The sequence below is a fragment of the Saccopteryx leptura genome, chromosome 2 (assembly GCF_036850995.1).
Source record: "Saccopteryx leptura isolate mSacLep1 chromosome 2, mSacLep1_pri_phased_curated, whole genome shotgun sequence".
Taxonomy (NCBI): domain Eukaryota; kingdom Metazoa; phylum Chordata; class Mammalia; order Chiroptera; family Emballonuridae; genus Saccopteryx; species Saccopteryx leptura.
In genome coordinates, this window is record NC_089504.1 from 52792330 (window position 1) to 53035537 (window position 243208).

At 39.7% G+C, this 243208-nt stretch overlaps 2 protein-coding genes and 1 non-coding gene across 7 annotated transcripts; 2 read left to right on the plus strand and 1 right to left on the minus strand.

The window, feature by feature from the left end:
- The first annotated feature begins 1195 nt into the window (after nucleotides 1-1195).
- On the plus strand, nucleotides 1196-9738 carry C2H9orf40 (chromosome 2 C9orf40 homolog). Its single transcript, XM_066367975.1, has 2 exons — nucleotides 1196-1775; nucleotides 7942-9738. The coding sequence occupies exons 1-2, from the start codon at nucleotides 1338-1340 to the stop codon at nucleotides 8098-8100; spliced, it is 597 nt and encodes a 198-aa protein (XP_066224072.1). The 5' UTR covers nucleotides 1196-1337; the 3' UTR covers nucleotides 8101-9738.
- A 19284-nt stretch (nucleotides 9739-29022) lies between these two features.
- Nucleotides 29023-215791, plus strand: TRPM6 (transient receptor potential cation channel subfamily M member 6). 5 transcript variants are annotated; one of them, XM_066367977.1, is made up of 40 exons: nucleotides 29023-29213; nucleotides 52944-53143; nucleotides 80967-81046; nucleotides 82190-82228; nucleotides 87862-88039; nucleotides 93634-93847; nucleotides 98708-98832; nucleotides 102997-103168; nucleotides 110363-110531; nucleotides 111956-112079; nucleotides 114222-114294; nucleotides 114815-114915; nucleotides 118848-118982; nucleotides 120702-120755; nucleotides 122636-122773; nucleotides 125293-125412; nucleotides 127324-127601; nucleotides 129016-129244; nucleotides 131760-131912; nucleotides 135236-135382; nucleotides 139671-139799; nucleotides 141112-141363; nucleotides 143214-143388; nucleotides 143516-143630; nucleotides 147422-147615; nucleotides 150362-150494; nucleotides 167607-168742; nucleotides 169216-169328; nucleotides 175142-175259; nucleotides 178824-178915; nucleotides 186455-186513; nucleotides 188088-188113; nucleotides 191474-191524; nucleotides 192978-193043; nucleotides 194838-195124; nucleotides 195396-195478; nucleotides 196559-196764; nucleotides 205025-205076; nucleotides 209807-209913; nucleotides 213983-215791. In XM_066367977.1, the coding sequence occupies exons 2-40, from the start codon at nucleotides 53111-53113 to the stop codon at nucleotides 214114-214116; spliced, it is 6090 nt and encodes a 2029-aa protein (XP_066224074.1). In that variant the 5' UTR covers nucleotides 29023-29213; nucleotides 52944-53110; the 3' UTR covers nucleotides 214117-215791. The 5 variants fall into 5 exon arrangements, with proteins under 5 accessions (XP_066224074.1, XP_066224077.1, XP_066224075.1 ...); XM_066367980.1 differs by having other exon boundaries at nucleotides 167811-168742; XM_066367978.1 differs by lacking the exon at nucleotides 125293-125412.
- On the minus strand, nucleotides 55361-55462 carry LOC136396487 (U6 spliceosomal RNA). The gene has a single exon (XR_010749773.1). It is a non-coding gene; the product is annotated as a U6 spliceosomal RNA (small nuclear RNA).
- Nucleotides 215792-243208: the final 27417 nt, after the last annotated feature.

A 243208-nucleotide genomic window follows, 5' to 3' on the forward strand; every position in this document is an offset into this window, starting at 1 on the left:
GCAGCCTTGAGGTACAAGGGCGTGGAGTAATTAATAAGAGTACTTACCAGTCTGAGTAAATTATCTTCTTTGCACTTTTTCTCTAGATCATAGCTGTTTCTCCCTTTAAATCATTAATATATCATTTTATTCCTCACATTTTTGTTCACGTTTATGGTCTTTATCAGCTATTAAAATACAAGTTTTAGGAAATACACTGCTGTTATCCCCTCATCACTCTGCTTGACATCACAGACAATTTTAGGTAGTTCCTAGACTCACTTCTGATCACCGCATCAGGGAACTCTATGGCTTCCCGCTCAATTTGAGTCAAATTTACGTGTTTCGATTGGAAGAGACAGAGCTGTGCTTCCAGTATGCACGAGGTTTGGTTGGCTCTTAGTGTTTTTCCTAATTTTTTTATTGATTGATTTTAGACTTGGGGCGGGGCGGGGGGGCCTTGACCGGGCTTGCCCAGGGATTCCAACCTCAGACCTCGGCATTTCAGGCCCATGCCTATTCACTGAGCCACCCCAGGTCGGGCTTGGACAAACTAATTTGGATGAGCTGCACGGGTCTGCAACTTCAATGGATTTTTAATCAAAAGATCTTCAAGGAATGTGGTGCCTACTTCACTTTCCACAACAGCCATTTAAAAACACAGAATTCGTTGGGTGGTTTTATTTTGCTTTGTGTTTATGTGTTGGCTTTAGCTAGTCCCCTCAGCCCCGACCCCTGTTCAGCAGTCTGATTCCAATAATCACTAAATAATGTACTAGAGCGTCTTAAACACTAGTTCATTACAAGTTTGTATCATCTTCTGTTTTAACCACCTGGAGGTGTCCCGCTGGCTACTGACTCAAGCAAAATAATACTAACATATAGATTTTCAAGATCTTAAACCTAAACCGCTTTACTGATCACGGGATTTGCACATCCCCTTCCCCGCCCCCAAGAGGCGCCACGCCCAGCTCTGGCACTAGGACTGGGCCTTTCATAAAACCGCCTCTGCTTTCCCGCCTTCCCCTGGGGCGCGCACTTCCGGCCGCGGGGGCGCTCGGGAGCGCGCCCCTCGAGCGTCTACCAACCAGCGGTTCCGCCAGGCCAGCGCGTGTGCGCAGGTTCGAAGCTCCGCCGCTTGGCGGTTACTCCCCAACGTCCGGCAGCACCTCCGCGGTGGCAAAGCCCGTGCCCGCCGGGCGTGGGGAACCCGGCCGCCCCACCCCCTCCAGGGTTCCCTTCCCGTCTTCCTGTCGCCGCGTCGCCGTCCTCGTGCGCTCCGCCCCCGCCCCCGCCCTCCGCAGTTATCTGCGCTCGGCCTCCCGCGCCGGGCGGGTTCCGCCCGAACCTCCCGGCCCATGGCCAAGCGGCGTGCGGCCCAGCCGCTGACGTTCCACGTGCCTTGGAAGCGGCTTCTGCTCTGCGACTTTCCGGAGGAGCCGCCGCCGCCGCCGCCGCTCTGGATCTCGCCGCCGGCGACTTCGCATCCCGGGCAGCCCCTCTGTGTCCCGGAGCTGCCCCGAAAGCGCAAAATCGACGCGGGGGCAATGACTGAGCCTTCGGCCTCGCCCAGCAAGCGCCTCGACAGTGGGGACACCACCGCTCCAGGCGGCGCGGAGCGTGAGGGCCGCAGCTCGGAGACCAGTGAGCCGCCGCCGCTGCTGCATCCGCCGCCCTTGCGGCCCTGCGGGCCGGGGGAGGAGCCCCGGGGCGCCCGGCCCCCGAGGGGCGGTGGCGACGACGGGGCGGGGCGGGCAGAGCCGCCGCAGGACGACTGGGGGGCCCCGCCGCTGCAGGTAGGGGCTGGGAGGCCGGACGCTCCAGAGGTGGGCGGGGTCGCCATTTTCCCTGGTGCTTTGCGCCCTGGGGAGGAACACATCGTCCCCCGCAGACTCGTATTCTTCAAGACGCCCCGAAAGGCGGAGAGCCGGGGCCGCTGCTGCCGGGGCCCCAGGGACCGCCCCTGGCAGCGTCTTGGGAGCCCGACAGGCGGAAAGCGCTTCGATAAACCAGGGGAAACTGGCCGGGGGTGAGGTAGACCTGTCTGCCGCCTCGGCGCCGGTGTTACGGGACATGAAGTAGGACCGTGGGTCATGGCAGACTAGAGAATCCGGTGGGGACGTTGACTGGGCCGCCACAAGTTTGAGGCGACGACAAAGTCAGAGAAAGGTGTACCATGCTTTCCATGGTTTAACGATGATTTGTTTCCAGAACTTGTGATAGATTTTCTCAAGAGGTAACCAATGTGGTAGCCATCCATGGGGCGTCCTTTAGGCATGCTAGTTATTTTTTAGGGAGGAAGGGCTTCATCTTGGGAAAAGGGGTTTTGACTCACAGTGACAAATCAGATTCTTTGAAAAAGGATTGTTGTTGGAAATGAACTTGGGCCCTAAGGTGTATGAGGATCTTGGAGAGAATTCCCGTTCCTTGGGAAATGATGAGCCTGTTTCATCTCCACACACCACGTCTGATTTGTCGGGTCCCGTGCTGTTCGGGATGGCAGTCTCTAGCCACCTCAGACAACTGCACGCTTGAGATGTGCTGTACGTGTAAAAACAACACTAGGTTTTGAAGATCTCAAAACATTTTGTATTGATTAGATGTTGAAATAACGTGGAGATATTGGATTGAATACAATAGGTTCAAATTTGTTTCATCTCTTAGTTTTTTTAATACATCCACTACAAAATTTAAAATTTAGGTGTGTGGCTGGCATTTTATATTTATTGGACAGCTTGGTCTAGACTTAAGAGTTCTGATTGCTTTTCGGCAGTTCTGTGTTGACTGAGGTTTGGAGGTGGGAGAACCAAATGTAGGACTCAGAATTCACCAACACTTCCAACTACTACGTCACAGCATCCACCTCACATCTCTCCATTGCCTTAAGTACCTCATGCAGACCTTATCAAATACCTTGTCTCCCCCACCACCAGCACCAAAATGGGGTTGCCTTGGCATGATTTCTTCTTGGTGAAAAGCTCAATAAGATAATAAGAATTTTATAGTTGGGAAAGATTATTTTCCTGTGATTGTGAAGTTATCCTTTAGACATAATCAAGATAAGCATTTCTAGATGAAATTAAATTGTAAATCTACCCCCAGTTTTCTTGGAATTTAGAAATCATAATCCTTATTTAGATATTTTTATTCAGATTGCTTTTAGGGCAAAATCAGCTTACTTAAAAACAAACGATAGCACTTACATTTTGAAAATAAAGAATTAGAATTTCAAGTAGGTCTGGATGACTACCATTTTTTGTTTAGGTTTTACATATTTGCATAGACATATGTAAAACTTAAGAAATAGTAATCATTCAGACTTGAAAACTGTTCTTCAGACTGCACCCATACATAGTCTTGTCTTTCCTACCAGAATATAGTGACTACAGTGTGCCACAGATTGATAAGGGGGAAATACGGAAATGGCAGGTAGGCAAAGAAGGAGAATTTTTAGTTAACTGGCACACACGTCTGCTTCAAATTTTCTAGATACACCCGTGTTTTCCTCCACAGCAGTGACTATATCTGGCAGCTCTCTGTGTCCTATAGTCACTACAAGCTCTTGACAGAAAGCAAGAAGGGTTCTTCCTTTAAGAAGTTAAAAAGCTTTTCAGTTTGTGCACTAAATGTATCTGGTTCTTATGCTTAGAATAAGTCTTAGGTTTGTGCTCTCCCTCTTGGGATCTTGTTTAGGAAAAATTTTCTCAAGTATGCCCTTTCTATATTGAGGATGCAATCTAGGCAGACAGAACCTCAATATTTTCTGAGTTTCAGATTTTTATTTAACTAGAGAACTAAAATAAAACCAGGTATTCATTAAATATTCATGTTTTCTCTTGTAACTTGATGCAGTTTCATTGCTGTCAGTGCTAGCCCTTACTGTTATTTTTAATAGAAAATAAGCAAAAGTGTTGCTGTTACTAGGAAAAAGTGATCAATGATTCAAAGACTTCTTGGGATATACTAGTTAGCAATATTGAGCAATTACAGTGCTAAATGTTAACTCACAAGAAAGTTGTATACTGAATAGAAAACACTTAGATCAAGATCGAAGTTAGTGGGTAGCACAAACTTAGGTGTGTCTGGTAGCAGAATTTGTGCTCTTAGCTACTTACTAGGTTACACTTACATCATTAAAGTATTTTTTTAGTCCATGTTTTTAAGTAGGAAATATGAACAATAGTATTTTTTCTAGTAGGCAAAGAAATACAGTGTGTCCATAAAGTCATGGTGCACTTTTGACCGGTCACAGAAAAGCAACAAAAGATGATAGAAATGTGAAATCTGCACCAAATAAAAGGAAAACTCTCCCAGTTTCATACCTATTCAGTGCAGTTCGATGTGGGCTCATGCACAGATTTTTTGGGGCTCCTGAGGTAGCTATCCCGTATACAGACTTGTCACTGACTGATGACCTACCAGAACAGGGTTTCTCCACCAAACTACCGGTTTCCTTCAACTGCTTATCCCACCGAGTAATGTTATTCCTCTGTGGTGGCGCTTCGTTATAAACGCACTGATATTCACGTCGCACTTTGGTCATGGATTTGAATTTAGTGAGCCACAGAACACACTGAACTTTCCTCTGTACCGTCCACATCTAGACTGGCATGGCCGTGGGTGCTCCACGGTGTTACATCATCATCTGCACATGCTGCCACATCATCCTACAGAAACTGGGAGGGTTTTCCTTTTATTTGATGCAGATTTCACAATTCCATCATCTTTTGTTGCTTTCCTGTGACTGGTCAAAAGTGCACCATGACTTTACAGACACGCTGTACATCCTTACTTTTAATTCTGTTATTAAAATGAAATTTTTCTTGGCATCTTTTGAATTTTTATATTTTTATTCCAGTGTTAAGAAATTCCAGAGAGACTCTTAATTCTCTAAGCCTTAGTGTATAAGGCACTGAATGAACTTTTAATGAGATTTTCTTACAGACCTGTGCTTTTCAGTAAAGTGACCAGCCACATGCAGCAACTAAGCATTGAAATGAGGCTAGTCTGACCAGTGCCAGATGTGTAAACTGTGTGCCAGGCTTTGGAAACTTAGTATGACAAAACGAATGTAAACTATCTCAGTTTTTCAAATGTCTGCATGTTGAGACGATAATAATTTAGATATATTAGCTCAGGTAAAATACTGAGATGAATTACTCTTGACCTGGGCAGCTTGGGCTTCCTGAGCCTTGAAAGAAGAGACTCAGGACACCTTGTGTGGTGAAGGGGCTCAGGTTGAGCCCACTCCTGAAGTCACCTGGCTGACCCCCCCGTGATCCCAGCAACCTGATCTCATACTACCCCTCACCCCTATTTCCCAGGGCTCACAAACACCATGTGCAGTTTGTGACAAAAGACTCCTGTTGGCATCCTGTCCTTGGAAAATCATTCTGTTCTGGAAGCCTGGTCAGCTGCCTGCATGGCACAAAGGTGCCACCAGCCCAGTTTAGCCACACTCATAGTTGGGCCAATCACCTTGGCACTAGTTGAACTGCCTTAACTGGAACATTGTCTTCATTCCACTTATTTCCCCAAACTTGTCACTATATATATTAGTTAAATATTCAAATGTATGTTTTTAGACACACCGAAATGGAAAATGCCAGGTGAGTGCCTTTCAGAAACTAAAGAGGAGGAGGAGGGTTTGGAGTCCTTCCTCCTGCCTTTTGACTTGCCTGTGGTCCCTCAGCCCAGCCCTGGGGCCTCCCAGCTGAGGGAGGGTCACAGGACCACTGGCTGTCACAAGTACATTTTCATGATGTTCCAAGAAGTCAGCTTAGCAGCTGAAGGAGGATCAGGAATTTAGGGCAAGACCACAGTAATGCTTCCAGGGTGCTGAGGAGAAAGCAGGAGAACACGAGATAGTGTGTACTGAAGTGTTTCTCTTGATTTAATTAAATGTGGCATAAGTTTTGTTACATGTATTCCTATCTTTCGTTAACTCTTTCTAAAGCATATTTTGATTCACCATCAAAACTAATATAGCATTGCCTGATCAGGCAGTGAGGCAGTGAATAGAGCATCAGACTGGGATGCAGAAGGCCCAGGTTCAAAACCCCGAGGTTGCTAGCTTGAGCACAGGCTCATCTGATTTGAGCAAGGCTCCCAGTTTGAGCCCAAGGTCACTGGCTTGAGCAAGGGGTCACTGACTCTGCTGTAGCCCCCCGGTCAAGGCACATATGAGAAAGCAATCAATGAACAACTAAGGTGCTGCAACAAAGAATTTATGCTTCTTATCTCTCTCCCTTCCTGTCTGTCTGTCTCTGTCACACACACATAATATATCATTAAGTCTTATATTTAAAAAAATTAATTTCATGTGTTTATTTTCACATTTTTTACTGTAGTTACTAGAAAAAATTTACATTACATATGGGACCTCCACTATACTATTTTGGTTGGATAATGCTGCCCTAGCAAGTATGAACTTAATGTAAGAACAGAACATAGAATAGATACAGATATATAGACACCCATCTAGATGGTCAACTTAGGATCCTGTGTATAATTCCCATGCTGCTTCCTGTGCATAAAGTATATATTTTGGAATGCTTTTGAACTTCTGTTCCAATTTTATACTTTATTGGAACATCAGCTTCACTTCATAGTTACTTGAAACAGTTTTATAGCCATTAAGCTGTTAAATTTTTAAGGGACCAGTGCTCACTTAGATTTATGAAATTTGCTATATTGATTTACAAGTCAACCTGGCTGGGTAGCTCAGTTGGTTAGAGCATCATCCTGATACACCAAAGTTTCAGGTTCAATCCCCAATCAGGGCATATATACAAATGAACCAATAAATGCATAAATAAGTGGAGCAACAAATGGATGTTTCTCTCTCTCTCTTTAAAATATATATGTTTTTCCCTCTTCTTTCTTTAAAATGAAAATTTAAAATGTCATGCCTTGTACCAAATGGTGTCATGGTAAAAGTTATCAGTTTTTCTTGTTGTTTCACATGTTTATATATATTAATACTTAAAAATTTTTTTAACCCTTTGATTAGTGAGTTTTTTTCATGCTCGCTGACCCCCAGGAATACATTTTATTGTTTTGTTTTAAATGAAATTAGTTCCAGTTACAATTTTATTAACTTAAAATCATGTTTGTTTTTGGTAACCAATTCATGGAAACAAGAAGAACATACATTTGCCGTTTTTTAATGTTGCCTTATACATTTTTTAAATAAACGAGGTAGTACATGAATGTTCGTACTACTCAAAGGGTTAAGTGAGAGGAGAGAAAATAGCCAGATTCCCACATGCTCCCCGACTGGGATCCACCCAGCAACCTCTGTCTAGGGTTGATGCTTGAATCAGCCGAGCTATTTTTAGTGCCTGAGGCTGACACTCAAACCAACCAAGTGTCTGGGTATATCTTAATACTTTTTAGAAAGTTGTTAAAATATTTTAGCCCATGTACAGTCAACCCTTAAAATACCAAATCTCAGGAAAAAGAACAAAAAAAAGTTTTAAGGTACATGGGTATTTTTTTTAAAAAAAAGGTTTTCTTCACTGAAAGGTGAAACATTTTAAGTCTGTTTTCAGATATTTTCTTTGGTTGAAAATGGAAGAAAACTGTCAGAAGTGACTGTTTGGAAGAAATTCTTTTGAATTTAAACTACTAACAAGAAATACTTTCCCAAATCTATGAATATGAAAATGAGCAGGTTTGACTGAGTCCATGAAGTACTTCGATAAATGCAAATGAGGAGAAAAGAACAATGTATGTACTATAGGATTTAAATATGGTATACTGTAGGATTTAAATGTGGGTTCACATAATAAGAATATTATAGAACAGAATTAAGAATGTATATTTGTTGAAATTTAAAGTGACAGACTGCAAAATCTTGTTGAGTTTCTTTTTAAAACAAAAACATTGTTTTCTGAAAAAGACATCTTTTTCTAAACCATTGATGTACTTTCATTTCTCTCTTTTTTTCCCTCCCTACAGCTCAATGAAGAATTTTGGCAGTATAACACCTTCCAGTTCTGGAGGAACCCTTTACCCCCTATTGATTTGGCAGACCTTGAAGATGTAAATGAAGATAACCTTCCAGAAGCAAGGCTTCAGGGCAAGAATGAAGTGCTTGAGGTTGACATGGAGTCCTGACAGAGGAGCTGAAGAAATGTGTTTTTCTGAATTTGAGAAAACATTTCACATTATGTATTCTCTAAGGAAAAATGTTATTTTCCATACTTTATGGGATTTCATTCCTAAACAAAAATGAGGAAAGGTTGTTTTAAACATAAATGCTTCAGTCACTGAAACTCCCAACAGGATTTATAAGTGATATAGTGCAGTTATAGGGGAAGTATTTTGTGTATGCGTTAAAGTAAAATTTGTTTAGATTCTAAATTTGAAGATATTAATCTTATGAAAAGGAATTCTGACAGTTTTAAAAATAGGACACACTCAAAATAGTCTTTCCTGCAACAAAAATTTAATTTGTGATACATGACATGAATATTGTTTTATAATTTATTAATAAAATCCTCTTTAATATACATTATTGACTCTAGTTGAATAAGTAGCTGACTTAAACATCTATGCAAACTTAAAATATGGGGTAGTCTTTTTGAAAGCTGGTATTTTAAAAGCTTTCTAACAAGTTAAATTTTAAAAAGCTTTCTAAGTGTAAAGTAGTGAGAATTTAAATATGGGTAGCATGTTTACATAACTTAAAATATTTGATAAACTACTTTGGGCTGTCAAAAATGGGTGAAGAACGATGAAAAGTGAGTAGGTGCTTCCCTCCCTTCTGTCCCAAAAAAAGAGGTAAAGTTCTGTTTTGTTTCTAATTTCTTGATTTTGAATTGCCTTGAGGGTGTGGTTTTTATTACTTATTACTGTAAACGTGTAGTTCTCAACACTGGCAACACTGCATAGATTTTTGCCTAGGCCCCTCTCTTGAGGAATTCTCAATTGTTCTGATGTAGGTCTCAGCTACAGCTATATTTAAACACCAATCCTCCCCCCTCCTTCCATTCCTCTAATATGCAGATATGTGGACCACTAGACTAATGGTAATTTTTCCTGTTTAAAGGAGATAACTAATTTGAGGCCCTGGCTGGGTAGCTCAGTTGGTTAGAACATGGTCCAGATATACCAAGCTTGCAGGTTCAGTCTCCATCAGGGCACATATAAGAATCAATCAATGAATGCATGAGTAAGTGGAACAATAGATCAGTATTTCTTCCTCTCTAAATCAATAAAAAAATTTTTTCAAGGAGATAACTAATTTGTACTAAAGCAATGCCTGTTTTTAATTAGCTCTGTTTTTATTTTGCCCTGTTGATGGCTTATTTACAACTAATTGTTACTATTTCATTGTTAAAGTAAGCAGTTTGTGTTTGAGTTGAATGAGTATCAATGGTTAAATTAATTAACTTGCATTCTAGAATGTTGGCTTTGTAATTAAGTCATTCTTGCTTGTATATTTTTAATGATTTTAGATTGAAAATTCAGGAAAGATAAATGCAGATGAGGAGAAAAGAACAATGTGTACTACAGGATTGAAATATGGTATACTATAGGATTTAAATATGGGTTCACATTAATAAGAATATTATAGAACAGAAAGCAGACTGTAGAGTATTGTAATTAAGAGTTAAGACTTTGGAGTCACACATGGGTCAAAGTCTTGTACTGCCACTTTCTACCTGTGTAACATTGAGGTTATTTTTTATCTCCAAGCCCCTGGTTCCACAGTTGTAAAATGAGAAACAATAATAAATAGTATCTACCTCAGAGAGACTATATGTTTATTGTCAGACAATGTACTAAGTACATTACCTGGATCATCTTCATTCTCAAATACCCTTATTGTAGATACAAACAAATAATTAGAATAAGTGTGCTTCCTATCATGTTCTTCATTCCACTTTAAATTGCTACTAGATGTTTCAGAATAAGAACTGGAATTAAAGAACTAGCAAGGAAAGCAAACAATTGGGGGAAGCAGTTAAAGCACTGTGGGGAAAAAATTGATAAACTTTCTTACCCTTCTTTTTGACCTGAGGGTCGGAAAGTATCCATTTTTGTTCACTGTTCTTGCTGGTGCCCAGAACATTGCCTGTCACATTCTAGGCAGTATATATATATTTTTTATTTTTATTGAGTGACAGGGAGCCAAAGACAGATTCCCTCATGTCCCCTGACTGGGATCTACCTGGCAAGCCTCATATGGGGCAATGCTCTGCCCATCTGTGGCTGCTGCTCTGTTGCTCAGCAAATGAGCTATTTTAGTGCCTGACCTAGACCATGTAGCCATCTTCAGCGCCTGGGGCCAACTCGTTTGAACCATTTAATCCATGGCTGTGGGAGGAGAAGAGAAAGGGGGAGGGGTGGAGAAGCAGGTGTTTGCTTCTGTGTGCCCTGACTAGGAATTGACCCTGGGACTTCCACACCTGGCTGATGCTGTACTACTAAGCCAACCGGCCAGGGACTAGACAGTCAATGAATGAATAGGCTTTCTTATCTGTTAGTGTGATACCAGCAATTTTCTAGGAACATTTACAAAGGTAATTTTCTTAAAGATGTGTATACCAAAAGTCTGTTGCAGAGATCAAAGAGGAAAACATTGGACCTTAACCAGGTAGCTCAGAGCATCGTCCTGATACGCCAAGGTTGTGGGTTTGATCCCGGGTCAGGGCACTCCAATGAATGTATAAATAAGTGGAACAACAAATTGTTTCTCTCTTGCTCTGAAAATCAATAAGTAAAAACATTAAAAAGGAAAACATTAAAGATATGCTAAATTTATTATAAAATGTAAAGACAACCAAATGAACAATAGGAGGTAGTTATTTGACAAAAAATTTAATAGGACATCACATTGCAGAATCTGGGAGAGTTGAATAGTAGCTCAATTTTTTCATGCATTATATATCAGCATTAAAACCAAAAGGAAAATATTCAGGAAAAATACTTGGCTATTAACATGCTAGAGGCTTTATACTTTATGTAAGTATATATATTTCAATATAATGTAAAGACATGTTTAATATGTACAATATAGATAACAGGTAAAGTATGGGTTTACATACACATAGATGTACATACATTATATATATATATATAATTGTGTGTGTGTGTATGTATATGGAGAGAGATTTGAAGTAATTCCATTCTTTAAAGAAGCTGTTAGGCCCTGGCCGGTACAGCTGGTTAAGAGCATTGTCCTGAAACAACAAGGTTGCAGTTTGAATCCCCAGTGAGGACACACAAGGGAAGCAACCAAACAAATGCACGACTAAGTGGAACAACAAATGCTTACCTTCCCCCTGGCCCCTCTCTCCCTTCCTTTCTCTCTGTCTCTAAACATCAATAAAAGTAAGTGGTTGGAGCGTTGTCCTGGAACGTGGAGGTTGCTGGTCTGATTCCTCATTCAGGGACATATAGGAGCAACTCAATGTTCCTCTACTCTTCTCTCAAAAAAAGAAAAGTTGTTAATAAGTAAACCTCAGGAAAATCAGGAAACTTGGCAAAATTGCATTGTGGGAGATGGAAATCTAAAAGTAAGGTTTTCTTTAAGTTGGATACCCTTTACGCAGATTCCCTGATACAGCATTTTACCACACTATGATTATAAAAATGAGGACATTAATATAATACTATTATGTGGACATAGAAAGAGTTACTTCAGACAGCTCTTGAAGGTTCTATGTCAAAACCCTACAAAATCTATAGACTATATTCAGATTTCACCATTGTCTCACTAACATCCTTTTTTTGGCCCAGGGTTCAATCCATGGTCACCTGTTACATTTTAGTATCTCTAGTCTCCTTTAAGCAAACAGTTCTTTGGAATTTCTTTGTCTTTAATGACCTTGGTACTTTCTGGAAAGTTATTTTATAGGTTGTCCATTAATTTCTATTTGATGTTATCAGAATTATATTGTACATATTTGGTAAGAACTCCATAGAAGGGATGGTGTATGCTTCTCGGTACATTATACCAAGGGGCAGAGGCACTGATGTCAACTTTCATTATCAGGGATTGTAACTGATTACTTGGTTCAGGTAGGGTGTCTGCCAGGTGTTTCTGTTATATAGTTACTAATTTCTCCTTTGTAAATAATTATCTTCTAGAAAGATACTTTGAGACTACGTAAAGACCCATTTCTCATCATATTCTGCCCACAGAATTTAGGACCCACTGGTGATTGCCTGAAATACTGCTCTGGTATATGTCAGATGCTCATTTTCTATTTCCAGCATCCTTTTTACCTTTGTTAATTGAAATTCTGAGAGCTTTTCTTTCGCCCCTATTTCTTTATTCAATGATTTAAATCTGTATAATCAGAGAAGTGTCACTCCCTTTCAGTCTTCTACCCCAGTTCTCATTCCCCACTTTGTTCTTCCTCTAAGAAGTAACCAGGCACATTAGTCTTTGGTTTGTTCTGGTGTATTTCTTTTGCATTAATGGATAGATACAGATATAGTTTTTCTTAACTTATATATTTATAATTTATAAAAATTGATTATTAAACTATGATGCTAATACAAATAAATAATGGACATGAGAAAATGAGCATGAAAAATAAACATTTCTGCTCTGTAATCTCAAATGTTAAATAAAATACTGTTTTCCTATATAAACTAGCAAAAGTTGCAGATAATGCTTTATTTTTAGTAAAGCCTTTCTGAAAGGCAATTTGGCAATATACTTTGAGAGCCTTATCACAATCTTTGAACTAGTTATTCTGTATCTAAAAATGTACCCTAAACAATCAGAAAACTATATGTTGTTTGTAATAGTAGAATATTAGAAACAAAAAATTGTTTTTAAGAGAATGGATGGATAATTAAAATATGTATAATAGAAAATAATGAAATCAAAATGATGTTATTAAGTGTTTTAATGATATAGGGAAATGCTTTCAAATAAGAAAAAAGGACTTTCAGAGCTGATCAAGATGGAGGAAGCTCAGTATTCTCTCTCTCTCTCTCTCTTACTAATTACAACTAAAAGCTTTAACTAAAATACACCTGTGGTCTCTGAAAACTAATCCAAAACCCTATATTATTGTGAATGAAAGTCAAATTTGGCAAAGAAACTTATACAGAGACAAATTTTCTGGGGGGTTTGTTTTAATCAAGTGAGAAGCAAGGAGGCCGAGAGACAGACTCCTGCATGCACCCTGATGGGGATCCACCTGGCAACCCCCCTGTCCGGGGCTAACATTCTGCCCATCTGGGGCCACTGCTCCATTGTTCAGCAACCAAGCCATTTTAGTGCCTGAGGAGAGACCATGGAGCCATCCTTAGCGCCCGTCCCCAACTTGTTCATTTGAACCATGGCTGTGGGAGGGAGAGGGGAGGAGGCTGAAGAAGCAGATGGTTTCTTCTCCTGTGTGTCTTGACTGGGAATCGAACCTGGAACTTAGATACACACCAGCTGACACGTGTCTGCTGAGCCAACCAGCCAGGGCCAAGTTTTCTGGTTTATTTCTTACTCTCTTGAGCTTTGAACAAGAAGCAAACACCTAGCAGAACTGTAGTGGCAGCATGGGCAACCCAAACTTGGAGAGAAATCTATCTTTTCTGCTGGAAGTCCGAGAAGGGAGCTGCTTTGAGCAAGAGGGAGTAGAGGGCATTCTGATGATGTGAGAATGGGGCAAGTGATTCTATATGGAAACTGCACTAGTTCTGGGTTCATCCCTCAGGTACATATGCACGGGACAGAGCAAAAGCCCTATAGCAAAGGCTTTGAGAACTAAACCACAATATAAGTTTCCGCCCATGTCCTGCGCTAATGTCTGAGAGATGCATGCATGGGACAGGACCAAGCAAGCAGCATAGCCATGACCAGAGGAGAAGAGACAACTTCAGAGTCTGAACCAAAGTACTTGCTTAAAAAAGATTAACACCCTCTAGAGAATCTTAACAAGACCCAGAGTCACACAACATAATATTCAGGACACAGTACAATACTTGACAGGCAAAGAATTAGAAAAATGTGACCAGTTTTTTTTAAAAGGATAAACAACAGATGCCAATTTCAAGAAGACACAACTGTTAAAATTATCAAAGATTCTAAAACAGGTATTGAAAATGCTCCATAAAGAAAATGAACTGAAAAAAAAATAGTTTTACTCAGAAGAGAGATATAAACTATAAGAAATAAAACATGGAAATGTTAAAAGAGAAAAAGTCAATATCTGAAATAAAAAATTTAGTAAATGCGTTAAGTAAAGAGATGACAAAAGGAAGAATCCATGAACTTGAAGATGGATCAATAGAGATTCTCCAATCTAAAAAATAAGGAGAAAGATGATTTAAAAAATGAACAGAGCCTTCACCACCTGTGGAACAGTATCAGAATGTGTAATATATTTGTGTTATGGGAGTTCCAGATATTATAAACAACTTTGTTCCTATAAGTTTGACAACTTAAACGGACAAATTGCTTCAAAGGCATAAACTACCAATGCTTATTCCAGAAGAAATAGATAACCTGAATATTCCTACATATATTGCAGAAACTGAATTCTTAGTTAAAAACCTTCTAACAATAAAACTTTAGTTATCTAGTTTCACGGGAGAATTCTACAAGATATTTAAGGAAGAATTATGTGTTCTCTTTTAGAAAATAAGAGGTGAGAACACTTTCCAGTTCATTTTATAAGACTAGCATTACCCTCATACCAAAACCAGACAAGAGATGAAAGCCATAGATTAATATCTCTCATGACCATACACACAAAAATCCTCTAGAAAATATCAATAGAAATACCTAACAACTATTAAAAGGATATATAAAAGGAAAAAAAAATAGATTATCCTCTCTGACCTACTAGAATAAACTGAATAGATATAAATATTACTTTTTTGTCCTTATAAGCTAATTTTGACTTGTTTTTATCATTTTTGTTTTGATATTTAGTCTAAAATAGACTGATATTATAGTTACTATTCCTGCATATTTTGAGTATTTCTAAGGCTTAATGAGTCTTGATCCTTGGAATTTAAAAAATAGTATTGCTATCCATATAAATAGCTCAATGTTTTAAATAAACTCTTTAAAATATGTTGGCTTGCCCTTTAGGTGAAAGGTGGTGGCCCTGGCTGATTGGATCAGCAGTAGAGCATTGACCTGGCATGTGGAAGTCCTGGGTTTGATTCTCAGTCAGGGCACACAGGAGAGGCAAACATCTGCTTCTTCCCTCCTCCCCATTCTATCTCTCTTTCTTTCTCTTCCCTTTCCATAGCCATGGCTGGGTTGATTTGAGCACATAGACCACTGGCGTGTGGCGCCTCCACCTCAGGTGCTAAAAATAGCTAAATTGTCAGCAGCCCCAGATGGATTTCAGTTGTGGCAGGGAGTCTGTGTCTGTATCTCCCCTACTCTTTCTCTCTCTCCCTCCCTCCCTCTTTCTCTCTCTCTCTCTCTCTCTCTCTCTCTCTCTCTCTCACACACACACACACACACACAAAAAAAAAAATTAAATAGAAAAAAAGAGGTGGTAATTATCAGAATCACAAATGGCTTTATTACATGATTCTGTAATGCTTATTAACACTTGAAGACAATACTTACATTTTTATTGATATCATAGGTTTTTTATAATTATTAAGTGAGAGGCAGGGAGGCAGAGACAGACTCCGACCAGGATTCACCCCGACCGGGATCCACCTGGCAAGCCCCCTACCAGAGGGTGCTCTGCCCATATGGGCTGCTGCTCCATTGCTTGGCAACTGAGCTATTTTAGAGCCTGAAGTGAGGCCATGGAGCCATCCTCAGTGCCCAGGGTCAACTTTGCTTGAACCATTTGAGCCATGGCTGTGGGAGGGAAAGTGAGAGAAAGAGAGATGAAGGGAAGGGGTGGAGAAGCAAATGGTTGCTTCTCCTGTGTGCCCTGGCCAGGAATCGCACCCAGGACTCCTGCACGCCAGGTCAATGCTCTACCACTGAGCCAACCGGCCAGGGTCATATGATAGAGGTTTTAAGTTGAGCTTATAAAACTGCAGCTTCAAGAGTGTGAGTTTTTTCAATAATGTCTAATAGCATTCCAACCATAAGCTTTATATGTATTGTTGGATTACTGTGTTCCATTATTAAACAAACAACTGTAAATTCTTGCAAGCAAAGGTGTTAACCTAGTATATTATATGTTTGCTACTTGCATTATTTTTACTTTGTCATTTAAAAAATATATTTCTCTTCCTGGTGTTGAGATTTACAAGTTCTTTATAAATTTTGGTTATTAAATGCAGACTGGTGCAGCCACTGTGGAAAACAGCATGGAGATTCCTCAAAAAACTGAAAATCGAACTGCCTTTTGACCCAGCTATCCCACTTTTAGGAATATACCCCAAGGACACCATAGAACGGCTCCAAAAGGAGAAATGCACCCCCATATTTGTGGCAGCATTGTTCACAATAGCAAAGATCTGGAAACAGCCCAAGTGAGTCAGAGGATGAGTGGATTAGAAAGCTTTGGTACATATATACTATGGAGTACTACTCAGCTATAAGAAATGATGACATAGGATCATTTACAACAACATGGATGGACCTTGATAACATTATACAGAGTGAAATAAGTAAATCAGAAAAAAAAAACTAAGAACTATATGAATCCATACATAGAAGGGACATAAAAATAAGACTCAGAGACATGAACAAGAATGTGATGGCAACAGGGGTGGGGGGTGGGGGGAGGGGGGATGGGGCGAAGAAGGAGAGAGGGGTTGGGGGAGGGGAGAGGCACAAGAAAACCAGACAATTTAACTTTGGGGGAGGGGTACACAGCACAATCAAATGTCAAAATAATCTAGAGATGTTTTCTTTCAACATATGCACCCTGATTTATCAATGTCACTGCATTAAATTTAATAAATAAATAAAAAGTATATATATATTTCTCCTGTAGTCATAATCCCCATATATATTTACTAGAAAGCCCAGCGGTCATACGAAATGACCGCTGTTCTAGATATTATAAATTGTAATTAAAATGATTTGTGCAAAGGTGTCTGCTAATTCAAACTGAATTACCCAGGGCAGGCGGCGAGGACGCCCCTTTGCTTAGTGCCCCACGGGGTTTCCCCCTTCTACTTGCTTAATTGCTTAGAGTGCAATGAAGGAAACCACTGGCGGTACATTTCTTAAGAGCCACCGCTAGCTCAATAAATAAAGGTGATTAGGAGGCATTCTTAAAAGAAATTACGTTAAGACATAGTTTTTATGTAAAACAGATGATTGCCAATGCAAACAAATGTTCACCTTCCCCCTGACACGCTCAATTTGCGGTCAGCCGTGGCAACTTCACCCCATTGGCTAGTACAGTTACGCAAGCAACCAATAATCTATCGGCAACAAACAGACACTTAAGCCGCATATAATAAAGATTTACTTTTAGTTCTACATGTAAATGAATAACTGCTTGTTATATATTTTTTACCAAATTCTGTCTATTCTAGAGGATTAAAAATGTTTATTTCCTGGTTGGCTGATTTCATTGCTGCATGTCTTTTTAAAGTTTATATGTATTACTTGGCTTATTCAAGAGTGCCTGTGTCCTAATTTTATGCTTGTATTACATCTTAGCTGGTTAGTATTCTTAGTTACACGGTCTTTCCCTCAGAACATTGTAAATAATGCTCTCCTATGACATTTATTAGTGCTGAAGTGCTTTTCCAAGAGATCCTGTCTTCATTTGGTTGTTTAGAATTTATAGTGAGGAATTTATTCAAGAATAGTGCCCAGTTCCTACAGTTCTTCAGCTCTTGCATTGCTTGCCTGTTGTCTTTACATTTGAACAAAGCTTGAGTGGGTGTAATATTCTTTTTTTATTGTTAAAATAAATATTGATTTTATTGGAGGGACATTAGTTAATAAAATTATATGTTTCAGGGGTATTATTCTATAATAATACATAATCTGTATATTGTATTGTATGTTCACGACCCCAAGCAGGTTTAATATTCTTTTTTTTTTCCATTCAGTAAGAGGAGGGGAGGCAAAGAGACAGACTCTTGCATGAACCCCAGGATCTGCCTGGATAGCCCACTAGAGGGCGATGCTCTGCCCATCTGGGATGTTGATCCATTGCTCAACAAACGAGTTCTTCCTAGCACCTGAGGTGGAGACCATGGAGCCACCCTCAGTGCCTGGGGCCAACTTGCTCCAATAAAGCCATGACTGCAGAAGACAGAAGACGGATAGGGAGAGAGAGAGAGAGAGAGAGACAGAGAGAGACAGAGAGAGAGAGAGACAGAGAGAGATAAGCAAGAGAGGAAAAGGTGGAGAAGCAGATGGATGCCTCTCCTGTGTGCCCTGACTGGGAATAGAACCTGTGACATCCATAGGCTGGGCTGACGCTCTATCACTGAGCCAACTGGCCAGGGTGGTTTAATATTCTTTAAGTCTTACATTTTTTCCTCTCAGAAACTTTTAGGCATTATGCTAAGGAAAACAAAAATTTTAAAAATGCTTAAAATATCATGATGAATAATAAAATGCTGATAATTTTCTTTAATAAAATCAGGAACAATATTTAAAAACACATTGTCAATATTATTCAATCTTGTTTTGGCATTCTGACAAATTTCATGTGAAAATAAAACAAAAGCAGTGACTTAATCAATTTCTAGAAAAATGAAGAACAGTGACGAATGTCCACTATCACTTTTTTTTTCTGAAGTGAGAAGCAGAGAGGCAGAGAGACAGACTCCTGCATGCTTTGTCCATCTGGGCCGTTGCTCTGTTGCAACTGGAGTCATTCTAGCACCTGAGGCGGAGGCATGGAGTCGTCCTCATTCCCCGGGCCAACTTTGCTCCAGTTGAGCCTTGGCTGTGGGAGGGGAAGAGAGAGACAGAGAGGAAGGAGAGGGGGAGGGGTGGAGAACCAGATGAGTACTTCTCCTGTGTGCTCTGGCTGGGAATCGAACCTGGGACTTCTACACACTGGGCCAATGCTCTACCACTGAGCCAACCAGCCAGGGCCTCTACTATCACTTTTTTATGTCAAAAATTTTCTGGAGGGTCTAGCTAGTCCATAAGAAACTAAAATAATCAGTTAAACATTGAGAATAAAAAAGAAATTTATCCCTCTACAAAAATTTATTTTTGTACCTCAAAGACTCAAATAGATGTTTTATTTGGAATGGCTCTTAAATTTTATCCTTTGTTAGTTAATTAATTTAGTCATGTGTCCCTTGTGTGGCTGTAGAGCAGCCATCTTGTAACCATGAAGTCGAAAGTCATATACTAAAGGTGGCCGAGCAGGAAGATTGAAGGCGCACGGTTCCTCAGGAGCACTGCACACTTATGTCAGCCGTGGAGTCCAACAACTATCCCACTTCTTTTATGTAGCAGATAAATTCTTTCCTTCCTTAGGCCATTGTTAAATTTTCCATTAGTTATAGCCAAATTGAATCCATCAAATACAGATCCTTTCTACTCTGTTTACCTGTATTTCTAGAGCCTAGAAGAATGCTGATGCTAATAGGCAGTTAATAACTATATACTGAAAAAACAAATTTTCACATTCACTTGCCTGAGTTCAGTGAACCTTTTCGATGTTAGACTCAAGTATTTTCTCTACTCAGGAAAATGTATATATTTTTAATGTTTTATTTATTTAATTTTTACATCCTTATGTCATCTTTTTTCACCTCATGGAGTAATTTATTTATGGGTCAGGGTTCAGATCTATCTTCCAAATCACTAGGTTTTCTTTCATGATTTTCATTTATATTCTCTATGTTGTGAGATATTTCTTCCAATGAATATTTCAAAGTCTATAAATTTGATACTCAATAGTTACCAGACTTCTTTTTTTTATTATTAAAAAATCATCTACTGAATTTGTTTTTTAAAAGTCAGCTTTGGCCCTGGTGGGTTGGCTCAGTGGTAGAGCATCAGCCTGGCTTGCAGGAGTCCTGGGTTTGATTCCCGGACAGGGCACACAGGAGAAGCACCCATCTGCTTCTCCACCCCTCCCCCTCTCCTTCCTCTCTGTCTCTCTCCTCCCCTCCCGCAGCCAAGGCTCCATTGGAGCAAAGTTTGCCCGAGCGCTGAGGATGGCTCTGTGGCCTCTGCCTCAGGCGCTAGAATGGCTCTGATTGCAACAGAGCAACGGCCCAGATGGACAGAGCATCGCCCCCTGGTGGGCATGCCGGGTGGATCCCGGTTGGGCACATGCAGGAGTCTGTCTGACTGCATCTCTGTTTCCAACTTCAGAAAAATTAAAAAAATAATAATAAAAAAAGTCAGCTTAAAAAAAAAAGTCAGCTTTGTTTTTTGTCCAAATATGCATGTGTTTTAAACATAAAATACTTTTACAGGGCTCATAACAATACTCTCCACCCATTTTGCTCTCTTCAGAGGCAACCACTTTCAACTGATTGTTTTGCTTTATAGCTCTATGACCTGAAATAACATGCTTTTATTGTTACTTCTTGGTTAGCTTTAGATATTATGTTTGACACTTCACACAGAATCTGAAGGTTTTAACTCTCTTTTACAACCCTCACCATGTATATAGACCCACATCGCCATATAGAAATATGACAACCTCGGTTAGTTCAATATTCAGGATTTATAGTATTATGACTATATAAATGCTGTTCACAGGTAAGTTATATAATATACTATGATTATTCTTTTCATGGGATGAATAATTTATTTTTATCACTTGTTTCATTTTTTATGTATTTACTAGTATTTTAAACCCAAACTCTCCCCAAATTTGTTTTTTTTTAAATTTTTTCTATTATTCATTTTAGAGAGGATAAAGTGTGTGTGTGAGAGAGAGAGAGAAGCGGGAAGGAGCAGGAAGCATCAACTCCCATATATGCCTTGACCAGGCAAGCCCAGGGTTTCGAACTGGCAACCTCAGTGTTCCAGGTCAAAGCTTTATCCACTGTGCCATCACAGGTCAGGCCAAATTTATAAATTGTTTTCAATATGTCCTAGGAGTTTTATCACTTACAACTCACTGAAGAAATGTTCCCCATCTTCTCCAGGCCTGCTCAATTCTGTCTAGTTATTTACTGGGCCTCTGCACAGCTTTCGTCCTGGGCTCGTCTTCTTCATTGCTTTCCTGTGGGTTCTCTGTATTCTTCCTTGTCCTGGTCAGTGAATACCAATATTTCCTTATCTTGGTTTATTCCTTTGTTTTATGGAGCCAAACCTTCAGTAGCTTCATAAGAAGGGGAACACCAGGCCCTGGCCAGTTGGCTCAGCAGCAGCCCGGCGTGTGTAAGTCCTGGGTTCAATTCCCGACCAGAGCACACAGGAGAAGCACCTATATGCTTCTCCACTGTCGGGAGCCGATCAACAACTGCTGGCTGACAAGGTCACAGCAGGAGAAGATCCACAACTGCTGGCTGACAAGGTCACAGCAGCAGAAGATCAAAAACTGCTGATTGACAAAGTCACAGCAGAGAAGACCAATGGCTGCTGGTTGACAAAGTTACCGTAGTGAAGACCAATGGCTGCAGGTTGACAAAGTCACTGCAGAGGAAAGGCACAACGATACTTCCCCCTTTGACCTTTTGAATTAATCTGGCCTTATATCCCCCCTTTTTCTGGGTGTGTGCTATCATTTATGGCACAGGGATAATAGTACCGTGCTTTCCCTGTAGATTCGTAGTAATTTCTTTGGAAATGAGACAGAGGGTGTGAGTTCCACAGAAAAGCCTGTAAACCCCTTTGCCTGGGCTCATAGACATAAGAGGCTGGCTATGATATCCCTTGTAAAGGGTTAAGTTTGTAGGAGAATTTCTTCTTATTAATCATGTTAGAAAAAATAGATTGTGACTTATGAATAGGTAGGAAACAGTAATTATACACAGAGCACCTTTTAGCCTTCACTTAATTCATCACTTTACCTCCCTAACCTTTTCATGTGGTAAAGTAGAGAAACTTTCCTTTCTTCTTGCATACCTGACCTGCAGGTGGTGGAACACTCTGAGAAGAATAAAGTTAGAACTTAACTAGTGTATGAATATAGTAAATAGATAAAATTTGACTAGACAATAGAATTTTAGGTAAGGTAGAGTTATTAATCAGTTCTGACCTTTTAGAAGTTTGTACCAATATTGTTATTGCTATTCAAGTTATTGTATAACTGTACTTTGAATGACTTACCACCTGATTTATAGCTTATAGAAATGAATTAACTGTTACCTAGAAATATGTAACCATAGTGAAACAAAAACAATGATTAATCAATGTATTCTGAATACCATGTGATTGTAACTTAGTGTGTGTGTATAAAAATAAAGCTAGACCAGCCATTGGCAGAGATGCCTGGCAGTAAATGCTAACGAGAGAATAAAGAGAAAGAAAAGAATTCGGCTCTCTCACTCGATTCGCACTGATGCCATCTCTTCCTGTGGGACCCCTGGATTCCCCCGGGGCTGGACCCCGGCACTCCATCCCTCCCCCTCTCCTTCTGTCTCTCTCTTCTCCTCCTGCAGCCAAGGCTCCATTGGAGCAAAGTTGTCCCGGGCATTGAGGATGGCTCTGTGGCCTCTGCCTCAGGTGCTAGAATGGCTCTGGTTGCAGTGGAGCAATGCCTGGGCCAAGCATCACCCCCTGATGGGCTTGCTGGGTAGATCGCAGTTGGGCACATGCAGAAGTCTGTTTGCTGCCCCCCCCACCCCCCGTGCACTTCTCACTTAGGAAAAATAAATTTTAAAAAAAGGTGGAGCGGGAAGACAAGATGGTGCTGGAGTAGGCAGACATACCAACATCTACCTCCCAGAACCAAAGTGGATTACAAACTAATTTTAAGAACTATCATCTGGAAAAACCAACTTTGGACTAAACTCAGAGGGCTCTTCAACCAAGGAACACTGAAGAAGCCACACCGAGACTGCTTAGTGTATTCCAAGGTTCTCTTTACCAAGCCACAGTCGCAGAGCTCCAGGGAAAAGCAACCTGGTCTCATCTCTCCAGGCAGAGGAGAACAGAAGCTCCATATCCACACATGCTGCAGATGGCTTTTCCAGTCTACCTGAATCATTACCAGCTAGAAGCAGTGGACACTGGGACTTGGACGTGAGCTGCAAAGTATAGAATTGTGACAACAATTCCAGTGCCATGCGGACTTTTCCTGGATGTGGACTTTTCCTGGACTCCTGCTCCCTGTGACAGCTCCTAACAGACTGAACTGGGTTGGGTTGCATTTATCAGGGACGTGCCTGGTGTTGGGGCCAACTTGGACTTGGTGAACATGTTAAGGACACTACTCTTTTATGGATTCTTGCTGATTGGCCAAGAGTTTGCTTAAAGGCTTTAATCACTGTAAAAAAAAATAGAAGACTAGATAAAGAAGATGTGGCACATATACACCATGGTATACTAATCAGCCATAAGAAACGATGACATTGTATCACTTACAAAAAAATGGTGGGATCTTGATAACATTATACGGAGTGAAATAAGTAATCAGAAAAAACCAAGAACTGCAGGATTCCATACATTGGTGGGACATAAAAACAAGACTAAGAGACATGGACAAGAATGTGGTGGTTACGGGGGAGGGGGGAGGGAAGGAGGAAGAGGGGGAGGGGGAGGGGGAGGAGTATAAGAAAACTGGATAGAAGGTGATGGAGGACAATCTCTCTTTGGGTGATGGGTATGCAACAGAACTGAATGACAAGATAACCTGGACATGTTTTCTTTGAATATATGTACCCTGATTTATTGATGTCACCTCATTAAAATAAAAATTTATTTATAAAAAAAAGGGGGGGAACATCTTTAACTTCACATTTCATAGTCTAGCTGAATTTGTCATTCTAGATTGGAAATAATTTTCCCTTAGTATTTTGAAGCACTAACCAACTGTCTTCTAGCTTCCAATATTGCTGTTGAGATATCCAATACTCTTCTGATTCTACAGTTTTTGTTTGACACTTTTCTCTTAAAAGCTTGTAGGAGCTTCTATCTGTTACCACTGTTACAAAATTTCTCAATAATTTGAGTCTTTCCATCCTTAGTGTTGGGTGCTCAATAGGTTCATTTAACCTGAAAATTTAGAATCTTGTGTTCTAGGAAATGTTTTGGAATGTACATATTATTTGATAATACTCTTGACTCTGGCTTTTTTCTTCTCTATCTTAGACTTCTTGGGCTGGTTTAATAATTTTCTTAGTTGCCTCATCCTATTTTTTACATTGTTGTGTTTTCTACATTCTGGAAGATTTTATTTTTATCAACTTTATCTTTCAATCATCCTATTAAATTTTGTATTTCTGCTACCACACTTTAATTTTTTTAATGAGCTTTTGTTTGTTCTCAGAATATTCCCTTTAAAATAACAATCCTTGCCTGAACTGTGGTGGCACAGAGGACAAAGTGTTGACTTGGAATGCTGAGGTCACTGGTTCGAGACCCTGGGCTTACCTGGTCAAGGCACATATGAGAAGTAACTAGGAGTTGATGCTTTCCTCCCCTATCCCCAGCCTTTCTCTCTCTCTCTCCTCTCTCTAAAATCAATAAGTAAACAATAAAGTAACAATCCTATTCTTGTTCATGGATACAAAATGTTCTTAATTCCCTAAGGATAGAAATGATTTTTTTGAAAAAATTTTCTTACTTTGTCTTGTTTACTCCTACTAAATATATTTTTAAAATAATCAGTAGCCTTTGGCTATTTGTTCATAATTAAGGTTTACATACAAAAAGCTAGCTAGATGTTCTCTGTACATGTGGGAGGTTTTTCAACTGGAGCCTTCATTATAGAGTCGTAGGCCTTATTTTGGGGAACTCTTAATATCAGTACTTTAAAGTCTTTTCTTTTAACTAATCAGAGTTCCCAGAGATGAATCCTCTACCTCTTCTTTGAAGGGGAAACCCTGACTAACTGATTATCAAATAAAGAGAAGACTGGTGGTTTATACCTTTATTACATAAAATTTCAGTTAATTTCTCTACTCTCAATTGTGCTTAGTGTTTTCTAGTGTAATGACCTTTATAAATTTAATTTAATTTAATTTTTTTAAAGCAAGAGGAGGGGAGCCTGAGCAGGTGGTGGCGCAGTGGGATGCGTCAGACTGGGATGCGGAAGACCCAGGTTCGAGACCCCGAGGTCACCAGCTTGAGTGCAGGGTCATCTGGTTTGAACAAAGCTCACCAGCTTGACCCAAGGTCACTGGCTCGAGCAAGGGGTTACTCGTTCTGCTGAAAGCCCACGGTCAAGGCACATATGAGAAAGCAATCAATGAACAACTAAGGTGTCGCAATATGCAACAAAAAACTAATGATTGATGCTTCTCATCTCTCAGTTCCTGTCTGTCTGTCCCTGTCTATCCCTCACTCTGACTCTCTCTCTGTCTCTGTAAAAAAATAAAATAAAATAAAAATTAAAAAAAAGAGTTTTAAAGCAAGAGGAGGGGAGATAGTTAAGACAGACTCCCACACACACTTCAATTGGGATCCATCTGGCAACCTCTGTCTAGGGCCAATGCTTGAATCAACTGAGCTATTTTTAGTTCCTGAGGATGACACACTTGGACCAGCCAAGTTATCCTCAGAGCCCAGGGCCAACAGTAGACCCAATCCATCCACTGGCTGTGAGAGGGGAAGAGAGAAAGAAGGGGGAGAGGGAGGGGAAGAGAAGTAGATGGTTGCTTCTCCTGTGTGCCCTGACCGGGAATTGAAACTGGTATGTCCATACACTTTGCCAATGCTCTATCCACTGAGCCAACCAGCCACAGCTGACCAAAATGAAATAATTTTATTGAAATGTAACATACATACAGGAAGTGCACACTCATGAGTATATATAACTCAGTGAATTCTTACACAGTGAGCACACCTGTGTAAGTACCACCAGACCAACGTACAAAATATAATCAGCACCTCTGATACCCAGTTTATGCACCTCCGCAGTCATTCCCCTCCCACCACTAAGGTACTATTATTATTCTGACTTCTATCACTTGAGATTAGTTTTTCCTATTGTCACACATACACAATTTCCTTTTCTTTTGGCTTCTTTTACTCAATGGCATATTACTGAGATTTATTTATACTATTTTATGTAGCTGTTCATTTTCATGGCTTCACAGAATTCCACTGTATGAATTTGCTACAATTTATCCATTTTACTATTAAAGGACAATGGAGTTAGAATCAAAGAATTGTAGTTCTATATTTTAAGCACCGTGGTTTTTTCAAACTTTATCGAGGAATAATTGACAAATATAACTTTATATATTTAACGTGAATAATATAATTATTTGATATACATATACATTTGTAAAATACGTACCAAGATCAAGTTAATTAACACATCTATCACCTCACATAGTTAGCATAGGTAACTCTGTGTGTACATGTGTGTGTGTGTGTGTGCATAGTGAGAATGCTTAAGCAACTTTCAAGATGAAATATTGTATTATTATATAGTTAACCTAGGTAACATAGTTAATGTATTTGATTTGACTGTGTTAAAGTAATGCTGCTTTCAGGCACTTGTATTTTCTTATCACTTACGTCCAATTATCTTGTATCTTGTAAAACTGAAATAGTATAGGAACTTGGGTCCAGAGAACAGAAAATACTGGGTAGCCAGGAAACCAAGTTAAGACCAGGTGGTCAGAAGGAACTCAGGCAAGAATGTCACCACCCTTCCACTCACTGCTCAGAAATGCAGAGGTATCTATTTTATCTCCCTTCTGTATGCCAATATTGGAACTACTGGCCCAGATGTGTGCCAGCACCTGAGCCAGTTCAGAGAACTTTCTTTTCCTCTGTGCTGTCTGGAAATTTCTCTGGGGTTTCTTCTTCTGTTCTAACTTGGGAAACCGAAGAGTCCCAAGTAGGAACACCACCATGGAAACGGATATTATTAACCATCTGATTCAGTTGAATATGCACCATAATTGTCTGTTCATGTGTGTTTATTATGCTATAATGATAGGAACCTCATAATGTTTATAATTTAAATAAAACGGAGGTAGTGACATTGTATATTACTCAAAATAGTTAATATTGGGCTTTGCCATATTATGGAGATAATAAAATCCTTCCTTGAAAGTTTCAATCCATTTCTAGAGTCCATTTCACGAGCCTACCCTAAAGACCACTTATTTCAAATACTTCTTTGGAGTGGTAGTTCTTGCCTTTTTCTGTGTGTGTTCTGGACCTATTCAGTTAAGAATCTGATGAACCATAATAGCATTTTCTCCAGAAAGCACACAGGTGTAAATTTTACATACAATTTAGAATGTTCAGAGACCCATGCTTTCCTTAAAATTAGGTTAAGAACCTCAGTTCTGGGAGATTTGTGAGTTTTTTTGCTTTTTTCATATGCTTGTGGACACTATCCTTTTGTATAACTTAATAATTATTGCAAATGATTATTCAGTGCTTACTATGTGCCAGGTCCTGTTATCATGATAGACAATGAAGGTGACTTAAAACTTGTGTGTGCATGTGTGTGTGGGGGGGTGACATCCTTCTCCAACTTTCTAGTAATTTGCTGGAGCCCAACGAAAGGAAGTGAAGGTATGGTACTTAAAACTCTAACATGCTAACCATTGTTCCACTAGCAAAGAATATTTGAAACTCAGAGAGCCTGTTAAATTTCAGAGACAAAAACAATATGTGGGTGCACTACAGAGGGAGAACCCAGTTGAATTTATTTAGAATCGTTTTATAGCATTGAAACGGTTCAAACTTGCTTTCATTAGTGTGGTGGTGGTGGGGGGGGAGGTTGCAACTGATTTCCTAAAACAAATTTGGCAATTCTAGTAAATACTTCAGAAGGATAAGAACTCTAAGTCATCACACTACTTCTAAGTCAGCAATATAAGGGCTATGAGGAAAGTGAAGTTTATAGCATAATAAACACAACTGACAACTAGCTCTTAAGCTTTTCAGCACTGTGTTTGAGAGCCAGTTTTCATTTTCCTCAGCCATTCGATAGGAAATGCACAATACGTCCTGTTGGTGGAGTGGAATTCCACCTAAGAAAGCCATGCCTTTGCAACACCACTGCAGGTTCTTGTTTACAAGACACTGCGCAGAAGTTTATCCAAATAGATCTCTGCCATTTCTTTCTCATATCTGGGTGAGATTTTTTTTTTCACTTCTAGAAGCATTTATGAAGAAAGGATCATGTAGTAGTTGCTATTCATAACAATCATTTAAAGAAAAAAATAATGCTTTGATGACTTTCTAGTGCCTCTAAGTTCTATGTACCTATTTATGAGTTCTTTCTTATTTTTCCATGTTTCTGGTTTCAAAAAGAGTGAGACCTGGCAGGTGAAAAAGACACTGGAGTTTTTGCATGGTCTGTAGTGGGGCAGTAGATAGAGCATCCAACAGGAACTCTGAGGTCCCTGGTTCGAAACCCCAAGGTCGCCAGCTTGAGCATGGGGTCTCCAGCTTGAGCACAGGGTCACCAGCTTGAGCGCGGGGTCACAAGCTTGAGCAAGGAGCCACTCGCTCGGCTTGAGCCTCACACCCCGGTCAAGGCACATATGAGAAGCAATCAATGAACAACTAAAGTGAAGTAACTGCAAGTTGATGCTTGTCATCTCTCTCCTCCCTCTCTCTCTCCCTTCCTGTCTCTCTAAGAGAAAAAAAAAGACACTGGAGTTTTTAGATTTAAGCATGTTTGGGAAGCGAACAAGGGTAAGGGAAACCAGAGATACTGATAATGTTACTTACAAAACTTTGGAATTTTAAGAAAAAGGGTCTGAGTGATAAGGTGAGGCACAGAAATGAAAAGTAAAAATAAAACCTTTTATAACAATAGTTCAGTAAAAATAATCACTAGCAAAGTTGGCAGAGGTTCTGAATACTTACTTAAAATAACCTCACACTGAAATTGAATTCAGCATGCTAAGCCCCGGCTCAGGAGGACAGTGTACTCACAACACACGTGCCCAGGATTGATAAGGTTCCCCCAGCTGATTTCCTGCAGCTGGAGAGCTCCAGCAAATGATGACAACAGGCGTGTTAATCATTTCCCAACCAGGCAATCTTAGTCACAAGTTCGTGCTAAAAGTGAAATCACCCCCTCTGATTTAAAATCAGCTAGAAACTCTTTACTCAGTTTATGTTGCAGTTTCTCCCTTTTAGGTTAAACACATAAAAATCTATTTGGCAATTTTTTTTTCGGCATTATTTCCATTAGTTACTCACACAAGCTGGGGTTTATCTGATTGTGTGGTAGATGGAAACTTCAGGATAAAATTCAATGGCCTAAGGCTGAGTGGAGTTTACCCTGGCTGTGGTTATAAAAAGGGTAAGTGAATGAAACATTTTGTGGTTCTTGTGTTTATTTTCTCTTATGCTAGATTTTAAACACTGTAAAATGCAAAAGGCATAATCTTGCAATTACACTTAACCATTTAGATCTGCTTGATGATTATTTTTAAGTAATCACAGGCCAAAATCAAGCTATTAAAACCACAATTAGGCAAGCATGCCAAACAAAATTGGTGCCGTTTCCTCTTAAAATATTTTTATAAATTAAACAGCTTGTTTACTTAATTAATCTGTTTTTGATTTTTTTTTTCATTGATGGAAGATTGAACTGTTCACTAGACTGGAGACATAAATAATTTTGATTATTGGAAATAGCCAAGGTAGGAACTGATGGGACATCTGGAGTTAAATTTCAAATGTCAAATAATTCTGGTTCTAATGGAAATATTGTTTTATGGTTGTGTGTTTCTATTCAACAAGACGAATACTTTTTGTTTCTTGAAATTCATTTGAAATAGTCATAAAAGTTTTAGAAATAAAATCATTATTAATATTTTAAACAATAGCTTTCTGAAAAGGAAATGAAAGTAAAAAGGAAGTATACCAGAAGGACTTTCATTAGAAGAGTACTGATTGTGTTCTTGCCATTTTAATTGTGATGAGCTATTATGTCAAGAAGAATACAGATTCCTTTTCTTTGAGCCTAGAAAGAGACCTGGGCACATAGAAGGCTTTGTGGAAATAGCTATTGATTATTTGTTTTCTGTGTCCATGAGGTTTTTTCTTTTGTCCCTTTTTGCTCTATCCCTCCACATCTCTCACTCCCACCCCCATAGCTATTGATTATTTATCTTTTTTTTTAGTCTGCATTTATATTAATGGATTTTAGAAGAAATTTAAGTCATTTGGGTAAGATCTTCTTAGATACTCAATAAGTCAATAATGAATCAAAAAGGAAGTAGACGATAGGGTTTTTACCTGAAAAGACTAATTCACATCTTTTCCACTATAGATCAAACCATTCCATTTTGGAGAATTTTAATGAACACTGACTGTCTCTGAGTGTTTGAAAAATTATAGAAATGACATATTTTTTTTACAACAATATTGCTCATCATTGTGAAAACCTGGGTACAACTAAATGTTAATGAACAGGATAGTGGTTAAATGCAATGATGACATATCTCATAAAAAATAGAATGAGGTGAATCTACATTTATTAACATGAAACCAGTTCAACTTATATTAAGTTTTTAAAAAATTTTCAAAGAACAATAAGTATTTACAACATATGCTATTTTCACAATAGTAAATATAGCATATACTTATTTTTTTTTGTGAAAACAAATAAATACCAATATCTTCATTTACACTGTCTGTTAGAATATTTACCAAACCATTTAGAATGGCCACTTTAAGGGACAAAATGAGAAAATTTACTTTTTACCTTATAGACACTGGAATATAACTGATAGGGACATTGTCTTATTTACTGCTAAAACCTCAATGTATATAATAGTGCCTGGCACATAGCAGGCGTGCAATAAATAGTGTTAAAGGAATGAATGAAGTGATTTCTGTCATCTTTAATTTTTTTAATTAGCATGATTAATCTGTAAACATAAAACACAAAATATCTTAATTTTTGAATTTAAAAAATGGTTTAGAACGACTTTCAAAGCTGCTACTCTCACTTGCCTTCATTTTACCTCTACTTCTTTCCCAGTTTTCCAAAACTTTCCTCCTTTTCCCAGCTAATTTTGATTCAAAGGAAAATGGGAATACTATGCTGCCTGTGCTCACTTAAGATTTTCTGCCTATGGCAGAAACTTTGGGTTTGGTGTCCATCCTCAGGAATTCATGCATCTAACCTCCCAGATTGCTGCTTGTCTCTTTGTGTGCATGTCATCATTCCAATTTGATGGCAAACTTGGCGACTACAGACCCCAGCTTTTGATCCTTTCTGTCCCTAACACCTTGCATGGGTCTTACAAACATTAAGGAGGCGGTTTTGTTTTGGGTATCAATATGGCCAATAGTCGCAGCCATTCGTCATGTCATGGCCATTTGCATGCAGGTTCTCAATGGATTCAGTTAGACAGTAAAGAAACAGCAGAGCCAAAAAATGGTGGGCCATTCCTTTATTCAAGTCTCGCAACAGCCGATGAGCAAACACACAGGGCACCCAAAGCCCTGACACGTTCTCCGGTTCCACAACCAGGAGAATCTTCTCTGGTTTCTCCTAAAATCAAAGGCCCCACAGTCTCAGCGGAGCTCGCAAAAGCCCTTCACCTCTGGTTTCCCTATCAGCCCACCTTCTCCTTTCTCTTCCCGAAACTGGCTTCTTCTTCAGCACCCTGCATTCTCACTGCTCTCTCACTCTTCAAAACTTTCTGGTGTGAAAAACCTCTCTACCAGCAAACATTAGCAAGACAATGGCCCTTCCCAAGCAGGAAGGTAATTTGCAATTTCACAGACCACATATACCTGGCGCTGCCTAGCCCCGAATGCAAATTATAAGTGAGCAAACATGAAAATCACATTTTACAAATTTGTTTGACCAACAGTATCTCTCTTCCTTGTTCAGGCATTTTATACAATACACACATGTTTGTTGCATGAATGACTGGGGCTTGACTGGTACACGGTCCCCGTATATGGATGATTGGATTTGATTCTGAGGGAGATGAGCGGAGGCTCTATCAGTTTGGGATTCTTCTGGTTGACAGTGACAGAACACCTGACAAAAATTGGCAAAGGCTGAAGCAAAGGTAATTTAACTGTTCATTCAGCCGTTTAATGGTCCACCTGGCTTGAGACAGCATTAGTCACTGTGGCTCAAAATGATCTCTCCCTCTCTTGTCGCTGTGTTATTCTCTGTTTTCAGATAGACTTTCTCTTTGAGGTTGTTTTTAAAAAAATTTATTTCTCGGCCATTTTCTTTGACATTGTAAAATAGCTTCCAGAACCCCCAGGAACCATAGTCTTTTAGATTCCAATCCAAATGTCTTTTGGAAATTCTAGAAATCTGAATCATGACACTCATGCTGAGTGGACCACACTAACTGCAGCCAGCAGAGTGTGTGAACTGGTTTCAGGAGCTTCTAGTGCCTGGCAGAGGTCACCAGCAGGCCAAGTGGACTGAGACTGGGGGAGAGGTGGGCCCCCAAATAAAAATCAAGGCCGTTGCCATAAGAAAGGAAAATGGATGCCAGAGAGTTAAAGAACAAATGCCAAATGCAAAAGAAGGTGATTGTTTCATTCTCTTTTCCCCCCTCCTTAACATAAATATATCCAAATATGGGTAAAAAATAGAACTCAATCAACTCTAGTTCTATAAGGATGTGCATATAGGAGTCAGATGGAAAGATGGAAGAAAGGGTTTCTGAATTGATTAGAGCCAGGGTCCTATCTAGTCTAGAGCAATGACTCTCAAATTTACTCCATCTTAAATTAGCTGAGAATAATTCTGATGCCCAGGTCACTATTTATAATTCTTATATCAAAATAAAAGGAAAAAAAACTTATACCAAAATATCTAATGTTGGGATACAAGCATCAGTACTTTTAGGGGCCTGGGTATATTGTATTATAACCAAGTTTGAGAACCAGTGGTCAAGAAAGATATCAGGGAGGATCTGGACTAGTTTTAAGGTGTTAAGCCTAATCTGGAGGGACCCGAAACATTGAAGACACAAACAAAGTCCATCGATTACACACCAAAGCTTTATTGTCTAGCTTGGCCAAGCAGTGGCTCCTCCAACAGTGGTCTGAGGGAGCGCGCACCGGCCCTTTGTTCTACTTAGTTTTTATAGTTTTGTAAGTGGGAAGTACAGAGGCAAAAACTGTAATTAGGAGCCCCTTACCACTATTGGTTATAATCATATGTCCTTTAACATGATAGGACCACGTTCAATTTGCAAGCCATACATTATTTTGGAGATAACAAAATTTACAAGTCAACACAATGGCAGAAAGATATCTTTTTACATATTAAAAGGCATTCCCATATTATCTAGTGTTCATCTGCTATCTCTCTGTCCAGAGTCACACGTGTTAACTACACGCATTCACATAGGAGAGGTAGTTTCTGTGGGGACAGATACCCGCAAATGGTTCATTGCTATAAGAAAAGGTTTATTTTGGCTTTTCTCTCCTTGCATCTGGCTAGCCATTCACCCCTTTCCTCACAGGCATAGTGGAATGTCTGGGGATCCATGTTTTCCTCCCCTTTGCATTTACAATACAATGCCAAGGGCCATCCTGGTTATGCCAATCACACAGTACAGAGACTATTCTCACAATTTCTCTGCACACCTTAACCCAAATTAATAAAATGTTTTCCAAGCCTCTTAAAATATTAATATTAATTCTGTAATTTTTGGTACCTTACAACACCTGCGGGTGAAGTGGCTCAGTGGCTCCTCAAAGGTACTTGATATAATGCCTTGGATATAGGAAATCCCCAACAAATATCTGATAATTTCATTTAAAGGAGGAAAAGAATATGACTGGGTGAAGGGATGGGGCATATTTGTGGACTGTCTACTCTGTGCTAGGTATCATGTTCAGTTCTCAGTATACGTCTCACTTGATCTTTTATTTTTTAAGATTTTATTTATTGATTTTAAAGGGAGAAGAGCAAGAGAGAAAGGAGTTGAGGGAAGAGTGGGAAGCATCAGCTTGTACTTGCTTCTTGCACGGGCCTTTACTGATCCGGCCCGGGGTTTCGAACCTGCCAAATGGTCAACTAAAGTAAAACAGGTTTTATGGGTTTCAGTTGCAATACTCTTTCGCAACATCACAATTGTTTCACAACACCAGGGCTGCAGATGCAAGACATGGGTTTAAATGTAAATCAGATGTTGGAAGTAGCAAATAAATTTACCAACTAAAAAATAGAGTAAGGACCAGGCACGAAGGCAGTCCTGAAAAACTGACAGAACTGCATCATCTATAGCATGGGCTGGCAAGGTAGGGCCCATGGACCAAATCCAGCCTGCTGTGTTTTATAAATAAAATTCCATTGTCACACAGCCACACCGATTTGTTTATGTCTTGTCTACAACTGCTTCTGCACTGCAATGCCAGAGTTGAGTAGTTGTGACAGACACCATGTGGCTTATAAAGCCTAACATATATATATAATTTAAAATATATATTTTTTAAATGTTTACTTTATTGACTTTAGAGAGAGGAAGGGAGGGAGCAGGGGAGAGACGGGAACATCTATTTCCAAATGAGCCCTGACCTGAGATGAAACTGGCAAACCTCTGTGCTTCAGGAGGATGCTCTAACCGACTAAGCTGTTCGACCTGGGCTAAAGCCTAAACTATTTACCAGCTAGCGCTTCACTGGAAATGTTTGTCAACCTGTGACCTATTTATGTGTTTAGGTAATCAGTTCTGAGAAGGGGTGAGATTGTCACTACTATTTCAGAACTAATGAAAATTCTCGTGGCTAGCTGAGTAGGATTCTTTCAATCAATCAATTCAATCAACCAAGAAACATTTTGTTGAGCATCTACAAAGTGCCAGACTCTCAGAGCTCAGTTGAAATATAGTATAATAAATACTACAGTGAAACAGGATACCGAAATATGAGAGCTTCTCTCTCTGCCTCCAGGCCACATGAGGGCAGGGCTTGGCTCTGTATTTGCTTATCACTGTGGGCTCAATTCCTAGCAGAGTGCCCAGTTGGCAGCAGGGGGTCACAAAACCTTTGATGAATGAACTAATGATCAGTTAATGTAATAGGGGTAATCATAAGATGCTTGGGGAACATGTCCAACCTGAACTGATGGGATGAGGTCAGATTCTGAAACTGAAGAAGTGGAAAAAGTGCAAGGAGAAAAGGCTGCAAGTGGGGATGCCAGCAAAGAGGGAGGGTTGTAGTAGCAGCTCGGTGGACCCGCCTTGGACAAGGTCTACCACTGTGGGACCGAAAAAGAACTGTGATCCTGAGCAGTATTTGGTGGGTATTTGATGTGCTGTATAACATAGAAAAGTCTATTTAGTTCCTGACTCAACATCCTTTAGAAGCTTCCTGTTGCCTAAAAGATAAAATTAAGATTTTTTTGCAAGACCTTTAAGTCCTTTATCATGAATTCTCTGCTGATTCAATCTTAAATTTATTTATTTATTTACTTATTTATTTATTTATTTATTTATTTATTTATTTTTAAAGAGAAAGGAAGAGAGAGAGAGAGAGAGAGAGAGAGAGAGAAACATCAGTTTGTTGTTCCACTTATTTATGCATTCATTCATTGATTCTTGTATGTACTCTGACCAGGGATTGAACCACAACCTTGGTATATTGGGATGACACTAACCAGCTGGTCTACCTGGCCAGGGCCTCTGCTGATTCAATCTTTTTAAATTTTATTTTATTTATTCTTTCTTAAGTGAGAACAGGGGAGATAGTGAGACAGACTCCTGCATGTACCCTGACCAGGATTCACCTGGTATCCCCTGTCTGGGGCCAATGCTCAATCAACTGAGTTATTTTTAGCGCCTGAGGCTGACCCTCAAACCAGTCTCGCCACTGGCTGAAAGAGGGCAAGAGGGAGAGAAGAGAAGCAGATGGTTGCTTCTCCTGTGTGCCCTGACCGGGAATTGAACCCTGGACATCCTCATGCCGGCTGGCCAGGGCCTGCTGATTCAGTCTTATTGCCCTTACTTCCTTACCTCAGTTCCCACTATATGATTACTTATAGAACTAACATGAAATGCACATCAAAAAGTGAATGTGGCCTGAACAGGCAGTGGCACAGTGGATAGAGCGTTGGACTGTGATGTGGAGGACCCAGGTTCGAGACCCCGAGGTTGCCAGCTTGAGCACAGGCTCATCTGGTTTGAGCAAGGATCACCAGCTTGAGCCCAAGGTCACTGGCTGAGCAAGGGGTCACTCGCTCTGCTGTAGTCCCCCGGTCAAGGCACATATGAGAAAGCAATCAATGAACAACTGGGGAGCCGCAACGAAGAATTGATGCTTCTCATCTATCCCTTCCTGTCTGTCTGTCCCTATCTGTCCTTCTCTCTGACTCTTTCTGTCTCTGCCACAAAATAAATAAATAAGTAAATATACTTAAAAAAAAGTGAACATGTACAGCATGTAATGGTTACGTGATCTGAGAATGTAGATGTGGTGTAACTACTTAAAAAGGGGGAGATTTAGTAACGCTCGCAAAAGTTTTTCAAATGGTTTTCAGAAATCATAACGATTGGTAGTATTGGAATTGTTTTCTGGGACTGTTGTGTGTTTCTGTGGGATAAAGCAAATGACTAATAGTTAATTTGATTGCTTCTGTCCTTGAGGATGAGGCTTCTTCATGTAATTGAAAGAATAAAATTTAATATACAAGCGAGATAACAATGTTTAATCCTGAATTTGAGTTGGACATTTATATTTAGAACTCACAAGATATTTTATCTCTCTATTGAAAAGCTTTAGAAATAACGACCAACAAAGCACCCATGGCACCCCGACTGTGGTCTTTCTCAAGATCATTTCTAAGAAAATAAACAAGGACTTTTAGCAAATTCTAGTTTTAGCAGAGGAAATTACTTAAGAAAACCCAGAGATATCTTTTCATATTAGGTAACAAATAAGCTATTAAAAACTACTAGGATATCTCAAGTAACTCCGGAGATAATTTGAAGAGGCCCCCACTGACCAAATATGGGGCAAACTGAGTTTCAATAACAATAAGAACTGCAATGGATTATATGTTAGCATCTGTTGCTGTATAAACATTTCCCCCAAAGTATTGCTTAACGCCAGACATTTATTTATTTATTTATTTATTTATTAGATTTTTTTAAATTTTATTTTATTTATTCATTTTAGAGAGGAGAGAGAAGTGGGGAGGAGCAGGAAGCATCAGCTTCCATATGTGCCTTGACCAGGCAGGCCCAGGATTTCACACCAGCAACCTCAGCATTCCAGGTCGAGGCTTTATCTGCTGTGTCACCACAGGTCAGGCTAGCCAGACGTTTATCATATCACTCAATTTCTGAGAGTCAGGAATCCAAAATCAGCTTAACTTGTGATTCTGTCTCAGGGTCCTGATGACGTTACAGTCAGGCTGTTTACTGGGAATATGTTTCTTTGAATCTGGGTGTGGAAGATTTACTTGGAAATTCACAGGGCTCTTGGCAGCAGCTTCAGTTCCTTGCCATAGGGCTGCTTACAAATGGCTTCTCCCAGACTGAGTGTAAAGAGATCAAGAGGCAGTGTAGCAGTCCAGTACGTGAGCACCAAAGACGGAAGCTGCAGGCTTTTATAACCTAATCTCAGAAGTGGCATACCGTCGCTTCTGCTGTAGTTTATTTGTTACACAATAAACTACTAACCCTTGAACAATGTGGAAGGGACTGTACAAGGCTGTGAATACAAGATGGCAGGGATCACTGGGGGCCATCTTGAACTACTGCTCCCACAGTCTAAACCCCATCAGATATGCTTAAATCCACTGAGTTCACAATTAAAAATAAGTTTTTAAAAAATCATCAAACTGGGTTGATCTCTTTTTGCAGATGACAGAGAACCATAAATTATCTTGAAAACTGGGGAAATAAAAGGAAAGAATTAAGCTTTTCTGTATGACCTATAGCATTGGGCAACCAAAGAGTACATGAGTGAAAGATTCATCTTATAAAATTATTCAGCTAATGATATGAAATGATAGAATTGTAATATTACCGTACTGCGTCTCCCAATAAATTAACAAATCAAGGCATTGAACATGAAATGCCGCGGACAATGAAGAGTGAAAATCAGACATGTGTCATCTGATGAAAGAACACATCACCATCAAGATCTTGCCAAAGGGACTGACCCTGAGTCTGCTCAAGCCTCTGGGTCCAGTGTTTGCAGGAAGAGTGATAGGAGGAACATCTTGAACTATGAGCAATACTGTGAGTGTGCAATTAGCAAAATTCAGATGGGGGGGGGGGTGCTTCTAGGCCTAATGGCCTGGGTTATTGGCTTGGGTTATTCACTAGAAAAAATGTAAGGAATGAAAGGAAGGGGAGCCTGGACATTACAAGAGATATAAAATACCATTCCCCCTCCCCCCCCCCCATGGGCAAGGCTGCGGCAACTAGCACACATACTATGTTGATAAAATTATTAAGAAATGCAAGGAAGTGATCAAAGCCAGGTTAATGGAAGAAAATAATTAGTATAAACATCAAGATTAGTGGTTACTTTGGAGGAGGAAATAGGACTGTGAGAGGCTTTTGGGTGTCTGGCAAAGTTTTCTTTCTCTCTTCCTTTTTAAGTTTCATTTCTTGACCTGGTAGGTAGTTACGAGAGTATTTACCTTATAATAATTCACTAAGACATTCATTTGTTTTATGTGGTTTTTCTTTATCTCTGTTGTTTTTTTAATAAAAAAAAATTTCTAAAGGTAATACATGGATGTGGTAAAATATTCAAACAGTGGAAAAATTTATCCAATGAGAGGCAGCCTTCCTCCTAAGCCATCTGCCAATCCTTGAATTTTCTCCACCGGAGATAGCCTCAGTCACCTGCTTCTTGTGTATCTCTTCAGGGAGATTTCATGCCTATCAAATCACACACACATTCATATGTGCATATTATTTATGTATATGTGTGTGTGTGTATATATATGTACATATATAAATACATAAAAATATAAAAGCATATAAATATACATATATAATTTCCTCTCACTTTAAAAACATAAATAGTGGCCCTGGCCGATTGGCTCAGTGGTAGAGCGTCGGCCTGGCGTGCAGAAGTCCCGGGTTTGATTTCCGGCCAGGGCACACAGGAGAAGCACCCATCTGATTCTCCACCCCTCCCCCTCTCCTTCCTCTCTGTCTCTCTCTTCCCCTCCCGCAGCCAAGGCTCCATTGGAGCAAGGATGGCCTGGGCGCTGGGGATGGCTCCTTGGCCTCTGCCCCAGGCGCTAGAGTGTCTCTGGTCGCAACAGAGCGACGCCCCTGAGGGGCAGAGCATCGCCCCCTGGTGGGCAGAGTGTCGCCCCCTGGTGGGCGTGCCGGGTGGATCCCGGTCGGGTGCATGCGGGAGTCTGACTGTCTCTCCCCGTTTCCAGCTTCAGAAAAATACAAAAAAAAAAAAGAAAAAAAAAAAAAGAAAAACATAAATAGTAAAATTAAAATACCATGCATGTATTCTGATCTTTATTTCACAAAATATTTTTTTATATGTTGTTCTATGTCACATATGCCAAATTGGATAAAAATGATAGTCAGCCTTCTTTCTAGGCTACAACCAATACATCTTAACCTGTAAATAGCAGTTTGAGTAAACGGGTACTTTTTCTAAGAATATACTCTATTAAATCAGTGACTATACTCCTAACTCCTCAATATGGAGATACCATTCATATTGGTTTGAGAGTACTCATTTTTCATGAAGTTTAAAATGTACCCGTTCTCTTTTTTTCATTCAAGTTTTCAGCTTAAACAAACCTGCTCACCCTTTGATTCAGATAAGATTACCTGGGGGAGGTGGATTCCAGGGTGAGCAAAGTGCTTCTTCAGCATTTCCCTCAATGAACTGGGAGATGTTTTATGGCAAGTGTTAAAACAACACACCTGTGACTAACCTTTGTGCTTCTTGGTCAATAACCGCTGTTCATGATAATAACTAGGACTAAAAGAGACATAGATGTACTGTCTTTGACAGCCTTGAAACTCTAATTGTGGGGTAGTAAATGTTTTCTGAGCACCAAATTAGAGTCTGTTAAAACACAAAAAACTTGGTCAAGTGTTTTACCTATCTTCTTATTTCCTTTCATGTTTCTCCTTTTCTCAGCCACTTCAGTAGTAGTTATGAGAACCTACCACGCAGTTAGCGGTCTGGTGCTGCGGGGCACCGAACCAGGAGCTGCAAAGACAGAGAGCTTACCGTCTTGTTGGGGATTCACAATATATGGACGTGTGAGAAACAGCTAGTGAACCAGCCAGTATTATACAGTCTGTGTGTCTGTCACAACATGTGAAACCATATATAAATATATGCAATTCATACAGAAATACACATGTGTGCTAAGTGGTACGGCATCAATAATTAGAAAAGAGGACAGATACAGTATGGAAATTAAGTGCAGGGACAATAAGCCAAAGCAGTGGGAAGATGGTAGGAACCTGGTTGTCAGGCAAGACTGTGCTACAAAACGTTCTGGAGCTGAGTTTTTCTTTTCCTTTTGAAATAATTGTAGAGTCATAAGAAATAACAAAAAATTATAAAAAGAGGTCCCATATACACTTCCCCCAGGTTCCCCCAGTGCTAACATCATACATCACTACAATACAGTATCAGAACCAGCATACTGACTTTGGGACAATCTCCAGATCTTTTTCAGATTCCACCAGTTTTATAGGCACACGTGGAGCTGAGTTTTGATAAACGAGTTCAATAGTCAAAGAAAAGGAATGAGGAAAAACTAGAGATAAGCAAAGCCTCAGAGGGCAGTTACTAGATAAACTGTCATCTTTTCTTGCTCTTCCAAGTCTTAGCCATTCCACACAATTCTATGTAAATCAACCTCCCTGCTTTCCTCACCAAGGGTTGGCTTGTTACCATGCCTTTTCATGAATGTTACTCAAGCACTTACTCCTGTGCTCTTCATCCAGTGATCCAAACATAGGCAGTCTCCCTCTGAGAAATCATTTATTTTCTGCAAGCTAGTTTGTAATTAAGTAATTTGAAATCCAGAACAGATTTCCCCATGAAAACAGAGGTACATAGGTTATGGGTTCCATGGGGTCACTCCAGGCCTATGCAATTCATAAGGTAACTAATCTCTATATACAGAACAATATTTATCATTGCTGTACATGGTGGTAGTGGTAGGAGGACTCTCTGCTATCTCAGATGGACTCCTGTCTTAATAGGTATTATTCTATTGCTACAAACCTCCACTGCATCCAGTGGGTAATATTAAAGGAAAACCCCCCTTTTTTGATGCTTTTGATTATGCAAAGTAAAATCTTCTCTAATTCAAGTGTTCACCCACTAAGCTATCCGTTCAATAAGAGATGCCATAGGAAATGGACAATAGAGAGCTGATGAGAACTAGACAGAGAGATAGTGAAGGAAATATACCAGAATAATACAGAGGTTTTCTCTGAGAGGAGGAATGACCAGTGATTTACTCTTTATATTCTCTCTCTCTCTGATTTCTCATTCTCTCTCTCTCTCCCTCTCTGCCTCCTGTCCCTCATTCTCTCACTCTCTTTCCCTCATACCTTTCTCAATTCTCTAAATTCTCTACAACTGAGATGTATTGTCTTTTCTTTCAATCAGAAAAATTAGAAAGCTTCTGGAATGAAAGAGGTACATGCAAGTTGCTGAAGCAGTTGCTAGCATGGTAGGAAGGAGAGACAGACTCTGGAGCTCAAGCTAGCGGGGATGTGATTTCCAGGTCCAGCAGCATTGGTAATTGCCCTCTGACCGTGTACAGGCACACACATGATTTGGAACTTTAGAGAGAAGGAGAATCTAGCTCGAGAAGGAACAGATGCTACCCTTCCTGTGGTTTCCCCAGTGAAATATGAATCCACCACTGACACCTTTAGACAGGGTCCTGACAGAATCAAGAAAAGAGTCTAATTCCTGCTGACCGCAAGTTTAAACCCAGGGTTTAAACTTCTGGAAAAAATTACACTGAAAACTTTCAGCTTTCGTCAAGGCAATGTTGACAAACATCTGGGTCTCTTAGTTATTGAGCTAAACCTGCTATCAGTAAATACTTGTCCTCAACAGGGAGAAAGGCAAAGGGCAAGTGTTCAGATATCTCTGAGTGATATCTTCCTGAAGTACTTCTGCCCTCAAAAGTGGGTGGTCCTGATCCTGATCTTGGTCCCATGATTATCATTACAGATCCTTTTCCATGTTTTCACAGAGCCTCAAATAGCAGTGATTGTGTTTCCTGGGTCCTTTGTGCTGTCCCAGAAGGGACTTTAAGCCTATAAATTTTACACATAGTTCTGCCATGCCCTTTAGATATAGTTTACAACCCACATGAAAGTGTTTGTCTTCTAAGCTCTGCTTATCACAATGATGAGTTACATTATTTGCAGTAATCGTCATCTCCTTTTGTGGTTTTTGATTTCCATTATGCAATTACAACTTTGTAAATTTATGGAAATATGATACTAATACATGTCCAATATGTCTGGTTTCTCCCTGTAGATACAATCATGCTGGCCTAAGCATCCATAAAAAACTAAAACACTGCAACTTTCTTATACATTTTTTTAAAATGAGAATTCCTGAGCCCCATGAAATATAGATACTTAACAATTTGCACCTATTTCTTGGTATCTTTTAAAGTAAGATAGGGTAATTTAGAGCAAGCACAGTAATAAAGAGTAAAGATCATAAAGCTCCTATTAATTGCGTTGAATAAACAGTTCTTATATGCCAGACCACTTAAATGCTAGATGATTGAAAAACAAGAAAGAAGCAGTTCTTATCTTTACAATTTAATCAAAACAAAACAAACATCTATGAAAGCTTTCAAATGAACAGCCTTTTGGTCATTGCACCAAGGGAGGTCTGTTAATATTCACAGGTACCAAAGTGATTGCAAAGAAACTGCTGAATAGAAGTGGGTTACAGGAAGGATTCTGGGTGCTGTGAGGCGCAGAATGACGATGTAAACATGGACCCTTCTGAGAATAAAAGAGGGTGCTATTAACATTTATGTTTGTGTAATAGGCATAGTCTGGGTCGCTTTTAGGCCAGCACAGAGCTATGATGCCCCTCATAAAAAGATGGGATTCATAAATCCAGATGGTAGGGAAGTATTTTCTTTTGCTACAGCTGCCATAAGTGGATGATTTAAACAATGGAAATTTTAATGTCTTTCGGTTCTGGAAGTTAGAAGTCCAAAATCAAGGTGTCAGCAGGGTCGGTTCCTTCTGAATGAAGGCTGTGAAGGAAGAATCCCTTCCAGGCCTCTCTCCTTGGCTTGTGAAAAGTTGTCTTCACCTTGTGTCTTCACATTATCAACTCTCTATGTGTGTTTCTGTGTCCAAATTTGTCCTTTTTATAAGGACACCAATGATTTACGGGTAGCTATCTCTGTTCTGCTCTGATCTAGCTTGTGAGTCCAGCAGTGGTCATATCATGGAACAGCCTCTTCTTCACCCTCCACCCCTGGTGACTGGCTCTTATAATCTCATGCTCCCCACCCCTTTCTTCAGGGTGCCCTGAGTGGTTGAGGTGCCCTGAGTGGTCAACAGAGGGCTTCATTAGCAGGGAGGTAGCTCATTTGGTTGCTAGTTGACCACAGTGGAGACACAGTTCACAGCAACAATATAAACACATATGGGGGGAGGTGAGAGAGACAAATTTAAAGAAGCAGTGGCCCCTAGGACCTCAACCACTGTGCTAATAGGTTGCCTAGGCTTGGGGTTGAATCACTTAGGACATTTACTTGAGTTTTTATGTGTGGTAAGAAGGAAGAAATATTAGCAGAGTCATTTGGTATACACCCACGACATTCCGTTTGTACGATGGCACAGTACCCCCTTGTAACTGGGTATTGCAGGAACAGCAGAAGTCTAAGGTAGAAAAGACACATATTTAGTAGGGACTTGAATTGGAAGTTCTCCTATGAGTGACACTCGCAACCTGATTTTTCGATGTTAATATAGCTGTGGCCTTGGGACTCGGGCCAGGCTGTGTGAATGAGGCATGTTGGCCAGAGGAGCAGGTGGTGCTTTCTGGCCTGAGGAAATAATAGAGAGAGAAATATACCAGACCAGGAGCCCCATCATTTCCCCTCTTTCAATGGCGTGTGTACTGGTCCATGTGTAGCTCGTATCATGGGTCCTGACTGCATTAGGATGATAGAGTGCCACTGGAGATTGAGCAGTTCCTTTCTGTCCAGGGATGGGAGTGACCAACCCAGCCAGGTAAAACATCCCATTGCAGATACCAGGAAATGGTCCCCATTTCAGGGACAATAGAGCTTGGTGCCTTCATTATGATAGTTCGTTGGTCCATGGCCAATGTCAGGATTATTGTTATGCCCTTTGATTTTTTTTACTGTATTGGGGGTATCAGCCTCAGTTCCTAACTTGGCATATGGGTCAATGGACCTCACATGTAGGGAAAACACTGCTGTCCACCTGGCCAAGGCAGGTTTTTCAGTTAGTAATTTTATCTGTTCTTTAAGAACCCCACTTTTCTATTCCACCAGCCCAGCTGCTTGTGGGTTATAGGGAAGCTGGAACTTCCATTCAGTATCTCATTCCTTTGCCCACTTTTGTACTTTATGTCCTTTGAAATGTGACCTCTGGCCGCTATCTGTTTGACTGGGATACCTGTACATAGTTCTTAGCTTTTCATCTCTTTATGGTTGTGGCCAGATTAGCTTGTTGAGTTAAACCAGAGGCAATGTCCACACACACCAGAGCATTTTTGGAGCCCTCACTCAAGGGAAGGGGGCCTATGTAATCCATTTTCCTGTTTCTTCCTGGTTAGGGGTTTCAGCGACCAGGACTTCTGCTGACTCCAGACCTGCTGCCCTTAGCTTAAGCTCCAGCACCTGCTCCTTACTCCTTAGCTATGCACCATCCTACCCGGGTACTTTGCTGCCCAATTTTCCAATCTGCTCAATATTCAGGGTCCCCTGTTGGGTTAGTTGCTAAAGTATATGTATATATCTATATCTATAGATACAGATATAAATATATATATATAAAATATATATATATTTTGGCCAAGGCATCTGCTTCCTGATTATCTGGAAGTTTACACACCTTATTGGAAGGGATATGGAAGATAGTCTGTCTTGGGCTCTTGCAGATGAGTCCAAATATCTTTTCACATTTCTTGTCCCTATAAAGGTTTGTTCATGTTCATCTACCCCTCTGCCTCCCATTGTCCAAGCCACAGAGTCAATCCTTTTAGGATCAGCGCCAAGGTTCATACATGATTACCAACCAGATCACTCTTAACTTGACCCATTGGCTACCATAATTTCTTCCTATTTTTATCTAGATAGTATTAGTGGGTGGCTGAATGGTAATTGCCATCAGGTAGGCAAATTGCCCCAGCTAGGGCCATTAGTGGACTAGGCTCCAGCCAGAATCTCCCCTGTCCCTTCTTTGCAGTTTGCAGGGGTCAACACAGGGATGGGAGCAGGAGCATTTGGAGATTCTATATATTCAACAGGGTCTAATAGTTGCTGCTCTAGTTCTCTAGAGACAGAGGACTAATTGACAGAGCACTCTACATTATAGACAGGCATGCCTTGTAGTCAGCATGGGAGTTTGAGTCGTGGCAGAGGCCAGTCAGTACACATGTTGTCAATCCACCCCTTGATGGGAAGGGAAGCTCTTACTATAGCTGGGTGTCTTCAGTAAGAAGCTCCACCTGGAGAAGCACTGTATACACTGCCAGTAACTGATGTTCTATTGTGGCATGTCTGATCTCTGCCCCCTTCCATAGTTAGGACCAAAATCCAAGGGGCAGGCAATCACTCCTTTGCTGTTTGCACTGTAATGCCCAGCCCATACCTTCAGGGGCACTGAAACACCTGATTCAAATGGCAACCCCATATGGGAGATTCCAAGAGCTTTAATCTGTTTGACCAGTATTTTTGCTTTCTCAAAGGCAGCCTGTTATTTGGCTTCCCAGTCCCATTTTTATCTATCTAATCTATCTTTCTATCTATCTATCTATCTATCTATCTATCTATCTATCTATCTATCTATCTATCTATCATCTATCTATCTATCTAACTATACAGATAGATATATATCTGTATATATATATATATATCTCCCTTCTTAACTAGGGAATATAGTGGGCAAAGGCATTGTGTTAAATGGGGTAGAAAAGTTCACCAATACCCCAGAATTCCCACAAAAGCCTGTACCTCTTTTTCATTTTTTGGTATGGTGTAGGTTTGAACTTTATCTAAGACAGACTCAGGGACAACACGGGTCTTACCCAACCATACAATTTCCAAAAACTTTATTGCACTACCCAGATGTTTAATTTTCTGTAGGTTCATTGTCCATCCTCTTTGTTGTAGGTGGTCCTGAAAATACTGTAAGGTTTTCTGTAGCAGAGGCAAACATCCATGGGTTAACCCTGGATAGCCACTGGATCTTTAATAGAGGTTAGTTTCAAAAACTAGGAAGTTTCTGCTATAGTTATGCATTCATTAATATCTTGTTTATTAGCAAAAATCAGCAATCTGGCTTTTTTATACAATTCTTCTCAAGTTCCAGAAGTCCTTTCTCTGTCTGTAGTGTCCATAACAAGTATTACAAATTCTGTGTTAGTATAGTAAGTGTTTCAGGAAGAACGAAGAGATTCTTGGTAATCAATATGCCACATTAGGAAACATGTATTATCACTATTTCTTCTACATTACTTCCTGTTGTAGGGGATGTATGTACAACTTCATTCATAGAAAACTGGTAAAGGATGATACTTTTTCCTGCATTATACCATCCAATATTGATAGCTTGGTGGGCCTGCTGATTGAATAGTCTCCATATCCTGGTGTAGAGAATTCCCATTCTCAGGCAGGGGACCCCACCTCCTACCACAGGGCTGCCTGGCCTCCTAAGGCTCAGGCTGATGGGAAGAAGAGAGATGCACCAGAGCCCACCTCTGCTGCTGCTATGCCTGTGCTGGCTACTTCCTAAAAACTGGAGGGAGGCCAAAGCCCAGGCCACATTGTCATCTGCAAGGCCCAGGCCACTGACTCCAGGACATGGCCACTGTGTTGTCTGTGATGAGCCTTGTGGGTCACCAACAGGCCCCAGCTCTTAACGTGGTGGTGACCATGTGGACTGGGGCAACTTATTAGTTCTTAGCAGTTATGTTTAGGTTATCCACAAAGACTTCATGAGACTTTAGACAAAATCAGCCGTCATCCTAAATTACAGTTTTTGCTGACAAATTTGTAAGCACAGGTCTCTGCTTTCTAGGCAGAAAACTTGTTACAGTATCTTATCAGGAGCACATAGTCCAAGAAAACTTAGTCTTTTTAAAAGAGAGAAAGATTTTCCATCAGCTTACTTTTGATATTTAAATCCATTATTTAATTAAATCTATTCTAATTCTAGCTAGTTTGACCACACATTAAAATTTCTTTTCAGACCCTGGCTGGGTAGCTCAGTTGGTAAGAGAATCATTCCTGATATACCAGGGCTGTGGGTTTGATCCCCAGTCTGGGCACATACAAGAATCAACCAATATATAAGTGGAACAAATCTGTGTTTTTTTCTCTCTCTCTCTCTTCCTCTTTCTCTTTCCCTTCCTGTCTCTATAAAAATCAATCAATAAATAAAAAATTTAAAATCAATCAAGAGCCCTGGTCGGCTGGCTCAGTGGTAGAGCATCGGCCCAGTGTGTGGAAGTCCTGGGTTTGATTCCCGGCTACAGCACACAGGAGAAGCGTTCATCTGCTTTTCCACCCTTCCCCCTCTCCTTTCACTCTGTCTCTCTCTTCCCCTCCCGCAGCCAAGGCTCTATTAGAGCAAAGTTGGCCTGATCCAACTGAGGATGGTTCCATGGCCTCTGCCTCAGGTGCTAGAATGACTCTGGTTGCAACAGAGCAATGCTCCAGATGGGAAGAGCATCACCCCCCTAGTGGGCATGCCAGGTGGATCCTGGTTGGGTGCAAGCGGAAGTCTGTCTCTCTGCCTCCCTGCTTCTCACTTCAGAAAAATAAAAAAATAAAATTAATAAAATTAATAAAATTAATTAAGAGGCCCTGTCCAGTGGCTCACTGGATAAAGTGTTGGGCTAACATTATGGACGTCCCAGGTTCAATTCCTAGTGGTCAGGTCACACAGGAGAAGTGACCATTTGCTTCTCCGCCCTCCTCCTTCTCTCCCTCTTCCCCTCCTGCAGCCAGTGGCTCCATTAGTTTGAGTGTCATGCCTGGTGCTGAGGATAGCTTGGTTGATCCCAGTGCATCAGCCTCAGGTGCTAAAAATAGCTTAGTATTCAAGCATTGGCCCCAGATGGGTTTGCCTGGTGGATCCTGATTGGGGCACATGCAGGAGTCTGCCTCACTATCCCCCCTCCTCTCACCTAAAAAAAAAGAAAAAGAAAGAAAAAAGAAAAGTGTGTAGAATTGATTTGGAGGGGTACACAGGGCACCCTGTGCATGGTGATGTTACTCATGTTTTTCCTGCTTTCTGCCTTGTTAGAGAAATACTATCTTCCCTTGTGTCCTACAGTTACACTAGCCACGCAGGAATACCCTCTCTGGTCTTTTGCTGAAATTTGGCCCAATCTGGCTTAGTCACAAGTGCTTGGACCTTAGGTCGTGGCAGCTTGTGTCCTGCGTTTCCCAAGCTACAAGTGGTTTCCAGTTTATTGCTTTGCTTTCCAACTCCATCAGCCAGTTCCAATGCCAACAGAATTGTAGACATTCTAATATCTTTTCCTAGTTTCATTTCTTCCTCTAATTTTCTAACCCTGGCTTCTGCCTCTAGCGGGCTGTTGGTAGCCAGCTCAACTGCCCGTAAGACAGGGCCAGCCTATAGCTGCAGCCACATGGATTCCTTCTTTGTCACAGTGTATAATGCATACTTCCTCAACTGCCTAAAACCAACCAGCATTTTCAGGGTTTCTCTGTACTCACCAGCGGTCCACATACGTCTAGCATATGGGCCACCCTTCCCACATAGAAGTTGATGGCTAATCCGGGATTTCCTCGATAGATCTCTCTTTCCCAAGGTCCATTTCTTCAGTCTCCTGGTTTGCTCTCCTTCACAACAAATCATGCTGGATTAGTTTATTCTAATGACCTCATTTTAATTTTACTGTCTCTGTAAAGGGCCTATTTTAAAATAAAGTCACATTCTGAAGTACTGGGATTATTATACCACCATTCATTGGCCTTTTTTGGGGGGACACAACTTAACTAATAACGAGGATGGTAGAAACTTGACAACTGCACTATAAGAGAAGGTAGATGGTTAGTGGGCGTTGCCTTCCTAGTACACATCATGATCAGGCAATTCTATTATAGGCTTTCATAAACTAAGATAGGTAATGGGAGAAAAAAACCAAAATGCAGGATCATTGGAGAAGTAGAAACTTTTAATTTGGGGGATTGTTAGTGTCCAAGATTCCTCTTTCCAGGTGGGCAATAAAAAATGGACACTGGTAGAAGTGAGATCTTTAGGTGACAATTAACTAGAGCATATTGAGCTGTGGGATGTCATGTTTAGGAGGTGCCACAAACAGACTGGTCATTTTTTTTAGCACATTAGTTGATAATTCTCTGCTATGAGGCCTGACTTCAGATCACCACAGCCTTTATTTTGTTTCCTTTATGCTTCTGACAGGAAAGTGGTGGTCCCTCAAAGTGAGTGCCATGAACCAGAGACTGTAATATACCATGATGGATTGGGCAAGAAATTTCCCATGGTGCCCTTTCTTCTTCTTAGTGCAAAAAACAAAACAACCCCCCCCCCCAAAACAAAACAAAACAAAACAAAACCAGAGCTATTATTTCTCATTTTCTCCTGGGCTGTCCAGAGAAGCTTGGAAGTATTACTGTGCAAAAGCCCAACAACCCTCACCTGTCCAAATAAAGGCACTGAACCAAAACCAAATCCAACTTGAAACAATTTTCTTTAGTAGAAGAATGCATGTATTAGAAACTACCCAGTAGTATCCTCCAATTACTGGGACTTATTAAGATCTTTACAGATTAAAAACAAAATTAAAAAAAATTATTTATTGATTTTTGAGAGAGGAAGGAAAAGAGAGAGAAAGAGAGAAACATTGACTTGTTGTTTCACTTATTTATGCATTCACTTGTTGATTCTTTTTTTTTTCCATTGGTTGATTCTTGTATGTGCTCTGATGGGGGATCGAACATATAACCTTGGTGAATTGGAACAATGCTCTAATCCACTGAGCTACTGGGCCAGGGCAAAATAAAAAAAATTTTATTTATTGATTTTAGTGAGTGAGAGAGAGAGAGAGAGAGAGTGAGAGAGAAACTTTATTCTATTCCTGTATGTGCCCTGACTGGGGATCGAACCAGCAATCTTTATAATTGGAGCTATGCTCTAAACAACTGAGATACTTGGGCAGGGCAAAAATAATTCTTTTTTGTCATTATACCCATTTTTCTTTGCTGAAAAATCAGCTATTCTTCTCTATATTGAAATCATTAGGTTGACCTTAAAAGTTGAAGCGGTATTTTAAAACCATGTTAGATCAGGAATAAAACATTTATAATATCCAATGTAAAAAGGGAGTTCTGACAAAAAATATAGGAGAAAAGAATGGGAAGAGATAGAAAGGTATAGGGAGGACAATGAGAAAATGAAGCCGTGTTTATGTTGATGAGTGTTACCAACGGTATCCCAGGTACTGTTTGATTTTTGATTGTTTCTCTTCCTACAACTCAAACTCCTTACAGACTGGACAATGTCTTATTCATCTTTGTTTTCCCAATGCCCAGCAGGATACTTGACAAACAGTCTGTGTTCAGGAAACAAGTGTTGGCCTGAATCAAACCACATTGGACTACTACAAATGAACATTCTAAGATTTAAATTTCATAGCTAGCCTCTGAGTATAGGTATATTTGTGACTAGAAGACTTTTATAGACAAGCTTGTACAGTAATTGATGTGATTGTGTAAAATATATATTTCTGAGCCCCACCCTAGAAATTCCAATCCAGACGGTCCGGGTGGGGTGGGTGGGGCCTGAGAATCTGTATGTCCAACAAATGCCTCAGGTGTTTTTTTTACAGCTTGGGAATCAAAGGCAGCTTGTAAACCAACACATCAGATGCCTTAAGCTCTGGAATTGCTCTATTATTTTAAACTCTGTCCCTTGAAGCCGATCTGAAAAGAGTATCTGACCATCCTAACACGAAAGTTTACCGAAGAGATGAAAGTGCTTAGGTGGTAGTTACAGCACACCAAGACACTTGTTCCGAATGTCTGGTCTTCTTGCTGGGCTTCTGTCTGCAGATTTCTGATAGCTCTCAGTCTCCAGTGCTGTGAGAGACCAAATGTAACAGGAAAGATGTATGGAGGTGAAAACCAATTGAGAGGTGCTTACTGTCTTAGGGGGGGTCTCCTAAACCTTTCAACTGCTTATAGATCATTAACATTTTGAAGGAGATAAGTCAAGAGAGGGAAGGAAATTAAATGTATTAATAGAAAAAGACAACAGCAAAGTGCTAATACACACAAGAGATGTTCAAGTTTTCTAATAAAGAAGTACTCATTATTTGACCTGTGGTGCTGCAGTGGATAAAGTGTTGACCTGAAATGCTAAAGTTCTTGGTTCTTGACCCCTTGCCTGGTCAAGGCACATACAAGAAGTAATTGCTATGAGTTGATACTTCCCACAGCTCCTCCTCTTCCCTTCTCTTTCTCCTCTTTCTAAAATCATTAAGTAACATCTTTAAAAAATCTTATTAAAAATAAAAAGAAAGAGAAAGAAAGAAATGCTTATCGCCCTGGCTGAGTAGCTCAGTTGGTTAGGCAGTGGTAGTCAACCTGGTCCCTACCGCCCACTAGTGGGCGTTCCAGCTTTTATGGTAGGCGGTAGCGGAGCAACCAAAGTATAAATAAAAAGATAGATTTAATTATAGTAAGTTGTTTTATAAAGATTTATTCTGCCAAACTTAGTGAAAATCCGACATAAAGTACTTGGTAAGTAATTATTATTATATGCTTTAACTTGCTGTAACTCTGCTTTCTAAATTTTATAAAGTAAAGTTACTTCCCTACTTTATAAATCACCATTACTGTGGAACTGGTGGGTGGTTAGAAAATTTTACTACTAACAGAGATACAAAAGTGGGCGGTAGGTAAAAAAAGGTTGACGACCCCTGGGTTAGAGCCTCATTCTGATACTGCCAGGGTTGCAGGTTCGATCCCAGTCAGGGCGCATACAAGAATCAACCAACGAATGCATGAAAAAGTGCAACAACAAATCTGCGCTTCTCTCTCTCTCTCCCCCTTCCTCTCTCTCTATAAAGTCAATAAGATTTTCAAAAAAAGAAGTAAGTGCTCATTAAGCCCTTATGTGGTAGCGCGGTTGATTGGGGTGTTTATTGTCCCCATATGCCAAGGCTGATGATTCCATCCCCGGTCAAGGTGCAAAGGGGAATCAACCAATGAGTGCCTAGGTGAGTGGGGATAGTCAGGGTTTCTCTCTCCCTTCTTCTCTCTCTCTCAAGTTAAATTTAAAAAATTAAAAAAAAATGTTCATTAAAACCACGTTGAGAAATGGGGGTGGGAGGAGAACCTGTTAATTGTGTCTGTAAATATGAGGTCACTGGGCAGATATTTAGGATGGACTAAATGGGTAGGTGACCCTAATTTGAAGTCAATTATCAGGGATAAATGGCTAGCATTGTTAATAACAACACCTGCAATAAGTGAGCATCACTGTGCCAATATACTGGGATCCACCCATCGCCACTGACCACAGCCTTTTTGAAGACTCCCTAAGAACCCACAGAAGATAACAGAAATCAGGAAATCATTTGCATGGTACTTTATAAATTTCCTTTGTTCAGTATAAGCTCTGAGGAAGGTGGGTTTATTCCCTATCATTGCCAGTGTGGAGATAAGTGAATTCAGGCCGAGTACCTCCTAGGTGGCAAAAGTTGTACTATGAGTCCATCTCCCGATCCTCGCTCAGCACACTGACTCAACAAGCACAATACAATACAATACCATAAAATGTATCTGGGATGAAAGTCAACATCCCATTTGACCCACACTATTCCTTTGATTTAGGTAAGGTCGGAATCCCCTCCTCTCTACACAGGAGGTGACGGAGGCCAAAATATGTTGTGACAAATGTACGGGGCTGTAAAAGGCAGCGTGTGGAGGTGGAGCCCAGAGCTGACTCCTCAGGTCGGAAGCTCAGATAAGGCTTTGGTAGCGGTGCCTGCGAGTCAAAGATGAGAACCCGACCTCCTGTGGAGCGCTTGCAGGTATGCGGGACAGCGGGCGCAGGCGGCCAGGGGGCCTTCGGCCATTTCCGAGCGGAGCCCTGGGTCCGGGGCGGCTGTGGGTGAGGTCTGTCGCACAACAGTCCAACTAGGATCCAGAATAGCTAAGACTGAACGAAACAACCTCTCAAGTCCTCTCTGGTCTGCACTCGAAGCGGCTTATCATACCTGGGTTTCCGACCAGGTAGGGCTTAAGGGGCAGGTCCCGCAGCCCGGTCCCGGGAGCTGGGACCACCCCAGGAGCTGGCACAGGGTCCCCGCGGAGGGGCGTTGGAGCGGAAACCTAACGGGGCTGGGGACTTGGCCGAGGCGGCGGGGACAAGTCTGGGAGAGGAAGCAGCTCCAGGTTCAGCTCCGGCCGGCGGCAGAGGTGGCCGAACCCGCGGTGAGCCGCCGGCGGGGAGAAGGGAAGGTGCTTTCGGAGCGGCCAGGGGCTGGAGAGCCTTGACTCCGACTCCCAGGGCGCCCAGAGCCGGAGTCCCGCAGCGATGAGAGTGCAGGTCACGGTAAACGCCGGCCTGCCCCTCCCCCTGCGCGGTCCCCTGCCTGGCGTGGCCACCGGGAACGCGCAGCCTCAAGTTGAGCGCTCGGTTCTCTCCACTGCCGGCCCGAGCGCAACAGGAAGTTCCAGGGGCTTGGAGAGGGAGCGCTTGGGGACTCCGGGAATGGAGTTGTGACCCTGGGCATGCCTTGGTCTCTGATAAGGCGGCCGAACCTCAACCTGGCTGTTACCTTTTTTTTTGTCTGCACTAGCACACAGTATGTTTAAGTACTATATATTGAGCACATTGTATTTCAGGCAGAGTACAAGGTACTTAGCAAACGTGAGCTCCTTTCGACATCGCTTGGTTGTTAACGGCAGTTTCTTTGGAGCCAGAGCACCTGAATTAGTTTCCCAGTTCCACTACTAGCTATGATCTTGGGCATAACCTAACCTCCATGCTTTGGCTTCCTCATCTGGAAAATGGAATGAAAGTTATACTTTGAAGACTAAATGAGATGCTATATATGCAATACACTTAGAATAATGCCTAACGTATTTAGGTTGCAATAGTTTGTGATTGTTAATATTTCATTATGGCAAAAATCCTATGAGGTCTACATATTATTGTCCCCCCCCCCCTTCCCCACCCTCCACTGGGTTACAGGAGGGGAGGAAGTGAAGCTGAGGGAGAAAAACAGAGTTGCGGTTTGAACCTACGTCAGTGCTTTAAAACACTGAAAGCATGGATATTCTACCCATACATGTGATTTTGATCATCCTAGGGAGAAGGTAGATCACCCCTAACTGCTAGAAGGGAAACCTAGTTCTTCAATTTCTTTCCCCTATATACAAATGTTGTTTCATTTTTCATCTGCTTTAGATTTTTCCACTATTGATAAACATTTTTTTTTAGATTAGATATTATGCCTTTTCTGGAATCTGGGTTTAGCTGTAAGAATCTGACTGTTTCTTAGGTCCTGTTCCCCTCCCCACCACATCTCACTCACTTGTAAAACATTTCATATGGAACTTGGCATGAGCCACCTTATGGGGGGCTAAAATTAGGGGCTAGTACCCTCAGGTAGTACTAAACTTGTCTTGAGAGACAAGGGCTTGAATAGCATTTGAGTTGCTTGTGTCCCAGAGGAGAGGGGGAAGACCTAGACAGCATATTGGTGATATGCCATCAATTTTGGTCTTATCTTGCCTGTTTACTATTCTCTATCACAGCTATTTTGTTTTAGTTGGACATCTATATCCAAACTATTAAGCATTTGGTAAATACTGAACCTGAAATATGTATCACCTCTTTATCTTTCTTGCTGTTTTTTTTTTTTTAATTATGGATTTTTTTAGAGAGAGAAGAAGGGAGAGAGAGAGAGAGAAACATTGACCTGTTCCTATATGTGCTTTGACTGGGAATCAAACCCACAACCTTTGCATATCAGGACAATGCACTCTCACTGGGTAATAAATCATAGGTTTTCAGTATAGGACAAAGAACCCAAACATTCTCAGAGAGACTTTCACCACACTTATAGTAGAAACATACAGTGCTAGAAGTGTAAGTGGTCATTCTACCTATAATTCAGTTATTTCTTTGTGTCACATCAGAACTCTACATGGCAACTATTTCCTGCAAAAGAAAAAAAAAATCATTGTTAGCTGAAGTATTCTGAAGTGGGTCTCAGTTTTTTTTCCTCATTAAAAATATGAAAAATATGGAACACTTCATGAGTTTTTGTGTCATCCTTGTGCAGGGGCCATGCTAATCTTCTCTGTATGGATCTACTTTTAGTATGTGTACTCAGTTGTGATTTTTTTCTTTTTAGTTTTATTGAAGTTGTATATACACATAGCTCAAAGTCATATAGTTTCATCAGTTTATTATTAAAAACAGAAGAGCCCTCCATCATTTACTGCTTTTCAGAAAGAGTGATCATGTTCATCCCTTTAGCTAGTTGGTACTTATTCGTGTTTCTAAATAATGTTGATATTGTTCCTTCTTGATTTTTAAAGGTTAGTCATAATGTATCTTCTTTCTAGTATGGAAGATGACGGTTTAGCTTTCTTTTGCATGTCTGTTCTTATCACATGCCTCCTTCCACTTCCTTCCACTTATCCTCAGAATAGTTATCTCATAATTTTTAGGTAGGTCAGTATTTAATTGAGTTACCATTATTATGCCTTCCTATACACTATGAAGAGTTGAGTAAGGTATTATATGAATTACTTCCCCTTTCTTCACTTTTATTTTCTCCAGAGTATTCTTTCTGTGTATGCTTGCAGTTTTCTATGGAGTTTTCACGAATTAACTGCAAGTACTTTTCTAGTTCTTGAAATCTTTTCTCAAGATGTGCTAGTGCAACAACTATTGAATCGATATAAATTTTTTCTTTTTCTTTTTGTTTTAGCAAGCGAACGAAAGAGAGATAGACAGACAGGAAGGGAGAGAGATGAGAAGCATCAGTTCTTTGTTGAGGCACTTTAGTTGTTCATTGATTGCTTTCTGATATGTGCCTTGACTGGGTGCTCCAGCTGAGCCAAGTGACCCCTTGCTCAAGCCAGCAACCTTGGGCTCAAGCCAGTGACCTTTGGGCTTGAGCCAGTAACCTTGGGCTTCAAGCCAGTGACCCCTGGGCTCAAGCCAGCTACCATGGTGTCACACCTATCATCCCACGCTCAAGCCAGCAACCCTGTGCTCAGGCTGGTGAGCCTGTGCTCAAGCCAGTGGCTTCGGGGTTTTGAACCTGGGTCTTCAGCATCCCAGGTCAACACTCTATCCACTGGGCCACCACCTGGTGAGGCCAGACTGGTTGCTCTTGTTTGATGCACAGCTGTTATTTTGGGCTCTCACTGTCATGTTGAGGATCCCCTTTGCGTCTCTGTTATTCAAACAGAAAATTCCCTTTCTACCCCTCATTCTCATCCCCTTCTAATCCAGAGGTAATCAAACAGTTGGATTTGGAACATATTATTTAGGCATATTATATACATGTGTATTTGTTGTATGATTTGTGCATACTGTATATGCTAGCATGCACTGTGATTTATTTAAAAATAGCTCCTGGAGATCCTTCCATGTCAATATATATTGATACTTTCTTGGATAAACTAATCATTGAAGGTCATCTATATAGTATTTTCTAGCTACCATTGTGCTTTTCTCTTCATGACATACCATTTTTCTAGATTCATTCAGCCATGTATTTACTGAGTGTCAACTACAGTATGTGCTAAGCCTTGTCCCACAATCTGAGGATATATAGTGAACAAAACTTTTATTTTTGAGGTAGAAAGGAATGGTGAGATGATTTTTTTTGGATTCTTCTGAGGTGAGAAGCGGGGAGGCAGACAGACTCCCACATGCATCCGACCAGGATCCACTGGCATACCCTCTAGGGGGCGATGCTCTGCCGATGTGTGCCATCACTCCATTGCAATCGGAGCCACTCTAGCACCTGAGGCAGAGGCCAAAGAACCATCCTCAGTGCCTGGGCCAACTTTGCTCCAATGGAGCCTTGGCTATGGGAGGGGAAGAGAGAGATAGAGTGAAAGGAGAGGGGAAGGGTAGAGAAACAGATGGGTGCTTCTCCTGTGTGCCCTAGCTGGAAATCGAACCCCAGACTTTGCCACACCGGGCCGACACTCTACCGCAGAGCCAATCAGCCAGAGATGCTTTGTGATAATGAACTGAGCTCAGCTATAGCTTTAGTTAGCTTGTTTTTCCTCTCATAGCATATAGACATTATACAATCAAGTCTCTCTTTGTTTGTCTGTATCTCTCTTGGTAGAAAATCATGATCATTGCCAATTAAGCTTTATTACCAGAACAACAGAATCATACCCATTAGATATAGAGATAAATTTCCTGAATGGATAAACTAAATTTGATATATGTGTTTCTTATATGTATTTATACATATAATGGAATATTATTCAGCTTTAAATAGTAAGGAAATTCTGACATATGCTACAACATGGATGAACTGTGAGGGGACATTGTGCTAAGTAAAGTGCATCACAAAAAGATATTGTATGATTCTACTTATATGGGTATCCAAAGTAATTAAATTAAATGACCTGGCCAGATAGCACGGTTGGTTAGAGCAGGGTTCGGGAACCTATGGCTTGTGAGCCAGATGTGGCTCTTTTGATGGTTGCATCTGGCTCACAGACAAATCTTTAATAAAAAAATAATAACGTTAAAAATATAAAATATTTCATGTATTACAATCCATTCATTTTCTACCACTCATGTTCATGGTTGTGGGTGGCTGGAGCCAATCACAGCTGTCCTCCGGGACAACACCAAATTTTTATTGGATAATGCGTAACATACATGGGTTGTTGTGAGGTCAGGAAGTAAACTTTCCTCCTTTTAATCAAATAGTCAGCTAGCTAATTGCAGAGACCCTTTTGACAAAGAAGATGGCTAAAAGAAAAAAAGATGAGGAGTATCATACTTTTCAGCAGGAATGGACAGAGGAATTCGCCTTTGTGGAGAGAGCAGTTCTGCAGTGTGTCTAATATGCAATGATAAAATTGTATCAATGAAATGGTCAAATATAAAGCAGCACTTCGACACATGCCATACTACATTTACATCGAAATATCCAGCAGGGGACAGCAGGAAGAAAGCATGTTAAGAGCTACTGTGCAGAGTGCAAGTTAGTCAACAGCAACTCCGTGTTTGGACCCAACAAGGTAACTGGAATTTGGCTAACTTTGCTGGTGCTTTAGCAATTGTGAGAAATGGAAAGCCATTCACAGATGGGGAGTATGCCAAAACATTCATGCTTGATGTTGCCAGTGAACTTTTTGACGACTTTTCAGATAAAGACAAGATAATCAAATGAATAAAAGACGTGCCTCTGTTGGCAAAAACTGTTCATGATTGTACCATCATGATGGCAATTCAAATTGAGGCAACACAAGTGAAGGACATAAATGCAGCACCACTCTTTTCTCTCGCTTTGAATGAGTCAACAGACGTAAGCTATTTATCTCAGTTCAGTGTGATTGCAAGGTATGCTGTCGTTAACACACTATGTGAGGAAAGTCTTGCTGTTTTGCCTATGAAAGAGACAAGAGGGAAGGATTTATTTAAGTCTTTCACTGAGTTCGCTAAAGAAAAAAATCTACTGATGGATAAACTTATTTCAGTGTATACTGATGGTGCTCCGTGCATGGTGGGGAAAAATAGAGGATTCGTAGCGCTTCTTTGTGAACATGAAAAGAGACCCATCCTAAGTTTTCACTGCATCCTACATCAGGAGGTGCTTTGTGCTCGGTTGTGTGGTGAGCAGCTTGGTGAGGTGATGTCGCTGGTCATTCGGGTGGTCAACTTTATTGTTGCCCAAGCTTTAAATGATCACCAGTTTAAAACACTGCTGGATGAAGATAGCAGTAATTATCCTGGTCTGCTTCTGCACAGCAATGTGCATTGGTTGTCAAGAGGGAAGCTTCTCAGCTGTTTCGCGGCTTGTCTGAGCGAAATCTGGACTTTTCTTGAAGTGAAAAATGTCGAGCATCTTGAGTTAGCTAACACTGAGTGGCTCCTGAAGTTCTATTGCCTCATGGACATGACTGAACATCTGAACCAGCTCAATGTGAAAATGCAAGGTGTTAGAAATACAGTCTTATCCCTTCAACAAGCAGTGTTTGCATTTGAAAACAAGCTGAAACTCTTCATCGCCGGCATTGAAACAGGTCATTTAAAAAATGACCTTTGAAAAACTGGAAGAATTTAAAGATGCATGCACAGCAAGTGACCCTGCTCAACATCTTGATCTCCAGCAGCTAGCGGGCTTCACATCTAATCTCCTGAAGTCACTCAAAGCACGCTTTGAAGAATTTCGTGAGCGCACTCGTCTTTTTAAATTTATCACCCATCCACATGAGTGTGCAGTGGACAGCGTTGACCTGAGTTACATCCCCGGTGTCTCCGTCAGAGATTTTGAACTACAAGCTGCTGATCTGAAGGCCTCAGACATGTGGGTGAATAAGTTCAAGTCCTTGAATGAAGATTTGGAAAGATTTTCATGACAGCAAGCAGAGTTGGTGAGCAAACACAAGTGGGGAGAAATGAAAAACTTCAACCAGCGGACCAGCTGATTGTCAAAACTTGGAACGCACTTCCCGTCACATACCACACACTGCAGCATGTGAGTATAGTTGTACTGACAATGTTTGGCTCTACGTATGCATGTGAGCAGTCTTTCTCACCTCTAAAGAACGTTAAGACCAACCTACAATCACTTTTAACGGATGGAAGTCTTAATGCCTGCATGAAGCTTAACCTTACCACGTATCAACCAGACTACAAAGCCATCAGCAAAACCATGCAGCACCAGAAGTCACATTAATGGTAAGAAGTACTTTATTCATCATTGGTTAGCAACAGCATAACAATGTTATTAAAAAGAATTCAGATACTTATTGTACTTTAAAAGTGTTGGTCTTACATAAAATGCACAGATTTACTTGTATTTAGTGTTAAACATATTGTATGGCTCTCACGGAATTACATTAAAAAATATGTGGCGTTCATGGCTCTCTCAGCCAAAAAGGTTCCTGACCCCTGGGTTAGAGTGTCATCCTGATTCTCAGAGGTTGCTGGTTTGATCCCCAGTCAGGGCACATGCAGGAGCAGGAACAGATCAATGTACCTCCTTCTCTCTTTCTCTCTCTCTAAAATCAATAAACATTTAAAGTAGTAAATTAATAGAAAGAAAGGGTAGAGCAGTGGTTTCTAGAGGCTGGGTAGAGAGGGAAATGGGGAGTTGTTTAATGGGCATAAATTTTTAGTTTTACAAGATGATTGGTAAATTTCCAGAACTTTGTTAAAAATATATAAATATGTTAGCCTGACCAGGCAGTGGCACAGTGGATAGAGCATTGGACTAGGATGTGGAGGGCCCAGGTTCAAAACCCTGAGGTTGCTGGCTTGAGTGCAGGCTCATCTGGCTTGAGCTTGGGCTCACCAGCTTGAGCACCAGGTTGCTGGCTTGAGCATGGGATCCTAGATATGATCCCGTGGTCGCTGGCTGGAACCTAAAGGTCGCTGGCTTGAAGCCCAAGGTCACTGGCTTGAGCCCAAGGTTACTGGCTTGAGCAAGGGGTCACTTGCTCTGCTGTAGCCCCCAGTCAAGGCACATATGAGAAAGCAATCATTGAATGACTGAGGTGCCACAACAAAGAATTGATGCTTCTCATCTCTCTTCCTTCTTGTCTATCCATATCTGTCCCTCACTCTGACTCTATGTCTCTGTCAAAAAAAAAAAAAAAAAAAAAAATATATATATTATATAATATATTTAACAATACCAAACTGTACTCTTAAAAAATTGTTAAGCCTGACCAGTGGTGGCACAGTGGATGGAGCATCGACCTGGGATGCTGAGGTCCCAGGTTTGTAACCGTAAGGTCACTGGGTTGAGAATGAGCTCATCCAACTTGAATGCAGGCTCATCAGCTTGACCGTAGCATGATCCCATGGTTGCTGGCTTGAGCCCAAGGTCACTGGCTCCGCTGGAGCACTCTGGTCAAGGCATGTATGAGAAGTAATCAGTGATCAGCTAAAGTTCCAGCAACTGTAAGTTGATGCTTCTCATCTCTCTCCCTTCCTCTGTCTCTCTCTCAAAAAAAAAAAAAAAAAAAAAAAAAAGAGAGAGAGAGAAAATGGAAAAAAGGAAAACATTGTAAAGAAAAGTTAAGATGGTGAATTTTGCATTATGTATATTTTACCACAATTAAGGAAAAAAAGAGATCGTTACACCAAATCCATAATGCTACAGGATTTTTTCTATACTCTGAATACAGTGTTTGAACCTACTACTTTCAGCTGGGTTTGGCTTTTTCCTGGAATCCATGACTATTTTGGGTTGTGTGGTAAGGTAGTGGTGGACTGTCCTGGAAACTTTCTTCTGATGCACTTGGTACCAGAACATTTAGTAGGTCTCATTTTGGGGGCAGCCTAATGTTGTTTTTCTTTTCCTTCATGAGTGTTGGTATTTCCATGTTTCTAGGGAAGAAGTTCCTCACTTATTTACAGATAAGCTCTGGGACTATTTCGGAGTGACTGTTTCTGAGTGACATGCGGTTGGGATCACTGAGAACTGATCATTCTGTTTGCTGCAGAGTTTAGATTCTTTCTCAGGGTTTGGAAACACATGCCTCTTCAGGAGCAGCACCATGTATTTTGATTGGAAATGAAGATATTTACTTGGTAACAAAGACAGGTGCTTTCCCAAGCCCTGGTTCTTCTGCATTTTTCTTGCTGGCGTTTGCTCTGAGTGCTGGCTCTAGATCTTGAAATGGTCTAGGACCAAGTAAGGGTCATGTATCTGGGATTGCAACTGTGCTGTGTGTTTTGATGGGAGAGATCAGCCTGGTGAATTTGGTCATTCTTTTTTCTTCCACTTACTCTTAATTCGTGTGTGGCCATTATACAGAATTTTCTTTCAGATACACTCAAAGCCAGTGAGGTGAATGACTGTGGGCAATCATAGTCCTCTCTTCACTTTACTGATAGTGGACTTGGAACTTCTTATGAAAGGTCATTTTTGACGTGAGCAAACTACCTAGCCCCGAGGAGGAAACATTCCTGTCTGTCAGAACCTTGTGCTTTCTGCAGCAGGACTGCTGGGTGACCTTGGAGAAGACATACTCACCGGGGTTTTTCCCCTGCCCTGCGTGTGAGTTTAACGTTCTCTTTATTTTCCTAGCATCGGACATGTTGGGATATGAGCCAGGAAGTCCTGCTCACGTTGCTCACACAAACCAAAGGAACTTAGGTTTAGGCCAAACTTTGTGCTTAGATCGTAGAGTTTGAAAATCTGTGCCATTTTGGAATGTCTAGCATGTTTTAACTTTCTCACTGATTTCCCTCAGTTGCAATGGAAAAAGGAGCAGAATATAGTAATTATAAACTCCCTAGAAATGTTAGCATGGAGGTGGAGGAGTAGAGAAAGGAACTGAAAGTCATGAAAGGTAGTTCTTGTTGACTACATGTCCTTCTGGCCTCTGGTGGGTCACCTTGGTTTCCTTGTCTATAAAGCTCACGGCCGCCATTTGCTGGCCACCTCTTTCTGAGAGCTGTGGATGTGCTGAGTTTGATTCCTTTGAAAATCTGATGTAAGCAATAGCTTGGGGGCTGAAAAACTCAAACTAGAATGGAGATGCTGCCCAGGGGGGACTAAGGTGAGCCAGTTAGTGCAAGCTGAGTCAATATGTAATGGCTCTTCCCCTGGCCCCAGTAGACTGTTTCCAAGTTGAAATACAAGCCTAGTATTGTCATATTTTTTCCCCTTTCCTTGTTGGGGAAAATGCAGATTACAGATTTTTTCTCTGAATGTGAAATCTCTCAGTCTTTAAATTTTAATAGTTGCTTCAAAATTTTTTAAAATATATTTTACGAGCTAAACAAACATAATTGTTTCTTGCTTTCTGCCTATGGACAGAAGTATATGTGTATGTTATTTTTCACTCTCGGTGGGTTTTTCTCTCTTTCTTTCTGCCTGTGCCACTCCTCTCTTTACATTTTTTATTGAGATTTATTGAGCTAGGATTCATATATCATATAATTTTCTCACTGAATGTGTATAATTTTGTGGTTTTTGTATATTCACAGAGTTGTGCATTCATCACCATAGTCAAGTTTAGAACATGTTCATTATCCCCAAAAGTAAACTCACACCCCTTTGCTGTCTGCCCCCAGCCACTCTGTCCCTCCAACACTAGGCAAACACTGATCCATTTTCTGTTACTATAGATTTGCCTATTCTGGGCATTTTATACAAATGGATTCATGCAACGTGTATTTTTTTGTGACCAGCTTCTTTTTACTTAACATAATGTTTTCAAGGTTCTTCTATGTTGGAGCATGTATGACAACTTTATTTCTTTATATTGTTTAATCATATTCCATTACATAATTATAACACATTTTATGTACCCATTCAACAGTTGATGGCTACTTAGGTTGTTTCTGGTTTTTGTCTATTATGAATAATGATGCTATGAACATGGGTTTACAAGATTTTATGTAAGCATATGGTTCCACTTCTCATGGCTGGATACCTAGAAGTAGACTGGATCATTGGTAGTTCTATATTTAATCTTTTGAGGAACTGCCAGACTGTTTTCCAAAGCAGCTGCACTATTCTGCATTCTTCCCAGAAATCTATGAGAGTTCCAATTTCTCTCCATGCTTGGTGACACTTTGCATGTTTGACTTTTTGATTATAGCCATTCTGGTAGATGTAAAGAGGTATCTCAGTGTGGTTTGTATTTGAATTTCCTTAATGAATAATGATGTTGAGAGCCTTTTGATATATTCACTGGTAATTTGCATATCTTTGCATAAATGTATATTCAGGTTCATTGTGCAGCAATGATTTTTTTTTTAATTTTTTTAATTTTTTTTTTGCAGCAATGATTTTTGATCCAGCTCTTGACATTTGTCTCCTGAAAAATGCACGTATTCACATCCACACAAAAGTTGTTATACAGTATCTAGGGGTTCATGACCCTCTTGATATCTCTCTATGGGTTTGAGGATACCTAAAGAGGACATGATTATATAGTAGGGACTTTTATGGGCATTTTGTATGCTTGATATTACTCATTATTATCTTCTACAGACCTCATAGAATTTGTGTGGGGACCAAATTTCAGGAAAGTGAGTTTGTAATATCTAAAACACTATACAGCTTTAGGGATTGGTTTAGGTGCAAATTCTGCAAGTAAGTGGTGGTGAAATGAAATTGTTAAGGGCATGAACTTGAGTCAGACTGCCCCTGTTTAAATCCTAGTGTCGCTTTTATGAACTATTATGTTCTTGGGCAAATTACTCAACCTCTCTGACTCAGTGTCCTTATTAGTAAAATGGAGATAATAACTGCCCTAACTTCCCACATAGGCAGAGTTAATATAAATAAAGTGCTTTGCCTTGTGCAGGTGGGTACATAGAATGTGTTGAATAAATTGTTAACCTACTGTGGACTGAATGTTCCTGTCTCTCAATTTCATATGTTGAAGCCCTAATCTGCAGTGTAATTCTATTTGGAGGATGGAGCCTATAGCAGGTAATAGGTTTTGACAGTGGAGCCCTCATGAATAGGATTAGTGCCCTTGTAAGAAGAGACACAAGAGAGATGATCTCTCTGCCATGGGAACATACAGGAAGAAGATGGCCATTGTAAACCAGGAAGAGGGCTCTCACCAGAACTTAAGCATCAGCGCACTCTGATACTGGACTTCCAGTCTCCAGACCTATGAGATAATATATATATTATATATATATTATATATATATATTGTTATATATATATATTATAAACTGCCCAGTCTACAGTATTCTATTAGAGTAGCCTAAACCGACTAAGATACCTGCTATTACTATTGTTACAGAATGGACCAGGTTATTACTTTATAGTGGAGCAGCTTGGTCTGTGAATGTGAAGACATATTCTTTCTTTCTGGAGAAAATAGATACCCTTCACTGATCTTTTAAAGAGCCAAGAAGCTTTTGGAAATTAAATCTTATAATGTTAGAAAGAGAATTTCCCTCCCAGTAGTATTTAAGTCCCTAGGGCATTATATAGCTCTTTAGTCTAGATCAGTTAATGCTCTCTAATCTTTGTCACCACTGTTAGTTAGTGTCTGCTTTAAAGTGATTTAGAAAACAAAACAAACCCCCTCCCCCCAATCTCTGTTCTCATCTGGAATAGAGAAACTCAGCTTTCTAAGCAGGCAGTTTTGCTCTCTAACCAGAGGATCAAGCAAGCAGACACAGTACTCGATTAAACAGAGAAGAGGGTCCAAAGTCTTAAAATTTCAACTCTCTAAAATTAGCTAGAATTTTTGGCATCAGACTTTACAGATTGGATCTTTGCTCTTGAACAGAATAAAGAGGCAAGCCACTCGGGCTTCTGTATTGGTCTCTTGGATTTCTTTTATTTTTGAAATGGTGATTTGTAAATATTTGTCAGTTTATTTGTAAATATTTGCCAGTTTTTCTTTGTGTTGTGATTTGTTATACATGGAGCACATCGTTTCTTTTGACCTACATGACATAAATTGTGACCAAAAACATGCCCTCTCTGATGCTCAGACTCAGGACCTGCAGGTCAGGAGGAGACCAGCACATTGCCTGCTGCGCTAAGAGGGCGGCGTGGCCTCTTCTGTTTCTTGGGGAAACCACGTTCTTGAGAAGCGACATTTCAGGTAGAAATTGCACCTTGCTTGTTGGTATTTGGGCTCAACAAATATTGAATGTGATGAGCAAGGTGGATAGATGAAAGATTAGGAGACATTTACCCTGGGGGAGCACTATGAGGTCCTTCACCAAGAAGCCTTCTTTTATTTTTTAAATTTATTGATTTTTAGAGAGAGAGAGAGAAGGAAGAGAGAGAGAGAGAGGCGTTGATATGTTGTCCCATTTATTTGTGCATTCATTGGTTAATTTTTGTATGTGCCCTGACCAGGGATAGAACATGCAACCCTGGCATATCAGGACAATTCTCTAACCAACTGAGCTACCTGATTAGGCCACTTTGGGGCCTTGTTGAGGTTAGTTTATTCTTTAAGTGTAAATGAAAGGAAAATTCTGTAAGATCTTGGCCAACAGAATGCTTCTGAATGTTACTGGGATTCTAGTGTTTTGTCATGTTCACTGACCTACAGATGATTTGTGTGTGGGGGTGTGTGTGTGGCCTGAATTTTGTTCAAGAAAAATTTGTCATGATACTTGACACATAACATAGGAGACTATTCAAGAGGGACTACTGCAATGGGGGAAGAAATATTGAGCTCAACTCAAATGCAGGGACAAGTGGAAATTTATTACCAAGGATCAGAATGGGGAGGTGGGGTCAGTGAGTGGAAATCATTGAAGCTAGGGGGATTCTTGCTAGACCAATGTGAAAAACTTCTTGCTGAAGACAGGCCATTTTGGTGGGGGATTTTTTGCTAAACAGACTCAGCAGAATTCTTATTACAACTGGACTAGGTGGGCCAAAGCAGAGACCAATATTGGGGCCTAGTCAGAAAGAGAACTCAAGTCTGAAAGAGCCCGACTCAAGTTTGGTCAAGGAGAGTCTTTGTCAGTTTGCAAATGGAGGTGGCTCAGGTAGAATGTTCCTCTTTATAATATATTCACTCAATGTTGTGAGCATTTGAAGTGACACATTCTTAAAAAAGAACAGCTGCCTTTTTTTTGTTTAAACCCCTTTTCTTGGGTCATTTCAAGGTCTCTTCCTTATGGATAGAATATATTTCTTCTCATCTTACAATAGCAGAGGAAATTAAATATGAAAGATTTTACTTATTGATTTTTAGAGAGAAGAGAGAGAGAGAGAAGTGGGGGTAGGGGAGTGGGTGGGAGGAACAGGACACATCAACTTATAGTAGTTTCTATCTAGGAGATGACTTCCCACCATGAATTGCTTTTAATGAGAAAGTTTTAATTTCAGCCCATCCTGTGTGGTTACTTTAGGTCTCTGAGTTGGTAAGGCCACCATGCAGGCTTCCTCTGAGCTTGGCAGGTTCAGCAAGTGGCCCCATTTTCGTCCACCCCAATGAATAAAAAGTTTTAAGTGAGAATATATTGTTTACTTTTTCACTTTAAACGATTATAGGCTTTATTTCAGAGAATAAATCAAAGAAAATATGCCCAGAGGCAGAAAGACCACATGGGAGGCAATCTAGGCAAGAAATCATGCTGATTTTAGGGTAGTGGCGATAAAGGTGCAGACAAGTGGGCACATGCAAGAATTATTTAAGAGACAGAATCAGTGGGTGTTGGTTGACTGAATGGGAAGTAAGGACAGGGAAGAATTAAGAATGGTGCTCTGGTTTCTAACTTGGACATCTGGGTGTACTGGGGAGCCCTTATGGAATAAAGGAGGGGGCATAGGTTGAGGTGGAGGAAATGAAGAATACAGAGTTATATGATTTAATTTAAAGTAAGACTCTCTTTTGTTTCTTTTTAAAACTGGTGAGGTAGATAAGGGTGGGTTTTATATGCCCAGGCAGCTGAGTTGCATATGGATGAATGGACTGTCCACGGTCAATGTCCTCTGACTCATCTTTCTGTTTTCTCTACTATCACCTACTTCTTTTCAAAAAATGTGTGACTTTTGTAGAAAATAGTCAGAAAACCAGCACTCTTTTTTGTTGGTCTTCTGGTCTTTAGTTGTTTTCATTGCTATTCAGTATTCAGACACATATTTTCAAAGTCCTGCTGGAGATACTTTTTAACATCCGAACATTTAAAGCCATTTTAGATGCTTAATGAGTTGATTGCTCTTCAGGCAATAAAGCTTTTTTGTCTTTTATTTTTTATTTTAAATAGAAGGAGGTGGGTCACCTCAAAATCTTTTTGGAAGGAAGTTGAGTATTAATAAATTACTATAGTTCCTTAAAGCAATTAATATGCATTATATCAGTGTAGTCGCAAATATTTAAAAGTTGTTAGTAACTTGTATCTTTTGCTTCTAAATTGGTATGACCTTTATGGGGAGCAGAGGGGCAGTATCTGAATTAACTTAGAAATTAAAAAAAATGTTTTCCCTATTGATTTGAGAAAGAGAGAAAGGAAGAAAGAGAGAGAGCTGAAAGGAGAGAGAGAGAGAGAAAAAAGCACCAACTTATTATTCCACTTAATTGTGTACTCATTGATGGCTTCTCACATGTGCCCTGACCAGGGATAGAAACTGACCTCATAGTCGGGACAATACTCTATCCACTGAACTACTTGGCCAAGCTTAACTTAGAAATTTTAATTTTAGGTTTTCTTTCTTTTTTTTTTTTAAGATTTTATATACTGATTTTAGGGAGAGAGGGGGTATGGCATGATGAGGAGCAGAAGCATCAACTCGTAGTTGTTGCTTCTCATATGTGCCTTGACAGGGCAAACCGGCAACCTCAGCATTCCAGGTCGACACTTTATCTACTGTGCCAGCACAGGTCAGGCTTATTTGTAGGTGTTTATTCTGTAGATATGCATGCTCATGAAAATTCTGCTGTATGTATTTTATCTAAAATCATTATGAGACTTCCATACAAAAGAATATTGTCAGCCTCCATAAGACTGAAGCAGTTCTATGGTACAAAGATAAGAGGATATCCGTTATTAATAGGTAAAGAAAAAGCAAGGTGCAGAGCTGTGTGTATACTATACCTCTATGTCACTAGCCATATTTGGAAGAATACACAACAAACTAATAGAGGTTTCTTTGGGTGAAGGAAACTGGATGGGCAGAATACAGGAGTGGGAGGGAGATTTAAGTTTTCCTTGTATCATCTGTTGTGCCTTTTGGATTTTAATCATTTGCAAAATTACCTATAAAATGTTGCTGGGGCCTGGCTTACATGTTCCATGAGTTAATAGAGTGGAGTCATTGAATATAAGAACTAAGTGTCTCTGATTGAACACACAGGACAGCGTACAGATGATGTGTTACAGAATTATGCAGCTGTATAATTTTGTTAACCAGTGTCACCTCAATAAGTTTAATAAAAAGAAAAAAGAAAGAATTAAATGCAGTATTTCTAACATTATAGCCATTGTAGCAGTATAGCAAATCTGTTTTGTTTGTTTTTTGGTCTGCGGAATTAGGCACACAGTTGTTTTTAGACACACAGTTGTAAAAGGCTTCCCTGAAATGATTATAATTAATTATTATTTTAAAATGCTAGTGGAGCCTGACCAGGCAGTGGTGCAGTGGATAGAGCATCAGACTGGGATGCGGAGAACCCAGGTTGGAAACCCCAAGGTCACTGGCTTGAGCACGGGCTCAACAGCTTGAGCACAGAGTTGCTGACTTGAGCGTAGGATCATAGACATGATCCCATGGTTGCTGGCTTGAGCAAGGGGTCATTCTGTCTGCTCTAGTTGCCCCCCCCCCCAGTCAAGGCACATATGAGAAAGCAATCAATGAACAACTCAGATGCCACAACGAATTGATGCTTTTCATCTCTCTCCCTTCCTGTCTGTCCCTGTCTCTCTCTCTGTCTCTCTGTCACAAAAAAAGAAAAAAAAAGAAAAACAAACAAACAAAAAATGCAAGTGGAGTGCCTATTTCTAAGTGCAGCTAAAGGAATGTTCATGAAAATTTACAGCTAGAAATGACTCTAATAACCTCTGGGTTCAATCCCGCAGGTAGAACAAGATTTCTCCCGTTTGCTAATTAAGATTGTTCTTACAGGCTAGAGAAGGGAACAGATTTACCTTGCTCTTCCTCTCTCCTTTATTTCTTTTCATTATAACTTGCCCCAACTCTTCCTTCCTATTGCCCAGTGACTCCCAATTACATTTACTCTTATCCTTTAGCCTAAATTCCTGGTTGCTCAGTGTAATTGTCTGCAGACCCTCATATTCTGAGGCAGTGTTTAGATTGCCATCCAAAGGACATCCCTGGAATATTGTGTGGCAGTGTTCTCCATAGGGTGATCAGTGGGATACTATTGGTGTTCTCCATGTAGCTGAGGTTTGGTGGATCTTCTGTTGAGTGAGCATCTCGTATGCTTTGTGATCTTTAGAACCCCTACTGTACTGTGCTATTGTATAGCACGGTGCTGGTAATAGAAAGGGCACTGCGCTACACAGGAAGTTCTCTCCGGGTACAGGGTCAAAGGAGGATGCTAAGATGGGCTCTGACTTTCTGTGGGGCACAGATAATAGGGTCTTGGGAAAAATTACCATGAAGAAAAGTTGTCATCCACTCTATCAGAAGAAGAAGCAGTTTTTCAAGGCTGAGCCTTCCTCCTTGGCTGTCCATACTATTTCTTTCCCTGCCATCTGCCCCCCATAGTCTCTGAAGTCATTTTCATTCTATCTTGCATCTTTTCTCTCTCTCTCTTTTTACTACTTTCTTATCTACAACAAGGTCCAGGCTTTCTCAACATAAAACAAACTTTGTTTCAACTTTCCTATTAAACATTGTATAAAAGAGCTCTGGTGCTGGTGTTAGGTAGAACCTGTTCCTCCTTTTTAAAGAGGTAATAATAATTGTAATTGTATTTGTATTTGTCACCCAGTTGTGAATATTATCTTAGTTCAAGCACATAAAGCATTTAAGCCCTACCAGTAGTTCAGTTGGTTAGAGCATTGTCTTCATATGCCAGGTTGCAGGTTCAGTCCCAGTCAGGGCACATAGAATCGACCAATGAACGCATAATTAGGTGGAACAATAAATCATTGTTTCTCTCTCTCTCTCTCAAATCAATAAATAGTAAAAAAATTTAAAACATTTAGCACAGCCTTTGGCATATGTGAAAGGCTACATTGATTCTGGATTTTGCTTTATACTGTTGATTGTGGCTCTTGTTTTTAATATTGTGTCTCGCAAAGGTATCTTACACTAGCTGCCTCCTCTGTTTGCAACCTACTTCCTGATTCTCTCTCTCTCTTTTTTTGTGAGAGACAGGAAGGGAGAGAGATGAGAAATACCAACTTGTAGTTGCATCACTTTATTGTTCATTGATTGCCTTCTCATGTATGCCTTGACCCAGGGGGGACTCAAGCTAAGTTAGAAACCCTTTGCTCAAGCCAGTGACCTTGGGATCATGTTGATGAACCTGCACTCAAGCTGTTGATCTCATGATTTTGAACCTGGGACCTCAGTGTCCCAGGTCGATACTTTATCCACTGCACCACCACTGGTCAGGCCTGACTCTCTTTCCATTTGTTTGTTCATCATGGGCAAAAATCGCCATCCTTCTTACTTTCTTTGCAGTATTAAACACATCTTCTTAGTTTTCCTTTAAAGTGTCCTATTTTAGTAGTAATGCAAACTTTTTTATTAAAGAGAGAAACTTTCTCCTTTCTCAGCTTTAGGTATCATGTCACCATCCTGATTGGTAGCTCTGTTTCTTCTCTGCATTCTATGCTTAGATATTTCCAAAGGTTCTTGGCTCTTCTCTCTTATTCTTTTAGCAAAGATTTTGAATTTGTTTAAGTTAAATATGTAGTTTATGTCACCACCAAATTTTTAAATAGCAATCCACCAAATTTTTAAATAGCAATAACTTCACTTTGGATAAATCTTCTTGGCCCTGATACTGCCACTGTGCAAAGCTTCACTCCAAATATTAAGAAGTAAAACCTGGTTGCAGTGTTCTTTCTGCTGTGCCTCACTAAAGTAACAAAAGAAGGCATCTCTGTCGTGTATATACACCTTACTATGGAGATTCTTCTGAGAGAAAATCTATTATCTGAAGACTCTAAAAAGCTCTGGTGCAGGAATCCTTTCAGTAGTGGAAGGTATCAGTACATGTATAGGTACCACTGGACTATTAGTGTATGGACACTTCTTTGCAGTTCCTCCCCTGGCCTCAGGCCTGGGATTGGATATAAGGTTTTATTATATTTTAGGGTGAGGCAAATTGTACCAACACTCACCTTGAGACCAACACTATCCCATCTTTGTCTTTTGCTTTTTCCTTCCCCAAATAATGACAATTAAAAAAACAAAACCTCACATATATATTAACATCCAGTTAATAAAGACTGCTACTCTAGCTGCAAAAATGGTATAATGTCCACTGTCAACTACAAGCATCTTGACAGTGTGCTGCGCCAGGTGATGGCTATTTGATCCTACATAGATTGGGCCATTGAGATAACAGAGTTGTAGCAAGAAAGTTTCCAAGTTCTCATTAATCACACAGGTCTCCTGTTTACACCTTTGGAGGGAAAATAGACACGGATTCCTGAGGTTCTATTTTAAGGGTGTTCATTTTGTTGCTCATTCAGCAATCATTGGGTTGGGCCCTGGGGCAACAGAAATGCCTGGGCCTGTAGAAGCTGGAGTCTAGGGGGCGGGGGAAGTAGACCCGTTAAAGTCATTTGAAGTCTGAGAGGCCTTTGGTGGAAAGTTTGAAGGTCGTGTAAGCCAGTAGCCACAGCCACTGTAAGACCAGTAGCTGTGGCCACCATCACAGCTACCTGGCCCGTGCAGGTTTACATTAGATTCGGACAGACAGTAATGAAACAACAGAGCCAAGAACTGGTGGGCCATTAATCCTAGCTTGCACCTGGTGGGCAAGAAATACACACAGTGGAAAAAACACTTCCCTTTCCATTCAGGGCTCCCAAAGACACTGACTCATCCGGGTATTCTTACAATCAAAGGTTTCTACCTCACCAGCCTTATTCACCTCTGTTCCCCATCTCCTTCTCTCTGCACAAACTCTGCACAAATTGGCTTCTCCTTCAGCACTCTGCCATATTGGCTGCTTCTCTTCTCCTCCACGTGGCCTTTCTCTATCCTCCTCCAGTATGGGCTCCTCTGCCCCATTTTATAGTGTAGAAATCAAAACCTTTAAGCCAATATACAAATAAGGAAGTCTCTGATACAACGTCACTTATCTGAGGCATAATGGAATTTCTCTTAAGAGTGCACCACCCCACATCATGCAACAGTCAAGGGTGTGGGGAAAAGCTTAGTTTTGAAAAGATCTTAGTATTAAAAGGGTGGGAAAGACTTAGTCTTAAAACTAAGCCTTGCCTGACCTGTGGTGGTGCAGTGGGTAAAAGCGTTGACCTGGAATGCTGAGGTTGCTGGTTCAAAACCCCAGTCTCGCCTGGTCAAGGCACATATGGGAGTTGATGCTTTCTGCTCCCCCCCCCCTTCTCTCTCTGTCTCTGTCTCTCTCTCTATTTCCTCTCTCTAAAAAATGAATAAAAAATCTAAAAAAAAGTTTTCTAAAAAACAAAACAAAACAACAAAAACTAAGCCTTAAGCTATAATAACTTTGGCTGCTTACAGCCTGCCCCCACACCCAATGCAAACTATAAGCGAGCAAACATATATATCATATTTACAAACTTATTTGACCGACAGTCAGGAAGTATTTTTCCATGAAAAACAAAACAAAACAAAACACATTAGAGTTAAGTTCCCAAAGTCACCAATGAAAAGCTAATTTCACCTTTAATATTACCTATAATATGTTAAACTTTATTGAGTCTTAATGAGTTCCAAAGAGATTTTTAAGCCTTTATGTATTTTTTTCAACAGCCCTATAAGGTGTTGTTATTATCTCCATTTTTAATAGGCAAACATGCATAAAGAAATTAATTTGTCCAGATAGTCCTGCTAGAATTGTCTATCTTAGCTTTACAAAAGAAGGGAGTGGTTGAGCACAACTTGCTTAATTTGTGTGTCTGGTCTCTATAGGAACTTCCAAACCTATAAAGAATTAAAAAAATTAAAAAAAATTGATTTTAGAGAGAGAGGAACAAAGAGAGATGCATCAATTTGTTCTTCCACTTATATGTGAATTCATTAGTTGATTCTTGTACATGCCCTGACTGGGATCAAACCTGCAACCTTGGCATATTGGAATGGTGCTCTACCCAACTGAGTTATCCAGCCAGGGCCAAGGACTTCTCTGCATTTATGTGATTGAAAGCTCATGACAATTGCCAGGAAGCAAGATCTCAAATGCTCCCAAGAATGACAGGTTTGCAGTTTCCTTTATGGATTTGGAATTCAGGAAGGAACTAAGGAAAATTACTTGAAGGTAGGAGAAAGCAGTTTGGGATTGGGTTAAAACAGCAGTTTTCAACCTTTTCTCTCTCATGGCATATGAGCACCAATTACTAAAGGAACTGAGAAACTCTTCTGCTGTAGTAATTAGTGTATGTGTGCCATGAGATGAAAAAGGTTGTATTTAATCAGGGGCACTGACCTTTTCTCCCATTGTAATTAGTTTATGTGTACCACGAGGAAAAAAAAAGGTTGAAAATCTCTGGATTAGGGGATGGTAAATAAGATTATGTGCTCTTGAGGGTGGTTACTTCCTTGTAGAGGGTCTGTGGAAAAAGGATTACTCTGGCATTTCAAAAGTATGATAACCTAGATGTACAAGAATAATGGACAGAGCTTGCTTGAGGCAAAGATAAACCTTTTGCTAAAAAAGTTATATACCTGGAGCATGACTACCCACCATGATCAGATTGCTTTTTGAGATTACTTTCCTTAGAACATCTTTTCATCTGCAGTCCCTAAGGTAGGGACACCCTTTTGGAGCTGTTTTTAATAGTTTATTGATACATGTGAAGTTTAATGATATAAATTTATTTTCTGCTTCCTCCCTTTTATTCTATATTTCTTCAAACCTTATCTTATTTATCTAGAATTCCCAGTATGCATCATGGAGGCCTATCCCAAGATATTTCTTGAATGAATTCAGATATTTAGAAACTCAGAATGAAGAATTATTTGAGGACATATGAATGCTACTGTGGCACATTTTGCTTTGCAAAAATTAGGTACTTAACATGTTTGGGGAATAATTATGTGAAATTGTTAATGTTTTTTAATAAGCAACAGAGCTTACTGATTCTAAAAGATTGTGTCATTTCTTGTTATAATAAATAGATTTTGAATTTACTTTTAATTTATTCTAAATTCTGTAACTGTATTTTTCAAGTTTGTATCTTTTTAGTGAATGCCTTTTAATACTTAAAATGTTGCTCACTATACAAGAGTGCTAAGAGGGTAGAATGATTTAAGACGACTTGATCTGGGAAGTTTTCCTTTGGTATGTTTAAAATGCACAGTAACCAGTCAATCAATCTCTCCTTTCCTCCCCCCTGTTTTGCTTAACAAGATCTGGACTCTGATTTTACTGCTAACCTAAAAATAAAAACCCTTTTAAAGTTATTGAGAAGACTTTGAAAAATCCTACCAGACTTCTAATTTTTCCAAATTTTTAAACATAGTTATTAAATTCTTTAAAATATCTTGTCAGGTTTTAGGCAGGAGAAACAGTAAGAATTTTTAGAGCACGTATGCAGAGTGCCACAATTTCTTTTAGGATTAATTTAGAAGATATTTTGTCTTTTAGCTACTTCCATTTATCAATTAAACAATGAATTTCACCCTGTCCAGTTGGTTCAGTGGTAGAGCATCGGCATGGTGTGTGGAAGTCCCAGGTTCGATTCCTGGTCAGGGCACACAGGAGAGGCGACCATCTGCTTCTCCACCCCTCTCTCTTCTCTCTCTTTTTCTTCCTCTCCTGCAGCCATGTCTTGACTGGTTCAAGCAAGTTGACCCTGGGTACTGAAGATGGCTCCATGGCCTCACCTCAGGCATTAAAATAGCTCGGTTGATGAACAACAGAGCAGCAACTCCAGATGGGCAGAGCATCACCCAGTATGGGCGTTGCCGGATGGATCCCAGTTGAGGCACATGACCAGATAGTCCTACTAGAATCATCTATCTAGCTTTACAAAAGAAGGGAGTGGTTGAGCACAACTTGCTTAATTTGTGTATCTCCTTATGAAATCTTTTTTGTCTCATAACAACAGACAGAGACTAGAAAGGGAAACAAAGGAGTGCAGTTAAACGAATACTTGCCCAGCAGAACCAGTAAACAACATTCTGTTGCTCCTGTGACATCATTGCTTGCCGGCACCTGAGGCACTTGCCCTTTTGAGGGAAAAACCACTCCTCATCTCAGTTAAATGTATTTGGCCTCAACCAAAAGGAGAGAGGTACAAACTAAGCTTTACAGTCAAGCTGTCCATGAAAGCAGTGAGTACAAAAGAGGTTCTGTACGTGCCATACCTGGTTCTAGGTGATGCTGTACCATGAAAGTGAGGCCACTGTAGATACCATTCAACTGCATCAGATGTTAATTTAAAAATAAAAGGCCTTTTGGCTGATGGATGATGGCCCAATGGATAGAGCATTGACCTGGAACACTGGTGTCCCAAATTCAAATCCCGAGGTTGCTGGCTTGAGGCGGACTCATCTGGCTTGAGGGCACAGGCTCACCAGCTTGAACATGGGATCACTGGCTTGAGTGTGGGATCATTAATATGATCCTGTGGTCCCTGGTTTGAGCAAGGAATCACTGACTCAGCTGGAGTGCCCCCCCGCCCACTCCACAAGGCACATATGAGAAGCAATCAATGAGCAACTAAAGTGATACAACTTGAAATTGATGCTTCTCATCTCTCTCCCTTCCCCCCGTCTCTCTCAAAAAAATTAAATTAAATTAAAAATAAAAGGCCTTTCAAAGTGAGAGGCAACAAACATTTATTTGAGATCAATAAGGATGGCTATTTGGTATCACTACTTCTTAAAGGCCTTTTATTTTGGGGTTAACAATACAGTTCTATTCAATAGTGAACAGCTATGTGTAGGGTTGGTGAATATTGAACAAGATCTTTGAGTTTAATATTGAAGAATGTTGAAGATTCCATAAGTGACCTCATTGTAATTGTAGGGGATGAAAAACTTCCTTATATTCCTAGGTGTGGTAGCTAGATCTGTGAAATAAAATGACACAACTGTCAGACTAACAGAAGAAAAGATATGCAAATGTATTAATTTTAATATTATGTGCACAGGGGCATGATGAGAAAACAAAACTAAATTGCCCCTCTCCAAAAAATAAATTGTTACCTGAACAAGCCAGGGTTCGAGTTGCCCATTGCCACTGAGTCGTGGAACCAGGATCCGAGTGTTATAAAAAATGTCTTTTATTCAGATTGCTGGCAACCTAAGAAGGCAGGGGACTTATGTCCAAAAGAACTGCCTCAACAGTCTCTGGTGCTGGCTGCTTTTACAGGGTTCAGGAGCAAAGTGTGCAGTTAGTCACGCAACAATGTGCAGGAGGTAGGGGTTCAGTTGGCAGGAATGCCTCCCCCACAAGTTCTTCTGATGTTGACCCTGACCCAGTTAGCATGGTCCTATCTCGTGTCCTTGGTAAGTCTTCAAAACAGCTGGACCTGGCACCTCTGAGACCATCTGCCTCAGGAATTGTCTGTGAAAAGGACTCCCTATTCCCTTAGGATACAAAGTAAAGATTTAAGATTGGTGAACTAAATTTCTAATTAATTATAGGCCTTAACTTTTCACAGTAAATCCTGCAGCTAGGCTTTTACAAACTGTTGTGATTTAAACTTTTCTTTCTTTTTTTTTGTATTTTTCTGAAGCTGGAAACAGGGAGGCAGTCAGACAGACTCCCGCACGCGCCCGACCGGGATCCACCTGGCACGCCCACCAGGGGGCGATGCTCTGCCCATCAGGGGCGTCGCTCTATTGCGACCAGAGCCAGTCTAGCGCCTGAGGCAGAGGCCATGGAGCCGTCCCCAGCATCCGGGCCATCTTTGCTCCAATGGAGCCTTGGCTGTGTGAGGAAAGGGACAGACAGAGAGGAAGGAGAGGGAAAGGGGTGGAGAAGCAGATGGGCGCTTCTCCTGTGTGCCCTGGCCAGGAATCGAACCCAGGACTTCCGCACGCCAGGCCGACTCTCTACCACTGAGCCAACTGGCCAGGGCCTGATTTAAACTTTTCTAATCTTCAGGTTTCTCCCCATGTAAGCTTTCCCAGACATCCCTGCAGAGGTTAACTTTTGCTGTATCAAAGTAAAGGCCAGGGAGCCATTAAGAGAGAATAACAAGCAGATTAACTATTTCCTAACCCTTCCATAATCTCCTTTTCATTACAACTAAAAGCTGCTATTACTAAAGCCGAATTTCTAACTTTTGGACTCCTCTGTCAAAAGCATGAGATTTGGGAATATATATACCGTGTAATAAGGGGAAGGGGTGGCGAAAGTGAAGGCAATTTAGGAGATAGTAATGACTTTTTTTTTAAACATAAAGAGGCCTAACCAGGTGGTGGTGGCACAGTGTGGATAAAGCGTTGACCTGGGATGCTGAGGACCAGGTTTGAAACCCAAGGTCGCCGGCTTGAGTGCAGGCTCACTAGCTTAAACTCAGGCTTGCCCTCTTGAGTGTGGGATCGTAGACATGACCTCATGGTCACTGGCTGGAGCCCCCTGGTCAAGGCACATATGAGAAGCAATCAATGAACAACAAAAGTGCTGCAACTATGAGTTGATGCTTCTTATCTCTCTCTTCCTGTCCCTGTCTCTGTTTTTCTCTCTCTTGCTAAAAATAATAAAATAAAATAAAATAAAATAAAGGTAAATAGGCCTTTAGAAGAATAGGTGGGAGATGTGATAGTTGGTGACAGCGTTTGTTTGGATGTCACTTCTCGTATCCTCCCTTGTGATAAGAGGAGGTCCTTTCTGGTGGCGGAAACTCCCAGGGAGAACATTTATGACAGTTGAGTTCCTTTTGGAAGAGCTATCTTTAGCTGGGTAAGCGGAGTTCAGAGAAAGCCTCTGCATTTGCTCTTTTTCAAGTACGTACAGCTAAGAACAATCAGTATACCCAAGCAGCATATTTCAGGGTGGCATGTCCTGAGCTCCTTCATAATCATTGGGAACCTGTAAACAGTGTGATGAGGAGTGTCCACAGCTGGATTTGTAGCATGTTTTCGGGCCCAGGGCATGTCTTTAAAATTTTAGGATGAGGGTAGGTATGAGAGTGAGGTGGGGACAACACTAATGTAGGGTTTGAAAAAGCTCCTTGTAGATTCTGGCTCACTGCCCTTTCGTCACTGCTCTAATACATAGGTAAGTGTGTGAACAAAAAAGGGGTTTTGAAAAAAAAAAAAAAGAGGTTCTGTAATAAAACTGACAAGTCCAGTGACAGAGAGTAATCTCATAGGGTGATCTGATCATAAATTCCTAACTGGGCAGGTCATGGTGGGTAGTCATGCCCCAGACATACAGCTTTCTTAGTAAAAGGTTTCTCTTTGCCTTGAGCAAAAATGTCAATGTAATTCTTTTTTCCCCCCAAACCTCTCAAGAGAGCACACAATCTTGTTAACTCTCCTGTAACCTAGTTCTTCCTTTGCTTTCTTCCACCTTTAAGTAATCTTTCTTCCTTCCTTCTTTAATCCCCAAAGCATAAAGGAAACTGCAAAACTCACTCTCAGGAGCATTTGAGTTCTTGCTTCCTGGCAATTTATATCTGTTTTGGCTCAAATTCAGTCTTATAAACATTTTTGCATGTTATAATTCATTGACTGGCTAAAGTTATATTCACACTTATATTTCTTTATGCCATATAGAGCTAAAATATTTTTATATTAGAAGGCCAGGCTCATTAGGTGGTTGGGTTCTATTGTGAATCCAGTGTTTTCTGCTTCTAGACTTATAAGACAGCTTATGGAAGAGCTTGACTATGACTTGAGTTTTGTAGAATGGGTGAGATTTTATTAGGAGGACAAGTGAGTATTAATTTCCCACCTGGATTTAAGGACAGGAATAGGCTGTGCAATATGAAGCAACACAGCCAATGGTAAACCATGCTTACAGACTGTGAAGTGAATTATCAACCTAATTAAAAAGGTAAACTGAGGCAAGTTTAAATGACCAGAAATTGAGTTTACTTGGGAAAGCAGAGTAATTGCAACTTGTGGAACATATGCTATAGCAAGGTACAGGCAAGTTCTCTGAGGTCTGTGGTCAGGCTGTGTTGTGGGCAGGGTATGCAAAGAAGGGCAAGTCCACCAAGAGTCCAAGCAATAAGTTTATTGGTGTGGGGATGGCAAAAGATTCTTGGCAGATGTTCACTGGTCAGGAGATGAGTCTCAGATTTCTGTGAATCAAGCATTTATAGTAAATAAGTCTCTTAGTTCTTAAGTTCTGTTCTTCTGAGTGTGCATTCTTCTTTTGTATCCTCTGGTTCTATTTTATTTTATTTTATTTTTTATTTTTTTCTCAAAGTATATGAGATACTAATTACTCAAAGAAAGGGTAATAGATTATATTATTGTTTTCTGCATATGGTAGAGGAATTATATCACATAGTATTCAGTCCAATTTTGTAAGTCTTTATTACACAGCTGAAATTTAAGGAGATTCTTAGTAAATTAAAATCTTTATGATCCATATAATTTGCTAACATACCAGTACATCCTAAGATATTTCTTGAAGTATTTTCCTCTGGTTCTATTTTAGATTGGAATTTTTTTTTTACAGAATTTTGCTGAGGGTGTGTTTCTCCTCTGATATTCTTTCCAGCTTCCTGTGAAATCTTAGCCAAAGTGGGACTTGATGAGTGAGGATTTTAAAGTTTGAGAGCTTGATATTCCCTCTATAGGATTATAGCGTAAGATTTAAAAATGACTTATAGCAGAATTAGGGGAACGTATCAGTTTTGTCTTTATTAACTTGCTAGAGTTTTGTGCATTTAGGATCTTTCACTTAAGATAAGATTATGGACCAGTCAACTTTGTGACTATTTTTGTGTTCACATTTGCCTTATTTGTGTCTATGTTTTCTGTAATAAAAGCCAATAAATGCTTAGCTGGTTTGAGGTTGGTCTTGCCACTTTAATTAGCAACCACACCAAAGACATTTTGCCTACCTGAACTACTGTGGTTACCCTGCTTTCTCATTTAATTAGAATATAAAGATAATGACACTTTCTATTCAGTCCCAGAAATCCTGGATTGAGGGTGTGTTTGACAAAAGAGAATGTAACAAAATCATCCCCAGCTCTCAAGACCCTCACAGGTACAGTTTTTAAAATGTATTTTTCTTTAAAGCAACACTGCTTAAGGACTGTTTGTAGAAACTTAGAGATATGATTTGTCTAAAGGATTTGATAATGTCTATAACGTAGCATTTATTTTTAATTGATTTTTATTTGTATTTATAAAAATAAAACATTATTGTAGAAAATTCTTACCAGATCAAAAGATACTGTTGAATCTGTGGATGTAAAACTGGGAATATGGAGGACTCTTTATTGAAAAAAGTCCATGTATTAGTGGACCTGTGCCCTTTAAACCCATGTTGTTCAAGGATCAGTTGTATTTTAATTAGAGGGACCACTTTATTTTTAAATTCCTTTGAGCTTTTGGCCTTACATTCATTTGAAGTTTAGCAATCACTGCTATATGCTTATGGAAGGTAACATGGTGAGGTTAGCGAAATTCTAGTTCTTTGGGCATGACTAAAATAGTGTTCCTTGCCTTTGTTAAATATTTACTAGTCCCGCCCTCATTGAATTACCTGTGGCTTGTAAGCCCTGTGATTAGAAATTCTCATTTTACCTGCTTATAAAAAAAAGTTCTTCATGCCTAAAATACTATCACTAATGGCCAAAGTGATAACCCCCAAATCCAGAAGGTTCTTTTGAATTATCAAAAAGAAAGATTAAAAATAATACTGACTTTCCCTTAATTTGATAGTGTTTTATGGTTTTAGAATTGTATATGTATATTTTTATACGTGGTTCTCAAGAATTCTACAGTCTTCCTAGTATAAGAATAACAATAGCTACCGTTAACATACATACTTCAGTGTACCAGGTGCTATAAGACACTTTTCATCTATATCTCAGATAATCATTTTGATAACCTTATAGGGCAGATATTTTTAGATATGAAAACTGGGGCTTAGAAGAATCATTAATGAGATTTAAATCCAAGTATTTTGGTTCCCAATCTAGCATTCTGTTAATTAGTTCATAGTTACTGCAGTATAATCATCGTTGGTAAATGACATGGGAATATTTGGAGAATGAGGTAAGGGTACTGAACAAACCCTGTTTTCCAGACCACGGAAGATAACAGATAGTTACTATATAAGCATTGAATATGTCTTCAAATACTATATATCCGTAAACTAACAGATTTTATTTCTTGAATTTAGATGCACTGCAGGATGCCAGGTCTGCCAGAATTTAATCCGGTAAGACAGATCAATAAGATCTCTTTTAATTTTTAGACACTCTATTCAAATTCATTGGAATAGTTTTCTCCCACCTTGAATGGACTCAATGAAAGCACTTTATTTCCTTTCTGAAGGAAGTTAAAAAAAAGGAATGTGAGATATTTTTGAAAGAGAGTGATTGATTATTTGAATGTAATAGATTACTTGAACTCCCAGACATGTAAATGGCTAAAAGCCTTTGACAAGAGTTTCTGCCAATTGAAATACATAGAAAGCATTCAATTTTCATTTCATTATCTTGCATTTTCTTTGGATAATGAAGATGTTTTGTGCACACACAACACTCTCTTTGATCTATGACTTGTAAGTGATGTATGCCAGGCTTCAAGTCTGACATTAACTCTGACATGTTGTTTTCCTAATACCACCAAGGAATTGGAGATAGTGTCAGATCCCACAGGGTAAGAGCTCAAGACGACTCTCTACCCCTTACTCCCAACTTCAGATGCCAATGTCTGTTCTTCTGACCAGTGGGCTATAGTTTGGAGTTTCCCATGACCCCCTCCACAGTTCATATAATTTGCTAGAGAAGTTCACATAACTCAGAGAAACATTTACTTAAGTTTACCAGTTTATTATAAAGGGTACTACTATAAAGAATACAGATGACCAGACAGATGGAAGAGATGCACAGGGCAAGGAGTGTGGGAAGGGACATGGAGCTTCCATGTCCTCTCCAAGTATGCCACTCTCTCAGCACCTCCACGGGGTCACCAACTCGAGGCTCTCTAGACCTCATCCTTTGTTTTTTTTATGGGTGCTTCATTACACAGACACAATGATTGAGTCAGTGGCCATTGGCGATTGATTCAACTTTCAGCACCTTTCTCACTCTTTTGGGGGAAACTCCAAGGGTTTTAGGAGCTCTGTGCCAGAAAGGGGGACAATGACCAAATATATATTTATTACAAATCACAACATCACCCAGGATTATGGGCAAAAATAATGTGCAATACACATTTTAACAATGATTTGCATTTTAAACTATGTGTTAGTAACAGGTTTTATGTCTTATTTATAAATAGGAGAAAATGAAATCTTTTTAATTGTGGTCAGATTCTGAAGTTTACATTATGGATTAAACCAATGTTAAAATTATTTTGGTAAAAATAAATAAATAAATTCAGAATCCAAAATTTAGCAAATCACGGGGAAAGAAAAACACCATCCACAGGTATAAGAGGAAGGATGGGGTTGCTGGGTATATTGGTCTACTCAGGCTGCCATAACAGAAGACCACAAACTGAGTCGCTTAAACAACAGACACTGATCTTCTCACAGTTCCGGAGGCTAGAGGTCCAAGATCAAGGTGTCATCAAAGCTGGTTTCTGATGAGGCCTCTCCCTGCGGTGCAAGCAGTCCCCTTCTCACTATGTCCTCACTTGGCCTTCCCACTGTGCATTTGCTGACAGAGAGTTGTGGTGTTTCTCTTCTTGTAAAGACACCAGTCCTATATGATTAGGGCCTCACTCTTAGGATCTTATTTCAACTTTCTTACTGCCTTATAGAGTCTATCTTAAATATAGTCACATTGGGGATTAGTTAGGGCTTCAATATATGAATTATTGGGGACTGACTCTGTCCATAACACTGGGGGAAGAGTTTCCATTTGCCTAATGTCTTATACCTGTTTTCAAAGATATTTTTTTCTATGTAGTGATTATTTAAAATTATGCTAACATTCAAAGCAAACATAAGCATGTAGTGGAGTGTAAAGTCTTCACTTACTCCTCCTACTTCCTACTTTATTCTCCAGAACCTCCCCTGTTCATACTCCCCAGCCTTACAGTTTTTAGAGAAACTAATGTGAACAATACTGTGAAAATATCTCTCTTTTCATACTATTTGGAAATTAAAAGCAGTTAAAGTGTGTGTGTGTGTGTGTGTGTGTGTGTATATATATATATATATATATATATATATATATATATATATAAATTTTTTTTTTTATTTTAACCTAGCTAGGGCCTAGCTTGATTTTTTCCTACATACAGAGGGCTGAATGCCCCAATATAACTTACTGAACATCCTAGCTTCATTCATTTCTGATGTCATCTTTGTTATATATCAAGGTCTCATATGTATATGGCTCTATTTCTAAGCTTTTTTTTCAATACCATAGATCTACTTCTCCTGTTTCTGGTAAATGCTACTCTGTTTTATTATTATAGATTTGTAATATACCTTGATACCTGATTATTCTTCCTTTTAACAATTGTTTTACTCTTTTGGACACTTTTATATATCCATATAAATTTTTGAATCACTTTGTCAAGTTCCTTGAAAAATCCTTTTGTGATTTTTGTGGGTAGTTTATGGGATTTATAAAAACAATTTGGGAGGGATTAATAAACATGGAATTTTTTTTTGGTGGGGGGACGATCGGTTTCTTCTTTGGAGCCACTTTGCCACAATTAAAAAAATTATTTTTAAGAGTTTATTTGAGCCAAACTGATGACATATTCTGAAGACTAAGATCTTTTTAAAATTATTATTATTATTTATTTAGAAATTAAGTTTAATAGGGTGACACTGATCAATAAGAGTACATAGATTTCAGGTAAACATTTCTATAGCATTTGGACTGTTGATTGTGTTGTGTAACCATCACCCAAAGTGAAATCATTCTCTGTCACCGTATATTTGTCCCTCTTTACTCCCCTCTCCCTCTATATCCCTCCCCCTGGTAACCATTTCACTTTTATCTATGCCCATGAGCATAAACTAACGTCTTAAATGTGCCAGAGAATAACGGTTTTGTACTTCCACCTTGCCACAATTTAATATCATAAACTAGAATTAAAATAAAGACTTTATTTGAGACTGTATAGACTCAAATAAAATGGATTAAACTAGAAAAATGCTTAGGAAAAAAGTGGATTCAAACTGGAGAACAGTCTTATGAAAGAGTAATGATTTATCTCTCCATGTGTGGTTGCCTCCACTGATGTTCTTTTTTTTTTTTTTTTTGTTTCGTTGTTTTTGTTTGTTTGTTTGTTTTTTTGTATTTTTCTGAAGCTGGAAATGGGGAGAGACAGTCAGACAGACTCCCGCATGCGCCCGACCGGGATCCACCCGGCACGCCCACCAGGGGGCGATGCTCTGCCCCTCCTGGGGCGTCGCTCTGCCGCGACCAGAACCACTCTAGCGCCTGGGGCAGAGGCTAAGGAGCCATCCCCAGCGCCCGGGCCATCTTTGCTCCAATGGAGCCTTGGCTGCGGGAGGGGAAGAGAGAGACAGAGAGGAAGGGGGGGGGGTGGAGAAGCAAATGGGCGCTTCTCCTATGTGCCCTGGCCGGGAATTGAACCCGGGTCCCCCGCACGCCAGGCCGACGCTCTACCGCTGAGCCAACCGGCCAGGGCCTGGTTGCTTTTTTTTTTTTATGACAGAGACAGAGAGAGGGACAGATAGCGACAGATAGACAAGAAGAGAGAGAGATGAGAAGCATCAGTTCTTTGTTGCAGTTCCTTAGTTGTTCATTGACTGTTTTCTCATATGTGCCTTAACCTGGGGGTTCCAGCAGAGTGAGTGACCCCTTGCTCAAGCCAGCGACCTTGGGCTCCAGCCAGCGACCATAGGATCATGTCTGTGATCCCACACTCAAGCCAGTGACCACATACTCAACCCAGATGAGCCCACGTTCTAGCCGGTGACCTTGGGGTTTTGAACCTGGGTCCTTTGTGTCCCAGTCCAATGCTCTATCCACCCTACCACCACCTGGTCAGGCTAATGTTCTGTTTTTAAAAAAGCCACAGTATAGGTGCATCATTCAGTTTATGAGGAGTTTTCATTTCCAAGTATAATCCTTGCTCCAGGAGATGACCAGATGGCACATTTCTCACTAGTAGATCCTAATTATGTGTATTCTGTACATTTGGGATTCTTCTTCCTCACTTGCATCAAAAGCCCCTCCATCAGAACCCCAATATTGTCCTCCACATTCTGATTTTTCTCTTCATCCTGTTTCCCTGCTTAGTTGGACCCCATAATTTGTATGTATTTTTATGTTGCTTTTTATCCATACCCAAAAGCCTCAATCATTTAAAAGCTGAATAATAATTTATTTGTATATAAGAGGTATATGATCTGACATCTTTGATACAAATAGTTGTCTTGGTCTGCAGATATACAATTTTTCATTGAGAAAGTATTAAGTTCTACATATTCAAATTTCACTTTGTTCTTCTGATTGTTTCTAATTCATCCAAGATGAGAAGTCTATCATTCTTTCATGAATATGATGAATATACTTTGTTAATTTTTATATAATTTTAATTTTGAAAAGATGTCACCTTTTATTTTACTTAGTTTATTTAATTGTATAGTAGAAATTATGGCTATGAATATGGTAGTTTCCAAAACTGCTCATTACTTTCAAGAACATCTATTAACTTTTCTTCCCTTTAAACTTATATTACATATATTTACTTATTATTAATTTATAGTTATAGTCAAGTCTCCTTCATGACTCTTTCCTTGTGATAGTTCTTTGTTTACATGTTTATCTAAAGTTACATCTATTTTTTGGATTAACATTTCTTTCTTTTGATGTGCATATTGTTTTACATGAGGACTTTTTCTCAAGTATTGTGTATTAGAGATTTGTAGTTAAAATTATTTTAATTGATTTTAGAGAGAAGAAGAGAGAGAGGGAGAAACATCAATTTGTTGTTCCACTTACTTATGTATTCGTTGATCGATTCTTGTATGTGCCCTTACTTGGGATCAAACCCACAACCTTGACATATTGGGACCATGTTCTAACTAATTGAGCTACCCAGCCAGAGCAAGATTTTTAGATTACTATTTTTAGAACAATTTTGTTGAGGTATAATTGACATAAAATAAAGCATACATACTTAAACTATACACTTTGATTTTTTTAACCATTTTATCCATTTTTAAGTGCATAGTTCAGTAGGGTTAAGTATATTTGGATTGTTGTATAATGAATCTCTAGAACTATTTCTTGCAAAACTGGAACTCTATGCCTGTTAAACAATAACCCCCTATTGACCCCACTCCCCAAACCGTGGTAACCACCATTTTACTTTCTTTCTCTGTGGATTTGCCTATTGTAGGGACCTCATATCATTGGAATCATGCAATATTCATCTTTTTGTGACAGGCTTATTTTACTTAGCATAATTTTCTCAAGGTTCAATCCATGTTGTATCATATCACAGAATGTCCTTTCCCTTTAAGGATGAAGATTCCATTATATGTGTACACCACATTTTGTTTATCCACTTATCTGTTGATAGACATCGTGTTGCTTCCACTTCTGGGCTATTGTAAATAATGCTGATATGAACATGAGTATGCAAGAGATTTTTAGTATTTTTTTAGAAATATTCCTCAAATGATTGTAATATGTAGCCAAGGGAGAAAACCACTGAGGGTATTTCTAAATTTAGAGGATAATCCAGTTATAAAAATCTAATATAAATCTTAATGGGACATTTTAAAAATTATTGATATATGTCAGCTATACATTGCACTTGAGAAATGTAGAAACATTACCTCTATTTTCTATTCTGAAATTATGTGTTTTCTATTTTGAAATTGTCTTTTTTAATCCCAAATATAAGGTGTTACTGTGGGCGACTGATTGGAGACCACCATGGGATGGATTATACCCGGACCAGCTCAGCTGCCATGGGTGATGAAAATGAACAATGGTCTGTTGAAAAGCACACAACGAGGAGCCCTACAGATACCTTCGGCACTATTAATTTCCAAGTTGGAGAGCACATCCACCATGCCAAGGTTTGTTAACCCACATTATATCGCTGGGTTTTAACAGAGGATATAACCTCCCTATTATATCTCCTAATTATATTACCAAGTGTAGATGATCTGATGATTAGGTTTTATTGCAGAAGTAAACCCATGCTATTACCCTCTTGATGAAAATGACCCTTCTGTTTCCTTTATGTTTCAGGGGGCACTCTTCTTTTCCCAGGGGTGGTGTGGCCAGCTGTTTATTTGATTGAACTCTTTCAGTAAGCTTATGCCCCTCTCGGGAAGATATGGCTTTCTGCTCTTGAGACAGATGCCAAAGGGCTGCTCATGTGGAATGCAGAAAGTTACAGCCAGAAAGCAGGTTTTAGCTGAAGCATGGTCATACCAATTACCATGACTTAGCCTCTTCTCAGGAAGAAAATGTGGGGATTTCTGTCTGCATGCCCTGAATCAGGCGTCGTCAAACTTTTTATAAAAACCGCCCACTTTTGCAGTGCTGGTCAACCTGGTTCCAACCGCCCACTAGTGGGTATTTCAGCTTTCATGGTGGGCCATAGCAGAGCAAGCAAACGGCGCTGCGATTGGTCCACCATGGAAGCTGGAACGCCCACTAGTGGGCGTAGGGACCAGGTTGACTAGCACTGCAAAAGTGGGCGGTTTAAAAAAAAATTTTATTTATTGATTTTTAGAGGGGGGGGGGGGAAGAGAGAGAGAGAGGGAAGGGGGAGGAGCAGGAAGCATCAACTCCCATATGTACCTTGACCAGGCAAGCCCAAGGTTTTGAACCGGCAACCTCAGTGTTCCAGGTCCACGCCTTATCCCACTGCGCCACCACAGGTCAGGCCAAAAGTGGGCGGTTTGTATAAAAAGTTTGACGACCCCTGCTGGGCCTGAATTATAGTACTGGGCTCTTCATGCCAATTTTCTTCCTGTCCCTATGTAATTTTGCAGGTGATATGCATACTATTGACAGGTCAGCTATCTCCCAGGTGTTTTCTTTTGAGTTTGTTAGCCCCCTGCTGCTTTATTAGTGGCAGGCTTCCCAGGGGAAAATGCAAGGGGAGCCCACCACAGGAAAGCTCAGATTGGCTGTATTCTGGAGGGTGACCATTAGTTGGATGGATTTGAAACAATAGTTCTTAATAGTGTAATCATAATAAAGTTTCATAATATAGTTCTACAGTAACCTGCATTTCCAGTTAATCCTCATGCATTTAACCTTCCATGCTGATGTTTTCTTTAGTTAGCAGGAAAACTGACTTCATTTTTTGCTGTAATCTTTTTTGGAAGGTGACTCTTAGTGTGTATGTAATTACTCTGCATGTACAATAATTTTTCCCTTAAGTTTTGGTCTTCTGTTACTTTTAAAATTTATTCATGATTATCTTCATTTACTCATTTTTCATCTATTCAACAAATATTTTTTGGGTGCATACTTTGCTATGCCCCAAAGAACATATGTTCTGTGCAGTAACGTTGGTTTTGTGGGGTAGGAACTAACTTTATACCCTCAGGGTTCTTTCAACCGGTCTAATAATCAAACAGATATGAGACAGATCAGTAAGAGAAAATGACAAATTTAATACATACATATGTATGGGAACCCTGCATACATGAGGGAGCTGAAGACCCCAAATATAGGAGAGGCTCAGAGATAGAAAGGGGGTTGAGGTGTATAAGACATCCTGAGCTAGAGCTGAAATAAAGCATTCTGGAACTTCAAAAGGTCATTGCAGGATGATAAAACACATTTAGTAAATAGAAGTTTGCCCTACCCTATAGATCAGAGGTCCCCAAACTACAGCCCGGCCCGTGGGCCGCATGCGACCCCCTGAGGCCATTTATCTGGCCCCCGCCGCACTTCCGGAAGGGGCACCTCTTTCATTGGTGGTCAGTGAGAGGAGCACATTGACCATCTCATTAGCCAAAAGCAGGCCCATAGTTCCCATTGAAATACTGGTCAGTTTGTTGATTTAAATTTACTTATTCTTTATTTTAAATATTGTATTTCTTCCCATTTTGTTTCTTTACTTTAAAATAAGATATGTACAGTGTGCATAGGGATTTGTTCATAGTTTTTTTTTTTATAGTCCGGCCCTCCAATGGTCTGAGGGACAGTGAACTGGCTCCCTGTGTAAAAAGTTTGGGGACCCTTGCTATAGATATTACAATGAGAGGCCAGGAGGAGCTAAAGTTTCTTTCTGAGCTTGCAGCTAAAATTGCCTTTAGCTCAAAGTGATCTGCATCCCACTGAGGCACACCTTGGGGTGGCTCATTCTGAACCCTGCAGTTACAGTCTAGTCAAGGGAATATGAAATAAATATACAGTTACCACAGCGAGTGGGGATGCTATGAAAAGAAATACAGGGATTTTTGAGGAAATAAAAAGTGTGTGTGTCAAGGAGGCCATCTGAAAGGAGGGACAGCGAAGCTGAGATCAGAGGGATGAGTGAGATGTTTGGTGTTGGTGAGGCTGAGGGTCAGGACCACACTAGGCCAAAGGAATACCTTGTGCAAAGGCCAAGGGAGAGTATGGTACATTTAGGAGAACTGAAAATATGGTTAAACAGACTTCCTGATCTGTGGTGGGATTCAAATAATTTAATAGCCGGTTCTCTGCCCTAATGACCGTTTTAAGTATTAAAAAACGGTATACCGAAAGGTAGTTTATTATTTCATGCATTTATAAGAACAATAAAAGAGGTACACAGAACTAGATTATGTTATAAGAAAGAGTTTAAAAATGTTAATAAAAAATATTAAATAATACCTAACCAAAAACAATAAAACTGTTATTTAAGTTATTTTCATATTGCTTTTTGATTGGTGTTCCCTCTTCCTACTGAAGTAACAAACGCAAGGGAATTAAAATATAGTATTTCATCAAAGGTATAATGAGTTTTATGGAATGAATAAATAAATATTACAAGCACAGTTCTGTCCATTTTTTTTTTACCTATGGATGGAATGAACATTGCTACGGGTGCTTAGAATATGCTGTTTTTCAGATGAACGTTAAAAAAGAGCAAGGAGTGTAAATTTGTGATTTCCACATTGGACGGCTGCCCAGCACCCACCTTAGAGAGAATCCTGTTTACAAGTGCCATTCTTGGCCCTGACCAGTTGGCTCACTGGGAGAGTGTTGGCCCGGATTGTGGATGTCCCGGGTCTGACTCCTGGTTAGGGCACAGAGGAGAAGCACCCATCTGCTTCTCCATCCCTCCCCCTCTCACTTCTATCTCTTTCTCTCCCTCTTCCCCTCCTGCAGCCATGGCTCAGTTGGAGCAAGTTGACTCTGGGTGCTGAGGATGGCTCCATGGCCTCCACCTCAGTCACTAAGAAGGGCTCAGTTGCTTAGCAATGGAGCAAAGACCCAGATGGGCAGAGAATCACCCCCTAGTGGGCTTGCAAGGTGGATCCTGGTTGGGGCACATGCAGGAGTCTATTTCTCTGCCTCCCCTCCTCTCAATAAAAAAACCAAAAAAAACCCCAAAATACAAGTGCATTTTAACAATCGATGTGCTAAACTCAACAAAAAATTAGCTATCAGTTCTGCTGAAACAGTGCAAACCAGCTGAATCCCACCACTGCTCCTGATCATGAAGACATTTCGCTCCAGTCATATCCTATGGTAGCTGAATGAGTTTTGTTTGATCTCCAGAAGGAAATGTCTGCTCTTTTATGTTTAAGTTGAGTTGCCCTTCAGTTTTACTGTGAGCAGGAGGGAAGCTTGAGAGAGCTGTTTTTTTTTTTTTTTTCATTTTCCTCTACTGCATTCCTCTTCCCAATTGTTTATCCCACTATCACATTCCACAAAGGACTTGAGGAAAATCTTTGCCAGTTTGAGTGCACCTAACTTGCAGGAGTTAGTTATAAAGGAGGAGGAGGAGTAAGAGCCATTAATCTTTAGCAGAGTCTTTGGTTGGCCTTGAGTAGAGAGACTGAATGCTGATAATTTAGTCAGTGAAGGTTGTTTATCCTGAATGCTCAAGGAGAAATGTCTTCTAGGACTAGCAGGACATATAATGGCAAGAGAGGGGCACCTGGGAGAAAGTTGGGGGAGAGAGAAGATGAACTAAACCAGAGCTGCCCCTATGCCCTTGCTGCTCATTATTTAGAGCAACGTAAGCCATGTCACAAAGGTCAGCTTGCACTATTTTCCTGCTCTTTGAATATGTAATAAAGCCGTGGCAACTCAGTCTCCTCTCTTGCAATCCGAATCCCAGTTTTGTATTCTTCCCATAATACACACTCTGTGATGTCTGCACCATCACAACATTCAGAAATGCTAATATTTTAGTTATGGCATAAAAGGATTATGTTTTAAGAATTTCAAAGGTAAATGGAAAATGGCTTTAAATTTTTATCACATACTGGAGAATAATGTGATAATTCCTAGTTGTATATGCATCTGTGGTTATTTTGGGTAGAATTTCATAATTCATGGTTTCTTATTGCCCTCGTTTCTGCCTGTAAATCTGACGTACCCTTGCTGTTGGTTAGCTTATGCTTTAGGAAGGCAGACACATCTCCATATGACTTTAGTGGTCTACATGTGGCTGGAAAAAGAAAGGCAGTCATACACTATCTCCTTAGGTGACATGCAGAATGATTTCGGGCTGCCTGCTGGTTTGGATTTTTTTTCTTTTTCTTTCGGTTCCATTGGCTGATCAGAGATGTGACACTTTTGTGCAAGTTATTTATTTTGGAAAAAAAATTCAGAGGGATAATTATATATAAAAAATGGTTAGAATGTAAAATGTATAAGAAAGTTATTGTGCCCTGGCCGGTTGGCTCAGCGGTAGAGCGTTGGCCTAGCGTGCGGAGGACCCGGGTTCGATTCCCGGCCAGGGCACACAGGAGAAGCGCCCATTTGCTTCTCCACCCCTCCGCCGCGCTTTCCTCTCTGTCTCTCTCTTCCCCTCCCGCAGCCAAGGCTCCATTGGAGCAAAGATGGCCCGGGCGCTGGGGATGGCTCTGTGGCCTCTGCCTCAGGCGCTAGAGTGGCTCTGGTCGCAACATGGCGACGCCCAGGATGGGCAGATTATCGTCCCCTGGTGGGCAGAGCGTCGCCCCATGGTGGGTGTGCCGGGTGGATCCCGGTCGGGCGCATGCGGGAGTCTGTCTATCTCTCCCCGTTTCCAGCTTCAGAAAAATGAAAAAAAAAAAAAAGAAAGTTATTGTATGTGCTCCTGGATCTTAATTTAAATTATGCAAATATGTGAAATGGTCAAGTAAATGAAAAGGCATGGCATTTATGAAAAAACCCGTTTCACTTATTTCTAAAAATCTTCTTTAATGGATTTGCTGGAGTAATGATTTTTTTTGCCACTTTGAGATATTTCTGCCTCACCAGAGACCTTTGGAGAACGTGTCAGGCAGCCTTGAGAGCCAGAGAAAGCCTTCTCACTGAGACCTGGAATTCCCAGAGGGAACTTAAAGTGGGTTTGGGATTCTCTCAAAGTAAATAATTCCATTATGTAAAGATGGACTTTTGAAGAGATCTCAGGCCCTTTCTTTCAAGTTTTGTCTATTTTAATTGCCTTTTTGCATGTTTATTATTACCTGGCCTGTGTTTTTCACTATTTTATGTACATATGTATATGCTTATCTTCCAGTATATTAGAACTTCCTATGATACAAAGTTGGATCACCTGTTACATTTGATGTTGAAAGAGTGGAAGATGGAATTGCCAAAGCTGGTGATTTCTGTCCACGGGGGCATCCAGAACTTCAAGATGCCCTCCAAACTTAAAGAGATCTTCAGCCAGGGTTTGGTCAAAGCTGCAGAGACAACAGGAGCATGGATAATAACTGAAGGCATCAATACTGGTAAAGCACACACCCTGTTACACACCCTTCCTTAATTCCCTCTTTCTGTGAATCAAGCAGATTGACAGCTAAGCCCCACTCTTCAGTACTCCCAAGCGATGTGGTGACATGAGGGAGTGACTGGCAAAGAAACCCGGAAGAACCATAGACCTTTCCTGGAATGTGTTTTTACCATTGTTAGACTATGCTATTTTTATATAACTTTGGATAAAAAGAAAATAGTCTTTCATGAGCTTCAGTCTAGGGTGAAGTTAAAAAGGACATGGGATGCATGAAAGTGTGTAGTATATAGGCATGGACATGAGCTAAACTCACCATGGACAAGTTCTTAGGCATTGAAAATCAGTGAGGTGTGCCACGATAACGTTGAGTGTGTTGGGCATGTGGAGATAACTAACTACATAACTTTCATTTTACTCACTGTCTCTATCACTGACTTTTCATACTCCTTGAAATCTGGCATTCAAGAATTTTATGTGGTAATCTCTGAATCTCTAACCCTACTCTTTTGCATCAGTATTTATGAACTGTCTGAACATTAGAGAGACTCACTTGGGGCTTTAAAAAATATAGATGCATAGACTTGACTCCAGATCAACTGGAGTTTTTCAGAGAGGGGCTTCATAAGTGTGTCTGATGTGCAGCCAGGGTTGAGAACTAATAACGTCACAAGTACTCCTCTGTTACCAATCACCACTTATCATTCTGACACCAATTCTTATGTGAGGGTTCTTTCTCAACACATTGACACCAGCTGGGTATCCTGTAATCCAACTCAATTCTGACACTATCTGGAAAAGCATCAGATTCCATGGATTAAGGACTCAGTCCCACAAGACTGTCCCCACTTCAGATGCCAATCACAAATTCAGGTTGTTACCTGTAGTTCCGACCAACTGGCTGTAAATCTGAGATTCCCCTGATAACCTCCTTTGGATGATTAATTTGCTAGAGAGGCCCACAGAACTTAGGAAACCAGTTTGCTCATTTGATTACCAGTTTATTATAAAAAAATATATAAAACCCAGGAATAGCTAGGTGAAAGAGACATATAGGGCAAGGTATGTGGGAAGGGGCATAGAGCTTCCATGCCCTCACTTCTTCTCCACATGTTCACCCACCTGGAAGGTCTCTAAACCCTGTCCCTTTGGTTTTTATGGAAGCTTCATCACATAAGCATGATTGACCAAATCACTGGCTATTGCTGATTGAATTTAATCTCTAGCTGTTTCCCATCCCCAGAGGTCAGGGGCTAGCATTGGATGTTCCAACCCTCTAAATGGTTGGTTGCCCTGGTGAAGTCCAAAAATCACCTCATTAATATACATCTGATACTCGCATCACTTAGGGAATTCCAAGGGTTTAAGGAGCTCTGTGTCAGGAATAGGATGAAAACCAAATGCATATTTCTTATTATAAGTCACAGTATCTCAGTGTGGCTTTTCATCTTTCTCTTCTCTCTTTCTTTTAATTTTTATTGGTCCTAGGCAATGTCTCCTATTAAATACAGCCCATTCTTAGATGTCAACACACCCACAAACATTCTCTATCTCGGCCTGACCTGTGGTGGCGCAGTGGATAAAGCGTCGACCTGGAAATGCTGAGGTCGCCGGTTCGAAACCCTGGGCTTGCCTGGTCAAGGCACATATGGGAGTTGATGCTTCCTGCTCCTCCCCCCTTCTCTCTCTCTCTCTCTTCTTTTTAAAATGAATAAAAAAACCCCCAAAAAACCAAAAACATTCTCTATCTCAACTCACTTTTGTCGTTTAATTTCTATAGCATGTATAGCCTGTAGCACTTGTAGCATTCTGTGCTTCTCCTTACAGGTCAGGATGAGCATGAGTCTGTATTGGCTCTTCTTCCTAGTTATGAGCTAGATGCCAAGGCCTGCACATCTGCTAGGCGTTGAGCAATACGTGCTGATTTAACAAATTATTTCTTCTGACTGGAAGGAATGAAGGAAGCAAATGATTGAAAAGAAACAAGAGCAAAATTAAAACCAAGAGATTTGGTGTGTTAATGGGTAACCTGGTTGTTTCTCACGTACATTTTAGTGAGATAAATATTGTTTCACATTCTTGAAAGAAAGTGAAGGTGGTGGAGTCCATTGTTTAGTACTCATTTTATTTCTAGTAAAAAAGGAATGGGTTGGGAAGTTTTGTAGAATTCAGAAAAAGGTGGACTTGGGCAAGGCTAACTAACTGCATCACTGCATCACATACTTTATTTATTGCTCCCCACATCTCCCCTTTTAAAAAACATTTTAGGTTAGGACAAATTAAGGAATAAAAATACAATGGTATGAAGAGTGTTGAAATAGTTTGTATGAATGAAAAATTAGAAATGAGACATTATTGGAGCTTCCTTTAACAATAATTAGGGTCTAATATGATTCAACCACCACTCCTTAGAGCTTGACTACTCCAGGCATGGTCCCTGGACCAGCGGCATCAGCATCCCCTGGGTGCCTGTTGGAAATACAGATCTCAGGCTCCTCCCTGGACTACTCCAGACATGGTCCCTGGACCAGCGGCATCCGCATCCCCTGGGTGCTTGTTGGAAATACAGATCTCAGGCTCCTCCCTGGACTACTCCAGGCATGGTCCCTGGACCAGCAGCATCAGCATCCCCTGGGTGCTTGTTGGAAATACAGATCTCAGGCTCCTCCCCAGACTGGCATAATCAGCATCTGCATTTTGACATCATCCCAAGATGCTTTTTAGGAACATTTAAATTTAAGAAGCTCGGCTTATGAACTGCTACCTGTTCTTGAGATGCTTCTCAACTATAGTTAAACATTACTTGGCATGAATTTTTGATATTCACTTAAATTGAATTCCACAAGCCTTAAAAATTGACAACATATGAAACAGTTGGATAGATGCTATGGATGAAAGATGAGGAAGATAGGCCTTGGGTTTAGTGATGGGATGGGTTGTGACAATAAGCAAATAGAGACTAAGCAACTAATTAAAAACTGATGCTGGGAGGGTCATTGTTGAGTTACCAAGAAAGTGCTTGGTAATAAAAGGAAGAGAAGATAAATCCCAGGTATAACTGAGGGCACCTGGGAAGGGATGGAGGAGCATATAGCACTTGTCCGTCTTGAAGGAAGAATAGAAAGAGGCATTCTAGGCAGAGGTGGCAGTTCTGGGCCAGGCACATAACTGGAGATTAAGGCATGTGTAGAAAAAGGTGATAAGATCACCGGCCGGAAGTGTCGTAGGGCAGAGACAGGATCAGCAAGGGAGACTGGAGCCAGATTGGTGCCAGTGCATCAGCTGAGGGTTTATTCTCTATGCAGCAGGCAGCCTTCAAAGGATTTTGAACAGGAGAATAAATAGAATATGACATGGTCAGATCTGGTTCCACAGAGAGTTTCAACAGACAATATGTATTAGAATCACATGTGAGCTGCTGAAAAACCAGCCCACAATGCTGGTAACCCGTGCCAAACAATGGAACCTGAATATCTATATTGGTGGATGGCTCCCCATTTGATATTGATGTGTGCTTTTGGTCTAGAACTTTGATTCTAGAAAATGACTCTGGGAGAAGTGCAAAAGACGGGTTGGAGGAGAAGATGCAGAGAAAGGGAAATGATTTAGGTACTGTGCATCAGGTGCATGCAATGAGCAGGGCTTTCTGTGTTAATGTTATATACAGAGTCAGTACTATACACAGGATAAATAAGTGGTGTGCAATGTAGTGTTGGGATTAAAAGTCAGATTAAGCCAATTTTTTAAGAAGCTACATACTGCATTATTCCAACTGTATGACGTTCTGGAAAAGGCAAGACTATGGAGACAATAAAATGATCCATAGTTGCCAGGGGTTAAATTGGGGATGGGAGAGGGCCAGAGTGAATAGGCAGAGAGCAGAGAATGTTTAGGGCTGTGAAAATACTCTCTATGACACTGTAATGGTGAATGCATGTCATTTATATATTTTTCCAAACCCATAGCGTGTACAATACCAAGAGTGAACTCTTGCCAACTATGTACTTTGGGTAATTATGCTGTGTCAATATGGAGTCATCAGTTGTAATAAATGTAGCACTCTGGTGGGGAATGTTCATGGTAAGGGTGGCTATGGGTGTGTAGGACTAGGGAGTTTCTAGAAATTCCCTGTATGTTCAACTTTACTTTGACTCTAATACTGGTCTTAAAAGTAAAGTCTGAAGAAAAACCAAATATCCTGGGTTGGAATCCAAGCTGTACAAATTACCAATTTTATAAACTTTTATAAGGTATTTAACTTCTTTGTGCTTTAATTTTTTCCTATAAAATCGATTAATGGACTAAGAAAGTTTTTACTGAAAGTATAAATACATATAAACACATCTTAAAAGAACACTTAGTGCATGGTAAGAGTTGGCTATTGTAATTATTGTTACTGTTATTAATTCCAGAAGGGCAAACATTGACATATTAGATCTGGAATATTTGTGTATATAAAGCTACTAAAATAATTTGCCTCAATGAAGCAAGGGGCACATCTGAAGGATGTTTCGCTGTGACAGTAGAGAAGGTTAGATAAAAATAAGTTTTAGAGCATTCATGATTACATGGTTGGGCTCAGAACTTTCTTGTTAGGCAAGCCTGGGGGTAAAGCTGAGGTTATAAGCAGAAACTGCCCATAAGGCAAGGAGAATTGTTCCGGTAAAGAGCTCAGTGATAAGAATAAGAGGTGTCAAGAGAGAGTAGAGGAAGCCAAGATACAGAAACTGAATCCACTGTGTCAACAACTTTTCCTAACAATGGCCTTTTGCATGTACTTGTTTATTTTTCTTTTTCTGGGAGTCATGCTTTTTGTATGATTTGTGAGTTACAGCTTGACTTCTAAACTGCTTGTTCCTAGGAGTGTCCAAACATGTTGGGGATGCCCTGAAAGCCCATTTCTCCCAGTGCTTGAGAAAAATCTGGACAGTTGGAATCCTTCCTTGGGGTGTCATTGAGAACCAGAGAGATCTTATTGGAAAAAATGTAAGTAGACAATACTTTCACAACAAATGACAATGAGCATATATCCAATTGACAAGTCAGCATTACCCCTAGATATCTAATGGACATCTGGAATGAAATATATTCCAAAGCAACTCCTGACTGCCTACTACCTCCCTTACCCTATCTTAGAAAATAACAAACTCATCTTTCCAGTTGCTTAAGGGAAAATCCTTGGACTCATCCTGGAATAATCTCTGTCTTGATCCATCAGCTTTAGTTTAAAAATATAGCCAGAATCTGACCTGTTCTCAATTCCTCCACTGTTACTGAGCAGGTCCAAGCCTCCATTTTCTGTCACCTGGATGATTATAATAACCTTCCCTACTCTCATCCTTGTATCTTATTACAATTGATTCTAAACACAGGAGCCAGAATGACTCTTCTAAAATATAAATGAGATCATGCTATTCCTTTGTGAAAAAACCTTCAGTGGATCCTGTCTTAGAGTAATAGCCAAGCTTCTGGCAATGGTATACAGGTAGCGAAACAGAAACATTTGTGATTTGGCTCTTTTCTCCCTCATCGCATAGAATTCTCTATTTCATTCATTACTGTGTATTATTTGATTCTATCTATTTGTCTTTCTATAGGGAATAGACTTACCTAATTATGTTTATGACTAATGGATATTTTTGGTAAAAATCTCAGATATTACTAAGGATATGAAGAAGAAAGATAACTTCTGCTAATATTTTGGTGTGCATTATTACAGAATTTTTGTTTGTATGTGTGAATATGTATAGTAAAAAAGTTTGTATGTAAAAAAAGTAACAACAAACCCACTACTGTGAATCTGTTTTTTAGCTTAACTATTTAACATAGTTATTTTTCTTTTTTTTCCTTTATTTTTCTTAAGTGAGAAGCAGGGAGGCAGAGAGACAGACTCCTGCATATGCTCTGACCAGGAGTCACCTGGCAAGCCCCTAGTGCACGATGCTTTGCCCATCTGCGGCTGCTCGGCAACCAAGCTATTTTAGTGCATGAGGCAGATGGGCACCTCTCCTGTGTGCCCTGGCTGGGAATCGAACCCAGGACTTCTGCACGCTAGGCCGACGCTCTACCACTGAGCCAACCGGCCAGGGCCCTCCCTCCATTATTTTGAAGCAAATTCCAGACATTAAATAATTTTATTGGTAAATATTTAAATAAGTATTTCTAATATATATGGACAATTAAAAAATATAGCCACATTTCCATTGTTATACCTAAAAAAATTAACAATTCCTAAATATCACCCAATATTCAGTCTGTCTTCAAGTTCTTGATTTGTCTCATTATTATTTAGTTGTTTGATTTCTTTATCCAAAATAAGTCCCTGCATCACGATGAGTTGCTATGTCTCTTGAGTAACTTATTTTTTTAATTGAGTCACTTTTAATCACTTTTCATCTATAGATTTTCCCTCCATCACCCCCCCCCCCCCTTTTTGGCAATTTGTTGAAGAAACTGAGTAATTTGTCCTGAAAAGTTTCCCACAGTTTGGACTTTACAGATTTAACCTCTTGTAGTGGGGTTTAGTCTATTTCTCTGTTTTCTGTTTTTCTTGTAAGTTGGTAGTTTGATCAAAAAGTATGATCAGATTCAGGTTCTATTTGTGCAAGTCTATGCCACAGGAGATGTAGCCTTCCCGGGAAACTTACGATAATTTCTTCTAGTATGTCCCTGCCTACACACATTCTTTCAGGAGGGTTAAAAATGCTGATATTGATTATAGTGTTCTTTCTGCAATTATTAGGTTAAACACTTTATAGAGAAAAACATTTTCTTACGAACTACTTGGTTTACCTTGTAGTACCATTGTGTAGGAGAGGACAGAATACATGCTTGCCTCTTTCTCTTTATTTGCCGGTTTACAAAACAATGAGTTGGCTATCTACCATCCTCTAAGGTGAACCATGAGTTTGTTTGTTTTTTTTATTCATGAATTTAAATATATTTGGTATATTTCATTCCATTACAGTTATTATTCTTAGCCATGCTCAAATTGTCTCCTTTTGCTCAGTGGAGCCTTTTCAAGTTGTCTCCTCAGTTTTTTTTAACATAATTATAGTAATTTCTCCTAGCTTCCTTACATTTTGGTGTGAAAATGTTCCAGGCTCATTGTATATATTTTTTGCTCCTAGAGAAGTGGCCAGGCTTCTTTTAGTGGAAGATAGTTTTAACAGGCCAAATTCTGGGGGCTAAGAAAGCATTTTGATTTTTCATGCCTCATAATATTCTACTGTATTAAAGAACTCTAAATTATTTAACCAGTGCTGGATCCTTGTTCATTTAGGTGATTACCTGTTTTTCACTCTTACAAAAATGACATTAAAGTTGTAATAACATAAATAAACACTTGAAGCTAGCTGGATTTATTTCCTTCAAAGTAATTCTCAAAGTGAAATGCTTAGGCTTAGTTGGTATCTATCTTTAAAAAATGTGACTCAGGCCCTGGCCGGTTGGCTCAGCGGTAGAGCGTCGGCCTGGCGTGCGGGGGACCCGGGTTCGATTCCTGGCCAGGGCACATAGGAGAAGCGCCCATTTGCTTCTCCACCCCCCCCCCCCCCCTTCCTCTCTGTCTCTCTCTTCCCCTCCCGCAGCCAAGGCTCCATTGGAGCAAAGATGGCCCGGGCGCTGGGGATGGCTCCTTGGCCTCTGCCCCAGGCGCTAGAGTGGCTCTGGTCGCGGCAGAGCAACGCCCTGGAGGGGCAGAGCATCGCCCCCTGGTGGGCAGAGCATCACTCTGGTGGGCGTGCCGGGTGGATCCTGGTCGGGTGCATGCGGGAGTCTGTCTGACTGTCTCTCCCAGTTTCCAGCTTCAGAAATATACAAAAAAGAAACAAAACAAAAAACAAAAAAACAAAACAACAACAAAAAAATGTGACTCATTGACTTCCAGAAAGGTAGTAACAATTTATATCCCTACCAACAGGGTGTGTGTATGTGGGGATGCCTGTTTCTCTGTTTCATTGCTAGTCTTGGGTATTCTGGCCATTGAAAAAAATTTACCATCTTGATAGATATAAAATAATACCTAATTGTTCTTATTTACTTCTCTTTGATTACTAGTGAGGTTCAACATTGTTTCATGTGGCTTTTTTTGTGCATTTTCAATTATAGTTATTATATTTTGAAGCACCTTTTATATTGTGATTCAGTCTATTTACATTTTTGTTGGTCATGCTACATTTCCCCCAGTTTTTATTTTATATAATTTATGACCATTATTCCATAAATTAAAAGTATGTGTTAAATCTATCAACTATTTTCTTTTTGGTTTCTAGCCTCAGCATTATCCTTGGGAATTAGAAAGATAACTTTTAAAGAATAATGTTTGTGAAGTTTATAGTGCTTTTTATATTCATTATTTCTTTCAAACCTCACAACACCCTTTTGATGTAGAAATTATCATCTTCATCTATATATGAAGAAAATCAGTCTGAGAATTTAGGGATTACCAAGAATTAGTAAGAAGAGTCTGGACTTAAGCTTGACTCTAAATCCTGTCCTCTCATCTCAAAAAACAAATAAGAATTGGAATAGCTTCAGGAAGAGTCGATAAATGTTAATAAAGATCTAGATGTTTTATGTAGAATGAATTAGCATTTGGTTGGCTGTCACTCTTCATCTCGTTTGGAATACTTGAAAAAAATTCATGTCAAAATATTATTCTGGAATAGATCTACTAAGACTAAGGCATATTTTGTGGGCAGGGATGTGGTTTGTATACTGATGCTGATTCTTGAACTGTGTTTTAATCTTTGAAATCAGATGAGTACTGAAATTGCAAATAAATATTTAGAACTATTTTTATCAATGTGACAGGGTTGTGACATCAAATCACATGGCCTTGGATGTCTTATCTTGCTGAGCAGGGGGTATGCAAGTGTTGCTGAACTTGCACCATTGAGTCTCATGAGCAGAACTGATCACTGAGTCTTATGAGCAGAACTGCATATTAGTTGTACATAGTAGGACATAAAAAATAAGAAATTAAAAATAAAGAACAAATTGATCCTTTACCACAGATAGCTTGAGAAATACTGCTCTTGGCAGCACGTTGTGCTTTTTAACCTCAGCCAGAATTCTGAATTCTGTGCAGAGACAGGCCTTTGGAGCAGTGGAAGGATCTTGAGCTCTGACCCTGCCTTGACCTTGCAGGTGGTGTGCCTGTACCAGACTCTGGGAAACCCCCTCAGCAAGCTCACTACTCTCAACAGCATGCACTCCTACTTCATCCTGTCTGATGATGGAACTGTGGGCAAGTATGGAAATGAGATGATACTTAGACGGAACCTGGAAAAGTACCTCTCTCTGCAGAAAATACACAGCCGTGAGTACCACATGGGTCCAGCCACAGGTCCTGGATGGGGTCCTGCTGTGGAGCGAGGTGCTCTGTTGTCATCTGTACAGAGCGGAGAGGTCCCAGTCAGCCCCTGCCTTAATGTATGTGACAGGGTGTGAGGTGGTACAGGGTTGTGGGTAACAGTCAGGAGACAGAAAAAAATGTCTTGGGGACAATATAGATAGGGGAGGGTTTGTGGAAGAGTGGAGAGTTTAGCAGAGCTCCAGTTGTGTTAGGGTTGGATGAAGGGGGGATGGGAATGGCTGAAGAGCAGTAAGGAGACTGGCTTGGGAGGACTGGGGCTGTGAGTTTTGATAGTTGGGAGAGAGGACATTTCATATGTGGGTGGGGTGGCCCCCAACAGGAAAGAGGTTGAAATAAGACAGAGCTTTTAGAAATAGGGACCATTGAAGGTGTCCATGTGGTGTCCTGCTCATGGGAGTGCTTTGAGATGGCCATTTTGGTAGTATCTATGGAGGGAGAGGTGAGCGGAGGGCCCGATTCATTGAACATCCTAGAGTGGAGAGGTGGGCTCCATGAAGGGGGCAGGAAGGCTGGGTGCTGCCTGGAGAAATGGAGACGTTTCATGATGCAGCAGGAGTTGGGCTGCTGCCTCTTTTGATGAGTTAAATTTTCCATGATATCCTCCATCTTTTGGAGCCCAGAGCCTAGGAGGAAGAAGGCCCTGGGAGGCACAATTCTTTTCAGCCTTTGACTTTTGTCTGGGAAAGGCTGATTGTCTTTTGAGTTTTGGGCTTTGATCCCCTGAGGCAGCAGAATGTAGTGAGGCAGAGATCAAAGCTCTGTCATTTACTTCCTGTGACCTTGGACAAAGGAATCCACATCTGTCAAACTGTTTTCTTAATATAAAATGCATGAAACTGGCCCAGGCCAGTTGGCTCAGTGGATAGAGTGTTGGCTCTGTGTAAGGTATTTCCCTGCTGAGGAAGAAAGAAGGGCGTAGGCACCAAGGGTGGAATAGCAAAAGCTTTATTCAGTAGAGCGCATCCTGGACAAGGTTCTCTGTCCGCAGAATGGGCCAGAGAAGTCCACGGATTCTCCCGCGGGGGGAGGGGGGGATTTATAGCGTCCGTAGGTAGGGTGGTCAGGTTGATATGATGTGGCGAGATTTCATTGGCTGACAGACAGGCATTCTTTTTCAAAGTGCTCCTGGGCTGTTTCTTTTGGCAGGCATGGATGTGGGTAGTTCCAGCCCAAAGTCCCTGGACCTGGTTCCTCATGTGACCTTCCCCCATTGCCAACCGACCTCACATTCTGACCTTTTCTGTTAGATAGGGGCCCTGCTATTCCTCTGGCTACTTCCTGCTGGTTAGGGGCGTCGTGGGGAAGGGAGGTCGGAAGGAGGTGGCGCTGAGGGGAGTCGCGTATATGGGTGTAGGAGCATCTGTTTGACCATGACTTGAGAAGCCTCGCGGATGTGGCCCTGTAAGAATTTAAGAAAGAGAGCAAACATGAGTAACATGCTGATAATTAGAAGAGGACCTAGGATAGGGGCAACCCAGGTGAGGATGGGTGACTGCCACCAGGAGTTAAGCGGGTTGTAGGAGGAGAGGTCCTTGCGCAGTTTCTCTTGCAGATGGTTGAGGACATTGATGTTTTCTTCCATCAGGCCAGTCTCATTGATATAGTAACAGCATTGCTCCCTGCTTTAATTCATTCTGGCGGCAGGTTCCCAGTGGGAGGGACAGGAGTAACAGGAGGATCTGCAGGGCCCAACCTTTTGGTGGCCCAACCTTTTGGTAAGTGGGGCCCAGTGGTTCCGACTTCCAGCGGTCCTGCATGGGGGCAAGCTTGAGGCGAGAGACATGGTATCAAGGTGTTTGCCCTAGGAACTTGGCTGCAGTAGGAGTAGTCAGTATTACCGTATGGGGTCCCGTCCACCTGGGCTGTAGGGATTTGGGCTGGAGCTCCCTCAGAAGATCCCTGTCTCCTGGATGGAGGGGAAACTGCTGGGTGTGCTTCAACTGGACCCCCTGTGGGAGGAAGGGTCCGGTACATGTGTTCCCTGAAAAGATGGCGGAGTAAAGAAAGAAAGGGGAGGTAGGTGGCAAGAGGAGGGGGGTTGACAGGTAAGTTGTGATTGATTAGGAATGGTCTACCATAAACCAGCTCAAAGGGGCTGAGTCCAGTGGAATTTCACAGGGTTGCTCTGATTCTAGTGAGTGCCAGAGGGAGGAGGTTTGGTCAGGAGAATCTGGTCTCGATGGGAAGTTTAGTTAGCTGACCCTTCAGGATGCCATAGGCCCCTTTCCACCTTACCTGTCGATTGAGGGTAATAGGGTATGTGGAGCTTCCAGGTGATGTTGAGAGAGGTGGCAACCTGCTGGACTATTTGGGCAGTGAAGGCCGGGCCGTTGTCTGCTGGATGGTAGTCGGCAGTCCAAATTGTGGGATGATACGTTCAATGAGAATGGAGGCAACGATGTCTGCCATTTCTCTAGAGGTGGGAAAGGCTTCTATCCACCCTGGAAAGGTATTAACAAAAGTTAAGAGATAATGGAGTTTTTTGTGAGGGGGCATATGAGTGAAGTCAATTTGCCAATCTTGGTCTGGCATGTGCCCCCTCAGTGTATGAGTAGCGAAGCGGGGGCGGAGTCCCCCTGTGTACAGGGTTTGGAACAGACAGTGCATGCTGCATGTACCTTTTCGATAGTCTGCTGGAGGCCTGGGAAGAAAAAGGGTGGTTGCAAGAATTGATAGAGAGCTTTTGGTCCTATAAGTAAGGAACAGTGGCTATCAGAAAGGAAGTTTCAGCTTATCCTTTTGGTAGGGCAATTCTGTCTCCCAGAAATATCCATCCCTGGTTGCACATGTCCCCACCCTTTCTGAGGAGGGTCTGTTCTTCTTAGGAGGTAGGAAGGTTTCAAGGAGGTGGAGAGAAACATGAGAGGAGTAGAGGAGGCTCCCAGGGTGAGGTCTTGAGCCGCCACGTCGGCCCGAGCATTTCCCAAGGCCACCGGGTCCTGAGAGGTTTGATGGCCCCTACAATGTACCACGGCCACCTCAGTAGGAAGCTGTAATACCTGCAAAAGTTTAGAAATGAGGGTAGCATTGATTATGGGGGAGCCCCTGGTAGTGAGGAAGCCCCTTCCCTTCCAGAGGGCAGAGTGGCTGTGGGTGATAAGAAAAACATATTTAGAGTCAGTATATTTGGTTACGCATTTTCCCTGGGCCAGAGTGAGTGCCCGCGTGAGATCTCTGGGAGGTGGTGCCCTCTGGCAGCTGTTGGGCTTCTAGGGTAGAGGAGATGGTGACCACTGCATAGGCTGCCCGTCGTTGTCGTCCATTGGGTCCCTGTACAGAACTCTCATCTACAGAGTATTAGATCTGGATCTTTTAAAAGAGAATCTGATAATCCATCTCCGGGTCTGCTGAGGAAATCTATTAGCTCTGTACAAGAGTGGGTGGGTTCCGGAAGTGTCGTTGGAGCTGGCAGTAGAGTGGCTGGGTTGAGTCGGGGAGAGGGCAAAAGAGTGACTGAAGGGTTTTCGACGAACAGGAGGTGAAATTCTTGTAGGCAAGAAGGACCTAACAGAGAAAGAGATTTGTGCGAAAGGAGGTTGGTGAGCCTGTGGGAGGAGAAGACAGTGATGGGTTGAGAAAGGGTGAGCTCAGTCGCCTCCTTGGTGAGTTCGGCTGCTGTGCCCAGTGCCCGGAGGCAGGGATGCCAGCCTCTGACAGAGGTGTCCAGTTGTTTAGAGAAGTATGCTATGGAAAGGTATGTAGGCCCCACAGCTTGAGTCAGTGCTCCAACTGCATTACCGTGCTTTTCATCAGTGAAAAGGTGGAAGTGGCATCGGGGGTCAGATAAAGCGAGAGGGGGAGAGGAGATGAGGGCATCTCGAAGGGTAGAGAAAGCGCTTTTGATGGCGTTGGGGGATGTGATAGGTCCTGTGGGAGTCTGTTTTGCAGCCTCATAGAGGGGTTTGGCTAAGAGAGCAAAATTGTGAATCCAGTGTCTAAAGAAGCCTATTAGACCTAGGAAAGAAAGAATCTGAAAGAATGTGAAAAAGGGGATTCCATCCAAACTGCATGTCAGGAGTGGTGTGCAAAGGGGAAAAGAAGGGGTCCCATCCATTCCCGTAACCGAGACCTGTGGGGGAACTAGAAGTCCAGAGTGTGATGGAAAAACAGAGAAGGTAGCCTCCGTGTCCACAAGAAATGAGATGACTTACCTGCTATCTGCTGGCGAGGGTGATAGGGGTCTTTGAGTCTGGGCTGTGTCAGTCGTCCATGAGGCCTAGGAGTTCAAGCAATGGGCCTGCCTGGCTGGCTTGGCCTCTCATTTGGGTGGCTTGTCCTTTGCTGAGGAAGAGCCTGTTGCCCAAAGAGACCAATTGCTCCGCCAGTGACCAGGCTGCTTGCAGTCAGGGCAGGGCTTAGTGGGCGGCCTTGGGCAGGGGCACTGCCAGGACCAGTGACCCTCTTTGCCACATTTAAAGTAGTTCCTGGTGGGGTTCCTCTTTGCGGCCCGGATTTGGGTCAAGCACCTCCTATGCCTTGCCCCTGTTGCTCTGCCGGCCTCAGGGCTGCCACAAGAGCCTGGGTTTGGAGAAGACAGTGAGCTTGAAGCCGGCTGGGGCCTCAAGCGTGCAGCAGAAGGTAACTCCTCGGGTCTGGTGAGCAGCCTCGGCCTTTTCCTATTAGCCACGACCATTAAAAACTTTAAATGCCATGTTTATCAGGTCTCGGATAGGGGCTTGGGGGTTGGGAATAAGAGGAGGGGGGCTTCTGGGGAGCGTGGAACCCAGATCTGGCTGGAAACGCTGGAGCCAGAAGCAGTTCAGGGTCAGGCCTTCCTGCAAGAAGACTGGGGCTGGGCCGTGGGGTCAGGAGCCCTGCAAACCTGGGTGAGGGCCAATGGCTGGTGGAGGAGGGCCTGATGGGGGAGGGGCTTAAGAACACAGCAGAAAAGGGAGGGGCTCCTGGTCGGCAGGAGAAGGGGATTCCTGGAGGGAAGAGACCTGAGCAGAAGAGGTCCACAGAGGGAACAGAGAGGGGTCCGGAGAAAGGGGCGCCCCCCAGGGTCGGGCAGGAGGCGGAGAGAGTTGGTGGTCAGCGAAGGAGGAAAGATCAGGAGTAGACGGTTTAGCTGAGGTTTCTCTGGCCAAAAAGGGCCTGCGCCGTAGAGCAGGCGGCACAGAGATGAGGAGGGGAGCGCAAATACTAGAAGCCCTGAATGTAAGGGATCTTCAACCATTTCCCAGTTCTGTGGCAATAGTTAAATTGGTGAAGGTGTTAAAGTCAAAAGTCCCTTCAGGAGGCCACCTGGTTCGATTATCCAGTGGGTTCTGTGGCCTGGCCACATTGGAGAAGAAGATCAGTTTCTTCTTCTTTAGAGAGGGGAGAGATTCCGGATAAGGCAACTCCAGGAGTGTTTTTGAGTCAGGTTTAGATTCCTGTGCCTCTATGGCCACCCTCAGTCTTGGAGTAATGAGAGATGAGAATTGGTGTCCCTCAACTCAAGCTCTGGCCACCTGATGGTTAGGTAGAGTGGATGTGTCCGGGACATCTCCAAGGGCACACATACACTCGGAACAGATAAGAGGTCCCTGACACAGCTGCGATTACGGACAGGGAGTCTCGGTGGAAGGAACTGAGGGGAGGCTGGAGGCAGGGGACTTACCACACCATGTGCCAAAGTGGGTGGGAGGTCAGAGGTCCTGGTTCTTCCTCGGAAGGGAAGGGGAGAGGAGAGACCCCAGCCGGCTTCAAGCTCCTCCCGAGTTTCGACACCAAATGTAAGGTATTTCCCTGCTAAGGAAGAAAGAAGGGCATAGGCACCAAGTGTGGAATAGCAAAAACTGTATTTAGTAGAGCGCATATCGGATGAGGTTCTCTGGTCCGCAGAATGGGCCAGAGAAGTTGCATGGATTCTCCTGCCCAGGGGTAAATGATACATTGGTAGGGTGGTCGGGTTGATATGACGTGGCAAAATTTCATTGGTTGACAGACAGTTGTTCTTTTTCAACGTGCTCCTGGGCTGTTTCTTTTGGCGGGCATGGATGTGGGTGGTTCCAGCCAAAACTCCCTGGACCTGGTTCCTCACATGACCTTCCCCCATTGCCAACTGACCTCACACTCTGCATACAGACATACCTGGTTCAATCCCCAGTCAGGGCACTCATGAGAAGTGACCATCTGCTTCTCTTTCCCTCCATCTCCCCCTTCTCTCCCTCTTTCCCTCTCACAGCCAGTGACTTGATTGGTCCTAGCATCAGCCTCAGGCACTGAGGATAGCTCTGTTGATTTGAGCCTCAGCTCCAGATGAGGGTTGCTGGGTAGACCCCAGCTGGGGAGCATGCAGGAGTTCTCTATCTCCCCTCCTCTCACTTAAAAGAAAAAAATTTGATTGAATTGGCAAAAGGTTGATCATTTTTAGAAATGAGTGATGGATACATTGGGATTCATTATATCCTTCTTTTCTCTTTCAGATAGGTTTGAAAATTTCCACAATGATTTAGGTTTGAAATTTTCCACAATGAGAATTTGAAATTTCTTGAAGACTACTAATTCTTTAAAAAAATACTGAAAGCTGGCCCTGGCCGGTTGGCTCAGCGGTAGAGTGTTTGGCCTGACGTGTGGAAGTCCTGGGTTCGATTCCTGGCCAGCGCACACAGGAGAAGCACCTATCTGCTTCTCCACCCTTTCCTCTCTCCCTTCTCTTTATCTCTCTCTTCCCCTCCCACAGCCAAGGCTCCACTGGAGCAAAGTTGGCCCAGGCACTGGAATGGCTCCATGTCCTCTGCCTCAGTTGCCCAGCAACGGGGCAGCAGCCCCACATAGGCAGAGCATTGCCCCCTAGTGGGCATACTGGGTGGATCCGTTTCAGGTGCATGCGGGAGTCTGTCTCTCTGCCTCCCCTCTTCTCACTTCAGAAAAAACAAAAAAATAAAAATAAAAATACTGAAAGCCTTTAGCTATTTTTTTTTAAGCCAGTGAAAGCTTGAAGATGCTTTCACCAAATTTATGCTTTTATTTCAAGTGGAAGCTTCTGGCTTGTCTTGAACTATGCAAGCCTGAGTCAAAAAGAAAGAGTGGATAGAATAAAAAATGAATGTATATGGTGATTAAAACACTTGTGTCTGTATATCAAAATAGCTGATGGGCTGAGATAGGGTTGCTGTGTAACAATTTGGTATTGTTTGTCACTTGAAATAGGCTCAAGACAAGCCGTGCCCATGGTGGGGCTGGTGGTGGAAGGAGGTCCCAATGTCATCCCCTGGGTGTGCGAGACTGTGAGAGACAAGCATCCTGTGGTGGTGTGTGAAGGCACTGGCAGGGCTGCCGACCTCCTCGCCTTCACCCACAAACACTTGGCGGATGAAGGGTAAGTTGTTGACTGTCACTTTTGAAACTGCGGTGAATATTTTTTCACTTAAGTTCTTTAAGCTCTGCGTTTATGTGGGATGGATATCCCACAGAGAAGTAGAGACTGGAATTCATCTTTCAGTAGTGCTTATACTTATTAATCAAAATACCCTCCAGTAATGCGATTTGCTCTTTTCTTAGCCGAGGAATGATCTGCCTCTAAGGGATGCTTGAGCCTTGTCTGGGCTTCTTGAAGAAGCATTTGCAGGGAGAATGAGGGAGGAGATGCTCCTGCAAATGGCCATTAAAGCTGAAAAAATTCTGCAGTGAGCAGTGTTGGTCCCAGATCACCTTCAAATTCATTGGCCATTAGTAAAAATAGCAGAAATTGGGGAAATAGACATCCTGACACTTATATAGTGTATATTGTGCTTATTTTAGGTTTTAATTCTTTCCCCCTTTTTAAAGTGAGAAGGTAATTTTTCTCTAGCCACCCTATATAGTCAGTGTGATTCTTCTGATTTTTAATGCATGCTATTTCTACTGTGTAAGTAAAGTGCTAAGGAACTAAAATACTGACCCTGCTAATTTACTTACTAAACATGCATGCTTATGTTGTAACTGCCTTCTGATAATTCTTTCCTTACAGTTTCTCTCCCTTTCAGCTCTCAATTCTCTGCTTCCACCTTCTACCCCCTTCCTTATTCTTTTATATCTCTCCCTTTCCTTAAGTTACTCTGATGAGTGTTTCTTGAAACTTTTGGGGTTTCAGATCCTTTTTGAGAATATGATGCCTATAATTTCTGGGAATTGACACACCCTAGAAATTGATCAGCTTGAGAATATTTCCCCAGAGTGTATTCTTTCCAGGATTGTGGAACATTAGTCTGTTCTTGCTTTCAAGTTCAGACTTCTGGCATGACTACTTCTCTTTGCTTCCTGATCATTTCTTCCTTGGCATAAATGCCCCCAGAAACCTTCTCATTCAGGTCTGGAGAAGGAGAGGGAGAGGGAGAGGGAGAGGAGGGAGAGTAGAGAGAGGGAGAGGGAGAGGGAGAGGAGGGAGAGTAAAGAGAGGGAGAGGGAGAGGGAGAGGGAGAGGGAGAGGGAGAGGGAGAGGGAGAGGGAGAACAGGGAGAGGGAGATTAGGGAGAGGAGGAAGAGGGAAAGGGAGAGGGAGAGGGAGAGGGAGAGGGAGAAGAGAGAGAGGGAGAGGGAGAGGATGGAGAGGGAGAGGGAGAGGGAGAGGAGGGAGAGGGAGAGGGAGAAGAGGGAGAGGGAGAGGAGGGAGAGGGAGATTAGGGAGAGGAGGAAAAGGGAGAGGGAGAGGGAGAGGGAGAGGGAGAGGGAGAGGGAGAGGTCGGTTTTCTTGTGCTGATGTTACTGACTTGTTCCTGTCTCTGCATTGTGCCAAGTCATCATGGTCACTTATCTCTCTCCCAGGACCCTTCGTCCTCAGGTGAAGGAGGATATCGTGTGCATGATTCAGAACACTTTCAACTTTAGTCTGAAACAGTCCAAGCACCTCTTTCAGATTCTAATGGAGTGCATGGTACACAGGGATTTTGTGAGTATGATGAGGTGATGACTCAACTGACTTAAAAACATGCTATTTTTTTTTAAAACAATTTGATTGTTTCTTTTCACAATTTTTTTAAAGAGTGCGGTTTTACATTTTTAACTTTGTAGATAACTCTACAGAACTTGACCCTTAGTTGAACAACTTGGCTTCTTAATCACCCTCCCACCCCCTGTGTCTAATTCCCGACTGTACCCAGGAAAAAGCACTTAGATAGCATAGCAGTAGTACATGAAAGCAGTTAAGTTTAGTGAAACTGACACATAAATCTGTTCATGGTTAAAGACTCCTTGTCTTAAGTGAACTCAAGTCTGCTGGGTTGATGACTGCCTCCCAGCACCCCAGGAAACCCTGCAGGACATCATTAAGGGAGCCCAGCAGTGGGAAATATGACTGTATACTCTGAACTAGAAAAGAAAGTCCACTGGCCTCAAAAAAATCAATTGAATAAGTTCAGGCTAGACAAACCGTGGATAAACATATGTGTAAAAATCTTGGGGCTTCAGTTGACTTAATAACAACACAAATAACAACCACATCTACAATTAGCAGTGTGCTTTCAGACATATTTTTTACCCAAAATAGCCCAACAAATGAGTACAGTATGGTAGTGATTGTTTCTTTCAGTTTCAGAGATGAAGCTGATGCCTAGAGGGATAAAGTGATTTACCCAGAGTCTTGAAATTATGAAACAGTAGAACTGAAACCTGAGCTCAGATTTGAAATCTTATGTGTGATCTTACTACATTTTATAATTCCTACAATAATCAGTAAGTTAAGAGAAGGACATATTAAGGAGATCACTCTTCTATTTGTTTCCTCCTGTCATCAAAGAGAATTACTAATGAGTGGTGGCACTGTATCAAGAGGGAACTAGAGAAGGCAACTAAGGTTTTGCCTTTTATAGGAATTAAGTTCTCAGCTCCTATAAAATTGAGGGTTGATTTTATTCATGTCCATAGAGGGGCTGTTAAGTGGAAGGAGGGGACTGATGTGTGAACTGTGGAAGCATAGTGTTTGCCTTTGTGGGACCTCTTGTCAAGTGGGTGAGGAACCTCAGAGTCAGTGGTCATTAGATATTTACCCAAGGCTGACTAGTTAGTGGCATATATGGGGCTAGAAGTTGCCAGTCGAGGCTCTTTTTTGTCAAACAGCTCTCCCATTATATTAAATATGTATATCTTCATTTGTAAAGCCTGAGATGTGTTAATTAACAACAGGAGACCTTTTCTAATTATAAATATTTTTATTTGTCTTAAAAAATGAGCACATGCCAGATGCTCAGGACACTGTGATGTTGGGATGTCGATCTGTGCTGCCCGTTGTACTTGCTCATTGGGTGCACTGTTATTGCCTCACTATTTTTGAGGACAAATCCTTGAGGATTTATTTCTCATTAAAAAATCAAAAGTCTTAGTTTCTAAGACTAGGTGAACAAAAGGATCTCATTTAGTATTCCTTCAAAATGAGGAATGGTTTCCTTTACATGAGGAACTGACCCAGGCTTGCTTTCTTCCTTTTTTTTTTTTTTTTTTAAGTGAGAGAGACAGACAAAGAAAGACTAGAAGGGAGAGAGATGAGAAGCATCAACTCATAGTTGTGGCACTTTAGTTGTCTATTGATTGCTTCTCATATGACCTTGACTGGGCAGGGGCTCCAGCCGATCCAGTGACCCCATGCTCAAGCCAGTGACCTTGGGCTCAAGCCGGATGAGCCCACACTCAAGCCAGTGACTTTGGGGTTTCAAACCTGGGACTTCAACACTCCAGGTCAATGCTCTATCCACTGCACCACCACCAGTCAGGTGACACAGACTTTCTTTTTATAACATGTGCAGAGTAAATTAATAATGTTTTTTTATATATGTTTTTTCTAGGATACATGTAATTTTTTAGGTATTTTTTTTTCTGCATGCCCACAGTTCTCCATTATCCTGCTCAATTTTTTTTCTTTTCTGTAAGTAAAAAAAATTTTTTTAGTAAAAAGGTTTTTTTTTTAACTATGAGTGATTTTTGAAATTAATATTGTTTTCCCTCAATTCATTAGCTCAAGAACAAATTTTGTGCGTCCTCTTGAAAACATTTTTTGCTAGTTCCCAAAATATATGGCTTTCTGTTTTTCAACTTCTAGATTACCGTATTTGAGGCTGATTCGGAGGAGCTGCAAGACCTTGATTTAGCAATCCTAACAGCTCTGCTAAAAGGTGAGTGGATAGGGTTACAGCTGCTCCTCACTTATAGTTCTCATGGTTTTTTTTTGTTGTTTGTGTGTTTGTTTTTTTAAATGAGAAGTAGAGAGGGAGAGAGACACTCTCCTGCATGTGCCCTGAAAGGGATCCATCCAGCAAGCCCCCTATGGGGCGATGCTCTGCCCCTCTGGGGACGTTGCTCCACTGCTTAGCAATAGAGCTATTTTAGCACCTGAGGTGAGGCCACGGAGCCATCCTCAGTGCCTGGGGTCAATTTGCTCCAACCAATGGTTGCAGGAAGGGAAGAGAGAGACAGAGAGAGAGAGAAGGGCAAGGGTGAGGGGTGGAGAAGCAAATGGTCGCTTCTCCTGTGTGCCTTGACCCGTAATCGAACCCAGACATCCACACGCATGCCAACTGGCCAGGGCCTCTACTGCTGAGCCAACTGGCCAGGGCCTCATGTTAGATGGCACTTTGTGCTTTATTTGTTGACATTTTAAATAAACTATATGATTGTTTCTTTCTTTTACTCTAGGCACAAATTTATCAGCATCTGAACAATTAAATCTGGCAATGGCTTGGGACAGAACGGATATTGCCAAGAAACATATCCTAATACATAGGCAACATTGGAAGGTATAATGAAAATGAAGTTATTTGGAAAAACTATTTTGTGTTGGTTTGTTAGGGAGGGGCAAAAAGGAAATTGCAGGAGAGATTAATTGGTTTGGGAGAGGTGAGGGTGGCATCTCTGTAGCTAGGTGCCCAGGGATCAGGAGAATATTTCTCTCATTTTCTTTGCCTCCCTGAAATCATTTTTTTTCTCTAGCTCTGCAGACTAATTAAAACTGACAAAGGAAGTTGGAGGACTGACAGAGGATTTTAAAAATATTTTGTATGGTCAGATTTTTATATTGTTATTTAAGGCTTAAATTTATTTTATTTTTTGCTTTAAATTGTAATAAATACCTATAGTAGAAATTAGTGAAAACAGAGAAAAGGAGACAGAAGAAAAATTACCTATTGTGGTCATCATAATTACTATTAACATTTCTTCTTACTTTTTTTTAAAATACCATCTCTTCTTCACATAGTGTTTTGTAACTTGCTATTTAAACATTTTTTGTTAAATTGATTTTAGAGAGAGAGAAAGGGAGAGAGAGAAAAAGAAATAGATTTGTTCTATCTTTTTATGCATTCATTGGTTGATTCTTCTATGTTCTCTGACCAGGATGGAACTGTCAACTAAACTACCTGACCAGGGCTATTAATATTTTGTTTTCAAAAACTATAGCTGTGACCATACCATAGGTAGATCATTTTTGGGTCAAACTAATACATACACATTTTTTAAAACATCAAATGGTACTAAATGTCTACTAAAAAATCCAGGAGTTCCTTGCTAACCCAACAACCAAGTACTTTTGACATTTTTGACTGTTCTGATATTTATAAACCTCCATATTTCTAAATTATAAGTCATATTGCTGTCTTCTGATTTATCAGTTTTGGAGACTGCGCAGCACTCTGTCTGTGGTCCTCACTGCTGCACCTGGACCTGTTGCCCGCTGCTCCTCATGTTGGAGGATCACCTCTCAGGGTCTTGAGGATTCCCTCTTGTGTTAGGGCTCCCATTTCCTGTAGTTCGTGCCTTCCTCTTTCTTGGTGTATTCCTTTATTTTGGGGGTGTGCGTACCTCAGTATCTTACTGAGAAACGGACTATAGAAGATTTGAAGGACTTAAATGTTTGAATATATTTAAATTCAAGATTGGAAGTAATTCTTTTAGAGAATTTTTGGATGCTTAGCTTCTAATACCCAGCATTGCTGTTGACAAGCAAACATCTTTCTTTTTTTCTAATTTTTTGTGACTATTCTTCTCTTTTTCCAGTGTTTTGAGATTTTGCAAATGTATGTATAGTTGTGAGTCTTTATATTCATTATACTGAACATATGATTTCAATTTAGTGATCATGTGTTTTCGTTCTGGAGAACTTCCTCCCGTTTTCTTGTTTCTCTTTTTAGAATTCCTATTAGTTAAATGTTGAACCATGGATTGCACTTCTAATCTTATCTTATTTCTCTAATATGCCTTTTCGTTGATAGATTTTCTCAACTTTAATTTTCATGGCTTACAGGTAGCTTTTTGTTTCTGGCAGCATACTACTAATTTCTAAGAGCAAATTTGTTCTTTGCCCTTTTTTTATTTTTTTTAAAAACAGCATACTGAATACAAATATATACATATGTTTTAATATAAAATACTTATATTTTAAGTGAGAGGAGCGAAGATAGAGACAGACTTCCATATGTGCCCTGATTGTAGTCCACCTGGCAACCCCAGTCTGGAGCAGGTGCACAAATCATCTGAGCTATCCTCAGCTCCTGGGGCCAACCCCTGGACCAACCGAGCCACTGGGCTGCAGGAGGGGAAGAGAGAAAGAAGGGGTAGAGGAACTGGAACAGAAGCAAATGGTCACTTCTCATCTATGCTACATGCTGGGCCGACGCTCTATCCACTCAGCAAACCAGATATATCTTCTTTTTTTCCTGAGGATATTAATGATAACTCTTTTGAAATTTTCTTCTTCCTGCATTGCATGATTTCTCTTAGTTGATATTTTGTGGTCTGTTTGTTCTAGAGTTTTTGTTTAAAAGTGTAAGATAGAAAGCTCATTGGAAATTCTGAGCCTGTAGGTTTGAGCTTCACAGTGGGGTGATCTGGCTGCCATTTACTGGTGGACCTGTGAGGGAAGTTTGCAAGTCCATGTCTTTTCTTTCTGTTAGTCACAATACCAGCAAAGGCTCCTTCAATCCCCTGCTGGAAGGTGAATCCCCAGCTGTGTTGCTGGCGTTATAAAAGTCAAGTGGGGGAAGATGACTGGGAAGGTCACAATATTAGAAATTCAGCATATGTGCATTTATTTAATCCTGGTGCTGCCAGAATTCTGTGGCATAGGTTTGTCTAGTTTTTGACTTTTTCCAGTTTCAATTTCTGGGGACTTTCACTTTCTGGCTTTGCTTTCCTACTTTCAAAATATTGCATTCTTTTTTTTTTTTTTTTTTTTGGTTTATAAATACTTTGTTTTTATTTTATATTTTTAGACCTGCATATTACATTTTGAAATTCTTATTTTTAAATGAATTTACTGAGGTGACACTAGTTAATAAAATTATACAGGTTTTAGGTATAAAATTCTGTAATATGTCATCTGTACATTGCACTGTGTGTTCACCACCCCAAGTCAAATCTCCTTCCATAACTGTTTATCTCCCCCACACCCTGTCCCTCTGGTAATCACCATACTTTTGCTGTGAAAATGTACCACAGCTTTATTATCCACTCATCTACTGATGGGCACTTGGGCTGTTTCAAATCTTGGCTATTGTATGTAATGCTGCAATGGCCATAGGATGCATATATTCTTTCAAATTGCAGCTTCTCGGGAAAATAGTATGGAGTTACCTCAAAAAGTTAAAAATGGGGCCCTGGATGGTGGCTCAGTGGATAGAGTGTCAGCCTAGCGTATAACATCCTGGGTTTTATTCCTGGTCAGCACACACAAGAGAAGTGACCATCTGTTTCTCTCTCCCTCCCTCTTCCCCTTCTCTCTCTCTTTCCCTCCTGCAGCCATGGCTCAAATGGTTTGATCACTGAACCTGGGCGAGGATGGCTCAGTTGGTCCAAGTATGTCAGCCTCAGGTGCTAAATATAGCTTGGTTGATTTAAGCATTGGTGCCAGATGGGGACTGCTGGGTGGATCCTGGTCTGGGCACATAGGGGAGTCTCACTATCTCTCCTCTTCTCACTTGAAAAAAATTAACAATGAAACTGCCTAATCATGATCTAACAATTCCACTTCTGGGAATTCATCTGAAAAAATCAAAATGTTGCTTTCTTGATGTTCTTGCTTTTGTAAATTCATTAAAAAAATCTCTTTACTATGGTGTAAATGGAGTTTTAGGCAGGAGTAAAAGTAAATGAGTGTGTTTGATTTTCCATTTATACCCAAAAGCCAACTCTAGTTTATTTATTTATTTTAAAATTTATTGATTTTTTTTGAGAGAGGAGAGAGAGAAAAAGAGAGGGAGAGATAAAAAGAGGGGGGAGAAGCAGAAAGCATCTGCTCATTGTAGTTGCTTCCTGTATGTGCCTTGACCAGGCAAGCCCAGGGTTTCAAACAGGTGACCTCAGTGTTCCAGGTTCACGGTTTATCCACTGCACCACCACATGTCAGGTGCCAAGTGCAGTTTAGATAAACATGACAAGTTGGGAAAAAATACCAAAGCAGATTTTTAACTAGAATTGCATTGAATTTGTACATTTATTTGGGAAGCATTGAGATTTTTTACAATAGTCCATCTTCCCACACAGAGCAAATTTATTTAACCTGTTCTTTATGTCTTCACATTCACTTTTTGTTATTTCTTCACTCAGGTGCTGAGGTAACCTTGTATTTTATATTTACTATATCTGTATAGTTTTGAGTTCAAATACACGTAATCTTTTAGTTACTTCTACTTTCGTTATTGTCTTTACCTTTTTTATTTATTTCTACCCTCTGAAGCCTGGCTCACTGGAACAAGCAATGTTAGATGCTCTAGTGATGGATCGGGTGGATTTTGTGAAGCTCTTAATAGAAAACGGTGTGAACCTCCATCGCTTTCTTACCATCCCTCGACTGGAAGAACTCTATAATACAGTGAGTATTGGAATATTTCATCATTCACCTCCTTTAATATTTACCTTATGTTCAAGTCTTCTTGAATGTCATGTAAAAGATAGCTTATGGAGACACAGACTTTTCAATAAAGGAGAAATATTTTTACCGATTCTATTTGATCCTATGGTCATTTATATATTTCCTATTACTAATTACACAGAATAGAGAAATACACTAACTTAAGAAAATGTTGGCTCAGCAGTAGAGCATCGGCCTGGAATGTGGGAGTCCTGGGTTCGATTCCTGATCAGGGCACACAAGAGAAGCAAGCATCTGATTTTCCATCATCCCTCTCCTCTCTTTCTCTCTCTCTTCCCCTCCTGTAGTCATGACTTGAATGATTCAAGCAAAGTTGGCCCCCAGCACTGAGGATGGCTCCATAGCCTTGCCTCAGGCACTAAAATAGCTTGGTTGCTGAGCAACAGAGCAGCAGCCCCAGATGGTTAGAGCATCGCCTGGTATGGGGCTTGCTGAGTAGATCATGGTTGGATTGCATGTGGCAGTCAGTTTCTCAGCCTCCTCCTCTCACTTAATAAAAAACAAAGAAAAGAAAATATTGTAATAAGAACATAATTAATGCCACAGATGTGAATAAGAACCAATTAGTTTTATTGTGTGATTAAAAACATCTCAACCCAAGGCTGCTGTTAAAATTTTGTTCCTGCAACTTTCCTATGCAAATCCTTATTGAAACTAGACTGGCTTACTCATTGTAAAAACACCAATTGCTTGAGTCATGCATCTTTTGTGCCCTTCCTTGTCCTTTGAATTGTATCCTTTCTTCAAAGCCCTATTCAAGTCCTGTCTTTTTGACCTGTCCCTATTGTACAAATTATTTTCAATTCTTGAGCACACACATCTTCATATTGTTGGTTATATTTTGTGTAAGTACTCATTCTTTTCTATTAGACTGTAAAAACTGCAAAGAAATAATACTTATATTCTTTGTTGACTCTCAAATGCTTGATTGAACAGAGTAAAGATTCAATAAATATTTGTTTAAGGAATGTAATTGTGTGATAGAATTTGTATTTATGTGATTTACATATGTTATAGAATAGTTATAAATTAGTTACAATTTATCTCTGCCTCTGTCATATAAAATTATTTAAGTCCTTAGTACCTACCAAACAAGATGTATATCTTGCTTTGAAAAATATTTGTATCTAATTACATTTTCTCTTGGGAAATACCTTCTTTAGAATTAATGTGGCTTGCCTGACTAGGTGGTAGCGCAGTGGATAAAGTGTCGGACTGGGACACGGAGGACCCCGCTTTGAAGCCCTGAGGTCATCAGCTTAAGTGCAGGCTCATCTGGTTTGAGTAAAGCTCACCAACTTGAGTCCAAGGTCGCTGGTTTGAGCAAGTGGTCACTTGGTCTGCTGTAGACCCCTGGTCAAGGCACATATGAGAAAGCAATCAATGAGAAACTAAGGTGCTGCAACAAAGAATTGATATTTCTCATCTCCCTTCCTGACTGTCTGTCCCTATCTGTTCCTCTCTCTGTCACACACACACACACACACACACACACACACGCACGCACACATTAATGTGGCTTAAGCTTCATTACTAAAGAAGTTGAAGAAAAATTTCATTATTCTGAAAGTTTTTATGCATTCTGAAATACATTTTTGTCTCCCAAGTACATGGTAATTAAAAGGTAGTTAAAATTCTTCCTTTTGTTCCTTATTACAGAAACACGGACCTACTAATATGCTCTTGCATCATCTTGTCCGAGATGTAAAACAGGTAACCTAATTCCAAAGGTGTGCAGATTTCTTTGTAAATTGCCTTAGCCTTATGATAGAGGCCTCACCAGATTTTGCTTTGTAAAATATAGATTTGGATCATAGCGAATTACCTACCCTCTTTGCCAGTGACTGAACAATTTCATCAACACATTTTTCTATAATTTACTTTGTGTTTTTAAAGATTTGATGCACCAAGTGTCTTTAGATAATAATTATTTTCTCTTATAAAATATAAACCAGAGACATATCAAACTTCCAATCAGAACTTCAGCTCAACGTGATACAGCAGTATTGCCAGTGTTGATAATAATACCTGTTGAAAATGAAGACATTTTCTTGTTCTGTTGTCTTTATTGAAGGACTCATATATGATTTCTGTTGTTTTTGTATTATTATTTTGACTATTAGTGAGATCTTGGTGACGGCTTGGTTGCTCTCACTTCTTTTCTGAGTCTAAGCATTGTTCTAAGGAACTAGAATGAATCCCACTGCTCTATAACCCTTTCTCCTATTTTGCCCATTATGTTTTCACTGAACTTTGTTAGATTTAAAATAATCTGTCCTGTGACTTACCAAGACTTCTCAACGTTAACAGATTTCTATGCCGTAATTCCTTCTTTTGTAGTTACCAAGCACTTTCATTCACATGTGCAGAAAACTGGGAGTGCCTATTTGTCACCATGGTTAATATCCATCCACAGTGCGTTTGAAAAGCTCTTTCCTTATTTTCCTGATGTCTCATATCTTGATGGAGAAAGCATAGATTTTTCATAGGTTATGTTGACATTGCCGGAGAGCCTAGTGAAAGGAATGTAGAAGACAACATTTAGTAAACAAATCAACAGTAACCCAAAGTGTCCGTGCTGATGTAAATTTAGTTTGCATTGATTTATGATAGATCAAAATGATTTTCCTTAGATTATTTCCTTGAACTATGATTCTATCACAGTAAATTGAAGAAAAAAGAATTGAACAGGTTATGTAAGCTCTTAACTAGCAGCAAATAAGAGCATAATTTTATTATTTCTTTAAAAAATAAATTATCAATGCGAAAAAGAAATAAAATCATTTACATATATCCCTATATATCAGCTCATTTCTTGTTCAAAGCTTCATGAACGTTATTCACAGAGATCTTGTTCAGCACTCTGTGTGCCTTTAAAAATGTCTGTGAGTTGCAGTTCAGAAATAACAGTTTTGAAAAGGTAGTAAAGTGAGTTTTTAGGGGTCAAAATCAGTTTTATTTAGACCAAGATCCATTTACTTGGAAATCTGTTGCTCACCTCTCCTACCGACTGTAACATTTGTCTTGGCACAGCCTCGTGTTTTGATATCTCATTTGGTTCTGCTGTTCCATGTTCCTTATTTTTATTTGTTCTACCTCCTTCCGTATTCTTGTTTTCTGTACGATACTGTCAACACAATGCAAAGTGTTGTAGCCATTTTCATAGAGAACTTGAAGATTTAACCCAATGTTAATTTTTTGATACATACATTCAGTATATCACTCAGTGATACTACTTCTGTTGTGCTGCAACAAAGTTAAAAACAATATTTTATACTATATTTAAATGTATTTTGTTCTAAAGTATGTGTGTGCCTGAGAGAAAGAAAACAGAGAGTGAGTGAGAAGATCTAAGCAGACATTCAGTGTCTATAAAACTAAAGCTATATTAAAGTTAGCTTTAATATAGTGTCCTTTCCCAGTTGAACATGCATTTTCTATCAGTAGCGGGTCATTAACAGATTGGTTTGTAAAGATGATTGAAAAGTCTGAGTCTACCTCTTTGCAGTAGATTTGGTTATATTCTAATGGCATGGAAAAAGAGGTAGAAAAGAGAACTGAAAGTTATAATTGATTATATGTTTTTGTTTCAGCATACCCTTCTCTCAGGCTATGGAATAACACTGATTGACATTGGATTGGTAATAGAGTACCTCATTGGTGGAGCATATCGCAGCAGCTACACCAGAAAAAATTTCAGAACCCTCTACAATCTTTACAGAAAACATAAGGTAGCACAATTGAAAAGTACCCTAGAAAAATTAAGGGTAACTAATAATAACACTTTTTTCCCTTCTTTTTTTAAGTGAGAGGAAAGGAGATAAAGAGACAGACACCTGTACATACCCAGACCAGGATACACCTGGCATCCTGTCTGGGGCTATGCTCACAACTGAGCTATTTTTAGTGCCTGAGGCTGACACATTCAGACCAACTGAGCCATTCTCAGTGCCTGGGCCAATGTGCTCAAACTAGTTGAGCTATGGCTGTAGGAGGGGAAGAGAGAAAAGAGAGAGAGGGAGGTGTGGAGAAGCAGATGGTCACTTTACCTTTGTGCCCTGACCGGGAATCAAACCTGGGACATTCACATGCTGGGTCAGCACTCAACCACTGAGCCAATTGGCCAGGGCCATAATAGCACTTTTTAAGAAGTGCTTGAGAAGTTCAGATGGGACTAGTTTTGAAAATAGACATTCTATTTAACAACCTTTTTTATTAGTTGCTATGTGTAAGCTACTGTGCTTGCATGCTGGCCTGGCTGGATGTAAAGATTAGGAGTTTAGAAACTTAGAGAGGAAACAGACTTATGCATAATTAACCATAATGCAAAAGAGGGTGTAAAATATGCTACATTGACATAGAAGTAATGTGATGCGAAACATTAGAGGGAGAGATGATCAGCTCTTTCTTTTGTTTCTCTTTTGAAAATATAGATGTCTAAAGCTTAATAGGATTAGATCTATAAACTCATACTAGTCCATAGTCTAGAGATGACAATCTTGGGACAAGTGTGGGGATTACAGTATATGAAAAGATGAATGCTGAATGTACTAAAAAACACCTATTTTACATATGTTATTTTTCACCTTAGTTTTAGAAGTCTAGGAATTTAAAATCAGACTGGTTAATTGATTAGCAGAGAAAGCATGGCTTGTTTCTTAAAAGTACCTTTACAGATCAGTAAACAGAAGAGACTAATTCTTATTAGAGGATAATGGAAGTGTTAGAAAAGGTTGATTGGGGTGTTTTTGGTTGAAGGTAGAACAGAAGCAATGAAGGGCACAATGCTGTGGACGTCAGGGTATGTTTTTGCCGTCACAAGGAGACCTTTGTCACTGGAGAAGCACCAGGAGTTGTGAGGAGTGAGACTGGAAAGGAAGTTTGGAAAGACCACACAGAGAGTTTAGAATATCAAGCTACTTTTGACCTTTATTTATAAAGACTTACGTGAAGTGAAAGCTGTATTTGGCTTTAGGAAGTGATACAACAAAGCATAAATGAACCCAAATCTCACAGAGAAAAAGGTTCTTTATTGAAATTTCAGAGGCATAGGAACACACATGAGCCATCAGCTCCTTCAGTTAAACAACATGCACCTTGCTCTGTGGTTACCAGCGGGTAGGTTCAAGGACAAACTGTGGCCATGGTACAGTCCAGTGGAAAGCAGGCTAGGCACGTACGCTAGTGCCCTTCATAGAAATGAATTAGAAGTTACCCACTTTATTGACTGTTTTTTAGTGAAGAAGGACAGAGTTTATTGTGTTTCTTAGAAATGAGATCATAAAGTTATAAATGGGTGTAACTCTCGAGTTCAGAGAGATCTAGAACTGAATCTTCGTTTTGCTCATTAGTAGCTGTGTCATCTTGAACAAGAAATTTAACTCTCTGTCAGTTTCCTCATTTATAAAATGAGAATAATAATATTCCTTTTATAAATTTGTCAAAAGGACTAAATAAAGCAATATTAGAAAAGCCCATATTTCTGGTTTTTTAGAGGGTATAGAGTAACTGTTAATAATAATAGTATGGTTATTATTAATGACATCTTTCTCTATCACAATAATGAATATTATCTTTAAAAAGTCTTGACTCTATCACAGTTATGTCTAATTTATATCCATAAAACTTGAACTAAAAGTAAACAAAATAGTTCAAAGCCTATGGTTTGTATGAAATATTTTTATGTTAGTCCCTTCATTCACAAATACTTCTTTTTAATTTCCTTTCTCAGTGATGAAGCTTCACGCTGATAAGCAGTGAATGATGTGGTTGTGCCTAGCCACAGGGAATTCCAGTGGTGATATTATATAACACGGGGAGAAATTCCATAACTTTCTAATTAACCTTAACCTTGGAGCTGTTTGTGAATGGGACCTTTTTCTTATCAGGGCTATGTATCTTTATTGCTTGTTCTGAGCTGGTATAGAACATCCATTGATTTCTAATAGAATTTCCACATCAAGAAGGAATGCCGATATATATAGAGGGAACAAAAGAGCACGTTTTCAGAGATGTTAGGAAATAACAGTGCCCTTAATAAGAAGGAGATCATGAGGGGCTCTTTATGGATCAGTAAATAATTAACCTTATTAATGATTAACTACTAATCATGTATGAGAGATAACCATTGGATATATTGCTAGAATACAATTTTACATTTGGGGTTTCATTACTGTCTAGAAATAAAATGTTGTTATTAAAATCATTTTCCCTTTTTGTTTTATTTCAAAAATATAATAATATGTGCCAGAGAGTGAGCCGGTCCCAGTCCCCTCTTCCCTGGAGATGCACTTCAGGAAATAGACCAGAATCTGCAGACAGCACGCTGCATTCCCAGTTCATTAGAACTGCCCAGCCTTACAAACTCAAGGTACCATTGCTTATTTGTAGATTTGAAAAGAAAATTGTTCTTGCATACTGAGACCACCTCTTTATTTAAAATTGGAGAAAGAGAGGTACAAACGGAGTCACCATGGACAAGTGCCATAAACAGATGGTACAAACCAAAAGTATAACTCAGCTGTCCTGCAACAATAAGCACAGGCCCAGGACACAGTTCTGGGAACTAAATAAAACTGGATTTGGTACTTTAGCTGACTTTCTTGTTCCCACTGCCACCTGGTCCAGATGATGAATCAGGAAGGCAATCATGGGATGGTAAAAAAATGTGATTGTCAACCCAACACCAAACCCTCATCCTCTTTCCCTGAGGCAAATTAGATGTGACTACTCTCTTCTCCTTTTCTTCTCTCTTACATTGTCCTTATGCATCTTATTTTTTTTCCATTTGAGGCTTTCTTGAAATTAATTTTAATTTAATGTTACGGTATGACAGTAATAATGTGTGTATACCGACGTGTGCCCAATGTCATTATTCCCTCTCCCCAAGCGACCTTGGTGCCGCTAGCCTCTGGGGATGAATGTATTACTCAAGAGTTTCTATATAAATGGTTCCTATGTTGGCTGAAAGAGGTTTGCTCTCCATAGCTCCTAGAATGAAAAGATATTTTTTGAAGATAAAATTACCCTTAATCATCATCAGTGAATACAAACTTCCTATACTTATAGAAATAGAGGAAGCTTATTATAATTTTTGCTATGCCCCCCTTAATTAAAAAGAATAATTATTGAATCTTATTATTTGCCAGGCATTATGTTGGGTGCTTGGTTGAATTGGGATACAGGTGGGTTGGGGAAAACATGATGACTAAGAAATGTAGCCCCCTACTAAGTAATAGTCCTGGTGCAGTATGATGAGCATTGAGGTTGAGATACATACTCAGTGTTACAGAAGAAGATGGGAATTAGAGAGTAGCATTTGAGATGAGCTGTAAAAAGTGGGTTTACCAGATGGGGAGTAGTATTTCATCATTGTCTATTGACATCACTAGAATAATATAATCAGAATAAAGAAAAGAAATGTAAAACCAATCTATTTGGATGCGTGTTCGCAGCACTAGTGACATTTTTCTAAGGGGGTAATGATTCTATTTGTAAGGTGAGGTTAGAGTTTTTTTGTAGTACTTGTCATTTATCCGGTAAATTATATCAACCCATTTTCTTGGGAAATTAAAAGTTGTCATACAGTTAGTGGCTCTATTCCAAAAGTGTAGTGTTTTAAGTTGTACTAAGTGAACTTAGTGTATCTCAACTTAGGGACCCTGATATTATTAGATACTAGATTACCTTAAAAGGCCAAAATTTTGGTTTTTGGATTATAAAGTTCTATTATTTTTTTAAATTAATCTTGATAATGTTTATAAATTATAGATTTAGATCTATCTATCTATCTGTCTATCATCTAACTATCGTTTGTCTATTTACTTATCTCAATTATAATTTATACTCAATATTACTTTGTATTAATTTCAGGTGTACAGTGTAGTGGTTAGACAACTACTTTACAAAGTATTCCCCCTGGTATTTCTAGTATGCACTAACACCATACATAGTTACCATAATATTATTGACTCTATTCCCTATGTTTTACTTTATATCTATTTTATAATGACCAATTTGTGCTTCTTAATCCCCTCACCCTTTTCACCCAGTCCCCAACCCCTTCCATCTGGCAACCATCTGTCTGTTCTCTGCATCTCTGGGTCTGTTTCTGTTTCTATTCTGTATGTTTATATTATTCTTTAGAATAGCATATGATTTTGCTTATATGTAGAATCTAAAGTTCTATTATTTCCATTTCTAGAATACTTGATGTGTTCCATTAAGTAGAACTCCATGTATCTGATTATCTGGAAACCATTCCTATTTTACTTTCCAACAGGAAAAGTCTGTCATCCTTCATAAATCAAGGAAGAAGTCAAAAGACCAGAACATAGCCAACGATCCCGAGTCTACTGGCTTTATTTACCCTCACAATGACCTGCTGGTTTGGGCTGTGCTCATGAAGAGGCAGAAGATGGCCATGTTCTTTTGGCAGCATGGAGAGGAGGCCACTGTTAAGGCGGTGATTGCTTCTATACTATACCGAGCCATGGCCCGGGAAGCCAAGGAGAGCAACATGGTGGACGATGCCTCAGAAGAGATGAAAAACTACTCAAAGTAGGAATTTTCTCTTCACCACATACGAAACACTGATAGTTCTTAGAACAGCTAGACATTTTTATCTCCTTTATCTTCGAACTTGTACAAGGAGTGAACCCACTGCCATGCATTTCACGTGCCATTAGAAGTAAGGTTCTTTAGGTATTTTTGTGTGTGTGTGTGACAGAGACAGAGAGAGTCAGGGAGAGGGACAGATAGGGACAGACAGATAGGAAGGGAGAGAGATGAGAAGCATCAACTCCTTGTTGTGGCACCTTAGTTGTTCATTGATTGCTTTCTCATTTGTGCCCTGGCCGGGGGGCTACAGCAGACCAAGTGATCCCTTGCTCGAGCCAGCAACCTTGGGCTCAAGCTGGTGAGCCTTACTCAAACCAGATGAACCGCGTTCAAGCTGGTGACCTTGGGGTCTCGAACCTGGGTCCTCTGCGTCCCAGTCCAATGCTCTATCCACTGCTCCACTGCCTGGTCAGGCTTTAGGTATTTTAAGGAGCTTTGTGGAATAAAGGTAAGAGAGACTACCTTCAAGTCAGAAGACTTGTTCTAGTCTTAGTCCAGCTGTCTACTAATGGGGAAGTCATTAGACTAGGCTTTGGGACTTCAGTCTCCTCTCTGCTATTAACTGTTCAGTTAATGATTTTGAAAGTCCCTCCTGACTTTTAAACTCTTTGATACTTAAGTTAAATTAAAACTTGTGGTTTACTTTAAGTATCTCTCAGGCAGAAAAACAAATTCATTATGTATTAAAGAACCAGAGCAGGATGGGGAAGATAGAAAAGTTAGAAATGTTTTTGATTTTTTGATTACTAAAGCAGTAATAGTAGTGAGGTAAAAAAGGAGAGCTGAAGTTAATAGAAATAAATTTATAATTTTCATTTTAAAAGTTCCAGAGAATGACAGCATTTACTTTTTTAAAGACAACAATCTCCCAGAAAATTGCAGAAAATGTCTCTAGGTCTGGCTCCTTCCTTAAGTTATCTATGTATTTTTTAAAATCTTTTTTTTTTTAAAATGTAGTTCTACAACTTTCCTTTATTGCTAGTCAGTTTGGAACAGTATTTTTCCAAAACCCAATTTTTATTAGGTCTTATCAGGGAACCCAAACCAAGCTATAACAGAGCCCATTGGTGGTGTGAAATGGCTTCTCCCCATGCATTGCTCGGGCACTCCTGGTGTAAACCAAGTTCTATGTGTCACGGTGTAGGTAAGCCCTCATGTTCTGTCCCTCCAGGAAAGGGACAACAATCCATTTCCTGCACAGCAATCCCTTAAAAATAGCTTCTGCAACCTGAGATTATTAGGTTGCTGTTTGCTCTTTTGTGTCGGTCTTTTCTGAGTCTTGTGTTTAATCTTTTGAGTGTTTTGGGGCTCTGACGTGCATTTGTTTTCACTGCTGACTGCTGTGTCATTGCAGACAGTTCGGCCAGCTTGCCCTAGACGTGCTGGAAAAGGCATTCAAGCAGAATGAGAGGATGGCCATGAAGCTGCTGACCTATGAACTCAAGAACTGGAGCAATTCTACGTGTTTGAAACTGGCTGTTTCTGGGGGACTTCGGCCCTTTGTATCGCATACTTGTACCCAGATGCTCCTGACGGACATGTGGATGGGGCGCCTGAAAATGAGGAAAAACTCTTGGTTGAAGGTACCTTTATTTACTTTATAGAGTTTAATATTAGGTTAGTCTGAAGGTTTGTACTCTTGAGTTTATCTTTTCTTTGTTCCAGAATAGTGTCTTCAGAAAACCAATGAATATCTTTGATTCTCCCAGATGAGCTGGGAGCTTTCCAGTGGGATCTGATAGCTACTTACTTTACCTGCTACTACCACAGTTTCTTTCTAAATATGGAGATAACTGTACCCGCTCTGTCCATCTCAAAGACACACTCATGAAGGTGGCTAGAAGATGTTAATGGCATATAAACCTATACGCAAGATTTCATTATTAGTAAAAACTTCGTTGTCTGTGATAATTATAATAGAAGTAAACAAGATATTTTTAGTGAAATTTTCCTCAGTTTAAGAATACTAACTGATAGGCTCTGGGCAGTTGGCTCAGCAGTAGAGCATCAGCATGGCGTGTGGAAATCCCAGTTTCAATACCTAGTCAGGGCACATAGGAGAAACAACCATATGCTTTTCCACTCCTCCTCCCCTTCTCTCTCTCTCTTTCTCCTCCCTTCCCGCAGCCATGGCTCGAATGGTTGCAGCACTTTGGCCCCGGGCACTGAGGATGGCTCCATGGCCTTGCCTCAGGTGCTGAAATAGCTCAGTCGCCAAGCAATGGAACAGCCCCAAGAGGTCAGAGCATCACCCTGTAGGGGGCTTGCCAGGTAGATCCCAGTTGGGGCACATGCAGGAGTCTGCTTCTGCCTCCCTGCCTCCTGCCTCTCAAAAAAAGAAAACAAAAATCTGATAATAATCTAAATAAAATGAGCAATTTCTGTTATCTGCTCATTGAATGTGATGTTTCCAAGGATAAACTGCTGTTTTATAAAGTTGCCCTCAAATACAATTGTTCACACCACTAACTAGCTCTAAATTCTTCTATTTTGTTAGAATTTAGTCTTGTCTCTCTCACCTTGAATTATTAAGAGTAATTTAGTTAACTACTGAAGACATTTCATCTTTGACATTAAACCTAAACCTACAGCTTAAGGTTATGATTAAGCTTAAATGTATGTGCTTATGAAACTGAAAAAAAGTAGTGAAGCATGAGCATTAAGAACTCCATAGATTATATTTAATCATTTATTTTTATTCTTTCTAGAGTTCTTAAAAATGGGATGTGTCCCAAATAGAATGAATGTTCTTAAAATATATCTTTTTGGTGGATATGTCTAGAAAACACAGATATAAAAGATATAAGATATAAAATATACAAAAGAACTTGCACATTTTAAGGTTTTTTTTTTTTACAGAGACAGAGAGAGTCAGAGAGAGGGATAGACAGGGACAGACAGGACCGGGGAGAGATGAGGAACATCAATCATCAGTTTTTTGTTGCGACACCTCAGTTGTTCATTGATTGCTTTCTCATATGTGCCTTGACCGTGGGGCTACAGCAGACCGAGTAACCCCTTACTCAAGCCAGCGACCTTGGGTCCAAGCTGGTGAGCTTTGCTCAAACCAGATGAGCCCACGCTCAAGCTGGCGACCTTGAGGTCTCGAACCTGGGTCCTCCGCATCCCAGTCTGACACTCTATCCACTGCACCACCACTTGGTCAGGCCATTTTAAGATTTTGTACCATTGATTTTTAAAGAGGAGAGAGAGAGAGGAAAAGGGAAGTGGTAAGCATCAACTCATAGTTGCTTCTTGTACATCCCTTGAGTGGGCAAGCCTGGGGTTTCAAACCAGCAACCTCAGCATTCCAGGTTGATGCTTTATCCACTGTGCCACCACTGGTCAAGCCAGAACTGGCACATTTTGATTCTACTGAGTCTACAGAAATATGTGGAAAAAGGGATGATTCATGTTCTTGGTGGGAGAGAGTGGGATATTGTGAGATTTCATCACACTACTAAGAATGAGGTACAATTGAAATGTTATAAATTGTTTCTGGAATTTTCCATTTAATATGGAAAAATTTGGGGGGGTCATGGTTGACTGGGGGTAACTGAAACTATAGAAAGTGAAACTGGGTAAGGGGGGACTATTATCTATATATATTAAAACTTTTAAATGTATGTATGTACATGCATATATATTTTTTCTTTTTGTTTCACAAAAAAATGGGTGCATACTCTATTGTCCTAAGACTTGCTTTTTTTTTCATTTAATACAACTTGGATACCTTCTCATCATAGTCAAAATTGGTTTTGTCTTTTTAATGGTTGTACAGTATTTCACTGTTGGATTGTCCCATACTAGTTATCCCTTTATAGGTATACATTTACACTGATACCAGTGTTTTCCTATTACAACTGACTCTCCAGCGAATGTCCCTATCCACCTATGCTTGCATTCATGCATATTTCTGAGGGAGATGCTTCCAGAATTGGAATCATTAAGTTAAAAAGTATGTATAGAGTCAGGATAACAATTGAACTGGTGATGGGTCTGACATTTCATATACCCAAAAATCTTAATTTTGTTATCTGAATAATACTGTGCCTTGTTTAACCTCTACTATGTATTTTGCTTTGTTTTCTTTTAAAGATCATCATAAGTATTCTTTTACCACCCACCATTTTGACATTGGAATTTAAAAGCAAAGCAGAGATGTCACATGTTCCCCAGTCCCAGGATTTCCAGTTTACATGGCATAATGGTGACCAGAACCCCAGCAGTACCAAAGAAAACACTTACATGGTTAGTGCAATATCATAGTAACCTGAGCTTTCATGGTATTGACTCCACACAAACGCACACATCCACAAAATTTATTTAACAATCTTAGTCACATTATAGAATGGTCAGGGATAGCATGTATTATACATCTAATTAACTCCCATATATGCTTAAGCAAAACATGCCATTTCTTCTTCAAAGCCCAAATCACGGATTTTATTATATCTTGACAGCTGTTTAACTTTTCATATTGCTTTGTGAGTAGTAGAGTAAATATTTCTCTAAAACTACAATGAGAATTACCACATATCCTTAAAAATTTTTAATTATAAAGGTGCAAGTTTAGAATTTGCATTGATCTCACTGCTCTGCTCCACACATTTTTTTCATTTATTATATACAGCAGTTGAATAGTATTACTTGAGTCCCCAGGTGTATCCTCTTTCATGGATAACTTCAGCTACTTCTTGTGCAACCCTTGTCACTGAAGAGCCCCCAGTATGCTATCTGTGTGGGTGTATATTTTTGTGTTACATCTCAAGTTGTATCACTGCTTATAGAATTATCACTTACTGTGGGATGTTGTAAACATTTTTTCAGGTACTTAATATTTTAATGAGGCGTCTTTAGCTAGCATCTGGTCTCATACCTGTTTTTATTTAAGGGTTATATGTTATAACATTTTAAAATATTTGATACATATTAAATGGAAAACAATTAATTATAAAACTTTTTATGGCTGGCATTTGTTCTGATTTGTTAAGCATCTGTTTTGATTGGTTACTGCTTTGGCCAGAGCAGTTAAATGTTTTGACTTATGCTTCTTTGAATATGTATGTATTTCTCCCCTCTTCTTTCCTTTCTTTCCCCTCTCCCTCCCACTCTCCCTTTCTCCCTCCTTTCTCCTTTCTCTTCCTTCTTTCTTTGCCTAAAGCCATAGTAGTTCCATAGGCGAAATATCTTTGCCATTTGAAAATTAAATCTTTCTAGTTGCTAACCCCTTTAAAGCATGACTTTTGATGACGTGAGTTTTCTTAGGAACAAATATAGCAATATGGCAGAAAGAATTAACTAGGGGAAGAAGAGGACCCTTCTTACTGTGGATCAGTAGGTGAGGATTAGGGATAGGAGACTGTTTCATGATTGAGGGGGTGTTGAACTATGACTTGAGGATGTGGAGAAGGAAAATTGCATTTCAGTGGGAAGGAGACTGTAAGTAGGGCCTAGAGGCAGGAAATGCAAGGCATATATCAAATATTGTTAGTTGTGTGGCATGGCTAGAGTCCAGGTTATGGTGGACATGGAACAAGGAGGGAATATTCGCAGGTAGGGCTGGAAAGTAGAGTGAGGTTAGATCATGGAGACTCTTGTATATGATCTTGATCAAACAGGCCTTGACCATGGGACATGGGCAAGAGGGAGATAGCAAATATGATTGGGATGTTGATGGTTAAACAAGACCGTCTTTGAAGGGACATAGGGATGACTGGGAAAAGAGTAGCTTCCAAAGGGGAAAGATAAACTCAGTCTTAGACATGTTGCTAAATCACAATAAAATATTTTAAATAGTTGAATAATAATGTATTTTTATCAGAGTATCATTAAATGGCAATTGCTGTAATACAATGGAAAATAGAGCTGATTGTTGTAGTTATAATTTTATTCTGTGTGCCTGCTGGTATCAGATTCCTGTTCAAGAGAGAAAAAGAGGTCAGAAAGAGGTGAGGTGATAAGAGGGAAAGGGAGGGAGGAAGAAAGGGAGAGAGAGAGAGAGAGATTGATATTTGAGTAGCTTAAAAGCTAAGAAAAATATTTTTGTGTTTGCCTTAAGGACAAATACTCCTGAATCCGAATTTACACTTCCATGTTTTCTACATCATGGCGGTTGATGTATTTGAATTCAACTCAGAGTTAAGATCAATTAATACTATATAATCCATACCAAAATACCAAGAGTAATTAAAGTCCTAATGAAATACTCCAAGAAAGAATAGTAAGGGAAGTTATTTAATAACATGGTCATTACTTAAATTGCTTTCTGGGGTCTTTCAGCAGTGCTACTGATGTCATCAGAAACATAGTAAATGAAGACTTTGTAATCTGTTCTAAGCTATTTTAAGTGTGAACTGGTTCAAACCTGTCAGGAACCAGGTTGGTTCCTGCGCCTTTAAGTCACAACCCCACTTCTTTTTCCCAAAGTGACATGAATGCCATTCATGCCAGGCAGTGATGTAACCCATCTAGATGCCTGAGATCTCAAAAATGGCATTTTCCTTCCAGTGTATGGCCAAGAAACAAAACTTGATTTATTTCTTGGCTTGAAAAATTTTGCTATTTGTGAGGGTATAACACTAAAGAGAGCTTTTTTTGTGGATGGGTTGAAGAAACATACAATCTGAGAGGCATCAGAGAACCTTTTTTTAAAAATTTAATTAAAAAAAACCTAGAAAAGTAATGCATTTTCTGCTTTAAAATTAAACCACACTATACTCTATAAAGTAGGGTGAAATCTCATTGCCTCCCTTTTTACCTTCTCTACGTTTCCTCTTTCAAAAGCAAGCAGGCTACCAGTGCCTTTTTCTTTCCTTTCCCTCCTATTTCTAGTCTCTTCTCTGTGGGCATCTGTGTGGTCACATTCACACAATCACGTCTCTGAAACACAGATCCTCATTGCCCATGCCCTCCAAGGGTCCCTATGGCTGGCACATAACTTTTGAGAAACTGGTGAAAGATCTGACGCTTTCCCTAGAAAAATGCATGTACGGCACAAATATTTGCATATACAGTAGTTACAGGATGTTCAAGGAACTCCAGAAGCCCAGAGTCCTCGACCTTCAGGCAAAGAACCTCTGCTGTAAATGAGTGGGAAAGCTCTCAAAGCCAGACCTAAAACCAATGCCGGTTCTGCTCTCCTATGAAGTGGAAGAGATGTATTATCCACGAGTGTCCATTTTGTCCTCCTGTATCATGGAAATAATTATATTATTGGTTATTGACTTCATGAGGATTTTGTGGCTATACTTAGGTTCCAAGTACTGATAAAGGAGATTAAATAGAACAGGAACAGAGACCATTTAAAAGTCCTTGGTAGTAAGTACCCTTAGTATGAGCAGGTTTGATTTTTAGAGATTTAGCTTGCATTTCAGGAGGACCCTGTGACTGGTCAAAGACTTTTATAAGACATACAGTTTTCTTTCTTTCAAGAATAAGATTACAATTTGGCAAGTGGGTGCCCAATTAATTTTTAACATATTTATTATATATATTTATGATATTTTTGTATATTTGCATATGTCAATATTTTAGTTAAGCTCCTGACAATAAATTATCTGTTTACTTTACAGAAAGACTGTGATGTGGAAAGGGGCCCTGAAGAGAAACTAGATGAAAATCAGCAGTTTGTTTTAAAGAGTGGTCCTCAAATCCTTCCACTGACCAGGAAAGTCTATGAGTTCTACAGTGCTCCGATTGTCAAATTTTGGTTTTATACGGTTGGTTTCATTGTAACAATTTATGATGGTTAATAGCTAATGATAACATTGATAATGATATGTCTGATTTGCCAACTTGTGGTAAAATGTAGAATTGCAGTTAAAAAAACAAAAAAAGAATGACCAAAGAAGTAGGGAAGAGGATTAGAGAAAAGCAAGTAAAGGTTAGAGTAGATCTCTCCTGGCTTGGGAGTGAAAAAACAAGCATTTGCTTTCCAGAGTGCTTCCCATTAGCAAGCTGGGACTGAGCATTTCGAACTATGTGGCACAATAAGATCAATAACATTGGTTATAGAATTAAGTGATGCATAGGTTCTTTTCTCCATCTTGGGCAAACATCAGCAGTTCAGTAGATTTTTTCTTTGTAGCAATAATGTGTAATATAGACCAAAAAAATTTGCACATATTGTTGTTTTTTTTTGTCTTCATGACATGTTTATAAATATATAGGGCACAGTAAATTGTAGAATTTTAATTGTATGAACAAATACTAAATCTGTTAGGGACAGTAGAGATAAGGAGAAAACATGAATTGTACTTCAAATGTATTGAGTACTTTTCACTTTTATTTAATAACAGTATTTTGCTAATGCTTATTTATACTTAAGTTGCTCATGGCCAGGATTTTGTATTTTTAAAACATTTGAATTGTAACTATAAAAGCATATTTATCTGAATGTGTTAGATTTCAAAATATTTTCTTGCTCAACTACATACTAATTTTATTTATACTTATTGAATAAGTAAATAACTCTGAATGACTTTCATCTGTTTTCAAAAGTCAAATGATATTTTACCATTTTTGTAAATATATCATAAAATATCTTAGAGACTCTGATAGTAGCTCTGAGAGGTTTTTTTTAACCATAGTCATATCATTGGGAAAAGATTATTCAACTACTTCTTTCCTTAGAAATGTACAGCTTACAAACTCTTAAAGACAGGAGCAAAGCTAAGAAATAGAATTACAACAAGAATTGCAAACAATAGAAATATGCCAGCCAGATCTGCCCACCATAACTGATGGTGAGCACAGGCATTTTAGCCTTGGCGATCACGTTGCTAGATTATGGCATATGTGCTTTTATTGAAACAGTGTCTTGTTAGAAATGTTAATATGAAAAAGCAAAAATGTAAACATTTTTCAGATTTTTAAAATTAAATTATTCCATTGATTTTAGAGAGAGGGAAGAGAAAGAGAGAGGGAAGCATCAACTCATTGTTCCTTTGAGTTGTTCCGTGTATTTGTGTACTCATTGCTTGCACCTTGTATGTGCCCTGGCCGGGATCAAACCCATGATGTTGACATGCTGGGATGTTGCTATATCCACTGAGTGACCTATCCAGGACTTTCAGATCTTTTTTTTAAGAATGGAAAAGAAAAAGAGTCAGAAGCAATACTACCAAAATCAATAGTGCTACAGTGTCTGGTGACCACGAAACAATGACAATAATGTAAAAAATGACTACTTGATAGAACAGATTTATTAGCTTTATCTTTAAGGGGTTATCAAACATACTCAGACTTTGAGACATAGACCCAGGGAAGTATAGGATTAATAGAATTTATCCTAATTTTTTGTTAGCTTTTCTACTACAGAAAAGGTGGCATGGAAATAGAGGTCCATGGTAAAAGTAATGATTCTTGCCCTGGTCAGGTTGCTTAGTTGGTTAGAGACTTGTCCCGATATGCCAAGGTTGCGGGTTGATCTGTGGTCAGGGCACATATAAGAATTAACCAGTGAATGTATAGATAAGTGGAACAACAAATTGATGTTTCTTCTCTCTTTATTTCTCTCAAAATCAATAAATAAATATTTTTTAAAAAATGATTCTTGTGAGATGAACCAACACTTATACAATCATACCCATTTTTCTCTCTACTGACCTGGGATTTTTTTTTCTTTTCTTTTTTTTTTTTTTTATAAATAATTTTTTTTTTTTTTTAATCTTTCTGAAGCTGGAAACGGGGAGAGACAGTCAGACAGACTCCCGCATGCGCCCGACCGGGATCCACCCGGCACGCCCACCAGGGGGCGATGCTCTGCCCCTCCTGGGCGTGGCTCTGTGGTGACCGGAGCCACTCCAGTGCCTGGGGCAGAGGCCAAGGAGCCATCCCCAACGCCCGGGCCATCTTTGCTCCAATGGAGCCTTGCTGCGGGAGGGGAAGAGAGAGAGAGGAAGGAGAGGGGAAGGGGTGGAGAAGCAGATGGGCACCTCTCCTATGTGCCCTGGCCGGGAATCGAACCCCGGACTTCTGCACGCCAGGCTGATGCTCTACCACTGAGCCAACCGGCCAGGGCTATAAATAAATTTTTATTTTAATGGGGTGACATCAATAAATCAGGGTACATATATTCAAAGAAAACATGTCCAGGTTATCTTGTCATTCAATTCTGTTGCATACCGATCTACTGACCTGGGATTTTTAGCAGAAGTGTTAGTCAGCTAGCATTGTGTATTATCTTTGAAGCTGTTTAAAGGCTGCACCACCCTGGCTGGATTACTCAGTTGGTTGGAACATCATCCCGAAGCATGGAGGTTGCTGGTCCAATTCCCGGTTGGGGCACATTTAGAAACAGCTTGATGATCCTGTCTCTCTCTTCCTTCCTCTCTCACTAAAATGAATACATAAAAATAAAAAATAAATAAATAAAGTGTGGCACCATCTCATGCATTTTTTGTGATCTTGGAAATTGGCAAAGCCTTTCTAGTGGGCAATTTAGTAATATGTGTCACAGTTTTAAATGTTTGTACTCAGCTATTTTATTTCTGGGAATATATCTTAAGAAGGTAAAAGTGTCAGAAAGCATTACAAAGCTGTTATCACTATGTACATATATATGTGTGCGTTTACTGTGTTTTAATTCTTTTAAGAGTTTGGAAATCTCTGTTTAATATACCCAGTTAACTCTGGCCAATTGGCTCAGTGGTAGAGTGTTGGCCCAGCATGTGGATATCCTGGGTTTGATTCCCAGTCAGGGCGCACAGGAGAAGTGCCCATCTGCTTCTCTACCTCTCCCCCTTGAGCTTCTCTCTCCCTCTCTCTCTCTTCCCCTTCTGCAGCCATGGCTTAATTGGAGCAAGTTGGCCCTGGGTGCTGACGGTCTCTCCATGCCCTCTGCCTGAGGTGCTAGGAAGAGCTCAGTTGCTGAGCAACAGAGCAGCAGCCTCTAATGGGTAGAGCATCGCTAGGTAGGGGCCTTGCCAGATGGATCCTGGTTGGGGTGCATCATGTTGGAGTCTGTCTCTGCCCCTCCTCCTCTCACTGAATAAAAAACCCCACAAACATACTTCTTCTTCTTCTTCTTCTTTTTTTTTTTTTTCAGTGAGAGGCAGAGAGACAATGAGGCAGACACCTGGTATGGTCCCAGAAGGGGATCCACCCAGCAACCTGTTCTTAGAGCGAGCTATCCTCAGCACCCACAGCAATGCTTGAACCAGTTGAGCCACTGTCTGTGGGAAGGGAAGAGAGAGAGGAGAGGGAGAGGGAGAGAAGCAGATTGTTGCTTTTATTGTGTGCCCTGCCCACTGGGAGTCAAACTTGGGACATCCATACACTGGGCCGGCGCTCTATCCACTTAGCCACCGGCCAAGTCTGAAGTAACATATTCTTGAATGTCTACCATGAGTAAGGCCAAGTGCTGAGATAAAGACATCAAAAGTCTTTAATGTAATTAAATATGGACAATACTTTTTCACTAACCAGAATATTTTAACATAAAATAAAAAACTCCCAGCAATAGTAAATGCCATGAATTATGATATATATTTGAAAATATGCACCTACTGATGCCACTCACTTGGTGTGATTGGCACACACACGTTTTCTATGTTTAAATGGAGAAGAAGGTATATGGTCTCCTCTTGGCTTGGTGTTAGCCTAAAAATGCCCATTCTGGAATGGTCAGTGTTCTGGAAATTCTGATGAGGAGTATGTGGTTCCGTCTTGGCTTGGTGTTAGCCTAAAAATGCCCATTCTGGAATGGTCAGTGTTCTGGAAATTCTGATGAGGAGCGAACAGGGAAAGAAAGTGACCCTTGCCCATGCATTTGAAAATGGTGATTTTTTTCACTCCTGCTCCTTATTCCTAGAATATAAAACTGATTCTTGCTTTTTCCTCAATATTAGGTCATCAATAATCAGAGGGTGGTCTGAGTTGTATGATATTTTCATGTTATCACATTGAAGGTCACTTGTGTGTTTCTGCTCAGCTCGGTCCGTGTCTCCTTAGCCTCCTCCATTATGACCATCACTCACGCCCTGGGAATGTGTGTCCCCCTCACAGATGGTGTACTTGGCATTCCTCATGCTGTTCACTTACACTGTGTTGGTGGAGATGCAGCCCCAGCCCAGCATGCAGGAGTGGCTCGTTATCATGTACATCTTCACCAATGCCATTGAGAAAGTCAGAGAGGTGAGCTATCCTGTCTCCCTTTGTCTTCCACACACCTCTGCAAGAGGTGTTCCGGGCTCTGGCGAGGAAAATGAACAGGTCAAGGGTGAGGGTGTGACAGACCATGGTGATTCTGATTTGTGCACTGCAGGAAGGGTGTTTAGAAGAGAATTTCTGATTGCAATCCTCTATCTTAGCCAGTGACATTCTTTTGGTTACTGCTCTTTGAAATCAGTTGTTTGCAAGGACATCTTAGTGTGATCCATCCTAGAGTGATGCTATCTAATTTTTATTAGACCTTTCAACTCTTTGGTTTCCTGGAAATGTTGTTTTTTTGGGGGTAAATAGTATTGATTGTTCATAGCCTAGCGTTACTTGGAAATTATCAGTGCATCCCAGAGTAGCACATACATGGTCAAAGTTGTACAATAAGTAAAAAATTAACTTATGGCTTTTGAGAGATTCTGATAAATATCTTTGAAAATTCTTCTGGGGCAAGTAGTCCAAAAAAAAAAAAAAGACAAAATTTTGTTTTTAGTTTGCAATGAGTCACTTTAAAAATGAATAATGCAGTAATAACTGTAATCACATGCAGTTATGACATAGACTGTTTTAGATACCAATGTGTATATCTATGTCTACACATTTACATACATTGATTTTTCTCCTAGAACTAATTTGACCAATGTTATAGACTAAGAAAATGTATTCATAGTAATTATACTTATTGTTTGCTTGTTACTATTGATTTATAGATTATAGAAAACAATTCAGAAAGAAAAACATCTGAATTCTACCATTTTTGGCCTTCAAGGGAAATAGGTTTACTGTTTTACATTTCAGTTTGTCTGATATTTGTTACAGGATAATTTCTTGTACTAGTGAGTTCTAGTATCACACTATAATTAATCTGTCAACAACTCACTAAAGAGTGAGTAGGGCTAGATTATAGAATTCCTTGGTTTCAAACCAGTCTTCATTGCACCTGTTTTTACCACATGAAATGGAGTTGTAGCTATGCATTAATATTGCAATATTAAGTTTTACAATGTCTTGGTATTTCCTTGTGTTATTTTAGGATTAATGAAAGCTAGAAAAACTACTTTAAAAAAATTTCTGTTTAGGGTTTCAAATAGCTGGCTAATATTTATAGAATTGTTTAAATAATTACCCAAGGATAATTTAAGTCTCCAAAATCCCCTTGTGATCTATTATTTGGCAGGATTTAAATTACACCTTAAATGAAACGGTTGATGTATTAAAGGAGATGATATTGATGAGACTCTCGGATTATACCTCATTCATTAAGTTTCCTTCTTCTATCTTCTTTTAGGTTTGTAGTTCAGAACCTGAAAAGTTTACTCAGAAGGTAAAGGTATGGATTAATGAGTACTGGAACCTAATGGAAACTGTGGCGACTGCCCTGTTTTTGGTTGGTTTTGGCCTTCGGTGGGGTGACCCTCCCCTTCATACAGCAGGAAGGCTTATATACTGCATTGACATCATATTCTGGTTCTCACGGCTCCTGGACTTCTTTGCTGTGAATCAGCATGCAGGTCCATACGTGACCATGATTGCAAAAATGGTGAGTACAGTCTGCTTCTGTATTCTCATGCCCTTTTTATGCTCCTACCTACTTTTATGGTTCACATTGAATAGTTTAAGTTTTGAAATTATGTATAGACGTACAGAGAATTACATCACTTCATCACTACTTTCTTTTAACCGCAAACTCATATTTAACAGACGTCCTTATGTAGCATATCAGGTGGTTGATTAGGATTCCAAGTTTACACTTTTGGAATAAGGACCAGATGTTATGAGATTGAATCAAATTTGTCTCTTGAGTATGGTAATTCCTAAGGACTAGATTTGTGTAAAACTACCACCAACAATATTTTCTGCTAAATTATTGATTTACTTTTTTATTGTTTCATCTCCAGCCAACTCTCCAGTTGGCTATGTGATTACTATGGGCCACACACTGTTCTAAGTAGTTGGTATAGATTAATTCATATACTTTTCAACTTTATGAGATAGGTATTTTTTAATTTTAGTAAATTTATTCATTTTAGTAAGTTTCCCAATAGGGGAGCCAGGATTCAAATCTGGGCCACTCAGCTTTGTCATTGGCACTCACTATGCAGTTGAATTAGCCTCATCCCCCTGGCTGTGCACAGGATGTAAGACCCAGCTGCTAGGAATACAGTACCTCAAGATCATCTTTGCTTTTTCTTCTAGAATTCTCACTGGCTAATTCATGAGAAGGAAGGTTAGTGCTGAAACAGAGGAAGAGGATAGAAAAGGGAGCACCTCCAGGATTCCAAGATAGACTTTTCTTTAAGACCAGCAATGTGTTCTGTGGTCTTTGTGACTTTGGTATTAATTAGATAGGTTATGCTGAGGTAACCAAAATAGCTGAGTGAGTTACACAAGTTTCTTTTTCCCTAATGCAAAGTTTGATGAATGCTCACGGGGCTTTCCTCTATTCAGTGACTCAGGGATCCAGAATCCTTTCATCTTGTGACTAGCAATGTCAGCCCGTGGCTTCTAAGGTCTCCTATGACAGGGAATAAGTGGAATGGGGAAAGTCTAATGACTTTTGACTACTCTGGGCCAGAAGTGACTCAAGTCACTGTCTCTCCATAGCCCATTGGCCTCATGGAAGAAAGGCTAAGAAATGTAGAGAAGCTCTAAATGCTCATGGAATAATTGTCTCTGTCACAGTGAACAAACAGGCTGAGCTGATGTACATTTAGTAAGTGAAATGAACTATGTAAAAGGGCCTTTAAAAATTATAACACAGAGGTCTGTGTCCTATAAGCTGTTCTCTATTGTGCATTATAAAAATAAAACTTACTTTGAATACAAAGTCTAGGTGTTTGAGACTTATGAACCACTGGATTTCACAAATATTCTTTCATAGTTGCTTTTTGCATTTTTTTTGTTTTGGGGGTCCCCCACTTCGTTAGGGTACTCAGTAGCTTGGATTTTTTCAGCAGATTCTTTGCCTGAGCCATTTCTCACACTCCAATCAGTTCTTGAAAATAATTATGGAAATAAAGAACCATTTTACTAATTTAAGTACCCCTATGATTTTTTTCTTTTTCTAATCTCTGGTCCGATTGGTGAAAAGTTGGATATTAGCTAATCACAGGCTGTTCACATTTCATTACAGCTTAAGAAAAGAAACACAGATTCTCTCCTGTTAGCAAATTTATGGTATTCCATAGGCCACATTGATGTAAAACACATACTGTGCAGGGAAAACAAAATGCTTTAGCCAAAGGACATCCATCTTTGTATGGACTAGGACATATTGTTCAATGACCAGGCAATCGTATTATTGACACATATGATTATGATTGTTGCTAGTATTTTGTTTTAAATTTCAAATATATGATAAAATTCTTGTGGTGCTGTGCTATTTTACAGACAGCAAACATGTTCTACATTGTGATCATAATGGCCATCGTCCTGCTGAGCTTCGGAGTGGCACGCAAGGCCATCCTTTCGCCAAAGGAGCCTCCGTCGTGGAGCCTCGCACGAGATATTGTATTTGAGCCCTACTGGATGATGTATGGAGAAGTCTACGCACCAGATATTGACGGTGAGTAGGAGAGTTCATCAAATTTCTAGTATTCGAAGTTAATGTGCAAAATATTTGCTTAGAAGCATAGGACTATGATTCATCATATCTCATTCTTTTAAATTCTTCTTTTTTTTCTTTTTTGTAGTTTGTTCAGGCAAGTCATCTTGCCCTCCTGGTTCTTTTCTTACTCCATTTCTTCAAGCTGTCTACCTCTTCGTGCAATATATCATCATGGTGAACCTGTTAATTGCTTTTTTCAAGTAGGTTATTTTCATCAAATGTGATTATTTTGTTCGAATCAAAATGAGGACAAGTATTTTGAGTAGATTCCCATGTATGTTGAACATGTAACCTTTGATTTTTTTGTGTGTCCCATAGCTTATTACTATCAATACTATTTTAAAATATGGCCATGAAACTACTGTTAGGAAGACAGTAGACTATGAGAAGAGAAAAAAATATTAATAGAACGTATCATAAAAGCAGAATGAAAGAAAATCATACATTGTAATTAAGTATAGTTGGAATTATGAAAAAATAATAGTTGATGAGATTGAAAGTTAGCTAAGGAACACTTGATATTTTTTCTTCACTTGGCTCCCAGTATATCTTAGTTTTTGTTTTCTTCTATCTCACTTTTCACTTATTCTCAGTCTCCTTCTCTGGGTCATCTTCTTAACTTTTTAACATTGGAATTCCCCTGGGCCCAGACCAGGCTTGTCTTTTATTTACACTTTGGTGATCTTGGATAGTTTCCTGTATATACTGACAAATCCTAATTTATATCTCTAGCACCAATTCTTTTTTAAAGATTTTATTTATAGATTTTACAGGGTGCCAGGGGAAGCAAGAAGTATCAACTATTAGTTGCTTCATTTTAGTTGTTTGTTGATTGCTTGTTGTATAGGCCTTGACTAGGCAAGCCAAGGGTTTTGAACTGGTGACCTTTGCATTCCAGGTCAACGCTTCATCACTGCATCACCACAGGTTAGGCCTAGCCCCAATTTTTTTCCTTGAACTTCAGTCCTGTAGGTCCAACAACCCCCTTCCATCGCTAGTCAGATATATGATAGATTTCTAAAATTTTAAATGTTCAAATTCTTGATCTCTCCTCTTTCCCAACATGTACTTATTTTACTTATAGTTTTCCCAAAATCTATGAGGAAGACCACACGTTTTCTTCAAAGTTCCATCTTTCCAGATACTCAGACCAAAGGCCTTGGATTCATTCTTAATGCCTCTAGTACTTTCAACTCTAAACTGTTAGGAATGACTCTGCCTTCAAATAGATCACCATTCCAGCCACCTCTCACCACCCCACCGCTACTACAGAGCCTTCTAATTTATTTTTCTGCTTCTGTTTTTGACTCTATATTTTTTTATCAGCACAATGACACTTTACAAACATACCCTGCGTGATGTCACCCCTCTGCACCAGATTCTTCAGTAGTTTCCATTGCATTCTGGATAAAAGTCAAAGTTCTTACCATGACCTAGAGGGCCCTATGTCACTTGGCTTCCCTTCTCCCTCTCGAACCACACATCACACTACTTTCCCCCTAATCCGTTTCTTTCCAACCACATTGTCCCCTCATAGTTTTCCAAGCAACACAGGTGTGTTTGCCTTTGCTGTTCCCTCTGTTTGGAATGCTCTTCCCAGACATCAGTGTGATTTATTCCTTCACCCTTTTCAAGTCTTTGCCCAAACATTCCCTTTTGAATCAGGCCTAACTGAAGGCTGATATTTACAAGTGCAGTCCCCTATTCTTTAGTCGTCTCTTAGGCATACCCAGTCCTTCTCTTCTTTCTTTATACCCACTTACATTATATATACAAATATAATTTTATAATTTACATATTGTATTTTTCTGTTTATCTGGCTTCTCTACTAGACTATAAGCTCCTCAAGTATAAATTGGTAATTTTGGTTTATTTTGGGTTTTTTTCTCATGAATTTACCACAAGTGCTACAAAACTAAGAAAAAGGAAATCAATGCATGAATCTAATTAAAGAAAGTAGAGAAGGTAAATGGTGGAGGAAGGCAAAATAAGCCAGAACACTAGAAAAATGACTTACACGTAGTAGGGAGGGCATACCTTCCTGCTTTTTGCAAGATTATATGATAGTTTTTATTACTTTTAAATTCAACATTTTATGAATTTTAAAATTTATTGGTGTTTAGTTATTATAGCAAATTTTTTTGACAGCAACAGAGAGAATGTCAGAGAGAGGGACAGATAGGGACAGATAGACAGGAACGGAGAGAGATGAGAAGCATCAGTTCTTCATTGTAGCACCTTAGTTGTTCATTGATTGCTTTCTCATATGTGCCTTGATGGGGGGGCTACAGCAGAATGAGTGACCCCTTGCTCAAGCCAGTGACATTGGGCTTCGAGCCAGTGACCTTTGAGTCATGTCTATGATCCCACACTCAAGCCACTGACCCTGCACTCAAGCTAGTGAGCTCATGCTCAAGCCGGATGAGCCTGTGCTCAAGCCGGCGACCTCAGGGTTTTGAACCTGGGTCCTCTCTGTCCCAGTTTGACGCTCTATGCACTGCACCACTGCCTGGTCAGGCATAGCTACTTTTTGATATATTAAATAATATCAAGAGAAAGATGTGAGATTTTTGTTTCTCAAAAACATCAGGTATCAAGAGAGGTAGAGAGATTCTCACATAGACCAGTTTTCTCGCTTTAGAGATGAGCACATTGAGGACCAAACAAGGTGAGAAAGGCAAAATCTGTCTACTTATACAGGAGCCCCTTCACAGTTCTTAATACCTATAATTACTGAGAACCTGAAATACACTGCTGGTGGACAGTAATCTGATGGTTCTCAGACTTGATCATGCAGGAGAATCACCTGGAGAGATTACTGAGCTACAAATTGCTATAATGTCTACCTCTGGAGTTTCTAATATGATAGATCTGGGATGAGGCCCAAGAATTTGCATTTCTGACAATTTTTAGGTGATATTGTTGCTTCTGGGTTAGTGACCACTTTGAGAACTACTGTTAAAACTCAGTCATCTCTTTCCTTCATTCACTTTGCGGACTTTGTGAAATGTGCCCCTTACTCTCTTCCTGAACTGGCTTTCTCCAGAATAGTCCTGGTTACTTTCTTTGTCATTATTCCAGTTTAGAGTTGCCTATGTTTTTATTTGCTTAATTTGGCTGCCTTTCTCAAGTACTTCTCTGCTATCTCTCTCTAAAGAGACTTAATTTTATATTAATCTAGGTGACATGTTAAAATGGATGTTCTGTTTTGTCATGGCCTCATCATGTTATAGACTTAAAGCTAAGTAGTTAAGAGGATGTTGTTTTAGAATAACTGAAGAACTGTACCACCTACCACAACCTAATAGGATATTTTATAATGTCAGTATACTTACTGTACTATCTGCATATTATAATTGATTTAATTAAAGGGAACATCTAAGCTGGCCTACCAATTAACAGATACTTTTATTGTAAACTTTATCTAAATAATATATCTACCTTCTAATTAGAAGCAGTACTTATTGGTTTCTTTTAGAATGAATTTATGCTTTTTCCCTGTCTTTTCTTCTTCATTAATATTAGTTTGTTTGGGTGTTTTAGCTAGAATTATTCTAGCAGTTCTCACGTTTGTCATTAAGAGAATCTGTTTATAAGGCTGATGATGTAGAGGAACATTAATGCAGTTTACCATGAATGATGAATTTTGGACTGAAAGGAGCTTATGTGAGAAGACATGGTGAACCAACAATAATGTTCAGTTCCAGATGCAGTTTCTGTTCATTGCATTTAAAATGTTATCATTTTCTTCTTTTTGATGGTAATTTCTACATTTTTTTTTATTATTATGACTAGATAGTTGATTGCAGAAGGTGATTAATGTGTTTTGTTTGGTGGAAGAATAATTAGAAATATGGTGAATATTGTTTTCATTGACTAATCTGGTAATATAAGGTGAATCAATCATAAAAGTTGGAAAATAAAGGAAAAAATATGTTATATTTCAGGATTCCATATTAAAACCTATTTCCTCTCTTATTACAATTTACAGTAATGTTTATGTAGATATGAAATCCATTTCAAATAAATTGTGGAAATACAATCGCTATCGGTACATCATGACCTACCATGAGAAGCCATGGCTGCCCCCACCTTTCATCCTGCTGAACCACGTTGGTTTCTTCCTTCGCTGTCTTTGCCATCATCCAGCTCCAAGTGACCAAGAAGAGGGTGATGTTGGATTAAGTAAGTTTTCATTGGTGGGGCAGGAGGAAGAGAGTAAAGAGTGGAGATCCAAGCTGAAGACACATCGCAGCATTGTCAATTAAATTCAGGGCACAGGATGGAAGGTTCTGGGAGTTAACTGACAATAGAGTATCAACTAAAGAGCTGGTCTCAGTAAATACATTGATTTCATTATGTGGTTGTAGTGCCACTTGCCAAGATTATCTGATACTTTAAAAGAAAGGAATAGGTAGGAACAGGATCTCTGTTTGAATGTGTGAAAGCTTTACGTCTCCTGTGTTTTCTCTGCTGACCTGACAATTCATGGTCTAAGGAAAATAGATAAGCAAGATGTTTTGCTTAACTTATTAAGCAGTTGTGGTTCTCTCGTTCTGTAATCTGCTGAATGTGGAGGTGATTCTGAATGGATGCTTCACATCTTCAAGAACTTCAACTCAGGATGCAGAAGAGTGGGTTCGTTCTTTTCCTCTCTCTTTCTGTCTCTCTGCAAAGCTTAAGTCTATATAGTTTGAGATTCTCCTAGTTCATTTTGCTTAGCCAGATCTTGACTGCATGGTATGACTGGCATACTAATCATTGTAGGAGAACATTCCTTATTGTGCTTTTACAGCTCTCCCATTGTTCCTATCAAGCAATCCCACTATTGATACCAGACCCATTTCCAGATAATTCCTCAATATAGAACAAATAGGTGGCATAAATCCACAATCCTTTATCCCAAATTCTAAATCCAAAGTACCTCTGAAAATGGAAAGTCTTTTTTCTTTGTAAGTTGTGGGAAGACTCATTTGGATAGAAGTGGCTTATAAGACTAATGTGAACCCACTTATTCTCTTTACCCCATGTAGCGTGAATATTTATTGATTTTGCTGCTAAAATAGTCATGTGTTTGATTACAGGGACTTCTCTGGCCCCAGCTAGGGATTTTACTTCGTTTATGATATATGCACTCCTTTACTTTTCTAAAACTAGAGAAAACAATTCTAAATTCTAGAACACATCTTGTTCCAGCAGTTTCAGATTAGGGGTTACGGAGTATTTATACATCTCACTGAGCCCTGAGGGGGACTGGTGTTATTGCAAGGTTGACAGGGTGATAGACTTTTGTTCCTGGTAGTTGGTTGTGTGAAATATTGTTCTCTGGAGTTACTTTGGAGATTTATTTTTCTTTTCTATTTCTTCCCCCACAAGAGAGTCAGTCTTTATAAGGCAGCCAAAGCACAACTGAAGTTAACTTAAAGGCTTATCCCGTAACTCTTAGGCTTCTAATAGAGCTCCATACTAGGCACTTGCTGCAGAACTATTGCAACCTAATAGATCAGGAACCTCTTGAGAGATTCTGGAATTAATTAGGATTTGGCCAGATTTCCTATCACCACACCAAAGAACCTTTCCTGGGCTCACCTGGGTCTGGGCTTATAGGATGGTTCTGGTATAAAACTCAAATCAGTTTTCTCTTTACTTCGAGCTCTGGAAATTTTTGAATTTTTGTGGGATTGCTTCCACTCTTCTGTATCGAAGATCAAGATATTTCCATACAGGACAGCAGTGCCACCTGGCGGAAAATCTCAAGAATGCTCCACATGCTACAAGAGGCATCTGTTATTGGAATTGCTCTGTGGATTGTTTGCTCTCAAGAATCCACAGGAGGTTCAAATCATGACAATAGTAATAACTTTCTTGTTCATAGGATATTCTTTAATGCAAACAGATATTTAGGGTTGGGGAGATACTGGTTTTTGCTTGTTTGTTTGTTTTAGTATTTGAAAGAGTCTTCTACACAATAAAATCATAAAACATGCAGTTGAATATTGTTTTCTTTTAGCCATGTTTCTCAATTTTAAATTAATATTTTGTCTCTTATGGGAAAGTAACGGAACACTTCCACTTCTAATAAATTCTAGAGAACTAAAATGGTTCTTTTTTTTCTCTAGTTTAAGTGAAATTTTTGAAGAAAGAGAACTTTCTAGGTTTTCCCTTTTTTTGCAACACCATTATTTTATTTTCCAAATATTAGAAACTTGCTCAAAAGATGTATTTTCCAGTGATGTCAGAGTGAGTGCCAAGTTGGTAGACCGAATGACTGCTGAAATTTGATGTAGAATTGCATCAGTGCATCTATAGATGAATTTAATTATAATTCTGTTAGAGAAGGTAGATAGCCTCCATTGGTGATTGACTGGTAATAATGTATCATTTTCCAATAGAATTTAATATACACACACTCAGAGTAATGAGGTAAAACTTCCTTACACTTACTGGATTGATTTCAAAAGACTTCGACTTCTAGCCTTACTTTTAATGTAGAGTTTATTCACTGTCATTTTGATAGATAAAACAGCTGACAGGGAAGAAAAGACAATTTATTTTGGGGGAGTCTAAAGTTATATGTGGATTTTTGACTGAGCAGGAGTTTACTCCCCCAACCCCCATGTGATTCAAGGATTAACTACATAGTGAATTTTTGTTCATGTGTAAAAATATTTTAACCTGTTTAAGTATTGAAGAGGACATATCTTTTCCACGTGAATCATCTTCAAATTCCCATGCCTATTAACAGAAAAAACAGGACTAACATTTCCAGTAATACAACGAATACAGTCTGACAAGGCACGGAAGTTTTATCATATAAGCTACAGTTTATTAAATCTCAACACAAGTGGAAGAAGAACCACTTGTGAACTGTATCAGTTTCCTATTAAAGGTGAATAATGATTCTTTTTGGGTAACATACTTATCTCCACAGAACTCTACCTGAGTAAGGAGGATCTGAAAAAACTTCATGATTTTGAAGAACAGTGTGTGGAGAAATACTTCCATGAGAAGATGGAAGTTCTGAATTGTAGTTGCGAGGAACGAATCCGAGTGACATCAGAAAGGTAACCAATATGTGTATTTTTCATCCCCAAATGACTACCCAAATCTGATTCTACTAGAATGCCTAAAAAAGTACAAAGATCAACTTTCAAAACCCAGAGGTTTGGGTTCTCTATAGCATATAATATTTATATAATTAATGCATGTTTATTGGACATCTACTGTGTACCTGGAAGTCTTCTAGTTACTGGAAGTGAGTGGTGAATAAGAGATGAGAGTGCCTGCCTTCATAGGACTTACAATATAGGGTGTGCATATGGAGGGGTGAGGGGCTGAGGGAGAAAAAGTAAACCAGGAAACATATAAAAGAAATATGTAATTTAATATCTGGCAGTAAAAGAGCAATGAAGAAAAATAAAGTAGTATAAAAGAATGGAAAACGGTGATGGTGAGGGGTCTGCCAGAGTTGGGGGTTGGATGGGACAGGTTTGGGTGGCCTCAGACGGGTCACTCTGAGGTAGTTGAGGCAGGGAGACCCGAGGGAAGTGGGTCAGGCAGAACATCTGGAGCAAGGCATGCCTGGCTGAGGGAGCAGCAAGTGCAGGTGCCCGAGGCAGCAAGGGTGTCCAGGCACAGCAGGCAGGCCTGGAGGAGGTCCAGTGTACCGTGCTGGTTGTATCAGGAGTCATGAAGTCTTGGGGTACCTGACTAGCAGTTCATTTTGCAGTGGAGTTGGTGGATAAAATGGGTAGAGGGTGAAAGGAAATGGGGATAGCAATTACAGATAGCTCTTATGAGAAGTTTTACTGTGAAGAGAAGCAAGGAGGAACATGGGAACATGGCAGAGTTCTTCTATTTTGTTGCACATGTAAAGACAACAGAAACAGAATGTCTTGGAAATGATCCACCAGCAAGGGAGAAACTGCAGGTGCAGGAGAAGGGAGGCAGTGACTTGCTACAGTGAAGTCCTTGAGAAGGGGTGCAGTGGAGCAGGAAGCCAGGAGAGAATATGGCCAGTGTGCAAGGGGATGCAGCCAGGGTTAGGACACAGATCTCACAGCAGACTCACCAGCTGAGAATGCCTGTGGGCATGTGTGGTTTGAGGGGACCGTGCAAGGAGGCCATTCAGAGGTTCAAGGAGAGAATATGTTTTGGAGAGAGTGAACATATTCAGAAACTGTAGTAGGAGCAAAGATATTGTGGGCGTACTACTAATTGTAGGTATACAGCGTTGCGTTAAAATATGGAGGACAGCGTGTGCTGCATGCATTTTTTTATTATTAATTTTAATGCAGTGACATTGATAAATCAGGTTACATTTGTTCAGAGAAAACATCTCCAGATTATTTTGACATTTGATTATGTTGCATACCCCTCACCCAAAGTCATATTGTCTTCTGTGACCTTCTATCTGTTTCTTTTTGTGCCCCTCCCCTCCCCCCCACCCCCTCTCTCTCCTTCCTCACCACCCCCCTCCCATTACCATCACATTCTTATCCATGTCTCTGAGTCTCATTTTTATGTCCCATCTATGTATGGATTCATATAGTTCTTAGTTTTTTCTGATTTACTTATTTCACTTCGTATAATGTTATCAAGGTCCATCCATGTTATTGTAAATAATCCGATGTCATCATTTCTTATGGCTAAGTAGTATTCCATAGTATATATGTACCAAAGCTTTTTGATCCACTTGTCCACTGAAAGACACTTGGGCTGTTTCCAGAACTTCGCTATTGTGAACAATGCTGCCATAAACATGGGGGTGCATTTCTCCTTTTGGAACAGTTCCATAGTATTCTTAGGGTATATTCCTAAAAGGGGAATAGCTGGGTCAAAAGGCAGTTCGATTTTTAATTTTTTGAGGAATCTCCATACTGTTTTCCACAGTGGCTACACCAGTCTGCATTCCCACCAGCAGTTCCCTTTTTCCACATCCTCGCCAGCACTTATTCTGTGTTGTTTTGTTGATGAGTGCCATTCTGACAGGTGTGAGGTGATATCTCATTGTGGTTTTAATTTGCATTTCTCTAATGATTAGTGATGTTGAGCATTTTTCATATGCCTATTGGCCATCTATATATCCTCTTTGGAGAAGTGTCTATTCATTTTTTTTGCCCATTTTTTGATTGGATTGTTTGTCTTCCTGGTGTTGAGATTTTCAAGTTCTTTATAAATTTTGGTTATTAACCCCTTATCAGATGTATTGTGAAATATGTTCTCCCATTGTGTAGTTTGTCTTTTTATTCTGTTCTTATTGTCTTTATTTAGCTGTGCAAAATCTTTTTAGTTTGATATAGTTCCATTTATTTATCCTGTCTTTTATTTCACTTGCTTGTGGAGATAAATCAGCAAATATATTGCTGTGAGAGATGTCGGAGAGCTTACCACCTATGTTTTCTTCTAAGATGCTTATGGTTTCACGGCTTACATTTAAGTCTTTTATTCATTTTGAGTTTATTTTTGTTAATGGTGTAAGTTGGTGGTCTAGTTTCATTTTTTTGCAGGTAGCTGTCCAATTTTCCCAACACCATTTGTTAAAGAGGCTGTCTTTACTCCATTGTATGCCCTTACCTCCTTTGTCAAATATCAGTTGACCATAGAGCTGTGGGTTTGTTTCTGGGTTCTCTGTTCTGTTCCATTGATCTATATGCCTGTTCTTATGCCAGTACCAGGCTGTTTTGAGTACAATGGCCTTGTAGTATAACTTGATATCAGGAAGTGTGATACCTCTCACTTTATTTTTCTTTTTTAAGATTGTTGAGGCTATTTGTGTTCTTTTTTGTTTCCATATAAATTTTTGGAATATGTAATCTATATCTTTAAAGTATGTCACTAGTATTTTAATTGGTATTGCATTGAATTTATAAATTACTTTGGGTAATATAGACATTTTAATGAAGTTTATTCTTCCTAACCATGAGCACAGTATATGCTTCCATTTGTTTGTATCTTCCTTGATTTCTTTTATCAATGTTTTATACTTTTCCGAGTACAGGTCTTTAGTCTCCTTGGTTAAATTTACTCCTAGGTACCTTATTTTTTTGGTTGTAATAGTGTAGGGGATTGTTTCCTTTATTTCTCTTTCTGAGTGTTCATTGTTGGTGTATAAAAATGCCTCTGATTTCTGAGTATTAATTTTATCTCCTGCCACCTTGCTGAATTCATTTATCAGGTCCAGTAATTTTTTGACTGAGACTTTAGGGTTTTCTATATACAATATCATATCATCTGCAAATAATGATAGTTTTACTTCTTCTTTTCCAATTTGGAAGCCTTTTATTTCTTCTTCTTGTCTGATTGCTGTGGCTAGGACTTCCAGGACTATGTTGAATAAGAGTGGTGAAAGGGGGCACCCCTGCCTTGTTCCTCATCTTAAGAGGATTTCTTTTAATTTTTACACATTGAGTATGATGTTGGCTGTGGGTTTGTCATAGATGGCTTTTATCATGTTGAGGTATGTTCCCTGTATTCCCACTTTGCTGAGAGTTTTGATCATGAATGGGTGCTGGATTTTATCAAATGTTTTTTTTGCATCTATTGAAATTATCATGTGGTTTTTCTCCTTCCTTTTGTTTATGTGATGAATTATATTGATTGATTTGCAAATATTGTACCAGCCTTGCCTCCCCAGAATAAATCCCACTTGATCATGGTGTATGATTTTTTCCATATATGATTATATCCAGTTTGCTAATATTTTGTTGAGGATTTTAGCATCTATATTCATCAGGGATATTGGCCTATAGTTTTCTTTCTTTGTGTTGTCTTTCCTTGGTTTTGGAATCAGAATTATGCTCACCTCATAAAAGGAGCTTGGAAGTCTTCCTTCTTCTTGAATTTTTTGAAATAGCTTGAGAAAGATAGGAGTTAGTTCTTTGAATATTTGGTAGAATTCACTTGTGAAGCCATCAGGTTCAGGACTTTTCTTTGTTGGGAGTTTTTTGATAACTATTTTGATCTCATTTGGTGTAATCAGTCTGTTTAGGTTTTCTGATTCTTCCAGATTGATTTTTGGAAGATTGTATGTTTCAAGGAATTTGTTCATTTCTTCTAGGTTGTCTAGTTTTTTGGCACACAGTTCTTCATAGTATATTCTTACAATATTTTGTATTTCTGTTGTGTCAGTTGTTATTTCTCCACTCTCATTTCTTATTTTATTTATTTGAGTCCTCTCTCTTTTTTTCTTGGTGAGTCTAGTTAAAGGTTCATCAATCTTGTTTACCTTCTCAAAGACCCAGCTCCTAGTTTCATTGATCCTCTGTATTGTTTCTTTAGCTTCTATGTCATTTATTTCTGCTCTGATCTTTATTATTTCCTTCCTTCTACTACATTTGGGCTTTACTTGCTGTTCTTTTTCTAGTTCTTTTAAATGCAGGGTTAAGTTGTTTACTTAAGCTTTTTCTAGCTTCTTAAAGTGTGTCTGTTGTGCTATAAACTTCCTTCTCAGTACTGCTTTTGCTGTGTTTCATAAATTTTGAGTTGTTGTATGCTCATTATCATTCGTTTCTAGGAATTTCTTGTTTGATCTCATTCTTAATCCATTTGTTATTTAACAACCTGCTATTTAGCTATTTAGTTTCCATGTGTTTGAGAATTTTTGAGTTTTTCTGTTGTGGTTGATTTCTAGTTTCATGCCATTGTGATCAGAGAAAGTGCTTGATATGATTTGAATCTTCTTAAATTTGTTGAGACCACTTTTGTGCCCTAACATGCGGTCTATCCTAGAGAATGTACCATGAGCACTTGAAAAGAATGTGTATTCTGCTGCTTTCTGGTGAAAGGTTCTAAAGATATCTATTAAATCCAGTTGATCTAGTGTGTCCTTTAAGTCTGCTGTTTCTTTGTTAATTTTCTTTCTTGAGGCTCTATCTAGTGATGTTAGTCGGGTATTGAAATTTCCTAATATTATAGTATTGCTGTTGATCTCGCCCTTTCTATCCATCAAAGTTTACTTTATATATTTAGGTGCTCCTATACTAGGTGTGTAGATATTTATAATGGTTATATGTTCCTGTTAGATTGCTCCCTTTATCATTATGTAGTGGCCTTCTTTATCTCTTACTATATCCTTTGTTTTAAAGTCCATTTTGTCTGATATAAGTATTGCTACCCCAGCTTTTTTTTCATTTCCATTTGCATGAAATGGTTTTTTCCATCCTTTTACCTTCAGTCTATGTGCATCTTTTGTTTTAAGGTGTGTCTCTTGTAGACAGCATATGTACGGGTCCTGTTTTCTTATCCACGCAGCTACCCTATGTCTTTTGATTGGATCATTTAATCCATTTACATTTAAGGTTATTATTGATATGTAGCTGTTTATTGCCATTTTATTCTTTAAAACTGTATTCCTCTTTTGCTATATTCTTTTCCCACTTTGATTTGTTTACACCATGCCCCTTAACATTTCCTGCAGCATTGGTTTGGTTGTAATGAATTCCTTGAGTTTTTTTTTTTTTTTGTCTGGGAAGGTTTTTATTTCTCCTTCAATTTTAAATGATAGCCTTGCTGGATAAAGTAGTTTTGGTTGTAGGTTCTTGTTCTGCATTACTTTGAATATTTCTTGCCATTCCCTTCTGGCTTCAAGTGTTTCTGTTGAGAAGTCTGATGTCATTTTTATGGGGGTTCCTTTGTAGGTGATAGCCTTTTTTCTCTAGCAGCTTTTAATATTTTCTCTTTATCTCTTAGCTTTGGTATTTTTAATTATGATGTGTCTTAGTGTAGGTTTCTTTGGTTTTCTCTTTAATGGAGTTTTCTGTGCTTCTTGAACTTGTGAGAGTTTCTCCTGCATTAATTTAGGGAAGTTTCATCTATGATATGATTGAACAAAGTCTCTATCCCTTGTTCTTTCTCTTCTTCTTCAGGAACCCCTATGATGCGGATGTTATTTCTCTTCATGTTGTTACAGAGCTCTCTAAGAGTTTCCTTATACTTTTTGAGTCTCTTTTCTTTCTTCTTCTCTGCTTTTATGCCTTCATTCTACTTGTCCTCCTACTTGCTGATTCAATCCTCAGCTCCATCCATCCTGTTTTTAATTCCTTCCATTGTGGTCTTTATTTCTGATATTGTATTTGCCATCTCCGACTGATTCTTTTTTAATATTTCAATATCCTTTTTCAATATACTTGCTATTTCTTTATTTAGGTTTTTGTAATGACCATCCATTGTTGTTCTAAGATCCCAAAGCATCCTTATGGTCATTATTTTGAACTCCACATCCTGAAGTTTGGTTATTTCCATATCACTCAATTCATGTCCTGGAGGTTTCTCTTGTGGTTTCATTTGGATTGCACTTCTCTGTCTTCTCATTATGTTTGTGTGTTTGGGTGTTTTGTTTGTAGAGTTGGTTGAATCTAGCCTTGGTGTTGTCTGCCTCCAGTTTTCAATTGTGTTATTTCTAGGTCGTCTTGGGTTGGCATCAGCTATTATTTGTAATCCACTTTCGAATTTGGGCTGCTTTGAAGTCTTGATTTGTTTGTTTTCTTAACAGATGATAGTCTTGTTTACTGATCTCAGCAGGGGTCTTATTTGAAACTGTATCCAGGAATGCAATGGGTGTAACCTGAGACTCTGAAGGCCTCTTCTGCCAGTTTCTCTCTCTGGTGGCAGGGTGTTTTCTCAGCTTCAGTAGGGGGAGGTGTATCTCAGATCTCCATGGATACCTGAGTTACTGCCCCTCCTTCCCCACTTCTTGTTTGCAGCTGTGTCTTGTTGCGCTGATTGGAGCTGGAGAGATGTCTGGAGATCTGTAACCCGGAAGCACTTTATTCTTTTGTTTTGTGGAAGGATCAGCCTATCCCCCAGCTATGGCTTCCTCCAGCACTGGATGAGTCAGCTTTTCAGGTTGTTCCCTGCATTCCTCTGCCCATCACCATCTGTCTCTCTCTCTCTCTCTCCCCTTTCTTTTTGGAAGACAAGCCGGCCCTTTCAACACACCTCATTTTCTGGTCACCAGGCAAGTGGTTGTGAGCAGTATTTTCTGTTCTTTTCCTTGGAGTGAGAGCCCTTCTGGGCTCTCAGCCTCACCTCCCACTCTGTTCCTGTAAGCAGGGGAGATTCAAGCACCCCCTACCAAGTTTGTTGTGGCTTCTTCTTTGCTCCTTGGTTTTTGAGAGCTGTTCTTGTAGTCCAGAGTTGGTTTTTCACACTGATTGTTCCTAAATTAGTTTTTAATCCAGGTTGGTGGTGTTAACTGGGAGTCTATGTGTCTGCCTACTCCACTGCCATCTTCAGGTTTGTGATATGCATTTAAAAAAAATACAGAAATCCTTCTGCAACAGGAAGCAATTTAGCAGAAGATAAATGTTTTCCTTCATTTTGAACATACATGGACCAGACTAGAAAATATGTGCTACCTGGCCCTGGTTGGATACCTCAATTGGTTAGAGCATCATCCTGGGACACCAAGGTCATGGGTTCAAATCCCTGACACATACAAGAATCAACCAGTGGCCCTGGTGGGTTAGCTCAGTTGGTTAGAGTGTTGCCTGAAACATCAAGATTGTGGGTTTGATCCTCAGTCAGGACACATTGGGGAAGTGACTAATGAATGCACAACTAAATAAAACAACAAATAAATGCTTCTCTCTCTGTCTCTCTAAAATCAATCAATAATAAGAATACAGAATCAACCAATGAATATATAAATAAAGTGGAACAAGTTGATATTTCTTTCTCTCTCTCTGTCTCTCTCCCCCTACCTTCATCTTTATTTAAAGTCAATTTAAAATGTGTGATACCTAATTAAGTATGTATTTTTCTGATTTATAAATAGTTGGGCAGTGAATCTTTACATATACCTTTACTTACAACTGACTCATACTTAGAACTTTCTAAATGGTTCAGTATGGGCATGTTATAATTCTTGACTTTACTATTGATACCATATTTATGTAACTATGTGTCTAGGTAGCTGACTGAATTTTAAATCAAAAATAATATTGAGAGAAAATTGACTATCAAATAAAAATGTGACTCCACAATACTTTATTTTACTTAAATAGAATCTTTAGGCCAAAGCTCTATGAACTTCCCTTTACCTTTCTGTCTTCTGCATCTTCCAACTGCTTTGCAGCTGTGGTTCTCCTTTGCAGCTGTGGGCCAGCTTGGTTCTCAGTTTTGTATGAAACATACCCAGACAGGGGTTTACAGATCTGGGATGAAGTCCTGCTTCTGCCACTTACTAGCTGCAGGTACTTGGTCAGATTCACTCTGGGCCTTTGTTTTCTTATCTGTAAAGTGGATGTGACAATAGACCTACCTTTTAGAGTTGTGAGGCTTACATGAGGTGATAGAGATGAATTATGTGGCAGAGTACTGGTAAATAGTAAGAGTGCAGTGAAAGTGATCTAATAGTATGTAAAAATAGGCTCCCCAAATTTTGAGAATAAAAAAAATACAAATTCCCTTCTAAACCTTTAGAAAAAGGGAATAAATAGAAATGATGGGGCCAAGATAACCTTGCCCCCCCAAGATTACAAACAAGGTCATGGAGAATCCCTTACTTGATACTATACACTGAGGAAGGATTTTAGATCACCTGTGATATGGATGTATTTACCTTTTAGGCAGATTCCTCAGTGACAGGGTGGATTTGAGGAGTCACAATTGGAACTAGGGAGACGACATAAGAGATTAATGCAGCAGATGGGTGGGTTCTAAGGATTAGTTGAATTAGTGGTGCTGGGATTGAAAAGGGGGTGTCACAGTCTGTTTGAGCAGCTGTAATGAAATAGCGCAGAATGGGTGGCATTGTGAGAAGTTACTGCTCACAGTTCTGGAGGCTGGAAGTCTGAGGTCCGAGTGCCAGCGTGGTTGGTTGAGGGCTCTTCTCTGGGTTGCCAACTTCTCATTGTGTCTTCACAGGGTGGAAGGGGATCTCTGTGGGGTCTCTTTTAATCCTGTTCACTAATGTTCCACCCTTATGACCTAATCACCTCGTTAGGACATTACCTCCTAATGCCATCACCTTTGGGGTTAGAATTTCAACATATGAAGTTTAGGGGGGATACAATCAATCACTCAGACCATAGCAGAGGGGATAAGTAAAGACATGTTTAGAAAGGAAAACTCATAGGTGAGTTAGGGGTTAGATGTGGAGCTGAGGGAGAGGCTGGGGACCAGGGTGACTCTCAGATCTATAGTGGGGGTAATGAGATGAAAGGTGGCACCACCAAGGTAAAGATGTACAGAGGCATGGGGGTGGGCAGGGGCAATGAGGTTTAGGTTTGTTGAGCCTGAGATTCTTGTGGTGCATTTATCAGAGATATCTGAGAATCCTTAGATGTATGACTCTGAAGCCCCAGGGCAAAGCTTGAACTGGACAAAGAGATTTGGAAGTGATGACTTATTGAGAGAAATCTGCTTATTGTAAAAAAAATAAAACTATGATAGAAATGATTATGCCCAGAAAGCTAGTGGAAAGTAAGGAAACTCAGTGGACCGAGGGACTAATCCTGGGAGATGTTAATACCTGTGTCATAGATCAAGGAAGAGGAACTCATGGAGGAGACTAAAATGGATTGATTAGAGGAGCATAAAAAAAATTAAGAGAAGGTAGTATTATGAGTTGAGTGAAAACTTGAGAACAAGACATTTATTAACAAGTAATTCAATAATTAATAATAATAATGATAATAATAATAATAAACAACCTAACACTATTAATTATCAAATACTGTTATATTTCTCTTGAGTTTTTTTTTTTGGTGGATTGAATAAGAAGGATTAGAAGACCAATGGATATGTAGCTTTTGAAAAATACTCCAGATTTTTTCAAGGGCTCTAGAATTTAATTATGAGGCTCTAATTTAACTTTAAAACATAATCAGTGTTCCTTCTTGATAGAGCTATTCTATCAGCTCTGTTTTTACATGATTATTTTTGTTGAGGTCATTTCTGGGGATGTCACCATTGAGGTGTGGGAGGGAGGGAAGGATATTTTTCTCAGGTAACTGAACAGTCATTTGAAGAGGCAGGAAAAGGAGATTAGGAGGAGATTTACATGTGTACCTACCTGGAAAGCAGAGATCACCTATGTCCTTATAGAATTAAATGAGTTGTGAAAGTGGGAAAGGAGACTACATTAAGGCTATTTTATGCCTTAATTTGTCTAATTGGAATGCTGGCTACTGGTTGACCAAGTAGCGTAAGTCAATATTTCCCTCTCTGTTCTATGGAGTAAGATGTTTATTTCTTCATTTTAAGCATATTTGGGTACAATGTATTTGGAAAATGCCACATTTTTTAGAAAGTTTAAATACTTTAACATAAAGTACATTGTGTCTCAGTAGAGTTATAGTTTGAGCAGGTCTGTCATTATTTGGCTGTGAAACCTTATTGAAGAATATTTGTGACTAAACACCTCCCAGATTGGGAACTGTTGATGTAATTCATTTAGCACTTGTTTGGACTCTAGGGCACCCCAAAAGAACTTTGCCTAGATCCCTGATGAGTTTCTGAGAGGTGCTGGAGCACAGTGGTTAATTCCATTGGATGTGGAGTTGGTCTGCCTGGGTCTGAGCCTCTCTCTATCACTGATCATATGACCAGCCATGTGACTTCTCCTCTTTTCATAAAAAGGGTAATAGTAATGCTTACCTTATAGGGTTGGCATGTAGATAAAATAAATTAATAATGTAGAGCCTTTGTAAAATTTCTGGTACATGGTGACCACTCAGTGAATATTATACATAATTGTCATGATGATTATACCTGTTATAATCTCATTTTAAAGTTATCCTGTCCAAAGGCTCACAATAAAACAATAACCATCCTGGTTTTTGTCCACCTTCAAACCTTGCGTGGTGGTAACTAAAATTATAAGAATGTGTTTTAGGCCTCGGCTGAGTAACTCAGCTGGTTAGAGCACCGTCCCAATATGTCAAATTTGCAGGTTTGATGCCTGGTCAGGGCACATACAAGAATCAACCAATGAAGGCATAAATAAGTGGAATGACAAATTGAGGTTTCCCTCTCTCTCTCTCCCTCCATTTCTCCCTTCCTCTCTCTCTCTCAAATCAATAGTAATAAAAAATAATGTGTTTTACATTTCAGAATGACTGAAAGGACAGATTAAATTAATGCACTTTGTGGTTGAAGAATATAATTAAAATATGTTTCATAGGACATAATGCTTTAGAAAATAAGTGCCTATAAAAGCAAGAGGACCCGATTTGAGGGTGACCAGGTTATTTGTCTAACAGGGCTCTATTGTAGCATGTTACCTGTTGCTGTGAATAGTAGCTGGTTTCCATTGTGTCCATTCGATGTGGCTGCTGCTAATGGAACTTAATGAGCCTCCATTACTGCTGTTCAGACTGTACTGTTTTTGAATTAGATGAAACAGTGCACTGGATGGAGAGCATCTAATTAAGCATATTTGGAAAGGAATATACATATATTTTTTGCTCTTTCCCGCATCAGCCTTGCCAATTCTAGTTTTGCAGGTTCCAGAAGGTCAGGAAGCATTTATTAAGCCTTTATTAAGTTATAGAAGTTGAATTCTATAACAGACACAAGAAAGAGAAGGTTTCTCCCACACAGACTATAATGAAAATGAAAAATACCACCCCTTTTATTATTTAATTTCTGCCGGGGTCCAGCCCCGGGGGAGGAGGATCCAGGGGTCCCACAGGAAGAGACGGCGTCGGCGAAAATCAAGTGAGAGAGCCGAATTCTTTTCTTTCTCTTTATTCTCTGGTTAGCATTTACTGCCAGGCATCTCCACCAATGGCTGGTCTAACTTTACTTTTTATGCACACACACTAAGTTACAATCACATGGTATTTTGAATACATCATTGTTTTAGTTTCACTATGGTTACATATTTTCAGATAACAGTTAATTCATATCTATAAGCTACAAGTCAGGTGGTAAATTATTCAAAGTACAGTTATACAATAACTTGAATAGTAATAACAATATCGGTACAAACTTCTAAAAGATTAGTACTAATTAATAACTCTATTTTACTGTTGTTGTGAGTCAAGGGCACAGAAAGAGATAGCAGACAAAATCATCAAGGACTAGCAAAGGACCACCGCTTGCTCAGGCAAATAGCCTTGAGTTCATGTAGTGTCCTAATTCTTTTCCCACAAGACTACAAAAGGCTTACTATTTAAGAAACTGACATAGTATTAAGAGTAATTTTTACTTAAAGATACATAGAGTGCACCTGCAAGATAGCTAGTAGCAACATAATATCAGAAGGCATTAGTTGCTATTGCTGCTATGAATCCCACCACATTCCTCTCCTTATTCTTGGAAAATACAAAAATCTCATGAGAATGTTTTACTGAGAAAAGCCCAGCAACTGTCTTCAGTGACAAAACAAGTCTTTTTTTTTTTTAAGTTTTATTTATTTATTTATTTATTTATTTATTTTAGAGAGGAGAGGGAGAGACAGAGAGAGAGAGAGAGAGAGAGAGAGAGAGAGAGAAAGAAAGTGAGAGAGGAGAGACAGAGAGAGAAGGGGGGGAGGAACTGGAAGCATCAACTCCCATATGTGCCCAGGGTTTCGAACCAGCGACCTCAGCATTTCCAGGTCGACACTTTATCCACTGCGCCACCACAGGTCCAAAACAAGTCTTTTAACAAAACATTCTTTACTAGCCAGCTGCACTCCTATCCAAGGCCATGCAACAGGCCACTCCACTACACTTTACCTAAGATTCTAATGTCTAGTTAAACTTTATTTATTTACTATATTCATATACTAGCTAAGTTCTAACTTTATTCTTTCTAACATGATTAATAAGAAGAAATTCTCCTACAAACTTAACCCTTTATGAGGGATATCATGGCCAGCCTCTTATGTTTATGAGCCCAGTTCAAGGGGCTTACAGGCTTTTCTGTGGAACTTACACCTTCTGTCTCATTTCCAAAGAAATTACTACAAATCTACAGGGAAAGCACGGTACTATTATCCCTGTGCCATAAATAATAGCACACACCCAGAAAAGGGGGGAATATAAGGCCAGATTAATTCAAAAGATTAAAGGGGGAAGTATCATTGTGCCTTTCCTTTGTGGTGACTTTGTCAACCTGCAGCTGTTGGTCTTCCCTGCGGTGACTCTATCTTCTTTTGCTGTGACTTTGTCAACCAGCAGTTGTGGATCTTCTCCTGCTGTGACCTAGTTAGCCAGCATTAGTGGATCGGCTCCCGACAAATTTCTATGTGCAAAGCTTCCAGAACGAAGAAATGAAAGATTTCTCAACCATGTGACTTGAGGGGCTCTCGAGACAGGGGATATCTAACACTACTTTGGGAAATGCTTGCTACAACTCTTCATGGTATCATCACTGCTTCTCATCACTTTTGTTTTCTGCATGTGGTCATATCAGCTGTGAAACTGTTGGTTAGATTCCCTCTCTTGCTGTTTTTTCCCTTATTCCTATTTCTCAAAGATTTTCATTATTGAGAAATTGGAAAGTTTACTCCCTCCTCCAAATAAAAGAATAAAATTGGGGCAAGAGGAAGGAAAGAACAATGCCATAAGCCAGAATCCACTATGAAAATTTTGGTCTTTTTCCATTTACTCTTCTATGAATTTTTAGCTAAAATTACACAAGTTTGTATTTTGTCCGCCCTTCCATCTTATACATCAAAAACATTTCTTCAAAAATTTAAACATTCTTTGTAAATATGTTTTTTAATTTTTATTGTTTCTCTATTTACAAGGTTTTTTGTTGTTGTATTTTTGTTTGTTTGCTTGTTTGTTTTTGGTGAGAGGAAGGGAGATAGTGAGGCAGACTCCTACATGCACCCTGCCCGTGATGCACCTGGGAACCTCATCTGGGATCCAAGCTTGAATCAACCGAGCTGTTTTTAGTGCCTGAGGCTGATACTGGGACCAATTGAGCTATCCTCAGTGCCTGGAGCCACACTTGAACCAGTTGAGCCAGGGGCTGCAAGAGGGGAAGAGGGAGGTGGAAAGAAGCAGATGGTCACTTCTCCTGTGTATCCTAACCAGGAATTAACCTGGGATGTCCATACACTGGGCCAGCACTCTATCTACTGAGCCACTGGTCAGGGCATCTCTACTTGCAAAGATTTTTATATCACATTTAAAAGTATATAATGTAAAATATAACAGATGTCTACATCCCCACCCCCTACCATTAGAAATAGCCAAAGGAAATTATTATCAACAATATAAGTATGATTTTTAATGACTTCATAGTATTTCACCTCCTAATGTAAAGAATATTTGAGTACTTTAGCATAATGAAATTCTTTTTATAGGTTGCCTAATTGAAGGCCCCAGTGCTGCATCCTTGTCTGCTAACCTTAAGAGGTTGAATATTTTACCATGTTTCCTTATATTTTGTATTTTATCTTTTGTGAATTATCTGTTCAGGTCCTTTGGAGTCTGTATAATTTTTTTCTGCAACAGTTAGGAAAAGCTTTTGATGTATTAAGGGATACAAATACCACATCATATTTGTTAGAATAATTTCCAACGTAATTGTTTAAAATTTTTGTATATATATATATATATATATATATATATATATATATGAGTTTATTTTATGTAACCAAATCTATTTTGTAATTTATTGTATTCATTGTTAAGCTTAGACAACTGTATTAATTTCCTAAGGTTGCCATAACAAAGTACCAACAACTGGAAGTCTTACAAAAACAGAAATTTATTGTCTCACAGTTCTGGAGGTTAAGAGTCCACAATCAAGGTGTTGGCATGCCAGGCTTTTTCTGATGGCTCCACAGGGGAATCCTCCTTTACCTCTTCTAGCTTCTGGTATTTGTTGGAAATACTTGGTGATCCTTGTTTTTGTAGATGCATCATTCCAGTCCTTCTGTGTCATTACATCATCTTCCCTCTGTATCCCAATCCCTGCTCCTTTTTTTTCCCTTTTTTTTGAGAGAGAGGGAGGGACAGACTGACAGGACAGGAAGGTAGAGTGATGAGAAGCATCAACTTGTTGTGGAACTTTAGTTGTTCATTGATTGCTTTCTCATATGTGCCTTGACCAGGGGACTCCAGCTGAGCGAGTGATCCCTTGCTCAAGCCAGCAATCTTGGGCTCAAGTCAGTGGGCTTGGACTTCAAGCCAGTGACCTTTGGGCTCAAGCCAGCGACCATGGGGTCATATCTATGATCCCATGTTCAAGCCGGTGACCCTGTGCTCAAAGCTGGTGAGTCTGCACTCAAGCTGGCAACCTTGGGGTTTTGAACCTTGGTCCTCAGCATCCCAAGTCGATGCTCTATCCACTGCGCCACTGCCTGGTCAGGTCTAAATTTCCCCTTTTTAAAAGGACACCAGTCATATTGACTTAGGGTTCACTCTAATTACCTCATTTTTACTTGATTTCTTCAGTAAAGACTCTATTTCCAAATCAGATCACATTCTGAGAGTGCTGGGAATTAGGACTCACATATAACTCTTTTGGGGGACACAAAACAAAACCCATTCCTATATGGATATATTTACAGAGATATGTACAGGTAAATATTAACCAACATTTCCTTCCTTCCTTCCTTCCTTCCTTCCTTCCTTCCTTCCTTCCTTCCTTCCTTCCTTCCTTCCTTCCTTCCTTCTTTCCTTCCTTCCTTCCTTCCATCCATCCGTTGTTACACTTAATTTGACTCTACTTGCAACTTACTTTTATACTTGCATAGCTGAAGATGTCTTGTGTTATTTTGACATGAATCAGTGGCCGGACATTATAATGAAAGGTTAGAGCATTCAAAATAATTTTTAAAAAATTGCCTCAGGTTTTCTCTGAATGCAGATCTCTTAAAAGTAGATTTTGTTTGAAAATTAGGAAGTCTATTAGAACTGTAGACTTTCTTTTCTTTTCTTTCTTTTTTTTTTTGTATTTTTCTGAAGCTGGAAACGGGGAGAGACAGTCAGACAGACTCACACATGTGCCCGACCCGGATCCACCTGGCACGCCCACCGGGGGGCAACGCTCTGCCCACCGGGGGCTAACGCTCTGCCCACCGGGGGCCAACGCTCTGCCCACCAGGGGGCGATGCTCTGCCCCTCCGGGGCGTCGCTCTGTCGCGACCAGAGCCACTCTAGCGCCTGGGACAGAGGCCAAGGAGCCATCCCCAGCGCCCGGGCCATCTTTGCTCCAATGGAGCTTCGGCTGTGGGAGGGGAAGAGAGAGACAGAGAGGAAGGAGAGGTGGAGGGGTGGAGAAGCAGATGGGCGCTTCTCCTGTGTGCCCTGGCCGGGAATCGAACCCGGGACTTCTGCACGCCAGGCCAACGCTCTACCACTGAGCCAACTGGCCAGGGCCTTTTCTTTTCTTTTCTTTTTTTTTATTATATTTTACTTTTCCAAAGTGAGAAGCGGGGGAGGAGGTAGACAGACAGACTCGTGTATGTGCCCAGCCAGGATCCACCCGGCATACCCACCAGGGGGCAATGCTTGGCCCCTCTGGGGTGTTGCTCTGCTGCAAATGGAGCCATTCTAGCACCTGAGGCAGAGGCCATGGAACCATTCTCAGTGTCTGGGGCCAAAATTGCTCCAGTGGAGCCTTGGCTGCGGGAGAGGAAGAGAAAAATAGAGAGAAAGGAAAGGGGAAAGGGTAGAGAAGCAGATGGGTGCTTCTCCTGTGTGCCTTGGCCGGGAATCGAACCCGGGACTTCCACACGCTGGGCTGATGCTCTACCGCTGAGCCAATTGACCAGGGCCCTAGAACTGTAGACTTTCTTAAAGATCTATACATTTTTTTTTCTAATTGCACATTTGATTATTAGTGCTGTTTCTATCATTCTGATTTCTTCCTCAGGATCTCCTTTCTTTACCAAAATGACTTAGTGTTCGCCAATAGGAGAGATCCAAATGCTTATCATATAAACTAATGAATAGATAAATGAATACAAATGGGCTACTTGGTGAGATGATTGAAGAGACTGACTAACACGAAGCTAGAAATAAGGTTCTTAAATTTTAGAAATATTAGCTAATGTAGATTTGTAGTTGTTCTGCACTGGGGTGATAGTGGCAATTACAGATGTGGGTGAGGTCACCTGGAGTGAGAGTCTATATTAGGAAAGAAGATGCAGAAGACACACCTAACTTTGGGAAGCAGCTTAGGCTGAGTAGCCACCTAACGATGAGGAAGGACAGTAAGAAAATAAGGCAAATTCCTGTTGGCTTAATGTGTTCACTGGTTTTCTCCCTCCCTTTACTTATTAGGGTTACAGAGATGTACTTCCAAATGAAAGAAATGAATGAAAAGGTATCTTTTATAAAGGACTCCTTACTGTCTTTGGACAGCCAGGTGGGACACCTGCAGGACCTCTCTGCCCTGACAGTGGATACGCTAAATGTCCTTTCTGCTGTTGACACCTTACAACAGGATGACACTCTCCTGGCCAACAGAAAGCTTTCTCTTTGCAGAAAACTTCCCCACAGCTGGAGCAATGTCATCTGTGCAGAACTTCTAGGCAGCATGGGGATGTCTGAGGAGAAGAAATACCAGTATTACAGCATGCCTCCTTCTTTGCTGCGGAGCCTGGCCAGAGGCCAACATCCCCCAAGAGTGCTGAGGAGGCCCCTTGTTGAGATTACAGATGGTCAGAGAGAGGCTTTAAATGTAGGAAATGACAAGGAAGAGCAAGAAACAGAAAAGAGTATCACTGCTTCTTGCCTTGACAGGCAAGCACACCCAAAGTATGGCCAGTTCCTTCTCATCCCTTCTTATCTAAAGCAAGCTCCTTTTTCAGCAGAAACTGACTTACCTCTGTCCAGACCATCTGTGGAAGCAGGTACAGGTGTGCTGGCACCTGAACAGGTCACCCAGATTGAAGTCCCTGTTCATCTGACTTGGAAAAACCCAGTTGTCTCAGCCCAGGGCTCAGTGGTCCAACACGAAGAGCAACATGAGCCAATCACCCAAATACCAGCCAGAGAAGACAGGGCAGAGCAAGTCCTAACCACTTTGATTTGTACACCTGGACCCATGAAAGTGACCTCCCTCCCCTCCCAAGCCAAGAGCATGCAAACTGGAGGTGGATATGTGAACTGGGCATTTTCAGAAGGTGATGAAACTGGTGTGTTTAGCAACAAGAAAAAATGGCAAACCTGCTTGGCCTCCACTTGTAACAGTAACTCCATCGAAAGTAGACAATGCCAGAGGCCAATCTGGGGCAGATCCCTCTCTGATAGCTCAACAGGATTGGCCAAGAGTAGTGATTGCTCAGCGGTGGGACCAGGGCTCCAGCCAAACACATCCTTTTGGATCAATCCTCTCCGCAGAGACAGGCTCTTCATTCGGAGTCATAGTTTGAGATTCCACAAGGAGGAGAAATTGAAGATCAATAAGATTAAAAGTAAGAAGCAAACACTTAAAAAATGTATTAAATTCTTTGCATTGTTGCTATTTTTAAAAAGTCAATGACTTGATTGCGTTCTTAATTCTCCCCATTCTCTTATCCTTTCCATAAAATGTAATAGTTCCCTACACCAGTGGTCCCTAACCTTTTTTGGGCCATGGACCGGTTTAATGTCAGAAAATATTTTCATGGACTGGCCTTTAGGGTGGGACGGATAAATGTATCACATGACCGAGACAAGCGTTAAGAGTGAGTCTTAGACAGATGTAACAGAGGAAATCTGGTCATTTTTAAAAAATAAAACATCATTCAGACTTAAATATAAATAAAACGGAAATAATGTAAGTTATTCTTTCTCTGCGGACCCGTACCAAATGGCCCATGGACCGGTACCAGTCTGCGGCCTGGGGGTTGGGGACCACTGCCCTACACCATCTTAAACTTTCTCATGTAAACCAATTCCCTTACAGATCTTTCAAGATCTTCAGAGGCAGGGCAGTCAGCATGGATCAAAGCAAAAATGCTAACCGGGGATAAGAGATTGTCAAAGAAAAGAAAGAAAACACGAGGACTACAGGTGCCAGTAAGTGTTTTTTATGTTTTTGGCAATAAAAGTAGTAGCCAATCTTATCTTGTTTTTTTTTTTTTCTTCTAAAGTGTCACATGCACAAAATAAAGTGAAGCTATAAATTTAAGTCATTATGGATGTGCCGCTATTAGTCTATTAGCTCACATGTTGAAGGACCTTTGTCTTATTTTCAGTTTTTGGTTATTCCAGACAAAGCTGTTGTGAACAGTTCCGTATAAATCTTTGTGGGGATATGTGTGTTTCAATTTTTTTGTTAATATTTAAGAGTGGAATGTCAAAGTCATATGGGAAACAGTTTAATTTTAGAAGAAAATTCCAACCTACTTTCTAAAGTAGTTGTATCATTTCACATTCTTACCTGTGTGAGTAAATAGTTTGAGCATTCCAGCAATCCATACCTTCACCAATCCATAATTTTAGCCATATCAGTGGGCATGTAGTGGTATCCAATAGTGAATTCATTGTCACTCTGTAGTGACTAGTGCTGCTAGGTATCTTTTCATGAGCTTATTTGCCATCCATATATTTTTTTGGTGACATGTCCATTCAAATCTTTTGTCCACTTAAAAAATAGTGAATGTTATTGTTGTAAGATGTTTCTTTTACTGTGTTTTAGATATAAGCCCATTGTTGAATATATGTTTTGAAAATATTTTTTCTCAGTAGGTGGCTTGCCTTTTACTTTGTTTTGCATAAATATCCTGGGAAAAATATGCATTTTTATTTTGATGAAGTGCAGTGTTTGATTTTTTTCTTTTATAGTCCATACTTTTTGTTATATTTAAGAAAATTTTCCAAACCCAAGATTACTAAGAGTTTCTGTTTTATTTTATTCTTCTAAGAGTTTTCTAATTTTTGCTCTTAGCTTTAGGTCTAGCACCGATTTTGATTTAATTTTTATACATGGTGATAAGTAGTATTTGAGGTTCCTTTCCTCCTCCTTCTTTGAATACAGATAACATTTAACATTTTTTTCTACTATTTTTTTTTTGGTAAAAAAAATTATCTTTTTCCTATTGAGTTATGTCAACTCATGCTTGTTAGCACCAATTCAGCACCAACAGAAATTCCCAATTTGGGGTGTGGTGAAGAAGAAAACGTTATTTAGTATAAACAGCTCAAATATGAAGCAGTATGGCCATGAAACAGCACGGTTGTGGGGGGTCCTGGGGTGAAGTCCCTTTCTGGCTAGATAGTTCCATTCTGCTCCACCTGCTCTGGTCGGGTCTGGTCTACTGTGCTCCTGTGCTGGTCTGCTGTGCTTCGTTCCAGTGAGATATTTTTGATATTTTAGCTCCAGCAGGGGAAACAAAGTCTTCAGACTTCAGTCTTTGGTGAAATGAAAAAGTGCATTCTTTGAACCAGACAGGAGCTGACCTATTTAACCAAGAGTTCCTGACCCTAGTCCCTGATTAGTCCATCCTCACACAAATGAGAACTCTAGATTCTCACAGTTTGATTGGTCCAAAAGTCATGTTTTGATTGGTCAGAATGGAGCTATTCTGATTGGTTGGTGAAGATGCTAATAGGGGGAGAATATAGCTGTGCAACTCTGATTGGATGAGGAAGGCCTCTGTCCTGTTGGTCAAATAAAATTCCAGAAACTCCTTTATAAGGGCTGGCTCAGGTGGCAGGAGGAACACAGTGCAAGAAGATAGTTCAGTGCAGGAGGCAGTTTGCTCAGTACAGGCTTTACCTTGAAGTGCAGTTCTCATGAGAGGCCCCTGTTTAGAAATGGCTGATAGGCTCTGTTTTTAAAATTTGAGCCCATTTAGCCACCAGGAACAATTTGTAGTAGGCATCTTCTTTCTCAAAGTCCATAGTTATAATAGGATATTATTGCATATTTTTAGAAACTAACTGACCAAAAGTTAATAGACCAGATAGGTTCACAAAATGTGTGATTATATTTCCTTTCTGCTCTATTTATTTTTATCTATTTTTATGACAGTGTCACACTATCTTAAATATTATAACTTTATAATTGTTGAAATTATGTATTGTAGGTCTGCCAAATTTTTTCAAAGTTGTTTTAGCTTCTTTAATTTCTTTGCATTTTCACATAATTTTAGAATCAGTTTGTCAATTTTTATAGAGAGGGCTGCTGGGGTGAATGAAATGGCTTTGAATCAGTTTGGGGAGAATTTGCACCTTAACAGTGAGTTTTTTGATTTATGAACATGACATATCTCTCTATATATTTAGATCTTCTTTAATTTCTCTCAGCAATGTTTTCTAGTTTTCAATGTCCAGGTCTTGCACATGATTAAAAAAAAATGGATCTGTAAATATTTTTTTATTTTATTGTAAATGAAATTATTTAAAACTTTTAATTTCTGATTATTTGTTGGTGTTATATAGAAATATATTTACAATATTAATTTCCTATTCTATAACCTTGCTAAACATATTTATTTTGTGTAGTTTTTTTTAACTATTGTAAATGAAATTATTTAAAACTTTTAATTTCTGATTATTTATTGGTGCTATCTAGAAATATATTTACAATATTAATTTCCTATTCTATAACCTTGCTAAACATTTATTTTGTGTAGGTTTTTTAAAAAAATTATTGCTTCTTTAGAACTTTCTATGTAAAAGATTATATTTTCTACAAATAAAGATAGTTTCTAATCTGGATGTGTTTTATTTCTTTTTCTTGCCTGATTACATTGACCAGAAGCTCAAGTGCAATATTGAGTAGAAGGAGTAAAGGCAGATATCCTTTCCTTGTTCCTGCTCTTAAGGAAAAAGCATTTAGTCTTTTACCAGCAAGTATGATGTTAACTATAGGTTTTTGTGTATATAGATACCCTTTATCAGGTTAAAGAACTTTCCTTCTATTTCTGGTTTTCTAGAATTTTTATCACTAGTGGATTTTGGCATTTGTTAAATGCTTTATCTACTTACGTGATATCAGATGATTTTTCTTTTTATTATGTTAATATAATGAATTATATTAATTAATTTTATGTTAGAATTAATATTAAATCCACCCTTCTGGTATGAACCCCATTTGGTCATGGTGTGTTATCTTTTTCTTTTTTTGTTTTTGGATTTTTCTGAAGTGAGAAGAGGGGAAGCAGAGAGACAGACTCCCTCATGCACCGGACTGGGATCCACCCAGTATGCCCACCAGGGGGCGATGCTCTGTTGCAATCAGAGCCATTCTAGTGCCTGAGGCATAGGCGGTGGAGCCATCCTCAGCGCTCGGACCAACTTTTGCTCTAATGGAACCTTGGTTTAGGGAGGGAAAGAGAGAAGTAGAGAGAGAATGGAGAGAGGGAAGGGTAGAGAAGCAGATTGGTGCTTCTCCTATGTGCTCTGGTCAGGAATTGAACCTGGGACTTCCACACACTGGGCTGATGCTCTATCACTGAGCCAACTGGCCAGGGCCATTTTATCTTTTTATATACTGTATTAATTTTGCCAATATTTTGATAAGGTTTTTGCACTTGTATTCTGGAGGAACATTTGTCTTTAGATCTCTTTTCTTATTATGTGTTTGTTTTTGGTATCAGGATGATGCTGTGTTTATTGATTGAGTTAAATAGTGTTCCCCCTTTTTCAGTTTTCTGAGTGAGTTTGTATAGAATGGATAGGATTTCAACCTTAATTATTTAGTAGAACTAACCAATTAAACCATCTTTTGGCAAAGATTTTAACTACACATTCAATTTCTGTAATAGATATAGAGCTGTTCAGGTTATCTGATTCTTCTTGAGTGAACTTTGTTTGTATATTTCAAGGAATAAGTCCATTTCATCTAAGTTGTTGAATTTATTGGCATAGAGTGTTTATAATATTGTCTCATTATACTTTTACTGTCTCTGAGATCTATAGTGATATCATTTCTCTCATTCCTAATATTTTAAATCTATGTTTTCATTTTTTGTCTCATGATCAGCTTGGCAACAGTTTATCTGTTTTATTGATTTTTTCAAAGAAACAATTTTTAGTTTCATTGATTTTTCTCTTGATTCTATTTCATTGATTCCTGCTTTTATCTTTATTACTTCCTCTGCTCTGTTTATTTTGTGTTTAATTTGCTCTTTTTTATAGTTTATTGAGGTAAAAGTTTTGGTTATTCATTTGAGACTTTCTTCTTTTCTAATACAGGCATTTAGTGCTATACAATCTTCTATAATCATTGTTTTAGCTATATCCTACAAATTCTAATATTTTTTCCAAGAGAGAGACAGAGAGGAAGGAAGAGAGAGGGTGAAGAGAGAAATTAGAAGCATCAACTTATAGTTGCATCACCTTAGTTGTTCATTGATTGCTTCTCATATGTGCCTTGACCAGGTGACTCCAGCTGAGCCAGTGACCCCTTGCTCAAGCCCAAGACCTTGGGCTTCAAGCCAGCAACCTTTGGGCTTAAGCCAGCAACCAGGGATCATGTTGATAATCCCATGCTCAAACCAGCCACCCTATGCTTGAGCTGACAAGCCTGCACCCAAGCCTAAGAACTCAGGGTTTTGAGCCTGGGACCTCAGCATCTCACATTAATGCTCTATCCATTGCATCACTACTGGTCAGCTCTGATATATTGTTTTTATTTTATTACTGAATTTTTAAATTTATTGTTAGGAAGCCTTAGATCTGAGTTAGCTATTCTATAAGTCTTCACCTCTCATGATCTTAATGCCTGCTTTACTTCTCTGTTCTACATATATTTTTTTCATATAATAAGCTCGATGCACTTTCTAGTATTATTTATAATTATTATTTCTTTAATTTTACTTTTAATTGTTTACATTTAATATTATTTTGAATTAGTCAGGTGTAGCATAGTGGTTAGACGATCTTATTTATACTTTACAGAGTGCTTCCCTTGATATTTTCAGTACCCACCTGGCACCATACATGGTTATTACAATATTATTGACTATATTTCCCGTGTATACTTTACATTTCTGTGACTTTGATGCATTTTTTTAAAGCACTTCATATCTTTGTAGAATGAGGAGCAGAAGCAAAGGGATAAATATTGAGAAAATGATATGACATCTCCTTTTAGGGGAGAGATTTAGCTTGGTAAAAGTCTCTTTTAGGGAAAATGGCATGAGCTGCTGGAATCCCATGAAATCATATTTAAAGTAGGTTTATTTTTTGAAATAGTTTTAAATGGCCAGATTTCAACTAGGAATTACAACTGAGTTCAAGTACTAATAACTTACATTTGCTTACTGCTTTGTAGTTTATCAATTTGCCTCATTTCTTCTCTGCCCTTTGGAAGTACATAGGGACCATTAGTATTGGCTGATTATTATTTTAATGATAAAGGCAATGAGGCTTATAGATATTAAATAATTTGTCTAAGCTCATGTGGCTTCTAAGTGACAGAGATGGAATTCCAACACAAGTTCTTTTGGATCCAACCTGTTATTTATTTATTTATTTTTCTTTATACCACTGGTTCTCAAATTATGGTCTTTTATCAACATGGAATTTGATATTCACAAATTCAGAGATTTACATTTTCTCTTCGCCCAGACCTATTGAATCACAAATCCTGGAGGTAGGATCCAGTGATCTGTGGTTTAACACAGTTCTGGGTGATTCTGATCAACACTTAAGTCTGAGAAGCACTGCTTCCCACCCTTGTTCTCAGTCATAACTACAATTAGAAAAGGCACACGGATGCTTGTGAACTGTTAACATGTATAATGGGAGTGCAGAACTTCCTAGTTATTCCAATGTGCAGCCAATGTTAACAACCAATGCTATTCACATGGTCCCTCTATTAATGTAACTCTGTTTTCAGATTAATGTCACTGTGTTCCAGTAAGTGTCTTTCTTTTCAGGTCATAACAGTCGATGACTGCTTTCAAAGTGACCAATCAAATTCAGAGCCAAGAGAAAATGTCTCTGAAGAAAAGTGCAACAAGAACTGGTTGACAGTGTCCAAATTTAGTCGCTTAAGTATGTAATACTGTGTACTCTGAGATCCCAAAACCTCTGGTCGAGTCTCCTCAGGCTGTGGTCTTTAGACTGTGGTTGGTCCCTGAAGTTCTTTCAAGTGGAGATAAAGGAATGAGAGGATGGCTTTTTTTCTGTTTTTAATTTTTATGAAAAGGACAAAATTTCCATGTGTTTAATGAAATAGTAGTCAGAATCTAGAAAATAATTAATAAATATTTAGATAGTCTTTTTTATTCAGAGCTATTAAATATGGCTCAATGTTCATTTATTCTGATTTATGGAGGGGGTGTCTAATCTTATAGTCTTAAGGTTCATGTGACGTTGATATGAACACTTACACAGAGTTCAGTGGGTTGAATTGTAGTTGGTTATTTACTACTGCCAACAAATGTTTATTCCATGGGCAAGTATCCCTTAAGCTTAATAATAATGATGTGTGTAGAGTATACAAAATTTGTCAACCAGCTAGAAATAAAGACTAGATCTAGGAATAGAATGTGAAATAAGCCCAGATAAGTAAGATGAGAGAAAACTATGAACAGAACTGAGAGCAATGATCAGAACTTTGAACTTCTTGCATTGGGTAACAAGAGAATTTAGTAGTTTTTAAACAGAAGGGAGTGTGTGATTAAGGACTCATGAAGATTTAAAATTATTTGAAATACAAAACTTAAGATAAAATAGATATTATATTGAAATCTGTGTTATTATGCTTCTTTAAAGCTTTAAGCTTGCCTTATGGTTGGTGGTTTTGAACCAAGGGGCTGTGGCCAGAGTTGATGCTAAATATCCTACAATGCCTGTTCAGCCCCCTCCCCAACAAGGAATTATACAGCCAAAAATCTCAATATCAACGTGGAGAATCCTTAATGTATATTTTAAGAAAATACTCAATTGTCTGTTAAATCATTGAGAATCAAGTGGGCTTTAAGCAAAAAGCATTAGAAATTAAATTATTCAGAACAACTTCAATTTACAGATATGCCTTGAGAGTTTAATTGCCTTGCCTTAAATCACACAGTTTACTAGAGCCAATAATTTTGAATAAACCCAACCCCATATATAATGATATATTCTAAGATCAATTACAAATGTATTCATTTTATTTATTAATGTATATTGATATTATGTATATATTATATATTTTAATAAATTATCTGCTATTTAGGTTATTATATATCATTCTTAAATTATTTAAGTTCTTTTTAATGGACATATAATTGACATAATATTGTATTACTTTAAGTATACAACATAATCATTTGATATATATATATATATACACACACACACACACACATACACACACACATATTGATATATTGTGAAATAATTACCACAAGTTTAGTTAACACTGATTTTCACACATAGTTACAATTATTATTTTCTTGTGATGGAAACTTTTGAGATTTACTCTCTCACAACTTTCAATAACACTATAAAGTATTAACCACAATCACCATGCTTAAATTTCATCCCCAGGACTTATTTAATAACTGGAAGTTTGTATCTCTTGACCACCTTCACCCATTTCACCCTCCCATCTTCCTCTCAAGTTATTTAAGTTCTTTCCAGTGAATTTCAAACAGAGAAGGATGGGGTAGCAGCAGGGGTCTGGAAAGAATCTCATGAAGTTTGTTATCAGAAGGGAGAGAAGACCAGGGAAATAGTCCAGGTGCCTGGCTAATTGAGGAGGCAAGGAGGACCAGTATCTTCCTTGAAGCACATCGTGAGTTGAGAATCTTATTTTTTTGAAACCTGTCCAAGTTGAGTTAATTGAAAGAAAATTTTAAAGTAAATAAAAGTTTAAAGGTGGGGGCCCTGGCCAGTTAGCTCAGTGGTAGAGCGTCGGCCTGGCGTGCAGAGGTCCCGGGTTCGTTCGATTCCCGGCCAGGGCACACAGGAGAAGCGCCCATCTGCTTCTCCACCCCTCCCCCTCTCCTTCCTCTCTGTCTCTCTCTTCCCCTCCTGCAGCCGAGGCTCCATTGGAGCAAAGATGGCCCAGGTGCTGGGGATGGCTCCTTGGCCTCTACCCCAGGCGCTAGAGTGGCTCTGGTCGTGACAGAGCGACGCCCCGGAGGGGCAGAGCATCGCCCCCTGGTGGGCAGAGCATCGCCCCTGGTGGGTGTGCCGGGTGGATCCCGGTGGGGTGAATGCGGGAGTCTGTCTGACTGTCTCTCCCCGTTTCCAGCTTCAGAAAAATACAAAAAAAAAAAAAAAAAAAAAGTTTAAAGGTGGGGAGGTACGCTGTCAGCTATCAGGTAGCTTTTTTAAAATAAAAGTTCTGTGGAAATTAACAAAAATATATTTTTAGCTTTTTCTATAGGTATTTTGTTTTAATTATAATACTCTGCTATCATTGCAACCATAATTATAATTTTATGATATTACAACAAATATATATGAAATTTTGTGATTTTTCTAATAGATTTTCGTGTACTTCTTTATATACTTTCATTTTAGCATAAAATCATTAGGGAAAAACAACCGTTATTCTCTATGTTTAGTCATAGCATTAGTCTCAGAATTAATCTAACCACTATATACCAGTAATTCTGTAGGTATCAGGTATAAAATAATAATATTAACAATAATGATTCTCATCATTCTTTTAAATAAAAGTCTAAAAATGCCTGACCTGTGGTGGTGCAGTGACTTACGTGTCAACCTGGAACGCTGAGGTCTCCAGTTTGAAACCCTGAGCTTCCCTGGTCAAGGCACATATGACAAACAATCAATGAACAACTAAAAGTGAAGCAACTCTGAGTTGATACTTCTCACTCCCCACTGTCTTCTGTAAAATCAATAAGTAAAATCTTAAAAAAAAAAAGGAAACTCTAAAAATTATTCCACCTGTTGGCATTTTATCTTTTGTTTCTGTTTAGTTTTGCCTTTTTTTTTTTAAGGAGCTCACTGTGGTGCTTGCTCCAGTTGTTAAAAAAGGATTCCCAACCTTTCAGAGCTAAAATTTCATGTATTTTAAATGAAGCATGGACAGTAGGATGCAGGAAAGGCGAGTTTAAAAAAATACACAGATGCCTGACCTGTGGTGGCGCAGTGGATAAAACGTCGACCTGGAAATGCTGAGGTCGCCGGTTCGAAACCCTGGGCTTGCCTGGTCAAGGTACATATGGGAGTTGATGCTTCCAGCTCCTCCCCACCTTCTCTCTCTGTCTCTCTCTCCTCTCTCTCTCCTCTCTCTCTCCCTTTCTCTCTCCTCTCTAAAATGAATAAATAAAAAAAATTTTAAAAAAATACACAGAAGCAGTTGTTTTATAGGAAGACAGATTATGGACAATTTAGTTCTTAACTTTAATAGAGAAGTATATATGTTATAAATGTCAAGGTAATTATTGAAGAACAGAAATAGAATATCTAGCTTTCAAACACTTGAGAAAAATAAGGACAAAGGAATCTTGGTAAAACTTGCTCAAAAGAGAAAAAAAAATCTATATTCAAATTTAAATGAATATATTCTGTTCAGATTTTTCCTATTTGCAAACTGGATTTGAATACAATGCATTTTTCTATATGCTCTCATTTTTTCCCTTCTTTTTTAACAAGGTCTAGAACTTAATACAAATCAGAAAATGAAAACTAAAGCAATCGAACAGCATGTTGCACAAGTCAGTGATTATTTAAAGCCATCTCAAGAGGTAAAAACATTCATGCACTTAACTTCTTGACTGTATCCACTTTACCTTTATGTCCCTTAATTGGCTTCTACATATTACATTTAAATCTTTGCTTTGAATAGTTGCTTAGTTTCTTCCGTGCCCACACTTTATGCTTTATGAAATTTCCTTGTACGGTATTTCTTTATGAAATTTGTCTATTCGCCCAATAACTTATCCTACACAGTTTTAGTATGAAAGAGAAAGAAATCAGGAAATTTTGAAACTGTTTTAAATATATGAAAGCTCCCACGTGGAAGAAAAATGAGGTATTTTCAACACACTTTAAAGAGGGACAGCTAGAATCAACCTATATAAACTACTGGGAGACAGACTTCAGCCCATTTCGAGGAGGAATTTTTAGCAAGTGGAATTTTCCAAGGATGGGATGGGTTTATTTCTGGAAATACTAAGTTCCTCACCTAGTATGGTTAGTCAAACAGGCTGAACAAACCTCTTGGCAGATGTGTCGGAGGGGATTTGGGCCTTATAGGGTAAAGGACCCTCCTGTTTTGCAGTCTGTTTTACTTAACCATCTACAAAATGTGCCCACTTTCCTTCCCATATGGGAAGTGTGATCTAGTTAGACTAACCCAAGAAGTCTAATTTTATTGTGCTTTGAGCATTATCTCTATGACTGTGTTCACTATATACAAAATACCTGTATAAATGTATACTAACAACCTCAGATGTTCTTATAGGCATGTAACCTGTGAATAATTATGATAATAAAATGTAAGATTACTTGAAGGTAATTGGAGGCAGGGACCTGTCAACCCTGTCAGAGCCTGGCTCTGCTCCTTTCTAATTTTCAAAGCTATATACATCAATTAACCTATGAGCTTCATTCAGTAGCTGTGTCTCTAAAATGGGGCTAATGCCATTCTTATAAGATTATTGATCATGGACAACAAAAATAACACCAGTGAAATGCCTAGAGTAATGCCTGTAGTGTACTAAGGCATTAGTGTATTAAGTGTACTAAGTTTCAAGAAATAATATACTTCTCACAAAAATTAGGGGATATTTTATAGTTTCATATTCATTTTGAAATATCCCCTAATTGTGTGAGCAGTATAGTTGGATCTAAATAGGAAATAAGAGTGAGATAGTTTCAGGGTAAGTTTATTCTAAATAATCAACTGAAACAATCTACTGATGATAGAACGTGATGTAATGATTGATATTTCCTGTCAATGTTGACTTTCATTTCTTGTTTCATCTCATTAACTGATCGTATTTTTTTTTAATTTTTATTGATTTTAATTTATTGTGTTTACATAGATTCAAGTGTTTCACCGAATATATCTCCCCCCCACCCCCGTGTTCCCCTCGCATTGCCCCCCTCCCCCCAATGCCTTCCCCCCTTCCCTCCAGGATTTGTTGTCCTGCTCTCTATAATGCTGTGTTATGTATATATAATTTCACCAATCTCTTTCCTTTCTATGATCCCATCCTCTCATCCCCTTTCCCTCTGTCCACTTTTCCTCTGGTCCCTTTGATCCTGCCTCTGCCTCTATTCCACTCCTCAGTTCACATTGTTCATTGGATTCCTCAAATGAGTGAGGTCATATGATATTTTTCTTTCTCTGCCTGGCTTATGTCACTTAGCATAATAGTTTCCAGGTCCATCCATGTTGTTGCAAAAGGTAAGATTTCCTTCTTTTTCATGGCTGTGTAGTATTCCATTGTGTATATGTACCACTGCTTTTTAACCCACTTGTTCACTGATGGACACTTGGGCTGTTTCCAGATCTTGGGTAAACAATGCTGCAATAAATATGGGGGTGTATTTCTTCTTTTGAATCAGTGCTATGGTGTTCTTAAGATATCTTCCTAAAAGTGGGGTAGCTGGGTCAAAAGGCAGTTTGAGTGTTAATTTTTTGAGGAATCTCCAGACTGTTTTCCACAGTGACTGTACCAGTCTGCATTCCCACCAGCAGTTCAGGAGGGTTCCCTTTTCTCCACATCCTCGCCAACACTTACTATGTGTTGTTTTGTTAATGAGCACCATTCTGACTGGTGTGAGGTGGTATCTCATTATGAGGTTTTGTTTTTTTTTTTTGTATTTTTCTAAAGTTGGAAACGGGGAGGCAGTCAGACAGACTCCCGCATGCGCCCGACCGGGATCCACGCGGCATGCCCACCAGGGGGCGATGCTCTACCCATCTGGGGCATTGCTCTGTTGCAACCAGAGCCATTCTAGCACCTGAGGCAGAGGCCATAGAGCCATCCTTAGTGCCCAGGCCAACTTTGCTCCAATGGAGCCTTGGCTGAGGGAGGGGAAGAGAGAGACAGAGAGGAAGGAGAGGGGGAGGGGTGGAGAAGCAGATGTGCTTCTCCTGTGTGCCCTGACTGGGAATCGAACCCGGGACTCCTGAATGCCAGGCCGATGCTCTACCACTGAGCCAACCAGCCAGGGCCCTCATTGTGGTTTTAATTTGCATTTTTCTAATGATTAGTGATGTTGAACATTTTTTCATCTGCCTATTGGCTATCTGTATGTCCTTTTTGGAAAAGTGTGTATTCATTTCTTTGCCCATTTTTTGATTGGATTGTTATCTTCCTGGTGTTGAGTTTTACAAGTTCTTTATAAATTTTGGTTATTAACCCTTTATCAGATGTAAAGTTGAATATGTTCTCCCATTGTGTAGTTTGTCTTTTTATTTTGTTCATATTGTCTTTAGCTGTGCAAAAGCTTTTTAGTTTGATATTTGTTTATCCTGTCTTTTATTTCACTTGCCTGTGGAGATAAATCAACAAATATATTGCTGTGAGAGATGTCAGAGAGCTTTCTGCCTACATTTTCTTCCAAGTTGATTATGGTTTCCTGACTTACATTTAAGTCTTTTATCCATTTTGAGTTTATTTTTGTGAATGGTGTAAATTGGTGATCTAGTTTCTTTTTTTGCAGGTAGCTGTCCAGTTTTCCCAACACCATTTGTTAAAGAGACTGTCTTTACTACATTGTATGCTCTTACCTCCTTTGTCAAATATCAATTGTCCATAAAGGTGTGAGTTTATTTCTGGGTTCTCTATTCTGTTCCATTGATCTATGTGCCTGTTCTTATGCCAGTACCAAGCTGTTTTGAGTACAATGGCCTTGTAGTATAACTTGATATCAGGAAGTGTGATACGACCCACTTTATTCTTCTTTTTCAAGATTGCTGAGACTATTCGTGTTCTTTTTTGTTTCCATATAAATTTTTGGAATATTTGTTCTATATCTTTGAAGTATGCCATTGGTATTTTAATTGGAATTGCATTGAATTTATCAATTGCTTTAGGTACTATAGACATTTAAATGATGTTTATTCTTCCTACATGAATATGGTATCTGCTTTCATTTGTTTGTATATTCCCTGATTTCTTTTATCAATGTTTTATAATTTTCTGAGTACAAGTCTTTAACCTCCTTGGTTAAATTTACTCCTAGGTACTTTATTTTTGTTGTTGCAATAGTGAAGGGGATTGTTTTCTTAATTTCTCTTTTAGACAGTTCATTGTTGGTGTATAAAAATACCTCTGATTTCTTAATATTAATTTTATATTCTGCCACCTTGCTGAATTCATTTATCAGGTCCAGTAGTTTTTTGACTGAGACTTTAGGGTTTTCTATGTACAGTATCATATCATCAGCAAATAATGATAGTTTTATTTCTTCTTTTCCAATTTGGATACCTTTTATTTCTTCTTCTTGTCTGATTGCTATGGCTAGGACTTCCAGACCTATGTTGAATAGGAGTGGTAAAAGGGGGCACCCCTGCCTTGTTCCTGATCTTAAGGGGATTACTTTTAATTTTTGCCCATTGACTATGCTGTTGGCTGTTGGTTTGTCATAGATGGCCTTTATCATGTTGAGGTATGTTCCCTGTATTCCCACTTTGCTGAGAGTTTTGATCATATATGAGTGCTGAATTTTATCAAATGCTTTTTCTGCATCTATTGATATTATCATGTGGTTTTTACCCTTCTTTTTGTTTATATGATAAATCACATTGATTGATTTGTGAATATTGTAATAGCCTTTCCTCCCCAGAATAAATCCCATTTGATCATGATGTATGATTTTTTTCATGTATTTTTGGATCCGTTTGCTAATACGTATTTTGTTGAGAATTTTAACATCTAAACTCATCAGGGATATTGGCCTATAGTTTTCTTTGTTTGTATTGTCTTTGCCTTGTTTTAGAATGAGGATTATGCTTGCCTCATAAAAGGAGCTTGGAAATCTTCCCTCCTCTTGATTTTTTTGAAATGGCTTGGGAAGGTTAGGAGTTAGTTCTTCTTTGAATATTTGATAGAATTCACCTGTGAAGCCATCTGGCTCAAGGCTTTTGTTTGTTGGGAGTTTTTTGATAACTGTTTCAATCTCATTTGTTGTAATTGGTCTGTTTAGGTTTTCTGATTCTTCCAGAATGATTTTTGAAAGATTATATGTTTCAAGGAATTTGTCCATTTTATCTAGGTTGTCTTACTTTTTGGCATACAGTTCTTCATAGTATTTTCTTACAATTCTTTGTATTTCTGCTATGTCAGTTGTTAATTGTACACTCTCCTTTTTTTTCTCTTTTTTCTTTTTTCTTTCTTTTTTTTTAACAGAGAAAGAGTCAGCAAAAGGAACAGATAGGGACAGACAGACAGGAAGGGAGAGAGATGATAAGCATTAATTCTTTTTTGCAGCTCCTTAGTTGTTCAGTGATTGCTTTCTAATATGTGCCTTGAGGGAGGGGGCTACAGCAGAGTGAGTGACTCTTTGCTCAAGCCAGCAACCTTGGGCTTCAAGCAACCTTTGGGCTCAAGCCAGCTACCATGGGGTCATGTCTATGACCCCACAATCAAGCCAGCGACCCTATGCTCAAGCCGGTGATCTCAGGGTTTTGAACCTGGGTCCTCTGCATCCCAGTCCAATGTTCTATTCACTGTGCCACTGCTTGGTCAGGCTCTACTTTCATTTCTAATTTTATTTATTTGAGTCCTCTCTCTTTTTTTCTTGGTGAGTCTGGTTAAAGGTTCATAAATCTTGTTTACCTTTTCAAAGAACCAGCTCTTGGTTTCATTGAAATTCTGTATTGTTTTCTTTGTGTGTGTGTGTGTGTGTGTGTGTGTGTGTGTGTGTGTGTGTGTGTGTGTGTTTTGCCTCTATGTCATTTATTTCTGCTCAGATCTTTATTATTTCCTTCCATCTACTTCCTCTGGGCTTTACTTGCTGTTCTTTTTCTAGTTCTTTTAGATGCAGGATTAAGTTGTTTATTTGAGCTTTTTCTTCTTAAGGTATGCCTGTAATGCTATGAACTTAATTATCAGTGCTGCTTGTGCTGTGTCTGATAAATTTTGAGTTGTTGTGTGTTCATTTTCATTTGTTTCAGGATATTTTTTATTTCGTTTTTGATTTCATTGTTAACCCATTCGTTATTTAATAACATGCTATTTAGTTTCCAAGTGTTTGAATGTTTTTCAGTTTTCCTATTGTAGTTGATTTCTAGTTTCATTCCATTGTGATCAGAGAAGATGCTTGATATGATTTCAATCTTCTTAAATTTACTGAAACTTGTTTTGTGTCCTAACATGTGGTCTGTCCTAGAGAATGTACCATGAGCACATGAAAAGTATATATATTCTGCTGCTGTAGGGTAAAAAGTTCTGAAGATATCTATTAAATCCAGTTGATCTAGTGTGTCCGTTAAGGCTGTTGTTTCTTTGTTAATTTCTTTCTTGAGGATCTATTCATTGATGTTAGTGGGGTATTGAAATCCCCTACTATTATAGTATTGCTGTTGATCTAGCCCTTTATGTCTATCAAAATCTGCTTTATATCTTTAGGTGCTCCTATATTAGGCACATAGATATTTATAATGGTTATATCTTTCTGTTGGATTGCTTCCTTTATTATTATGTAGTGACCTTCTTTATGCCTTACTATATAGCCTTTGTTTTAAAGTCTATTTTGTCAGATAAAAGTATTGCTACCCCAGCTTTTTTTTTCATTTCCATTTGCATGAAATATTATTTCCATCACTTTACTTTCAGTCTATGTGTACTTTTGTTTTGAGGTGGGTTTCTTGTAGACAAGCAAATGTAAAAATCCTGTTTTCTTATCAACGCAGCTACCCTATGTCTTTTGATTGGATCATTTAATCCATATACATTTAAGGTTATTATTGATATGTATTTGTTTATTGCCATTTTATTCTTTAAATCTACACTCCTCTTTTACTAGATTGTTTTTCCTTTTGTTTTGTTTACAGCAGGGCTCACCATTTCTTGCAGCATTGGTTTGGTTGTAATGAATTACTTGAGGGTTTTTGTTTGTCTGGAAAGGTTTTTATTTCTCCTTCCATTTTAAATGATAGCCTTACTGGATAAAGAAGTCTTGATTGTAGGCTCTTGTTTTGCATTACTTTGAATATTTCTTGCCATTCCATTCTGGCCTCAAGTGTTTCTGTTGAAAAGTTGGATGTCATCCTTAAGGGGGCTCCTTTGTAGGTGATTGGCTGATTTTCTCTTGCAGCTTTTAGTGCTCTTTATCTCTTAGCTTTGGTATTTTAGTTATGATGTGTCTTGGTGTAGGTCTCTTTGGGTTCCTCTTTAATGGGATTCTCTGTGCTTCTTGAACTTGTGTGACTTTTTCCTTCATCAATTTAGGGATGTTTTCAGCTATGATTTCTTCATTTAGGTCCTCTATCCCTCATTCTTTCTCTTCTCCTTCAGAAACCCCTATGATGTGGATGTTGTTTCTCTTCATGTTGTCACAGAGCTCTCTTAGAGTTTCTTCAAACTTTTTGATCCTCTTTCTTTTTGCTGTTCTGCTTCCATGCTTTTGTTTATCTTGTCCTCTAATTCACTGATTCGATCCTCTGCTTCATCCAGCCTGCTTTTAATTCCTTCTAGTATAGTCTTCATTTCTGATACTGTATTTGTCATTTATTTCTGATTCTTTTTTATGATTTCAGTGTCCTTTTTGATGCTTGCTATCTCTTTATTGAGGTGCTCATTATGTTCATCTATTGTTGCTCTAAGATTCTTGAGCATCCTAACAATCATTATTCTAAACTCCACATCTGGTATCTTGGTTATTTACATCTCATTCAGTTCTTTTTCTGGGGATTTCTCTTGTTGATTCATTTGGATTGCATTTCTCTGTCTTCCCAATTTGTCTCTGTGTAGACTGCTCCTTTGGATGTGCTGTTTGTGTAGCTAGCTGAGTTCATTACCTGATTTTATATGATCACTCTCATTTCTGTAAAAACCTTTATGTATTACATTTTCTCTTTCCTGTCACCATAAAAATAATTTCATTCTTTTCAAGTCGTCAACAGATTGCTAAGATTTTGTGCTAACATTATGCATTTTTCTAGCCTACGTTTAGTGTGTTTAGAAAAAGATAAATACTGAGCTACAGGAAGGGAAGGGGGAGAAAGGACTATACTTTCCAAGGACTGTGTTTTGCAAACATGTTACCATGAGCTTGGGATGGAAGAAGATTGGGTGAACATATAATGACTTTCCCTTTCTTCTCAGGATCTGGGTAAAAGCTCTTCATGGAATTTCTGGAGCAGCAACCTCAATAGAAACTCCCTGTGAGTATTTTTTGATGTTTGTCTGTAGCATCTTTGGTGGTGGCAGCAGCTTCTTCTTCTTCTTCTTCTTGTTCTAAACCTGATTGGGAACACAGATTTAATTTGGTCAGACAAGTAGGAAAAATAGTGTTTGTCCAATGACAATATTTTTCTTTTGTTAGCAAGAAATGAAAATTATTTATTGTCCAAATTGTCCTGTTTCTGGCACCAACATCTCATCTCGGTGCCTTTTAAGAATATAATGAAGCACCTACTACTACAGCAAATTAGCTATTTGTCTTTTTCATGTCAAAGAAGCACACATAGAATAATAAGCATCATATCTTTTCTGATAGATAAGATTGTGAAATTTGCATTAAAGAGTAGAAATGAAGCTGTCTTGTCTAAAGAAAAAGACAGGGTAAAGACCTGATGATGCTTTCTTTTTTAGTTTTCAAAATATTTTTTCTTTAAAAATTTGGGGGTTTTTTGTTTATGAGATTGATCTTTTTTTATTTTTGGTATCTTATTAACATCCTAAGTGTTTGTCAAGGCAGTAACTCTTTGAGAAGTATGGAGACAGAGAGAAAAAGAAAGATGGGGTAGAGAGAGAGGAGATAGAGAACTTACATGGTTGTAGGCTTAGGTATCCTAGAATTTAATTTATTCAGAGAAATAAAATTTTAAAATTAAACAAGCAATCATCATTCTATTTTGTTTGTAAAGTTTTCTGGACTTTCCCAGTTGTAGCATCAAATTAAACATTTATACAGTCATAAGAGCAGAATTCAAAACCATCTGTACTATAAAAGGCCAGTTTGTACCAAAACCTGTGAAATGTGCTTTCAGTCTACGTCAGCTCCATTAGAGATGACCTTTTTTTCTGGAGCTCACATCAAGGTCTCTTTGTGTGAGCCTGCCTTTCGACTTAAAGCACACAAGTCTTCCTTCTCCCAAAGGTGCAGTATTTTGTGCTCATGCAGAGTGGTGGGTTATTGCAGCATGAAATTAAACAATAATTGTAATTGTACTTTCTTCCCCAAGGACCTTAAATACTGGAGATATTCTTTGAATGCATTCACTCAGACTTGCCAGTGGCCACTTGTGCACTTGAGCAGGACAAGTAACAATTTAAAAGGAGCTAATTCAGCCTGTGAACATTTAGGAGCCACATGGGCTAATGAAACTGATTTGTAGGTTTGTCTGGAGACACTCACAGACTCATTTGTAGGCATCTACTTTAAATAGTTCAGAAATCCTTTAGATCAATTGATCCAGAACCACACAAACCCAGTTAAATCTTATATATGTTGTGTGATTACATAGCTAATTAAAACCAAAACCAGCAACTGCTTTTCAGTTAGCTTAGGGCATATATAGTAAATGAATACATGCATATCTGCTGCTCATTTTTCTATGAAAGTAATTGTAAACTATTTCTCTATTGTTAAAGATAGGGGTCAAAGGTAACTGATACTTTAAATGAAATATATACATATGTGTATAGACTTTGTATTGTTACTGTTTCACATACTTTTCCTTTCTTTGGTCATGGAAAAATGTAAAGCATAAGCAACTTTTAAATTTTTCAACAGGTTGAGAAGTTCAAATGGAGTTGACAGTAAGTTTTTATATTTACACATTTCATTTTTATTTATCTTATGAATGATAAGATTCACTCTTCTTTTGAGATTCTTGTAGTTCTTAAAATTCTATCTATGACTTTTGTCTACTATGCCATGTAGAAAGTTCAGTAGAAAGTAGAATGTTGAATCTCTTTCTCCAAATAAATCAGGACTGGTGCCTGAATTAAATCTTTTGAATTGCCTACCTGTTTTTTTACTGATTTTCCAGTTTTCTCTGTGATTAAGGGTATAACCACTGAGATCAAATTTAGACTCTTTGACCACCTTATTGTCACTTTTTTACATCTTGCTCCTTTAAGAGCCATTCATAAGATTCTGTGTGGATACCTTTTCCTTTATGTTTTCGGTAGGACTCTGACTCAAATGGTTAAGTGAGGCTAAATCATATGAAAGAACTCCCTGGTAAAACCACTTTCAATAGCTAATCTTAAATCACCACATTTTATGAGCTTTTTATTTCATATTCTTGACCCCTTGATGCAGATCAGGTACCTTTCTCTTCTGTGGTCTTGTTTCACTCTACTTCCTCGGTTTTCAGTACCCCCTTTGCAGTTGATTCCTTCTCCTCTACCTACAAATTTATGTCATCTTTTATACTAAAGAAGAAAATGATCTTTTCCTTGATTTTACCTAGCTCTGAAAATGTCACTACTTTCCCTCACCTCTAAATTAATTGAAAAAGAATGAACATTTGCTCATCAGCCCATGGCGTCTGGCCCTACCATTCTAATGAAACTCCACCTCTGTTAAGTCACATGATCTCTTTTTAGTTATCAAACTGGTGACATTTGATATTGACTATTTTGTTCATTTTCTGTTTCTGTGAGGTTATTCTTCCCTGGCTGTTCACTGATTTCTTTGTTGACTAACTCTTGGTCTCTCTGATCACTTCCTCTTCTTCATTCAAGCTGGAAATCTTAGTCACTTACAGTGTCTTTCCCACACCACTACTCTCTGCTATCAACTTTGCCTTCTAACTCTGTGTTACCTCCACCCCCATCTTTAGAAGCTGTCTGCTTTGCTCTACTCCACTGCTCCTACTTTTAAGCCTTCAGTGTTTATTTTCCTAAGTAAAAAGTGTATACTCCCTTTTGCCCTTAATATTGTGTTAGTATTATGATTGTTTCCTTTTTCTTTAAACTTTCCCACATTCCTACTGGAATCATCTTTCTGAATGATAAATCATCACTTATATGGAAACCTTCAGTGGCTTCCCTTTACCTAAAGGAATGGCTGCAAATGGTGTTGTCTATTTCAGTGATCCCCACAGCCTGGCTCCAGTCCTAATATCCAGGCTCATCCCTTTCATTCACTATTTCTACCATGCAGACTATGACCACCCACCTATTAATGCCTCCACGTGGTGCCTAGAAGGCATCTCCAACAAAATACTTCACCTTTCTTCTCCTCTGTCTGAGGAAATGGCAACTCATCCATCCAAATTCTAAGGCCAAAGTCATCTTCTTTTTCTTTTTTTAAAGGCCAACGTCTTGTAATCATATTTATCTTCCATATCTCACATCTCCATGTCAGTCCTTCAAAATATATCTAGAATCTGATTACAGTACTTTGCTCTTCATCTCTTCCCTGGGTTACAGAATGGCCACCAAACTGTTGCTTTTTGTTTATGTCCAGAGAGCAGCCAAAATAACCTTCTAATCTGTGAGTCAAATTGAATTACTCTTTTGCTCAAATGGTGTTTCATCTCACTCTGTAAAAACAAAGTCCAAACAGTCTGCAAAGGACTATTTATCTGCTCTCCCTCCTTCAACTCTCAAACCTCATTTCTTCTCAGAATAACCCACTCTGGCCACACTCCCTCTTTAACACAGCAAGCATGGTCCTGCCGCAGGGCTTTTGCACTTGCTGTTACCTCTGCCTGGAATGCTCTTTATTTATCCATATGACTCAACTTCCTCTAGGTGTTTGCTCAAATCTCACCTCATCAAAGAGGCCTTATCTAACCACCCTATATAAAATAGTAACCTCCCTACCCCTCATACTTTCTAAACCTTTTAACTTGATATGCATGTAACTATATACATTATATATTTACTTGTTTGTTTATTTTCCATGTTGTTTTTTTTTTTTTACTAGAACATAGCCAGAGACTTTATCTACGTTCATTACTACTATTTCTCTTTAGCATAGACCAGTGTGTGGTACATAGTGGGTATTCAATAAATATGTATTAAATCAATGCAAACAACACCTCATAGCTCCTTTTGTGGTAAAGCCAGGATTGAAACTCAGTTTTATCAGATTTAGATGCCCATACTTTTTAAATATTTCACATTATTTGTCTATGAAGATTCCATAAGCTTTTATATATACCTCAATTATATAACTTAGCAAACTGTACTGTGATTATAGTTTATACATTTTCTCTCTCACTATTTCATATTTGCTTTTCTTTATGGTGAGAGACATATCTACTTCACATCTGTCACAACTAGCATTATTTATATTGGGAGAAGAATACTTTTATTATTATTATTAAATGAACTCTGAAAAGAAGAATCTTTTCTGCTGATCTTACTTTTTACCAGGCACCCCTAAAGGGAGGGGTTTTGGCTCCTTTCCTTACCCAGCAACAAAAAGGCAGAGACATCTATGAAATGGGGCTCATTATGCTGCTTACTCTACTAGGTATAAAGCAGTTATCACCACGAGACTGAAGTTCTCCACTTTAATTTTGATTTTATGAAATGGCAAAACTGTTGCAAAAGATGTCTCTGGAGCCTTGTAATTTAGGACTTGAGCACATAATGGAGAACCAGTTAAACTTGCAGGAGGTGTTCTTAGCACACAGTCCTTCGGTAACCAACAAGTCCCTTGGTGTTGTGTTTTCCTTCACTCCTTTGTTTCTGGTATATACCCCTAAATGTGTTTCCATCATTTTGTTGTCATTTTAGGTCAGTGAAGTAGTCTGCTAATAACTTGATATTAATAATGTCTTTATATGGGTACTGCATCTTGGTAGGGAGCTCAGAGAATTGTGCTTCTGGGATGTCGTGAAGTGTGATGGGCAGCTGAGTGCCTTCCGCAGCCCAGAGGTATAATTGGTTCAGAGGAAATAGATCTTTGAGGCTAATATTACCTGTCTTTCTTCAATTCCCTATATAAATATGTTTGGAGATATTGCATTGATGATTGGAAGCTGTCAGGATACCATGCACAATAATGTGGTTAAAGGATATTAGGCAATCTTTTTCGAATATCGAGACGCTATTCTGATTAACCTGTTCAATAATAACTTTGAAGGCAATATATTCAGAAGCATGTATTTATCTCCAGCCAAGTAATTAACATGCCAATCTTCTCTATAATTTCAGAAATCTCAGCCTCCTTAAAAAGCCCTCAAGAGCTTCCCCATCATTATTCAGGTAGGATGCATGTGCACATAGACATGTCACCTGAGCTAAGCATCTGTGAGTCTGCATTTGTAAACAGAAACGTTGAGGAATTTGTAGTATTGATATGGCTCCCAACTTGAAAAGGTGTTGTTCGCTCTGATGAGAAGAATATTTAGATTTCTTACTTTACCACTGATTTGGGAAAATAAGGTTTAAGAGAATCTGAATTTAAAAAAAGTTTGTATTGGCAAGTTCATATTGTGAAGTGGAAATATGACCTTGAGACTGACTAATTCCTTACAAGTTCAAAGCCAGTCCAAAGGCAGAGATCTCTAAATTTTGGATTAGGGAAGTAACAGGCCTGAGACTACTAGTTCTTTGAGAAAGGGTGTTGTATCCTAGGGGTGCCCTCAGTGAACATAACCAACCCCACAGAGTAAGTTTAGCAAAGACACCTTAGAAGGATGTAATTAAATAAGATGTCAAATGTCTTGACTCTCTTAAGCAACATAACTTCACAGAGCTTCAGTTGCCTTTCTTCCATCATACTTGCCCTTCCTGAGGAACAATCTGCCAATGGGCTACTTGAGAATTAAGAGGGAAACACTGAAATATTAAGTAGTATTAACAACCATCAGGATTCATGCCATTGGGTGGTCTTTTGGGCATTGTTGCTGCCAGCATTGGATGAGATAATACATGCGCAAGCCTTTTATACAATCTAAAGCTTGGTACATGAATAAGAGTTTAATGGTGTGATAATTACCATTACTATTACATCAAGGACTTATGTTTTGGGTCCAGCAATAGACTGCCTTATCCTGAATTCTCCTCTACAGTGAATAGTGCTTAGTGGAGTCCAGATGCCACATTCCAGGCTCTTATTACTGGGTCTTTCAGCTCAGCTGTTATACATTTTGACTCTGGTTGTCAACTTAAGGGAGTTTTTGGTGAGGAATACCATAACTCATATTTACTCTGATCTGTTAGGACATGGCTTTTAACAGGAAAATGCAGATCACTTGCTTCTAATTAAAATTGGTATTCAACTCTCTCTGGGAAAAGAAGGTGAACTGTGCAAAGTCAACAGTAGATGTCTCCACAGTCCACTGTACATTAGATTCACTCTGGAAAAGAAAAACCAGGGAATAAAGACAACAGATTAAAATATTCTTTAAAAGGAAGTTCCATATATGTATATGAACTAGTATGTGATTTGGTTCTCAGGGAGGCAGAGGTGATAGTCCTACCTTAGACCATGTTATATAATCTCACATCATCTATTCCTAAAATAGGGATATCCTGTATAAGATTGAGTTTAAGTACTGTATAAAAATAGATAATATTTTTGATAAAGGTAAAAATTAAGGGTCTTTGAAATGGAATGTTTTAATATTATATGAATATATTGATGTAGGGAGGCTTTCTGTAGGCTCAGCCCACTGATGCATACTTAAAACAGTAAATCTGTTTTTGTTTGCAGCCATTGAAAGGAACAATTTAATGAGGCTTTCTCAGACCATACCATTTACACCAATCCAACTCTTTGGTGAGTGCTATTTCTACCTTCTTGAGGCTGTGCCAAGGGCAGAAGCATAATGTTTGAGTAAATCAAAATCAGATTTTGTTTTGCTGATGGTTGCAGTTTAGTGAGATTTATTTCCTTAAACAAAAACTTGTTAACCACCCGACCAGCATCTAGCATCAATGTCTAATACTATGGGGAGGGGACCCGTAATGAGCAGAAGTTGGGAAAAAAGCAATAATGTTGCACCTGGCATTCACTGATTTAAGTCTGGAAGTAAGTAGGAAAGAAAAGAACCAACCAACCATGTGTAATAAACAAAGAAGAAAGCGATAAATGTCAGTACGGTAAAAGCTAACAGGCATCTGAAGAGAAATGCTTTGTATATTGTTTTTTATTTGTTTTATTTCATGTGGACTAATTGCTCTTAGCTCAGAAAGCAAATGTCATTTTAAAGGCTGGAGTAGTAAAGAAAAACAAGCTCGCATTCGCCGGGGCTACAAGAGTTTCTCTGTCCGGCCAATTGACAATACAAGAAGAGTCCCTACACTGCCCTAGATCTTGATTCTCCTCAGACTCTTCACATGGGGACAGATCAGGTGGCTTCTGATTGTTGATGCAGATGCCTTCTCCTTCCACTTGGCTCCATGGCTGGGTTTGCAACGCAGTAACTCTTCTGAATACTCCAAAGAGATATCCGGTGGCATTTATATGAGCACCAAGAATAAATACTTGAAAATATGTTACTAAGCATTTACTAGACATGTTTTTTAGTAAGCAGTTCAGTGTAAGAGTGAGAAAATCGATTCCTTTCCTGGTAAACTAGTACAGTGTTCACCAAAAAAGCCATTTGCAGCAGAGGTTAAAGGAGAAAATGAAATACAGGCTGGCAGTTGTGTATAAAATGTTACTTCTGTTGTGAAGCATTAAACACTAATCAGGTGGGATCTAAACTGGACAAGAATCGTTCCCTATTCAACAGCCCCAAAGTGGAAGCTGTATAGCAGTTAAAGAGCATTTTGTGTATACAATTTTTTAAGTGGGATTGAATTTGTAGCAGAGGTTCTAATTCACATTGGACAGGTTAACAGTTAATTTTTACAACCCAAAGAAGGGGTGAGAGTTACTTTCACTCCCATTTTACTGATAAAGAAAGTAAGGCTTTAAGTAACTCGTGTAAAAAGCACAAAGGAAGGAGATAGTCTGGGATATGACCTTGATTCTATTTAACTCAACTGGGTTAAACCATGCATTCTCAATGGAGGTGATGTCATCATCCCCAAGGGAACAAAAACATCCTTTTCTTTTAATGTATAAAGCAAAGATATACACATACACACACTTATATGTGTATATATATATAGCACATAAATGGATATACAGTATATCTTTGGTATTAAAATGTCATGGGAGGAGCAATTAGGAAAATATCTAATAATGCTCATCAGGGGGATGATAATGAAAAAGACAGAGTTAAATGATCTCTTTAGAACTATTTGTCCTTACTACTTTGATTTTGTTTACATATCCTTTCTACTTTGATTATGTCTTTGCCCAGTTATAGTCTATGATAAGAACAACTTAATTCTTGTATATCATCTGATATTTGTCCCTTCTCCCCTCTCCCTCTTTATTGGACAACAAATAAGATAAAAACATGGACCATGTCTTTACTTTCTCCTAGTTCCTGTGTAGGTGAAATTCTCATTTTCCTCTGATCATTTGGGAAACTGAACCAATTCTGAGTTGACATTTAGGATGTCCTTCATGTCACAGACAAGATCTCACTGAACTCCTCACCTACACTTCTCTTTGTAGCCGGAGAAGAAGTAACTGTCTACAGGCTGGAGGAGAGTTCCCCTTTGAATCTTGATAAAAGCATGTCTTCTTGGTCCCAGCATGGGAGAGCTGCAATAATCCAGGTGTTGTCTCGAGAAGAGATGGATGGTGGCCTCCGCAGAGCCATGAGAGTCATCAGCACCTGGTCTGAGGATGACAATCTCAAGCCAGGGCAGGTTTTCATTGTGAAGTCCTTTCTTCCTGAGGTTGTGCAGACGTGGCACAAAATGTTCCAGGAGAGTACTGTGCTGCATCTGTGCCTCAGGGTAAGTCAGAAACCCAGAGCCCAGATGGACAGGTTAAAGAAAGATCTGGCTACATTGTTGTGGTTAACCCAAAAGATGGCTTATTCTTTTTTTGGAGGGAGTAGCATTTTGTTATTTTTGTTCTGTAGAGCTTTTTGCTTTTGGAGTGGGGAGAAGTAGTAGTTTAATAAAGCTGAAATTTATACATGGGAGGTTTCTAGTAATTTCTGATCATTAATTAGTGAGCATGTGATAGTAAACCAATATTTTATCAATGCTCCCTATGTTGTAGGAAATTCAACAGCAAAGAGCTGCTCAAAAACTAATCTATACCTTTAACCAAGTGAAGCCACAAACCATTCCCTATGCACCCAGGTGAGGAAATAAGGGCACCCTCGCCCTTCATGTAAGTAGGAATTTCTATCTATTCTTCTCAGTTCTCTTAGTCATGAAAAATACGAGACCCTTCGGGAAGTTCCCTGAGACTTTATTTTTGGGCTCTTCTTTCTATAGTTCTGGAGACTGGTAAAAGAGAATTAGATATCATAGGGATACATAAATCACTAAGCATATATGAGTGGGAAAGAGAAGTTCATACAGAGGGCATGACTATGAAACAGGCAGATCCTGGTTTGGTTACTAATTCCGGGAACATTATGGCAGAGAAACATTTCTATTTTAAGCATAATGTTATCACCTAATATCTTATAGAAATTAGGAACTTTTTAAGAATGAATTCTTTTATTTTTTTTCCCAAGCGAGAGGAGGGGAGATAGAGAGATTCCCGCATGCACCCCGATTGGGATCCACCCGGCAACCCCATCTGGGGTCATCTGGGGCCGTGCTCACAACTAAGCTACTTTGTTTTAGTGCCTGAGGCAGAGGCTCCATGGAACCATCCTCAGGGCCTGGGGCTGATATGCTCAAACCAATTGAGCAGGAGAGGAAGAGAGAGAGAAGAACAGAGAGGGAGAGGTAGAGAAACAGATGGTCACTTTTCCTGTGTGCCCTGACTCTGTATTGAACCTGGGACATCCACATGCTGGGCTGATGCTCTACCACTAAGCCAACTGGCCAGGGCCAAGAATAATTCTTATTATGTTCACTTGAGTATTTCCATATGCTTGTATTAATTTAGCAAGAAAGACCATAATTCAGTGCTGAGGACTTACAATAAAGTTGTTTTGTTTCATTTATAAGGAATGTTATAGCACATGGCAAGAAAAGTTGAGTTTGGTACTCATAAAGGAATTGGAAAATTTCTTCAAAGAGAAGGGAGTGGGTAAGCCTGGGAAAAACCCTCAATCTCTGCATTCCATAGAAAGGCAAGGGCGTGTGCATTAAGGCTCCATTAGACCAAAGTTAGGTAATCTCCCCTGCTGCTGACTATTTGGTGACATTAGTCCCACCATTGCTGCCTTGTGAGGAATCATGGCTGCTTTTTCCTTCTCATAGGTTCCTGGAGGTTTTCTTAATCTACTGTCATTCTGCCAACCAATGGTTCACCATTGAGAAATATATGACAGGGGAGTTCCGCAAGTACAACAACAACAATGGTGATGAAATTGTTCCCACCAACACCTTGGAGGAGCTGATGTTGGCTTTCTCTCACTGGACCTATGAGTATACTCGAGGAGAGCTGCTGGTTTTAGATTTGCAAGGTGATTGATAGCCTAGGACTTGATACAACAAGCAGGAGGCAAAGTTCAGGAAATGCTGACCAGGAATTGCCTTCTCCATGTCATGGTCACCTACTATGTTTGACCTTATTCTTTACTCAAAGCCATGCTTAAGATCTTGTGAAGACATTCCGTGGCAATCTTTTTATTTATTTTTTATTTTTCCAAAGTGAGAAGTGGTGGTGGTGGTGGTGGGGCGACAGATAGACTCCGCATGCACCCGACCAGGATCCACCTGGCATGCCCACCAGGGGACTATGCTCGGCCCCTCTGGGGTGTTGCTCTGCTGCAATTGGAGCTATTCCAGCACCTGAGGATGGAGCCATCCTTGGTGCCCTGGCCAACTTTGCTCCAGTGGAGCCTTGGCTGTGGGAGGGGAAGAGAGAGACAGAAAGAGAAGGGGAAGGGTGAAGAAGCAGATGAGCGCTTCTCCTGTGTGCCCTGGCTGGGAATCGAACCCGGGACTTCCACATGCTGGGCCAATGCTCTACCACTGAGCCAAATGGCCAGGGCCTTTTTTTTTTAATGTGAAGACTGAATGATGGTATTTGTTTTCTGAAATTATTTATTATTTGTGAAACTGTCTTAAGTGGGAATAACAAGATGTGTTAAGAACCAGGATGGGTAATATATGGAGTTGTTATATCTAGTTTTGAAGAAGGTGGGGCCGTTTATTTCAGACATTGTATAGTGTTGATCATGAGTACTTATTGTGTTGTTTCCCACTGAGATCAAGGGAAAAATATAGGCAGATGATTAGTTGCCTAAAATTTAAAGACATCCAAAACTTTTATCTAAGCAAAGATAGACTTTTGCATCAAATTTTCCATTTTTATGGTTTTACCTTGGACTTATGGTCACAATCACACTGAGGCATGCATTTATATACACAGAAAATTTTAATTTCTAGGTATTTTTCATGATTTTGTGCTCACTACTTTAACAATTTATAATTTAGCTTGCTCTTTTTGCTGTGTGCCTTGATGTGACAGTTTATGAAAGTACAGACTCAGTCTGAGAAGACGCGGTGCACTTATTTAACGGAAGCCTTTGATCAGTGCATCTCCCCGCAATCCACACCTCCCATGTGATTTATAATCCCGCAGCACGAAACAGGTTGTCTCTAGCAGGCTTTCCTTGCAGGGACAGAACGAAATATGTATTAAGGTCAAAGTTTAGTCCTTGGGCTCACTGACTGGGGCTTTGGTTTTAAATAAGGGATTTAGCCCAGGAATTTTCACTAAAGTTATCTCATTTAATCCCAGAAGCAGCACCTCAAGGTAGATATTATAGGGAATTTAGGCACAGAAAGTTTAAATAACTTGCCCAAGGTTGCACAGCTACTTAATGAGAGAGCCAGGATGCACACTTAAGCTGGTTTGACCATCTCTTCTTTCCTTTCCACTGTACTATTTTTGATTGCTTCATGAGTTTCATTCCCATAGGACATAACCATGCTATGGTTCACTTAAATAGATTGGACCTTTTTCTTTTTCTCTCTGACTTCCCTACCTGACCAATCCTGGGATTCAGTGCTGAAAGCCAGGCTTGGAGACTGGAGAGAGTCTATATAGGCAATTCTGGGGCATTGTGAGCCCAATATCTAGTAAGGCTGCAAAGCCTTTTTGGTTAAAATTTGTGCCACGTGCTCAAGGATGTGTGTATATATTTTAAACTACATGTTAAGTCCTTCTGCCCTTTCAGATCTGTGCTGTTCACAGGTTATACTTCTAACTCTCAAACACAGTGTTTTAGGAAGCAATATAAACAATGTTAAAAGAGTCAAGATGATTCATCTTTTAAACCAGCAAGTCCGTGATCCATGTAAACCCAGCATGCTGATGCCCAAGGCATCTGCTTTTGTAGCTCATGTTGGGGAGAGGTTGATTGTTTTCATCTGTACTTAAGTGTCTGTGCTTTGAGTTTTGGGTGGAGTTGTTTAAAAAGCAAAAAAAGAAACAAAAAAACAACCAAAGAAAAACTTTAAGGAATTAATGATGACTCTTCAGTGTGTTTTATATTCCACTTGAATAGGTTTTTGTTTAATGATGTTTATGTTTGGGGATTTTTATGTCTCTTAGTAATCCAAAGTGACATTAAACAGAGCAAATGCTGTGTTGGTAGTCTAGAAGGAAAAAGAGAATTAACTTTATTCTTTTGCTGGGCAATTATGTGAATTGCAGAAATAGGCCACTCCAAATAAACTATGTCAAAACACTGACCTTCAAAGAAGGGAAGAGAGGACATCATAGACTGGGTGTGGGGAAATTGAGATACTTATTGGAGAGTTTTGGCCAATTGGTTAGGCCTGGATTTATGAAGGAATACAAGTCCTGTAACAGTAATTATAAGTAGTTATATTACTACTACTACCAGCTAACATTTACTAAGTACTCATTTTGTTCTAGACATTTGGCTAAAGGCTAATACATTATCATATTTAATCCAAACCAGGTTGGAAAGGAAAAATAGGAAGAACATAATGTTTTCTTGAGATATTTTAATGGTGTTGGCTTCAGTTTTGTTGATTAGTATTTCTGGTCTTTGGAAAGATGATGTGTGTCATCTGGGAAGGAGAGAACGGAGACTGAGATGCCCAACAGCAGTGGTGAGGAGGAGGGGTTTTGGAGTCATAGTGTTGGCATCCGATTCCTGGCTTCACCACGAATTAGCTGCATGATCAGAGGGTGACCACTCTGAGTACCACTTCATTTGTAATTGAGGAAAATAATATGCACTTAATTCATAGGATTGTTAAGGGGTTGAAATGAGACAAGTTCCTGACACACAGTAAGCCCTCAGGATATGTTGTTGTTGTACTAGTCTCTGTGTGTCTCTTTAACATGGAAGTTAATCTTCAGTAGTCTGTTCTTAGCTGTGTGGTGGTCCTGCAGAGAGACCTAGCTTCAGTCTCTGCAGAGTGAAGCCCTGCTCAGCTGCTGTGGCTCCCTATTGCTTTGAGGAAAGGAAGGAATGAGGAACGCTCTGGCAGTTTATTTTTTCCTTCTCCTCTCTACTTCCTTCCAAGGAATTGCCAGTCATTCAGCCAGGAACTGCCGCACCAGGCCAGGAAGATGAATTCTACAGAAAGGCTTGATCAGTTTCCAGTCATATAATCATACAGTCATTTTCTATTCTCTTTCCATTTAAAAATCCTACATGTGAGGGCCTGAATCATCCTCATTACACTTGAAACCCAACTTTTAATTCCCTGCAATGGGAATTAAAGACAATGCATTTCAAAGTACAGTGGTCTGTAGCATATTTTTTTAAAGCTCACTATATTTTTCAAAGAAGTTTGGAGATATTAGATCTTTTCTTTTTATTCAACAAAGCAGTTTCTGGAATAAGTAAACATTAAAACCAACATTATCATCATGAAATTCTATGGCTACCAAAAAGGTAACATCTTCCTTCCCACAGGTGTAGAGGTTCACTGATGTATCCCATGGTGGCTGGGATCAGAGTGTAATTTTCTGGGCTTCTCATAAGGGCATGCTGCATATTATCTTATACATAGGCATTTACTCTGTTAAACTGGTAAAGAGATATCATTGGGATTTTTAAATGTGAAAATGTCTTATTTTCTATCATGTTTTCAAATATGTAGGAGAATATGTAGGTAGGATGGGCACTAGTGTTAAAATTTGCCTTTTGGGCGATTCCTGTGTAGCTGGGAGCGGCAGGGTAGGTGGTGCTGGTGCAAGGGGTGTGCAAGGGGTGTAGCGTGACCGATTTTCTGGACTGCTCGCCACTTGCCCTTTCTGCCATTTGAAGGCCTCTGAAAATATATTTAATATTTAAGCTTTGAACTGTCAGATTGGGTTTAGGGATATGAAGTTTTGTGGATATCAAACCTTCATTCTTATAGGGACATTTATACATTAAAAAACACAGTACTTAAGGGAAATGAGGTAATCAGAACATGACAGCGGTGAAAAAAATCAGAACTTTACAAAGTAAAGATAATAAAAATAGCAGTTGACATTTTTTAACACCCTCAGATCAGACACTTTGCTAAGCAGTTTGTATAAGATAGTTCATTTAATCTTCTCAGTAACCCTATAAGAGAAGGCTTGCTATCATCACACTTTTAGATGACTCAGCTGAGATTCAGAGAGATTAACCACAGTGCCAGGGTCTCATAACTAGAAAGTGATGGGAGTGTGAATGGAACCCAGATCCTTTGACTTTCTGCCTGCAGAACAAGCAACACAATTTAAAGTAAACAGGAGCAGATGTGATTTTGATAGACTATTTTTCCCTATAAAGCTTCCTTTTTTCTAGTTGATATGACCTCTTTAGGCACTGTGAGTAGTCCCAACTGAAATTTACAGTTTACTCAGATATCAGCCTAAAGCTTTCATCAGCTCTGGGATTTTCACCCTAAAGTTAGGGCTGTGCTTTAATATGTAAAGGGTTTGCAGTCTTTAGTCTTTCTACTGACCTACTTGGGATATCAGTGTGTTTGTCATTCTGTTTATTTACAACAGAGTTCAAAAAGCAGGGGTTCCTTCTTTCTTTCTTTTTTTTAGTTTTTTATTTTTCTGAAGTTAGAAGCAGGGAGGCAGTTAGACAGACTTCTGCATGCACCCGATTGGGATCAACTTGGCATTCCCACCAGTGGGAGATGTTCTGCCCATCTGAGGCATTGCTCCCTTGTGGCCGGAGCCATTCTAGAACCTGAGGCTGAGTATATGGAGCCATCCTCAGTGCCTGGGCCAACTTTGCTCCAATGGAGCCTTGGTTGCAGGAAGGGAAGAGACATAGAGAGGAAGGAGAAGGGGGAGGGTGGAGAAGCAGATAGACACTTCTCCTGTGTTCCCTGACTGGGAATCAAACCTGAGACTTCCATGTGCCGGGCCGATGCTCTACTGCTGAGCCAACTGGCCAGGGCCTAGGCTCTTCCTTTATATACCTGTGATAAGAAAAGTATAAAGAGCCCAGCCTCTTCCTATGATGTGTATTTAAAAAAGATAAATGACAAGCAAAATACATTTTGCACACTTGCCCTTAAGTCTATGTTTCAGCCTTACTTTCTCTTTCCCTAATCAGAATCAATGTACAAAGAGATTCTATGCCAAGGGTTCTAAAGCATCCCTGCATAGAATTCAGAGGGCCTGTGAATTCTGGTGAAAAACAAATTGCACCTTTGTTTTCACTAATCTATAGCTGAAATTCACCATTTCTTGCAATTATAATGGAGAAACCACAAACCACAGTGGTAGTAGCAGTGCCCATGACTATTTGCAATGGCAATTACAGATATTAACATTGTACATGTGCCTGACCAGGTGGTGGCGTAGTGGATAGAGCATTGGACTGGAATGCTAAGGGCCCAGGTTTGAAACCCTGAGATCGCCAGCTTGAGTATGGGCTCATCCAGCTTGAGCACAGGCTCAGCAGCTTGAGCGTGGGGTTGCCAGTTTGAGCGTGGGATCATAGACATGACCCCATGGTCGCTAGCTTGAGCCCAATGGTCACTGGCTGGAAGCCCAAGGTCGCTGGCTTGAGCCCAAAGTCGCTGGCTTGAGCAAAGGGTCACTGGCTCAGCTGGAGTCCCTCGCTCCCCAGTCAAGGCACATATAAGAAAGCAATTAGACGAGATCGAGTGTGTTCAGGGTGGGATGGCCATAGATTGAGAAAGCAATCAGTGAATAACTAAGGTATCACAATGAAGAATTGATGCTTCTCATTTGTCTGTCCCTCTTTCTCACTAAACAAAACAAAAACATTGCACATGCATTGGCAGATATTTCAAAATACTATTCATGTTTATTATTGGATAGTGTGACAGTTATTAGATTTGTGCTAGATTCTGTTATTAACGTATTAATAAAGAAGCACATATGTGGCAGTATAACAATTTAAAAACTATTTTGTATTTCATTGGTTTCCTTTGTAATACTATGTATTTAAATTATACATTTTATTTATTTATTTATTTAAAAATTTTATTCAGAAAATTTAATATAATGGGGTGACATTGATCAATAAGAGTACATAGGTTTCAGATGCATTTTAGAACATTATTTTGGCCCTGGTCAGTGGGTCAGTGGATAGAGCTTCAGCTTGGTTATTGACATCCCAGGTTTGATTCCTGGTCAGGACATACAGGAGAAGCTACCATCTGCTTTTCCCTGTCCTTCTGCTCCTTCTCTCCCTCTTCCCCTGCTGCATATACTTGATTGGTTTAAGTATGGCCCTGGGCTCTGAGGAGTGTTTGGTTGGTCTCAGAGTCAGCCTTGGGTGCTAAAAATGGTGAGCAACTTGAGCATCAGCCACAGGGGATTTCCGGGTGGATCCCAGTAGGGGCACCTGCAGGAGCCTGCCTATCTCCCCTCCTTAGAAAAAAAGAACATTATTCTGAGAAGGGGGTTCCGTAGTTTCATTAGATTAACTAAGAGGCTCGTGACAAAAAAGGTTGATAATAAGGTTATTCTCTTTATTTTCTTTTTTTTTGTTATCAGGTTATTTTCTTAAGAAAGTCAGTTTCTTAGGGGAAAAGTCTATAAACTGTAAGGATTATGTTTTCTTGTGAAAGGTTTAGCGTATGGTAAAACATACAAATCATAGCAAAACTTTTTTAAAATAGTAGCTAGAAAACTAGGTTTTTGTTTAGTTTTGTTTCACCAAATAGAAATATATAATGTTATAAATTTTATATTATTTTAAAATAAAAATTTCATTAAAGTTGCATGCAAGAGAAGCAGTATTGATTAGAGGATGATCTCAGAAATCTTTGCGTTGTGTTGTGCCTGAATAGTACATTCTCCTGTCTGATCGGCTTGCCTGAGAAACATTTCTGTGTTGGAAATGAGTCTCTTCACCACTTGCATTTTATTTTATTTATTTATTTATTTTTTGTATTTTTCTGAAGCTGGAAACGGGGAGAGACAGTAAGACAGACTCCTGCATGCACCTGACTGGGATCCACCCAGCATGCCCACCAGGGGGTGATGCTCTGCCCACCAGTGGGCGATGCTCTGCCCCTCCGGGGCGTCGCTCTGTCACGACCAGAGCCACTCTAGCACCTGGGGCAGAGGCCAAGGAGCCATCCCCAGCGCCCGGGCCATCTTTGCTCCAATGGAGCCTCGCTGCGGGAGGGGAAGAGAGAGACAAGAGAGGAAGGAGAGGGGGAGGGGTGCAGAAGCAGACGGGTGCTTCTCCTGTGTGCCCTCGCCGGGAATCGAACCGGGACTTCTGCACGCCAGGCCAACGCTCTACCACTGAGCCAACCGGCCAGGGCCACCACTTGCATTTTATAACAAAGATTCACTTTGTGGTTGTATTGATCCATGTTTTGATAAATGTTAGCTTTAAATTATACTTACATTATCCTTTTATGCACCGGTGTCATTTTTTAAAATGCAGGTATATTTAATCAAGAATAACATATTATGTACACTTGTTGATCAATGTCACTTTGTAAAATTTAATTTTCTAAATCAATAAAATAAAATAAATTAAATTAAATCTAAGAAAGAAAAAAAAGAATAACATACCATATCCAGGAATGTGCACACAGCAGTAAGCATACATCCCAGAGAATGTTAACAACTGAACACATGTGTAACCAGCACTCAGGAATTTGGGGTATCTGTATCCTACTGTTTTTAAATGCTACATATATGAACGTGTGTGTGTGTGTGTGTGTCTTTGATGCAGCAGACGTTGTACCTGCAGAACCACACAGCACCTTGCACCTTGCTGAGCAATGATGGGCTCCATCGAAGGAGACTAGGCACTAGTGGAGAGACACAAGCTTTGGCTCAGCTTGAACCCTGTCATCATTTGTGCACTGTGTAACCTCTGACAAATTGCTTAATCTCTTTGACCATCAGCATACTCATTGGTAAAATGAGACTATGAGGGTGCTAATTAATACTTTTTAAAAAATGACTGCTAATAAATAGAGAAAAACAATTTGGAATATCTAATATATAAGAGTAGTAAATAAATGGTGGATGCCACTATCAGTAACTGTGAAAATACTACTAAAACATTTACTTGTGGCCTACAGTTTATTATAGTATAAGAGGAGGTTATGGGCAACTGGATTAACTAAAATTTTCAAACATGCCAAGATAATTTTTTATAGTACAGTTAATTTACATGATGTTTAATTTATTACAGGGTAAGTATAGGTTTAAAGAAAGAAATTAAACTTTGATTTTTCTTTTTGAAAATCTGAGAAAATGAAATTCCCATTTGCTAAGTGGATTTTCTTTCTTCTTTGGAGGTGTTGGAGAAAACTTGACAGATCCATCTGTTATAAAACCTGAAGACAAACAGTAAGTTAATTTATGATGTTATCTTTCGGAAAATTTCATTTAACACACTGTACGTGGTTTTAAAAAAAATAATTTTTACACACATGTATTTCTTGCCTAGATCCTAGGCGGGTTTTGAGGCAGTTCTTATCTGTATATCTATATCCATATCTATGTCTTTATCTGTTCTCTGTTATATATACATCCAACTACAATACAATAAAACATGATAAGATTTAGAATATAATAAGATTTTAAAGAAAGCATAGATTAGGAAATGAAGGCAAAAAGAAAATATAGAAATAATATAAGATTAAATCTGAAGTCAAGTTAGTACACATAAATGGAACTTATATAAACGATTGCAGTAGCCAGAACTTTGTGCAAATTTGACTTGAGTTTTCCAGTGGCCCAGACAAAAGAGAAATATGGGTTAGTGCAGTCTCTATAGGCTTTAGCATAAAAACAATTAATGTCATAGGAGAAGCATGGTTTCCTTTGTTGTCTGCACAATAGAGTCATTGCATTTTATCACTGGTCTTCCATCAAGTGCCTATAAAATAAAAACTGAGGGCATAAAGTTCGCCCCTTAGTAACGGCAGTTCAGTTCTGTGAGAGGCCAAAACAATGAGGCTCAAATATGGAGGATCAGATTGTCTGTTAATTAAAAACTGAAATTTAAATTGTATGGAGGGGTAAGTCATCTGCCTGGCCCTTGAATCCCATGGCATTTTATCCCATAAACAGATTTTTGGGAAGACTTGGCGGTGGAGGCTCTGAGGCTGTATTCTTCTGTTAAGGGTGGAGTAGAAAGAAAGAAGTGATGGTGTTGATGAAGGACTGACCAATAGAGCAGGTGACAGTAGTTCTCACACAGGAGTTTTCATTATAATCACCAGGAGAGAGCATGTTGAAACACAGATTGCTGCCTCTGGAGTCCCCGCCCCATTTTTCCGATTCATTGGGTTTGGGGTGGGGCCAAAAAATATAACAAATTCCCAGATGATTCTGATGGTGCTGCTGACCCGGAGACCACACTTGGAAACTGCTAGCATGCAACATTTTTATTTCTAAGTGTCAATACTTGGCTCTGGGTTGTAAAAAATATATATGAAATTATGTATGTGAGAAATCCTTGTACAATAAAATCTAAAAATTTTACTTGCCTTTTTGCAGGAATCACACTGTAAATATTTATGGCTTTAATGCTTTTACAGAACGATCTACCTTATCTCCCATGTATAAGATGCAACCCTTTTCAAAAAATTTTGGATCTAAAAACTGGATGTGTCTTATACAGTGGTCGTAGTTTGTTTTTTTTACTTGCATTTCCCTCTTTTTCACACTTGTTCTACACTCATTGTTGTAGATTTTTAAATTGCATTTCCTGTTTTTCGTGCTTGTCTTTTTTTCAACTTTCAGGCCCCAAACTTAGGGTGCATCTTATAAATAGGGACGTGTTATACATGGGGAAATATGGTAATCTAACTGTGATCTCATCTACAGGCTTCTATGCAAAGAGACCCATCTTAAAGTATCAGCTATTCCTGTGTCCTAGATAATAGCTAGAGAAGATAAAGGTGAACCTATGCATCAAATTCCTATGGTCTTTGACCATGCAGTTCATGTTGTGACTTTTAAGAGTATAGATAAAAGCTTTGTTATTTTACACTTTAGCAGAACTAAAGTGTTTTATCTAAGAATATTATTTCTTCAGTAGCCCTGTGTGCCTAAGGGTTTGTAGTAGGAATATGGTACTTATAAGTACTTTATAACTTTGCGGTGAAAAAATTTTGCATACATAATGAACCAAGTTTGTATATACTCTATCACTTATGTCATTTAATATGACCTGAATATTTCTATCTTTTAGAATTCTAAGATTATATTATCCCACTTGACAGTTGAGTATTTAATTGCATCCTATAGGCCAGTGGGTCTCAATGTCTATTAAGGTCACCTAGGAAAATTGTTTTAAAAAGCTGCTCCACACGGGTATCAAATCAGAATCTCTGAGGAGAGGGCCCTGATGTCCGTATTTTTTAAAAGTTCCTCATGTGATTCTGACAGACAACCAGGGTTGGGAACCTCTGTCTTATGGCAGACTTTTATTTTTTATGACTTGAAGACAGAAACTCTGGAAACTGATAGGACAGCATCATTGTAACATGCCTGGTTGTGTGGGGTCACCTAATTTTGGGTGCAGATTGGTCCTCATGGTGAAGACGAGCAGAAGTGCTATTTTTTTGCAATGGTGGCGAGGCTCACGTTTCGGATGCCCTCTGTGTGTGAATAAACGTTTGCTGAGCAAAGCACGGGCCCCGGACTAGTGCCATCAGCATCATCTTGGAGATGATGAGAAATGCAGGATCTCAAGGCCCTCCCTAGATCTCCCTGAATCCAAATCTAACTTTTCACAGGATCCTAAGCTGATGTGCTGCAACCTAGAGTTTGAGAAGCATTGGTTTCGGCAATTACTTTTCACATGTTACTTATTTTACCCTTAACAATAACTTCTGAGGTAAACATCTTCCATCTCAGCCCACAAATGAGAAAACTGAAGCTCAGTGAAGATGGTAACTGGCTTACTAGGAGGAGGGGGTCCATGAAAGAACAATCCTCTATCAAAAGAGAAGATTTTTTTGTGGCACAAGTTCTGATATTGTCTCTGAAGCTTGCTGTCCCTTTCCTTTTGCAAGTGAAGACAAAGTCCTCAGGCCTTCTCTCCCTAATCCTCTCCGGCACCTTCACTTGGTACTGGGGTCATAAGCCTACACAGCGCTGCCTTAGTTATCCGTAATTTTGAATTGCGTCTTTTCACTTACCTGGATGGTTTGGGGTATTTGACAATTCTGAAATGATTACAACAAGATATTCTTTAGTAAATCTGTGCATAGATGACATTAATTAGTGTTTCCTTACATGTGGAACTAAGCTTCTACCGACGTTTCCTGTGCTGTGAAAAATCTGGAAAACAGTTGTATTTATTTCTTTTAAGAGCTTCATTACCTGAGATTGCAAGGCTGTAGGCATGCTGTAGGATGTAGACCCAATGAATGTCCCTAAAACCTTCCTTACCCCCTCCATCCCTGCACAGGGGGCAAATGCCTCATAGACGCCTTTTACAGTAACTTTGATTCTTTTGTATTAACTTTCACAAAGCTCACAGAAGGAAATGATTTAGCTTCTCATTTTTATCTGAAAATCAGTGTTACATCTCTAAGTGGGGGTTTCATGTTTTGCTGGAAGGAAAAGGTAGCAGGTATGCAATGCATGAGAATAAAATATTCCAACAGGGTCCTGCTGGAAAGTGGATAAAGGGAATTCTCCATTTTAATGACAAAGAAAAAAACCCCACCATCATTTTTCACTTTATTGCCATCATGGAGTCTGGTACTAAATATCAAATGATTCTACTTTCTTTTGCCACATTGGTTTCACCTTATTTGGATTTTTTTTTTTTTTTAACCAAAAGGACTGAAAGAGAATAGTTAATAAGGGCAACTTATGCAGCCGGGTAAATACCACCAGAGTCGTACTTTGTAAGGGCGATTGAGTGACCAGGAAAATTAATCCTGGGTGTCTGTTCACTTTGTCTTCCCTAGAGATTTCCTCCACCTACTTGCCTCCAAGCAAAGAGGCAATCTGAGATCAAACTGACATCAGCCCTCATTCTGAGCCTGGCACATCTTCAGAGCAGCTACTGTTATTCTGCCAAAAGGAAGTGGAAATTGAGATAAATGTTTCAATACTTGGATGGAAAAAAGTCCATTTTTACACCGCGTCCCTTTTGAAAAACCGCATTCCTTAGAAGCAAAGTTTATTGTTTCCTTTTGTGATAGTGAGCCTTTATTTTTTTCTTAAGACGTGATATTTAAGAGCGGTAATTGAGTTCAGATTTTAAAATGTGCTCTTTCCACTCTATGTGTCATTAAAGTAAAATATTAGCTTTCATAAAGTTTCTTTGGAAGTGTTTCTGGTGTGCTGTGTTCCGTGGTGTGTGGAGCGTCAGCCTGAAGAATGATGGTTGTGCGTGATCTGATAATGGATGAATGTTGATCCTAGAATCTGCTGAGGATCTATTATAATTACAGAGTATTCAAAATGTGTCAAATATATACTGATTCTGTTTGTGATTTGTCACCTACATTTAGCATATGTAATTTACTTCCCCCAAAATTATAGCAGTCTTGTCTTTCAACAAAGAGCCCAGCCATTGCAGTTTGCAGGGTAGAAAGCAGATACCAAAAGCTGTCAGGATTGATGTAAGGTTTTGTCTGGTATTTGTTTTCAAGGACATGGTTATATTTAGAAAGGTATTTGGGTTTGAAACAATGTGTGTGAATCCTTGCAGAAGGTGCGTTTTGATAGCAAGTTTATTTTACTTTTACTTTACCTTACCAGTATACTAGTGGAACATTTGGTATTGAAGGTCATCCTCTTACCCAGGGCATTAAAAAGGGTCTCAGTGTATTTTGGTTCAGCGTGGTACATAGAAAATTCCCTCTTCTATCAGATTAGTGCTGAAACGAGTTTCACAGTAGGTCTTGGAGTTGGGTACAAAGATTTAAGTGCATTTGAATTTTAAATGTGCAAACCTAACATTGTTGCTTCCCCAAAGTGCTCTGTCCTTTGTTGGTTCCTTCGAGTTCGCCGGGTTACTATGGGATACTGTTCAGTATCTCAGAGAATCCTAGTCGAGTTCTTTTTTCTTAGCTGTAATCTAATTGATATTCTGATATTTCCTCTAGATCAAGAGGAATGGTGTTTGGACCAGCCAATTTAGGGGAAGATGCAATTAGAAACTTCATTGCAAAACATCGTTGCAACACTTGCTGCCGGAAGCTCAAACTCCAGGGTATGTCCTGACCAATTCTACTTTTTTTTCTAAGTAAATCTCTCATAGAACAACATCCATTATAACCTAGGATAGAGTAGAAAACCTTAATCACATTTTTATCTTATTCGCAGTTGAGGCCTGACTTTCTGACTACAAATTTTTCAAGTCTCTAAAAGGGATTAAAAAGGACAGAGATTTACTTTAGGTTTTGCCAAAATGTGATAAAACAACATTGGGCCCAGTACTTGTCACAGTCTGTCCAAGGGAAAAGTTCTACGGACTTAATTGGGGTAAAATGGACTGAGGGTAAAATGGTCTCTACACCACTCCCCATCCTTGGGTCCGGAGTGGTGCCCGCAGTATTTCTATTCTATTCTTATTTACTTAACCGGACACATGGGAGGGCGGAGAATGGAGGGAAACATAGCTGTCAATTAAAGTAGTGCTTTTCCTACAAAAACCTGCCACTTCTTTTTATTATTTATTGAATTTATTGGGGTGACACTGGTAAACCCCTGCCACTTTAAACATATGTGTATATATTTTAAATCTGACCTGATAACATCGCACATTTTTTTTTTTGGAAACCAATATGGTCACTACAGAAAACAGTCCTGATGTAAAGGCAGGCAGCTGGAAGCCGGTGCCCCGCCTTGGCAGACTCGGCCTGTCGCATTCTTTCCTTTTATCTCAGAAGGGACACTGGATGTCTGTCTCAGCCTGCTCACTGTTTTCCTTACATCATACCAAACTTGTCCTTAGAATGGAATTTCACATTTTTTAAAACAGAGTACCCCTTCCTGCCTTCTAATAAAAATGATTGTACCAATTTACAACAAAAAAAGGGCAAATTCTAATCTTGTTAGCATTAGAAGGAGAAGGTTGAGAAGTTGTTGTTGACAAGACAGAGATAGGACTGGGATTTGGATCAGGCTTCCTGTTCCAGTGAGAAAAAACCTGTCCGACAGAGCTGGTGGTCAGGGTGTGGATGCAGGGTGGGAGGTCAGATGGGAGCAGCGGAGAGGGCAGGGTTGTCACTCTCATTCTAGCTGCCCCGGACTTGCTCTTACAAACTTGCACAGCAGACCTGGGCAAAGAGATCAGTCCGTAGCACGTTGGCTGAGCTGCCCACTGGCTTCCTCTTTGTTCAGAAGGAACCCAGGAAGGATCTGGGGCTGCACTGTGAGGGGCGTCTGGCCCTCCCGGTGCTGACAGATATCTGAGTCAGCCTATCATTGCAGGCTGAAGTTGGCTCATTAACTCAGGGTCCCCAGGCGCTGGCCTCTTCCCATGGCTGATGCATTGTATCCTGGACAGGGCAGCCTCTCATTCCTGGAGACACAAGGACTACATCTGATCAGCCAGGAGAAAGGGAGACTTAAGGCATAACTCACTGCTTTCATCCTGGAGCCCAGATAGCTGTTCTATATGATTAAGTTGGAGATCATTTTTTTTTCAACCTATACTGGTGCGTTTGAGTAAATCAATAATTCGTCCATCTCTAGACCTAATCCATGGTTCCTTTCAAAACCTTAGTTAGCACATTTAAGTGGAAATAAGAAACATCCTCAGTTACTCAGTTATTTGGTTATCTGAATTAAAAAATGTTTAGTCTTGTCAATGTAAAAAAAAATCTTTCAAACCTGTAAGAATTCTTATGAGTTTATTTGAGCCAAACTGTTGACAATTGCCAGGAAGCAGAGTCTCAACAGATTGAGGAAATGCTCTGGAAAATGGTGGTTTCACCACTTATTTCATACCTCAGAACCGAAGGGGAAGGTGTAAGGGCTACATGAACTTGATCGGTGATAGATTAGGGAGGTGGTAGACAGCAAAGGGGGAGGATCTCTGGGATTCGACAAAAAGTAAAAATGTACATACAGAAACTTACATAGGGAGGCAAAAGATAGGTATGTTTATTAACATGGTAATAACAGTGAAGGCATTTATTGGTTCCTGCTCTGGTGGGATGCCAGGCCCTGAGGGGCCAGAAAAAGATCACCCCTACATTTCAAAGACATGTTATCAGGTACATTACTGCAGATGAAAAAAGGGAACAGATAGGCTTCAAAGCAAACATTGACTTTAGTTCAGATAGAGAATAACTTCCCAGTACATGACTATCCACCATAAACCGCTTTTAGTTAAAAAGTTTAAATTTCAGCCCATCCTGTGTGTTTACTTTAGGTCCCAGAGTCTGTCAGGCCACCGTGTAGGCTCTCGCTGAGCTCGTCAGGTTCAGCATGTGACCCCTTTTTTATCCACAGTCTGGAAAACTGAAATAGGGGTGGTTTTTCTTTCTTGCTTGGTAATGTTTTATCTATCTATCATCTATCTATCTATCTATCTATCTATCTATCTATCTATCTATCTATCTATCTATCTATATCTATCTATCTATCATCTATCATTTTTAAAGAGACAGTTTAAGACCATGTCTGAGAACCTGGAATCCAAAGTGAGACAGTGTGAGGTCATATTCCAGTTCTGCTTCTTACTCAGATGTGACCTGGGCCTCGTTCCCTCTTCCATACACTGGGGATAATAACACCGATCTCACAGAGTTGGTGTGAGGATTGAAGTCATATACGGATATGTCACTAACTGTTGGTTACTATTAAACTATAATTTGAATTATTTTTATAACCAGGTAATTCCCATTTAACATTAAAAATACACAGACTATATGTTTAAGGTTAAAAAATTTAGTTAACAAAGTGGTATGCAAACATTTAAAGCCCATTTTTCTCCGTACATTTCTCCCTAATGATTACTCCTATTGATATCACCTCACACCAGTCAGAATGGCGCTCATCAATAAAACAACACAGAATAAGTGCTGGCGAGGATGTGGAGAAAAGGGAACCCTCCTGCACTGCTGGTGGGAATGCAGACTGGTGCAGCCACTGTGGAAAGCAGTATGGAGTTACCTCGAAAAATTAAAAATGGAACTGCCTTATGACCAGTAATTCCACTTTTGAGGATTTATCTGAAAAAAAAAACCCAAAACACTAATTTGAAACAATAGATGCATTCCTATTTCATTGCATTGTTATTTACAATAGCCAAGATATGGAAGCAGCCTGAGTGCCCATCAGTAGATAAGTGGATAAAAAAGCTGTGGTACATTTATACAGTAGAATACTACATGGCCATAAAAAAGATGGAAATCTTCCCTTTTGCAACAGCATGGCTGGACCTGAAGAGCATAATGCTAAATGAAGCAAGCCAGAGAATTATCATGTAATTTCACTCATGTGTGGAACCTGATGAGCAAAATGAACTAAAAAGTAAACTCACAGAGACAGACCCATAGAGAGCAGACCAACAGCTGTGTGTATGTGAGGTTGAGGGGGCTGGGTGAGGGGGTTGGGGGATTGAGCAAAAACTGACAATAAAAGAGGAAAAACTCTTGGACATGAACAACAGTGCGGTGATTGCCAGGGGTAGGGGGTGGAGGACGATGTAGCAGGGAGAAGTGCTGATGGACCCAGACTTGCTGGGAAGGTGAAGACAACAACATGACATATAGAGATGTGTTGTACCTAAAACCTGTATAATTTTGTTAACTAGCGTCATGCCAATAAACTCTTTTGATAATTTCCTTTTCAAATGGAAAAAGTAGGCTTTAAGAAGCATAGGATTCAATAACTGGATGTCACATTCGTAGGCAGTGCCAAACCCAAGGACAACTTTATAAAAGCTGACTATTGAAACCTTGAGATCGCTATTTGGGCTGAACTCCTTGTCCCTGCCCAGCGTTCAACAGTGAAATGCCCTGTTCCCAGTTTGGCCTCACTTAACTCTGTTCAGGCTGTGTCTTAAAAGGCATTGCGTATTGAGTCAGGCAAACAAACTTTCCTCCCTGGCTCCAGTGATCACAGGCCTAAGACAGTGCTGGAGAGCGAGAGCCGCACATGGGCGTGAATGAGGCCGGTGCTTTGGACGTGGATGACGGTTTGAATTTCATACGTGGGTGGCCTGAGGAAGCAGTGTCTTCTCTGAGTACTTGCAAAAGCTTAAATTTCAATTTATCTTCACTTTTGAGGATTCACATAAATAACCATATTAATTGTCTTCCTCGCAGATTTAAAAAGGAATGACTATTTCCCAGGAAGGATAAATTCGACCTCTGGATTTGAAATCCAAGTAGAACCAGGTGAGGGGCCTCCAGCAAGGGAAAGAGGCAGTAATCCTCCAGAAGACCTCACTCGATTGTAAGAAAGGGGAGAAATAAGAAGATGACAGCCCTTGTCCTCCCTTCCATGAACTAACACTCTGGTAACATAGGTTGACTGGCCTGACACTGATTATGTCAGGATGGCCTTATCCTGTGGGCCATGTTGGGACCTGCCTCCTGATCCTCATGACTCCTGTAGCCTAAAGACCTCATTTGTATATGAAGATTGAGTTCTCCTAGGTGTGGACTTGTGTGCAGGGTGCTTTGTATGTGCTTGTCGTCCTCAGGTTCCACAGGAAGACACTTGGAGGCATCGGCCTGGAACCCTCTTCCTTTGTTCCTCATTGCTTTAGCTGGTCTCTTTGATCCTTTGGAGCAGAATGCTGTTGCTGAAGAATCAGGGAGATGAATTTAATTTATTTTCTCATTATGTGTGCACACTCAAAGCCCCACTGCTGTTCATCACCTCACCCACATATTGTATTTATGTATATATGTGTACATAAAAAAGCTACTTGACTTCCTCCTCTCTCTTTTCAGCAGCGTGGGGCTTTGAATAACAATAAGAAGGAAAACCATCAATGAGTGTGTATTTGCACAGACGTAAGCACACTCCTGCACAAACTGACTAGTACAAAATTAGTGTTCTGCTGTAATCTAGATGGGTTGGACGTACTGTCGGTGACTCAGATGATGCCTGGGCATTTCAGTCTCCTCTGAAAGCAGGGAAAAGGGCCATCCAACACAAATCTCTTTGTTTGTTTGTTTTAAAGGGGAATAAGGATATGCAAAACTGGAGATTATGAAGGAATGTTTTCCCTTCCTAAACTCAAGGGTATGATCAGTTAGAGAGTCATCTAAGCCAGCCTCTAAAACATCACTCCCTTTCTTAAAGCTGTGTATATTGTATTACAGGTGAACTTACTTGCTGTCAGATCCTATGGAGAAAGACGGGTTTCTGATTAAAAACATGCTTTGAAGGTGTTTGCTTTGTTCCATTGCAGAGTACTGGTAGCGTAATGAGTGCTGTGTATATTTTATGTACAGCCCAAGAGCATGTAATCATTTTGGAAGCCCAAGGGGAAGGTCCCTGAAGCTGTACATGACAGCCGTGTTTGGGGATCAGGCATTTCCCGTTCGCACTGTCGGATTGCCCTACGTCAGGACAAGCGTGAGCTTTCCACACGAGGAGGAGATGAGGCTGGGATCCTCTGTCTTCGCCCCTGCATCTCCTTTGCCTTTTTATAGACTGTTCCAGTCTACCACAGGCCTCCTTTGTTTGAAAAAATTCACCTTATCTTATCCTTACGTTAGCCTGCTAGCTTTTTAAATCAACACTCCTGCATTTGTAGGTTATACTTCAGGGGAAATTGTGCCCAGGCATAAGGGGATGTAAAGCCAAGAATTTAGTTTGCCGACAATCATGTCTGATTCTTATAAGATTGAGTTGCACAAGGGCTGATTTATACCCCTTTTATTTTGTTCTTGCAGGTGGTGGGAAGCAGGAAATTGGGTGATTTCTTGATTGGCAATTGAGGATAAAATGTTATGCTCTTTTCAGAGTTTAACTGTTCTATTCTCCAAATCAATAGGGATCTATTGGTACTCAATTCAGTGCTGTGTTCAGCTACGGAAAGTGGCAGCTTGCCTGTCCAAGGGCCAAAGTAAGGCATTAATTCAATGGTCAATTATTTGTGATCTGGAATAAAACTTGAAAACAAATACATTTTGATCTCAAATCTATGCTGTGCTCTTTTCTCTTTCATTTTTTTTTTAAAGAAAAATCACCAGAATAATATTAGAAAAGATGAACTGTTGGGTAAAACTCACTGTGGGATTGCTTGCATGTAAATACTGATGTGATAGTCTTAACTTGGAGTGATTCATGAAAGGGTGGGGTATTGATTCATTCATTTGGTCAGTTTTATTCAATAGATATTTATTGCCTTCTCTGTATCATGTGAGTGAAGAGGATGCAGTAAACATAGCATTTCTTTGCCCTCAAACCTCCCTTCCTCCCTCCCTCCCTCCCTCCCTCCCTCCCTCCCTCCCTCCCTCCCTCCCTCTCTTCCTCCCTCCCTCTCTCCCTTCCTTCTTTCCTTCCTTCCTTTCTCCCTGCCTGCCTCTCTCCCCTTTTCTCTGTCTCTCTCTCTCTCTCCTTCCTTCCCTCCTTTCCTCTGTAAGGCCAGTAGCCACGGCCATCATCAGAGCCACTTGGTCCATGGAGGTTCACATTTGATTCAGACAGACGGTAATGAAACAATGGAGCCAAGAACTGGTGGACCATTATCTTTAATCCTAGCTAGCACCTGGTGGGCAAGAAATACACACAGTGGGAAAACACTTCCCTTTCCATTCAGGGCTCCTAAAGCCACTGGCTTATCCAAGTATTCCTAGAATCAAAGGTTTCTACCTCACCAGCCTTATTCACCTCTATTCCCCATCTCCTTCTCTCTGCACAAACTCTGCACAAACTGGCTTCTCCTTCAGCACTCCGCCATCTTGGCTGCCTCTCTTCTGCAATGCTAATTTCAGGAACCGAGAGAGAGCGAGCCCCGCATCTGCCCATTTTATAGTGTAGAAATCAAAATCTTTAAGCCAATATACAAATAAGGAAGTCTGATACAAAGTCACTTATCTGAGGCATAAATGGGATTCCTCATGAGAGTGCACCACCCCACATCATGCAACAGTCAAGGGTGTGGGGCAAAGCTTAGTGTTGAGAAGATCTTAGTATTAAAAGAGTGAGAAAGGCTTAGTCTTAAAACTAAGCCTTAGGCTATAGGACCCTGCCTGCTTACAGCCTGTCCCCCACACCCAATCAAACTATAAGTGAGCAAACATATACATTATATTTGCAAACTTATTTGACCCACACCTTCCTTTTTCTCTTTCTCTCTGTCTTTCTTTCAAGTTTGAATTTCTCGTTAGTGCTAAAATAAAAAATTTTACTTCTGGCCTGGCCGGGCGGTGGCGCAGTGGATAGAGCGTTGGACTGGGATGCCGAAGGACCCAGGTTTGAGACCCCGAGGTTGCCAGCTTGAGCGCGGGTTCATCTGGCTTGAGCAAAAAGCTCACCAGCTTGGGCCCAAGGTCGCTGGCTCCAGCAAGGAGTTACTCGGTCTGCTGAAGGCCCCCGGTCAAGGCACATATGAGAAAGCAATCAATGAACAACTAAGGTGTTGCAGCGAAAGACTGATGATTGATGCTTCTCATCTCTCTCCGTTCCTGTCTGTCTGTCCCTATCTATCCCTCTCTCTGACTCTCTGTAAAAAAAAAAAAAAAAAAAAAAAAAAAAAAAAAAAAAAAATTTACTTCTGGGCAAATGTTGAATCTGAAGGTGTATCCCATGCCTTGTCTGCCAGTGGGTTGTAATTTCAGACCCGGATAAGAAAATTAGGGCAAATAAGATAAAATAAGTGCTTTTACTGAAGAAAAACAGACCGCTTGTATGAGCACAAGGCCCATTTCTCAGATGGGATCTGAATCCGGGACCAGAGAAGCAGTCAGGTTCTCAGAGTGCTTTCCAAAGGTGTCCTGGGCACAGACATTCCTTTCACGAGGCTGTACATTCCCAAGTGACTTCTGCCTCATGCTATCTTAAAGCTCTGACAGCTCTAGGGAATGAGATCAGATATAATTTTGGGTGTTTCTTGACCTGTTATTATTTTCTGTGGCTTTGTATAAAAAACTACTTGACTAGCACTTCCCCCAAAACCATTTATTCAATATCAAATATAAATATATATTTTTTGTGTGTGGTTGCTTTAGATGAGGTGGAACGCTACATTTCTTGAAGTCGTGACACAGATTCCCCTGTCACAGTTTGCTGTCTCTCACCCTCAGTCACCAGCATCCAGCACAAAGCATGATGCATAATAAGCTGTCAACATTATTTGTTGAAATAATAAAATCTTCAAATGATAATCAATTTCATTCACTAGGAAATAAATCAGATTTGCATTTTTAATCTAGAAGGGTATTATTACCAATGCCTTAAGACCCAATATAATTCTTTTGATCTCTGTTTTAACTTTCCAGGAAATAGCTTTTTACAACCTACACCTTGTCTATTGAATTCTAAACCAGTTCTTGCCCTTACCATCACGGTGATAATACCACAGTGCAGTCTTTCTGACTGGTGACTATTGAAATGAGATGATAACAACCCAGAAACTGCCTAGAAATAATCATCACTTTATTACCCTTTGAAAGGAAGATTGATAGAAAAGTCATTTGAAAGATGGTTAATTACCATGCTCTCCTACGATTTCTTTACTCACATCTCTCCAAAGCATGAGAAAGGGAGGATTATTCTCTGAGGTCGGAATTTGAAGGCTGTATGTTTGCCTCTTTGAAGTCTTGGTATTTAATTTTCTGTAGTCATTTCTTGAGCAATTTTCTAAGAAACTAGTTGAAGCTAATTTATCATAAGTTAAAGTCAAATGACAGAAAAGAATATTTTTTTTCCTTAACAGCATTTTATTCCACAGAGGTTAGCTTCTGAAGGAAAAGGAGACTTAAATAGCATTTCAAAGCTCCAGCCACATGGGTGGGTACACAGAATAGAAAGGGTTCTGAAAACCACACTGATTTTTTATTTAGCATAGTTATTAATTTTGACTTTTCTTTTTAGACAATGATGTACAGATAAAATATATTTTTGTGAAACTCCCTCCTAAAAATAATTTGTTAAGTTGCTTAATTTTTAAAAGAGAGATTTTTAGTCCTCAAGGGATAACAAATGTCATTTCTATTGTTGGCAGATGTTGGTATAATGTTATATAATTCATTTAACCTTTCTCTTAACCCTAGCTGTGAAATGCAGATCAGATACCTTTTCAAACAAAGGTGAACAATAATAAGAGAATATTTATAAAGTCCTTTGAGAGTCTCATTTAAGAGGCTTCTGTGAGCATGGGATCCAGTTCAATCAATAATAAGGGTTTTTATTTTTGATACTATGTGATCATTATTTAATATTTACAGAGGATGCTCAGTGGACCTGTTTCAATATAAACACAAAAATAGTTGCTGCTATTTCTCTTTCCGAGGGGAATAAGCTCATTTCTCTTTCTCTGTTTTGAAGCATAATTAAATAGTTCAAAATCAGGAAGTTCACCATTTCAGTGTCTCCTATTTATTTTGTTGTTTGATGGATTTAAGTTTTCTCAGCTACCTTTTTTTCCCCCCTTCCTCTAGCTAAAGAAAGTCTCCCAGAAGAAGTAAAACCCCAAGCTTATGCCATCACTGGGGACACTTTGGGGGTATGAAAAGAGAGCAGGTTTAGAATCTCAATGCTTGCAAAGTCTGATGTTTTACAAAAATGTTAATGGGTAGTCAACTTTTGTCAGTATAGGGTTGAGAAACTAATTAGTAATAGGAAAATTTTGGCATATAGCTTGTCAGCATCTTTTTTTTTTTTTTAAAGTGAGAAGAGTGGAGGTAGTGAGGCAGACTCCTGCATGTACCCCAATCGGGATCCACCCAGCAACCCTATCTGGGGTCAATGCTCTAATCAACAAGCTGTCCTCAGCACCTGGGGCCACACATGAACCAACTGAGCCACTGGCTGCAGGAGGGAAAAAGAGAAAGAAAGGGGGAGAGAGAGGGAAGGAGAAGAAGATGGTCACTTCTCCTGTGTGCCTTGACCAAGAATTGAACTTGGGACGTTCATACACTGGGCTATCACTCTATCCACCAAGCCAGCTGGTCAGGGCCACTTGTCAGCATCTTTCAGCAACTAACTTCCTTTACAATTCTTATCTTAGTGACTGTTTTTTCATTCTAAACCTTTACAATTTTTATTTCCTAAATAGTTACAAAGTCTTTGGATGTATTATGGTAGACTATTGACTGTCCAAAAGGGCCCTTACAATTGCCTTTACTGGAGGGGTTTGGGGAATTATCATGCCATCACGTGGCTCCCAATGAACCTTTTTTCTGTACACTGTTGGTCACCAAGTAAAAGTTCACAGAGCCTCAAGATGCTTTGGGAACCAAAAGAAACCCTTGGTGTGTGTTATAGGTTGAATTGAGTTCTCCTGTAATCAATGTGTTGAAATCCTAACTCCCAGTACCTCAGAATGTGACCATATTTGAAGATAAGGGTTTTTAAAGATGATTAAGGTTACATGAGGTCATCACGGTAGGCCCTGATTTAATATGACTGGTCTGCTTAAAAGAAGTGGCAGGTAGGACGCACACATGCACAGAGGGAGGATGACGTGAAGACACAGAGAGAAGGTAGCTATCTGCCATCCAAAGCGAATGGCCTCAGAAAAAACCAGACATGCTGACCTTGATCTTGAATTCCCAGCCTCTAGAACTGTGAGGAAATAAATTTGTCTTGTTTAAGTCACCTAGTCTGTGTTACTGTAAAGAAGCCCCAGAAAACTATTGCAGGGTATTGCCATGTTGAAATTTTGTAGGTGGAGACTTGGGGAGCAGGGATGCTGGTAACAACCATGGGCAGGAGAAGGAGAAATGTGCACTTCTTTGCTGTGGGTGAGGATAGAGGGTATCACAGATGGTGGCAGGACTGGGGGATTATTTTCTGGACAGAGTAGAGGAGATCATGTGAATGTTGCAGATGAAAAAAAATGAGTTGAGCTTCATGAGATGAGATGTTTGCCTATTGCTGAAGGACTTTAGGGGACCTCTTAGGAGACAGGGACAGGGTAAGCAATGGTTATGTATGGTATAGTCTTTAGTTTTGTACAACTGTTCAGTATGTATCTCACTCAAGAAATATTTATTGGCCCTGGCTGGTTGGCTCAGTGGTAGAGAGTTGACCTGGTGTGCAGGAGTCCCGGGTTCGATTCCTGGCCAGGGCACACAGGAGAAGCACCCATCTGCTTCTCCACCCCTCCCCCTCTCCTTCCTCTCTGTTTCTCTCTTCCCCTCCCGCAGCCGAGGCTCCATTGGAGCAAAGTGGGCCCAGGCGCTGAGGATGGCTCTGTGGCCTCTGCCTCAGGTACTAGAATGGCTCTGGCCACAATGGATCAACGCCCCAGATGGGCAGAGCATCGCCCCCTGGTGGCATGCTAGGTGGATCCCGGTCGGGCACATGCAGGAGTCTGTCTGACTGCCTCCCTGTTTCCAACTTCAGAAAAATACAAAAAAAAAAAATGTGTATATATATATATATATATATAGAGCCTTACCATGTCTTATGCCCTGACACTAAGGCTAGACTAACTAGGTAAAACTTAGTTCTTCTATCTTCAAGGGTCTCCAAGACAAATAAGAATTTACAATATTCTAATCCATCATTGCCTAGCAGCAAATGATTATAGTGATGATGTTTATATTATGATTATACGTAACATATTGAGCACTTATTATGTTCTATGGGTAAAAATACGTGCTAGATATAATTTCATTTGTCTGAACACCAACCTGATGGGCTAGGTCTATTATGTCCCTTACAAAGATTTGAAAATTCTGACTATAAGTTAAGTGACTTGATTAATTCAGCCACCTAAGGAGAGCTGGGACTTAAAGCTTGATCAAATCAATGAGGCAGAGCCTAGGCAATACTATCCAACACACTTAGAATTACTAGAGAATAAATCCTTATGATGGTTTGAAATGCAGATTTGAAAGTCAGTACCTAACTTAGGCCACCAGATGAGAAAATCCAAACTGACATCTGTGGAATGTTACCTTGTGTCCTCTGTCAATGTCAAGGAAATTTTTCCTGCACAGTAATGACCATTTATAGACTGTGAGTTCATGGTGAAGCCACTTCCTCTTGACATTGTCATAATGTAAGTACAAGATAATGAGTGGGTTCTAATGAGCCTGGCACTGTATCTGCCAGTGAATTTTTCTGCTTCCATTTGCATTTCTGTCTTTTTATTGCCTTCCTAGATAATTAGATATTTGTTGGTCAACACAACAACTGGCTATTTGATAGCATCTAGTAACATTTCAGTTTATCAATTTATATTAAAAAAGTAGAATCTGGTGAACTACAAGAATTTATCAGCCTAACAATCACACTGTGTCCTTGGAGGCCTTGGAAGCTGGATTGTAATCAGAGGGTTTCTTGAAGTACATGGAATCAGAACAAAGAGAGTTAGATAAATCAAATATTTAATGATGTCAGGTTAAGATGTCCTGCTTTATCCCATCTTCCTCAGTGGGGTGGGTCTGCTAGTGGGAGTGGAATACCCCAAGTGCAATACTCCAGACTGATTCCAAAGGATACTACAGAATTTTAAGTGACTCTTAGATCTGCCTTGAGAAATATAGACTATAATGAGAAAATATTTTTCTCTTCCATTTTTCCTCCCTCTCTTTGTACTTCCTCTTCCTTTTCCTTTCCTTTCCTTCCTTCCCTCCCTCCCTCCCTCCCTCCCTCCCTCCCTCCCTTCCTTCCTTCCTTCCTTCCTTCCTTCCTTCCTTCCTTCCTTCCTTCCTTCCTTCCTTTTTCCCCTTTCTTTCTCTCTGAATTTTTCTTTCTCTGATTTCCTATTTCTGTTACAACTTTTTATACTACATTGACTGCAAATGTGAACCAAGAAACTATTAATTTTACAAGTCAGGTACCATTTTTTCCCAGAAATGTAGAATTAGAAATTGTGAGAGCTGAAAGGACAGCTGAAAGTAATGAGATCCAAATAGATGTGCTTCATCCAAAGTTAATATAGTTACTGTCAGAGGAGGGACTAGAACTCAGGGTTTTTAAGTAACCATCATTTATCTTAATAATGACTAAATTTGTGTGTTAAGGCAAATTATATTTTCTTGTATTAAAACCTTCTGTTTTCCTAAAAAAATATTCAGATGTTTCTGTGACTAAAGTTTTAGCTTGGAAGTTTTTATAAGCTGTCATTAAGGTGGGTCAAATGAGATTTAATTGTCTATGCTTTTCAATGAGGATAATTCATTAGATATGAGATTTTGAAACCAGAAAATGTAACAGAGTTTGTGCTGCCTGTCACCAATTCAGAGACAGAGATTAAATATTTATTGGTGTTTTATTCTGATGGCTGGCAATCTGGGGAGATAGGGGTTGAATTCCCAAAGCATCTCAACTCTTTCCCCAGCCAACCTTTTTATAAGGGGGAGAAAAGAGTAGATAAGGGTTTTGGGATTTTAAGGGAAAGTTAATCAGATCATAGTCAAAGTTAATTGGATCATAGTCAGCAAAAGTTCCATCCTTGGAGTACAGAGACTTTGCCTGCTGTCCCCTGGGGCACAAAGGCTGATCACTCCCAGATAGTCATGTAGGGCTTTTCAGGAATCCCAGTTCCTGGAACAAAGCTTTTACTTGCATTAACCACTATGCCACTGACCATAAGCAAAGCCACCATTATTCAAGCTAAAATTTTAACTCTTGAGTTCCCATTATCAACTTCAGAATTGTAGTTGCAAAATGTTATTACAAATTAATGATTTTAATAACTCTCTTTGCTTATTTGCATGTGCATATGTGTGTGTGTGTGTGTGTGTGTGTGTGTGTGTTAATGGAAAGCAGTCATTTTAATACCAACTTTGGGTGAACATTAAAGATTTCAAGTGAAAAGACTGTGTAAACTTGTATTTCAGTAAATGTTGCAAATATTTTATGTTATTTAAGACAATGTATGATTATATCCTATTCTCACAAAAAGCCTCTTAGGCCTATGGCTTGCCTTGAATTTTCCCTGAAAGTCCTACATGAAATGGTAGAAAATTCACTAGACTTTGGAACCAGATGGATTTAGGTTTGAACTGAAGCTTTGCTACTGAGTAGTTTGTGACCTTGAACAACTTGTTTAATCTCTTTGAACCCAGTGTATCATTTGACTATTGTAGGACAACCTGTTAACATATTGACATGTGTTTGTTTTTGTTGCTTTCCATCCCAAGAAGGTAAGTGGATGCCTTTGCCTCATGATGTTAATGATTTATTGCAGAAGTTGCAAGGCCCACCAAGACTTCTGGAAAATTGATAGGAGTTGGAACTTGGAATTGATAGGCAAGGGAAGCCTACCCTGGGAAAGATAAGAGAGGTTCACTCTCAGAGATAGGGCAGATGATGATGTTTTGCATAAGAGGTACAAGGCTTGTGAAGGGCTAGTTCATGGACATCAGGAGAACTAAGAGCTATGGGCTGAGAAATTATAGGGAGCAATATATGTTCATGTTGGCCATGGATCAAAAGGAGGTGTAAAGCCAGTAGCCACGGCCACCATCACAGCCGCCTGGCCCGTGCAGGTTCGCATTTGATTCAGACAGATGGTAACGAAACAATGGAGCCAAGAACTGGTAGGCTGTTAGCTTTAATCCTAGCTTGCACCCGGTGGGCAAGAAATATACACAGTGGGAAAACACTTCCCTTTCCATTCAGGGCTCCCAAAGTCACTGACTTATCCGTGTTTCCTAGAATCAAAGGTTTCTACCTCACCAGACTTATTCACCTCTGTTCCCTATCTCCTTCTCTCTGCACAAACTGGCTTCTCCTTCAGCACTCCGCCATCTTGACTGCCTCTTCTTTCCTCCATGTGGCCTTTCTCTGCTCTCCTCCAGCATGGGCTCCTCTACCCCATTTTATAGTGTAGAAATCAAAAACCTTTAATTCAATATACAAACAAGGAAGTCTCTGATACAAAGTCACTTATTTGAGGCATAATGGGATTCCTTATGAGAGTGCACCACCCCACATCATGCAACAGTCAAGGATGTGGGGAAAAGCTTAGTTTGGAAAAGATCTTAGTATTAAAAGGGTGGGAAAGGCTTAGTCTTAAAACTAAGCCTTAGGCTATAACGACCCTGCCTGCTTACAGCCTGTCCCCTACACCCAATGTAAACTATAAGTGAGCAAACATATATATCATATTTACAAACTTATTTAACCAACAATACATAAAGCACTTAGAACATAATGGGCATGTGGAGAAATTATTAGCGATTATTATTTAAGATGCTTTTATTTATCACCAAAACAGTTTCCAATTCAAGATTGGTAGAGCTGGATCTGCTTTTTTTTCTCTTCTTAAGAAATAATTTTGACCCTGAATGGTTTGTTCAGTGGATAGAGCACAGGCCTGGTGTATGGATGCCCCTGGTTCAATTCCTGGTCAGGGCACACATGAGAAATTACCATCTATTTTTCTACCCCCCTCTCTCCCCCTTCTCTCCTTCTTCCCCTCACACAGGCAGTGGTTCAATTGGTCTGAGTGTCAGCCTGGGAGCTGAGGAGAACTCAGCTGGTCTGAGCACATCAGCCTCAGGTGTAGACAGGGGTTGCTGGGTGGAGCCCAGTTGTTGCGTATGCGGGAGTCTGACTTACTATCTCTCCTCCTCTTACTTAAAAAAAAAAAAAGAAATTATTTTTAAAGCAATTTGAGATGAACAGCCAAATTGAATGGTAGGTACAGAGATTTCCCCTATACTCCCTGCCCCCACACATGCATTGCATAGCCTTCCCTGTTTTCTTCATTTTTCAAACAAAGGACTAACAGTTCATGACATTGATCCCAGAATGCCAGAATTGGAAAGGTCTTATATTAAGGGGGGCTGGACAACAACAATAAATAGACACCAAGATATGATGACTGAAGACAATAGATGTTTATTTCTTACTTGCTCTGCAGTCTAGGACAGCCGGGAGTGACTGGCTGAGTCCTTTGCTCTACAGTATTTCCAGGACCCAAGCTGACAGTGGTTCTGCCTGTGTGACAGATAGTTACTAGGGTGCTCTTGGGCACCTGCAGCCCTGTCCCAGAAGGGGAAAGGAACATGAAGGGAGGAGAACACATGGGAGGTTCTATGGGCCCCCTAGAAGTGACCCTCATTCTTTCATTCATATACCGTTGGCTGGAACTCAGTTAATAAGATCATATCTATATGCAAAAGAGGCTGGGAAATGCAGCCTAGCAATATGTCCAAGAAAGAGAAAAAGGGGTTTGATGTACAACTAGCAATCTCTGTTAAATCAGGGATTAACTGTTCTGGTCCAATTCCTCAGTTGATTATAGTTGTGGCCCTGTCCGGTTAGCTCAATGATAGAGCATCAATCTGGTGTGTGGAAGTCCCAGGTTTGATTCCTGGTCAGGGCACACAGGAGAAGCAACCATCTGCTACTCCACCCCTCACCCCCCCCCCCCCTCTCTGTTCTCCTCCTGCAGCCATGGCTCGATTGATTCGCATCAGCCTCCCACCCCCACCCTCCCGGGCTAAGGATGGCTTTGTGGAGCCTCCCCTCAGGCACTAAAAAAAAATACACTGCTCACAAAAATTAGGGGCTATTTTACAGCTTCATATACATTTTGAAATATCCCCTAATTCTGCTCATAAAAATTAGGGGATATTTTATAGCTTTGTATTCATTTTAAAATATCCCCTAATATAGCTCAATTGTGAGTGGCCCCAGATGGGGGTTGCTGGGTGGATCCCATTCAAGGCGCATGCGGAAGTCTGTTTCTGCATCTACCCTACTCTTACTTAAAAAAACAACAACTCTTTATTTAGAATACAGTAAACTTCTAACTAACTCTTCATATCTCTCGCAAGACATTTTCAAAATATCATCAGATATATGTTTTTTCCTATAACTTATTTATAATGGTAAAATCTACTAAACACAGGAAATCAAATTTAAGTTGGCTTTATTAAGCACTGTTATTTGGTGACAGCTATCAGCTATATCCGATGTAACTTTACTCTCACTGCTTGACTCCCATGCGTGTCCCTCCCCCCCACCCTCTAAACATGATGTAAAATTAAGCATTCCTTGCCTTTATTTCTAAATTGCATATGACCAGCTAGCAAGCATATAAGCAACGAGGTAAGACTATGAATTTACATAAGGAGTCTATTAATATACTATCCAAAAGAGGGTCCGGTGCAGAACGTTATTCATTTTCTACACTGAACGGCCTTTCCACCATGGCAACAGCTAAGATGGAGAATATACATAAATCTGAATATACATAAGAGATGAGACTTGATTAAACTTTTACTAAGGGCCTTACATACCTTTTCCACAAAATAGAAGACATTAAGTGGTACTTCAACTCTAAAGCTTGGATGCATGAACTTGAAAATGATTTTTAAGAGTCATCTTGGATTATTTCTTGAAAGGTAGTCCTTGGGGGAGTTTTTAATGTTTATTTTATTGATTTTTTTTTTCATTTTTTTTAAAAGATTAAATTAGAGACAGTCAGACTCCCGCATGCGCCCGACCGGGATCCACCCGGCCCGCCCACCAGGGGACGATGCTCTGCCCCTCCGGGGCATCGCTGTGCCGCGACCAGAGCCACTCCAGCACCTGGGGCAGAGGCCAAGGAGCCATCCCCAGCGCCCGGGCCATCCTTGCTCCAATGGAGCCTTGGCTGCGGGAGGGGAAGAGAGAGACAGAGAGGAAGGGGGGGGGTGGAGAAACAAATGGGCGCCCCTCCCATGTGCCCAGGCCGGGAATCGAACCCGGGTCCCTGCACGCCAGGCCGACGCTCCACCGCTGAGCCAACCGGCGAGGGCCTTATTTTATTGATTTTAAAGAGAGGAAGGGGGAGAAAGAGAGAAGAGAAGAACATTGATCTGCTCCTGTATGTGCCCTGTCCGGGGATCAAACGGGCAACCTCTGTGCTTCAGAACAACGCTCTAACCAACCAAATTATGTGGTCAGAGCTGAGTTGGAACATTTTTAATGAAATACTTCAATTTATTAAAACTTACCAATTGAAGACATTTCTAGAGTACTATTATAGGAATTTATGGTCTGCTCCTTTTTAATGAAACCCCTTAAGAACCATGGCTGACAGACCATATGCAGACTAGACAGACATGGGATCTTTTTAGTAACGCCCTTCCTCAGTGGTTGCACAATTATATACTTTATTGGTTCAGTCATTGATATATTGATTTAATTAAGATTCATTAAATGCCTAGCATTTGCCAGGCACTGTGCCAAGATTAGCAAGGTGGGTACTCAAAGGTCCCCGGAACACAGACATGTTAAACATTCTGATGGCCCCAAAGCTACAATTGAGGCATTTGCAAAAGTGCTTTTGAAGTTCAGTGAGGGAGGGATTCCTTTTCTCAGGAGAGAAGAACAAGCTTCTCAGAGAATGGTAAGAAGGAATTTACCTGGTGGAGGGAACAGCAGCTGGAGAGGTGTTTGGGACTGGGGAGTTTTGTGGCTAGTTCCTAGGGCATGTATTGGAGGAAGTGATAGGAAGCAACAAGAGATGAGGATGGGAAGACTGGGTAAATTTGTTAAAAGCCTTTCATATAATTTTAAAAACTTAAGTTTTACCATGCAGTCTAAGGAGGTGAGGAACTGTTTTAAACATAATGAATTCTAGGTTAATTAATTTATTAATGCAGAAAATACTAACCACCCACTCAGTATTAACTGCTTGGTCTTGGAAGTATAACAGAATCTGATGCATGACCAGCTCATAAGGAACTTGCAGTCTACTGAGTGGTTGCCACCAGTGGAGATGCCTCTAGGCTTTTGGGGAAAGGGCTTTAATTGCCATCAACCCCTTCCAAATTCACTTCACCATTAGCATCATCATTGTCTTTGATGTGGCTGATGGAAGTTTTCTCAATCTTACTTTAAGGATGTTTTAGCAAATACTGCTATAAGATAAAACACTGTCCTTAGTACAGAAGCAAGAAAAGACCCCTGTCCACCCTTTCAGATAGTCCCCTTCCCCCACACATGCCCTGTTGTGGAAGTCTGGAAGCAGAGCAGCCAACAATGACAAGTTTTACTGCATACTGAGGCAAAGTGCCCTACTAGGTGTGTATTGAAGGACACACAGACACAAGCCAATTGTTACAGCATAAGGTGGGATGTGCAGAAGGTACATGCAGAGGCTCTTTTGTGGGTACTTAATGTGTGTGGCAAGGGGAGGCTCCCTGAAGGAGCTCAAGCCAATGCTGAGTCATAGGGAGTGAGGTGACCTTGGCATAGAGGACAGGAAATGGCATTTCTAGCAGAGGGCTTGCCAGGGGCAGGAGTAAAATTTGGTTTGACCGGAGTGTGTTTCAAGTGTTTCAGACTGACTGCTGTTTGTTCTGTGGAGGAGAGGTTGGAGGCTGAGGAATGGAGAATGAAATGGTCACCTTGATGAATAAAATTGTTGAGGAAAGTGTTTAGACTCATCTGACCAGCATCTTTGATAATCTTCTGGTGGATTTAAGTGAGTTGTGGACAGAGAAAGGGAGCCCACATTGATTGACTCAGCACAACTTTCTCATAAGTTTATGTTCTTGCTCCAAAGAATCTCATAAAACAATGAAGGTCATGACCCCAGTATAAACTGCCAAATAATTCTCCGGCCACAGTCTACTTTTTAAGGGTTGTTGGTATGTTCTTTTCTGACCTGCATGTCCTGGTCTGAGAGGTTGAGTGTGCCGTGTTTGAGCCGGGTTGATTTCCCTCAGACCAAGTGGACCACCCAGGTTAGTAAGAGACCAATTTTTATTGGATCTGAGGGTCTGAACCTGGGAACTTAGGAGAAACGTGTTGAATAAAAACAGATGAAAAATATAAGCAGGCATGCATGATTTTAAAAGATGGAAAATGGCCTTGCCCCCATTTAATTTTTCAGAGGAAGCAATGAAAACTGAAGGTTAAAGGTTCTAGAAGGGCAATAGCATTTCAGCTGACCAGACAAGGTTTCTCTAAGTGCCATGGGCCACTGGCTCTCCCTTCATTGGGGTTATCAGGCACATACTCACTCTAGGAGTGGGAAGCATCTTCTCATACTTGCCCTGGCCACGGCATAGTCTAACCTTTTTTTTTTTTTTTCCTTTCTTTTTTTAAACCAAAGCAAGCCTAGACTAAGAGTTTACCTCTAGGAGTAAAAAGAAATGTGGTGAGAACTGTTCTTAATTTTATCATCAACTTTCCTAACCACAGACATTTCAAAATGTCCTAACCCAACACGGTCTTCCTGCCGTTTTTCTTTGCCTTCTGATATTCACTGACCCTATCAAACATTTGTGGGCCGTGTGCCTGATTCTGTGTCTTTGACTCCTGCTCCTGCCAAAAGCAATTCCTAAATCAAGAGTAAAATTTTGAATTAGATATCCCTGAGTGATGTACTTTTGTTTTCACTCCTGGAGAGAAAGTGTTTCATTAGGGTTTGGAGAATTAGCTAAAAACTCTGTTGGTCCCTGGTTAAAGGAGGTCTACTGCCCAGGTCTTACCCCACCGCCACTTGCCTACCTGGGAAAGCTGCTTCGGTCCTTTTGTTCTGGGAAGAAGACTAGGTGAGATCAGGCAGTACTAACAGCACTTGTCCCCCTCTTCTGACACAGAAAGCTTCCATGCCTTCTCATCTTATTTTGGCCCCACTGAGGTAGAGTAGCCTCCCACTGGTTCAGCCTGATCAAGACACTCACCCCAGCCTCCAGCCTGAGCCTCCCAGCCCCAGCTAAGATTTGAACTTGTGGTCCTGTAGTCCCGAGAGCAGGATGGATTAATGCTCCAGGCTCCCACACTGACTCTATCAAAGCTTTCCTCCGCATATTTCCATTATGTGAACGGCTCTGTTAACCAAACCTATTATCTTTCCCCCTTGGTTTTCAAGTTGAGAAAGGGAAAGCAACTTCTTTAATGGCCCACAGATTGATGATTAACATTTTACATGTCCCTGCTGCTAAGTAAAAGAACTGCTTTGTGGACAGTGAAAATGCCTAGGAGAAGGAAGCGGGAGTCAACTTGGTTTATTAAGTTGTGCTGCTTCGTTAATCACAATCTTGCTTTATGGCGGTGCTTAAAGGCCCATCCATTGTCCTTCTCGGGAATGGGGAGATCAAACACAAGTGCTTTTAGTGCACCTTTGACATCTGGCATAGCAGCCGGCTCTCTGTGATATTGCTCTCAAGCAGTGTGGGGATCTGCATTGACTGTGACCACGCTGGCCCTTCTGATTTAAGCTTCTGCAGAGGGCAATGAATTACCTTAAAGGAGCTCCACTGCACAACTCTAAGTTTTATGCCAGACCCCTGCCAGCTTCCCCACTTTATGAGTATGAACAATCAGACAATTGAACTGATTTGACTTTGCCACTCCTGGAGTTTCATTGCCTTGAACCTGGGGTTGTAATGATGGCAATGCCATGCTAAGTGCTGCTCTGACTAGCAGCAGTGCCCACTGCCCATTCAAGTAGGGCACCCATCCTTGTTAGCTGAAAACTGCTCTGATTTGCAGCAAGGGGGAAAATAGATCCCATGCAATCAGATTAACTCAACTCTGAATGTTATTTTCATTTAACACTATGAAATACGGCAGTGTCCCAATTCTTCTTCCCCAACGGAGCCTCATAGCACTGGTGCAGAAGGCACCTGCCAAGTGTGGTACAGACTGCATACTCTCACTCATATAAACTCACACATGCGATACACCTGTGCATCTAGTTGCAGACAGGCTCGGGCTCAGTGAGCATTGTCTAAGAAAGGTCCAGGCATAATCTGAGAGTGAGGACTTGTAATGCTTACATTTCATGTCAGTACACACTCATTTTAGCTTTGTGTGTGAAACTGGAGACAAGCGTGAAGGTTTTGTTATTGTACACTTTCTGAGGCAGAGAACATATTCTTTTCAGGTCATATATGTAACGCAAACATCTCCTAACATCCTTGGAAAATACTGTTACTGAATTTGGAAGAACAATCTAAGGCTCATAATAAAAAACTTAAAATTTGCAGTGAAGAACCTCAAAGAAGGTACAAGCCACCCACTCTTTTACCATTTAGAGATCCCTATTAAAACTTTGTCCAAGCATCTCTTTCTCTGTATAAATGTGCACTGATTGACTGCTTCATTCATTCATTTTGCCATCATTTGCAGCAGTATAGAAAATGAACACACACACACACACACACACACACACACACACACACACACACACTTTAAACCAAAGATCTCAAAAACTCCCTGGGGTATCAGTCTCTTATGTTCAAATACTTGCTTGACATTGATTCCTAGACTTGAAGTCTAGTAGACCTCTGAAGTGATTTAATACCTTTGTTCTTGATGTCCCCCCAAATCTATTTCTCCCACAGTCTTTACCATGTCAGAGAAATTTGGAGTCATCCTTGATTCTTCTTGTTTGTTTCACTGGATGTTCTTGTTGTCTGTGAATATCCAATTAATTCACAAGTCCTCTCAGCCCTATCTGCAAAATATATTCAGAACCTGATCTCTCTTACCTTCTCCAGTACCGTTGCTGCTCACCTGGCTTATTACACTAACCTTCATATTGCCCCCCCTAACTGCTGCATGCAATTTGGATGAAACCATACCTTTTAAAATTGTCACATGCTTTTATGTCCTTCAAAAATGTGATAGTGAGGTATTTTGGGAAGAGCAGATAATTAGAACCAGATCAGTCTGGACGTGAATCCTAGTTGTGTTGGTTACTGGCGTGCGGCTTTGGAAAATTTACTCTTATTTTCTGAGTCACTTTGTTCTTTTGTCTATAAAGCAGGGCTAATAATATCTACCTCCTGGAGCTCTCATGTAGATTAAGATAATTCGCAGTAAGCAACTAGCAACAAGCTGACATACAGCAAGTGCTGTGTAATCGTTTGTTCTCCTGCTCCATCTCATTCATTCAGTTGGGATAATGTCAAACTCCTTCCCATGGCATACAAGGCCATTACAGTTGTGACCCAGTGTTTTTAGGCTAGGCATCTCTACTCTTCACTATATATCCCATGCTTCAGCTACAGGAAACAGCTCATCTTTCCCCAACCCACCCTTCTTATCCCTTCCCAAACACATATTCAAAACACCCAATTCACCTCTCTAATATTTTCATGTCCCACGTTCATACCCACTTGATTTATCAGATGTGTGACTCTGACAATACTATTATGCCATTTTTCCAGCCCACCAAAGAATTTGCACTGTACCTATAGTAATGTCCAAACTTCCTAATGTAGCTTAAAAGTGCCCTCCATCTCTCCAGATGCCTCTCATGGTATTCTCTCCTTACACTTCCTCCTCTTGCTGCCCCCGCTGCCTGGAGTAGGGAAAGAAGTTACCCTACACTCTCTCTGATGGCTAAATCTTACTCAGCTTTTTAAAAAATGCTAAAACTCCTTGCCTTGGCTGAGTTGCTCAGTTTATTAGAGTGTTGTTCTGATAGGCCAAGGTTGCGGGTTTGATCCCTAGTCAGGGCACATATAAGAATCAACCAATGAATGCAGAAGTATGTGGAACAATAAGTTGATGTTTCTCCTCTATCTCAAATCAATCAATAAAAAACTTAAAAAATAAATGCTATTATTTCTTTATTGATTATAATTTATATATAGTCTAATGTATAATCTTAAGCATACACACTGATGAATTCTGACAAATGCGTATACTTATATAACCAGCGGTAGGATTCAAATAATTTAACAACCAGTTCTCTGCCTTGATGACCGTTTTAAGTATAAAAAAAGATATACCAAAGGTAGTTTATTATTTCATGCATTTAATTAGTTAAATAAGAACAATAAAAGAGGTACACAAAACTAGATTATGTTATAAGAGTTCTAAAATATTAATGATAAAATATTAAATAATACCTGACAAAAAACAATAAAGCCGTTACTTAAGATATTTCCATATTGCTTCTTGATTGACGTCCTCACTTCCTACTGAAGTAACAAATGTGAGGGAATTAAAATGTAGTATTTCATCAAAGGTATAATGAATTTTATGAAATGAATAAATAAATATTACAAGCCTAGTTCCATTAAATTCTTTTCACCTATGGATGGAATGAATATTACTATGAGTGCTTAGAATAAGCTGTTGTGCAAATGAACATTAAAAAAGAGTGAGGGATGTAAATTTATGATTTCCATATTGGGCGGCTGCCTAGGCACCCACCTTAGAGAAAACCCTGATAACAAGTGCCATTTTAACAACCAGTTTGCCGATCTCAACAAAAAATTAGGTATCAGTTCTGTTGAACCTGTGTGAATCGGCTGAATCCCACCACTGCATATAACCTTGGATCAAGATACAGAACATTGCCATCACTCCAGAAAGACTTCTCATGGCTCTGGCTCTGTGCAGTCAGGCCTCTGCCATGATACTGACTTCTATTACTGTGGATCATTTTTTTGGCCATTCCTGAACTTTTTTCAATGGACCCATGGAGTATCATACCCTTTTGTCTCTGACTTGTTTTACTCAACATATTTTTGAGACTTCTCTGTGTAATTGCGTATACAAAAAGCTCATTCATTTTATCACTAGACATGAATTATTGTACATAGTGGAATCTCATAGTTTTAATTTGCATTTTCCTGGTCCCAAATAATGTTAACTAACTTTTCTTATGCACAATAGCTTATTTCTCTTTTAAAGCAATGATTTTCAAACTGCAGGTTTAGTCTAATAAACAGTCATGAAATCAGTTTAGTTGGCTGTGATTTACGTTTTAAAGGCAAAATAAAATAAACAGGATAAAGTATAATAGGAAGTGGAAAAGATAAGTAGTGTTTTGGGCAACCTGTTTTTCAGTTATTTGTATGAATGTGTGTGTGCACCTGTGTGTATACTGATGGCATTTGGGTCATTTGTGAAAAGAGTTTGAAAGCAATTGATTTAAATTTGGATTAATGGAGGCACTCACTGGGCATAAAGAAAGGGGATGGCCTGGGCCAGGGACGTGAGCAAACAGAGAATAAACATCATACCTTTCTCTAGGTAAGTCGGTTTCTATGCATTAGGTAAAGCAGCCACCTCATTCCAGATGGTCTCATGGAGATGAACCTTGTTAATCAGCTTGGCCTTAGCTCTTGGTTCTCAAAGCTTTGTGGTTTCCCAAGCCACCTTCTTTGTTCTTGGTGCCACCTAGTACGAAGTGTGCAGAACTGTGTTCTGCAAGTGTTCTAAAGGGGAGGACTACATCAGCATGTAGGTACAGGCTGATTGGAAGCTGGATTCAGAGGACAGCAGGGAAAGCACATAGTTAAGCCCCTCCCTGGGAGAAACTGGGAAATTAATGTTTTTTTTTTTGATTTTTTGTATTTTTCTGAAGCTAGAAACAGGGAGAGACAGTCAGACAGACTCCCGCATGCGCCCAACCGGGATCCACCCGGCACGCCCACCAGGGGGCGTCGCTCTGTTGTGACCAGAGCCACTCTAGCGCCTGGGGCAGGGGGCAGAGGCCAAGGAGCCATCCCCAGCGCCCAGGCCATCCTTGCTCCAATGGAGCCTCGCTGCGGGAGGGGAAGAGAGAGACAGAGAGGAAGGAGAGGGGGAGGGGTGGAGAAGCAAATGGGCGCTTCTCCTGTGTGCCCTGGCCGGGAATTGAAACCGGGACTTCTGCACGCCAGGCCCACGCTCTACCACTGAGCCAACCGGCCAGGGCCGAAATTAATGTTTTTGCCTGTTCCTTCTGTGATTGGCCTGGGTGTGTAGTTGTAGGAGTGTAATCTTGCACCCCAAGAACTGCTTCTTTGTTTGCCATAGTCCTATGGGATTCATGGATGCAAGCCCCGTTGGTCCTCCAAGCCAGGAGATCCAAGATCCTGTCCCAGCTGCAGAAACTGGGACACATGTGAGTTCAAGCTCCTTGCAGGGTGCCCCTCGGGATTTGGAGTGGGCTCTCTGGTCTGGGGAGGATGGCAGTCAGCCCCCATTGGTTTTCTTATTTGTCTGATGTCAGGTATTGCTCAGCTATTTTCTGGATTTCTGAAAGGGGACTTGTTCTGCATGTAGCTGTATATTTGGTATGTCCATGGGAGGGCAGCAGTCAGGAGACTTCTATGTCACCATTGTAGATTAAAAAAAATTTTTTTTTTCATGTACTGAGAGAGGGAGAGAGAGAGAAGCATCAACTCATTGTGCCAGGATGATGCTTTATCCACTGTGCCACCCCGCCAGGTCCAGGTGATTTATTTTTATGAGTTTTTCTTCCTGCTCTGGAGGCCAAGGCAGAGGACAGGCAGGATAGGCTGGCTCCTGTCTTCCAGGTGTGCTGGGCCAAGGGGCTGCTTCCGTTGCACTGAAGCTCCCACTCTGCCAGCTAGTTAGCATTTCAGATGGTTTTTATGGAAGTTTGATCTGAATCAAAGCTAGAAATTCTTTTAAATATTTTATGAGTGGTTGGTTACATTACAACTTTTTAAGAAGAACATTTTAAGCCTATATTTATCTTATTAATAATACCAAAATTAAAACAATTAATTCTGATTCTTCTTTATAGATGATAAGTTCAGTATCTTTGCTTTAAAGATATGCATCTCCTTTTTTTAATCTTTATTAATTTTTTCTGGGGTTCTGCACTGTATCATTTGAAATAAAAACATTTTTTTAGTGTTCAATTTTGTAATAATAAAGAAATAATTATTTAGATTAATCAATTAACATTTGTGTTTATGTTTAAATATTAAAGGCAGTGTAGTGTAAAGGCTAGGAGTGTGAAATTTGGAGCCAGAATGCTGGGGTTCAAATGCTGGCACCACCTCTTGTCAGCTGTATGAGTTTGATCAGGAAGTAAACTTCTTTATGTCTCTCCTTCCTGACTGGAAATGGAGCATCATAATAGTAGCCACTTCACTGGTTTGCACAAAAAGATTTAAATGAATTACAATAACACCCAGGAGAATGTCCAGCCTATATTGAGCACTATTAACTATTATTATTATTATTATTATTATTATTATTATTATTTTGTCTTTCCTTTGTGTTTGGCTCATCCTTCAGTGTTTGGTAAATGTCTTTGAAAAGTGTGTTCTTTATCCAGGAAATGTGTATAGTTACTGCGTTTTTTTGTTTGTTTTTGTTTTTTTTTTGTTTTTTTTTTGCAATCTTGCATCTTTGAATATGACTTTTTGTATTTTCACTTAGGAGAAGACTTTGGTGGAGTATGGGATTTGGGGGTAATAATGTTTTGTTTTTTCCCTAAAATCTGATAAATAACATTTTATTGTCTTCTAGCATTTATTGCTGCAAAACTCAATGCAATTTCTGTCCCTTGAAGGTGAATTATCTTTTTGGACTAATTAACTAATTTAATAAATATTTATTGTGCTGATTCTATGCATAATTTACCACTCTATGCTCTAGGTTTATAGCAGTGAACCAAATCTTGTGAAGGTGAGAAACTAATTGGGGTGGAGGTAGAGGGAAGACCATGACCCAGTTACCCAGAGTTAGCTAAGGGGACAGGCCCGAGGGAGCAGTGCCCAGAAGACTACCTTCACTTTTTTTTTTTTTTTTTCCTGAAGCTGGAAATGGGGAGGCAGTCAGACAGACTCCTGCACGTGCCTGACTGGGATCCACCCGGCATGCCCACCAGGGGGCGATGCTCTGCCCATCTGGGGCGTTGCTCTGTTGCAACCAGAGCCATTCTAGCACCTGAGGCAGAGGCCATGGAGCTATCCTTAGCGCCCGGGCCAACCTTGCTCCAATGGAGCCTTGGCTGTGGGAGGGGAAGAAAGAGACAGAGAAGAAGGAGAGGGGGAGGGGTGGAGAAGCAGATGGGTGCTTCTCCTGTGTGCCCTGGCCAGGAATCGAACCCTGGACTTCTGCACACCAGGCTGATGCTCTACCACTGAGCCAACCGGCCAGGGCTTACCTTCACTTCTGACACCAATTTTAAGTTTGGGGTATGCTCAAAACCACTCTCAGATTTGATAATTTGCCAGAAGCACCCACAGTACATGCTATAAGCTATTATACTCATGGATATGGTTTATTACAGGAAAAAGGATACAAATTAGAACCAGAAAAAGGAAGTAAAGCACAGGATAGAGTCTTAGAGGGGTCTAAGTAGCAAGCTTCTGCTTGCTGCTCCCCTTAAAATCTTTGTAGCATTACCTTCCCTGACCTTGATGTGGGACAATACATGTATATTATACCAATCAGGAAAGCTTCCCTGAGCCTTCAGTGTCTGGTATTTGCTGGGCTCAATCACATACTGCCCACCTAGCTGTCTTTTAGTCTCTAGCCCCTCTGGAAGTCAGATCTGACATGGCATGGCCCAAAGCCTCCATCATAAATCACATGTTAGACTGTCTAGTGATGAAAGCCTCCAGTCAAAGATCCTTCTATTAAGCAGGATATTCCAGAGGTCTGGAGATCATTTCTCAGAAAACAAGGGCAAAAATCCAGATATCATTTTGGGTGAAGGTATTTTTTTTTTCTTTCTTTTTAAAGATTTTATTTATTGATTTTACAGAGAGAGGGTGAGGGGAGCGAGAAGTATCAACTCATAGTTGCTTTGCTTTAGTTGTTCATTGATTGCTTGTTGTATGTGCCTTGCCTGGGCAAGCCTATACTTTCGAACTGGAGACCTCAGCATTCCAGATCGACACTTTTTCCACTGTGCCACTACAGGCCAGGCTGAGATTATTTCTTTAAAACACATCAATTAATACACAATGAATGCAATATAGAATAATGAAGCAGAGGAAGGGGGACAGAGAGTAAAGTGGAGGTGGTTCCCTTTGTAGAGAGGGTGGCAGGGAAAGCGTCTCCTGAAGCCAGGTGGAAGACTAGGAGTCGGTCATGGGGACATTGCAGGAACAGCATTGCAGACAGACGGAACTGCAAGATCAAAGGCACCTGGGTGGCACACTGTTGGAAAGGAACAGAAAGGAGGTCTTTTAGTTAAATAGGAGTGAGCCCAGTGTAGGCATTGGGGGAGAGGAAGTGAGTGGCTGGAGAAAACGTCAAGAGAGGGGGTAGGAAGGCAGATCCTATCATTCTTATATGTTTTGAATTTTAACTCTCAAGGAGACAGGAAGTCACTAGAAGAATTTGAGTAGAGAAAAGACATGCTATGACTTGAGTTGTGAAAGGTTTGGCTCTTGGTCCTGGGTGGAAAAGAATCTGCAGGGACAAAAGCAGAAGCAGGGAGCTCAAATAAAAGTCTAATGCGACAGTGAAGGGCAGAGGGAAAAGTCCTTGGAAAAAGTTAATAAGAAGCACAGCTGTATGTATAGTTAAATTCTTCTACCAACTGCTGACATTTGTAGCTCTCCCCACCTCACACCTCCCAGAATCCAACCTGTCAGAAGTTTGTTCATTTTATAGGATTTTTAAAAAACAGTAACTTTCTGCTTTTGTCTATATTATTTCTTTCTTCTAATTTTATTTGTGTTTATCTTATATTACTTTTTTGAGCTGAAAGTTAGTTTTATTTTCTAAAACATGTAGATTCAACAAAGTTCCACTTGGTTGCATCCCATAAGTATGGGTATTTGGAGCTCACATTATTTTTTATTTCTAAGTTATTTGTAATTTAAGTTTTTATTTTCTCTTTAATCCAGGAATTACTTAGAAGTTTATTTTTAAATTTCTAGGGGCTTTAATTATTTTTTAGTGGTGCTAGGAATCTTTATTTTGTTGCTTTATTTTTAATTTTTCCATTGTGGTAAGTAACTTCTTTTAAAATTTTATTGAGAGATTCTTTGTAACTCAATATACAGTCAATTTTCATGAATGTTCCTTGTGTTTGAAAATAAAGTGCATTCTTTGTTTATTGGGTACAGAGTTGAATACTTATCTCTTTGATCAAACTTATTAACTGTATTATTAAAATCTTCCCTAAATGTTTTTGGGAAAAAAAATCTGTTTGATCTTCTAGGATCTGAGCTCTGTGTGATTTTTGTCCACTGTGGATTTTTCAATTTCTCCAAACCATCACTTTGCTTTATACAGTTCAAAACTACACTGTTAGGTATATAAAAAGTAGATGACAATGACATTTTACAGGTGGAGTTGTAACTTTTTAAAAATACTAAATAGTCCATGCTATAATTCTCTTGAATTTTATTTTGTCTGATTATTATTTCTACATTCTTAAATATATATATATATATAAAATTTTCTTTTATTAATTTTTAGAGAGGAGAGAGAGAAGGGGGGAGGGAGGAGCAGGAAGCATCAACTCCCATATGTGCCTTGAGCAGGCAAGCCCAGGGTTTTGAACCAGCGACCTCAGTGTTCCAGGTCAACGCTTTATCCACTGTGCCAGCCACCACAGGTCAGGCCTAAATATATACTTTTTGTTGATATTTATCTAGGGCAGCTTTTTTCACTTCTTTATTTTATTTTAATTTAATTTTATCTTATTTTTTGGTACAGAGAGAGAGAGAGACAAAGAGAGGGACAGATAGGGACAGACAGACAGGAAGGGAGAGAGATGAGAAGCATCAATTCTTCATTGTGGCACTTTAGTTGTTCATTGATTGCTTTCTCATATGTGCCTTGATTTGGGGAGGGGCTACAGCAGAGCAAGTGACCCCTTGCTCAAGCCAGCAACCTTGGGTTTCAAGCCAGTGACATTTGGACTCAAGCCAGCAACCCCACACTCAATTTGGTGAGCCTGCACTCAAGCCAGATGAGCCTTGTGCTTAAGCCAGCAACCTTGGGGTTTAGAACATGGGTCCTCTGTGTCCCAGTCCAACTCTACCCACTGTGTCACTGACATCTCCCTTATTTATTTATTTATTTATTTATTTTTCCTTTTTTTCCACAGAGACAGAGAGAGAGTCAGAGAGAGGGATAGACAGGGACAGACAGACAGAAACGGAGAGATGAGAAGCATCAATCATTAGTTTGTCGTTGCGAATTGTGACACCTTAGTTCTTCATTGATTGCTTTCTCATATGTGCTTTGACTGCGGGCCTTCAGCCAACCGAGTAACCCCTTGCTTGGAGCCAGCCACCTTGGGTCCAAGCTGGTGAGCTTTTGCTCAAACCAAATAAGCTCGCTCTCAAGATGGTGACCTCAGGGTCTTGAACCTGGGTCATCGGCATCCTAGTCTGATGCTCTATCCACTGTGCCACTGCCTGGTCAGGCTCACATCTTTATTTTTATCTGTCAATTTATTTTAAAGCTCTGTTTTAAGATTTTATAAACACACACACACACACACACACACACTTTTATAAAAGCCTAATTTTTGCCTCTGTCTTTAAAAAGGGGAAATCTATTTCAAATTATTAGTATGCATAAACTTATTTTTGAGTCATTTTATTATTTGTTTTCTGCATATTATCCTTTCTATTATTTCTTTTCTTCTTTTTCCTCCAGAAATGCTATGTGTCATGCCTTTTTTTCTTTTATTCATAAGCGTTTATCATTTTGTTCATATAGGTTCTGTACTTTATTGTTAAATTTGTTCACTGGAACTTTATAGTAATTATTACTGTAGTGAACAAGAGTTTTTTCATTTTATTTCTTACTGAGATAGTATTTTAAAATGTAGATTTTCACATATTTATTATTCATGCAACTATCTAATTAAAATATCTTTTTAATTTGAATGCATAAACATAGATTTTTGAAAAATAGTCTTTTGGATTTTCTAGGTATTCAATTATGTTATTTAAAATATAAAGATGAAGCGTTGACCTGGAATGCTGAGGTTGCTGGTTTAAAGCCTTGGGCTTGCCTGGTCAAGGCACATACAGGAGTTGGTGCTTCCTGCTCCTCTCCACCTTCTATCTCTCTCTCTCTCTCTCTCTCTCTCTCAACCCTTCTCTAAAATTAATAAAATCTTAAAATATATAAATGATTTTGTTTCTTTTTTCCTAATTTTTGTACTGATTATCTAAATCTCTTTATTAGGTATACATGGTTTCCTTCTATTCATATATTAATTAGAATTTTTATTATAAATAACTTTTTGGCAATTATTAGTAAAACTGTAAATACTTCTCCTTTACTTGATTCTAATATAACATTTATTTGAACCCTAACTGTTTAGGTGTGACACTTAATTTATAGCATTTAAGAAGCATTTTATTTTGGCACTGCTGATGCATGTAAAAATGGGGTAATATTATGTAATGTGATATGTAATTTATTATTGTGGTAGAATTTGTTTTAATAACTTTATGAATCACCTTAATCTTCAGTCTCTTGAAATCTGAAGGAATTCTTTCTATTTCTTATTTATACTTTACTTCATTTTATGGTGGAAAACTGTACTCTATAGTTGAATTTTGGAAGTGCACTTACAAATATTGATGATCTCTCTAATATTGGTTTTTCCTATAATGGGCTGTTGTGATGCTCAAATGAATAAGTGTGAAAGACATTGTAAGATGTAAAGAACTCTATAATGGTTAGTCACCGTTACTAGAGTGGGTACTCAGTTAATATGTGTTAATTTTATTTGACACCTAACTTGGCCACTTCACCTCATATTAGCTTTTTCAATGATCTATGTCCTTTTCAAAAGGAATATGTGATCCTGTGCCCAGGGACATAGTGAATATGTGGGAATTATTTACAGAAAAATGAGTTACAACATACAGCTTCTTTTTAATGGCAGATGTTGGGATTTTTCTTTTTTCCTGCTGGTTCTGACAACACATCTGTGGAATACCTGCATCCCAATGGTCGTTTTGGTCAAATACAAAGCTGAGCAGATGCTTGCCAAGCCTCAACCACCTGGCAGGCCTTTGTTGTCTTGGCAAGAGTCTCCACACTGGGAAATCTGAGGGACACATTTCATCCCAGCTGAAGGCAGAATTATGAGTTGATGATTTACTGTGAGACCCAAGCTTTATTGTAGGCATCATTTGAAAAACTTGGGGATTTGCATCTATCAGGCATAGAGACCAGGAGCCAGGAGGTGAATAAATAGTCCAAAGCTGTTTTACCACCTGGTGAGGCTGCATTTCAAATCCAATGCAGGTGGAGTTGCACTCATTAACAAAAGGCAATCGGTAAGCTGGCATAAACCTAGCCAGAGTCTGTGCCTAGTAGGGCACTGTCTCCCCTGAGAAAAGAGGGGACTTTGGGAAAATGCCCTCTGGTTTCTAGGCTCCAGAAATGAGAGGCAATCCATTTCTGCTGTTAAGCCACCCAGTTTGTGGCACTTTGTTATAGCAGCCCTGGCTGACTCATGTACTGATGATTGGCATGTCTGGTCATAGTAGGTGCTTAATAAATAAGAATTGATTGAATTAATAAACAGATGCCCCTTCCCATGGGAGGCTTCTTTGTTCTAGTCTTCACAATCACTGTGTATTTCTTTATGATCCAAATCTTGAAGTCAGTAAAGTCTCTTCTTCGGTGCCTGGTTTGGAACAGAGTGATTTTTGCTGAAGCTGAGACCTCAGAAACCTGGCACTCAGCTCTCTACCTTGTAAACATTTTTGAAGTAAGAAATTATGAAGAGCCTGAAATATGAGTTTGAACCCAAAGGA

What these genes read in the sequence shown, in the direction of transcription:
- C2H9orf40 (XM_066367975.1), top strand. Translation starts at nt 1,338, where the DNA reads ATGGCCAAGCGGCGTGCGGCCCAGCCGCTGACGTTCCACGTGCCTTGG. An exon ending in GGGGGGCCCCGCCGCTGCAG is followed by an intron (nt 1,776 to 7,941) that starts GTAGGGGCTGGG and finishes CCCTCCCTACAG; the next exon opens with CTCAATGAAGAATTTTGGCA.
- TRPM6 (XM_066367977.1), top strand. Translation starts at nt 53,111, where the DNA reads ATGAGAACCCGACCTCCTGTGGAGCGCTTGCAG. An exon ending in AACTGAAGGCATCAATACTG is followed by an intron (nt 93,848 to 98,707) that starts GTAAAGCACACA and finishes GCTTGTTCCTAG; the next exon opens with GAGTGTCCAAACATGTTGGG. An exon ending in AAGTTCAAATGGAGTTGACA is followed by an intron (nt 188,114 to 191,473) that starts GTAAGTTTTTAT and finishes CTATAATTTCAG; the next exon opens with AAATCTCAGCCTCCTTAAAA.